We start from the raw sequence: 288,358 nt of genomic DNA on the forward strand, positions 1-288,358 counted from the left end.
AAAGCCCAATTCTCCCTCTCTCACCCCTGACTCCCGATTGTTCCCAACACACCAGTCAATCCCGGCTCTCTGCAGCGACAGGGGCGGGAGGAAGACATCATAAAACACGGGGTGAGGGAGCTGACCCTGCAGTGGGAAATTTTAAAAAAAGCGAAGTTCTCCCAGGCTGCGAGCAGCAGCTCTCGGGAGATCTGTGTCCCATTCCGGGAGACTCCCGGGTAATCGGAACAGTTGGCAACCTTATCACCAGCTGGCATGCAAATATAATTTTAGCTTTACACGGGGTGGGGGGCTGATAACTGTAGCATTGGGATGGCTCTGATTGCTCCATTCAATGGGAGTCATAAGCTTCAACACCCCGCCCCCCCGTGCAAGCACTTGATCTAAAATTGAGATTTTTATTTACCTGCACCAGGATTGGGCAGGGAAGGGCCGTAGTTGTTGTTAAAATTGAGGTTGGAGTCTCCAAGCAAAATACGGCAAATTGGCATCTCTGCATTTAGTTGGTAGGAATCCCACTCCTTCACGGGGAGAGCACAGCAATCAGTTTAATCAGGAAAGCATGTGGGTGGGGGAGGACGTTTAATGCAAACTGAAATATAAGGATTAAAACATAGAAACATACAGGGATTGCCAAAACCGAACAATTCTGTCGATGGAGGGTGCTGTTGGAGGAGGAGGGGGACGAACATGGCTTTCAAGATCAGGGGACTGTTCGAAGTGAGATTTTAAAAAATATATGATTTTTTTTAAAAAAAAGCCTTATGACGAACACACTTGAGCGTATAAAACTGTGTTTATATTTTTATGCGTGAAATACATCAAAATCATTGCTCAACCAGAGTGTGAGTGACAGGTGGGCGTGAGTGACAGGTAGGCGTGAGTGACAGGTGGGCGTGACTGACAGGTGATTGTGACGGACGGGTGGGCGTGACGGACGGGTGTGGACGTGAGTGACAGCTGTGGGCGGGGCTGCATGACGCAGACATTAACCCGCCTCCCTCCTCCCGCTCTCCATGGTAACCGCTCGATCACTCGCCCCGCGATTGGGCTGGTTGTGATTTTTTTTTTACAGTTGTGGCAGGCAGAAGCAATTGAGCGCCGGCTCCTTGACAACCGGAACCGGAGGCGGTGTCAGTGAGAGGGAGACAGGCCGCCCTCAACCGCCGCCCGCCTGCAGCTCGACAAGCCGCTCTCCCGCACCCGGACCTCCGCTCGCTGCCAGTCCCCAGCGCCAGCCATGGCCTCCTCGGCCGGGGGCTCGGTGTCGTCGTCGGCGGCGGTGATGGCAGGCCCGTCCATGTTCCGCTGGCTGGAGGTGCTGGAGAAGGAGTTCGACAAGGCCTTCGTGGATGTGGACCTGCTGCTGGGGGAGATCGACCCCGACCAGTCCGAGATCACGTACGAGGGGCGCCAGAAGATGACGGCGCTCAGCTCCTGCTTCGCGCAGCTGTGCCACAAGGCGCAGACCGTCTTCCAGATCAACCACAAGCTGGAGGTGAGACAGATATATATTAATGTTAATGTGTAAATAGAGACCGTGCACCAGATTAACCCCTGACTGGGGGTGAGATCAATATATTAATATTAATATCTCAGTACAGACCGTGCACCAGATTAACCCCTGACTGGGGGTGAGATCAATATATTAATATTAATATCTCAGTACAGACCGTGCACCAGATTAACCCCTGACTGGGGGTGAGATCAATATATTAATATTAATATCTCAGTACAGACCGTGCACCAGATTAACCCCTGACTGGGGGTGAGATCAATATATTAATCTTAATATCTCAGTACAGACCGTGCACCAGATTAACCCCTGACTGGGGGCGAGATCAATATATTAATATTAATATCTCAGTACAGACCGTGCACCAGATTAACCCCTGACTGGGGGTGAGATCAATATATTAATCTTAATATCTCAGTACAGACCGTGCACCAGATTAACCCCTGACTGGGGGCGAGATCAATATATTAATATTAATATCTCAGTACAGACCGTGCACCAGATTAACCCCTGACTGGGGGTGAGATCAATATATTAATCTTAATATCTCAGTACAGACCGTGCACCAGATTAACCCCTGACTGGGGGTGAGATCAATATATTAATATTAATATCTCAGTACAGACCGTGCACCAGATTAACCCCTGACTGGGGGTGAGATCAATATATTAATATTAATATCTCAGTACAGACCGTGCACCTGATCAACCCCTGACTGGGGGTGAGATCAATATGTTAATATTAATATCTCAGTACAGACCGTGCACCAGATTAACCCCTGACTGGGGGTGAGATCAATATATTAATATTAATATCTCAGTACAGACCGTGCACCAGATTAACCCCTGACTGGGGGTGAGATCAATATATTAATATTAATATCTCAGTACAGACCGTGCACCCAATCAACCCCTGACTGGGGGCGAGATCAATATAATAATATTAATATCTCAGTACAGACCGTGCACCTGATCAACCCCTGACTGGGTGTGAGATCAATATATTAATCTTAATATCTCAGTACAGACCGTGCACCTGATCAACCCCTGACTGGGGGTGAGATCAATATATTAATATTAATATCTCAGTACAGACCATGCACCTGATCAACACCTGACTGGGGGTGAGATCAATATATTAATATTAATATCTCAGTACAGACCGTGCACCTGATCAACCCCTGACTGGGGGTGAGATCAATATATTAATATTAATATCTCAGTACAGACCGTGCATCAGATTAACCGCTGACTGGGGGTGAGAGAATATATTAATATTAATATCTCAGTACTGACCGTGCACCTGATCAACCCCTGACTGGGGGTGAGATCAATTTATTAATATTAATATCTCAGTACAGACCGTGCACCAGATCAACCACAAGCTAGAGGTTCGACCAGTATATTGATGTTAATATCTAAAAGCGGATCCTGCACCTGATCAACCCCTGACTGGGGGTGAGCCAGTATATAAATATTTAAATAGTGACCATGTACCAGATCAACCCCTGACCATAGGTGAGGGCAAATATAGGTTTTAGAGCCTGTGTACCAGATCAACTAACAGCTGAATGGAGATGAGGACAAATATGAAATATTAATATCTGATTAGGGACTGTGTACAAGATCAACCCCTGACTGGGGATGAGCGCTAGTATAAAATAGTAATATCTAAACAGAGACTGTGTATCAGATCAACCCCCATGACTGAAGATGGGAGCAAATATAGGTTATTAGTATCTAAATATGTCCAGTCGCTGCAGAGCAGTAATCTGCACTGCAAATAGAATACTGACAACCTAGCCAAAACAATAGAGTATAGGTTGGATGAATTTATGGTTTAATTTTACAGTGTTCTGGTCATTCCACACCTTGATATTGTGTCCAGTTCTGGCCACCATCAAGCTCTGGAGACAATTCAGAGACAAAGCTCTGAGCTGATGCTTGCCAGCAGAGGATTGAGTTATGAGGAACAACTGGTAAACCTTGAAAAGGGAAAATTAAGGTGACTTTATAGAGGTATATGAGATAGCAAATGGTAAATGAAACATATTTCAAACTAAAGTGTGAGAGTAGGACAAGGGGACACAGGTTCAAACCAGAAAAAGGGCAAATTTAGGACTGATATCAGGAAGTCTTCTCCACACAGATATCCACACAGCACATGGAATTGATTTCCAAGTAGGATAGTGGAGGTGAAAACAATGTAATCAACAACAACTTGCATTTTAATGTATACAAATGTGGCAAGGTGCTTCACAGAGAGAGACAAAGAGAGAGGGAAGGGTATGCACAAGAGGCCAGAGTCAGGTATGGAGAGATTTGGTGGGAGGGTTGGGTTGTAGGTCATGAAGTGATGTAAACATGAGGATGAGAATTTTAAATTTGAGGCTTTGGGTGACTGGGAGCCATGTTGGTCAGAGAGGATAGGGGTGATGGGTGAGTGGGACTTGGTATGGGATAGGATATGGGTGGCAGAATTTTGGATGATCTGCTTCATTTTTTGCTTGCCTTTATTAGCCGAGGCATAGAATATAAGAGCAAGGAGGTTATGATGGAGCTATATAAAACACTGGTTAGGCCACAGCTGGAGTACTGTGTGCAGTTCTGGTCGCCACACTACAGGAAGGATGTGATCGCTTTGGAGAGGGTGCAGAGGAGATTCACCAGGATGTTACCAGGGCTGGAGCGCTTCAGCTATGAAGAGAGACTGGGAAGATTGGGTTTGTTTTCCTTGGAGCAGAGGAGGCTGAGGGGGGACATGATTGAGGTGTACAAAATTATGAGGGGCACAGATAGGATGGATACTAAGGAGCTTTTTCCCTTCGTTGAGGGTTCTATAACAAGGGGACATAGATTCAAGGTAAAAGGCGGGAGGTTTAGAGGGGATTTGAGAAAGAACTTTTTCACCCAGAGGGTGGTTGGAGTCTGGAACTCACTGCCTGAAAGGGTTGTGGAGGCAGGAACCCTCACAACATTCAAGAAGCATTTGGATGAGCACTTGAAATGCCATAGCATACAAGGCTACGGACCAAATGCTGGAATATGGGATTAGAGTAGACAGGGTTGATGGCCGGCGCGGACACGATGGGCCGAAGGGCCTCTATCCGTGCTGTATAACTCTGACTCTATGACTCTCTATGAAGTTTATGGAAGCTGAAGGATGAGAGGCCTGCCAGGAGAGCATTGGAATAATCAAACTTGGAAGTGACAATGGCATGGATGAGGGTTTCAGCAGCAGATGGACTGATGTAGGGGTGGAGGTTGGTGATGTTACAGAGGTGGAAGTAGGTGGTCTTTCTGATAGAGAAAATATGGGGTCAGAAGCTTAGCTTTGGGTCAAATAGGATACCAAGGTTGTGACTAGTCTGCTTCATCCTGAGACAGTGGCTGAAGAGGGGGATGGATATGAAGTTTATATGGAAAGGGTTGAAGGTGATGGCGTCGGTCTTCCCAATGTTTAATTGGAGGAAACTCAGTCTTGCCACTCATTCAAAACTGGATATCGTACAAGCAGTCTGACAGGTGGAGGGGTTGAGAGAGGTGATGGAGAGGTAGAGCTTGGTGTCGCCAGCGTATGTGTGGAAACTGATCTGATGTCTGGACAATATTGCCAAGGTGCAGTATGTAGATGAAGAGAAGGAGAGGGTCAAGGATAAGTCCTGGGGGGAGCAATCAGAAAACATTGAATGCTTTGATGTGGGAAAACTGTAGGTTTTTTTTGGGTGCAAGAATGCAGATGGGCCGAATCACCTTTCTCAGCTGCATCTGGTGCGAGGGTAAAGGACATCTCGGAGCAACTGGAGAGGAACTTGGAAAAGGAGGGGGAGGATGAAGATCCAGTTGTCGCGATCCACGTCGGCACCTTTGAGATAAGGAAGAGTAAGGAGGATGTCCTGCTAAGGGACTATCAAAAGCTAGGAACTAAATTAAAAAGCAGGACCTCATGGGTGGTAATCTGAGGATTACTATCTGAGCCACATGCTAATTAGCGTAGGGATAGGCAGGTCAGAAAGGTTGAAAGATTGGTGTGCGAAGGAGGGGTTTCATTTCATAGGTCACTGGCATCAGTACTGGGACAGGAAGGAGCTGTACCGCTGGGTCAGGCTCCACCTGAACTGAATGCGACCAGAGTCATAGCAGAAAGGGTAAATAGGGAGGTGGATGAGGCTTTAAATTAGCAAGGGGGAAGGATATTGTATCAATAACAAAAGCCTAAAGATAAAAGAAACGGGAGACTGGTGTGCAGGAATAAAGATAACATAAACGGTCAAGGAACAAATACAGTTATAAAATAGAAGTATTAAAAGACTGTTACAAATAAGGTAAAAGGAACAACTATTAAAGACGAATGAAACTGCCTGTGCAGCAATTTACACAGTGTCCAAAATAGAACAAGGGAACTGGAGGCAATAATCTGTAGCGAGGAACCAGATGTCGTAGGAATAACTGAAACGTGGCTACATAAAGAACAGGACCGGCAACTAAATATTGCAAGTTATAACATAATCAGAAAAGTTAGGGAAGGAACAAGGGGGGGGGGGGGGTCGTCATGGAGTAGCTGTACTAATTAGAGATAACATAATGGCAGTAGAAAAAAGGGATATAACTAACAGAAGGATAGAAACAGAATCCATATGGATTGAAATAAAAGACAAGAAGGGATTAGCCATTCCAATAGGGGGGAAATAATTGATAAACTAATTAGACTTAGAGAAGATAAAACCCCAGGTCCGGATGGATTGCTTCCACGCATATTAGAAGAAGTTAGGGAAGAGATAGCATAGGCACTATTTTTTATATATTATATATCTGTCTATCTATCTATCTATCTATCTATCTATCTATTAGAAAAGGGAATAGTGCCAGAGGACAGCTAATGTGATTCCTGTATTTAAAAACTGAGATAGAACAAGACAGGGGTATTATAGACCAATTAGGTTAACGTCGGTAGTAGGAAAGACAATGGAATCCTTATTCCAAAGAAGTAATAGATAAACATCTAGAAACCAAAAATATAATAAATAGTCAGCACAGATTTCAAAAGGGAAGGTCATGCTTGACCAACCTTATTGAATTCTTTGGAGAAGTAACAGAAAGGATAGACAAGGGTAATGTAGTAGATGTAATACATTTTGGATTTTCAAAAGGCCTTCGATAAGGTACAGCATAGTAGACTCGTGACTCAGGTCAGAGCATGTGGAGTCGGGACAAGTAGCAGAATGGATAGCAAGCTGGCTACGAAACAGAAAACCGTAGAGGTTAAGGGTAGCTACTTAGACTGGCAAAAGTTGGGAAGTGATGTACTACAGGGACCACTGTTGTTCACAATTTACATTAATGATTTGGATTCGGGAATCGGAAGTACAATTTCAAAATTTGTGGACGACACCAAATTGGAGATGTGTAGTTAATACAAAGGAAGAGTGCTTCAAAATGTAAGATAACATTAATAAATTTGCAGACTGGGCATGTAATTGGCAAATGAATTTCAATGTAGATAAGTGTGAGGTGGTGGACTTTGGTAGGAAGAATAAGGTCACATACTGCTTTGATAATAAGAGTCTGAGTGGGATAGAGGAGCAAAGGGATCTACAGGTACAGAAACACAAATCACTAACCCTGTGACCCTAACCTGCAGGTTAATAAGGCCATAAAAAAGCAAGTCAAGCATTAGGGTTCACTTCTAGAGGGTTAGAATTGAAAAGCAAAGTTAATGTAAACTTGTATAGAACCTTGGTTAGACCACACTTGGGGCACGATTTTAGCATGGCGGTGGGATCTCAGCGGGGGGGTGTGGGGTCAGTGTGTGCGTGGGAAACCCGGAAAAAAATTTCCCACCTTTTTTGCACACAATCGTGACTTAATTGAAGGCATATAATGTGGCTTCCGGGTTTGGTGTTCCCACACTGCGCAGTGGGCGCACTGTGCACCCGAATGACGTGCTGGGAGGTGGATTATTTAAAGGGCCATTGCAAGCATGACTTTTGAGGATGAAAGATGGAATTTAAAGAATGGAGCAGCACAGGACCAAGCCAGCACCCCGATTCAGTGATTCCTCACTTGAGTTGCTACTGGCCGGGGTGAGGAGGAGGAGGAGGAGGAGGAGGAGAAGAAGGGACATGCTGTACCCAGGGGATAGGAGGAAGTGCTCTGCCTTTGCTACCAAGAAGGCCGAGGAGGTTACCAGCGGCAGCAACTTGGGTGTGGTGTAGGAAGCACTTCGATGACCTGACTAGGTCAGGAAAAGTGAGTACAGTTACTGATTCACCTGCATTCTGTGATGCACATTACCCCCCACCCCCACACACACACTCTGCCATGTGAAGCCTGCTGCATCACATCACTCCTCACACCCTCTTAAGGCTCATTGTCAACTTACCTCCACTTTCTGTGCACTTCCTCACCTCCCCATTTGTGCACCCATTGGTCCCACTCACCCCAGTACGGATGCAATGTGATCATTGTGTCTGGTAGTCACTCTCTGATGCATCTCTTTCATTATGAGCCTCACACAAAGCAGTTCATCGATCGGGTGACCCCGTCACCCTCACTCACTCATATGTCCGTACTTTCTCCCCTTGTAGAAGAAGAGAGTGTAAAATGCAAGGGAGAGGAGTTGGACTGGAGGGGGTACACCACAAATAGTGGCCTTCACAGAGGCAGAGGAGACGGCCTTGGAAATCAGCCGAATGGTGGAGTGCCTGGCCGTCGGGGATGCCGAGACTGGCACCCCGCAAACATCTGGTGACAGAACTTTAACACTCCTCACACACAACATGAATTGATGTTATAAATGATTGACCTGCTGCACACTTCAGTATGCTCATCGCAGCATTATTTCTGTGATGATTCTTAATATTGCTGTATGTTCTCTCCCAGGGCCATCAAGGAGTGAATAAGGGAAATTCCTCAGAGGAGCTCCCTGCTTCTGAGGGCACACCATCACATCTTGGTGAGCCATTCACCAGCGCAGATACTCACACGTCGGTGGGTCCTAAAAGAGAGTTAGTTGCGTTGTCACCTGGTCAGTCACCACACACAAGTGAGCACGAGCAGACACTGGTGGCAGGGGCAGCTGTGGAGAGTCCATGTCGGTGGGCGCACTCCTCTCCAAGCTCTGCTCAGCTTGGCACAGATGCTGAACACTAGGGGCCATTGTTGAAAAGGAGAATGATTGAGGTACAGCAGCACCTTTGCAACGTATAGGAAGACGTGCAACGCTCAGTCTCCATATTAGTGCAGAGGATGGAGGAGTACACCTCCAGCATTAGTGGACTAGTGGCGGAGGTACGTGCAGAGTGTCTGTGATGGAGGGATAAGCAGCCTCCATGGTGCTTCATGCACTGCTCACAAGTGAATTCCATTCTGGCCCTGGCAATGGCCATGCGGACTCTAGGTGAACAACATTCTGCCGCCTTAAACAGGCAGACAGATACATTAGAAGTGGCCTTACAAGGCATCACACATGTCCTCCGAGCTGTTGTCCAGCAGAGTGGTAGGAGCGATGTGGCTGTGGCCCAGGAGAGGGATGATGGCGAAAGGGGACATGGAAGTGGGGATTCCACTCAAAGCGCTCCCACATCTCACCCGTTGCTGCCCCCCTCAACTGGTACCCGCAATGCTGACTCCTCTCCAGATGGTCGTGTCTGCCCCTGCACAGGTACAGGTGGAGCAGTCTTTGGCGGGGCCCTCACGGGCTCCACAACCCAGAGGGCCTAGGCAAAAAGCATCTAAGCAGTCAGGGCATGAATCTGAGCAACCTGCCACTTCCTCTGCTGAAGCCACAGGGGATGCATCACGTAGAAGCGGTAGGAAGAGGAAGTCAGGAAGTCTAAAGTTTTGTAATCACATTAAATGTTCTGATTCTCACCACCACTGCCATGTATTGCCCATTCTTGAGTCCCTTTTGTGAAAGCGCCCTTTCATGTGCTTCATCATGAACTGCAAGCCTTGATGCCACCCATCGAGCGCGTTTCCAATGGGTGTATGTGTGGTTGTAGGAATGTTTTGTGCGGGAGGGGTGGCTGGTGTTGGTGGTGGTCATTTCAGGTGGTCTGAGTACTTCACTATCTTCACTTTGCAGATCTCCTTATGAAAATTTATCAAATATGAGTGACTCTCTGGCATCACGAGCAGCCAGGTGAGCCACTGCTCTGCTGATGGGTTGCCCATCGTCGTCCTCCACCTCTTCCTCAATGTTGATGGCAAATGTGGGTGCTTCATGAGCGCATGGGACCTCATCCACTGGCAACCCTCTCTGTTGAGCGATGTTGTGGAGGACTCAACACACGACTATTATTCCACACACTTTTGCTGAAGAGTCCTAAAGGGCTCCCCCTGATCAGCACCTGAAGCGCATTTTGAGTGGTCCTGTGGCTTGTTCAATGATAGTCCTGGTTGTGATGTGACTGTTGTTGTACTGTTGCTGTGCCTCGCTGGTGAGCCACGTTTATAGGGGGTATCCCTTGTCTCCAAGGAGCCAGCCCTTAAGTCTGTTCTGTGTGCGGAAGAGGGCTGGGATGTTGGATTCGCACAGAATGAAGGAATCGTGGCAGCTGCCAGGGAATTTGGCACACACCTGCACAAACCTCCTCTCGTGGTTGCAAACCAGCTACGCATCGATGAAGTGATATCCCTTTCGGTTGATGAACAGTCCTGGCTAATGTGGAGGTCCTCGGATTGCTATGTGTGTGCAACCAATTGCGCCCTGTACCCGTGGGAGGCCAGCCAGAGAGTGGAAACCCACTGTCCTTTCCGTCTGGCTGATGTCGTCTCTGGGGATGTTGATGTGGTGGGATGCCCTGGCAAACAAACCATCCGTGACCTGTCATATATACTTGCGTGCAGAAGACTGAGAGATCCCGGCGATGTCATTGGTGGCACCCTGGAAAGATCTGGAGGCGAAGAAATTGAGGGCGGTAGTGACTTTAACTGCGGTGGGCAATGCATTGCCACCAGACCTAAACGGGAGCAGCTTTGTGTGAAGGAGTGTGCAGATGTCTGCGACCACCGGGCAACTCAATCTGAGCCTTCGTCGCACTGCTCCTCAGAGAGGTCCAGGAAGCTTAGCCTCTGCGTGTAGGCCCTCTTATGCGGGTAGTGCCTCCTGCGGCTTCGGCCCCTCCGTTGTTCCCGTCTCTGCTCTTCTGCAGGTCTTGTGTCGCACCTCTGTCTTGTGGAGCTGCAACTCCCAGAACTGCACGCCATGCCTGCCACAGATGGTGATGTGCCTCCTCCTCGGATGTACTGCTGAATAAATCCATTGCGCCCCCCCCCCCCCCCCCCACCATCCTGATGGTGTCAGTTTGAGGGGTCCAAAATGTAGGTAAATATGTGTGAACACAAGAATTCTGAATGTGAACAAAGAAATCTCAGACTAAACACAAAGAACTCCCAGTCAAAGGTTTGTCTGAGAGAACTGATTGCCCTGCTGCAAAAACTCACCTTTTAATTCACGTGTCAATCACTGGTTTAAAAGTCGAAACGGCTGCCGGCTGCAATTTACCTCTGTTTCCATGGCATCTTTCAGAGGCCACGGGAGACACGTTGAGGCAGAGTTAAAATCGTTACCTTAATACCCCAAAAATTAAACCCTGCAACAAGTTTAAATCTCTTAATTGTCACTTTAAATATCGGCCTGTCAGCTTTAATTGCCAGTGGGACTTTCAGCTTCCTGAAGTGCGCGCACCCAGATGCGTCTGGGTCCAATGCGGAAGTCATTGGCTTGGCGCCCGGATTTGTTCCCGCTACTAAAATCATCTATTTTCACTGGCCCACCCTGCCTCCAATCCACCTGAACTTGGGGTCTTAAATCATGCCCTAGGACTATTGTTCACAGTTCTGGTCTCCATATTATAGAAAGGATATAGAGGCATTGAAGAGGGTGCGATAAAGATTTACAAGGATGATACCAGAATTGAGAAGATATCCTTATCAGGAAAGGCTGAACAGACTGGGGTTCTTTTTTCTGGAAAAGAGAAGGCTGAGGGGTGACCTGATAGAGGTCTTTAGGATAATGATGGGGGTTTGATCGGGTAGACGTAGAGAAAATATTTCCACTTGTGGGGAGTCCGAAACTAGAGGTTGTTAGTATAAAATAGTCGGTAATAAATCCAATAGGGAATTCAGGAGAAACTTTACCCAAAGAGTGGTAAGAATGTGGAAAGCGATATTACAAGGAGTAGTTAAGGCAATTAGCATAGATGCTTTTAAGGGGAAGCTAGATAAGCACATGAGGGAGAAAGGAATAGAAGGATATCCTGATCGAGTTAGATGAAGAAGGCTGCTTCAAAAGTACATTTTAAAAGTATTAGTCTATCTAAAAGAATTTTACTACCTGGGAACTTGTGGAATCTTTTTAATGTCAGGAGAAAGTTTATATCTCACCTGCTCTCTTCCGTGGGTATGGAACATGTCACTGACACCAACATGAGATACAGCTGAAAGTATAAGTTGGGTTTACTGTCTATGCACCACACTATACTACTGATACTGGTCTGATATTTGTACCTGTAAAATAAACTGTATCTTTAGTTAGAGAGGGTAAAGTGTTGTTTGGTACAAATTTTGATTGGTTTTGTGAAGTAAATGCAGTGTTGTAAACCATAGATTTTCAAATTGGGGTCTCCAGAACCAAAGGGTTGTAAGGTCATCAGGTTTCGGGTTGTAAGGTCATCAGGTTTCTGTTTGTCTGGGGCTGGGCTTGCTGAGGCTGCAAGTACAGTGTCTGTGTTTGTTGACAGCATATTATTTCTGCTGTATATTAATAAAAACATTTTCTGCAACAAAAGCACTGTTTTGGGTAGCTGACTCTGTCTTTTGGAAGTTGGGATGGAGGTCCCTGGGAGTGTGCCAGTACTTGCAGGGGTTTCCCAGGTGTGTGTAGATGTTTGCATAAGTTTCCCCACAGAAAAGTTTGAACACCATTGTTATAGAGCTGCAAAAGATGCATCTTTAACTCAGTAAAGTCCAGATCCAATGTAGTAGATATCAGGAAGTTAGTTATGTAACAGTAATTCATTTGGATTCAGATAGTTTTGTTTTGCCCTTTTAGAAGAAGAAAGAATGATCTTGCAATTATATAGTGCTTTTCGTAATCTCAGGACATCCCAAAGTACTTCACAGCCAATGAAATACTTTTGAAGTGTAGTCACTGTTATAATGTAGGGAAAAATGGCAGCTGATTTGCGCACAGTGAGGTCTCACAAACAGCAATGAAGTAAATGACCAGATAATCTGTAATCTTTTAATTTATGACATCTAAATGTTTAGATTATGGTTGTTTACTTTTATTTTGTCTAAATTGGTACTGTTTGAGTTCAATCTCATTTTTGTATTTTAAAGTTTAGAACTGATTCTTTTAATTCAATAGCTTTGGTAGTAATGTCAGGGAGCTTATCATCAAATAAAAATAATATGGGTGTAATAAAGAATGTGCATTTATATAGCGCCTTTTATGACCTCAGGATGTCCCAAAATGCTTTATAGTCAATGAAGTACTTTTGAAGTGTAGTCACTGTTATAATGTAGCGCCAGCACGGTCCCACAAACAGCAAAGTGATAATGACCAGATAATCTGTTTTAGTGATGTTGGTTGAAGGATGAATATTGGCCAGGGCAATCTCTCTGCTCTTCTTCAAAATATGGCAATCAGTTCTTTTACATCTACCTGAGAGGGCAGATGGGGCTTCATTTTAACGTTTCATCCGAAACACGGTGCCTCCGACAGTGCAGTACACCCCTGGAATGTCAGCCTAGATTTGGTGCTCAAGTCTCTGGAGTGGGAATATTTGGAATTCTCTGCCCCAAAGGGCTGTGGATGCTCATTCTTTGAGTAGATTCAAGACTGAGATCAATAGATTTTTGGACTCTAAGGGAATCAAGGGATATGAGGATCGGGCAGGAAAGTGGAGTTCAGGTCAAAGATTAGCCATGATCTTATTGAATGGTGGAGTAGGTTCGAGGGGCTGTATGGCCTACTCCTGCCCCTATTATGTTCTTATTTGATTCCAGGTCTGTGCTGAGTTTGCTAATCTTACCTGTCCCTTGGTTAGGTATGGGAAAATTGACGAGGGCTGATTGTTAGCAGTAACATGTGCTGCAAGAGTAAATGTTGGGTGAGGACAGGATTGAATAAGTTGTAATGGTCCTCCTCATTGTAGAATAGCCTGGTGATACTCAGTGTCAATAATGGCTACTTTGGATGGATGCTAAGTACTGATGCAACCGTGCTCCATCAAACCGTCTGTGCTCTTAAGAAGGGAAGGGCGGTGAGAAAAAAATGCTGGAGGAGGCATGCTGTGACCTTACTAGGATTGTGGTTCCGAAATAGATATAGGATGGAAATATGGTAAGTAGTTATTCTGTCTACCAGTAGAACCTGCAGATCAGGCCTGTCTACCTCCTGAACAACTTACAAGACCATCTTTTGATTTGTTCTGATATCTTGCACAATCTCTTTGTTCTTGCGTCAGCAGTTGTGTTAAGCATACATAAGGAAGAAACAATTTTTATAATTGTTTCATCCAAATCTCTTCTAACACTGCGCTCAAGGTCAGTCGCAGTGTATTTTTGTTTCGCTTCCTGTTGTTACCACACCTTTAAACTTTTATTGTAGGTAGACTGAAATGATTAAGGGGGTGATTTGGCAGTGGCTACAATTGGTAGCTCTTCACAGAGGGAAATATCTAGTTGAAAAATGTGAGACCTACCATTCTGTAACCCTGCATCTCAGGACGTAAACAGTACCAATAGAGCTGCTCTATATATAGTACAGCAGAATGCCGTGGTCCAAACAAAAAGATATGCCATTTTATGTGATTAGATGCAGTATCTTTAAGGAAGATTAGTCAGTTTTTATTTTTTGTTAATATTTTATTAAAATGCGAGGAAAATCTATAGAAGCACAACTTTGTTCTCAGAGCAAAACAGTCATATTCCTGCTTCTGCAAACACAATTAATCTTAAATTGAAACTATTTCTTGTCCTCAATGCCACAAAATTGTTTGGATTTGTAATATTTAAAATGTGAAGTTGCTGCTACTTGATTTTGAGGAGTACACAGAGTGATGGGATAGGGCAAGAATTTTTTTTTAATAGGTATATTTGTGGATATGTTTACAATGCAGCCAGCAAAGAGAATTCTTACACTCTGAAAGGTTAGTGCAACCAGGAAAAACTTGTTGGGGATGGTCTCTAGTGTCAGTGTGGATTTACTTTTAAATAAGGAAGTAGCAAAATGGATTAGATTACTGCAGTGTTGCCCAATACAAAACATGCATTTGGTAGGAAGAATGTGGAGGCCACACACTCCTTGGAAAATAAGAGTCAAAATAGGGTAGAGGAGCCGAGGGATCTGGGGGTACAGATACACAAGTCACTAAAACTAGCGACGCAGGTTAATAAGGCTTAAAAAAAAAAAGCAAACAAAGCACTGGCGTTCATTTCTAGAGGGATAGATTTGAAAAGCAGGGAAGTTATGTTAAACTTGTACAGAACCTTGGTTGGACCACACTTGGAATACTGTAAACAGTTCTGGTCTCATTATAAAAAGGATATCAAGGCACTGGAGAAGGAGCAAAAAAGATTTTCTCAGATGATACCAAAACTGAGAGGTAATACCTATCAAGAAAGAATGAACAGGCTGGGGCTCTTTCCTCTGAGGGGTGACCTGATAGAGGTCTTCAAGATTATGGAAGGACTTAATAGGGTAGACGTACAGAAGATGTTTCCACTTGCGGGGGAGACCAGAACTTTGGGCCATAAATATAAGATAGTAACTAATAAATCCAAGAGGGAATTCAGGAGAAACTTTTTTTACACAGAGAGTGGTTAGAATGTGGAACTCGCTACCACAAGGAGTAGTTGAGGCGACTAGCATAGATGCATTTAAGGGGAAGCTAGATAAACACATGAGGGAGAAAGGATTAGAAGGGCATGTTGATGGGATTGGATGAAGAGGGTGGGAGGAGGCTCGTTTGGAGCATAAACACTGGCATGGACCTGATGGGCTGAATGGCCTGTTTCTGTGCTGTACATTCTATGTAATGCACTAGTTTTAGTAGAAATCGTCTTACATAGACTTGCACAATACAGTTAGTACTAAGTACTTATGTACTTCGCATATTTACTTAACAAACACTTCAGTAACTAATGAAGTAAAACACAGTGATCAAAAAATACTCTGCTTTCGGACTTACCATTTTACCAACAAACGCACAAAAGGTCAAAGTACACACATGCCTACGCTGATCACAGGCCCAACGATGGTGTCTATTAGTCATTTTTTTAATCTACTAATTAGCCACATCTGGATTTCCAAGTAGCCACTTGTGGCTAGTGGTTAACATATTGGACAATACTGGATTAATGGGAGGCATTGCTTTTAAAGTTGTGTCTTCAAAGAGGCATTGCAGTGGCATTTTATCACATATTGAAAAATCTTACTGTACAAATTGGCATACTGTCTCCGAAACATTTCATTCAACAGAAGCAGCCATTTTAGAGCTAATTCATGATGGATTGTCAACATTGGCAGTTTTGCAGCTTGAAAGCCTTTATAATTCCCTCCCGAACCATGATCTACTCAACACACACAGCTTAAGTTTATCCAATCAACAGTAATAATGTTTTAAAAGAGCCATTTAATTGTTAATGTAGCTCAGTCATTTCATTATTGTGATATAAACAGCTTTTTAGTAGTCACTGGACATAGTACACATTAACTGCAGTATCATTTAGACTTTTGTTAAACTGCGCTTTGCATATCATGAAAAAAATATTTTACACTTATCTTTTGCCGCATGCTTTCTTTTAATGTAATCAATTGAATTGTCATATAATGTTAATAGTAAACTTGTAGAGAGGGAGTGCATCTTTCAGTTGTTTCATGTTTCCATAATTTGGGCTTTAAAACTGTTGGTTAGATACAGTGTTTCACTTCCTGAACGAAGTATCATTTTTCTGGAGTGACCTCATGAAGTTCTTCAGTGACATTATGAAAGATGGGACTAACCACAGTCCATTTGTTACATTTACAGGGATAGCAGTGACTGACATTAGATAGCAACTTGCAATAGACAAATGTCCATGTACTCCGATACCATTTTAAACCTACATGACTTCATCACTTTTTATATTTGTGTAGTTGGGCCAAACTAAGATTATTCCAGAGGGAATAAATGGTTGCTCAGACATGGTTAATAGAGAGGAGACCAATGGCCAGTATGCTGTCGGAGCACATGAAATGTCACGTAAAAGATTTTTCTTTAAGGAGATGCTGCATTTTAAAAGTTTGGAATCCCATTTGCTCATGTTTTCTATATATGGATAAGCAGTCATGCTCAGTGATCCTTGCAGACTTCAGAGTGTGGAGTGTGGGAGGGGTAAGGAGAGTGTAGCTATACAAATTCTGGTATTCCTAAGATAAAAATCCCTTCCTGCAAAGTAATGTTATTTCTTTAAGATTTAATGAGTCAATCAAGAATGAATCCGGAACAAGAGCTTACGTGAATCACAATTCTAACTGATGATAAGCCTTTAATGTAATCATGATGAATCAGAATCTTTCTTTTAGGTTGCCAGAACTGATATACATTATTTTTAAAATTTCCTCACTTTTCAGTCCATGTCGCAGCTTTCCATGCACCATTCTCCATCTAATAGAATAGGTAGAGAACCTGCTGTCAGGCTGAACTGTTTTCCAGCTTGATGGTTGTCTTTTTTTCCCCCCCATGCTCTGCCCCCTTAATTATTGTTTTCCTCCATTTGGGTTTCCCACACCCAGACACCTTGTTTAGACAAGTGTGTTAATGGGACCTGTATAACCAGATTCATACTGGCTACTGGCCTCCTCTGTATAAACCATGTCTGAGCAACCATTAGGCCATTTATTTCTCCCATTTCTGTTCTATATTGTTCAGGAATTTTTGCCTCTCTGGTTCAAGGATGGGTTGTTCATCACCTCAGTTGCAATGGTGTAGCAGTCCAACAACAACAACTAGCATTTATATAGCGCCTTTTAACATAGTAAAACATCCCAAGGTGCTTCACAGGAGCGATTATCAAACAAAATTTGACACCGAGCTACATAACGAGATATTAGGACAGGTGACTCAAAGCCTGGTCAAACAGGTAGGTTTTAAGGAGCGTCTCAAAGAAGGAGAGAGAGGTAGAGAGACGGAGAGGTTTAGGGAGGGAATTCTAGAGCTTAGGGTCCATGCAGCTGAAGGCATGGTCACGAATGGTGGAGCGATTAAAATCAGGGATGCGCAAGAGGCAAGAAATGGAGGAGCTCAGAGATCTCAGAGGGTTGTAGGGCTGGAGGAGGTTACAGAGTTTGGGAGGGGCGAGGCCATGGAGGGATTTGAAAACAAGGATGAGAATTTTAAAATGAAGGCGCTGCAGCAACTCGCCAAGGCTTCTTCGACAGCACCTCCCAAACTTGCTACCTCTACCACCAAGAAGGACAAGGTCAGTAGGCACATGGGAACAACACCACCTGCACGTTCCCCCTCCAAGTCACACACCATCCCGACATGGAAATATATCACCGTTCCTTCATCGTCGCTGGGTCAAAATCCTGGAACTCCCTTATAGCACTGTGGGAGAACCTTCACCATACGGACTGCAGCGGTTCAAGAAGGCGGCTCACCACCACCTTCTCAAGGGCAATTAGGGATGGGCAATAAATGCTGGCCTCACCAGCGATGCCCACATCCAATGAACGAATAAAAATAAATTCCCGGACCAAGAGCCAATGTAGGTCAGCGAGCACAGGGGTGATGGGTGAACAGGCCTTGGTGCGAGTTAGGATACGGGCAGCAGAATTTTGGATGAGCTCAAGTTTATGGAGGTTGGAAGATGGGAGGCTGGCCAGGAGAGCATTGGAATAGTCAAGTCTAGAGCTAACAGAGGCATAGATGAGGATTTTAGTAGCAGGTGAGCTGAGGCTGGGGCAGAGACAGGCGATGTTATGAAGGTGAAAGTAGGCGGTCTTGGAGCTGGAGCGGATATGTGGTCAGCAGCTCATCTCGGTCAAATAGGACCCCAAGGTTGGAAACGGTCTGGTTCAGCCTCAGACAGAGGCCAGGGAGAGGGATGGAGTCGGTGGCTAGGGAACGGAGTTTGTGATGGGGACCAAAGACAATGGGCTAGGAATTTGGCCGTCTAGCACCCGTGGTTTCGGCGCTACGCAGCCTTCTGAAGTGCCACAATGGCGTCTTGGCTGTGCATGCACGTTTCTAGTGTGACGTCGCCGGACGCCATCTTGGTAAAGGTAGTGGCACATGTGCAAATAACAAATGCCGGCAGCATGTAAAATAAGGAGAAAATGCATACAATCAGTATGTAACGCTGATTTAAAGTGATAAATTCCAAAATGGTGTCTAACGGTCAGCTCAATGCACAGTCTTAACCGTGACCATCTGAACATGTCTTAGAGTGCCTGGAGGATCCCCCACCAGCGCTATTTAAAGGGACCTTGCAGGATTTAAGGTTAGTTGCTGGATTATTGCTTCTGGCTGCTGATGCATTTGTAACTGTTTTTGGAGCTCTCCGAGACTTGAATAATAGGATGAGGGGACAAAGCCTAACATTTAGAGCCAGGACGTGCAGGAGTGAAGTGAGGAAACGCTTCTACACACAAAGGGTGGGAGAAGTTTGGAACGCTCTTCTGCAAACTGCAGTTGATGCTAGCGCAATTGAGAATTTTAAATCCGAGATTGATAGATTTCTGTGAACCAAGGGAATTAAAGGAAATGGGGCTAAGGCAGGCATATGGAGTGAGGTCACAGGTCAACCATGATCTCATTGAATGGCAGAACAGGCTCGAGGGGCTAAATGCCACTGCCACTTGCCATTTGCCTGCTGTTATGTGCCACCTTCTCTTGCAAAAAAGCAGGACGTGTGTCTACGTGATGTGCCTGTCATAGTTGAATAACTGCCCACATGTGTGGCCTGTGAGTTGTGGGTGGGTGGCTTGCAACAGTGGTAATCTGTGAGAGTGAGAGGAAGCAGCTGACTGGCAGAGTTGAGTACTTTTTTTTTATTCATTCATGGGATGTGGGCACCGCTGGCAAGGCCAGCATTTATTGCCTATCCCTAATTGCCCTTGAGAAGGTGGTGATGAGCTGGCACCTTGAACCGGTGCAGTCCGTGTGGTGAAGGTTCTCCCACAGTGCTGTTAGGTAGGGAGTTCCAGGATTTTGACCCAGTGACGACGAAGGAACGGCGATATATTTCCAAGCCGGGATGGTGTGTGACTTGGAGGGGAACGTGCAGGTGATATTGTTCCCATGTGCCTGCCGCCCTTGTCCTTCTAGGTGGTAGAGGTCGCGGGTTTGGGAGGTGCTGTCGAAGAAGCCTTGGCGAGTTGCTGCACTGCATTCTGTAGATGACACATACTGCAGCCATGGTGCGCCGGTGGTGGAGGGAGTGAATGTTTAGGGTGGTGGATGGGATGCCAATCATGCGGGCTGCTTTGTCCTGGATGGTGTCGAGCTTCTTGAGTGTTGTTGGAGCTGCACTCATCCAGGCAAGTGGAGAGTATTCCAACACACTCCTGACTTGCGCCTTGTAGATGGTGGAAAGGCTTTGGGGAGTCAGGAAGTGATTCACTCGTCACAGAATACCCAGCCTCTGACCTGCTCATGTAGCCATAGTATTTATGTGGCTGGTCCCGTTAAGTTTCTGGTCAATGGTGACCCCCAGGATGTTGATGATGGGGGATTCAGCGATGGTAATGCCGCTGAATGTCAAGGGGAAGTGGTTAGACTCTCTCTTGTTGGAGATGGTCATTGCCTGGCACTTGTCTGGTGTGAATGTTACTTACCACTTATCAGCCCAAGCCTGGATGTTGTCCAGGTCTTGCTGCATGTGGGCACAGACTGCTTCATTATCTGAGGGGTTGCGAATGGAACTGCACACTGTTCAATCATCAGCGAACATCCCCACTTCTAATCTTATGATGGAGGAAAGGTCATTGATGAAGCAGCTGAAGATGGACGGGCCTAGGACACTGCCCTGAGGAACTCCTGCAGCAATGTCCTGGGGCTGAGATGATTGGCCTCCAACAATCACTACTATTTTTCTATGTGCTAGGTATGACTCCAGCCACTGGAGAGTTTTCCCCCTGATTCCCATTGACGTCAATTTTATTAGGGCTGTTTGGTGCCACACTCAGTTAAATGCTGCCTTGATGTCAAGGGCAGTTGCTCTCACCTCACCTCTGGAATTCAGCTGTTTTGTCCATGTTTGGACCAAGGCTGTAATGAGGTCTGGAGCCGAATGGTTTTGGCAGAACCCAAACTGAGCATCGGTGAGCAGGTTATTGGTGAGTACGTGCCGCTTGATAGTACTGTCGACGACACCTTCCACCGCTATGCTTATGATAGGACATTCAGCCACCGATCTTCAGGTAAGCATTCTCCAAGGTGGCCTTCGAGACACACGACAACACAAAATCGTCGAGCAGAAATTGATAGCCAAGTTCCGCACCCATGAGGATGGCCTCAACCAGGATCTTGGGTTCATGTCACGCTACACGTAACCCCACCAGCAGGAAAAAAAAGTTATCTGTTTTTAATACAACTGGACATTTTCTTTCTCTCTCTCTCTGCCTTTCGGGTCTCTTTCTTTGTCTGTGTAATTTGACCCATTGTGTATTCAGTATACTGGGACCTACTGTTTTCCGTGGCTAACCTGTCTGAACACCAACGACACCTTTGATTGGTGTGATGGTGTCCCAGCCTAATATAAGATATGCGATTTGAGAACCTCTCATTCACTCACTCACCTGACGAAGGAGATAATCTCCGAAAGCTTGTGATTTTCAAATAAAACTGTTGGACTATAACCTGGTGTTGTAAGATTCCTGACATTTGTCCACCCCAGTCCATCACCGGCATCTCCACATTATGATTGAGAGCAGATTGATGGGACGGTAATTGGCCGGATTGGATTTGCCCTGCTTTTTGTGGACAGGACGTACCTGGGCAATTTTTCACATTGTTGGGTAGATGCTAGTGTTGTAGCTGTACTGGAACAGCATGGCTAGAGGCGCGGCTAGTTCTGGAGCACAAGTCTTCAGCACTACAGCCGGGATGTTGATGGGGCCCGTAGCCTTTGTTGTATCCAGTGCACTCAGCTGTTTCTTGATATCACGTGGTGTAAATTGAATTGGCTGAAGACTGGCTTCTGTGATGGTGGGGATATCGGGAGGAGGCCGAGATGGATCATCCACTCGGCACTTCTGGCTGAAGATGGTTGCAAACGCTTCAGCCTTGTCTTTTGCACTCACGTGCTGGTCTCTGCCATCATTGAGGATGGGGATGTTCACGGAGCCTCCTCCTCCCGTTAGTTGTTTAATTGTCCACCACCATTCACGACTGGCTGTGGCAGGACTGCAGAACTTTGATCTGATCCGTTGATCGTGGAATCGCTTAGCTTTGTCTATAGCATATTGCTTCCGCTGTTTAGCATGCATGTAGTCCTGTTATAGGTTCACCAGGTTGGCACCTCATTTTTAGGTATGCCTGGTGCTGCTCCTGGCATACACTCCTACACGCCTCATTGATCCCCTGGCTTGTTGGTAATGGTAGAGTGAGGATTATGCTGGGCCATGAGGTTACAGATTGTGCTGGAATACAATTCTGCTGCTGATTGCCCACAGCGCCTCATGGATGCCCAGTTTTGAGCTGCTAGATCTGTTCAGAATTCATCCCATTTAGCACGGTGGTAGTGCCACACAACACGTTGGATAGTGTCCTCAGTGTGAAGATGGGACTTCGTCTCCACAAGGACTGTGTGGTGGTTATTCCTACCAATACTGTCATGGACAGATGCATCTGCGACAGGTAGATTGGTCAGGATGAGGTCAAGTCGGTTTTTCCCTCATGTTGGTTCGCTCACCACCTGTCACAGGCCCAGTTTGGCAGCTATGTCCTTCAGGACTTGGCCAACTCGGTCAGTAGTGGTGCTACCGAAACACTCTTGATGATGGACATTGAAGTCCCCCACCCAGAGTACGTTCTGTGCCCTTGCTACCCTCAGTGCTTCCTCCAAGTGGTGCTCAACATGGAATGAGTTTGTTGGTATCTTGGTGATGGGTGAGTGTAGTGCGTGGAGCATGGATGCGGCTAGTGGTATAGTTGGTAGGAGATGCCTCTTGACGGTTGACCTCACTCATCTTTACCACTCATGCCAAAGCATTGAACTTCATGATGCTGTGCGCCTGCATTGACTTCGTCCCCTGCTGCCTACTACTGCCTTTTGAGCATATGTCTGGAGGGCCTCTTGCCCCTTTGTAGATATAGGATGTCCCTCCTTCTGTCCGCCTCTTGCACCAAGGCCTCTAGTGCATCAGCAGAGAATCTTGGTGCATGCTGTCTCGCAGGCGTGGTACAAACTCAGATTGGCAGATTGGTAGATTGGTGAGGTCTGGCAAGCAGATTGGAGGATGTGGGATTTAGTAGTGCGCAACCTTTTATTCAATGTTTTAATGTAACTCATCAGTTTGTAATCATAGCGACGGGACCTGTGTCTGTGTTTTATGTGCGCGATGTCTGATCTCTGTGCAGACTGTTATTTTCAGCAAATAACAGGTACTTGCTACCTTAAAGGGAGGATGTCTCTTAAAATCTCTTACAGAGATTGTGGCTCCACCAGCTGGTGGAGCCACAATCTCATGTCAGGCCTGGTTTTTCACGCTGCTTGCAGGTAAGTGTTCAGGCCAGACAAATATCTCGTCCTGCCTGCACAGGAAGCACCGGGCGCGGGTTAGTCACGGATCGCGGTACGTGCCCCCGGTTTCCAGCCTAATTGAATATAATCGAATCGGGGTCAAGGATGTCAAGGTGCGGCTACAGAACATTCTGGAGGGGGAAGGTGAACAGCCAGAGGTCGTGCTCCATATCGGTACCAACGACATAGGTAGAAACAGGGATGAGGTCCTGCAGGCAGAGTTTAAGGAGTTAAGAAAGAGATTAATAAGTAGGACCTCAAAGGTAGTAATCTCCAGATTACTCCTGGTGCCACGCACTAGCGAGTATAGAAATAGGAGGATAGAGCAGATGAAAGCGTGGCTGGAGAGATGGTGCAGGGGGGGCGGGCTTTAGATTCCTGGGGCATTGGGACCAGTTCTGGGGGAGGTGGGACCTGTACAGACTGGATGGGTTGCACCTCAACGGAGCAGGGACCAATGTCCTCGCAGAGAGATTCGCTAGTGCTATGGGGGTGGGGGGTGGGGTGGTTTAAACTAATTTGGCAGGGGGATGGGCACCGGGATGAAGCATTGGAAAGGGGAAACAAGGGGCACAAAGGATCGGGAGAGAAGGATAGCCCTAGAGTAAGAAATAGTACAGTATTAGGTGGGATCAGACCAAGAGAGTGCACAAAGTCTAAGACGGGTTTGCGGTGCATGTGTGTGAATGCACGAAGCGCGGTAAACAAGGTTGGTGAGCTGCAGGCACAAATAGCCACATGGGAATACAATGTTATTGCGATAATGGAGACCTGGCTCAAAAAAGGGCAGGATTGGGTACTAAATATTCGTGGATACAAGCTGTTCAGGAAAGATAGGGAAAGAAAGAAAGGAGGGGGGGCGGTGGCAGTATTGATTTAAGGAGAATATTGCAGTGCTGGAGAGAGGATGTCCTGGAGGGGTCAAGGGCAGAATCTATTTGGTTAGAGTTAAGGAACAATAGAGGTGCCATTACACTACTGGGTGTATTCTATAGGTCAGCAGCTAGTGGGAAGGATATAGAAGGGCAAATTTGCAGGGACATTATAGAGAGGTGCAAAAGCCATAGAGTAGTGATAATGGGGGATTTCAACCATCCTAATATAGACTGGGATGACAATAATATAAGAGCCAAAGAAGGGGAGGAATTTTTGAAATGTGTTCAGGATAACTTTCTCGACCAGTATGTTTCCGGCCCAACGAGGAAGGAGGCATTGCTGGACTTGGTTCTAGGGAATGAGACGGGCCAAGTGGGAGCAAGTGTCAGTGGGGGAGCATTTAGGGAGCAGCGATCGTAGTATCATAAGGTTTAGTATAACTAAATATAAAAGGATTCTGACCACTCTAAAGTAAAAATACTCAATTGAGGGAGGGCCAATTTCAATGGGAAGAGAACAGATCTTGCCCTAAATTGGAATCAAAACTGTAATTGAACAGTGGGCAGACTTCAAAGAGGAGATGATTCGGGTACAGACAAGGTACATTCCAATGAGGGAGAAAGATAGGGCAACTAACGCCAGCGATCCCTTGATGACAAAGGAGATAGAGAGTAAGATGAAGTGGAAAAAAGCGGCTTATGACAGGTTGATAATACAAGTGCCAACAAGAGAGAATATAGAAAGTTCAGAGGGGAAGTGAAAAAGGAAACGAGGGGCAAAGAGAGAGTACGAGAATAGACTAGTGGACAACATAAAAGGGAATCCAAAAGTCTTCTACAGACATGTTAACAGTAAACGGGTAGCAAAAGGATGGGTGAGGCTGATTACGGACCATAAAGGAGATCTGCTCATGGAGGCAGTGGGCATGGCTGAGGTACTAAATGAGTACTTTGCATAGGCCTTTACCAAGGAAGAAGATGCTGCCAGTCTTGGTAAAGGAAGATATAGTTAAGATACTGGATGGGCTAAAAATTGAGAAAGAAGAGGTACTAGGAAGGCTAGCTGTACTTAAAATAGATGTCACCTGGTCTGGATGGGATGCACCCTAGCGTGCTGAGAAAAGTAAGGGAGGGAATTGCGGAGGTACTGGCCATAATCTTCCAGACATCTTTAGACACGGGGGTGGTGCCACAGGACTGGAGAATTGCAAATGTTACATCCTTGTTCAAAAAAGGGTGTAAAGATAAACCCAGCAACTATAGGCCTGTCAGTTTAACCTCGGTGGTGGGGAAACTTTTAGAAACGATAATCCGGGACAGAACTAACAGTCATTTGGATGAGTGTGGATTTTTAAAAAATTCGTTCACTGGATGTGGGCGTCGCTGGCGAGGCCAGCATTTATTGCCCATCCCTAATTGCCCTCGAGAAGGTGGTGGTGAGCCGCCTTCTTGAACCGCTGCAGTCCGTGTGGTGACAGTTCTCCCACAGTGCTGTTAGGAAGGGAGTTCCAGGATTTTGACCCAGCGACAATGAAGGAACAGCGATATATTTCCAAGTCGGGATGGTGTGTGACTTGGAGGGGAACGTGCAGGTGGTGTTGTTCCCATGCGCCTGCTGCTCTTGTCCTTCTAGGTGGTAGAGGTCGCGACTTTGGGAGGTGCTGTCGAAGAAGCCTTGGCGAGTTGCTGCAGTGCATCCTGTGGATGGTACACACTGCAGCCACAGTGCGCCGGTGGTGAAGGGAGTGAATGTTTAGTGTGGTGGATGGGGTGCCAATCAAGCGGGCTGCTTTATCTTGGATGGTGTCGAGCTTCTTGAGTGTTGTTGGAGCTGCACTCATCCAAGCAAGTGGAGAGTATTCCATCACACTCCTGACTTGTGCCTTGTAGATGGTGGAAAGGCTTTGGGGAGTCAGAAGGTGAGTCACTCGCCGCAGAATACCCAGCCTCTGACCTGCTCTTGTAGCCACAGTATTTATATGGCTGGTCCAGTTAAGTTTCTGGTCAATGGTGACCCCCAGGATGTTGATGGTGGGGGATTCGGTGATGGTAATGCCGTTGAATGTCAAGGGGAGGTGTTTAGACTGTCTGTTGTTGGAGATGGTCATTACCTGGCACTTATCTGGCGCGAATGTTACTTTCCACTTATGAGCCCAAGCCTGGATGTTGTCCAGGTCTTGCTGCATGCGGGCTCGGACTGCTTCATTATTTGAGGAATTAGGGGAAGCCAGCACGGATTTGTTAAAGGCTAATCGTGTTTAACCAACTTGATAGAGTTTTTTGATGAGGTAACAGTGAGGGTCGATGAGGGCAATTTAGTTGATGTGGTATATATAGATTTTCAAATAGCGTTTGATAAAGTACCACATGGTAGGCTTGCTATTAAGATTGTGGTCCATGGAATAAAGGGAGCAATAGCAACGTGGATACAGAATTGGCTAAATGACAGGAAACAGAGAGTAGTGGTGACCGGTTGTTTTTCGGACTGGAGGGAGGTGTGTAGTAGTGATACCAGGGGTCGGTGATAGGACATAGGACATATATATATATATATATATATATATATATATATAAACGACTTGGACTTGGGAGCACAGAGCACAGTTTCAAAATTTGCAGATGACACAAAACTTGGAAGGGTAGTAAACGGTGAGGAGGATGGTGATAGACTTCAAGAGGATATAGACATGCTGGTGGCATGGGCGGACACGAGGCAGATGAAGTTTAACGCGGAAAAATGCAAGGTGATGCATTTCGGTAGGAAAAATGAGGAGAGGCAATATAAACTAGAGGGCACAATTCTAAAAGCGGTAGAGGAACAGAGGGATCTGGGAGTATATGTGCACAAATCGTTGAAGGTGGCAGGGCAGGTTGAGAAAGCGGTTAAAAATGCATACGGGATCCTGGGCTTTATAAATAGAGGCATAGAGTACAAAAGCAAGGAAGTCATGATGAACCTTTATAAAACACTGGTTCGACCATAACTGGAATATTGTGTCCAGTTCTGGGTACCACACTTTAGGAAGGATGTGAAAGCCTTAGAGAGAGCGCAGAGGAGATTTACCAGAATGATTCCAGGAATGAGGGATTTAAATTACGTGGATAGACTGGAGAAGCTGGGATTATTCTCCTTGGAACAGAGATGGTTGAGAGGAGATTTGATAGAGGTATTCAAAATCATGAAGGGTCTAGACAGAGTAGATAGAGAGAAACTGTTCCCATTGGCGGATGGGTCAAGCACCAGAGATCGTAGATTTAAGGTGATTGGCAAAAGAACCAAAGGTGACATGAGGGAAAACTTTTTTACACAGCGAGTGGTTAGGATCTGGAATGCATTGCCTGAGGGAATGGTAGAAGCAAATTCAATTATGGCTTCAAAAGGCAACTGGATAAATACTTGAAACGAAAAAATTTGCAGGATTACGGGGATCGGGTGGAAGAGTTGGGGACTAGCTGGATTGCTTGTGCATAGAGCCGACGCGGACTCAATGGGCTGAATGGCCTCCTTCCGTGCTGTAACATTTCTACGATTCTATAACCCCAAATGGCTTCAGTCTTGTCAATATTTAGTTGGAGAAAATTTTTGCTCATCTGGTACTGGATGTCAGAGAAGCAGTGTGACAAATCAGAGACAGTGGAGTGGTCGAGGCAGGTGGTGATGAGGTAGACCTGGGTGTCGTCAGCGTACATGTGGACCCTGATGTGTTTTCGGATGATGTCGCCAAGGAGCAGCATGTAGATGAGAAATAGAAGGGGGCCAAGGATAGACCCTTGGGGGACTCCAGAGGTAACAGTGCGGGAGCGGGAAGAGAAGCCATTGCAGGTGATTCTCTGGCTACGACTGGATGGATAAGAATGGATCCAGGCGAGTGCAGTCCCACCCAGTCCAACTACTGCTGCAGCTGAAATCAGCTAACCTGGCCCAGACTGAGAACCAAACCTGGGACCTTCCTGGTCTGCGTAGCTCAGCGATTCACTGCTATAACCAGCTGATCCTTGAACCCTGTATTTGTTTTTATTAAATATTTTGTGTGCAAAACCTAATCTAAGCATGTTAAGGTACCATATTTTGGGCCAGATGATACTAGGTTAGTCTCTTTCTGTTTAGATTGAATTGCTCGATGAATATTGTAAGTGGAGTATGATGCAAAGCTTTTCAAATTGGCTATTTTTATTCGGCACTTTTATAGAAATCTTGATCCTATTCAAAGTATTTTTCTTTTGGAGAGGAGGAAGAGAAGAGGAAGGTTCTCTTTGATCACTTTATTTTTCTGTTTCTTTTTCCAGTTTAAAAAGTGAGAAAAAGAAAGCCTATGATAGACACTGGAACTCAATACTACGGAAAGCTTAGAGGAGTATACAAAGTGCAGGGGTGAAGTTAAAAAGGAAATTAGGAAAGCAAAGAGAGGGCATGAAAAAATATTAGCAGGTAAAATCAAAGAAAACCCAAAGATGTTTTATAAATACATTCGGAGCAAGAGGATAACTAAGGAAAGAGTAGGGCCTCTTGGAGAACAAAAAGGTAAACTATGTGTGGAGGTGGAAGATGTGGGTATGGTTCTTAATGAATACTTTGCGTCTGTCTTCACAAAGGAGAGGGATGATGCAGGGATTGAAGTTAAGGAGGAGGAGTGTGAAATATTGGATGGGATAAACATAGTGAGAGAGGAAGTATTAAGGAGATTAGCAACTTTGAAATGTATACCAAGCTGTTAAAAGAAGCCAGGGAGGAAATAGCGGAGGCTTTAACAATCAATCATTTTCCAAACTTCACTGGATATAGGCGTAGTGCCGGAGGATTGGAGGACTGCTAACATTGTACCGTTGTTTAAAAAGGGAGCAAAGGATAGACTGAGTAATTACAGGCCAGTCAGCCTAACCTCGGTGGTGGGCAAATTATTGGAATCAATTCTGAGGGACAGGATAATCTCACTTAGAAAGGCACGGACTAATCAAGGACAGTCAGCACGGATTTGTTAAGGGGAGATCGTGTCTGACTAACTTGATTGAATTTTTCGAGGCGGTGACAAGGAGGATTGATGAGGGTAGCGCAATTGATGTAGTCTACATGGATTTTAGCAAGGCTTTTGACAAGGTCCCACATGGCAGATTGGTCAAAAAAGTAAAGGCCCATGGGACCCAAGGGAATGTGGCAAATTGGATCCAAAATTGGCTCAGTGGCGGGAAGCAAAGGGTAATGGTTGATGGGTGTTTATGTGACTGGAAGGCTGTTTCCAGTGGGATGCCACAGGGCTCGGTACTAGGTCCTTTGCTTTTTGAGGTATACATTAACGATTTGGACTTAAATGTAGAGGGCATGATTAAGAAATTTGCAGATGACACAAAGATGGGCCGTGTGGTTGATAGTGAGGAAGAAAGCTGTAGACTGCAGGAAGATATCAATGGGCTGGTCAGATGGGCAGAAAAGTGGCAAATGGAGTTCAATGCGGAGAAGTGTGAGGTAATGCATTTGGGGAGAGCAAACAAGGCAAGGGAATACACAATAAATGGGAGGATACTGAGAGGTGTAGAGGAAGTAAGGGACTTTGGAGTGCATGTCCACAGGTCCCTGAAAGTAGCAGGACTGGTAGATCAGGTGGTCAAGAAGGCATATGGAATGCTTTCCTTTATTAGCCGAGGCATAGAATACAAAAGCAGGAATGTTATGCTGGAACTGTATAAAACGCTAGTTAGGCCACCGTTTGAGTGCTGCGCACAGTTCTGGTCACATTACAGGAAGGATGTAATGGCACTTGAGAGAGTGCAGAGGAGATTTATGAGGATGCCGCCAGGACTGGAGAATTTTAGCTATGATGTCATATTGAATAGGCTGGGGTTGTTTTCCTTGGAACAGAGGAGGCTGAGGGGTGATTTGATTGAGGTGTACAAAACTATGAGGGGCCTACATAGAGTGTATAGGAAGGACCTATTTTCCTTAGCGGGGGGGTCAATAACCAGGGAGCATAGATTTAACGTGTTTGGTAGAAGGATTAGAGCGGAAATGAGAAAAGATTTTTTTCACCCAGAGGGTGGTGGGGGTCTGGAACTCACTGCCTGAGAAGGTGGTAGAGGCAGAAACCCTCAACTCATTTTTAAAAATACCTGTATGTACACCTGTAGAGCCGTGACCTGCGGGGCTACGGACCAAATGCGGGAAAGTGGGATTAGGCTGGGTGGCTCATTTCTCAGCCACCACGGACACGATGGGCTGAATGGCCTCCTTCTGTGCCGTAAATTTTCTATGATTCTTCTAAATTTGGAGTTTAGGCCATTCTCAGTTATGTAAGTGGAGTTCTACTTGGTAGCTTGCCCATTGTGTCTGATCTGGGCATTTGATTGCAGCACAGGATGTAAAGTAGGAAGATACTGCATCTGTCACAATGATAAATACACATGCCTGTGTGCCTATTCACACATACACACACACACCTTATGTTCCATGCAATTATTCTAAGTGGGCTAATTGCCTGCAGACTATTGCACAGCATGTGATACAAAGGAAATGCAGTAGTCCTATAAACAGCAATTATACATCTGTTAAATGTTATCGTATTGTAAATGGGCATCACTTCATAGACTAAAACTCTTTCAATGTCAGTTCAAGCCTTTGAAAATATAAGTGTATCTGCAGCATCACTTTAAACTGTTCCCAGTCATTGCAGATTTTACATGTGTAAATTCCTGTAAGAATTAACCTTTTAAAACCAAAATATGTTTAAATACCATTCTTCCTCCATAGTCCCTTATGTATTTTTAATTGATTTTTAGATCTGTTCTGTATCCTTTGTGCAGAATTACTTTAATACTATGTACAATGATGAGCTGCCTACTAAACCTTGTACCTTTCATTTGGCTTTTAAACAAATTCCACAGCACGAGGATGAAGACTGAATCGGGTCTGCTGAATCATTTTTATCTGGTCTTAATATACTTTCTAGCTGCTTTTCTGTTCTTCAGCTGCCAGCTTCCATAGTCCTGGCTTCCCTCCAGCCTGAGGTGAAATGAAGAAAAACTTGCTTTTTAAAGACCACTAGCCTGGAAGACATGGGTCTTCCTGACTGTCGCCAGTCTTCCTGGAGCCACTAAATGCGTTGTTTCAGTGGCAGCTGCATATTTATTGTTAGCACTATCATTACATACACAATGACTTGTGTCTGTAGTGACATTGTGATGCAGTATCATGATGCCAGCACCTTGCGTGTCAGCACTGGGAAATAGAGCATGTTGGTATAATGGTTATGGTACTGGACTAGCAACCCAGAAGTTGTGAGTTCAAATCCCAGTATGGCAAGTTGTGAAATTAAGTTCAGTAAATCTGGTAACTCGTGGACTGCATCGGAAACTATGACCATGAAAACTGTCATAAAACCCAACTGGTTTGCTAATGTCCTTCAGGGAAGAAAACCTGCCACCCCTACCTGGTATGGCCTATTCATGACTATGTGGTTGACTCTTAATGTCCCCTGAAGTGGTCTAGCAAGCCACACAGTTGAAAAAACAGTCTCTACTTCAAGAAGAAGGCCCTGCCAGCATTACCTGCATCCCAAGAACAAATGAAAAAATAATCTTTTGTAGCCATCTATGCCTTGACAAAATAAGGAGATAAGTAGGAAGATCGATTGCACTATCTATTGGTAAATGCGGGACAGTTGCACAATTAGGTTGCTCTCCCAAGATTCATTTAGTATAAAAGGAACTTCTATTTATTCTGAAGAACTGAATGCCAGGCAGGTGTTTCATCTTGCTCGCAACACAATTTTTAGTATCCACAAGGACCATGCTGCCAGTCTTTCTGAGAGACAGGAAATTTAAAAAAGGTGATAAAAATTCCACTAGCACACGGCTGCGATTGTTTTTATTTAGAATATAGTTTAGGGCATCAAAATATCTTGCATCGTTTTAGCCGTATTGCCATGTTTCAGCCGTATTGCCATGGAAGGTTACCTGGTACAACCCTTCCTATCATTATCAGGGAAAGACTCGGGCAGTCTTTGCCGAATCAACCCTGCAAAGTTGTCCTCTAAGAGCTGGTCTTTGGTGCCTAAATTGGGAGAGTTGTCCCACAGCCTTGTAAAGCAACAACCTGACCTGGTTTTACAGACTCATGTCTATCAACCAAAATCCCAGACTGTATTTCTATTTCTCCATCACCATCCTAATAGGACAGACCCATTAAAGGTGGGGGCACTATGGTATATGGTTCAGTTGGAAATGGCCCTGGGAGTTCTCAACGTTGTCACTGGACCCCACTAAGTCTCACGGCTTCAGGTCAAACAGAGCTAAGGAAACATTGCGCTGTTTGCCACTTACTGCCCCCCCAACCCCAACTGACAGAATTCTCTATGTTGAATGCCACTTGGAAGTATTGAGGGAAGGAAGGGCACAAAACGTATTCTGGGTCAACAACCACCACCAAGAGAGGCTCGGTAATACCATCACTTAACAGAGCGGGGCAAAGCTGCCAGACTGGGCTTGTGTCAGGTCATGAGGGAAGCAACATAAGGAAATAAGGAAAGTTTGCAGATGACACGAAACTCAGAAATGTCGTAAACAATGTGGAGGATAATAACAGACTTTAGGAGGGCATAGACAGATTGGTGAAATGAACAGGCACATAGTAGATGAAATTTAATGCAGAGAAGTTTGAAGTGATGCATTTTGGCAGGAAGAATGAGGAAAGGCAATCCAAACTAAATCGTCCAATTTTAAAGGGGGTGCAGGAACAGAGAGACCTTGGGTGCACATACACAAATCTTTGAAGGTGGCAGGACAAGTTGAGAAAGCTGTTAAAAAAGGCATTTGAAATCCTGGGCTTTATTAGAGGCATAGAGTACAAAAGCAAGTAAGTTATGCTAAACCTTTATAGAACACTGGTTAGGCCTCAACTGGAGTATTGTATTCAATTCTGGGCATCACACTTTAGGAAGAATGTCAAGGCCTTAGAGAGGGTGCAGAAGAGATTTACTAGAATGGCGCCAGGGATGAGGGACATCAGTTATGTGGAGAGATTGGGGAAGCTGGGGTTGTTCTCCCTAAAACAGAGAAGGTTAAGGGGAGATTTGATAGAGGTGTTCAAAAACATGAATGGTTTTGACAGAGTAATCAAGGAGAAACTGTTTCCAGTACCAGATGGGTCAGTAACCAGAAGACACAGATTTAAGGTGATCAGCAAAAGTACCAGAGGCGACATGAGGAAACATTTCTTTATGCAGTGAGTTGTAATAGTCTGGAATGCACTGCCTGAAGGAGTGGTGGAAGCAGATTCAATAGTAACTTTCAAAAGGGAATTGGATAAATACATGAAGGGATAAAATTTACAGGGCTGTGGAAAAAGAGCAGAGGATTGGGACTAATTGGATAGCTCTGTCAAAGAGCCGGCACAGGCACGATGGGCCAAATGGTCGCCTCCTCTGCTGTACCTACTATGGTAACCTATTTGATGGCTGTCGATAATAGTATTGGTAGGAGGAACCAGCAAACAGTTCTTGTAATGGCTAAGTCTCGTTTCCACAGTGAGTGAAGCAGGCTGCAAGGGGAGAACCTGTGCCCTATCTGAGAAGTTTGTGCTTTTACGTTAAGTAAAGGGCCCCCCAAATTGGGCTAGCATACCTGTGCTCTTTATTTTTGCCTATCTTTTGGCCCTCCATTCGCCATGATACTTCTGTACCTGTTGATCAGCTCAACCACTTGCTCTGTTCCACCTTTGGCCTTATTCCCAGTAAAACCATTACTCTCTCCCATCCCAGTCATTCCCCTTGGCATGGCACTTATCTTTGCTTCCTCAAGTGCAAGAAGAACAGACTTGAGTGCATCTGGTAGACAACTGGTTTAGACATCAATCACCAGATCTGGCTGGACCACATCAAGCTCTTAAGGGCCTCACTCTTCTGCCAAACTGTGAGCCAGGATTCTTTGGATATTTTCTCACAGAAAAGATGGCTTGTTTTCTCTATTACAAACCGCGTCCTTAGACATTTTTTTCCTACCTCCTTTACTCTCACCTCTAACAAGTGTGAGGATCTCATGGACTTCTTTTTCACTAAGTTTGAGACCATCTGCTCAGCTGCATCTGCTGCTTCTGTCACTTCCCCTAGCCTTGAACTTTATGTCTTTCTCTCTCATCTCCCCTCATGCCCTCTCCGAGCCCATCTTGTCTAAGAGACTCACCTTCTGCTCCCTTGACCCTATTCCCACTAAACTGCTGACCACCCAACTTCTCTTCCTGGCCCCCGTGCTAGCTGACGCTGTAAATAGTTCTCTCTCCTCAGGCACTGTCCCCCTGCCTATCAGAACTGCCATTATCACACCCCCCTCAAAAAAAAAACACCCTCAACCCCTCTGTCCTTGCAATTTGCAGCCCCATCTCCAACCTCCATTTCGTCTCCAAAGTCCTTGAATGTGTTGTCATCTCCCAAATCTGTGCTCATCTTTCACGCAAGTCCATGTTTGAATTTCTCCAATCTGCAACAGCACTGAAATGGTCCTTATCAAAGTCACTAATGAAATTCTCTGTGACTAGTACACTATCCCTCCTCGTCCTCCTTGACCTATCTGCAGCCTTTGACATTGTTGATCACCAAATCCTCTCAAAGGATCCTTCTCCATTGTCCAGCTCAGTGGTACTGCCCTCGCTTGGTTCCACTCTTATTTATCTGATCATAGTCACAGCATCTCTAGCAATGGCTTCTCATCCTGGAGCATGGCTGAATTTATAAGCCTATTTCCACTGGTGAGGGTGTCAGTGATGAGAGGTCATCAATTTATAACTAAGAAATTGAGGAGAGAGGTTCGGAGAAGTCACTTTATGCAGAGGATTGCTGGAGCATGGAATGCTTTGCCACAAGGAGTGGTTGAGGCAGAGACCATTATATCATTTAAGGGGAAATTGGAAAAATAATTGAAACAGAGGAAGATTTAGTGCTCCCTCTTAAGAACATAAGAAAGAAGAGCAGGAGTAGGCCATACAGCCCTACAAGCCTGCTCCGCCATTCAATAAGATCATGACTGATCTCCTATCTCAACTCCTCTTTCCCACCCAATCCCCATATCCTCTGATTCCTTTAGTGTCCAAAAGTCTATTGATCTCAGTTTTGAATATACTCATTGACTGAGCAGCCACAGCCCTCTGGGGTAGAGAATTCCAAAGATTCACAACTCTGTGAGTGAAGAAATGTTTCCTCATCTCAGTCCTAAATGGCCGACCCCTTATCCTGAGACTATGACCCCTAGTTCTAGACTCTCCAGCCAGGGGAAACGGCCTCTCAGCATCTACCCTGTCAAGCCCTCTAAGAATTTTATATGTTTCAACGAGATCACCTTTCATTCTTCTAAACTCCAGGTCCATTCTACTCAATCTCTCCTCCATAGGACAACCCTCACATCCCAGGAATCAGTCTAGTGAACCCTTGTTTACCCCCTCTAAGGCAAATATATCCTTCCTCAGGTAAGGAGACCAAAACTGTGCACAGTACTCCAGATGTGGTCTCACCAAAGCTCTATATAATTGTAGCAAGACTTCCTTACTCTTATACTCCAACCCCCTTGCAATAAAGGCCAACATACCATTTGCTTTTCTAATTGCTTGCTGTACCTGCTAATTAACTTTCTTTGATTCGTGTACAAGGACACCCAAATTCCTCTGACATTTCTTAGTCTCTCACCTTTTAAAAAATATTCTGCTTTTCTGTCTTCCCTACCAAAGTGGATAATTTCATATTTCCCCAAATTATACTCCATCTGCCACCTTCTTGCCCCATCACTCAACCTGTCTACATCCTTTTGCAGATTCTTTACTTCCTCTTCACGGCTTACTTTCCCCACCTAGATTTGCATCATCAGCAAATTTGGATACATTGCACTCATTCCCCTCATCTAAGTCATTGATACAGATTGTAAATAGCTGAGGCCAAGCACTGATCCTTGTGGCACTCCACTCATTACAACCTGCCAATCCGAAAATGACCCGTTTGCTCCTACTCTTGGTTTTCTGTCTGTCAACCAATCCTCAATCCGTGCTAAATATATTACCCCCAATACCATGAGCCCTAATCTTGTGTAACAGCCTCTTGTGTGGCACCTTATCGAATGCCGTTTGAAAATCCAAATATACTATATCCACTGGTGTCCCCTTATCCACCCTGTTCGTTACACCCTCAAAAAAAACTCTTAATAGATTTGTCAAACACAAATTCCCTTTCATAAAACCGTGTTGACTCTGCCTAATTATATTATGATTTTCTATGTGCCCTGTTACTACTTCCCTAATAATAGATTCTAGCATTTTCCCTACTACTGATGTCAGGCTAACTGGCCTTTAGTTCCTTGTTTTCTCTCTCCCTCCTTTCTGGAATAGCGGGGTTACATTTGCTATCTTCCAATCCACGTTCTAGAATCTAGGGAATTCTGGAAGATCAGAACCAATGCATCCACTACCTCTGCAGCCACCTCTTTTAAAACCCTAGAATGTAGGCCATCTGGTCCAGGGGATTTGTCAGCTTCTAGTCCCATTAATTTCTCCAGTACTTTTTCTTCACTAATCTTAATTACTTTAAGTTCCTCACTCTCATTAGACTCTTGGTTCCTCACTATTTCCGGTATGGTTTTTGTATCTTCTACTGCAAAATACAAAATCTTTGTTTAATGTCTCTGCCATTTCCTTATTCCCCATTATAATTTCTCCTGTCTCTGCCTCTAAGGGACCCAGGTTTACCTTCGTTAATCTTTTCCTTCTTACGTACTTGTAGAAGCTCTTACAATCTTTTTATATTTCTTGCTAGTTTAGTCTCATATTCTGTTTTATCCCTCTATCAATTTCTTGGTCATCCTTTGCTGATTTCTAAAACCCTCCCAATCCTCAGTCTTGCTACTCTTTTTGGCAACATTGTAAGCCTCTTCTTTTAATCTAATACTATCCTCAACTTATCTAGTTAGCCATGGTTGGACCACTTTTCCCATGGAGATTTTATTCTTCATGGGAATGTATATTCGGTGAGAATTATGAATTATATCCCCTGGTTATTGACCCCTCCGATAAGGGAAATAGGTCCTTCCTATCCACTTTATCTAGGCCCCTCATAATTTTGTACACCTCAATCAAATCACCCCTCAGCCTCCCCTGTTCCAAGGAAAACAACCCCAGCCTATTCAATCTGTCATCATAGCTAAAATTCTCCAGTCCTGGCAATATCCTCGTAAATCACCTCTGCACCCTCTCTAGTGCCATTACATCCTTCCTGTAATGTGATGACCAGAACTGTGCGCAGCACCCAAGCTGTGGCCTAACTAGTATTTTATACAGTTCCTACAGTTCCAGCATAACATCCCTGCTTTTATATTCTATGCCTCGGCTAATAAAGGAAAGCATTCCATATGCCTTCTTAACCACCTGATCTACCAGTCCTGCTACCTTCAGGGACCTGTGGACATGCACTCCAAGGTCCCTCACTTCCTCTACACCTTTCAGTATCCTCCCATTTATTGTGTATTCCCTTGCCTTGTTTGCTCTCCCCAAATGCATTACCTCACACTTCTCCGCATTGAACTCCATTTGCCACTTTTCTGCCCATCTGACCAGCCCATTGATATCTTCCTGCAGTCTACAGCTTTCTTCCTTACTATCAACCACATGGCTTATCTTTGTGTCATCTGCAAATTTCTTTATCATGCCCCCTACGTTTAAGTCCAAATCATTAATGTATACCACAAAAAGCAAAGGACCTAGTACCGAGCCCTGTGGCATCCCACTGGAAACAGCCTTCCAGTTGCAAAAACACCCGTCGACCATTACCCTTTGCTTTTTGCCACTGAGCCAATTTTGGATCCAATTTGCCACATTCCCTTGGATCCCATGGGCTTTTACTTTTTTGATCAATCTGCCATGTGGGACCTTGTCAAAAGCCTTGCTAAAATCCATGTAGATTACATCAATTGCGCTACCCTCATCAATCCTCCTTGTCACCGCCTCGAAAAATTCAATCAAGTTAGTCAGACACGATCTCCCCTTAACAAATCTGTGCTGACAGTCCTTGATTAGTCCGTGCCTTTCTAAGTGACAGTTTATCCTGTCCCTCAGAATTGATTCCAATAATTTACCCACCACCGAGGTTAGGCTGACTGGCCTGTAATTACTCGGTCTATCCTTCGCTCCCGTTTTAAACAGTGGTATAACTTTAGCAGTCCTCCAATCCTCCGACACTACACCTGTATCCAGTGAAGTTTGGAAAATGATTGATTGTTAAAGCCTCCGCTATTTCCTCCCTTGTTTCTTTTAACAGCCTGGGATACATTTCATCCGGCCCTGGTGATTCGTCCACTTTCAAAGATGCTAATCCATTTAATACTTCCTCTCTCACTATGTTTATCCCATCCAATATTTCACACTCCTCCTCCTTAACTTCAATCCCTGCATCATCCCTCTCCTTTGTGAAGACAGACGCAAAGTATTCATTAAGAACCATACCCACATCTTCTGCCTCCACACAAAGGTTACCTTTTTGGTCTCGAGTAGGCCCTACTCTTTCCTTAGTTATTCTCTTGCTCTTAATGTATTTATAAAACATCTTTGGGTTTTCTTTGATTTTACCTGCTAATATTTTTTCATGCCCTCTCTTTGCTTTCCTAATTTCTCTTAGCCAACTCGCCCCTCTTACCTACGTAATTGGCTTTGTTTAAATTAAAGATCCTAGTTTTGGACTTAACTACATCACTCTCAAACTCTATGAAATTCTATCATATTATGGTCACTCTGCTCCAGAGGATCCTTTACTATAAAACTACTAATTAACCCTGTCTTATTACAGAATACAAGATCTAAAATAGCCTGTTCTCTACTTGGTTCCATCTTCTTTAGTTACTATTTCGATTTGAATCTGTTCTGTGTGTACAGTACTTAGTCCCTTGACGGCAGTCAACGTATTGGGGTTTGATGCTGCCTATCTTTTTTAAAATTAAGACCCCAACGTGAAAGCCAAGACCCATAGCACAGGAAACCTCCCAGACTGATAGTAAGTGAAGAGACAAGGTAATTCAAAAATTACTGGTCAGATCATGCTAAAAGATATGTTATTCAAATGTGCACACTGATACAAGGGTTAAATTGCCAGCACAATTTGTGAGAGTCAACAGGTTGTGGTAGCTGCCATTAATGCCATGACTCATATATAATAAGGGTGACCTGTTTCGCCAGCTGCCCAGAATGTCAAACACGTTCACATCATAAGTTCCTGCAGTACGGTATAGTGTAGTTATGCACACTGTAGAAAGTTACTTATTTCCTGGTTACTTGTTTAAACTATAAGTGAAATATTTTAGTACATACAGCAACTTGTGGTTGGTATTTTCTTCACGGTTGTTTGCATAATTAATGCAGTTGTGATGGATTCTCTAGAACATTGAATCATTGTGTGTTTGAAAGAAAGAAGGAAATTAAAGGAATACTATAAGCTAGACATATAAATTTAACTAAACTAAACCACCATTGCTGACTGGTTTCCCCATATATTTAGTATCCTCTTGCTGCTAAAGAGTACTATGGACAGATCATGCGTACAATGGTTATTTCTATAAAGTCTGCTTTGCTTGAATACTGCACTCAAATTGGTTGAGTTCCTGATGTGCTATGGAGTATTTTCTTGCTGAAGATAAGACTTGATCATCTGGTTCCATATATTTGATAAGGGACATGGATGGAACCTAATGTATATATTCTGTGTGTATTGTTAGTGTATTTATTATAAATTAATAAAATTAAACCCTAAAATGCTATCCTGTATCAAATGAAAATGTGATGTTCAGAAAGCCTATGTTTTCAGCTGTTAACCAAATGCTTTTTATTTTTGCTTTGTAGGCTCAGCTTCTGGACCTGAAGTCAGAGTTGATCGATACCCAGGCTGAGAAAGTTGTGCTAGAGAAGGAGGTACATGATCAGCTCCTCCAGCTTCATGCTGTCCAACTGCAGCTGCATGCCAAGACTGGGCAGAATGTTGACTCCAGCTCAATCAAGGCTAAGCTGGTATGTCCGAGCTAAAAGTTGAAACCAGCAACAAAGTTGTCTACTTTTGTTTTGAACTATTGAGTATTGTTTATTCCAGCATTATTTAGGGTGAATTTGCTTCAAGGTAAATCATTTCTTTAAGTTAATTCCCTTGAGCCAACTTAGTCGTAAAATTCAATACTCAAAAGGACTAGAAAGCTTTTTTACTGCTCCCCCAGAGATAGTGACTATTTTTGAAGACCAGTTCCATGGTAGTATATTCCATCCTTTTGATATTTCACCCAAATGGTATTTATGATGTTTGAGCCTAGAAAATAATGCCATCCCTATCCTCACGTGGAAACTGGCACACACACGTATTCAGCAAGAGACTGGTGAATAGTGATCAGGAATTGGAAACTTGGCTGATGTTCCTCCCTCCCCTACCTGGTTTCCCATTGAGATCAATTGCTGTGCCCCACTACTGCCCAGCTGAAATCAGCTAATTCAGTACAAACCAAGCACTAAATCGGGGACACTTTTCATCAGCATAGCTTTGTCCCACACCATGCTGTGTATTTATCACCAAATCTTTGGTGGAACTTCAGAAAACTGTTTTTTTCTGGGTGTATAACTCACATCCACACTGAAATATTGAGCTGCTGAATCTAACTGTAGAACATTCCTACGCTAAGAATCATAAGGGGTGATTCTGCTCCTATTGGGAAGTAGTGCATGCAGGCAGTGCATCTTGAAAAATTGCGCTGTACAGACTACAATTTTACGTCCATTAAAATGAATGAATTAAAAATCACAGGCCGTCCAAGTAGTCTCCCAAGATGCATTTCCTGGGAAGTGCTGGATAGAGGAAACGCCTCTGTAGATTCTTCTATAGAAACCCTGGGCGCTAAATTGGGCACCCGTTGTTTTGGCGCTACAAGGCCTCTCTGACATCCAAGATGGCGTCTTGGATCGCACGTACGTTTCCAGTGTGACGTGCGCTGGGCGCCATCTTGGTATTGGAGTTAGCGTGGGCGCAGATAAGGAATGCTGGAATCATGTAAAGTAGGGAGAAAATGGCTTCAATCACTGTGCAATGCTGATTTAAAGTGATAAGTCCCAAAATTGTGTCTAACGCTCAACTCAACGTACAGTCTTAACCCCGACCATCTGACCATGTCTTAGAGTGCCTGGAGGACCCCCCCCACCAGCGCTATTTAAAGGGACAGTTCAGGATTTACAGGTTGGTAGCTGGATTATTGCTTCTGGCTGCCAAGACATTTGTAAGTGTTTTTGGAGGTCTCCTTGACTTGAATACTAGGACACGAGGACATTTAAAAAAAATTTTTTTTTATTCGTTCACGGGATGTGGGCGTCGCTGGCAAGGCCGGCATTTATTGCCCATCCCTAATTGCCCTCGAGAAGGTGGTGGTGAGCCGCCTTCTTGAACCGCTGCAGTCCGTGTGGTGACGGTTCTCCCACAGTGCTGTTAGGAAGGGAGTTCCAGGATTTAGACCCAGAGACAATGAAGGAACGGCGATATATTTCCAAGTCGGGATGGTGTGTGACTTGGAGGGGAACGTGCAGGTGGTGTTGTTCCCATGCGCCTGCTGCTCTTGTCCTTCTAGGTGGTAGAGGTCGCGGGTTTGGGAGGTGCTGTCGAAGAAGCCTTGGCGAGTTGCTGCAGTGCATCCTGTGGATGGTACACACTGCAGCCACAGTGCGCCGGTGGTGAAGGGAGTGAATGTTTAGGGTGGTGGATGGGGTGCCAATCAAGTGGGCTGCTTTATCTTGGATGGTGTCGAGCTTCTTGAGTGTTGTTGGAGCTGCACTCATCCAGGCAAGTGGAGAGTATTCCATCACACTCCTGACTTGTGCCTTGTAGATGGTGGAAAGGCTTTGGGGAGTCAGGAGGTGAGTCACTCGCCGCAGAATACCCAGCCTCTGACCTGCTCTCGTAGCCACAGTATTTATATGGCTGGTCCAGTTAAGTTTCTGGTCAATGGTGACCCCCAGGATGTTGATGGTGGGGGATTCGGCGATGGTAATGCCGTTGAATGTCAAGGGGAGGTGTTTAGACTCTCTCTTGTTGGAGATGGTCATTGCCTGGCACTTATCTGGCGCAAATGTTACTTGCCACTTATCAGCTCAAGCCTGGATGTTGTCCAGGTCTTGCTGCATGCAGGCTCGGACTGCTTCATTATCTGAGGGGTTGCGAATGGAACTGAAAACTGTGCAGTCATCAGCGAACATCCCCATTTCTGACCTTATGATGGAGGGAAGGTCATTGATGAAGCAGCTGAAGATGGTTGGGCCCAGGACACTGCCCTCAGGAACTCCTGCAGCAATGCCCTGGGGCTGAGATGATTGGCCTGCAACAACCACTGCCATCTTCCTTTGTGCTAGGTATGACTCCAGCCACTGGAGAGTTTTCCCCTTGATTCCCATTGACTTCAATTTTACTAGGGCTCCTTGGTGCCACACTCGGTCAAATGCTGCCTTGATGTCAAGGGCAGTCACTCTCACCTCACCTCTGGAATTCAGCTCTTTTGTCCATGTTTGGACCAAGGCTGTCATGAGGTCTGGAGCCGAGTGGTCCTGGCGGAACCCAAACTGAGCATCGGTGAGCAGGTTATTGGTGAGTAAGTGCCGCTTGATAGCACTGTCGACGACACCTTCCATCACTTTGCTGATGATTGAGAGTAGACTGATGGGGCGATAATTGGCCGGATTGGATTTGTCCTGCTTTTTGTGGACAGGACATACCTGGGCAATTTTCCACATTGTCGGGTAGATGCCAGTGTTGTAGCCTAACATTTAGAGCCAGGACATGCAGGAGTGAAGTTAGGAAATGCTTCTACATGCAAAGGGTGGAAGATGTTTGGAAGGCTCTTCTGCAGTTGATTCTAGCTCACTTGCGAATGTTCAATCTGAGATTGATAGATTTCTGTGAACCAAGGGTATTGAGGCATATGGGGCTAAAGCGGGTATATGGAGTTAGGTCACAGGTCCACCATGATCTCACTGAAGAAAGGAACAGGCTCGATGGGCTAAATGCCACTGCCACTTGCTGCCTCCGGATATGCGCCACCTTCTCCTGCAAGAAAGCAGGATGTGTGTCTGGGTGATGTGCCTGTCATGGTTGAATAGCTGCCGTTGTGGGTGGGTGGCTTGAAACAGTGGTAATGTGTAAGGGTGAGAGGAAGCATCTGGTTGGAAGAGTTGAGTATTGATGAAAAGGGTTTGTTAGTATGTGGATGATGGGGGGTGTAGTGCGTGGTGTAATTGGTAGCAGACGCCACTTGATGGTTGACCTCACTCACATTGACCACTCATGTCAAAGCGTTGAACATCTTCTTGCACTGCAACCATGTTCATGATGCTGTCCGCGTGGCATTGACTTCGTCCCCCATTGCCTCCCACTGCCTTTTGGATATGTCTGGAGTACCTCTTGCGCCCTCCCCCCTCCCCGCCTCCCCCGGAGGATATAGGATGCCCCTCCTTCTGTCCACCTCTTGCATCCAAGGTCTCTAATGCTTCAGCAGAGAACTCTGATGCACGCACTCTCGCAGGCCTCGTACCAATTCAGATTGGTGAGGTCTGGCGTGCAGATTGGAGGATGTGGGATTTAGTAGTGCACAAGCTTTATTCAATGTTTTAACATAACTCATCAGTGTGTAAATATAGGGATGGGACGTGCAACTGTATTTTACGTGTGCGATGTCTGATTTCCGTTCAGACAGTAGACTGTTATTTTCAGCAAATAACAGGTACCAGCTACCTTTAAGAGATTTCTATTAAACATCCTCCCTTTAAGAGATTGAGCATCCCCCTGCTGGTGGAAATGCAAATTGCATTGAATCCACATGCAAGGCCCGGAATGGAACGCTGATTGCAGGTTAGTACTCGGGCTGGCCGAAACTCGCGTCCTGCCTGCACAGGGGTCATTGGGCGCGGGATAATAGTGCATCACGCGACCCGTGCCCAAAAACGACCCTTATCCAATTTTTCCCCCCACTGTGTCGTTGTTTCTCAGTGCACATTGTTACATTGAGGCTTGATTTTCCTCTTCATCAAATCACTTAATTATTATAATTGTAGTTATATCTACATTCCCTAAAGGTTGCTGAGCTTCTTGGAAAATGTTTTTATTTGTGAATTATTTATACAATCAGTCAGTAGTGTATGAAGTCAGTTGTGTGCGTCTCATTTATTTTGAGGAGATATTACTTGCTCACATCTGAGATAGGCAGCAACTTTAATGTATTTCAGATTTTATCTAACCAGCACTTCATGCGAATAATTTTCAAAGCAACACTGTGTGTAACTTTCTTCACTATATTGGCCATAAGTACATTTCTTTGAAGTACAGATTGTTTTAATCTAAAATGTTGGTCTAATTACTGAAATAACCATACAGTAGAATTATACAGCCATTAGTATTGGAACATTATCCCTGCTGTGCTTTTGGACAAATTTCACTGCTTTCCCCTTTTTTTTTCTGTATTTAAATGTCTGCTAATTTCCTAACTTTTTTTTCTCTCCTGTCCCAAGTCTGTCCTTTCAGTGGATGAGATGGTAAGTGAGTACGCTGGTATTTTTTTTGTGTGGATTCGCTGACAACTGTTGCTGCCTTCCAGCAAACTTATACTTTCAGTATTTTTTTTTGGACTGTAGCACTGGATTGACTGTTAGCGAAGAGCAAATTACTAATGTGTCCTTTCATACGTGTCAAACTTTGATTTTTTTTTACTGCTGTCCACAATGACAAGTTAAAGCAGTTTTTAAAAATGATTTGCTAAATCTAAGTAAGTTGACAGTTTCTGCTAATTTTAGTCAGTTGAGGGTTTTTAACTTTGGAAGTTTTAATAAAAGGATAGTTTTATACATTTTTACAGAAGATTTTTAATGTAGGCATAACAGGTCTGTTACAAAAGAAAAGCTCAGACTGTATTTCATAGTAACACAGGCACCAAGAAAGTTGCACTACACATTTCTTAGTTTGTATCATTTCTTTGAACAATTTATAAAGTCTACCTTTGCTCTAAGTGCCTTGAAGATACTTTGCCTTATGAGCAGCATATGATAGACCGTAACAGTCACTAGACTTCGCAGCACCTTAGATTATTGTACCTTGATGTGAGGGTAAATTATACATTTTGCTCACTCCTGCATCTTTGCTATTAGGTCAAATATATTTTCAGTTTTTTCACAGGTTAAAGATTAAAAAGCTTGACTTAAGGTATTACAAGATGGATAGATGGAATGACATGCTCTTGTTTCTAGCTTCGTATTACTAAATTCTGTTTCCAAGTATCTACTGGTATTGTGATCTCCTGGAATACCATTTTTCTTGTTGTTTGAGTCGTTGTCCATCAGACAGTATTAATAACTTGGGTTCAGTTGTTACATTTGAGCCCAAATCACTCCAATCCTCCTTTAGAATCTGGCTTTGATGTTGATAAGTGTTGGGACATCACAATCTTGGCAATGCTTGTGACTGCACAAACGATACTATGTTCTGATGAGGCCAATTACATGTGTTGGTAAACAACGTGTATTTTTTTCTGGAAAGGAAAAAGAATTAGAAGCCAATAAAAAAGAAAAAGTGAAGGAAGCAAAGCTAGAAGCTGACGTAAAACTGTTGAAAAAAGAGAATGAAGCCTTGCGTCGACATATAGCAGTTCTACAAGCTGAGGTATATGGAGCAAGGCTGGCTGCTAAGTACCTGGATAAGGAGCTGGCAGGCAGGTGAGGGATCATTCTTAATTTCTATTTCTACATTTCCAACAGATATCAAGGAGAGCTTTTCAGACATAAATCATTTTTTAGATATCTCTATTATATTAACTTATTAAAGCAATAAAGCAGTTTAACTTTTCTTCTTCACTTGAAGCTGTGGTGAACAGTTATAGCAGTAGAGTTTTAAGGGGGTTAAAAGGACATTAAATTGTCACATTCTGAGCTGGAGGAAGCTGGAATGCATAGGCCATATGGTGGGAGCATTTGACAAGCATAATCTATGTTTTATATAGTTTCAATTTATCACAGTTAGCATAATCTATATGTACACACACACCACAATCCATGTGGTACATTTTATGTAGAATCAGCATGAATGTTGGACATGAGAAATATGAACAGAAAATGTTGGAAGCCCACAACAGTGGTCAGCATCTAAAGGGAAAAGAAAGAAGTGTTCTGTTGAAGAGTCACACCTGAAATGTTTACCTGTTTTTCTCTTTTGGATGTTTACTGATCTATGCATTTTCTGTTTTGATTTCATTGTACATTTTATGTTCCCATTAAGATGAAAAGGCTTGAATCAGGTCAGGTAATGGTTCAGGAAGCAAGCAGTCTCTGTTTTTGTTGACATATTTAAGGACAAGAATCAAACTTTCTAATTGTTAATGCTTTTGTACAGGGTGCAACAGATCCAGCTTTTGGGTCGAGACATGAAAGGACCTGCTCATGATAAACTGTGGAACCAGCTGGAAGCAGAAATACATCTTCACAGACATAAAACTGTTATTAGAGCATGTCGAGGACGCAACGACCCCAAACGACCCCTGCCCATACCGCCTGGACATGTATGTAAAATTTTAATTTTCACTCTTCTAATAAAAGATAATATTTACTTGTGTGTTAGCTTGTATTAGTAAAAACCTTCCAAATGATGAAAATCCCCTGGAGCTGTGAAATAAGGGCCCGAAAGCACAAGATTGAAACAGCTGTCCAGGCTGAAGTGGTATTCTAGTTCTTGGACTTGCATATGTCCCTAGAAGTGATTTCAAATAGTACTGCATGATTGGGCAGTTCATCTGCCACTACAACTAGTTTAAACGGATAAAGCCTTGCGTCGACATATTGCAGTTCTACAAGCTGAGGTACATGGATCAAGACTGGCTGCTAAGTACCTGGATAAGGAGCTGGCGGGCAGGTGAGGGGTCACTCTTAATTTCTATTACTACATTTCCAACAGATAACAAGCCAGAGCTTGTTTTGTTACCTGTTTACTCATACTGATGGTTACTGCTTTTATGAACTCCATATTACTGCTAATATTGTAACAACTTGATTGTTAGTTTGCTTGTACTGCTCATATGCTTATGCTCTTATACAACTTCCACAAGGCCACTCAAAAAGCAGAAATTTTAGCGCGCGAGAAGGCTATACGGCCTTTTGTGCCTGTGCTAAATTTAGGGTTCATTAGCGCTTTTCATTGTCCCACATTCCTGTCTTTACCCCAAACTAACCCCATTTTCCTGCCTTTTCCCTGTACTCTTTTATTTTCTTCTTTTGTTAAGTAATTATCCAGTACCCTTTTGAATGTTGTAATTGATTTAACATTGATCATCACTTGTGGCAAAGCATTCCACATTTTGATAATTCTTTGTGTGAAAAAGTTCTTTGTACTTGTTCTTAAAGGATAGATTACATGATACCCAATTAGGGGCCACATGATACCAAATTAGAAAGTGTGGGAAAACTGTGAGAAATAATTCCAGAGATTTTAGGAGGATATAGGCAAATTAGCAGATTTGGCAGATGCAGTTCAATACAGAGTGGTATATTTTGGGAAAAAGACCAGCGAGAGGAAATATACCTTAAATGGTAAGACCCACATAACAGAGTGGAGAAACAAAAGGATCTAGGGGGTACAAATACATAGATCTTTAAAAGTGGGAGCTTAGGTAGAAAGGGTCATAAAAAGGCAAATGGAATTCTAGGTTTTATTCGTAGGGCCAGGAAGCAATATTGAATTTGTTGCTGACATTGAATAGGCTACAGTTGGAGTATTGTGTATAGTTCTAGGCACCCCATTATAGGAAGGATATTAAAGCTGTGGCAAGGGTACAGCCAATATTCACAAATGATACCAGGAATGAGAACTTATAGTCATGATGAAAGGCCTGAATAACTGGGCCTTTTTTCACTGGAATAGAGATGACTAAAGGGGCCACTGGCACAGGCATGATAGGCTGAATGGTCTCCTGTGCAGCAAATACTGTCATCTCTGATGAATGCTACTTCTCAAATGACCAAATTATTGTTCACATGGATACAGAAAAGCAATTCATATAAACTTGAGCTTTAAAGAAGAAACTTGCAGCATGAAATATAACTTTATAATTTTTTTTTTATTCGTTCATGGGATGTGGGCGTCACTGGCGAGGCCAGCATTTATTGCCCATCCCTAATTGCCATTGAGAAGGTGGTGGCGAGCCGCCTTCTTGAACTGCTGCAGTCCGTGTGGTGAAGGTTCTCCCACAGTGCTGTTAGGAAGGGAGTTCCAGGATTTTGACCCAGCGATGATGAAGGAACGGCGATATATTTCCAAGTCGGGATGGTGTGTGACTTGGAGGAGAACGTGCAGGTGGTGTTGTTCCCATGTGCCTGCTGCTCTTGTCCTTCTAGGTGGTAGAGGTCGTGGGTTTGGGAGGTGCTGTCGAAGAAGCCTTTGCAAGTTGCTGCAGTGCATCCTGTGGATGGTACACAGGATGCTGCAGTGCGCCGGTGGTGAAGGGAGTGACGTTTAGGGTGGTGGATGGGGTGCCAATCAAGTGGGCTACTTTGTCCTGGATGGTGTTGAGCTGCTTCAGTGTTGTTGGAGCTGCACTCATCCAGGCAAGTGGAGAGTATTCCATCACACTCCTGACTTGTGCCTTGTAGATGGTGGAAAGGCTTTGGGGAGTCAGGAGGTGAGTCACTCGCCGCAGAATACCCAGCCTCTGACCTGCTCTTGTAGCCACGGTATTTATACGACTGGTCCAGTTAAGTTTCTGGTCAGTGGTGACTCCCAGGATGTTGATGGTGGGGGATTCAGCGATGGTAATGCCGTTGAATGTCAAGGGGAGGTGGTTAGACTCTCTTGTTGGAGATGGTCATTGCCTGGCACTTGTCTGGCGCAAATGTTACTTGCCACATATCAGCCCAAGCCTGGATGTTGTCCAGGTCTTGCTGCCTGCGGGCTCAGACTGCTTCATTATCTGAGGGGTTGCGAATGGAACTGAACACTGTGCAATCATCAGCGAACATCCCCATTTCTGACCTTATGATGGAGGGAAGGTCATTGATGAAGCAGCTGAAGATGGTTGGGCCTAGGACACTGCCCTGAGGAACTCCTGCAGCATTGTCCTGGGGCTGAGATGATTGGCCTCCAACCAGCACTACCATGTTCCTTTGTGCTAGGTATGACTCCAGCCACTGGAGAGTTTTCCCCCTGATTCCCATTCACTTCAATTTTACTATTGCTCCTTGATGCCACACTCGGTCAAATGCTGCCTTGATGTCAAGGGCAGTCACTCTCACCTCGCCTCTGGAATTCAGCTGTTTTGTCCATGTTTGGACCAAGGCTGTCATGAGGTCTGGAGCTGAGTGGTCCTGGCGGAACCCAAACTGAGCATCGGTGAGCACGTTATTGGTGAGTAAGTGCCGCTTGATAGCGCCGTCGACGACACCTTCCATCATTTTGCTGATGATTGAGAGTAGATTGATGGGGCGGTAATTGGCCGGATTAGATTTGTCCCGCTTTTTGTGGACAGGACATACCTAGGCAATTTTCCACCTTATCGGGTAGATGCCAGTGTTGTAGCTGTACTGGAACAGCTTGGCTAGAGGCGCGGCTCGTTCTGGAGCGCAAGTCTTCAGCACTACAGCTGGGATGTTGTCAGGGCCCATAGTCTTTGCTGTATCCAGTGCACTCAGCCGTTTCTTGATATCACGTGGAGTGAATCGAATTGGGAGGAGGCCGAGGTGGATCATCCACTCGGCATTTCTGGCTGAAGATGGTTGCAAACGCTTCAGCCTCGTCTTTTGCACTCACGTGCTGGGCTCTGCCATCATTGAGGATGGGGATGTTTACAGAGCATCCTCCTCCCGTTAGTTGTTTAATTGTCCACCACCATTCACGTAAATTTAAAATTATAGCACAGCCGACTCAACTTGCCAACTTACAATCTCTCTCCATCCTGCTCAAAAAGCAACCACTATATTAAGTTAATGCATATTCAACACACACATTCCAAACTGACTACTTATAATTTTGCAGCACAGTCAAGCAGCATATTACACAAGAACTTTCAGACACAAAACCATAGGAATTCAATAATTACGGCTGCAGGCTGTAGACACACACTTGCAGTATTGTGCACGAGGCCCTGCACACCAGAACTTGGTACTACACTCATGAGGTAAGTTCAGATTAAGAAGGCCCTTCAGCACATTTGGTCATCTTCCTGTCCAACTCATCAAACACAACTTCTGTAGCTGTCAAATTTGTCAGTTCGCTTCAGAATATATTTAGTACTTAAAAAATGTTTTGTAGTCTGTAAGTGGGTGGGGTAGGGGGAAACTATCCCAAAATTTTGATATAAATAGACTTTCATATTTCTACACGTCATAGGCCTAGTCAGGTATAGTACACATGAAACTTTGTGAGAAGTTTACTTGTATAAATATGGTACCACAATATGCAATATAATCTTTGTAAATGATCTTTAGCAGTGCTGTAATTTTTGAATAATTAGAATTCTGAAAGCATAATAACAATGTTTCATACTTTACTTTTTTTAAATTGATAGCCATTCTTTTTTAATGATTGTCTTGTCAAAATGTTTGCTCTCAGTTGCTGATTATCATAAGTTGCAACAAGATTAGATTTTACTTGAATCTTGAGTTCTTAATTTTTCAAGTTCTACCAGCTAACCATTACCTAATTATACATCACTCCAGGCAACATTAAATAAAAAAATCTTCTCCAATTTATACATTGTTCATTTGTTAAATAAGTATAATAGTATTAAAAATATTTTCTATCAAATCCACCCATACATTCTCCTAAGAATTTAAAGACAGTTATCTTGACAGCTTGTCTTGCTTTTCATGTTTAAAAAATAATTGGTGTGATTTTTTTTTCCTTCCTGAAATAGGATCCAGATATCATAAGGAAGACCCAAGGTGTTGGGCCAATTCGGAAAGTACTGTTAGTCAAAGAGGATCATGAAGGTCTTGGCATATCGATTACAGTGAGTTTGGTTTAACATTTATTAATGTCATATTTATAATAGATATCATAATCTAGCTGCAGTACATGAAAACATCAATATGGATAGAGCAGAGAGATGCTGTTTATGTACTGTTGACTCAATGCAGAAGCTTCACATTTGTATTAATTGGGGGAAGCCCAAATGTCAGATACTATACAGGGTAAATTTTTTATTGATTTCAATGGACAGAAAATGATGAGCAATGCATCCATGATCTTCCAATATGCTCAGGCTCTTTGAGCAGTAGCATGTGGCCTCACAAAATTTACTCTAATAATATATTTTAAAAAAAAATTTCTGTAGTGGGCCAGCATTGATTGTTGCAAGTAGTATAGGATGTGTGGCCTTAGGCTGTAGTTCAGGTGTGTCCAAACTGTCACCCGTGGGACATATGTGGTCCACAAACCCTGAAAATCTGACTTCCATTTGTGAACTCCCTGATTTGTCCTGTTAGAAATTCATAGGCTGAAGGTTTGTAAAGGGCTGTTCTTAGAGCTGTTGCTTTATTGGTGGATAAATCCTATATTAGGACACCAATATCTGTTATCCAAATTAATGCGAATACTTATTTAAATATTACATGAGGCTTATGATGGTCCATGATGTGCACAAAGATAAAAACTTAGACATTCCTGCTGTAGTTTATATTGAAATGAATATGAATTATGTATGCAGTTGTGAATAGAATCTACCTCTGCCCTGTACCTCACTTAAACTAACAGTGATACTGCACACATAATTTTGTCTGGTTTAAAAAAGTAAAAAGGAAAGTTGTAAAAAGTTATATTCAAAAACTGATGTTGGGATTTGCCAATTTTTGTTTGATCTGATACCTGATTGGCAGCATATAGGACAATACATATCATAGAATCATAGAATAGTTACAGCACAGAAGGAGGCCATTGAGCCCGTGCTGTCTCTTTGTGAGAGCAATCCAGTTAGTCCCATTCCCCTGCTCCTTCCCCCTAGCCCTGCAATTTTTTTCCCTTCAAGTATTTAACCAATTCCTTTTTGAAAGCCACGATTGAATCTGCTTCCAACACCCTTTCAGGCAACGCACTCCAGATCATAACTACTCGCTGGTTAAAAAAGTTATTCCTCATGTCGCCTTTGGTTCTATTGCCAATCACCTTAAATCTGAGTCCTCTGGTTCTCGACCCTTCCCCCACTGGGAATAATTTCTCTTTATTTACTTTATCTAAACCCTTCATGACTTTGAGCACTTCGATGAAATCTCCTCTCAACCTTCTCTGCTCTAAGGAAAACAACCCCAGCTTCTCCAGTCTGTCCACATAACTGAAGTCCCTCATCCCTGGAACCATTCTCGTAAATCTTTTCTGCACCCTCTCTAAGGCCTTCACATCCTTCCTAAAGTGCAGTGCCCAGAAATGGACACAATACTCTAGTTGTGACTGAACCAGTGTTTTATAAAGGTTCAACATAACTTCCTTACTTTTGTACTCTATGCCTCTCTTTATAAAGCCACAGATCACATTTGCTTTTTTGACCGCTTTCTCAACCTGTCCTGCCACCTTCAAAGATTTGTGCACATATACCCCCAAGTTTGTTCCCGCACCCCCTCTAGCAATGTGCCATTTAATTTATATTGCCTGTCCTCATTCTTCCTGCCAAAATGTATCACTTTGCACTTCTTTGCGTTAAATTTCATCTGTCATGTGTCCGCCCATTCCATCAGCCTGTCCATGTCTTCTTGAAATTTATTACTATCCTCCTCGCTGTTTACTACACTTCCAAGTTTTGTGTCATCTGCAAATTTTGAAATTGTGCCCTGTACATCCAAGCCCAAAGTCATCAGTAAAAATAAAAAAAAAGCAGTGGCCCCAGCACTGATCCCTGGGGAACTCCACTGCATACCTGCCTCCAGTCTGAAAAACAACTGAAATAATTGGCTATTACAATAATAATTTATATCTATAAAGCGCTCCTCAAGTTGAGAGCAACATCTCAGCACTTTATAAAAAGGTGTACACTAAGCAAGAAGGAAAATCAGAGACTATGGAGAGGAAGCGAAGGCAAGTTCGAAGAGAAGGGTTTTAAGGAGGCTTTTGTAAGCAGGATGGCGATGAGGTGAAGGGATTTTGGCAAGGAACCAGAATTCCATAGTGGCTAAATAAACAGCCATCAGTGGTGGAGTACAGGGAGAAGGGAATGAAAAATGAATCAATGCCTGAAGAGTGGATGGTGCATGCAGGGATGTACACCTGGAGGAGGCTGGCGAAATAGGGTGGGGTGAGGGCATGAAGGGATTTGAATAAGGATGACTAGATCCATTTGAGTACAGGGAGTTAGTGAAGCTTGGGGAGGATGAGATTGTAGGGCAGTGAAGGAGAGGACACAGGCAAGTTGTAGTTTGCATTCTGGACAAGTTGTAGTTTGTGGATGGTAGAGGCAAGGGAGGCCAGGAAAGAGAGCAATTGAGAAGTTCAGCCTTGAGGTGAAATATGGACTTGGGGCTTGGCAGCAGTGGGGAGAATTAGGAACAGAGGTGAGGAACATTCTGGAGGTTGAAGAAAGTGCTCTAGGCGATGAATTAGATAAGAGAAAGAAAGCTCAGCTTAGGTTTAAATAGGATGCCTGAAGTTTTTCATCTCTGGGCTAAGTTCAAGTAGCACCTTGGGAGGTTGATGCAGTCTAGGGCAATGACACAAAGGAGTAGCCGGGAGCCAAAGATGATAGCACCAGGTTTACCAATATTTAGCTGGAGGAAGTTGCTGCCCTGAGAATACTATGTGCAGTCTCTGATCCCAACTTTATTCAAAAGTTGTAAACAATTTTACAACACCAAGTTATAGTCCAACAAATTTATTTTAAATTCCACAAGCTTTCGGAGGCTTCCTCCTTCCTCAGGTGAACGGTATGGAAATGACATTTTCGAATCCTTCGCATTTGAAAATCACAGAACAATGCCTGGTGATTACTGCCCGTTGCCAAGGCAATCACAGTGAGCAGACAGAAAGGTGTCACCTAAAAGGCCACCGAATATACAAACTCCCCAAAAAAAAAAGAGAGAGAGAGAGAAGGAAGACAGTCAATGACCCGTTATATTAAAAGCAGATAACATTTGTTCGCTGGTGGGGTTACGTGTAGTGTGACATGAACCCAAGATCCCGGTTGAGGCCGTCCTCATGGGTGCGGAACTTGGCTATCAATTTCTGCTCGACGATTTTGCGTTGTCGTGTGTCTCGAAGGCCGCCTTGGAGTACGATTACCCGAAGGTCGGTGGCTGAATGTCCATGACTGCTGAAGTGTTCCCCGACAGGGAGAGAACCCTCCTGTTTGGCGATTGTTGCGCGGTGTCCGTTCATCCGTTGTCTGCATGGTCTCGCCAATGTACCATGCTCTGGGGCATCCTTTCCTGCAAAGTATGAGGTAGACAACGTTGGCCGAGTCACAGGAGTATGAACCGTGCACCTGGTGGGTGGTGTCCTCTCGTGTGATGGTGGTATCTGTGTCGATGATCTGGCATGTCTTGCAGAGGTTACCGTGGCAGGGTTGTGTGGTGTCGTGGACGCTGTTCTCCTGAATGCTGGGTAATTTGCTGCGAACGATGGTTTGTTTGAGGTTGGGTGGCTGTTTAAAGGCGAGTAGTGGAGGTGTGGGGATGGCCATAGCGAGGTGTTCGTCATCATTGATGACATGTTGAAGGCTGCGGAGAACATGGCGTAGTTTCTCCGCTCCGGGGAAGTACTGGACGACGAAGGGTACTCTGTTGGTTGCGTCCGCAAGCCCACGGACAACCTCACGATGCTCCACTTTTCCAGCTTCCACCCCAACCACGTCAAAGAGGCCATCCCCTATGGACAGGCCCGGCGAATACACAGGGTCTGCTCAGACGAGGAGGAACGCGATGGACACCTACAGACGCTGAAAGACGCCCTAGTAAGAACGGGATATGATGCTCGACTCATCGATCGACAGTTCCGACGGGCCACAGCAAAAAATCGCGTAGACCTTCTCAGAACACTAACACGGGACGCAACCAACAGAGTACCCTTCGTCGTCCAGTACTTCCCCGGAGCGGAGAAACTACGCCATGTTCTCCGCAGCCTTCAACATGTCATCAATGATGACGAACACCTCGCTATGGCCATCCCCACACCTCCACTACTCGCCTTTAAACAGCCACCCAACCTCAAACAAACCATCGTTCGCAGCAAATTACCCAGCATTCAGGAGAACAGCGTCCACGACACCACACAACCCTGCCACGGTAACCTCTGCAAGACATGCCAGATCATCGACACAGATACCACCATCACACGAAAGGACACCACCCACCAGGTGCACGGTTCATACTCCTGTGACTCGGCCAACGTTGTCTACCTCATACGTTGCAGGAAAGGATGCCCCAGAGCATGGTACATTGGCGAGACCATGCAGACGCTGCGACAACGGATGAACGGACACCGCGCAACAATCGCCAAACAGGAGGGTTCTCTCCCTGTCCGGGAACACTTCAGCAGTCATGGACATTCAGCCACCGACCTTCGGGTAAGCATACTCCAAGGCGGCCTTCGAGACACACGACAACGCAAAATCGTCGAGCAGAAATTGATAGCCAAGTTCCGCACCCATGAGGACGGCCTCAACCGGGATCTTGGGTTCATGTCACACTACACGTAACCCCACCAGCGAACAAATGTTATCTGTTTTTAATATAACGGGTCATTGACTGTCTTCCTTCTCTCTCTCTCTCTCTCTCTCTTTTTTTTGGGGGGGTTTGTATATTCGGTGGCCTTTTAGGTGACACCTTTCTGTCTGCTCACTGTGATTGCCTTGGCAACGGGCAGTAATCACCAGGTGTTGTCCTGTGATTTTCAAATGCGAAGGATTCGAAAATGTCATTTCCATACCGTTCACCTGAGGAAGGAGGAAGCCTCCGAAAGCTTGTGGAATTTAAAATAAATTTGTTGGACTATAACTTGGTGTTGTAAAATTGTTTACAATTGTCAACCCCAGTCCATCACCGGCATCTCCACATCATTATTCAAAAGTGCCAGAGCACAGCTTAAATGGTTTACTGGAGTTGAAACTAAATCACAATTAGGTTAGTAATCCCACTGAGCTATGATGTTATATTTCCTAATGTATGTATGCATTGAGATTTATAAATGTACATTTGCATAACTCTTATTATTTGCAGTTTGTCTTTAATAAGGAAAGAAGAGTTACACAATGTAACGCAGATTGTATTCTGCTAAGATAAAGCTATGTATCTTTCAGGCCGTAAACTTTAATTGTTAAAGACTCTTACAAACTCTTACCATTACATCTTGATTATTTCTTACTATTTTTGGGTTGTGGTAGCAAATTTTTGTATCACTTTAAAAAAAAAATGTATCCAGTAGTTGCATTGTGATAATTCAATATTACAAGCATTCCATTGATTAAATAGTCTGACTCTTATTACCTAGAAAATGCAGAAAAACATCACATGTTTCACAGCTGGATATGATAAGGTATTTACAATTCTGACAAATTACAAGAAGAATTTAGAGTTTAGCATGTACGAGCACTATATTAGCAGGGGGTATTGCAAAGTTTTGTAACATATCATGTGTTGGGATAATTTTTGGGATTAAAAATAAATTGTGCTATGTCAGATGTTAACTGAACGTGACCACTTTCCAAATTGTAAAACAGGGTGGCAAGGAGCACGGAGTCCCAATTCTAATATCCGAAATCCATCCAGGTCAGCCTGCTGAGCGATGTGGTGGCCTGCATGTTGGAGATGCCATACTAGCTGTTAATGGAATGAATTTAAGAGATGCCAAACACAAAGAAGCTGTTACTATTCTCTCCCAGCAGGTAATTAAGCTAACTAGTCTGGTATAGAGGCCATTGTGTGTGTATGTGTGTGATGATTGCTTTCCTCGAGCTGTGAAAAAGACTCATAGAAACATAGAAAATAGGAGCACGAGTAGTCCATTTGGCCCTTCGGGCCTGCTCCGCCATTCAAAATGATCATGGCTGATCGTCTAACTTAGTACCCTGTTCCCGCTTTTTCCCCATATCCCTTGATCCCTTTAGCATTAAGAAATGTATCTATCTCCTTCTTGAATACATCTAATGACTTGGCCTCCACTGCCTTCTGTGGTAGAGAATTCCACAGGTTCACCACCCTCTGAGTGAAGAAATTTCTCCTCATCTCGGTTCTAAATGGCATACCCCGTATCCTGAGACTGTAACCCCTGATTCTGGACTCCCCAGCCATCGGGAACATCCTCCCTGCATCTAGTCTGTCTAGTGCTGTTAGAATTTTATATGTTTCGATGAGATCACCTTTCATTCTTCTAAACTCTAGTGAATATAGGCCTAGTCGACAAAATCTCTCCTCATACGTCAGTCCTGCCATCCCAGGAATCAGTCTGGTAAACCTTTGTTGCACTCCATCCATGGCAAGGACTTCCTTCCTCAGATAAGGAGACCAAAACTGCGTACAATACTCCAGATGTGGTCTCACCAAGGCCCTGTATAACTGCAGTAAGACATCCCTATTCCTGTACTCAAATCCTCTTACAATGAAGGCCAACATACCATTCGCTTTCCTAACTGCTTGCTGCACCTGAATGCTTGCTTTCAGCGACTGGTGTACAAGGACACCCAGGTCTCGTTGCACCTCCCCTTTTCCCAATCTATCACCATTCAGATAATCTGCCTTTCTATTTTTACAACCAAAGTGGATAACCTCACATTTAGCTACATTATACTGCATCTGCCATATTCTTGCACACTCACCCAACTTGTCTAAATCATATTGGAGCCTCTTTGCATCCTCCTCACAGCTCACATTCCACCCCAGCTTTGTGTCGTCTGCAAACTTGGAAATGTTACATTTAATTCCCTCATCCAAATCATTGATATATATTGTGAATAGCTGGGGCCCAAGTACTGATCCCTGCGGTACCCCACTAGTCACTGCCTGCCACCCGGAAAAAGACTCATTTATTCCTACTCTCTGTTTCCTGTCTGTCAACCAATTCTCAATCCATGCCAGTATATTCCTCCCAATCCCATGTGCTTTAATTTTGCACACTAACCTCTTTTGTGGGACCTTATCATAGCCTTCTGAAAATCCAAATACACCACATCCACTGGTTCTCCCCTATCTATTCTACTAATTACATCCTCAAAAAACTCCAGTAGATTTGTTAAGCATGATTTGCCTTTCATAAACCCATGCTGACTTTGTCCAATCCCGATAATGCTTTCCAAGTGTTCTGTTATCACATCTTTTATAATAGACTCGAGCATTTTCCTTCACTACTGATATTAGGCTAACTGGCCTGTAATTCCCTGTTTTTTCTCCCTCCTTTTTTAAATAGTGGGGTTACATTTGCCACCCTCCAATCTGTAGGAACTGTTCTAGAGTTTATCGAATTTTGGAAGATGATCACCAATGCATCCACTATTTCCAGGGCCATTTCCTTTAGTACTCTGGGATGTAGATTATCAGACCCTGGGGATTTGTCAGCCTTTAGCCCCATTAATTTCCCTAGCACTTTTTTTTTTACTATTACTGGTTTCCTTCAATTCCTCCCTCTCACTAGACCCTTTGTTCCCTAACATTTCTGGCCGGTTATTTGTGTCCTCCTTTATGAAGACAGAACCAAAGTACCTGTTTAATTGTTCTGCCATTTCTTTGTTCCCCATTATAATTTCCTCCATTTCTGACTGTAAGGGACCTACATTTGTCTTCAGTAATCTTTTTCTCTTGACATATTTATAGAAGCTTTTGCAGTCAGTTTTTATGTTCCCTGCTAGTTTACTCTCATACTCTATTTTTCCCCTATTAATCAATCTCTTTGTCCTCCTTTGCTGAATTCTAAACTGCTCCCAATCCTCAGGCTTGCTGCTTTTTCTGGCAATTTTATATGTCTCCTCTTTGGATCTAACACTATCCCTAATTTATTTTGTAAGCCATGGTTGAGCCATCTTTCCTGTTTTATTTTTGCGCCAGACAGGAATGAATAATTGTTGTAATTCCTGCACACGTCCTTTAAATATTAGCCATTGTCTATCCACCGTCATCCCTTTTAGTAAAGTTCCCCAATCTATCATAGCCAACTCGCAGCTCATACTTTCGTAATTTCCTTTATTTAGATTCAGGACCCTAGTTTCGGATTCAACTACTTCACTCTCCATCTTAATGAGGAATTCTATCATGTTATGGTCGCTCTTCCCTAAGGGACCCCGCACAACAAGATTGTTCATTAATCCTTTCACATTGCACAATACCCAGTCTGGGATTGCTCGTTCTCTAGTTGGTTCCTCAACGTATTGGTCTAGAAATCCATCACGTACACGCTCCAGGAATTCCTCCCCCACAGTATTATTGCTAATTTGGTTTGACCAATCTATATATTGATTAAAGTCACCCATGATTATAGTTGTACCCTTCTTGCATGCGTCTCTAATTTCCTGTTTAATGCCCTCCCCTACATCTCCACTACTGTTTGGTGGGGGTTGTCTATAGGCCCCCAATGTTTTCTGCCCCTTGGTGTTTCTGAGCTCCACCCATACAGATTCCACATCGTGATTTTCCGAGCCAATATCCTTCCTCACTATTGCATTGATTTCCTCCTTTACTAGCAACGCTACCTCCTTTCCCTTTTTGCCTGTCCTTCCTGAATATTGAATACCCCTGGATGTTCAGTTCCCATCCTTGGTCACCCTGCAGCCATGTCTCCGTAATCACAACTATATCATACCCGTTAATATCTATCTGCGCTGTTAATTCATCTACAGTATTGCGAATGCTCCATGCATTAAGACACAATGCCTTTAGACTTGTCCTTTTAAGATTGTTAGTCATCTTAGTATTATTTTGCACTATGGCCCTATTTGTTTTCCACCCTTGTTTTCTCTGCCTTCCACTATTGCTTCTTCCCTTTCTGTCTTTTGTTTCTATCCTTTTTTCCCCCTCCTCTGTCTCCCTGCTCAGGTTCCCATCCCCCTGCCATTCAAGTTTAAACCTTCCCCAACAGCACTAGCAAACACCCCCGCGAGGACATTGGTCCCGGTCCTGCTTGGGTGTAACCCGTCCCGTTTGTACAGGTCCCACCTTCCCCAGAACCGGTCCCAATCTCCCAGGAATCTAAATCCCTCCCTCCTACACCATCCCTGCAGTCACGCATTCATCTGGTCTATTCTCCTGTTCCTATACTCACTAGCACGTGGCACCGGTAGTAATCCTGAGATCACTATCTTTGAGGTCCTGCTTTTTAATTTATCTCCTAACTCCGCAAATAAAAAGAAAAATCCAGAAATGCTGGAAATCTGAAATTAAAACAGTGCTCAAAATACATAGCAGATCCACCAACATCTGTGCAGAGAAAAGATAAGCTAACATGTTGGCTGTAAATATTTTGTCAGCACTGGAAACTGGAAGATAAGTGAGCCCTTTAATTTAACTGAAGAAAACAAGGGGGAGGGGAGGAAGAGATAAATTGGTTGAGCCAGTATTTTTGAAAGCTGGTGGATGATGGCAATAATCTCATTGAGGCAATTTAAATGATATAAAAGAACAAAAGAGTGTGAAATTAGCTAGATAAGGCTTTGAAAAGAAAGGGAAGTAACATGAGGGGGAAAAAAAGCTACAAATGCATGAAATTTGACTCACCAGCAACTGAAAAGAGAAAAGACTGGACAGCATCCACGTGCAGACTTTTTGCCAGAACTCTGTTCCACCAAAGGGTCCAAATTGACAACTCCAATCAGCTTCTCCCCAGATGCTGACAGACCCTCCCTTCTGCATCCCTAGTATCTCCTGCCTCTAAGAGATTAGGAGAAATATCTAAGATGTGCAGTTGCTAAAGCAAGGCTCACTTATCTGCCAGTTTCTAGTTCTGACTGAGTCTACACCTGAAATATTAATCTGTCTTTTCTCTTGACCGTGCCGATGGACCTGCTTTGTAATTCCAGTATTTTTCTGTTTTTATTCCAACTAAGCTCTGTATATTTATATTCATCTTGCCAAAAATATTTACTAAATGTTTAAATGAGTACTACTGAAAATTTATAGTCTGTTTTTGAAATTTTGCAAATGTAAGAATACTCTGTGGTTCCATATATTTCTATAATTCTGCTTTGTGCTCAGTAATGGAAAGTTACAAAAAACTATTTTTTTGTGTTCAATTGTGGAATATTTAAGTGTATTCCAAAAGCAGCAATGAAACATTGGGTAGTGACTCAGTTTAAAAATTTAGGTGTGATCACATTTTGACTGTAAATTGCTTGAGATATATTGTAGGGTACTGATAAAGGGTCAGAGACCTGAAACGTTAACCCTACCCCTGGACAACCACATGTGCAGGAAGTGTCGTCAGCTGGTGGGGCTCAAGCTCAGAGTTTCGGACATTGAGCAGCAGCTGGTGTCACTGCAGTGCATCCGCGAGGCTGAGAGTTTTGTGGATAGCTCGTTTCAGGAGGTGGTCATCCCGCAGATTAAGAGAGTGCAGGCAGAGAGGGACTGGGTGACCGCCGGACAGACAAGGAGGACCGGGCAAGTAATGCGGGAGTCCCCTGAGGGCATCTCACTCTCCAACCAGTATTCAGTTCTGGGTACTGGTGGGGGAGAGGGTTCCTCTGGAGAGTGCAGCCAGAGCCAAGACCAGAGCACCATGGGTGGCTCAGCTGTACGGGGGAGGGGGGGAGGAGAAAGGTCGAGAGAGCAATAGTGATAGGGGATTCTATAGGTAGGGGAGCAGACAGACGTTTCTGCGGCCGCAAACGTGATTCCAGGATGGTATGTTGCCTCCCTGGTGCCAGGGTCATGGATATCACTGGGCGACTGCAGGACATTCTGAAGGGGGAGGGTGAACAGCCAGGGGTCGTGGTACATATTGGTACCAGTGACATAGGTAAAAAGAGGGATGAGGTCCTGCAAGCAGAATATAAGGAGTTAGGAGATAAGTTAAAAAGCAGGACCTCCAAGGGTAGTAACCTCAGGATTACTCCCAGTGCCACATGCTAGTGAGTATAGGAATAGGAGAATAGACCAGATGAATGCGTGGCTGGCGGGTTGGTGCAGGAGGGAGGGATTTAGATTCCTGAGGAATTGGGACCGATTCTGGGGAAGATGGGAACTGTACAAGCCGGATGGGTTGCACCTCAACAGATCCGGGACTAATACCCATGCAGGGGGGTTTGCTACTGTTGTTGGGAAGGGTTTAAACTAGAGTGGCAGGGGAATGGGAACCTGAGAGGGGAGTCAGAAGAGAGTAAAGTTGAAAGCAGCAAGAAAGGGGAGGACCCTGGGGAAATTTACAATACAAATAGTTGTTCAAGAACAAGTGAAAGGGAAAAGCGTAAAGCAGCAGAAAGAAAGTGTACCTTAGGCACTACAGATAAAGTGAAAACTAGAAGGTGTAAAGCGATTAACCCAGCATCAAAGCTGAAGGTCAGGCTAGGGTGTGTGGCCCAATTAAGAGTTCTATATACAAACACACGGAGTATAAGGAGTAAATTAAATGAACTACAGGCACAAATTTAAATTGGAGGGTATGACATGATAGCTATTACTGAGACATGGCTGCAGGATGGTCAGGATTGGGAACTAAATATACCAGGTTATAAGGTCTACAGGAGAGATAGGGAAAATGGAAGAGGGGGAGGAGTAGCCTTAGTGATTAGAGATGAAATCAATTCAATGATAAAGGAGGATATAACAAGAGGTAAGCAGCCAACAGAGACCTCATGGGTTGAATTGAGAAACAGGAAAGGATCTAAGACTATAGTGGGAGTTGTATATAGGACCCCTGGCAGCAGCTCTGAAGTACTAGATTATATAAATGCAGAGATTAGACAAGCGTGTAACAAAGGCATAGTGGTCTTAATGGGGGACTTTAACCTTCACACAGATTGGGAAAAGCAGACTAGCAACTGTCAGAAAGGTAGTGAATTTCTTGAGTGTATCTGGGATAGTTTTCCACAGCAGTATGTCCTAGAGGCAACAAGGGGGCAAGCCATACTAGATTTAGTAATGAGTAATGATCCAGATTTAGTTAACAGCTTAACTGTGCGTGAACATCTATCCAATAGAGATCATAACATCATCGAGTTCAAGGTAGTGTTTGAAAGGGAAAAAAGTGAATCAGCTGCTAAGATTCTAGACTTGGGTAAGGCCGACTTCAGTGGGATGAGACAGAGACTGTCCACAGTAAACTGAGCAAATCGGTTAAAGGGTAAAACGACTGATGATCAGTGGGAAATGTTTAAAGAAACATTTAACGTGATACAGAACCGGTTTATACCCCTGAGGGGCACGAACTCTACCCGCCAAAAAAAACAGCCATGGACAACTAAAGAGGTAAGGGACAGTATAAGACATAAGGAAAGGGCATACAAAAAGGAAAAAATAGCACAGATCCTGGCAAATGGGAAAGATACAAAGATCAACAAAGGGTCACAAAACAGATAGTAAGAGCTACAAAAAGAGTATGAAAAGAAACTTGCAAGGGATATCAAAACCAATATGAAGAACCTTTATAGTTATATTAGGAAAAAGAGGTCAGGTGCAGTGTTGGCCCCTTAAAAATTGAAAGTAGGGATATTGTCATTGATAATGGGGAAATGGCGGACATGTTGAACAATTACTTTGCGTCAGGATTTACAGTAGAAAAAGAGGATAGCATGCCGGAAATCCCAAGAAAACTAATATTGAATCGGGGACAGGGACTCAATAAAATTAACATAAGTAAAACAACAGTAATGAAGAAAATGATAGCACTAAAGAGTTCCAAATCCCCAGGACCAGATGGTTTCCATCCCAGGGTTTTAAAGCAAGTAGAAACCCATTTAAAGGAAGTAGAAACCCACCTGGTTCACTAATGACCTTTAGGGAAGGAAACCTGCCGTCCTTACCCGGTCTGGCCGATATGTAACTCCAGACCCACAGCATTGTGGTTGATTCTTAATTGCCCTCTGAAATGGCCGAGCAAGCCACTCAGTTGTGAAATCTCGCTAAAAAAGTCAATAAGAATAAAACCGGATGGACCACCCAGCATCGGACCACTAGGCACCAGACACGACAAAGGCAAACCAAGCCCAGTCGACCCTGCAAAGTCCTCCTCACTAACATTTGGGGACTTGTGCCAAAATTGGGAGAGCTATCCCACAGACTAGTCAAGCAATAGCCTGACATAGCCATACTCACAGAATCATACCTTTCAGCCAACGTCTCAGACTCTTCCATCACTGGGTACGTTCTGTCCCACCAGCAGGACAGACTGACCAGAGGTGGCGGTACAGTGATATACAGTCAGGATAGAGTGGCCCTGGGTGTCCTCAACATTGATTCTGGACCCCATGAGATCTCATGGCATCAGGTCAAACATGGGCAAGGAAACCTCCTGCTGATTACCACCTACCGCCCTCCCTCAGCTGATGAATCAGTCCTCCTCCATTGTGAACATCACTTGGAGGAAGCACTGAGGGGAGCAAGGGCACAGAATGTACTCTGGGTGGGGGACTTCAATGTCCATCACCAAAAGTGGCTCGGCAGCACCACTACTGACCGAGCTAGCATAATTCTGAAGGACACAGCTACCAGACTGGGCCTGCGGCAGGTGACAAGTGAACCAACACGAGGGAAAAACTTACTTGACCTCGTCCTCACCAATCTACCTGTCGTAAATGCATCTGTCCATGACAGTATTGGTAGGAGTGACCATCGCACAGTCCTTGTGGAGACGAGTCCCGTCTTCGCACTGAGGATACCATCCAACGTGTTGTGTGGCACTACCACTGTGCTAAATGGGATAGATTCAGAACAGATCTAGTAGCTCAATACTGGGCATCCTTGAGGTGCTGTGGGCCATCAGCAGCAGCAGAATTGTATTCCAGCACAATCTGTAACCTCATGGCCTGGCATATTCCTCACTCTACCATTACCAACAAGCCAGGGGATCAACCATGGTTCAATGAAGAGTGTAGAAGAGCATGCCAGGAGCAGCACCAGGCGTACCTAAAAATGAGGTGCCAACCTGGCGAAGCTACAACTCAGGACTACATGCATGCTAAACAGTGGAGGCAACATGCTATAGACAGAGCTAAGCGATTCCACAACCAACGGATTAGATCAAAGCTCTGCAGTCCTGCCACATCCAGTCGTGAATGGTGGTGGACAATTAAACAATTAACGGGAGGAGGAGGCTCTGTAAACATCGCCATCCTCAATGATGGCGGAGTCCAGCACGTGAATGCATAAGATAAGGCTGAAGCGTTTGCAACCATCTTCAGCCAGAAGTGCCGAGTGGATGATCCATCTCTGCCTCCTCCCGATATCCCCACCATCACAGAAGCCAGTCTTCAGCCAATTCGATTCACTCCACATGATATCAAGAAACGGCTGAGTGCACTGGATACAGCAAAGGCTATGGGCCCCGACAACATCCCGGCTGTAGTGCTGAAGACTTGTGCTCCAGAACTTGCTGCGTCTCTAGCCAAACTGTTCCAGTACAGCTACAACACTGGCATCTACTCGACAATGTGGAAAATTGCCCAAGTATGTCCTGTCCACAAAAAGCAGGACAAATCCAATCCGGCCAATTACCGCCTCATCAGTCTACACTCAATCATCAGCAAAATGATGGAAGGTGTTGTCGACAGTGCTGTCAAGCGGCACTTACTCACCAATAACCTGCTCACCAATGCTCAGTTTGGGTTCCGCCAGGACTACTCAGCTCCAGACCTCATTACAGCCTTGGTCCAAACATGGACAAAAGAGCTGAATTCCAGAGGTGAGGTGAGAGTGACTGCCCTTGACATCAAGGCAGCATTTGACCGAGTGTGGCATCAAGGAGTCCTAGTAAAATTGAAGTCAATGGGCATCAGGGGGAAAACTCTCCAGTGGCTGGAGTCATACCTAGCACAAAGGAAGATGGTAGTGCTGGTTGGAGGCCAATCAACTCAGCCCCAGGACATTGCTGCAGGAGTTCCTCAGGGCAGTGTCCTAGGCCCGTCCATCTTCAGCTGCTTCATCAATGACCTTCCCTCCATCATAAGGTCAGAAATGGGGATGTTCGCTGATGATTGCACAGTGTTCAGTTCCATTCGCAACCCCTCAGATAATGAAGCAGTCCGAGCCCGCATGCAGCACGACCTGGACAACATCCAGGCTTGGGCTGATAAGTGGCAAGTAACATTTGCGCCAGACAAGTGCCAGGCAATGACCATCTCCAACAAGAGAGTCTAACCACCTCCCCTTAACATTCAACGGCATTACCATCGCCGAATCCCCCACCATCAAAATCCTGGGGGTTACCACTGACCAGAAACTTAACTGGACCAGCCATATAAATACTGTGACTACAAGAGCAGGTCAGAAGCTGGGTATTCTGCGGCGAGTGACTCACCTCCTGACTCCCCAAAGCCTTTCCACCATCTACAAGGCACAAGTCAGGAATGTGATGGAATACTCTCCACTTGCCTGGATGAGTGCAGCTCGAACAACACTCAAGAAGCTCGACACCATTCAGGACAAAGCAGCCCGCTTGATTGGCACCCCATCCACCACCCTAAACGTTCACTCCCTTCACCACCGGCGCACCGTGGCTGCAGTGTGTACCATCCACAGGATGCACTGCAGCAACTCGCCAAGGCTTCTTCGACAGCACTTCCCAAACCCGCGACCTCTACCACCTAGAAGGACAAGAGCAGCAGGCACATGGAACAACACCACCTGCACATTCCCCTCCAAGTCACACACCATCCTGACTTGGAAATATATCGCCGTTCCTTCATTGTCTCTGGGTCTAAATCCTGGAACTCCCTTCCTAACAGCACTGTGGGAGAACCTTCACCACACGGACTGCAGCGGTTGAAGGCGGCAGCTCGCCACCACCTTCTCAAGGGCAATTAGGGATGGGCAATAAATGCTGGCCTCAATAGCGAAGCCCACATCCCATGACCAAATAAACAAAAGTGAGCACATTGCAGATGCCCTAACTATAATCTTTCAAAGTTCTCTAGATTCAGGAACCGTCCCTTTAGATTGGAAAATTGCACATGTCACTCTGCTTTTTAAGAAAGGAGAGGGAAACCAGGGAATTATCGACCAGTTAGCCTAACATCTGTTGTGGGGAAAATGCTGGAGTCTTTAATTAAGGATAGGCTGACTGAACACCTCAAAAATTTTCAGTTAATCAAAGAAAGCCAGCATGGATTTGTGAAAGGTTGGTCGTGCCTGACAAACCTGATTGAATTTTTTGAAGAGGTGACTAAAGTAGTGGACAGGGGAATGTCAATGGATGTTATTTATATGGACTTCCAGAACGCATTTGATAAAGTCCCACATAAGAGACTGTTAGCTGAGATAGAAGCCCACGGAAACGAGGGAAAAGTATGGACTTGGTTAGGAAGTTGGCTGAGCGAAAGGCGACAGAGAGTAGGGATAATGGGTAGGTAGTCACATTGGCAGGATGTGACTAGTGGAGTCCCGCAGGGATCTGTCTTGGGGGCCACAATTAATCACAATATTTATTAACGACTTAGATGAAGGCATAGAAAATCTCATATCTAAGTTTGCTGATGACACAAAGATTGGTGGCATTGTAAGCAGTGTAGATGAAAACATAAAATTATAAAGGTATATTGAATCTATGATTCTATGATAGATTAGGTTAATGGGCAAAACTGTGGCAAATGGAATTCAATGTAGGCAAATGTGAGGTCATCTACTTTGGACCAAAAAAGGATAGAACAGGGTACTTTCTAAATGGTAAAAAGTTAAAAACAGTGGATGTCCAAAGGGACTTAGGGGTTCAGGTACATAGATCATTGAAGTGTCATGAACAGGTGCAGAAAATAATCAATAACGCTAATGGAATGCTGGCCTTTATATCTAGAGGACTAGAGTACAAGGGGGCAGAAGTTATGCTGCAGCTATACAAAACCCTGGTTAGACCACACCTGGAGTACTGTGAGCAGTTCAGGGCACCGCACCTTCGGAAGGACATATTGGCCTTGGAGGGAGTGCAGCGTAGGTTTACTAGAATGATACCCGGACTTCAAGGGTTAAGTTATGAGGAGAGATTACACAAATTGGGGTTATAGTCTCTAGAGTTTAGAAGGTTAAGGGGTGATCTGATCAAAGTTTACATGATATTAAGGGGAATAGATGGGGTGGATAGAGAGAAACTATTTCCGCTGGTTGGGGATTCTAGGTGTAGGTGGCACAGTCTAAAAATTAGAGCCAGACCTTTCAGGAGTGAGATTAGAAAACACTTCTGCACACAAAGGGTGGTGGAAGTTTGGAACACACTTCCGCAATCTGCAATTGATACTAGCTCAATTGCTAATTTTAAATCTGAGATAGATAGCTTTTTGGCAACCAAAGGTATTAAGGAATATGGGCCAAAGGCAGGTATATGGAGTTAGATCACCTATCAGCCATGATCTTATCAAATGGCGGAGCGGGCTCAAGGGGCTGAATGGCCTACTCCTGTTCCTAGGTTCCTACCTTTCTCTCTGCACAGAAGCTGCCTGACCTACTGAGTGTTTCCAGCATTTTCTGTTTTTATTTCAGATTTCCAGTTTTGGCAGTATTTTGCTTTTTGTATTTTGTAAGATTGTTTAGATCAGGACTAAAACAATGGCAATTTTGTTTTTTTTTAAAAAGAGAGGAGAGATTGAGTTTGAGGTGGTGTATGTTGCTCCAGAGATAGATTCTGACGATGAAAATGTGGATTATGAGGATGAGACTGGGCATCGCTATCGCTTGTACCTCGATGAGCTGGAGGAAAGCAGGAATGCAGCTGTGGGCAGAAACGATGGAAGTGGTGACGCCAAACCACTAGCAGGTAGATATCTGAAATGGACAACATTGTAGACTTGCATGGTTTTGAGGTGCTCAAAGACCATAGAAAGAAAGAACTTGCATTCATATCTCACCATTCGCCACCTCAGGACATTTCAAAGCACTTTATAGCCAATGAAGTGTAGTTACTGTTGTAATGTAGAGAAACATGGCATCCAATTTACTCACAGCAAGGTCCCACAAACTGCAATGCGATAATGACCAGAAAATCTGTTTGTGATGTTGGTTGAGGAATAAATATTGGCCAGAAGATTGGGAGAACTCCCCTGCCCTCTCTTCAAATAGTGTCACGTCCATCTGAGAGGTGGATGTGTCCTCGGTTTAACATCTCATCCGAAACACAGCACTCCCTCAGTACTAAGTTGTGTGCTTAAGTCTCTAGACTGGGACTTGAACTCACAACCTTCTGGCTCAAAGGTGAGAGTGCTTCCACTGAGCCAAAGCTGAAAACTATGCTTTCAGACCTTGTAGAAGTTACAGTATGGTTGCTCTCGGGCCTGCTGCTTCCAGTATCTTGCCTAAATGGAAAATCTTCATAGGTGAGCCTTGACAATGAGTGTCAGAAGGCTAGTCAAACATGAAGAGCATCAACAGCCAAGCTCTATTCTACCTTCATCTAATGTCTACATATGCAGAAGCGAGTAGCACGGTTGTTTTTCTGCTCTCAATTCTGGGGTGTTGAGGCCATCATAGCCACACTGCTGTGTAGCAGATATGGCCTTACTCAGTATAAACTGAGGATTGAATATTGGACCTTTCTGGTCTGTGTAGTGCATTGCACTTTGCCTTTACCAGCAGAATTGTTGGGTGAACACTTTTTCATCTTTCATCAGAAGTTCTGTTTTGGAAATTAGTTTCTATTTCTCCCTTCTTTAAGTTTTCTCCCTGCTAAAACAGCCACACATTTCCCATGTGATAGGGCAGGTCTGTACTGTCATGATTGTTGCTAGCTGCTAACAGGTACTCAACTTGACTTAACCCTTGAGTATTCCTGAAAATTTGCTTTATCATATATCATGTAATTAAATTATGCTGCAAATACATTTTTTTTACAGAGTGAAAGAATTGTCATAATCATGAAGCTTTTAAAATATATACACTTGCATACTTTTTTGTATAAAATATTAATACTGAATAATTTTTTTTAAAAAAAGCAACCGAGCAGAAACCAGTTCTAGATGCCATCTTAAATGGGGATGCAGGAACAAGCAGTGAAACAGCTTCAGAAGATGCCACACCCAAACGAGAAGATTGTGCAGAATGATCATCTTAAGTTGGCCCTATGTTACTTGAACACTAATGTGATATTTCTGCACTTGACTGGTAATACGGAAGGAACATTGTGTGAATATGATCAACCGTGTAAACCTGTACTGGAAATAATGTCTATAAGGGATCACCATGATTATGTCCTGGGGCTTAGGGGTTCCAATAATACCATAGAGTTGCATTATTAACAGTTCTGCATGTATGAAAATATTTTGATTTTGTATTAATTCACCATTGCAAGTAAATGTGTTGGAAGGTGTGTGAGTTCTGAGGTTACAGCTGACTTAAGCTTTGAAACTAGAAGGAGACTTAACATGTACTAGGTGCTAGCCTAATAGTTTGAAATTAAATGTTGTCTTTAAGGGTGTTTTCAGACTGCCTCATGTTACACTTTCCCCTCAGGGTTCTTTTGTGCACAAGAAGCACTTTCATCCTGTTACAGTTACATTCTGTCAATCTTTTCCGTGATGTTGCTTCTAAATTGAATCGTAGTCCTTCAGAGCATATTTATGGCATTGTATTTGCTTCTCATTGTTCATACATGATTAATCTGGAAACATAATCTGGCTTTAAATATATGCAGAACTGTTAACTGGACTTCCTAAAGGTACAATATAACTATGTCCTGACCCACAGCCATGTCCATAAAGAATGTAATCGCATTGCATTAAATGTTGCTGTTAATCTAGATAGGAATTGACATCTTAGTTAATATCTATAAATAGTAAAAGTGTGATACCTTGTGTTTATTGCTGTATCTTATTAAAATTTAATTAGCCAATGAGATGTAGATTATTATGTGGTATAACTGCATCTCCTTGGAAGACTAATTTCTTCTTAAAATATAAAGATTTTCTAATCCAGCAGTAATAATTATTTAAAGATACTCTGACTGAGTTACATCATTGTTGTGAGCACCCGGTTCCTATACATATCCAATTCTGCATTCAAATGCACTATTTGTAATTATCAGGTTATTCTGTAAAGAGTATAAAATGTAATGTATGGTAAAGTTAAGATGACCTTAGTATGTTTGATGTAGTATCACTTCTTCAGGTACCTTGCACCCTTGGAAGAAAAGCACCTTGTGTGTACTGGTCTCTATGCATTGGATCACTTGTTATAATGTACTGATTCAAAATTACCCTTAAATCCAGGTCTTGTCATTCAAACAGTGCAGCTGCAGTGTGAAGTGCAAATTCCCATCAAAATTTCAGTACGAATGTCAAACTTATGTGAACATGCTTAAGAATGATTTTCAGTTAATGACAAGAATTTGGACTGTAGAAAAGTTATAGTGCTACAACAGACTAGTGCACACCTGGCTGGAAAAAAGTAACTTATTGTCTGAACACAAACTCCTGAAAAAGGGATACTTCTGGTTTTTCTACATTTACATGATGGAGTTCACACTCTTTCTATTTATATGTTATAATGGAACAAATGCTTCACTTTATAAAGTGTGTGTTTGTTCTCAGTATCAGCACGAGTGGTTTCCTTGCCATTTTTGTATAAGCAATTCTATATTGTACATACATCCTCATTATTGGATTTTTAGCTATTTATAAAGTTACACAGTTTATGGTGAATGCTTATTTTTATGTTCCCCCCCCCCCCAACCCTTTCATGGCTTTAAATTTACACTGCTAAATTACTGTTGTCTGCAATCAAATATGTTGACTGTTAAGGTTACACACTGCCATTTAGGTTTTCAATTGCTGAAGCAGTTTGTAAGGACATTTTCTTCAATAGTAGAATATCTTCCATTCATTTTTTTTGATGATTTGGCTTTTAAGTGTCAAAGGAATATGACTCAAGTGACATAGCCATGTTCTTTAAGTTTTTAGTCTTTCATCAGTAGGTGGCAATAAGTTACCAGTAGAGATGCATGCTTAATTTGTGGGATAACAAATTTGTCATGCATCTGTGGGAATGTAGGCTTTATTTCAATGTGATTCTGTTACTAGTGGTTCAAATATAATGTCTTGCGAGCCTTTGATGTACTAAATTTGCTCTACTTGCAAGACCGTCCACTTCTGATTTTACAATGTTCATGATAATGCTTGTATTAGTGGCTCTTACTCATCTGGAAAACTTCTTATCTCAAAATCCCTCTACCTAATGTGCTAGGACATTCTTTTACATAACTACTAGTTTCTGACCAGTTTATATTTTTCTACAACAGTGGAGTACTAGCAGTGGATTTCATTTACCAGAGATTTATGTCTCCCTTGTCAGCAGAAAATTCTAGCTATGTTAATGGAACAGTGGGGAAAAGTGAAAGATCTGTTCGTTTATTTCATTATATTCATTATATTATAAAAATGTTTAATGTATTGTTTACATTTGTTTTATACTCCAATATATTTATGGCTTATTTTATCATTTCCTTGTGTGTTGGGAAGTCTGAACTTCACCTGGATGAGAATTTAATTGGTGTTTTTTCATAATTTTACAGTTGATTACAATTACAGAAAACTTAACTATGCCAAAGTAAATGAAAAAGAGTGATTTGCACAGGATTGTGAAAAAGGAAATTAAATCTCCCATACCCTTGAAGGAAAACAAGGGATGTGGGAGGATAAGAGGCTGCAAGTTAAAGCTAGCCAATTGCATATGTGAATATATACAGGAAACATCCAATTACACTGTGATTTGAAGTACAAAACAATTTACATATGGGAACGTTCTTATCTGCAGAGTTTATATTCTTAACTTTTAAAGACTTTAAACTCTGGTTCATTTATTTCATCAGTTATGAATCATTTAGCTTTTTCAAGAATTTTCTTTCATTTAATGTTTTGAAGATAAAAAAACAAAACCGCAGAACTTGGAGCACATTTAAATGTAACACTAGTAATGTTAAGCATTCAGTTCTGTCATTTCTAAAGATTTTCTGATCAATGCTGTGCCCAAGAAAATGATACTGTTCTAGAGGTGCTGTTCTACTACAAGTACCGGTTTGAGACTGGTACCTGTTTACAGCAGTGCAATCCTAGCAGACCAGAGTTACATCAGCACTCTCTAATCAGCAAAAGCAGAGCTCTGCATAGCTACATTGAAAGGCCAGTTAAACTTTAATATTAGTAAAAAGCTGACAAAATTGTTACCGCTCTACTAAAAAGTTCCCAGGTTATTTTCCTTTGCACTGATTGGAGTGAGACTACCTGCTGGAAGTGGCAAATTCAAATCGAGCAACTTCATATCTGAGTTGCTCCACAGATTTTATGTTAATGCAAAACTGAAACTGCTTTATATCAGTACAAATATGTTACATAACTAGCCTATAAAAGGAGTGGGTGTAAAGTTTGATCTCCATGCCCTGTCATAAGCAGGAGATGGTGTCTTTGATGTTGGCTAATGGCTCAAAGCACAATGTAGATTGAAATAGTGGTGGTGTAGATAAACTAGTGTGTACCCAGAAAACCACTGCAAAGGTGTCTGGCATATGGATGGGTTCTGATTCTATGATATTACACACACACCTAAGAAATGTATATAAAATATATTTGCACCTTTTCCTGTTCCAATGCAAATGTCATTAGAGAATGAAGGACAGATGGCTTTGTACATTGTTGGCTTACCACTTAAAATGGCTTTGAATTTTTTTTTAAGTGTCGTGTATATGAAAATGAGTATATGTTCTTCAGTGTAAGTCAGTAGTGTTTTTTTTCCTGAAAATTCAAATTGAACCCTCGCCCACTTAATTATTATTCTGATAAAACTTCCCTACTAGAATATAATGTGATGACAGGGAAGCCACATTTCTTCAAAATGTATGTCAGATGGAAACCTCCAAATTGATTCTCAGTGACCAGTATTTGAAGCTTTATAACTGGGTCCAGTAGAACCTACCTTACTGAGTATATAAACATTACCACACAAAAAAGTCAAACTAACTGATGTGCCGATTAAAAGCTATGATCAAATTTTCAAGATGCCTACACTTGACATTTAGTGGCCGCATTGATTTCAGGGACACCTTTTAATACTCTTTTTCCCTACAGTGGGAGATGGCTAAATTATTGTTTCTGTATGTATATATATATATATATATATACACACACACATACACACACACATAATATATATACACCCGTATCTTGAGATGAAATGCTGGGACAGAAGAAAGGTTAATACTTTTGAGCAGATAGGAAAAATTGCAGCTAGTAAATTAGTATGTAATAGCAGGTATAAGAAAAATGTCTTTGTAAGAAAGTTTTTGTTTAAATGTGAAGCAGGTTTTGTGCATAAAGTTTCACTGGAAGACAAAAGCAGGAACCATTGGAGTTTTTTGTGTTATCCATTTAATTGCGCTCATCAAGGTGATGGATGTTGGTGCTTGGTACTTAATTAATGTGTATAGACTTCTTGTTTTCCATTTTGCACACCAGCCTTTGATATTAATTGATACCAAATGTGAGGCACTTTGATGTTTTCCTATCTCCCATTAGCTGCATCTGAAACTAGTCAAGTGAGGATTTGGTAAGTTTACAAATCGCTAACTTTGAAAGGCATTTCACCATCTGAAATTATTTTAGCAAGTAATAGTAGAAATGGAATTAACCTTGTGGCAAAGATGGCACATCTACTAAATGCACTGCATTGTTTGTGGAAGCTCTCTTCAGCGTGGAAGATGCCCCAGCTGCCTGCAGTGTTAATTTTCAAGGTCTTCTGTTAATCTTTGGTTTCTTGCATTAACTGAAACACTTGTGAAAGAAGCAGGTTTGAAGACTGTGATTATACTGAGGTGGGGAATACAGTGGCTCAACTTTCCAGCCTTGTTACTGATAAATCTGGAACAAATCTAATTTCAATCCAATTATTGTATGGAGATGTAGTTGGTATACAGCATGTCCAAAGCCTGAAGGATCTAATAGTCAAACCTGATTCAAATAGGTTCTCCTGATCTCCCAACTGAGAAATGGCAAACAGCTGTTTCCAGTTTCTTCAGAAATTATGGCAAATGATCAGGAGAACCACTGGAAATTCTACCCAAAAATGTTTGTTTTCATTAAAACTATCTTGTCCAATCGGAGATATTCTGGTTCATGTATGGGTAAGGGGAGGAGACAGTACAGACTGGACCATTCATACCCCCAACAAGGTGGGCAATATTGAACACAAGACATCTTAAAAGGGATAAGAAAGAATGTGTGTTTATATAGTCTCATATCCTCAAGATGTCCCAATGAGTTACTTTTGAAGTGTAGTTACGGTTATGTAGACCAAACTGGAATATTGATTATAACACCAGAAGAATTCCCTCTTTTTCAAGTTGCACCATGGAATCTTTTACATCCACTTGACCTGGCAGATGGGCCTTAGTTTAACCTATTCTCCAAAAGACAGCACCCTCTGGCAATGCAGCAAACCCCCAATATTGTACTGAAGTGTCAGCCTAGATCATGGGGGTTAAATTGGTTAATCCAATTAACCCATGCCCGGTGGTTCCGATGCAGGCAGCACGAGATCCATGCTGCCTCCTCATTTTCCTGATTGTAGTGTAGCAGCGGGAGGCCTAGATATCGCGTGAGTTGTTCGCACCTCTTATATTTTGCACATAAGATATGGGTCCGTACGGAGTCTGAATGGAGATCAGACATCACACACTTAAAACACTGATGAGTTATGTTAAAACATTGAATAAAGGTTACGCACTATCCCACACCCTCCAATCTGCACGCCAGACCTCACCAATCTGAGTTTGCACCAGGCCTACAAGAGAGCGTGTACCAAGGTTCTCTGCTGATGCACGAGAGGCCTTGGTGCAAGAGGTGGACAGAAGGAGGGGTATTCTATATCCACAGAGGGCAAGAGGCCCTCCAGACGTATGCACAAGAGATAGTAGGGGATGCAGTCAATGCCAGGCGCGTAGCCACCACTAACATGGATGCAGTGCAGGAAGAAGTTCAGTACTTTGACACAAGTGGTCAAGGTGAGTGAGGTCAACTGTCACATGGCATCTCCTACCAACTGCACCACTAGCTGCATCCACTGCTTCATGCACTACACCCCTACCAACAAACTCAATACTCTTCCAATCAGACATGACCACTGTTGCAAGCCACACACCCACAACTCACAGATCACACACACTGGCAGCTATTCAACCATGACAGGCACATCACCCAAACATCCTGCAGGACACTCACCGATACACGTCCCGCTTTCTTGCAGGAGAAGGTAGTCCATAACAGGAGGCAACAAGTGGCAGTAGCATTTAGCCCCTTGAGCTTGTTCCGCCGTTCAATGAGATCATGGTTGATCTGTGACCCAACTCCATATACCGCAGATTTAAAATTAACAATTCAGCTAGCATCAACTGCCGTTTGCAGAGGAACGTTCCAAACTTCTACCACTCTGTGTGTATAAGTGTTTCCTAACTTCATTTCTGCAAGTTCTGGCTCTAAATGTTAGACTATGTCCCTTAGTCCCAGTATTCAAGTATAAAAGACCTCCAAAAACAGGTACAAATGCATCAGCAGCCAGAAGCAATTATCCAGCAACTAACCTGTAAATCCTGCATGGTCCCTTTAAATAGCACTGGTGGGGGGGGGGTCCTCCAAGCCGTCTACTGATTGTGGTTAAGACAATGTGTTAGCTGGAGCGCTGAGTTCCAAAATGGTATCTATCCCTTTTAAATAAGCGTTGCACACTGATCTAACTGATTCTCCTTACTTTATATGCTGCCAGCTTTTGTTGTCTGTGCGAACCTCTTTACCAAGATGGCGTCCGGTGCACATCACATTAGAAGCGTGCGTGCGCACGCATTGCGGACGCCATTTTGGGACCTCAGGAGGTCGTGTAGCGCCTGAAAAACGGGTGCTACACGGCTGAATTTCTAGCTCAACATGTCTAAGTACTGGAGTGGGGCTTGAACCCACAACCTCATGCCTTAAAAGTGACTGCTACAAAACTGAGCTAAGCTGGCACTTGGATAGCATCATTGTGATTTTTCTCTCTGTCTACTTTGCCTATCTTACTGAACAAATAACATTTTAACCTGGCTCAGTGGTAGTATTCTTACCTCTGAATCAGCAGATTGTAGGTTTATATGCAAATTGGTTGCAACGTTTGTCTACAAAGCAATAGTGACTACTGCAAAAGTACTTAATTGGCTGTAAAGCACTTTGGGAGGTCCTGAGGACATGAAAGATGCTACATAAATGCAAGTTCTTTCATTCAATGACTCAGTGGATAAATTATTTGTGTTATGGTATGGAGTCATCTAGAAGTTCCCTGTTTCAATGCCTAGTCTGCTCAACTGCTCCCAGCTAAAGTAGCAATTGGAACACCTAAATTAGCCTCAGTAGCCAAAAAGAACAATTGATGGAAGTTCCAGGTCCTGTTCACTACCTAGTGACCCCTGCTAGAAAGTGGGTATGTGTAAACCAAACTCAGCTATAATGTAATCTCTCCCTTACCTCTCCTCTCAGCCCCAGTTGAATAGCCCGATAACAATCTATTTTCATAGAGCCTGGACAAAGTACCAGACAGATGTTGGCACTAATGGAATTTTATATCAACATGAATCATCATTTACAATTAAATACAGTAACCATTTTATGCTTTCAAATAGAATTATAAAGCTGTCAAAATCAAGGCTGTATTTTCATTGTTTGTGTCAGTTATTAAAACAAGTATTAATCAACATGGTATCTATAATATCCCTACTTAAAAAGCCTGTTTAATTTTGAATTACTTTAAATAACTTTCCATTAATAGGAATGCCACTGAACACTTTCTAAATCATGCAGACACAAATAAACTATTTTTCTACTGCATATAAGTTTTATAATTCAACATAAATATAAATGCATTCAGTTTGTAAAGGAAAACTTACATTTTAATGTAAGTTACTTTTGCTCTAGGTCAGCCTGTGCTAGAAACCTGATTTTGTTCCCCTGGTGGCCTGGTTTGTGGATGAACTAATTTCAGCCGGAGCACCAGTTGGGGTACCATCAGCCTCAGCACCCTAGGGAGAGGGAGGAAAAAGTCAACTAGCATTTCCACTCCTAATTACTATCCTACTGGGCGTGGACATAAAGCGTGAAAAGGATCAGGTCCATTTGGGAGGCTCTAGAGCCAATTAGCTTTTTAACACATTGTCTAGGCTCACAAGAATGGCCACTTGGGTAAAGTACCATAAGGCTTTTGGCAACCACAGAACCCTACTTTTTCAGCACTCTGACAGGAGGGGATTTAAAAAAAAATAAAACCTGATTTGAAGACTAATGAATACAGATTATTGCTATGCATTTTTAAAAAAAATGAAATTCCACTATTTAATACTTTAATTATAATTTTTCAGCACCTTTGGCACTGTTACAGAATTACATCACAAGTGAATAACCATTTAAAGTGTATGAGTTCAGCAGGATAGAAGTAGTGTTGAACTTGAAGCAAGACTAAATGTCACATCTGCAAAATTTTTTGAAAACAGCTGTTATTTTGAGGAAGTTGTTAAAATAAAATCTGTCAAACCTATACAATACAATAAAAACACTTTATATACAGTGGTTGGTATTTAACTAGTGGCTATTAAATCAGTGATTAACAGCCAAGAGGTTAGCATGTTTACAAACCATTAATTTCCAGAGGTCATCAAATTAGGCCCCAACATTACAAGAACAAAGCAAACTTCAAAAATGCTTGTTTCCAGTTACAAAGGATGAATAAAATTAACTGAGAAAAAAATCTCTCATGTAACAGTGAAAGGTTTTTCATAGAAATGTTTCACCCTTTAACAGCAAAGGGTAGTTTAAAAAAAACAGTAACTGTTTCCATTCCTCAAAAATTAAAATCCTTTAAAGCACTGATAAGAATTGGGAATAAAATCTGCATCTAAAATCTAAATCTACTATGAATAAGCAAAAGCATGCAACCAATTTCCATATTAAGAGCATCTCACATACCAAATTGCACATCCAGTGTTTTAAGCAGCTTATTTATACCAATTAAGGTATGGAACATAAAAACGTGTGCAATTTCTTACACTTTTTCTTTTAAAACTTTTGCCTGTTTCAGTCTAAGTATATTAAGTTGATATAATGCCAGAATTACAATTTCAGTCTTGCATTAATTAGGTCAGGGCAACTGATACCAGTTGTGACATGTAACTGCCACAGTTTATCCAAGTACTCCATTTTGGTGCTACTCTTGTAGATTATTCTTATTCTGTGATGTTGAGTAAAGTCTTGAATTAACTGTTCACAGCTTTAGGAAGTTTTTTTTTTAAGATGCCAAATTTTTTTCACCAAAAACGGCAAAAAACTCAATTACCACAGAATCCCCCAACAATCAAGGTGCTGTTACTTGCTGGCCGATCATATTCTGCCTTGCCATTCTTTGAATTGTCAGTAATACCTTGTGGTATTTGATAAACTACACCACTGGGTTGTAATCCGTTACCATTAGGAATGTTGGATTCAATGTGAGAACTAGTCACTTGAGAAAACAAAGTTTTTTTTGTTAAAGAGGTCATGGGTACATTATAGGGAGTTTCTTTTGTGCATGGATTCTTCCTTGTTGAATGACTGAGGTGCTGCACTTTTTCAACAATTGGGGTTGCGTATTCTGGTTCCTGATTAGTTAAAGGTTCTGCATACTCATGTTGGTTTTCAACAAGCGGGATGACATAATGGCTCAAAGAATCTGTTCGACCAATTCCATCATCACCATCTGTGTCTATTGGTTTGAAAGTAGAGCCCTTTCTTGCCACTCTTACTGTGCCAACCATTAAAGGTTGCTGGTAATCTTCAAAACAAAAGACAGATAAAACGTTTTAGTGTCTAACTTCAATCTCCCATCACCACCCCACATGGTAACACAGCATCTTTCAGCATTGACTAATACCCAAAGAGAGATTTTAGAGCTGTTTAAATGATTATTATTTTATGGGTTTTTTTTAAGGTCTTTTTAAGGACTTCCCTAGATAGGAATTCTGTATATTGTGTAGATAATCGCCATCTCAAAAAATAAGATAGTAACATTAGGATCACAAGTTTTAGCATTCAACCTGTAAAACACACAAATGCTGGCTCTGAGACTGGATTTTTACAAAATAATTTTAAAAATTTATCAAGAGTAAAAAAATATCAAATTTTAAAGAGGTTATGACCACATCTAAAATGTTATCCTGGTAGCAGATGTGCAACACCACTTCTAATTTTAAAAAGTACTTTTATTTGTTAGATTTGTGGTAACATCACAATATTAATTGTTCTGCCACCAATAATGCCAAATTAAGCAGCTTCTTTCAAATCTGTTACAAGCTTGAGTGCAGAAATATAATGTTTCTCGAGGTGTGTAAATTCACAATACTTCCTTTTACCTGACAAGTCGCTCCTGACAACATCAAGCTTCTGCAAGACCTCCTTTTCATGGCTGTAACTAATAGTAAATTCGGTTGATTGGTGCTGGTGCCTTTTGAAAGGCTGTTCAAACTGTTTCCAACAACCTGCAATAAACAATATGAAACACTATTTCAACAGAATAAAAGATAAATGAATGAAGACTTGACAATACCAACTGGGGGAGAAACAGAGCAGACCCTTGGGTCCTGCAATTACAAATCAAACGATGCAGTGCTGTAAGTGCCAATAATGCAGCCAGGACCATATGGAATGAAATGGTACAGGTAACGAGTGACAACTCCCTAACTCCAAGGACCTCTCTCCAATGGAGAATGAGGTTTATGGATCTCAAAGCCAGAAGTGTACAAGTTGTCATTAATGTATATTTTGTACATTTCAGACAGTAGACCTACATTTACCCTAAAAGTGCATAAAAAAATCTAAGGGCATCACCCTGTGTACAAAATGACCTGTAGAGAAAAATGCATATGGAAGACTTCAGTTAAATAGATACAGCATCTTGTAATGCACAAATTGCCATTGAAGCCTCACTACTTTGGTGGGAATTCCATAAGAGACATGATGAGAATTCTCAAATAGTTCCCAAATTCAACAGTCTATGACTGACAATAATAAACATTTTGTCATGCAGAAGAGGCTTAATCACAATTCCCAAGGAGGGCAGGCTACAGCAGGAAGGACAGCAGGATTTGCTTTGCTTCCTTATCCTAAGAACTAAGCAGATAATCCTTTAGGGGATGGAAATGTGGGAGGGCCTGCACCCACAGATAGTTTGTACTGGCTAAATGCGAAGTTAAAAATCAGAAATGATGGGGTAGAAATTGATATGCGTCGTGCCTGTTTTTGGGTGTAAACGGGCGCAAAGCACATAAATTTAGCAGTGGGATGGCCGCCGCCCAATCTACGCAAGCATTGGTCCACTGCTAAATTCATGGAGCCTTTTTTAGGCATCCCAGGCAGATGCCTGAAACAGGCCTTAGACTTCTAATTTACATCGTTGAGGGGGCTACTGCCAGAAATTAGTCGGCAATGAGCGGGAATCCTGCAGCATAAATCAATAGAAGGTACACCTGTGAAGTAGTTCTCAATGGTGGCAAAATAAAAAAACAGCTAAGACATAAGCTTTCTATGAATCTTTTTGTAACAGTGGCTGGGAACTTTAAATTTATTTCTGCCTAGCCATCCACTTTATACAGACACGATTTACATCCAGCATTGATGAGGCGGAAAGTGATGAAAAATTGCAGGTATGGTGCCACTAAATCACTAACTCATGCCTTTCCTTTTTTGAATGTTTCATATTTAAATATGCCTCCTCTTTTTGGGCATGTGCTTCCACAGTCAACTGGAAGCGACATTAGAAAATTGGGCATGTGAAAAAATGAGCGTGGTTCTGATATTACAGATCCCCACCCCATTTTCATCCACTATGGGGACAAATAGGAAAATCTCAGCCCTAGAATCTGTGTCGTGGGAAGAAATTACTAAATGTTTGGAAAAAGGAGGAAATTAGGATCAGACAGCACACATTTCTAAAAGATTGTGCTTTACCAAACCATATAGGATAGATAAAGGAAACAAGGTGAATATGGTCGATGTGGAATTTCACAATGCATTTGATAAGGTAATCACATACGGAACTTACGGCAAAAATAACAGCCAGTGGAATTAATGGAGAGAGATGCTTGGAGGAAAGGCAAAGGATAGGGCAAAAGAAAGCTTCTGAGACTGGAAAGATGTGGTGAATGGTGTTCCGCAGGGGTTTCTGTTATGGCCATTGTTATTTACGACATATATAAATTATCTGGACTTAGGAATTGAGGAGACATTATTGAAATTTGCTGATACATCAAATTGGGGGGAGGGGGTATGATAAATTGACAAGAATCATGAAAGACTGAAGAAGGACATAGGTAAACTAGCAAGATGGACAGATAGGTGGCAGATGCAGTCTACATAGAAAACGTGAAGTTCTGTAATACATCTTGGAAGTAAGAATAGAGAAAAGAATACACCTTAAATGGCAAGATTTTAAATGGAGTGAAGAAGCAGGGGATCTTGGTGTGCAGATACACATGGTCACAATGCAAGTAGATAAAGTCATAAAAAGGGCAGAGTCCAATCAATTGTCCCTAGTAAATAAAGGGCATAGGTTTAAGATCACTAAAAGAATTAAGTTTAGGAGAATGTTTTTTGAACAGAGGGTTCTTAGGAGATGATACCAGAAATAGTGAAGGTAGAATCCATAATAGCTTTTAGAACAAAATTGGATAAATACTTGCAAAAGAAAAAATTTAAAGGGTAGGGCAAAAGGACAGGGGACAAAGTGAATGGCTCATTCAGAAAGCCGGCACAAGTGTGATGGGCTGAATGGCCTCCTCCTATGCTGTAACATTCTATGATTCTGTGATACAGAAAGGAAGGAAGTAATGTTGAACTTAGTTAAGCCACAGTTGGACTGTACTGTGTACAGTTTAGGGCACTCTATTGAAGGAAAGATATAACAATGGGAAAAGTGTTGCATAGATTCACTATAATTATAACCTATTCTTGTTAACATCCTAAAGAGAGATTTTAAGCAGTTAGGACATTTTTCACTAGATTTAAGGTGAACAGGCAGTCTGAGATCTTTAAGATTATTAAGGATTACAATGAGCTAAATAGTAATAGGTTCTTTACACACTGGTCAGTGAGGCAGGAATGAGAGGGCATATACTTTAAATAACAACAAAAAGGAATTAAACAAACAGCTTGCATTTATATATCACCTTTCATGACCTCAGGATGTCCCAAAGTGCTTTACAGCCAATTAAGTACATTTTAAGTGTAGTCACTGTTGTAATGTAGGGAAATGTGGCAAACAATTTGCACACAGCAAGGTCCCACAAACAGCAATGAGATAAATGACCAGATAATCTGCCTTTTATAGTGATGTTGGTTGAGGGATAAATATTTAACAGTGAGGTTAAAAGAAATGCTATGAAATTTCATGCTGCAATCCATTGATGAAGTTCATAAATTTGTTCAAACAGGAGTTAGACAGTTGTTGAAAGAGAGAAATGTTGAAGGTATGGGGAATGAGCAAAACAGTGGGATTCGACTAGGTGGCTCATGTGGAGAAACTTGATGTGCCAAATAGCCTATTTCTGTGTTGTAATGTTCTCTGATTTTGTACTGAGGCTGTGCATATAACCAGCAAATCTCTACCAAACTAATCAAGAACTGGCAAATCCAGAAACATAGCACAAAAGGCTAGCATGACCCAAGGCTAGCATGCCTTTATTGTGGTAATTGTCATAAGTTAGAAATTTAAATTTGTGGAAAATGTAAGTGTGTGCACTTAACCAACTTTGACAGAATATGTCCTGATTTATAGCACATTAATTGGGCTATGATTGTTAGTCAACCTGATCAAACTCAAACTACCAGCTCAGTTATTTTCTTTTCCTTTTCATGCTAGTTACTCACAGCTGATTTCTAAAGCATAATTTAACATTTTCATCCAAATTTAAAGACCCAATATAAGCACCCCTCCCAAATTTAACTTTTATAACTGATTTTACTGTGTTTTTAAAAAATACAAGGATTCAAACCTGCAATTGGAGACATCAGGTGATTATTTGTCACTGTGTAAACCCAAGGAGATACAAGAGGGGTTATTTTATTGGTGTGAGCACATATGGGCCTGATGGCCTCGCTCATCCTTGACATAAATACATAAACCCAAAATCAAGCTCCCAGCGGGTAAAGCTCCCTCTGGGAAAACAATTTGGTAAAATCCCCTCAATGTCTAATTGGCCAAAATTCTTGACAGGAAATGAGTTATGTAAACCCAGGTGACCCAAAAAAAAAGCAAGTGCAGATTCCTTTGACTAAAGGAACACCCAAGTCACAACCTCAGTCATCAGCATATAGACAACTATACTTACACTTGGCAAGTAAGTAGGCAGCCAAGATGTACAGAGACAGACTTACACACTGCCAGTTCAATTTATACAAAAATTACATAATATGTCACTATAGATTTAATATATTTGTCAATTAACTGATGGGTCCCAAAAGACACCCGAGCACCCCAGAAGAAAATTTTAAAAAAGTGTTCAGAGCTCTTTGGCGTGTAGGTCAATACTGAATAACTAGACCAGGATGAATGGGGACTTTTGTAAATTAATTATAACCATTACATTATTCCAAAGAGAATCAAAAAAGCCAGTTCCTCCTTATTATTAAAATTACAGAACATTCTATATTTCACTGTGCTTCTCTGCTGTTAGATATCTCTACACTATAGTCACAATAGCTCTTGATTACTTTCTGTCCTAGCTATGAGATGTGTGTGTCCTAGTGCAACATGTTCCCTTGAAGTTATGGCTGAGATGGCAACCTGCATACACAAAACTTAAAAAGAGAAAAGACAAATGTACAAAATACAATGGCACAAACTGTCCTGTATATTTTTAAACTCCACCAATGACTCCTGTTTAAAATCTTTTTAGCTTATGTCAGTACTAAGATTATCCTCTCCCCACAGCTCAATATCACAAATTTGCAAAACTTACAAGCTGCGCTCAGATGTTTTCTTAATTTGTTGGTTCCCAGAAATGTGAATGGTGAACACTAGCTACAGAGAAATCTGGCAACAATTTTTCATTGCTTGCAAATATTAAGCTGATCTATTACAGAAAATTACCATAGTTCATAGAGAAAATATTTTAAAGGCACATTTATTAGCAGGTGTGTGTTTTTGGCTAATGCTGAACTTTGCAACAGTGCAGGTTTGTGGGTCACTGCACATTTATCAAACTTATTTTACTCAACACTTAGTTACGATGTCACCATGGCTCAGTGGTAACACTCTCACCTCTCAGTCAGAAGGTTGTGGGTTCAAGTCTCACTCCAGAGACTTGAGCACAAAATCTAGGCAGATACGCCAGTGCAGCACGGAGGGAGTGCTGCACTGTCAGAGGTGCTGTTTTTCGGATGCAAAAGATCCCATGGCACTATTCCGAAGAGAAGAGGAGGAGTTCTCCAGGTCACCTGGCCAATATTTATCCCTCAATCAATATCTGGTCATTGTCACATTGTTGTTTGTGGGATCTTGCTGTGCGCAGCTTGGCTCCCATGTTTCCGACATTACAACAGTGATTTTAGCCAATGATGTAATCTTGAAATTTAAAGTGATTTGTCACGTGAAAGAGCTATACAAATGCAAGTGTTTCTTTCTAACCTGCTTTTTGACTGGAAGTACCAATAGAATCTGTCTTCTTGCTGCAAGAAAAAAGTAATTATTAGAATTTAGATAACATAGTGCAACAGCTGTCTATAAAAATGCTTTCTTCTTACAAACCGAAAAACTTAAGGTACCAACTCAATTTCTATGTGCTATTTTGTAGAAAATCTAACTGAAGAATAATAAGCAGCCAATTATTTATGTTTTTATTGTACTGCACATTCAATATGGTCAATTCAGCATGTAACTATGGTTCATTCACTAAAGCCTCCTGCAAAGGATCACAAAATGTCATCACTTTTGTTTTACAGCGATTCAATTACAGGAAGAAAAATTTAAATGGAGTGATGTTTCTTTAAAAAGATTCCCCAACATGCAGTAGCGTTATTACAATGAAACACAGCAATCTACCTTTAAAATTCCAACGCAGCCTTCCTCAGCTGATGGCCTATGTTGTCCCTGTTTTATAATGGCATAGGTTAAATAGCAGATCCTAGGATGGAAATGATGGAACTTGGGGCTTATGATGTCAACCTGGCCTAAACCCTCATTTGCATGGTTGCACCTTAGCTAGGGCAGGTGCATCTTACACCCTCCCTTACATCCTGCAGAGTTTAAGGCAGAACTCAAATGGGATGTAAAACTGGTATATTCACTCTAAGTATCAAATTTCAATCCCCCCAACCTCCTGCCTAGGTAGAGCCACCTGATTATACCTACCAAACCATTGGAATTTCAGGGCCTGACAATCCAAGAGAGGACAAGATATTGATCAAAAGAACAGCATTAGTGATCATTTATTCACCACTTCTTAAACAGTGCTTTAGTAGAAGAACAAAACAAGTATTTGTGGTGATGACTTGAGTCTAAAATATGAAGATAGAATCTTAGAAATTTACGGTAAAGATGGAAGCCATTTGGGCCCATCGTGTCCGAGCTGGGCGAGAAAGAGCTATCCAGCCTAATCCCACTTTCCAGCTCTTGGTCCATAGCCTCGTAGGTTACGGCTCCTTCAAGTGCATATCCAAATACTTTTTAAATGCGATGAGGGTTTCTGCATTTACCGCCCTTTCAAGCAGTGAGTTCCAGACCCCCACCATCCTCTGGGTGAAAAAAATCTCCTCCGCTCCCCTCTAATCCTTCTGCCAATTACTTTAAATCTGTGCCCCCTGGTTATTGACCTCTCTGCTGAGGGAAATAGGCCCTTCTTGTCCACTCTATCTAGACCCCTCATAATTTTATACACCTCAATTAAATCTACACTCAGCCTCCTCCGTTCCAAAGAAAACAACCCCAATCTTTCCTCATAGCTAAAATTCTCCAGTCCTGGCAACATCCTCATAAATCTCCTCTGTACCCTCTCGAGTACAATTATATCCTTCCTGTAATGTGGTGACCATAATTGTACGCAGTACTCTAGCTATGCCTAACTAGAGGGGAGAGATACAAAAGGGTCCAGAGGGGCAATTTTTTCACTCAAAGGGTGGTGAGTGTCTGGAACAAGCTGCCAGAGGCAGTAGTAGAGGCGGGTACAATTTTGTCTTTTAAAAAGCATTTGGACAGTTACATGGGTAAGATGGGTATAGAGGGATATGGGCCAAGTGCAGGCAATTGGGACTAGCTTAGTGGTATAAACTGGGCGACATGGACATGTTGGGCCGAAGGGCCTGTTTCCATGTTGTAACTTCTATGATTCTATAACCTCCCTGCTCTTATATTCTGTACCTCGGCTAATAAAGGAACGTATCCCGTTTGCCCTCTTAACCATCTTCAGGGGTCTGTGGACATGCACTCCACGGTCCCTCACTTCCTCTACACCTCACAGTTTCCTCCCATTTATTATGTATTCCCTTGCCTTGTTTGTCCTCCCCAAATGCATTACCTCCGGATTGAATTCCATTTGCCACTTTTCTGCCTACCTGACCCATCCATTGATATCTGTCAAATATATTGGACATTGTTGAGGGTGTAACTAGCAGGGTAGATAAGGGGGGGACCAGTGGATGTTATATATTTGGATTTTCAAAAGGCATTCGATAAGGTGATGTTCCTCTCATTTGTGCACTGCATTTTTACAGGATGTATCCTGTAAAGAATCATAGAATCATAGAAAGATTACAGCACCTCTATGCAAGAGCAATCCAGCTAGTCCCACTCCCCCGTCCTTTCCCTGTAGCCCTGCAATTTTTTTACTTTCAAGTACTTATCCAGTTCCCTTTTGAAGGCCATGATTGAATCTGCCTCCACCACCCCCTCGGGCAGTGCATTCTAGATCCTAACCATTCGCTGCGTGAAAAAGTTTTTCCTCATTTCACCTTTGGTTCTTCTGCCAATCACCGTAAATCTACATCCTCTGGTTCTTGTCCCTTCTGCCAATGGGAACAGTTTCTCTCCATCTACTCTGTCTAGACCCTTCATGATTTTGAATACCTCTATCAAATCTCTTCTCAAACTTCTCTGTTCGAAGAACGACGCCAGCTTCTCCAGTCTATCCAAGTAATTTAAGTCCCTCATCCCTGGAATCATTCTAGTAAATCTCTTCTGCACTCTCTCTAAGGCTTTCACATCTTTCCTAAAGTGTGGTGCCCAGAACTGGACACAATACTCCAGCTGTGGTCAAACCAGTGTTTTATAAAGGTTCATCATAACTTCCTTACTTTTGTACTCTATGCCTCTCTTTATAAAGCTACAGATCACATTTGCTTTTTTGACCACTTTCTCAACCTGTCCTGCCACTTCAAAGATTTGTGCACATATACCCCCAGGTTAGTTCCTGCACCCCCTCTAGCAATGTACCATTTAATTTATATTGCCTGTCCTCATTCTTCCTGCCAAAATGTATCACTTTGCACTTCTTTGCATTAAATTTCATCTGTCATGTGTCCGCCCATTCCACCAGCCTGTCCATGTCTTCTTGAAATTTATTACTATCCTCCTCGCTGTTTACACTTCCAAGTTTTGTGTCATCTGGAAATTTTGAAATTGTGCCTTGTACATCCAAGTCCAAGTCATCAATATATATCAAAAAAAGCCCATGCCACTAGCCTGTTTATATCCTCGAAGTCTATAACTATCCTCTTCACTATTCACTACACTTCCAACTTTTGTGTCATCCTACCTGTATGCTCTTTGACATCCAGGGGGTTCTAGATTTGAGAGTTCCACCCTTTTTCTTTGTGGGAACACATTTACACTGAACCCTAGTTGTTAATAGATAGATATAGTCGTTAATGGCACTCAATAGGCAAACTACCAAAGATGGATAATTTAGGTTTAGACTAAAGATCTGCCTAGACTTTAAACACAATAATATGCTCTCCTGGAGAGCCTTTACCAAGAGAAGACTTTCAAACTACCCTATTGTACATAGTTAAAATGATAATCCATTGAAGAAAATTTTAAAAATGCTTTTTTTGGGACTGGGAGAAGGGGCAGGAAGACTGAATGGGAGCAAGAATATCCAGACCTGAAAGTATATATTTGGATGTGTATAAACATTTTTAAAAATAGTTTAACTGATTTACGAGCCCACTATAGAGTACCCGCTTTGAGTTGATTTACTGAATTATGAAATGACAGAAATAATCTGCTTTAATGCACTTACTTTCTTAAATTCTTGAAAATGTAAATTCCCAGAATCAGTAGGGTTACAGAGAGTACAACCGGAACCACAATAGCTACAAGCCTTATTCCTGAATTAAGAGAGAAGAAAAATGAGTAAATTACACAATTCTCCCAGCACAAGGGAACTGGTGGTTGGTGCTATTTTTTTTTCTTAATTACAGCTTCACAAAAAACAGTTCTCTTACCAAAGTAAGGAGGACCAGCAAGTGTCCTGTAAATATAAACCAAACCAGCAGCATCTCTCTACCAGAAAATTGCCTACTGAATCAATTGTCAATTTTAGTTGATGTAACAGTAAGATGATTAATAGGCCATGAAATTTTGCTGGGGTTCTACCAGTCTCCCACTATAACTCTGGTGGGAGACCAGCAAACTCGCAGGGAAATGACATAAATATCTATTTATGCTGTTTCCCTTAGGGTTCTGCTGGTCTCCTGCTGGAGTTACGGTGGGTGACAGGTAGAACCGTGGCAGGATTTCAGGGCCTTAGTCTCCACCTTGAACAGCAAAATGACTTGAGGAAAACCATTATAAAGGGGAAGTGTATTTATGTTACAAACTCCAATTCAGGCACAAATCCCTGCCCAGCTGTTGCTTAAAATCAAATTAAACAAGTGATTACAGTAAGATCTTACCGCAGTTAATATCCTTCGTAATTATAGGGTCTGTTTTGTTCACATTTTCTTTTTCCAGTATATCTATATGACGAGTAGGTTTTTGTTTATTACCTGTAATTGCTGGAAAATGCAAAATAATTTGTCTTATGAAAGGAATATATATATTTAACTGCATTATTTCTCAGTAATCAATTGCAGGTCACTTGAACTGGCAAGGATTACATCACATCTGTTAATCGTTCAGTGTGGACACCACCACATACCCATTGCGTTGAATCAAAAGATAGGTCACATAATTGATTACAGCAGTGATATTTTTATTTATTTTATTTCAATCTTTCCTCTGCCTGTTAATAGCCAGCCCCAGGGTACATGTTCTCTACAGGGATTCCTGGTCTGTCTGTCTTCCCCTGTATGCTCCATTTTGTTTCCCTTTGATTTCTCCATCTCCCCATCTCATGTCTCAGCTGTATTCCCCTCTCTGCTGCATCTGGGTGATCTCCAGAATTAACCTAAATCAATTCAAAGGTCTTGCTCCCAAATAAGGCTTGGATTCCCAATCCACCATTAGGGAAATTAAAACTTAGGTTACAGTTTACTGTTGATAATTAAAAGTTGTTGATGTGCTAAAAAAATTTGAATTATCCAATAATTAGAATCAAGCCATTTAAATATCACAAAGTAGTGTTAAAAATCAAATTATCAGATCATTTGAATTAAGAGTATACTGTGTCTAATTTTATTTAAATTAAAAACAACTTGCATTTATATAGCCCTTTTAACATAGCAATATGTCCTACGGTGCTTAACTATAAAGTACTGCATTAGAAACTATATATGGTATGCATTAGAAGAAAATACAGCTGGAAATCTTCCCATGCAATATTATCATTGGAGCACTGAACACACATATCCAGTTTTTCTATCTGGTATTGCAAGTACACGTTGACATGTTTAAATGGATTCTGCCATAGACAGAGCGTAACAGGGAAGTTTTCAATACATTTTGAAATGGGATGTATCAACCCACCCACCAGTGTTAAATAGAGAATAGATTTATACCTGGATCTTATTATTGAAATAAGTGAAAACCTTTTATAGCAAGGCACTAGATAATAAAAGCACTGATTAAGCATCAAAACAAACTTGACACAGCGGGGTTGATTTTAAACTGTTCCCACCAGGCAGGAAATGGCGGCAGCGGTTTGGCCACCTGTTTTACACCCCACATGATTTACAATGGAAAGGAAAATAGGGTACAGTAGCATAGTGGTTAAGTTACTGGATTAGTAATCCAGAGTCATGAGTTCAAATGCCGCCAAGGCAGCTGGGGAATTTAAATTCAAATTCAATTAATTAAATAAAATCTGGAATTAAAAATACTAGTATCAGTAATGGTGGCCATGAAACTACTGGATAGTCGTAAAAACCCATCTGGTTTACTAATGCCCTTTCGGGAGGGAAACCTGCCATCCTTATCCGGTCTGGCCGATGTGACTCCAGACCCACAGCAATGTGGTTGATTCTTAATTGCCATCTGAAATGGCCTGGCAAGCCACTCAGTTGTAAAATCTCACTAAAAGTCATAAGAAGAATAAAATCGGAAGGACCACCCGGCATCGGACCACTAGGCACCGGACACCGGACTCTTCCATCACCATCCCTGGGTATGTTCTGTCCCACCGGCAGGACAGACCGGCCAGAGGTGGTGGTACAGTGATATACAGTCAGGAGGGAATGGCCCTGGGAGTCCTCAACATTGACTCCAGACCCAAGAAATCTCATGGCATCAGGTCAAACATGGGCAAGGAAACCTCATGCTGATTACCACCAACCGCCCTCCCTCAGCTGATGAATCAGTCCTCCTCCATGTTGAACACAACTTGGAGGAAGCACTGAGGGTAGCAAGGATACAGAATGTACTCTGGGTGGGGGACTTCAATGTCCATCACCAAGAGTGGCTTGGTAGCACCACTACTGACCGAGCTGGCAGAGTCCTGAAGGACATAGCTGCCAGACTGGGCCTGCAGCAGGTGGTGTGCAAACCAATACAATGGAAAAACCTACGTGACCTCGTCCTCACCAATCTACCTGTCGCAAATGCATCTGTCCATGACAGTATTGGAAGGAGTGACCACCGCACAGTCCTGTGGAGATGAAGTTCCATCTTTGCACGGAGGACACCATCCAACATGTTGTGTGGCACTATCAGCATGCTAAATGGGATAGATTCAAAATAGATCTAGCAGCTCAAAATTGGGCATCCATGAGGTGCTGTGGGCCATCAGCAGCAGCAGAATTGTATTCCAGCACAATCTGTAACCTCATGGCCCGGCATATTCCTCACTCTACCATTACCAATAAGCCAGGGGGTCAACTCTGGTTCAATGAGGAGTGTAGAAGAGCATGCCAGGAGCAGCACCAGGCGTGCCTTAAAAATGAGGTGCCAACCTGGTGAAGCTACAACTCAGGACTACAACCATGCTAAACAGCGGAAGCAACATGCTATAGACAGAGAAAAGTGATTCCACAACCAACAGATCAGATCAAAGCTCTGCAGTCCTGAAACATCCAGTCGTGAATGATGGTGGACAGTTAAACATCTAACGGGAGGAGGAGGCTCTGTAAATATCCCCATCCTCAATGATGGGGGGAGTCCAGCAGGTGAGTGGAAATGACAAGGCTGAAGCGTCTGCAACCATCTTCAGCCAGAAGTGTTGAGTGGATGATCCATCTCGGCCTCCTCCCGATATCCCCACCATCACAGAAGCCAGTCTTCAGCCAATTCGATTCACTCCACGTGATATCAAGAAACGGCTGAGTGCACTGGATACAGCAAAGGCTATGGGCCCCGACAGCATCCCGGCTGTAGTGCTGCAGTCTTGTGCTCCAGAACTAGCCGCGCCTCTAGCCAAGCTGTTCCAGTACAGCTACAACACTGGCATCTACCCGACAATGTGGAAAATTGCCCAGGTATGTCCTGTCCACAAAAAGCAGGACAAATCAAATCTGGCCAATTACCGCCCCATCAGTCTACTCTCAATCAGCAAAGTGATGGAGGGTGTCGTCGACAGTCCTATCAAGCAGCACTTACTCGCCGATGCTCAGTTTGGGTTCCGCCAGGACCAATTAGCTCCAGACCTCATTACAGCCTTGGTCCAAACATGGACAAAACAGCTGAATTCCAAAGATGAGGTGAGAGTGACTGTCCTTGACATCAAAGCAGCATTTGACAGAGTGTGGCATCAAGGAGTCCTAGTAAAATTGAAGTGATTGGGAATCAGGGGGAAAACTCTCCAATGGCTGGAGTCATACATAGCACAAAGGAAGATGCTAGTGGTTGTTGGAGGCCAATCATCTCAGCCCCAGGACATTGCCCTGAGGAACTGCTGCAGCAGTGTCCTAGGCCCAACCATCTTCAGTTGCTTCATCAATGACCTTCCCCCCATCATAAAGGTCAGAAATGGGGATGTTCGCTGATGATTGCACAGTGTTCAGTTCCATTCGCAATTCCTCAGATAATGAAGCTGTCTGTGCCCGCATGCAGCAAGACCTGGACAACATCCAGGCTTGGGCTGATAAGTGGCAAGTAACATTCGCGCCAGACAAGTGCCAGGCAATGACCATCTCCAACAAGAGAGAATCTAACCACCTCCCCTTAACATTCAACGGCATTAGCATAGTCGAATCCCCCACGATCAACATCCTGGGGGTCACCATTGACCAGAAACTTAACTGGACCAGCCACATAAATACTGTGGCTACAAGAGCAGGTCAGAGGCTGGGTATTCTGCGGTGAGTGACTCACCTCCTGACTTCCCAAAGCCTTTCCACCATCTACAAGGCACAAGTCAGGAGTGTGATGGAATACTCTCCACTTGCCTGGATGAGTGCAGCTCCAACAAAACCCAAGAAGCTCCACACCTTCCAGGACAAAGCAGCCTGCTTGATTGGCACCCCATCCACCACCCTAAACATTCATTCCCTTCACCACCGGCACACTGTGGTGCAGTGTGTACCATCCACAGGATGCAATGCAGCAACTCGTCAAGGCTTCTTCGACAGCATCTCCCAAACCCGCGACCTCTACCACATAGAAGGACAAGGGCAGCAGGTACATGGGAACAACACCACCTGCACGTTCCCCTCCAAGTCACACACCATCCCGACTTGGAAATATATCACCGTTCCTTCATTGTCGCTGGATCAAAATCCTGGAACTCCCTTCCTAACAGCACTGTGGGAGAACCTTCACCACACGGACTGCAATGGTTCTAGAAGGCGGCTCACCACCACCTTCTCAAGGGCAATTAGGGATGGGCAATAAATGCTGGCCTTGCCAGCGACGCCCACATCCCATGAACGAATAAAAAAAAATCCATCAGGTGGGTTGTAAGATGGCAGCCAACCCGCTGCCGCCCGTTGCAGTTAAAATTGACCCCAATGATTCTCCTACCCTCTGGATTTCTGAAAATCCCTAGGGAGCCAGATTCAGATACTTCTACTCAGATGAATCAGAAAGGTGCTAGATAACAGGAGGGGTAGAACGTTTGTGTTTCTGATTAAAGGTTAGATACCAGAAGAAATAGGAGCAGGAATAGGCCATACGGCCCCTCGAACCTATTCCGCCATTCAATCAGATCATGGCTGATCTTCAGCCTCAAATCTACTTTCCTGCCCTTATCCCCATATCCCTTGATTCCTCTGGAGTCCAAAAATCTATCTCAGCCTTGAATATACTCAACGACTCAGCATCCACAGCCCTCCGGGGTAGAGAATTCCAAAGATTCACAACCCTAAGTGAAGAAATATTTCCCCATCTCAGTCTTAAATGGCCGACCCCTTATCCTGCAACTATGCCCCCTAGTTCTAGACTCTCCAGCCAACGGAAACAACCTCTCAGCATCTACCCTGTCACGCCCCCTCAGAATCTTATATATTTCAATGAGATCACCTCTCATTCTTCTAAACTCGAGAGTATAGGCCCATTCTACTCAACCTCTTCTCAAAGGACAACCGTCTCATCACAGGAATTAATCTAGTGAACCTTTGTTGCACCACCTCTAAGGTGATTATATTCTTCCTTGGATAAGGAGACCAAAACTGTACATTGCACTCCAGGTGAGGTCTCACCAAAGCCCTGTACAATTGTAGTATGACTTCCTTACTCTTGTACTCCAACCCCCTTGCAATAAAGGCCAACATGCCATTTGCTTTCCTAATTGCTTGCTGTACCTGCATGCTAATGTTTTGTGTTTCATTTCATGAAGAACTCATAACAGCTAAAGACTGCTGAGTTTGTCATATCTTAGACCAGGGTTTCTTTGCTGTCATTGTACAGTAATTAAGTTATCCAGTAAATATTTAATTGAGATTATAGTTAGTGTATTATTTCAGTAATGATTTCCATAGGTCACTAAATGGAATGAGGTATGTAGAGCTTGTGAGGAGACAGAGCAAAACCATTGGCACATTCGGTGAAGCCATAATGGAGTTAAAATGAGTCACTGCACCCATCATCTGCAGCTGAGTAATTGACTATAATTGATTGTACAGTTCTTTGTTTATTCCAAGGAGGTCTGAATGGCTAGCTTTAATGACTATGTTCATGACAAAAGAAAAAAAGTGCAGGAACTGGAGAATTGCTGGTCAGTAAGTCCGTTAAAAATTGTAAACAATAAAGAGTTCAAATGGCCTTCATCCATATATTTTAACAGAGTTTGCCAATATCAGCACAAGTTTAAAAAAGGGCTTCACCATTAAGGTGATTTAACCCAATTTTGACGACGTTCAGATACACTACTTCCATATCTTTATGAGCCACAGGAAAATCTTTAAAGCAAAACTGGACATAAAGTAGTACATACAAGCTTTCAATGGCAGTTTCACTTACAAGTGATGGATCTGTGCATTAAAGTGACATGCATCCGATAATAGCTGACAAGTTATGGGATGGAACCTTATTACTAATGTCAATTAGATTAAAAGAAGAGGCTTACAATGTTGTCAAAAAGAGTAGTAAGCCTGAGGATTGGGAAGGATTTAGAAATCAGCAAAGGATGACCAAGAAATTGATAGAGGGAGAAAATTGAATGAGAGTAAACTAGCAAGAAATATAAAAACAGATCGTAAGAGCTTCTATAAGCATGTAAAAAGGAAGAGATTAGTGACAGTGGGTCTCTTAGAGACAGAGACAGGAGAAATTATAATGGGGAATAAGGAAATGGCAGAGACTTTAAGGATTTTGTATCTGTATTCACAGTAGAAGACACAGAAAACATACTAGAAATAGTGGGGAACCAAGGGTCTAATGAGAGTGAGGAATTTAAAGTAATTAAGATTAATAAAGAAAAAAGTACTGGAGAAATTAATGGGGCTAAAAGCCAACAAATCTCCTGGACCTGATGGTCTACATCCCAGGGTTCTAAAAGAGGTGGCTGCAGAGATAGTGGATGCAATGGTTTTGATCTTCCAGAATTCCCTAGATTCTAGAACGGTTCTCGTGGATTGGGAGGTAGCAAATGTAACCCCGCTATTCAAGAAAGGAGGGAGAGAGAAAACAGGGAACTATGGGCCAGTTAGCCTGACATCAGGAGTAGGGAAAATGCTAGCATCTATTATTAGGGATATGGTAACAGGGCACATAGAAAATTATAATATGATTAGGCAGAGTCAACATGGTTTTATGAAAGGGAAATTATGTTTGACAAATCTATTAGAGTTTTTTTGAGGGTGTAACTAGCAGGGTAGATAAGGGGGAACCAGTGGATGTAGTATATTTGCATTTTCTAAAGGCATTCAATAAGGTGCCACAAAAGAGTTTGTTACACAAGATTAGGGCTCATGGTATTGGGGGTAATATATTAGCACGGATTGAGGATTGGTTGACAGACAGGAAACAGAGAATAGAAATAAACAGTGCATTTTCAGGTTGGCAGGTTGTAACTAGTGTGGTGCCGCAAGGATCAGTGCTTGGGCCTCAGCTGTTTACAATCTCTATCAATGACTTAGATGAAGGGATCGAGTTTAATGTATCCAAGTTTGCTGATGATACAAAGCTAGGTGGGAAAGTAAGCTGTAAGGAGGACACAAAGGGGTCGATTTTAGCACCCGCCATCGGGTGCGTTCCTAGCGGGGGGGGCTCCAACCCGCCCACTTCCAGGTTTCCCACAGACGCGCCGACATGCACACGCAGCCCCCGCATGTGGGACTCCTGCCTGTAATTAAAGCCAGCAGGGTGCCACTTGAAGTATTTATCTTGATATTTCAGGTCGTTTACAGACCTAATTGACTGGTTATATTAGGAGGGTTGGGATTTTGCAATTGACAGAGACTGTTTTCCGTACTGAGGGAAACACTCCCAGTTCAAACGGACGTGTAGCGGCCAGCAGCCTGTGGCAGCTGCAAAGGTCCATCCGACAGGTGGTGGGGGGAGACCCTTAACCATCGCAGGAGGCCACTCCGTCAATTTGGACAAAGTTTGGCCTCCACCACCCTCCTCCCAACAAGAAAATTCACCGACCTGTAACCTCAACCCTGGTGTGCGGACACACTTTCCTACCGTGCGGGCCCCCTCAGATGTACATCTTCCGGATGGGGGCCGCCGTAGTTGCAGTCATGACCTCCTCAGAGGACGAACAGCATCACCAGCCTCGCCGTCCGCCCCTGACACGTGGAGCTCCACAACACAGTGCTGTGACACATCCACCTGCACAGCAGGAGGGAGGACAACCGCAGAGAGAGATGCGTCGCAGAAGGCACTACCCTCGCCACAGGGTCTACAGACCGAGGCTCAGCTTCCTGGACCTCTCTGAGGAGCAGTGCATACGGAGGCTCAGAGTCAGTTGCCAGGTAGTTACGGACATCTGCAGCCTCCTTAATGACGAGCTGCTCCCGGATGGACCGAGCAGCATCTTCTTACCTGTCGCTGTCAAAGTCACCACTGCCCTCAACTTCTTCGCCTCCGGATCCTTCCAGGGTGCCACCGGGGACATCACCGGCGTCTCTCAGTCGTCTGCACACAAGTGCATAAGGCAGGTCACCGACGGCTTGTTTCACAGGGCCTCGCACTACATCAACTTCCCCATGGATGACCGCAGCCAGATGGAGGGGGCTGTTGGATTCCATGCTGTGGCTGGCTTCCCACGGGTGCAGGGTGTAATCGATTGCACCCATATAGCAATACGGGCATCTCCACATGAGCCAGGACTGTTCATCAACAGGAAGGGGTATCACTCCATCAACACTCAGCTCATCTGTGAGCACCACAAGAGATTCCTTCACATGTGCGCCAGATACCCTGGCAGCTGCCACGATTCCTTCATCCTCAGGGAGTCCACCTTGCCGCCCCTCTTCCACTCACCCAACACCCGCAAGGGCTGGCTCCTCGGGGACAAGAGGTATCCCCTACACACGTGGCTCATGACACCTCTGTGGAACCCCACCACTGAGCCACAGCGTCGGTATAACGACAGCCACATCGCTACCAGGTCTACAACTGAGCATGCTATAGGGCTGCTCAAGATGCGCTTCAGGTGCCTTGATCGTTCTGGGGGAGTGCTTCAATAGCACCAGACAGAGTGGGACACATTATAGTCGTCTGTTGTGTCCTGTACAACATGGCACAACAGAGAGGGGTGCCGTTGGAGGATGCCCCATCCACATCTGCCACCCATAAATCGAGGATGAGGAGCAGAAGGAGGGGGCCGAGGAGGAACGACACATGGGCAGAACAGCGGCTCACCTGGCTGCTTGTGAGGCCAGGGAGTCGCTGATATGTGAACGGTTCTCCTAACATCAGACTGTCTGAAGAGTCCAGACCTCATAACCTGGACAGAGGAGTGGCCATACCAGCCCCCTCCCCTGCCCCCTGCACAGAACAGTGGTGCAACTACACCTGCACCCACTGCAGAGTGACCCAATGGGTGGGACCAGGTGTTCGTCTTCATGGTGAGCCCCACGAAAGGGACCTATTGCACAAGCCAGTCAAGAATGGGCAAGATGTGGCAGTAGTGGTGATAACAATGGGGTTTATTGTGGATGTGAACTAAACAAATATAAATAAAAAACATGACAAATAGTCATACACCCTTTTGCATTCCCTTTGTGCTCAACACCTTCGCCTTGCGCTTTCGGGAACCCCTACGTGGTGCTACCCCTGTGGCTCCAGCAGAGGTAGTGGCAGGTTGCTCTTGTCCATGCCCTGACCGATTAGATGCTTTGGGCCAACGCCCTCTGGGTTTTGGTGCCCGTGAGGGCCCCTCCAAAGACTGCTCCACCTGCACAGGGGCAGACTCGGCCACCTGGAGAGGGGGCAGCATTGCGGGTACTGGTTGAGAGGGGGCAATGGGTGAGATGTGTCCCCACTTCCATGTCCCCTTTCACCATCATCCCTCTCGTGGCCCAGGCCCACATCACTCCTTCCACCCTGCTGGATGGCAGTTTGGAGGACCTGAGAGAGGCTTTGGAAGGCCACCTGTAATGTATCTGTCAGCCTGTTTAAGGCGGCAGAATGTTGCTCACCCTGAGTCCGAACGGCCATTGTCAGGGCCTGGATAGACTCATTGTTGAGCCGTGCTTGACGCTCAAGGGAGGCTAGCCCTTCCTCCATCGCAGACATTCCTGTACCTACCCGCGACACTATCTCGCAGATACCCTCCTGTACCTGTGCCACCATTCCCCTCATGCAGGAGTTGGACTCCTCCATCACCTGCGCGATTGTGGAGAGTGCGCGTGGTACCTGTTCCAGCACCTCGGCAATGTGCTGCTGCCCCTCGACGACTCTCCTTTTCACGACTGGCCTCCAGTGTTCAGCATCTGGGTCCAGCTGAGCAGAGCCTGGAGAAGAGTGCTCCCACCGATGCGGACTCTCCACGGCTGCCCGCCACCAGGGTCTGCTCGTGCTCACATGTGTGTGGTGACTCACCATGTGCAAGCCCAACTAAGTGAGGACGGGGACCCACCGAGGTGTGTGTATCTGCGCTGGTGGATGCATGGCTCGGATGTGACGATGGACCCTCAGAGACTGGCAGGTCCTCTGAGGAATCGCTCTCCACCGTCACAGCGCTCGCAGACGGCCCTGCAAGAGAACAGAAAGCAATATTAGGCATGTAGACAGATGTTGAGGTGCGGCAGATGTCAAGTGGTGCTAAGATCATTCGCTATCATGAGTGCTGAGTGTTAGCTTTCTGTCACCGGCCGTTTGTGCAGCCCCAGCCTTGGCATCCATCACGGACAGGCACTCCAGCGTGCGGCTGATCTCTAACGTCTGCTGCTCTGCATCCGTTAGCACCACCTGGTGTGGCAGGCCCCCTCCGGTCCGTGCCCTCTCCCGGGCGTTTTGGCATCTCTTCTCTTATCAAGGCAGAACACAGAGGCGTGATGAAGTGATGCTTGCATGGTGAGACGCTGCATGCATTGGTGTGGGTGGGTTGAGCGTGAGGGAGATGGATGGGTGGGTGTGTGTGCAACATGGCCATGACATTGTATGGGGAATGGGGTGCGTGGTAGTGTTCGAATGGGGACAGGGACGGTGGGTACATGCAGGCACGGTGAGGATGATGGTTGAGTGGATGTGAGGAGTGATGCGAGAGCGTTGTGGTGGCAGTGGTGATGTGGAAGATGGAGTGTGGGAGAATGCGTAAGTATACTCACTTTGCCTGACCTGGTTAGATCATTAAATCTCTTGCACGAACCTGGGTCCAGTGCCGCAACTTTGCCGCAGCTGCTGACCTCCTCTGCCACCTCCAACCATGCCTTCCTCGTGATGGAGGGAGGGCACTTCCTCCCATCCGATGGGAACAACGTTTCTCTCCTCCTCCTCACCCCATCCAGCAGCAGCTGGAGTGAGGAGTCCAAGAATCTTGGGGCAGCCTTCCCCCTGGAGTGCTCCATGATGTTGCATTCGTTGTTTGCAGCAGGAGGAGCATTGGTGGACTGCCCCTTTAAATAAAGCTCCACCAGCTGTCAGATGTTATTGCGCATGCGCAGTCCGCCCGACGTGCAGCTGAGCAGCGGGGAACCCAGAACCAAAGGTAAGTGGCTCCTATTAACCTGTAATTGCGCGTGGAGCTGACTGATATCACCGGGCACGTTTACCCACACGCCCAATAGACCCCCCCGCCGCCATGGTAATATCGGGCCCATAGAGGCTGCAAAGAGATATAGACAGGTTGAGTGAGTGGACAAGGTGGCGGCAGATGGAGTATAATGTGGGGAAATGTGAAATTATCCACTTTGGTAGGAATAGAAAAGCAGAATTTTTTTTTAAAAAGATGAGAGACTAATAAAAGTTGGTATTCAGAGGGATTTGGGTGTCCTTGTATACAAATCATAGATATACTTGCCCTAGAGGGGATGCAACGAAGGTTCACTAGATTGATTCCTGGGATGAGAGGGTTTGTCCTATGAGGAGAGATTGAATAGAATGGGCCTGTACTCTCTGGAGTTCAGAGGAATGAGAGGTGATCTCATTGAAACGTGTAAAATACTTAGAAGGCTTGATGGGGTAGATGCTGTGAGGCTGTTTCGCCTAACTGGAGAGTGTAGAACTAGGGGTCATAGTCTCATGGATAAGGGTTCAGCCATTTAGTTTCTTCACTCAGTTGTGAATCTTTGGAATTCTCTACCCCAGAGGGCTTGACTATATTCAAAACTGAGATCGATAGATTTTTGAACACTAGGGGAATCAAGGGATATGGGGATAGAGTGGGAAACTGGAGTTGAGGTAGAAGATCAGCCATGATCTGATTGAATGACGGAGCAGGCTCGAGGGGCTGTATGGCCGACTCCTGTTCCTATTTCTTGTGTTCTTAACTGTAAAGCAGTTGACATTGCTTTTTTATGTTCATAGCTCTTTGTGGACTGTATCCAAATTTCCATGTTCTTAAATATAGCCTGAAGCTCATCAAGTAACACATTCAAAAAGGTAGGAATTGCTTCAGAAGATCCTGCAGAGAGGCCATTGTTTTGATGTAAAGCACCTGTCTGTATCCAGACTTTCAATGGCATGCTGGCCTCAAATGTGGCAAACTGAAAATACTATTCAGGTGTACTTTAGTTGATTCACTATTATCAGTTAATAAAAGATTTATGAGGGTTGTACAGGCATCCACTGAAAATTTTCAAATGCAAGTCACAACTGTCTCTGTTGGCTCACCCTTGAGGAGCACCCGGTGCCACCTTATGGATGAGGCCCCATCTGCCTTCAGTTGGATGTAAAAGATCCTATGGCATTATTCAAAGAAGAGCTGACTGGAGTTCTTCTGGCGTTCTGGCCAACATTTATCCCTCTACCAGTAAGGCAAATTATTTGGTCACTTATCTCTCTGATGTTTGTGGGATCTTGCTCTGTGCAAACTGGCTGCCATTTTTACCTACATTAGAATACACTTCAATGACTGAAGCACTATGAGACCTCCTGAGGACACGAATGGCACCATATAAAGGACTTCAATAGAAAAGAAAATCTAGCGCCTGTTCTGCACTATCGTCCGAGATGAATTTCTACCCCTGTATGTCCACAGCTTTGGGACATCCTGAGGCAATGTGAAAGACACTAGATGAATGTAGATTATTTCTTTTCTTTCTAATGGTCTATAAGCACTAGGTTATTGACTCAGGATAACATTCACACTGAAGGATTAATGATTATTATACAAACATTGCAGGTTTATTGATAAAAGATTGGTTAACTGGAAATGTATCGACACTACACATTATAACCCATTGATCAATTTTGGTTGAAAATGTTTTAAGTCAATTTCATGCCAATATACCTTTCACATTATGATTTTCTGATTTGAATCAAAATGTACTCACATCGTACTTGCTGGCATCCTATTAACTCCACCTTAATGGCTATTCGCTGATTCCAGCTTTGTGGAATGACACGCACATAACGTGCCATGATGGCAGGGATGAAATTATTGCGAGTCAATTGACAGTAATCAGTATTGCCCTCAAATATCTGCAATTAATATTTATTATGTTATTTTTGAGAAGTGCATAAAACATTTTAATCATGTCCTACATATATACTATAGCCTCACTATCACTTAAGCATCAAACAATGGCAGCTATAGCTTTAGAACATAATGTTTACCTACCTTGGTTTATAGCAGTTTAGTATTTGAAAATGAATTACATAATAAGTGCCCTATTAGTGCAAACATATATTTACATGAGTTTTTTGAGATAATAACTGAAGTAAAATATGGTTAACTTAAACAATGAGCACTTATGACTAGATGAGATTTCCAAACTGATGTAAAACACACATTTTGCCAAACGTGCTTACCCTTTCAACATTGTTGTTGCTTTCTTTGTACACCTTCCATTTTTGACCATCTTTGCTGAAGGACACCTTATAAGTCTCTACATAAAAGAGGAAACGTGGAAGTGTGGAACCTGTGGTTATGATTCCTGAGGAGGAGATGACAAAACAATATAATATGCCATTTTCCTTGACAATTACTTTTTATATAAATATATCCATTAAGAATCCAGAGGCATCACAATATGAATTAGAAGATAGAAAAATGTGAACATTTTCCAGAATTTTTAATATTGAATTATTTAGAAGACTTACAATGGTGTCATGTTGCATAAAGAATTATCCTCATTTCCAAATAAAATACAGTAATGTAGTTAACCCTTGTGCACCCTTGACCTTCTCTACTCAAAGTCCCAATTCTGAACTCATTGCAAGATTAGCATACTGCAACCCAGCTCCAAGTCAACAGTACTTTCTTCATAGTGTTCACATTCTGTTCTAATTTTGGCTCAACTTCTACACATCTATTCCAACACACACTATGGGCATTAATTACACATCTATTCCAACACACACTATGGGCATTAATTTTTGTGCAGTGCGTGCTTCACATCATTTGGAAAGGGTGGTTGGGAGAGGAAGGAACTGAGTTTAATTTCTTATAAGCATTGTTTCAAATAAAAACATTGTTTTATTGATCAAAGTTAAACATTTTTTCAAGCTCAATTCTGAAAGATTGCTTAGGAAACATTTAAAAAAACCCAAAAAAACTGCAAATGCTGGAAATCAGAAATAAAAACAGAAAATGCTGGAAATACTCAGCAAGTCGGGCAGCATTTGTAAAGAAAGGAAAAATGTTGATGTTTCTGGCACAGCCCTTCATCAGAATACATTTTCTGTTTTTGTTTTAGGAAATGTTTTATAGTTTTGAGAAAAACTTTAGGAGAAAATTTTTTTTAGAATTTTTAAAAATTCGTTCATGGGATATGGGCGTTGCTGGCAAGGCCAGCATTTATTGCCCAACAGTATATTTAAACGAAATGACTCCTAAAAAGAAGCAGGTTAGCCATTTATTTCGAATGACAATATGATCTCCAGTGGGATTGTTCACACACAAAAATAAAAACAAACTCATACATCACCAATTGTATGGGATCTGGAAGATGATTTTGAATGTTTACCGTGGCTCCACTGTAGCCAAATTGTGCTATTTGTATATCTATTACTGTAATACAGCAAATTTACTGCAGCAATATATTACATGACTGACATGAAGAATATTACACACTCAATGGTACAGAAAGATATATGCCTCAAAAATAATATTTCTAATGGTATTTACCATTTTACAAAAATATGCTTAAGTGACAAGTAACAGCATTTGTTCTTCCTTTCCCAGAGCCTCTTACTCTTATTTAGTCTAAAAAAAATTCAACTCAACCTCTCACATTAGATGTATTATTTTTGCTTACGATGCAAGTACTTTATTTATTCTTTCCGACTCCCGCCACAGAAATGCCCTTTTTTGAAGGCATTTCTTCTCCCATTTGCGTCCCATTCGCAGATTTGAAGCACTTCCAGAACACTACTCAGACATTTTTCCCTACTGCCAAATCGAACGGCCAGTAACTGGACAGGTAGTCTGAGCTTGGTTGAATCGACCAACACTGCTTTATTATCCAAGGTCAGCATCAAAGCACCTCAAACATCGGTTGTTGCCAGTGATGCAAAATAAAACTCTTCCAAACACTACCACTAATTCAAATTTTTTATTGATGACTTATAAAGCGTATAGCTTGCATGACTCTTTTCCTGGTGCAGATCAGTGAATCGATGATGACCACTGGGAAAATCAGGAATGCCACAAATTGGACATGTTGACTTCCGCAACTAATTCTCCAACCCACGCTCCATTGAGTTGGAAGGGAAACTGTGCAAAATTTACCTTAAAAAAGTTAAAGCAGCAAATATCCATTTTGACTCTTCCCTCCACCTCCACCCCCTCTCCCACTCTACTAAAAAGATTAAAGCATGGTGTTGCATTTTAACATATTTTGACAAGAGCAGAAACTGCTTACATCATGGCACTGGAAAGTGCCAATAGGATATATTCTTGAAATGGTCTTTGATGTTAACATATGAACTTAACATGTTCGGATGAAATTCCTGTGTTTGCTATTTTAAGGGTTGAATTTATTTTAAATCAGTTAATGCCCCTGTTAAAATAGCAGACAAAGGGATCGCATTCAATCCTATTTTAGGGCGACACTTTCTAAAGATTTTATTTATTCGCAATACTCATTGACCAAATGAAGACATTTGTTCTGAGCTGAAGCAAAACTTGGTTGCTATAAACTACCAGGAAAATATTAATGAGTGCAGCTATTACACAGTCATGTATGCAGCATCTTTCTTAGCTAATTTTAGGAGCACAGATGCTGATAGTGAGCAAGATTCTACATCATTTTTAACATAGTTAGTGTGGAAGAAAATATTAATTGATGGTAATGCTGTAAAGATGCTGATCCATTCCCTTCATCAACCATATTTGAACAAATATGCCATTTAAGCACCATTAATAAATAATATAAAAATATTAAATTAACTCCTTATGTAGAATTAAAAACAATTGGCTTATAACTAACCTGTGAGGTACTTCCTCTCCCCCAAATCTATTTCAAGCCATTGCTGGCCTTTATCATCAGCAGCAGCCCATCCAGACCCTTGAACATTAAGCCGTGCTTTGTCTGGTGACCAATTGACAGTTTGACCATTTTCGTCTGTCCATTGCCAGGACGATGTGGCATTGATCTGATGTTCTGCAATGAGGCCCAATTCCATTCCCAGTGGTCGATTACAGCCTGAAAAAAGCCAAGGATATGTTCATTTTTTGAGGGCTGGGTGATGCAGTATATGAGAACACTGAGACTAGGGTTCAAAATGAACATGGACTGATGGGCATCAGCCACGCAGATTATTTTAATTGAATCTGGTTTTAACCTCATATGTACCAATAACAAGAAAGCAAGCCAATAATATATCAGACAAAAATGCTTCACTAGTGTCACGTCATTCCTCCACCCCCAATAGCTCCAATTTGACTTTGCTTAGGAGGACCGTACACACGCGTCATAATACAGACGTGTGTCAAGCCTCCCAGGTCTCAGGCAAGTTTCCATACAGCCTGTGAAACACTGAGGGACATAGAATTCCTGCACATTGTACCTTTGGCACCTTGCTTCTGCCATGATCTCGAGTACTGAGCAACAAAGGGCATGGTTACTGTCTGGTTAGCACATTATCCACATTGGCCTGTTGAATCATGTGAACCCCTGTATTGCCTCTTGAGTCGGCAAGACATTAGGTTAACTCATCATTTATGAAGTACATTGTGAAATCACTTACATGCCATATCGGGCCTCACCCAATGACTGAGAACATGTCTCCTGGATAAAATAACTGCAAATCTGGACTGTGCTACAAAGTCTGAGCTCTCTACCTGCCTCTCTGCCACTCCATTATGCATTTAGTGGCAGTCCTTCCAGTGCCACTCAGACTGCATTACTTGGGTTTCCTCAGGCAGCCAATAGTGAGTACTATTTGGTGTTTAAGACTTGTCGCTGCTTCCCACATCTCTACTTACTCTGTTCAGGTGGGTGAAGCCTATGACCATGCATCATGCCATCAGGGACCCTCACAGCTAATTGTACTGAGCTAACAAAGTCGGGTCTCTTTTTTTCCAGCTCTAGCTTCCTCCCTGCTAGGTAGTTTGCAACTGAACTGCAGATCGTCTTAAAAGACCATGGGCTCAATTGTTAAACGGAGCCGGGAAGGGGGCAAAGGAGTCAAATTGAGGTTGGGAAACCCATTAGTGCAGGTTTCCCGGACGTCCTTACGATTTTGATGTAAGGATGTCTTTTTTTTTTGTCAGTTTCCCATCCGATTGACCAGCTGATTGATAGGCTGGTCTCAGTCGGATGGGAGACCAGCCAGGGAGAGGACATAGTCAGGTAAGTCTTTGTTTGTACGGGCGGGGGGCAGTTGATCAGGGGTCAGTCACGGGGGGGGGGGGGGGTTGTCGGGATCGGAGGTCATCACAGGGGTCTGCGATCGTTGAAGGGAAGGGTCAGGGTTCGGAGGATCAGAGTGGGGGGGATATCAGGGTCGGGGCTGGGGGGGATCCGGGGTCGGTCTGCAGTTGGGAGGGGGGGTCTGCAATCGGGGCCGGGGGGGGGGGGGGGGGGTCAGTGCTTGTAGGCTTGTTGGGCCTGGGGGAAGCACTCCTGCTCCTCTGGGCCCACAAGCTGTGCCTTTTTATAGGCACCTACCTGTTAGTCTCGGGCCTTCTCACCTCCTTCTACGAGGCAAAAAACAGAAGGCCCAGGAATCCTGGCCCCCCACCCCCGGGGTTGAAATTGGGAATTGGAGAAAAATGGAGGCCTGAAGCCTCCTTGAAAGGTTTTAAGGCCCGACTCGCTTCCCGGGAGTGGGTTGGTCGCCCGGTCCTCGTCCCACCACAGTGAAAACCGGAAATGGGCGGGTTGGCGGCGGGTCTGAAATGGTGGCAATTTTCAATGCCCCCACCCCCAACCCACCCGTTTTTTACTTTTTAAACTTGAGCTTGCTTTGTGACTTACTTTGTCACATTGAAACAGTTAGAACTAGATTTTCCACTCGGGGTTATTTTAACACTGGTTAACACCCGGTTAACCCCAAAAAATTGACCCAAGCAAAAGGATAATTTTTTTTAAAAATCATTATCCCGAGCCTTCTTGCAAAGATCCTCTTAGCCACCCATCACTTTCATACGAAGTATACATTACACCTCTGCAGTTTAAAAACTGGCTGCAAGAACCCATTAGGCACTTGATGAAAACTTTCAGTGTAGATTTAAACCCCAAGGAGAGCGACTTGGCACTGGAAATTTGTTCAGATTTCAAAAACTGTGTGAAAGTTTGCATTTTTTGTGATACATTCAACTCCTTCAAATGTATTACCTGAATAATGGTGCAAAAAGGCTTTTTGTTCAAATAACTCTGAGGACAATCAGTGTAACTTTGAATAACCTAGTGGGTAATAGTCTTCCAGCACCCACACACAGGAGATAAATCAAGGTCCAATAAACTAATAATTTATTGAGTATTAAGCATAGATTTTGACAGAGTCTTTTACATTATTAAGGCCTTTTTATAGTACTGTTAATGCTCTGCACAGGAATATCACTTGTAATTCAGTAAATAGGGACTTCACAAAAGAAACTACCCTCGATTTTCCGATTAACATTATTTTAATAGTAAAATATTGCTGATTGAAAAATCCAGACTACTACGTCTAGCTTTTAGCCATGACTTTTTGAGCAGCCCAGAAAGATCACACTGGGAACAGCCTGCACAATTTGTATGCATAATTTGTAAAGAATGAGGCCTCACAGAATCAATGAACAACATCGATTTCTGAAGAGAATGTAAAACCTTTGAAAACTGAAATAGTTCCCTTAGGGCAGCTGCACTATAGTTAACCTTAAGAGAATTGATGCAATGCAAGAAAGCTGGATTGTACAGTCGATGAGTCATTGGATGGAAAATCTAACTCATCTATGTATATCTCATGGTTCCCAGCAACTGACTAAAAGGCAATTGGTGAAAGGCTGGAAACTCACATGTTTCCTCTATGTCTTTTGTCTAGTGAAAATGAATTTAGTTGCATGAGCCTTTCTTCATAATTCAGTCCTGCAAGGTTGGAAATCTTTCTGGTCACCCCCTTTCTTTGAATACTTTCTAATACTTATATTTTTTTGAGGCAGGGTGATCAAAACTGCACTCCATACTCCAGAACTGGCCTCATCACTGATCTGTACAATGTCGGTATAATTTTAACTTTTAGTCTAATGCCCTCAAGGTGCACCCCAGTACCCAAGTTGCCTCATTAATTACTACCTCACACTGACCAGATGCTTTCAGAATATGATCAATAATCATTCCAAATCCTTTTCATTTTCAATGTCTATCAATGGTGACTATTTCAAATTATACACATTTATAGTTACGTATTCCTTATATGCAGTTCTTTACCTTTATCCACATGAAAATGTATCTGCCCTATTCAGTCCATCTCCATAATTGGCTCTCTCCAGAGAGATTTGGGACCAGTCTCTTCTCTGCTCATTATATGACCACAGAGCTTTGCATAGTTAGCAAATTTACTAGTATTACAAGCACGCAGTTACACATCGTTCACAGATATTGTAAATAGTCAGGATTCCGGAAAGATTCCTATGGACCTCCGGTGTTTCCCTTTTCCCAAGCACAGCATTTTGCATTCATCACCAACCTGTCTTCTGTTGCCAAGCAAGTTCACAATCCATTCAGACTGTCGACTATTCCATAAGCCTTAAGTTTGTTTACTAGCCTCACATGAGGAACTTTGCCAAATGCTTTCTGAAAATCTAACTACATTACATCTGGATTACCCTAATTCCTTAGTTTACCCCTCAAGGAATTGCAGTAGGTTTGTACGGCATGACTCACTACACCGCATGAAAACTGTGTTCTTTAAATGCTCATCTGTTGCAGGGTTGTCCAACCTTTTGGCCCTGGGGGCCAGATATATGTGGGCTGTTCGTTAACTATGTAGGGTGAAAAGGGTATGAATTTATATTGCCTCAATTGGATTGTGAATTTGATTTTCTTTGTATTAAGTTCCATAAGAAGCAGCTACCTTTTTTTCCCCCCCTATAAAAGTATGGAGAGAGTCATTAAATAGATCCAATGCCACTCTGAAGACTCAGATGATAGCAGGAAGACCTAACACTATAATTATGTCACCTTACAACAGGAGTGGGAAACCTCTAGGAACAGTGGGGGGCAAAAAAGAGGGGAAAAAAGGTACAGTCTCCAAAATATATTGGATTGCTGGCTAATGCAAGTTGAGGGATCATAGCCCTTGGGGAAAGAAGTGAATACAGGCCTTCTGGATCCTCTTCTTGGCCACCTCCCTCACAGTCAGTCCTGCTAAGGTTCAGCAAAGATGAGATATTTTTGGTAAGGGGCAGGTGTGGAGCTATCTTTGCCAAGTTGCAAATAGTACCCATGAAGGTGACAACATTTGCATGAATTTGTATTCCTTCCACTGGAGTGTGAATATGATTTTGTTTAGATCAAGTTCCACAACAACAGGGTCCACACAGAGCAACAGGAGGTGCACCCAGTGCTAAATTGGGCTTTCTCCAAACCCTGATCCTAAAGATGTGACATTTTGGTAAGAGTAGCTTACTTATGAATTAGAATTAATTCGAAATGTTTTGTCATTAATGCAATCTTACCATTAGTGTCAAACACAATCCGCTTATCTGACAGAGATCCACTGAAAATGTAATAAGAAAAATTATGAAAACAAAAGTCAATACAATACATTTTGAATAGAAACATTTAAAAATAGTGAGCACGAATGACTTTTATCCCAAGTGGCAGCTTGGCTCAGTTGGTAGTGCACTCACCCTCTAAAACAGAAGGTTGTGGGTTCAAGCCCTACTATGGATTGGAGCACATAACCTAATCTATATAGCACCTTTAATGTAGTAAAATATCCCAAGGCACTTCACAGGAGCGTTATCAAACAAAATTTGACACGGTGCCACATAAGGAGATATTAGGACAGGTGAAATAGGTAGGTTTTAAGGAGTGCCTTAAAAAGGAGGAGAGTGAGGGAGACAGAGAGGATTAAGGAGGGAACGCCAGAGCTTAGGGCAGCTAAATGATGGAGCGATTAAAATCGGGAATGCATTAGAGGCAGGAATTGGAGGAGCGCAGAGATCTTGGAGGGTTGTAGGGCTGGAGGAGGTTACAGAGATAGGGAGGGGTGAGGCTATGGAGGGATTTGAAAACAAGGATGAGAATTTTAAAACCGAGGCGTTGCCAGACCAGGAGCCAATGTAGGTCAGAGAGCACAGGGATGATCGGTGAACGGGACTTGTTGTGAGTTAGGATACGGGCAGCAGAGTTTTGGGGGAGTGCAATACTGATTGTCTTTCTTCTTTCTTAAAGACAACATCTAAAAAAATTCTATGACAGAAAATGTCAAATTTGTTAGTCATTCCTACAATTCTGATTCTCAGGTCATTTTTAAACAGGGGTGAGAATAAACATTTCAATTTATTATTCATGTTTGCTTTGGCAGCACAAAATCTCTACTTTTCAAAAAGTGAATATGTACTTAAAACAAAGGAAACATATTACTTACTCTTTTGACAAAACACCATTTGCCAGGATACCTTCATATCGACTCAGACCTTTATGCTGAACAATATCGATCTTGCCACCCAGTTCATCCAATATTACACCAGCATGAATGGCAGCTTTGCAAAGGGCGGATGTCTAAAAAAAAGATTAGAGGTTGACTAAATGGGTAACTTTAATGTTCCAATAAACTGCTTACCCGACGCTCAAAAGGTAAACAGATGTTTCATACACAAAAAGCAGGATTTTAAAAAAAATATACGTTCATGTGATGTGGGCGTCGCTGGCAAGGCCAGCATTTATTGCCCATCCCTAATTGCCCTTGAGAAGGAGGTGGTGAGCCACCTTCTTGAACTGCTGCAGTCCATGTGGTGAAGGCTCTCCCACAGTGCTGTTAGGAAGGGAGTTCCAGGATTTTGACCCAGCGACGATGAAGGCGATATATTTCCAAGTTGGGATGGTGTGTGACTTGGAGGGGAACGTGCAGGTGGTGTTGTTCCCATGTGCCTGCTGCTCTGGTCATTCTAGGTGGTAGAGGTCACAGGTTTGGGAGGTGCTGTCGAAGAAGCCTTGGCGAGTTGCTGCAGTGCATCCTGTGGATGGTACACACTACAGCCACGGTGCGCCGGTGGTGAAGGGAGTGAATGTTTAGGGTGGTGAATGGGGTGCCAATCAAGCGGGCTGCTTTGTCCTGGATAGTGTCGAGCTTCTTGAATTTTGTTGGAGCTGCACTCATCCAGGCAAGGAGAGTATTCCATCACAATCCTGGCTTGTACCTTGTAGATGGTGGAAAGGCTTTGGGGAGTCAGGAGGTGAGTCACTCGCTGCAGAATACCCTGCCTCTGGATGATGCCAGGGATGGGATGCTATGGTTATGAGGAGAGACTTGAGATTATGGGACTATTTCCATGGGAGCAGAGAAAGTTAAGGGGAGATTTAAGAGATTTTTAAAATTGTTAAGGATTTTGATATTGTGAATAGGGAAAGACCATTTCCACTTTAGGAATCAGCCTTCTTCAGTGGGTAGCACTCTTGCCTCTGTGTCAGAAGGTTGTGGGCTCAAGCCCCACTCCAGAGCCTTGAGTCCGTAATCTAGGCTGACATTACCGTGCAGTATAGAGGGAGTACTGCACTGTTGGAGGTGCTGTCTTTTGAATGAAATGATAAATATGTAAATTGTCCCATGGCACTTTTCTAATAAGAGTAGGGTAGTATCCTGGTGTAAAATAAAAACAGAAAATGCTGGAGAAGCTCAGCAAGTCAGGCAGCATCTGTGGAGAAAAACAGAGTTAACATTTCAGGTCGAAGACCCTTCGTCAGAACTGGAAGATGATAAAAGAGTTAAAGTTTTTAAGCAAGTACAGAGCCAGGGAAAGGAGGGGAGGTCTGTGATAGGGTAGAGGGCACGAGTGATTAAATGACAAAAGGGATGATGGTGCAAGACAAGGAAGGTGGTAATGGGACAGGTTAAGAAACAAAAAATTGGTCAGGAGTAGCTGTAAATGGTAGCAGCAGAACCATTACCAGCACTGGCTATCCGAAAAAATGGGAGCAGTGGTTATGATCTGAAGTTATTGAAATCAATGTTGAGTCCGGAAGGTTGTAAAGGGCTTAATCGAAAGACGAGGTGCTGTTCCTCGAGCTTACGTTGAGCTTCATTGGAACACTGTAAGAGGCCGAGTATAGAGAGGTCAGAGTGGGAAGGGAATTAAAATGGCAAGCGACCGGCAGGTCAGGGTCATGCTTGCAGACGGAGTGGAGATGTTCAGCAAAGCGATCACCCAATCTGCGTTTGGTCTCCCCAATGTAGAGGAGACCGCATTGTGCTGTTCGCTTGCCAATTTTTTGTTTCTTAACTTATCCCATTATCACCTTCCTTGCCTGGCACCATCATCCCTTTTGTCATTTAATCACTCATGCCCTCCACCCTATCACAGGCCTTCCCTTTTGTTCTTTCATCCCCTCCCCTCCTTTCCCTGGCTCTGTACTTGCGCAAAAACTTTAACTCTTAACATCTTCCAGTTCTGACAAAAGGTCTTCGACCTCAAACGTTAACTCTCTTTCTCCACAGATGCTGCCTCACTTGCTGAGCTTCTTCAGCATTTTCTGCTTTCATTTAGATTACCAGCATCTGCGGTATTTTGCTTTTGATTTAGTACTCCTGGTGTCCTGGCCAGCCTTTAACTCTTAACTAACATCACTGCAACAGATTATCTGCTCATTTATGTCAATGCTGTTCGTGGGATCTGGCTCTGCAAATTTGATGCCATGTTTCCTTACATTAGTAAACAATTTTACAACACCAAGTTATAGTCCAGCAATTTTATTTTAAATTCACAAGCTTTCGGAGGCTATCTCCTTCCTCAGGTGAACGATGTGGAAATGAAATCCTCGAAATGAAATCGCATTTATAATTCACAGAACAATGCTTGGTGATTACAGACAGTTTTTTCAACTGCCCGTTGCCAAGGCAATCAGTGTGCAGACAGACAGGTGTTACCTGCAAGGTCTCAGAATATACAAATCACCAAAAAAAACAACAAACAAAAAAAAAGAGATAGAGAGGTAGAAACATAGAAAAGACAGCAACTGACCCGTTATATTAAAAACAGATAACATTTGTTCGCTGGCGGGGAATGTTATCTGTTTTTAATATAACGGGTCAGTTGCTGTCTTTTCTATGTTTCTACCTCTCTATCTCTGTTTTTTTTTTTGTTTGTTGTTTTTTTTGGTGATTTGTATATTCTTAGACCTTGCAGGTAACACCTGTCTGTCTGCACACTGATTGCCTTGGCAACGGGCAGTTGAAAAAACTGTCTGTAATCACCAAGCATTGTTCTGTGAATTATAAATGCGATTTCATTTCGAGGATTTCATTTCCACATCGTTCACCTGAGGAAGGAGATAGCCTCCAAAAGCTTGTGAATTTAAAATAAAATTGCTGGACTATAACTTGGTGTTGTAAAATTGTTTACAATTGTCAACCCCAGTCCATCACCGGCATCTCCACATCATCCTTACATTAGAACAGTGATTACACTTCAAAAGTACTTCATTGGCTGTGAAGCACTTTGAGATGTCCTAACAGTGAAAGGAACTAAATAAATGTAAATTCTTTTTCTCTCCTTGGACAGTTGGTGATAAAGGGTCATTAATTTAAAACGGTGTGGAGGGGGATTAGGAGACGTTTCTTCATGCAGAAGGTTGTTGGAACATGGAATGCTTTGTCACATTGAGTGGTTTAGGCAAAGAATGTTGCTAGTCATCCTTCCAGTGGTCTAGAATTTTAGCTGCTGGGAAAGAAAAAAAGAGACGACTAGTTAATGCCTGTGATTTGGCAACTTTTTGTACTAATGGGGTAGGGCAGAAGATGTGTCAAAGGTTGTCAGGCATGGTGAAGCATATTCGGGAAAATACAGGTTGAATATATAGAAAGTTACAGCACAGAAGGAGGCCATTCAGCCCAGCGTGTCAGTGACAGCTGAAAAAGAGCTATCCAGTTTAATCCCACTTTCCAGTAGCCCTGTAGGTTACGGAACTTCAAGTGCACATCCAAGTACTTTTTAAACAAATTGAGGGTTTCTACCTCTACTACCCTTTCAGGCAGTGAGTTCCAGACCCCGCCACCCTCTGAGTGAAAAGATTTCTCCTCAGCTCCCCTCTAATCCTTCCACCAATTAATTTAAATCCATGCCCCCTGGTCACTGACCCCTCTATCTAGTCTCTTCATAATTGTATATATCTCAATTAAATCTTCCCTCAGCCTCTTTTGTTCCAAAGAAAACATCCTCAGCCTATCCAATCTTTTCTCATAGCTAAAATTCTCCAGTCCTCGTAACATCCTTGTAAATCTCCTCTGTACCCTCTCTAGTGCACTCACATTTTTCCTGTAATGTGGTGACCATAATTGTACGCAGTACTCTAGATGCGGGCTAACTAGTGTTTTATACAGTTCCCTGCTCTTATAGTCTATGCCTTGGCTAATAAAGTAAAGTATCCTGTATGCCTTTTCAACCACCTTATCTACCTGTCCTGCTACCTTCAGGGATCTGTGGACATGCACTCCAAGGTCCTTCACTTCCTCTACACCTCTCAGTATCCTTCCATTTATTGTGTATTCCCTTGCCTTGTTTGCCCTCCCCAAATGCATTACCTCACACTTCTCCAGATTGAATTCCATTTGCCACTTTTCTGCCCACCTGACCAGTCCATTGATATCTTCCTGCAGTCTACAACTTTCCTCCTCACTATAACCACACAGCCAATTTTTGTATCATCTGCAAACTTCTTGATCAAGCCCCCCAAATTCAAATCCAAATCATTAATATATACCACAAAAAGCAAGGGACGTAGTACTGAGCCGTGCGGAACCCCATTGGAAACAGCCTTCCAGTCGCAAAAACACCCGTCAACCATTACCCTTTGCTTCCTGCCACTGAGCCAATTTTGGATCCAACTAGCCACTTTCCCTTGGATCCCACAGGCTTTCACTTTTTTGACCAGTCTGACGTGTGGGACCTTGTCAAAAGCCTTGCTAAAATCCATGTACATTACATCAAACATGTTACCTGCTCAAAAAATTCAAAATCAAGTTAGTCAGACATGACCTTCCCTTAACAAATCCATGTTGACTGTCCTTGATTACTCCGTGCCTTTCTAACTGAGGATTTATGCTGTCCCTCAGAATTGATTCCAATAATTTGCCCACCACCGAGGTTAGACTGACTGGCCTATAATTACTCTGTCTATCTCTTCCTTCCTTTTTAAACAGCGGTACAATGTTAGCAGTCCTCCAATCCCCTGGCATATATTCTAATATATTGTCGATTGTAATATATAATCTAATATATTGTATTAGAAAAGTTAATTCTTTAGCTGGGATGTCTTATACTTCCAAATAGCCTACCAACTCTTACTACCTAGGCTCATGCATGAAGAAAGGTCTCTTGTGCAATGCAATGGGAGACGGCTGGCGTTCATAACCACCTTCAAGTGAGAAGGGGAGAAAATCGGAAATAGAATTCCAACATAGTTCTACTTACTCCTTTCATGCTCGAATGTTTGCTGCTTTATCCATCCATCATCTCTTTCTCCCCACCCCCACCCAGGAAAAAAAAATATCCAAATCAGAAGCACTTAAAAAAAACCTGTCTAATTTTCTGAATAAAGCACATCCAAAGATTCAGACTACAATCACATCAGGTCTACACAGTCCAGTACTTTATAATAGAGCCAACAGCAAGAAATGATTGCTTTGTAAATTCAATTTTATTAAAATAGTTTGGGTCAGCTTTTTACGATGCTAAAAGTTTTCTTGTATACATTCCAGAAAAGCAAATTCTTTTGTAAATACAACATCCAATTTGACCATACATTTGGGAGCATCTCTAGGGCAACTAGGGATGAGCAATAAATGCCAGCCTTCTTGCCAGCAACGCTCATATCCCAAGAATGAATAAAAATATATATATTTCTTGGCTATATGCAAAACATCAGTAATTTTCTCAAAGCTATTTAACAGCTGGGATTCTTTTGCATTCAGAAAATCTTTAAAGCCCTATTTACCCATTTTACAAAACAAAAAAAAGGAAAATAACCTAAAGAATCAGAATTTGTTTCCACTGCAAAGCGGTAAAATCATGGTATAAACACAAACCATGCAGCCGAGAAGACGCAACTCAAAATGGAAAATGGAAGAAAACAGAGATATGTTAAGCTAAATTTCACAATCTTTGGCACTGCCTCAGGTTTATTTATTTTTAAAAAAAATTACATCCCCAAAAAATCATTGTTGAATTTTATTTTAAAATTAGTAGATAGTGTCGGTTAATTGGCATTGTCTTTCTCGTTCCCTCCTCACCCACCATAAAAATCAATGACTAAAACTATGGGTCTGTTACAATGTAGGTTTGGGCTCTGTCATTTTAATTTCACAAAGAGAATCTATAAAAGGGAATTTTAGAAAACATAAAACAACATTTTCTCTTGTTTTGTACTCACATGCCTATATCCTTGAGAAAAATCACCAGAGACTTCTCCTATCACAGCTTTGCAACCAGCAGGACAATTCTTGCTAAAACAAGTATGAAAAATATCAAATGATTTAAACATTTTTCTAAATTGTAAGTACAGTAAATCAGGATGCATACTTATTCGTTTTAGAAGCACTAAACTGCCAATAGATAGCCTACTATAATAACATAACACTTCACTGCTCATCACCACACAAAAGACCTATTCTATAGCAGACCTTCCAACTAACCCTCATTTCAAAGGCGGCATTAAGTACTTGTATATTTTGTTATGAAACAAAAAAAAATGAACAATTGCGACAACCTAAAAGCAGCCCTTGAATTTCAAGCCAATTTGTCTACACATCATGGGCTCGATTTTAAAACGGAACTGCGGGTGCAGTTGGGGGCGAAGAAAATCGGGATTTCCAGGAGCGGGCAGAAATCCTAGCTCTAACGTGCCTAAGATCTCGCACGACCCAGAGTCATCCGGGTGCGCGCGCTGTTCCCAAACCCGGACGATATTTAAACAAGGAATTCAAGTACTAAAAAGTACTTGAAATGTGCATAAATCTAATTAAGAGTGAAGACAAGCAATTTCAACGCTGCCTCGACATGTTTCCCATGCTGTGTGAAAGACGCCATGGGGAACGAGTCGTGTTTCAGCGAGCAGCCATTTGGACATTTAAATCCGTTTAACAGATGGGGATAAAAGGAGAGTTATTGCAGCAGGGCACTCAGTTCTCTCAGACATACTTTTGCCAGGGAGATCTTTGTGTTTAGATTGAGGGGCAGTGCATAGGGTGGCTGAGAGGTGCCCTCGGTTCGGCCTGGCGGCATCTCATTACCTGTCACAGTTGAAGTGACCATTACCCTCAACTTCTTCGCCTCCGGATCATTCCAGGTTGCCATCAGTGACATCGCCGGGGTCTCTCAGTCATCTGCACACAAGCGCGTAAGGCAGGTCACCGACTATTTGTTTCGCAGGGCCTCACCATAGGTCAACTTCCCCAACCTCAGCCAGACGGAGAGGGCAGTGGGATTCCACTCTGTGGCTGGCTTCCCACGTGTACAGGGTACAATCGATACAGCAATCCGAGCACCTCCACACCAGCCAGGACTGTTGATCAACAGGAAGGGGTTTCACTCCATCAATGCTCAGCTCGTTTGTGACCCCAACAAAAGATTTCTTCACGTGTGCACCAGATTCCCTGGCAGCTTCCACGATTCCTTCATTCTAAGGGAATCCCACATCCCAGGCCTCTTCCACGCACCAAACACCCTTAAGAACTGGCTCCTCAGGGACAAGGGATACCCCCTGCACGTGTGGCTCATGACACCTCTGAGGAACCCCATAAGCGAGCAACAGCTTTGAAACAATGACAGTCACATCGCCACCAGGTCTATAATTGACCATGCGATAGGGCTGCTGAAGATGTGATTTCAGTGCCTCGATCGTTCTGGGGAAGAGCTTCACACACATCAGCGAGAGTGAGTCACATTATAGTAGCGTGTTGTGTCCTGCACAACATGGTTCAACAGGGAGGGGTAGCATTTGATGAGGCCCCATGCCCTCATCCACCATCCATATCTGCCATCCACATTGAGGAGGAGGAGGACGAACCCATGGGCAGAGCAGCAACTCACCAGGCTGCTTGTGAAACCAGGGGGTCACTCAGATGTGAACAGTTCTCGTAAGATCAGAAAGTGAGAAGAGTCCAGTCCTCACACCACCTGGAAAGAGCCAACACCAGCGACCCCTCCCCCCCCACCCCCACTCCCTGCAACTACACATACACCCACTGTAAATTGACCCACTGGGTGGCATTAAGTGTCGCCGTTCAAGATGAAGGACATGAAAGAGCGCTATCACAAAAGCCAGTCAAGAATGGGCAAGACGTGTGCCAGCAGTGGTGAGAATGATAACATTTAATGTGACTTTAACAAAAACCAAATATAAATGAAAAAATGACAGTCTGTCAGACACCCTTGTGCATACCCTTCGTGATCACAAATCCTTAGCCTTTCTCTTCCTACCGCTTCTACATGGTGCATCCCGTGACTGCAGCAGAGGTAGTGGCAGGTTGCTCATATCCATGCCCGGACTGCTTAGACGCTTTCGGCCTAAGCCCTCTGGGTTTTGGAGCCCGTGAGGACCCCTCCAAAGACTGCTCCACCTGCACCTGTGCAGGGGCAGACTCGGCCACCTGGAGAGGAGGCAGCATTGCGGGTACTGGTTGAGAGGGGGGCAAGGGGTGGGATGTGGGAGCGCTTTGAGTGGGGTTCCCACCTCCATGTCCCCTTTTGCCATCATCCCTCTCCTGGACCAGGCCCACATCACTCCTACTACCCTGCTGGAGAACAGTTTGGAGGACATGTATGATGCCTTAGAAGCCCAATTGTAAAGTTTCTGCCTGCCTGTTTAAGGCGGCAGAATGAGCTTCAAGCAAATGAGTCCATTGTCAGGGCCTGAATGGACTCATTTGCTTGAAGCTCAATGGAGGCTAGCTAGCCTTCTCTCATCGCAGGCATTCCCGCACTTACCTGCGACACCATCTCAAACATTTCCGCAGTTACGTGCGACACCATCTCAGACAGTTGCTCACGTCCCTGTGACACTATCTCAGAGATTCCCTCCCGTACCTGTGCCAGCATTCCACTAATGCAGGAGTTGGACTCCTCCATCCTCTGCGCTATTGTGGAGATTGTGTGTGGCACCTGTTCCGGTACCTTGCAAATGTGCTGCTGTCCCTCGATCATTCTCCTTTTAAAGGATGGCTCCCAGGGTTCAGCATCCATGTCCAGCTGAGCAGAGCCTGGAGAAGAGTGCTCCCACCGACGCGGACTCTCCACAGCTGCCCCTGCTACCAGTGCCTGTTCGTGCTCACTTGTGGGTGGTGACTCACCAGGTGCCAACCCAACTAACTGAGTACTAGGACCCACCGAGGTGTGAGTATCTGCACTGGTGGATTGCTCACTAAGATGTGATGGTGCGCCCTCAGAGGCCGGGAGCTCCTCTGAGGAATCGCCCTCTGCCGTCACTGTGGTCATTGAATGGCCTGTAAGAGAACAGAAGGCAATATTAAGCATCATCACAGGTGTGTCATGTTGCTATGAGCATACTGAGGTGTTCAACATGCCAATCATTCTTAAGATCAATTCATGTTGTGTGTGCTGAATGTTAAAGTTGTGTCACCAGACTTTTGTGGGGGGCCAGTCTCGGTGTCCCTGACGGACAGGCACTCGAGGGTGTGGCTGATCCCCAGCACCTCCTCCTCAGTGTCTGTGAAGACCACCATTTGTTGTGGGCCCCCCTCCAGTCCTCGCTTTCTCGTGTGCATTTTGTGCTCTCTTCTCCTAGAAGAGGAGAAAGTACAGAGGAGTGAGTGAGTGATGGTGAAGTGGCCAACCAATGAATGCACTGCTTTGGGTGAGGCTGACCGTGAAAGAGATTCATCAGAGGGTGAGTATGTGACAGAGCCATGACATTGGATCAGGATTGAGGTGAGTGGCAGTGGTGGGGTCACAAATGGGGAGGTGAGGAAGTGAAGGTATGTTGAGGATGAGCCTCAAGTGGGTGTGAGGAGTGATGTGATGGAGTAGTCTTGGCAGAATGATATGAGGGGGGTTGGGGGGGGCGGCGGGGAGAGGCGATGATATGCACCATGGAATGCAGTGGAATCAGTAAGTGTACTCACTTTGGCTGACCTAGTTAGGTCATTGAAACGCTTCCTGCACTGGATCCATGTGTGGGAGATGTTGCTGCTGCTGGTGACCTCCTCTGCCACCTCGAGCCAGGCCTTCTTGGTGGCGGAGGCAGGGCACTGCCTCCTGTCAGCCGGGTAAAATAGTTTCCTCCTCCTCACCCCGGCCAGTAGCACCTGAAGTGAGGCATCGCTGAATCTTGGAGCAGTCTTGCCCCTGTGCTTCTCGATTGGGTCTTCTGGCTCTTTTGCTTCAGCAAAATCCATTGGAGCAATGGCCCTTTAAATCCAGACGCTCCAGCTGACAGCCTGTCATGCAGCTGCGCAGTCCGCCAGCAAACACAGAAGGTAAAGGGGCACCAATTAAGTCGCAATCGCGTGGGGAATGATAAGTTTTTATTATTCGGGTTTGCTGCGTGCCCATTGACCCCCCCCCCCCCATGCCATCCTCCTGCCCTTTTAAAATCGAGCCCCACAACTTGAACACTTGGCTGAATTTTCACCCTCGAAATGTCTCCGGTTGGAAGGCATTCCACGGAAAAAGCTGACGGACAACAATCTGCTTTTAAGATTTGGCACATGTTTCTATGAAAAATTGCCTCAAAAATGCAGTTTTTTTTAAAATGAGGTGAAAATGATTTGCATTTATATAGCACCTTATAGTGGTTCAGCGATGTCTCAAAGCACTTAAATGTACAATTAAGTATTTTTAAAAAAAAACAGCAGTAACTTATAACAGATAGTAAGAGTTTCTACAGGTATTTAAAAAGGAAAAAAGTGAGTGTTGGTCCTCTAGAGTGTGTCTGGGGAATTAAAAATGGAGAATAAGGAAATGGTGGATGAATTGAACAGATATTTTGTGTCCGTCTTCACTGTACAGCATACAAATAACATGCCAGAAATAACTGTGAATCAAGAGGTGAAAGAGAGGAGGAACTTAAAACATTTACAATCACCAGGGAAAAAAGGTTTTGAAAAAATTATTAGAACTAAAAGCTGATAAGTCCCCAGGTCCTGACAGACTTCATCCTAGGGTCTTAAAAGAAGTGGCTGTAGAGATAGTAGATGCATTGGTATTAATTTTCCAAAATTCCCTAGATTCTGGAAGGGTCCCATTAGATTGGAAAATAGCGAATGTAACTCCTCTATTCAAGAAGGGAGGGAGATGGAAAGGAAGAAACTACAGGCCAGTTAGCTTATCATCTGTCATAGGGAAAATGCTAGAATCTATTATTAAGGAGGTTCTGGTAGGGCACTTAGAAAATCTCAATGCAATCAGGCAGAGTAAACACGGCTTTGTGAAAGGGAAATCATGTTTGACTAATTTATTAGAGTTCTTGGAGGAAGTAACAAGCAACATGGATAAAGGGGATCCTGTGGATGTGGTGTACTTGTATTTCCAGAAGGCTTTTGGCAAGGTGCCACATCAAAGGCTACTTCACAAAATAAGAGCTCATGGTGTAGGTGGTAACATATTAGCTAACCTATCATTTATCCATGCTTACTGGAAAACTAGAGTAGGCATAAATGGGTCATTTTCAGATTGGCAAGATGTAGCGAGTGGAGTGCCACAGGGATCAGTGCTGGGGCCTCAACTATTTACAATCTATATCAATGACTTGGATGAAGGGACCGAATGTATAGTTCCTAAATTTGCTGATGACACAAAGGTAGGTAGGAAAGTAAGTTGTGAAGAGGACATAAGGAGAGTGCAAAGGGATATAGATAGGCTAAGTGAATGGGCAAACATTTGGCAGATGGAGTATAATGTGGAAAAATGTGAACTTGTCCACTTTGGCAGGAGGAATAGAAAAGCATTATATTATTTAAATGGAGAGAGATTGCAGAACTCTGAGGTACAGAGGGAGCTGGGTGTCCTAGTACATGAATCTCAAAAAATTAGTATGCAGGTACAGCAAGTGATTAGGAAGGCAAATGGAATGTTGTCATTTATTGCAAGGGGAATGGAATATAAAAGTAGAGATGTTTTGCTACAGTTGGACAGGGCATTGGTGAGACCACATCTAGAATACTGTGTGCAGTTTTGGTCTCCTTATTTAATAAAGGACATAATTGCTTTGGAGGTGGTTCAGAGAAGGTTCACTTGACTGATTCCTGGGATGAGGGGGTTATCTTATGAGGAAAGGTTGGGCAAGTTGGGCCTGTATACACTGGAGTTTAGAAGAATGAGATGTGATCTTATTGAAACGTATAAGATCCTGAGGGGACTAGAAGGGGTTCATGCTGAGAGGATGTTTCCCCTTGTGGGAGAGACTAGAACTAGGGACCACAGTTTAAAAATAAGGGGTCTCCCATTTAAGACGGAGATGAGGAGAAATTTTTTCTCTGAGGGTCGTGAGACTGCCAATTCAGCCAATTCGATTCACTCCACGTGATATCAAGAAACGGCTGAGTGCACTGGATACAACAAAGGCTATGGGCCCAGACAACATCCCGGCTGCAGTGCTGAAGACTTGTGTTCCAGAACTAGCTGCACCTCTAGTCAAACTGTTCCAGTACAGTTACAACACTGGCATCTATCTGACAATGTGGAAAATTGCCCAGGTATGTCCTGTCCACAAAAAGCAGGACAAATCCAATCCAGCCAGTTACCACCCCATCAGTCTACTGTTAATCATCAGCAAAGTGATGGAAGGTATCATCGACAGTGCTATCAAGCGGCAATCGACCGAGTGTGGCACCAAGGAGCCCTGGTAAAATTGAAGTCAATGGGAATCAGGGGGAAAACTCTCCAGTGGCTGAAGTCATACTTAGCACAAAGGAAGATGGTGGTGGTTGTTGGAGGTCAATCATCTCAGCCCCAGGACATTGCTGCAGGAGTTACTCATGGCAGTGTCCTAGGCTCAACCATCTTCAGCTGCTTCATCAATGACCTTCCCTCCATCATAAGGTCAGAAATGGGGATGTTCGCTGATGATTGCACAGTGCTCAGTTCTATTCCCAACCCCTCAGATAATGAAGCAGTCCGTGTCCGCATGCAGCAAGACCTGGATAACATCCAGGCTTGGGCTGATAAGTGGCAAGTAACATTCGTGCCAGACAAGTGCCAGGCAATGACCATCTCCAACAAGAGAGAATCTAACCACCTCCCCTTGACATTCAACAGCATTACCATTGCCAAATCCCCCACCATCAACATCCTGGGGGTCACCATTGACCAAAAATTTAACTGGACCAGCCACAAATACTGTGGCTACAAGAGCAGGTCAGAGGCTGGGTATTCTGCAGCAAGTTACTCACCTCCTGACTCCCCAACGCCGTTCCACCATCTACAAGGCACAAGTCAGGAGTGTCAGGATGGAATACTCTCCACTTGCCTGGATGAGTGTAGCTCCAACAACACTCGAGAAGCTTGACACCATTATCCGCTTTATTGGCACCCCATCCACCACCCTAAACATTCACTCCCTTCACCACTGGTGCACAGTGGCTGCAGTGTGTACCATCCACAGGATGCACTGCAGCAACTCGCCAAGGCTTCTTCGACAGCACCTCCCAAACCCGCGACCTCTACCACCTAGAAGGACAAGGGCAGCAGGCACATGGGAGCAACACCACCTGCACATTCCCCTCCAAGTCACACACCAGCCTGACTTGGAAATATATCGCCTTTCCTTCATCGTTGCTGGGTCAAAATCCTGGAACTCCCTACCTAACAGCACTGTGGGAGAACCTTCACCACACGGACCGCAGGGGTTCAAGAAGGCGGCTTACTACCACCTTCTCAAGGGCAATTAGGGATGAGCAATAAATGCTGGCCTTGCCAGCGATGCCCACATCCCATGAACCAAAAAAAAAACTCCCTTCCCCAGACAGCGGTGGAGGCATGGTCACTGAATATTTTTAAGGCTGAGTTGGATAGATTCCTGATTAACAAGGGAGTCAAACAGTCAGATCAGCCATGATCTTATCAAATGGCAGAGCCGGTTCGATGGGCCGAATGGCCTACTCCTGCTCTTAATTCTTATGTATGTTCATATATAGGTGAACACGGAATCCATTTGCATATAACAATTCCCACAAACAATTAAACCAGTTAATCTGTTTTTTGTTGTGGTAGTTGAAGGAGGAATGTTAGCCAAGACAGCATGTTCTATAATATCCAACTAAAAAAAGACAGAACAGACTGTGCTTCAATATATATATTTTTGGTGGATGACACTTCAGACAATGCAGCACTCACCCAGCACTGCACTGAAGTGTTATCCTAGATTATATGCTCAAATCCTGGATTGGGGCTTGAAATCTACAACCATCTAACCCAAAATGTGCTTCTAACTAGGTTAAATTACAATGAACTGTAGAAATATCACAACAACTATCATTTTCCTAATTCAAATATCAGTGGGGGAAAAACTTGCTTTACAATATTGAGTGCAATTTCAAATCTAGCTGAGGTAAATACTGCTTAGATGTGTGAGACAAAATTTACTTATTCTGAAGCATATTGCTTTAGAGTTTGTAACCAAAATGGGAGGGCAGCAGGCCAGGGTTGAATAGTGAGGGAAGAAACAAATACTCGAGCCCTGCTTGATTATCTTTGGGGATAAGGGTGTATTTATGCAGCACGTACCCTTTTGAATTTATATGGGAGAAATAGAATAGTGATGGGGTAGATTGTACATTCTCTTTTTGGGGAGGGGGGAGAGCAGGCTTAATACAATGAATGGCCTTTTTCACTCTACACTTTGTCGTCTTAAATTTAGCAAAATAATTTCCCTCACTTCTCCCCCTCCCATAAATGAATTTTAAGCGTGGATATAATGCAGTTATTCTCCTCTTTTCATGCACGTTCCTTAATTGAGAGGAGCCACAGAAAGGCATAGTACCGTGCCACGTTGAGCTGTCTATGGTGTACTAGTTTCCTATCACACCACAAAGTAGTATTTTGAAGCACCATTTCCTCTCCCACCACATCATTATACTGTGGTTTTACTTTGCTTATTACAAAAGCTATTCAAACATGGCAATCAATGAATTCGAACTAAGTTTGCCTAACATGTAATCTTAAAGACAATTTACAGCAGTGACTCATTAATGTTAATCTATAGCAAGAAAGATTAAATACATAGCCTTTTAGTACAATTAATATTGCAGAATACAATATGGAAGAATGTTTCCATTCAGAAGTGTTGATTTGAAGCCTCACCTGTACTGTGGCTCATCATAATGGTTTCCTTTATCCAAACATGTAATTAAATCTGCATGAAATGAAAATGAAGATTAACATACATTATAAATCTACCTATACTGCAGCTTAGCTGACCTTTAAAGAGGATTCACCAAACATCAACCATAAGCAACATTTCCTTTTATAAATCTATAATTCATAATGTATAAATCAAGGCCATCAGTTTACACAACTAAATAAGTCAAATTTAGTTTTATTACAAGGAATTTGGGGATTCTACTGTTAAGTTGCTGATCACATGATTCCATCCATTTGTCCATCAATATCACAAACCAGTGCCTTACATATAATGAAATGTAATACAAACTCACAGTAATGAATACAATAATCATGTGGAAAAATACATTTTTAATCATTTATATTTCAGATTGTGTCACTGTGTGTCTACATTATCTAATTGTTCTAAAAGCAGAAAACAAACTAGACTAATTTAACTACACATTTGACTGGTAAGCAGTGGAACGTCTCTAGACCAGATTACTGACACATATCTATTGCCAACTTTAAAAAATATATCATTTCTATTTTAATATTATGGTTGGAGTTTCAGTTTACATCTATGGTTTTCATTACTTACTGATTTGCATGGAAACATCCAGCACATTTTTTGTGATAGAGGAAGAGACAAACAAGGCAAATCATGCAAGAAATGCAGCATTTGTTTTGGAGATGCTGGGACACAGATTACATTTCACATGACTGTACTCCTGATCTCAGCTAATTTGCTGAGGAGGTGGTGAGAAGGTGGGGAAAGTCAGATTGGGTGTCTCCCATTAGGTCACCCTCACATGCCTACATGGATGCTGGCCAACATCAGCAATGGCAGTGACAGGGCAGGAGCCAGGAAATGTCTAGGCTGGGATAAGAGCTAGCATCATTCATAGGAAGGAACATACCCCTCCACACACTCCACAAAAGGAAAAAAAAACCTCAAAAATTGCACTCGTTTCACTGCTTACATTGACAAAGTTAAAGGAATATAATGATCCACTGATTTTAAATGAAAAACTACATTTTATACAATAAAATTGCTATCACTACAGTAAACTTCAAAAAGAGCATTCAAACTAAAATATGTATTATGAAGATAAAACCAAGAACCAAACAGATTGAGGAACTAGGCATAAGAAAGAGAACATGTGGGGAACCGAGTAGAGCAGTGGGTTAGCCTTTCACCTCTGGGTCCTGGGTTCAACTTCAGCCCAGACTGATGGGACGAGTTTCCTCTATATGCTGGCTATGAACAGGCGATGTAAAATGAGTTTGGGCAGAATCAATCCAGTTCCTAGTAGGAATGGGGCTATAGCACAAAATGATCCCTAATTCAGCACTTATTGCCACTCATTTACAGAAGCTAGTGGGTGGCTGCTGTGGGAAATGGAAAAAATGTCAGTGGGGTTCTGTGGTGGGGGGGGGGGGGAACTTCTGAGGTTGGGGCCACTGCACTTTATTGGGGCAGAATAGAGGGAGTTTTACTCATTATCTGGCTGCGCCATACCTGACTTGGGAGTATTTGATGGTAACAGTGGGCAGGATTTTAAAATGGGAAAACCAGGTGGATTGGGGGCATTGAAAATTGCAACAATTTCAGACCTGCCCATTTCCGGTTTTTTTTAAAACCAGGGCGGGACAAGAGGTGGGCTGGTCACTAAAACCTTTCAAGGAGGCTGCGGGCCTCCATTTTGAATGGGTTTCCAGTTTCAATCTCTGGGGGCCGGGATTCCCTGCTCCTTCACGCCGCGAGAGGAAGTGAGAAGGCCCGAAACTGCAGGTAAGTGTTTTTATAGCGCTGCTTGTGGGCCCGGAAAAGCAGGAGTCAATCCCCCAGATTCGACAAGCCTACCTGCAGCGGCCCCCGTCTACGATCGCCAACGCCCCCATGATCGCGACCCCCGCGATGACCCCTGATCCCGACCACCTACTCACTGATTGACAGGCGAGAGGGCATGGGGTCACCCGGGTGGGGGGTGTCAAACAAGCTGGCCTGTCGGACAGGAAACTGACAAAGAAAAGATGTCCTTACGTCAAAATCATAAAGAAGTCCGAGAAACCCATACCTCCAGGTTTCCCAGTCAGTGATTCGGCAGCCTCCCCCCGCTGCCCCCTTCCTGGCTCCAGGCTAAAATTATGCCGAGTGGGTGTGAAATGGAAAGATTTCCACTTCCAGCACTAACATCGCTTGCCTTGATGAGTATAAAAAAATCCGTACAAAAAAAACTACCAGATTTACAGATGATGATAAATTTGGCTGAACGAGGAAGTATTTTTCTTCTTGGTTATGGCTGAGGAGGCATTTGTCCATACTGATATATTCTGTAGATTTAAATACCATTTCATTGAGCTGTGAAAGGTCAGGAGTGAGGTAACAACTGAGTGAGGGAGTAAGGGAGTGGTGATTTTGACACAAGAAGCTTGGGTTGGATGCTGGATAAAGTTTAATAACCTCTCATAAGCAATAAACTAAGAACTTGCATTTATATCATACCTTTCAAATCCTCAAGGAGGTCCTAAGGAACTTCACCTCCAATGAATTACTATTGAAGCATAGTCACTGTTGTTTTGTAGGCAAATGTAGAAGCCAATTTACACAAGGCAAGGTCCCACAAACAACAATGAGATAAATGGTCAGATATTCTGATATAGATATGAAGAGCGAAAATAGAGGAAAATGTTACAAATTTTTAAGTTTTGCATTAAATATTCTCATAGGTTCAGCATCATTGGTCATTCCCATGAGTGGACCCCATGTCTCCAACAATCTGGAGTGCATTTTTTAACAGCGCACTAATTTGTTAAATGATAGCATGACCTGGGGATTGTAACAAAGAAACCTTGTTGCGAATACCAGCTACTGCTGTCTCACACATGCTAACGTGTGCTTTCCAGTCTTTACGGAAGGTGGACCCAAATGCACTAGTAAGATAAGGCACAATTGCAAACGAACAAATTGTTTTAATAAAATCCATGAATTAACAGTTTTCAGAGTGAGGTAAATCTCTCTCTCAACCTCCCACCCTCCCCCACCCCCATGCCTCTTCAACTCTAGTCTCCCATCACTCTCTCTCCCTCTACAAATGTTTGCCCATGTGTCTATTCTCCCTGAATGTTTCCTGCCCTGACATTACGTGGTTCAACCCTCCTGTCCTCAAACAGAATATCTAATTTACTGTGAGCAATGCCACAAAACATACATCAGATTGGAGGAAAGGAAAAAAAATGTCACGCATAGTAATAATGAAACAGTACAATATCTTATAACTCACATTTTCACTTCCAGCTCTGGCCTGTTCACTTACATTCTCTAGTACAACACCTTTTTTAATGTTTATTGTTCTTCACTTGTTTGAACATCAACCGTTTTTTTTTAAACATGTTGGCTCTAAAAATAATACATTTTAGAAAGTTCCATAATCTTAGAATAACTTCAAGTAAACAGCATTAATGAAGAAAACTGGTAAATGCAAATTCAGAATTGATGTCAGGGAGTTCTTCTACACACAAAGTTGGAAACACATGAAAAGAACTTCTAAGTTGGGTAGAAAAGACAAAAACTTTAGAATCATTTAAGAAACAGTGATGGGCACTAGATGATCTTTCTGAATAAGTGAGCCAAGATGGACTGGATGGCCTTCTTCATTCTAAATCTATCTCATGCAAGATAATCTTCTTCAACCATAAAATGACTAATTTAAAATTTAAAGACGTCCTACTGCAAGCATATTTCCTCAAAATAGCAAGAGATTTATAACTTTTTACTGGCAATAATCCTTATTTATTCAAGTTAAAATAATAGACAGGAGTTAAAGTGACTAGTAATTAAGTACATTTTATTACTAAAGTGTAATTTTGAAGTGCAAACAAGGTTGCATGAAGACTTTCAAGTAATTCTTTTCAAACATCGAAAGAATAGACTGTCATCCATTTACTGAGCTAATTTTGTCTGGTTAGAGATCTAATTAAAATACTTTTTTAAAAAAAACCTTGTTGTTAGCTTCAAGAGCATCGCCTTTATTTTTGAAATTACATTTTAAACGTTGTTACACCTTACCTGGATGGCTGCTCGTGGTGTACGATAGCAGGAAGCCACGTCCCGATATATGGGAGCCACTTTTAAATTGAATGCTCATTTCATTACTGTCTAAATGGATTTCTCTGGAGATTGAGTTTAAGTTTCCACAGTAAGTTCCTGTAGATAAATCCAAAAGGTAATAAATGACACTTAGAAAAATGTTAGTCCCAATTTACATTTTTTTTTTAATTTGCATGCATAACAGTAACTTCACTTCAAAAAGTAATTTGTGTGAAGTACTTTGAGATATTTCTCAGACTTGGAAAGGCGTAATATAAATGCGAGTTTATCGTTCTTATTGACCAACGCTTACTTTTTAACAAGTTTCCACATTTTTATGATCAGCACTTTTTTTCCCTCTCAGAAAAGATTTCTAATTTAAATAGGGCACCTACCGAGTTAAGTACCATGTGATTTTGTTAAAAGGACAGATTAGATTCGTGAAATATGTTACAATTCATGCCATTTCCCAACACAATTTACTCATACCACAAAAAGCAGTTTTCATAAGCAGTTTGCAGTCTCTTAAGAGCTGAAACTTAACCTTATGTGTTGGCTTGGCTTACTCGGTAGCAAATATACCCTCAGTAAGGTTCATGGCCCATATGGCATAAAGATTTAGTTTAAAAAAGGTAGAGAAAGATAAACCTGGTAACAATGCATCAATTAGTTTATTGTCAGTTTTTGATAAACTGTTAGACTCCGTAATTTAAAATAAAAAATGTGATCATTTAGAAAGACAGGGGTTAATCAAAAGCAACCAGCATGTTTGAGAAATTAAATGGAGTTTTTTGAAGAACTGACCAATTGGATAACTAAAAGGAATGCAATGATTTTTAGAAGGCATTTGATAAGGTGACTCATAAGAGGCTGGTTAGAACAATAAGGCATATGGTACAAGAGGAAATGTAGCAGCATGAGCAGAAAGTTGCCTGATTGTCAGAAAACAAAGTTAGAGGAAATGGGTTTTGCTCAGATTGGAGAAGGGTTGTAAGTGATGTACCCGAGTGGTTCATTTCTGTTCTTAGTATATAGTGATCTCTTGGCCCCCGCGGGGACAGGGAACACAGTTCAAGATTATTCTCTTAACAGAGAGCCAGAGGTTCAAATAAATAATCCCCTGAAAGTGAGAGTGCAAGTAGATAAAGCAAAAAAAAGCTAGCATTTTGGGTTTTCTAAACCAAGGCATTGAGTACAACAGTAAAGGAGTAATGATACAAAACATTGGTTAGGCCACAGTTAGATTACTATGCGCAGTTTTGTGTCCCCCATTGTAGAAAGGGCATTAAAGCCATAGAGATCGTACAATGTAGATTCACCAGGATGATACTAGGGATGGGAAACTATAAATTATGAGGAGGGCCTTGAGATACTAGGAGTATTTCCACTGGAGCACAGAAGGGTAACAGGAGATTAATAAAATTGTGAATGGTTCCTATAAAGTGAATAGGGAAAGACTATTTCCTCTAGTTGGGGAGTTGGTTGTCACTAAGAAAGTGAGGAGAGTAGTTGGGTTAAATTTCTTTATGCAGATGTAAAGAATCTTACAACACCAGGTTATAGTCCAACAATTTTATTTTAAAATCACAAGCTTTCGAAGATTGTCCCCTTCGTCAGGTGAGTAGTGAATGAGAGCTTCTCAAATCGCATATCTTATATTAGGCTGGGACACCATCACACCAATCAAAAGGTGTTGTTGGTGTTCAGACAGGTTAGGCACAGAAAACAGAAGGTCCCAGTATACTGAATACACATTGTGTCAAATTACACAGACAGAGAGAAAGAGACCCAAAAGGCAGAGCGAGAGTGAGAGAGAGAGAGAGAATATTAAAAACAGATAACTTTTTTTTCCCCCTTGCTGGTGGGGTTACGTGTAGCGTGACGTGAACCCAAGATCCCGGTTGAGGCTGTCCTCATGGGTGCGGAACTTGGCTATCAATTTCTGCTCGACGATTTTGCGTTGTCTTGTGTCTCGAAGGCCGCCTTGGAGAACGCTTACCCAAAGATCGGTGGCTGAATGTCCTTGACTGCTAAAGTGTTCCCTGACTGGGAGGGAACCCTCCTGTCTGGCGATTGTTGCGCGGTGTCCGTTCATCCGTTGTCGCAGTGTCTGCATGGTCTCGCCAATGTACCATGCTCCGGGGCATCCTTTCCTGCAACGTATGAGGTAGACAACGATGGCCGAGTCACAGGAGTATGAACCATGTACCTGGTGGGTGGTGTCCTCTCGTGTGATGGTGGTATCCGTGTCGATGATCTGGCATGTCTTGCAGAGGTTGCCGTGGCAGGGTTGCATGGTGTCGTGGACGCTGTTCTCCTGAAAGCTGGGTAATTTGCTGCGAACGATGGTCTGTTTGAGGTTGGGTGGCTGTTTAAAGGCGAGTAGTGGAGAATCACTGAAGAGACTACACGATAACATCAACAAGTTCCATCCCACCATCAAACTCACCATGGACTACTCCTCAGAATCGGTTTCTTTCTTGGACACACAAATCTCCATCAAAGACGGGCACCTCAGCACCTCACTCTACTGCAAGCCCACGGACCACCTCACGATGCTCCACTTTTCCAGCTTCCACCCCAACCACGTCAAAGAGGCCATCCCCTATGGACAGGCCCTGCGAATACACAGGATCTGCTCAGACGAGGAGGAACGCGATGGACACCTACAGACGCTGAAAGACGCCCTTGTAAGAACGGGATATGACGCTCGACTTGTCGATCGACAATTCAGAAGGGCCACAGCGAAGAATCGCATAGACCTCCTCAGAAGACTAACACGGGACGCAACCAACAGAGTACCCTTCGTCGTCCAGTACTTCCCCGGAGCGGAGAAACTACGCCATGTTCTCCACAACCTTCATCATGTCATCGATGACGACGAACACCTCGCTAAGGCCATCCCCATGCCTCCACTACTCACCTTTAAACAGCCACCCAACCTCAAACAGACAATCGTTCGCAGCAAATTACCCAGCTTTCAGGAGAACAGCGTCCACGACACCAAGCAACCCTGCCACGGCAACCTCTGCAAGACATGCCAGATCATCGACATGGATACCACCATCACACGAGAGGACACCACCCACCAGGTACATGGTTCATACTCCTGTGACTCGGCCATCGTTGTCTACCTCATACGTTGCAGGAAAGGATGCCCTGGAGCATGGTACATTGGCGAGACCATGCAGACACTGCGACAACCGATGAACGGACACCGCGCAACAATCGCCAGACAGGAGGGTTCCCTCCCAGTCGGGGAACACTTCAGCAGTCAAGGACATTCAGCCACTGATCTTCGGGTAAGCGTTCTCCAAGGCGGCCTTTGAGACACAAGACAACGCAAAATCGTCGAGCAGAAATTGATAGCCAAGTTCCACACCCATGAGGACGGCCTCAACCGGGATCTTGGGGTCATGTCACGCTACACGTAACCCCACCAGCAAGGGGAAAAAAAAAAGTACTCTCACTCTCACTGTGTAACTTGACACAATGTGTATTCAGTATACTGGGACCTTCTGTTTTCCGTGGCTAACCTGTCTGAACACCAACGACACCTTTTGATTGGTGTGATGGTGTCCCAGCCTAAGAAAGATATGCGATTTGAGAAGCTCTCATTCACTACTCACCTGACGAAGGGGACAATCTCCGAAAGCTTGTGATTTTAAAATAAAATTGTTGGACTATAACCTGGTGTTGTAAGATTCTTTACATTTGTCCACCCCAGTCCATCACCGGCATCTCCACATCACAGGTTCTTTACGCAGAGCATTGTTGGAGCATGGAAAACTTTGATACAAGGATTGGTTGAGGCAGATACCAATGCACCTTCTAAGAGAAAACTGGGTAACTATTTGAAGCAGACGAAGATACAGGATTAGGGAGAAGGCAGTGGGGCAGTGTGATTTTCTATTAGATTGTGCTAGCAAAAATGGCTGAATGGCCTCTTGCACTGGAAACACCCATGGTGCACAATTTATCAAAACTGTCCCACTTCATATTACTTCCTACAGTGACAAACCAGAGACAACAGGAATTTTCAGATACAAGTAACTTCAACAAAAGTTAAGCCTTACAATATCTGGTTTAATTAGATTCGGATCCCAGAAAGTTGTGTGTGCATTCCCTCCATGTGACTCAAAACAAATATTAGTTCTAGTTAAAAATGCAGTTAGTTGACATAGCTCCATTTTGAATTTGCCAGCGCCATGGCTAATTAAAAATGCATAAGATACAAAATATTGCTGTAAATGATTTATGACCGATTCATATTCTATCACTAAGTCCAATTCCTAGAGATTAATGTTATCTAGTGTAGCATGGTCCTAATGAACTTCAAATGCTGGCTTATATTTCACATATTTGGAAAGCCGTATTGTTAATGTGATAATCCTACAAGAGAAGAAGGTTGGAACTGCTACTTCTGTTAATCATCTTAAATAGATTTTAGAATTATTATTCATTTGCATACTAACCACACAACGTATTAAAAGAACATTTATATAGCACTATTATGTCCTCAGGATGTCCCGAAGTACTTCACAGCTAACAAAGTACTTTTGAAGTGTAGTCATTGTTGTAATGTTGGCAAATGCGGTAGCCAATTTGCACACAGCAAGGCCTCACACATAGCAATGAGATAAATGACCAGATCATCTGTATTAATGGTGTTGGTTGAGGGATAAATGTTGGCCAGGACACCAGGAGAATTTCCCAGCTCTTGGAATAGTGCTATGGGATCTTTTATGTCCACTTGAAAGGGAAGACGGGCCTTCAATTTAACGTCACATCCATAAGACTGCACTGGTGTCAGCCTATATTCTATGCTCAGCTCTCTGGAGCGGGGCTTAAATTCATGACCGTTTGACTCAGAGGTGAGAATGCTACCACTGACCCAAGCAGACACCTGAAATCAAGCCAAATGATTATGGGTTATTTCTCCCTCCTAAAAAGGACCAAACATTAGCCACAGCCATAAAGGATGCAGTAACATATTTCTTTGTATTGCCAACAGGTGCCTGCCCTCACATGGTCTAACCTGTGCAACAAAATTTAATTAATATTTTGGGTTTAATGAGCCTCACCTTTTATTGAGTGACATGATGCCATGAAGCTGCAAGCATTTACCATAATTATAAGCCCAATCCTCATACAATTAAGCTATTTTTGATATAAAGTGAGGTTTGTCAATTTCCTGCCCAATGAATGAATCTGCTTCAGATTCACTGCAGGGACAGTTATCCCCTCTTAAAATCTTCCATCAATTAAAAAAAAATAATTTTGAGCTCAAACTAAAAAGTGTCAAGTGTCAAAAGTATTAAAAATAAAGGCAATCTTTTCATAGACTTTTTATTTTGGACCTGCATTTTCCAATCTGCAAACTTCCCTCAGCATATTGAAAACTCTGCCTACATGCAACATATACTACAGGCCAATTTTGCAATCCCAAAAAAGTAGGACCCAGGGATGGCTAGCTGCTAGTGCAAAGCTGATTAATATTGCACTGCATTGGCTGCTTGCAATTTTCTATAATCACCTAATTTGAATAATTAGCATGAGCTCCCAGCACAGTTTTAGTCTTGGAGATATGGAAAATCTGCCTGGCAGCTTAAATTTAAAGGGATGTGCCCACTTAAAAGGCATATGCCATATAAGGGGGAAAGTATTATTTTGGCCTTGATAAAAAGGTTCAAAATAGATTTTACACATGTGTCAGTCTTCGCAAAGGTTTTTTTTTGGGGTGGGGGGGCGGCGGCAGAAAAGAGAGCGAATGGGAGAAGTGCCAGTGAAACGTGAATTGAAAAGCAACCCAATGTGGGGGCACAAACAGAAGCTGTGGTCGAGTGACAGAGTCGCACAGCACCCAGCTGACAGACTGATGGCATGTCACAGTGGACATGCTGCTACCTGAGGTAGATGAGAGGAAGTTTGCTCTGTTTGGCACCCCAAGTGATCATCCCTAGAGGACATCAGTGCAACATGCCAGTCAGGAAGTGGCAGCCAGGCTCAATCATCTGTATGGTACGTGGATGCTATGTGCCATGCTCCGACTTATAGAATTAAATCTAGATATTAAAAACAAATAGGGAAGCTCCCACTACTATAAATGCCATGCATTCTCCAAATTAGAATGACTCAGGCTCGATCAGAATATGATTCGGCTATAAATAGAATTGTGAGTGTGACGTTGTGCAGTGATACAGCACAATGTGCTGCCACATAGTGGTAGGATGTGTCTCACTGCGCTGTATTGAGGTGGGGGTAAGATGACAAGTGGTTACTGGTCACTCGCCCCCCACAGAAGGAGGAATGAAAGATTTCAGGCAAAGCCATACTAGACGACTCTTCCTGACCTCCTAGCAGTCTATTAGGAACATAGGAACTGCTGGACGAAAAAAGACCAAGGTCTATCTAGTTCGCCTTCTACCATCCTTGTAGACATATAATACAATGATAATGGAATTGTTGATTGATCATGGCAATCAATCTTTAGCAATTAGTCTACAACAGCCCAGAAATGACACGAGGAAAATCCCAGTGGTGGAGAGCTTTGAGAACAATAGGTCTAAAGTCATCTTTTTTCTCCCAAGTATGCTACACTTACCATGTTACATCTCAAATTACTCATATACTGTTTCCCAAAATGTTATTTTCTGAAAGAAATCCACCTAATCAATCAATCAATCAATATTAACTCATTCCACCCTCTCGGGAGTCTGTTCCATAGATTGACCACATGCTCACTGAAATATTGTTTCCAAAGGTTAGTTTTGAATTTACTCCCTACAAGGGCAGGCCATGTCCTCTGGTTCTACTGTCTGGACAAGGTGACATAGCTCATCATAGTCTACATTATCTAGTCCCTTTAGAATCCTAAAAAAAATGCAATCATATCACCTCTGAACCTTGTCTTTTCCAGTGAGAACACGCCCAATTTACATAATCACTCCTCATAATTCAATCCCTCCATCCCGTCAATATTGTAGAGTGGCGTTGTAAGTAAAGATATGCAAGATGTTTCAGAGTTTCACTTAAGCTTTGAAGGGTCAGTTGTGCAGAACTTTCCCCCATGAGATTAAAAATTCATGATGGGTCAGATTGAATGTGAAAGAAGTGAACTTTATAGATAGAATAGAACAAGAAACATTCTCAAGTGATCTCCCCCATACCTTTTTCAGGGATCTTTGCACCTTTTAATTGGTGAGTTTACTATTCTACTCTATCAACCATTTGTGTGGATAAGTGAATCATTCGGATAGCTGAATGTGTATTATTTTCACCACAATACCGAGTCAGCATTAAAGACTGACATACAGAAATAATTATGCAGCATGCTGGGAGGTCCAGCTGGATCAGATAAATGCTGTTTGGATAATGGTGGCCCACTATCATTTATTCTGCTGTATTATTTTGTCCTTTTATGTTGATGCTCAATATTGTATAAGCAAATTTGAAGGTAGTATTCATCCACCTTAAACTGACATCATTTATATTGCACAATATCCATCTTATGACCTTATTAGTTTTATTTCAGAGGTGTGCTTCCTAGCAATAAGCCAGAAGAACCTGTCAGCATGTGTTAATCAGGTCAAAGGTTGAATACAAGGGTCAAATTTCTGAAGCAGATCAGCAGCCAAATACAACACCTATCTGTTAATTGCCAGCAGCCAATCACTTTAAGCATTCAATTTATGACAAAGATAATAAAATATTTGACTTCCTAGATAATAAGTGTTTCTAAAGACCTCAAACCAATCATATTTAGGATACCATTTATGGAATTGCAGAACTTTTAATTCAGTAGACAATCTAATATCCTGGCTGCAACTACGAATTTGATTTATAAACCTCAACTACAAAATATTAATGTGTTCTACTGCATTCATTGTGTAGCAGTGGCAGAATAATTGGAAAAGTACACTGGTGTTTGGGAGAAGCAAGTCACTTATAAAGGGGCTCATCCTCCAGCTCTCAAAAGGTCTACATTTGAAATGTTAACCTATCTTTTCCCTTTACATCTTTATTTCCAATTTCAAGAATTTGAAGGGTTTTTTTTCTTCTTGGTTGTTATTGAACCTCAAAAGAGGGCAATGATAGAGCGATTTGACCAAATCGAGTTTTTAAAAAGAGTTTTCATGCTCAGCATTGTGAATGAGAATATGTTGGATCAAATGATATACAGTATGTTTTAATTTTGTGTCAATTACTTGGTAACCCTATTATGATCTCAAACAGTCACAGGGTCAGTTCCATATTCTAAACATTGCAGAGTACCTGACTAAAGTGACTTCTGAACATTTTTCTGCTACCACTCCTCCATTTAATCCTTAGGTTTCATGTAATTCAATTACATACGTATCAGAAAGACTGTCCATTTGTAACTTGCATATGCTGGTTAAATAAGCTAGCCATCAACATAATTAGCTTTTATGGAATTTGTGGGGATGAAAGTGCCCAATTCGATCTTGAGGTACAGTGAAAGCTGCTTGTTGCAATCATGCAGATATCAAATCCTTGCTTGCCAGAACTAATTTACATTAAAACCTGCACGTTTCCATTGGTTGCACTGCACTTTGCGCTAGAAATCCAGATCAGAAGTTGGCAATTCTTGAAAAAAAAGGTGGTCTTAAAATCTTAAAATGCTTTGAGAGCAACATTCAAATCAAAAGTTGGCAGTTTCAGCAGAGCACTGCTTAAATTACCAATGAGTAGCACTGAGGGGAGCCACTGTACTAAATTGTAAATTAATTTTTGCAGCCTTGATAAGCCACCAGACCCAAGGGAACTCGATTCATATTTTTTCTCGTTAACTGTAATGACAGTTTAAGCAGCTCCACTAAGATTCTAAAATACTTCAGGTATATTGAAAAGGAAGAGGAGGAGAGGTTGAGCAACATATCACAGATTTGACAGTTTTCGATCAGCTGTTTTGATACAGCAACTAAGAGCTTACTGGCAAGTATAAACTTGGCTCCCTTCTGGGTACTTGTGACACGACATTTCAAATTTAAGATTTGCTGTAGATATTCGCTCAGTTTAAGTGTGTCCCTTATGTACAAATTACTATCAAATAGCTGGATATCTGCTAGCATGACCTTGGGGTGTAACATTGAGACCCACTTGCTATACGAACAGGATATTGTGGTCTTCCACACATCTACCAAACCTCCCCAATCTTCCAAAAGGCAGACTGATTCTTTAAGAAGTTGAGGCCAGTGCCAAATGCGAATCAATGCATTAGTTTATCTTGCAGTCGTTAGATAAACAGATAAACATCTGAAGTATATTCTCACCACAATAGGACTTGACCCAGCGCCCTTCTTCGTAAACATAATAGAAATACGCCACTACAATCCTATCACTGAATCAAAATCAACTTTACTGTGGGCCTGGTCTGCACTCTTCTTAATGTAGACTGGCCTGGGCCTTACTTGCCTCTCTCAGCAGACCGTACCAACTAACTTCAAACATCCTGTTTTCTTTGTCCTGTCCTGTCCCTGGGCAGAGGATTTAGAAGTTTGAACCCTCCAGAGGTTGGCTAATATCCCACTATCAGCCTCCTGGAGTTGGCTTCCTTGAGTGTAACTCCTGCTGTTTTCAGAATGAATCGTGCTATCTCAGCACAATGGGAGGAATTTTAACCCCCCAGGATTGTTAAAAATGTGAAACCCGACCTCAAACTGCCACAAACACGCCTACTTCCGGTTGAACGGGGTTTTTTTTTTTGGGGGGGGGGGGGGGGGGGGCAGACGAGTAACCTGCTCGAGAGGCGGGTCAGCAATTTAAATATGTTAATGAGGCTGTGCGCATCAGATTTTAGCAGCAATTTAGATTTAACGGCTATGTGCTAGATTTCCCAGGACTCAGGAGCTAAAGGGAGGGGAGAACTGCAGGATCCAGCAGGAAAGTGCTTTTCCAGCACTGCTTGTGGGCCAGGAGAAGCGAGAGTGCTTCCCCCCCTCCCACCCACTCCCGGGTCCTCAAGCTAACCTGCTTTCCTGCCAACCCCCTCCCCAGGATCGGCTGACCTCCCCCCGCACAATCTCTTTCTTTCTACCACCCACCCCCAACCCCGCCTGGCAATTTCTCCCTCCCTTCCAGTCCCTGCCCAGCAGAACCTCCACGTTCCCTGTATTTCCAGGTTTCCCAGCTGCTAAAAGTCACCCCCCCCTTCCCTGCAAATATCGGGGCCAATGAGTCTGAATGATCCACCGGAAAGGCCTAACATCCCCCTCCCCTATTAGATTGGAACGGTCGGTCCATCTGGCTTGACTACACATCTCCTTTCCCCCCCCCCACCCTCCTCCCCAGCTGCAAGCAGGACTTTAAACCTTTGTGGACTTCAGCATGAATCATGTCCAAATCCTTCCATGGCAAAATGGTCAAATGTCCTGAAACCAGACACATGTCAAGGTTATATAAAAGTTAATTTACAGTTTAATACAAATAGCTGCTTCAGCTATTTAACAGCACTTTAAACTGCTGAGCAGCACTCTGCTCAAAGTGTCAGCTTTGGGTTTGAAAGCTGCCCCACAGGTCATCACGGGATTGACACTTTTGGATTTAGTGATCGTTCGATTATAATGACCATTTGGGGACTTGTCTAAATTGATCACTATAACCAGATTTTCCCTTCTATTAAATAAAAGAAGAAAAAATTACTTTCTAAAAAAGTGATGTTTTGACAAACAGCAGAAGTACAGCTGTACTCCTTAAGGGGCCGAATTTTGCTGGGGTATGGGTCCATATGTGCCAAAAACCCACACATGAGGCTAAGCTTTCAGTGTGAGCCTAGACAGCAACTGTCAGCAGGCTTTTCTCAACCGCAGAGGCCACCATCCAATGTCAACACAAATGGTCTTTCTAGCAGGGGGTCAATGGATAGTAATTGGGGATCAAAACACTAGATGATTTTTCTCTTTCCTAGCCAGGGCTCTGAAGTTAATTCTATGCCCCACATGCTGTCCCAGCTCAGAGCAGCAACTTCAGCATAGTCCAAGGATCAACCTGAGACTTCTAGTCAGTACGACTTAGTGCCACACAGTGAGAGAGAAGTCATAGAGAGAGTGTTATTTGCAGAATTACTGGAACCAAAATCAGCAGTAAACACCAATGGTATGTAAACACCACCAGGTTATAGTCCAACAGTTTTATTTGAAAATCACAAGCTTTCGGAGGCTTTCTCCTTAGTCAGGTGAAGTGTGACGACGGAGAAAGCCTCCGAAAGCTTGTGATTTTCAAATAAAACTGTTGGACTATAACCTGGTGTTGTAAGATTCCTTACATTTATCAACCCCAGTCCATCACCGGCATCTCCACATCATGTAAACACCAAACCAAGAGAAGCTGACAATGCATGTTTCTTTAGCCCTCAAAATTATTCTTCATCCTTTTACAGAGGAACACGTTATTCTTCATTTAACCCCCTCCTTTTACAGACGAACACGGATTATGCTTGTAAAACGTTAACCAATCGGTTGAAATATTTGAACATTAATAAGTTTCCTTCCTTTCTACTTATATTTTTTTCAAGTTACAGCACCTTTGCAAGTATCTTGGCATCATTCCCCAGTGAAACTTCTATGAAGACTGAATACAGGTAAACTGGAGAAAAGCATGTTTAGAATTCAGTGATCACAAAGCACTGCAGCATGAATGCAAATATATCAAATTAAATAGATATATTTAATAATTTTAGAGTACTAAGGAACATTAGCAATTTCATTTTAGCTAGTTAACATACTCCAACTAATAATACTAAATTTATTAAACCTCTGCCAACAGAAGATTGAGTTAAGAATTAGAAGTTACTCACACCTTATAAAAGGCTGTTTATACCATTCTTTGGTTGAACACGGGCTATGACTTAATCAGAATAAACTACAGACAAATGGCAATTTAAAACTGGATTGTTTTGTATAGTGTTGTACAATACATGATCCATAGGCTAAAAAGGTGGCACATCAGATAATTAGTACCATGCGATAAGGAATTCACAAGCTTAAGAAACACCATCACAACTGGTTCTAAAATAGGTCACATCTAATGCCACCACTATGGTGGCAGTAACACATTCTGATATTGCCTCCGACAGAATAGGAGAGGATAATACTCACCCAACCCTTTGTCTGCAATGTGTAATTTGATCCAGTCTGCTGCAGAGTAATTCAAGTTCTCTAGAATGTGTAATTTGATCCAGTCATTGTCCGGCAGACTAGAGAGTTCAGACAAGACACAGTGCTAACACTACTGATTTCAGAGAACAGACAGTGCCAACACTACCAAATCCAGAGAACGCACAGCACTAACACTAGTGAGTTTAGAGAACGCACAGCACTGATACTACCAAGTTCAAAGAACACACAAGCATGAATGAATGTTTCAACAGCAGATGAACTGAGGCGGGGCAGAGACGTGCAACATTAAGTAGGTGGACTTGGTGATGGAGCGGATGTGATCAGAAGCTCATCTTGGGGTCAAATGGGATGCCCAGGTTGCAAAGGGTCTGGTTCAGCCTTAGACTGTGGCCAGGGAGACGGATGGAGTCAGTGGCAGGGGCCGAAGACAATGGGTTCGGTCTTCCCAATATTTCGTTGGAGGTAAGTTTTGCTCATGTCGGACAAGCCGTGTGACAAATCAAGAGACAATGGAGGGGTCGAGGGAGGTAGTGGTGAGGCGCAGCTAGGTGTTGTCAGCGTACATGTGGAACCTGACGTCGTGTTTTCAGATGTTGTCACCGGGGGGCAGCATGTAGATGAGAAATAGGAGGTGGCCAAGGATAGATCCTTGGGGGACTTCAGAGGTAATGGTGCGGGAGCAGGAAAAGAAGCCATTGCAGGTGATTCTCTGGCTACGACTGGATAGATAAGAATGGAACCAGGCGAGCGCAGTCCCACCCAGCTGGACGACGGAGGAGAGTGTGGTCAACCGTGTCAAAGGCTGCAGACAGGGCGAGAAGGATGAGGAGGGATAGTTTACCTCGGTCACAGGTCATTCGCGACTTTGATAAGGGCCGTTTCTGTGGCAGGGGCGGAAACCTGATTGGAGGGATTCAAAAATGGAGTTGCAGGAAAGGTGGGCAAGGATTTGGGAGGCGACAACACGTTCAAGGACTTGAGAGGAAAGGGAGGTTGGAGATGGAGCGATAGTTTGCAAGGACAGAGGGATCAAGGGTAGGTTTTTTTTTAAAAAGGAGGGGTGTGATTATTATAAATTGGATAGCCAAGTGGTGAAGGATAGAATACTAGAGCCTGGTCTTCAGTTGCTTCCAAGCCTTTATTCACAAAAATCCACACAACCCACACCCTAGATAAGTTCTCTTATAAATGGATACAAGAGAGTCCCCAATTGTATTCAGGTGGTGTGTATCAATTAACACTAATTGATATAAATCACATGGATACAATTAACAGGGATGACGGCAGATTTAAAGGGGAGGGGGATGGTACCTGAGGCGAGGGAACCATTAACAATATCAAATAAAATGGGGACCAGGAAGGGAAGTTGGGTGGTCAGCAGTTTGGTAGGAATAGGGTCTCATGGTCAAGATGAGCTCGGAATGACATGAGGATAGGAGAGAAACTAGAGAAAGGTGCAAGTTCAGGGTTAGGGCAGGGGAAGTTTGGCTTGGTGGGCTAGGGGAAGGGAGGGAAATGGTAGAGGCAGCTGAACGGATGGTCTCAATCTTAGTGACCAAGTTGTCCATGAGCTCTTCAGATTTTGTTGTTGGAGGTGAGGGTGCAGAAGGCAGGGGAAAGGGGTTTAAGAAGACAGTTTGTAGTGGAGAAGAGAAGCCAGGGTTTATCTTTGCATTCCAGGATGATCCTAGAATAGTGAACAATTTTGGCAGGAAAGCAGGACCCGATAGTGCTTTATGTGGTCCAGTCCGATCTGGCGATGAATGCTTAAACCAGTTATGCGCCATAAACATTCAAATCAGCATCCCTTGAATTTAAGGGAGCAGAGATGAGGTCCGTACCAGAGGAAACAACCAAGGTGAGAGAGAGTAATGGTTTTAATGGGGAAAAGGGCAAAGGTGGAGGTGAGGGTGTGATTGAGCAGATCGGTAGCTACAGAAATGTTGTGGTGAATGACGGGCCAAAGGCTAGACAATTGGGAATTTGAAAGTGCCGTTGTAAGTGACTTGGGGGAAGAGTTTTTTTTCCAGGGCAGACACAGAAGAAAGTGGGGTGGGGAGGGATACAAGGAAGTGATCAGAGATGGCCTTATCTGCAATTGACACGTTGGGAGTAGAGAGGCCACTTGAGATGGCAAGGTCGAGGGGATGGTTGTGAATATGGGTAGGGGATGTTAATATGGAGCAAGAGATTAAGGGAGGATAGGAGGGAAGTGAACTCAGAGGAGAGAGAGCATGGAGTTGAACTGGAGGTTGAAGTCACTGAGGATGAGAAGTCGCTCGGTGCAGAGGTTGAGGGAAGAAAGCAGTGAAGATATCTCGGTGAGAAATTGATGTGATACTTGGGTGGCCGGTAGAGAATGAGAATTTTAAAGGAGGTGAGATCTCAAAAGGAGAAGGTGCCAGGGGAGTTGGCGGACAGACAAAAAGGTGTAATTTGGTGATAAGGGCCACACTACCACCGTGGCGGTCTGGGCGGGGCAAGTAATGGAAGGTATAGCCAGGCAGGGAGGCTTCATTAAGGGGGAAGGTGTTATTACCCAACAGCCAGGTTTCCAGCAAGGCCATGATGTCTAAAAATTAGAGCCAGACCTTTCAGGAGCGAGATTAGAAAACATTTCTACACACAAAGGGTTGTAGAAGTTTGGAACTCTCTTCCCCAAACGGCAATTGATACTAGCTCAATTGCTAAATTTAAATCTGAGATAGATAGCTTTTTGGCAACCAAAGGTATTAAGGGATATGGGCCAAAGGCAGGTACATGGAGTTAGATCACAGATCAGCCATGATCTTATCAAATGGCGGAGCAGGCACAAGGGGCTGAATGGCCTACTCCTGTTCCAATGTTCCTACGATGCAATCATCTACACTAAGCTCATGGATAGCAAGGGCCTTGTTCACAAGTGAACGGACATTCTGGAGGGAGACGCGGAGAGGTCGGTGATGGCTGATCTGCTGGAAGAGTCCACAGGGTCAGCGCTAGGAGGAATGAGTGGGACAGAAAGGAGATTGGCAAGATTAGCCTGCAGCAGGCGCACTGGCTGGGCAAGTCAGTGAGAGAGTTGGATGAGGCAGTTGGGGTTGCTGCTCGTAAGGAGGCAGCGACGAGTGCCTCGATGGGCCCTTTGGAGGATGCCAAGAGAGGAACAGAGGGCTGAAGGCTTATCTAAGAAGGAGTCGAGCCTGGGACGATGGCAGGAGAGTAGGACGGTCGAAGAGTGCTGAAAGATTGGGGTAGGGATGTGGGAGGGCAGAGTACCCGAGAAAGGAAAAATGAAAGGAGGCATGATGACAGAAGAGAGAGGCCTAGGAGAGGTAAAGAGAAAAGAAGAAAAAAGGGGAAATAGAAGCGATGGGCTCAGGTCCGGAGCAGAAGCCAAAATGCGCAGGCGAGTGGACAGAGGGAAACTCAAGTTACGTAGACGTGATTACATAGCAAGATTGGAATAGATATGTCCTGGTAAAAAACAGGCAATAGAGAGAAGACAATACGTGGGAGTCCAAAGTTAAGGTCAGAGGTCCCATGGTGGGATAAAGTTGATGTTGATAGAGTGGAATCTGTTTGGAGCATCAACGAGCTGATGTCCAGTTTCAGAGACAGGTGCAGAAGGCAAGCCAATAGGTTGCATCCAATTTCTACAAATACATAAAGGGCAAAAGAGTAACTAGGGAGAGAGTAGGGCCTCTTAAGGATCAACGAGGTCATCTATGTGCGCAACCACAAGAGATGGGTGAGATCCTAAATGAATATTTCACATCGGTATTTACGGTTGAGAAAGGCATGGATGTTAGGGAACTTGGGGAAATAAATAGTGATGTCTTGAGGAGTGTACATATTACAGAGAGGGAGGTGCTAGAAGTCTTAACGCGCATCAAGGTAGATAAATCTCCGGGACCTGAAGAAATGTATCCCAGGACGTTATGGGAGGTTAGGGAGGAAATTGCGGGTCCCCTCGCAGAGATATTTGAATCATCGACAGCTACAGGTGAGGTGCCTGAAGATTGGAGGGTAGCAAATGTTGTGCCTTTGTTTAAGAAGGGCGGCAGGGAAAAGCCTGGGAACTACAGACCGGTGAGCCTGACATCTGTAGTGGGTAAGTTGTTAGAGGGTATTCTGAGAGACAGGATCTACAGGCATTTGGAGAGGCAGGGACTAATTAGGAACAGTCAGCATGGTTTTGTGAGAGGAAAATCATGTCTCACGAATTTGATTGAGTTTTTTGAAGGGGTAACCAAGAAGATAGATGAGGGTTGTGCAGTAGACGTGGTCTACATGGACTTTAGCAAAGCCTCTGACAAGGTACCGCATGGTAGGTTGTTACATAAGGTTAAATCTCACGGGATCCAAGGTGAGGTAGCCAATTGGATACAAAATTGGATTGACGACAGAAGACAGAGGGTGGTTGTAGAGGGTTGTTTTTCAAACTGGAGGCCTGTGACCAGCGGTGTGCCTCAGGGATCGGTGCTGGGTCCTCTGTTATTTGTTATTTATATTAATGATTTGGATGAGAATTTAGGAGGCATGGTTAGTAAGTTTGCAGATGACACCAAGATTGGTGGCATTGTGGACAGTGAAGAAGGTTATCTAGGATTGCAACGGGATCTTGATAAATTGGGCCAGTGGGCCGATGAATGGCAGATGGAGTTTAATTTAGATAAATGTGAGGTGATGCATTTTGGTAGATCGAATCGGGCCAGGACCTACTCCGTTAATGGTAGGGCGTTGGGGAGAGTCTTAGAACAAAGAGATCTAGGAGTACTGGTTCATAGCTCCTTGAAAGTGGAGTCACAGGTGGATAGGGTGGTGAAGAAGGCATTCAGCATGCTTGGTTTCATTGGTCAGAACATTGAATACAGGAGTTGGGATGTCTTGTTGAAGTTGCACAAGACATTAGTAAGGCCACACTTGGAATATTGTGTACAGTTCTGGTCACCCTATTATAGAAAGGATATTATTAAACTAGAAAGAGTGCAGAAAAGATTTACTAGGATGCTAGCGGGACTTGATGGTTTGACTTATAGGGAGAGGTTAGACAGACTGGGACTTTTTTCCCTGGAGAGTAGGAGGTTTAGGGGTGATCTTATAGAAGTCTATAAAATAATGAGGGGCATAGATAAGGTAGATAGTCAAAATCTTTTCCCAAAGGTAGGGGAGTCTATAACGAGGGGGCATAGATTTAAGGTGAGAGGGGAGAGATACAAAAGGGTCCAGAGGGGCAATTTTTTTCACTCAAAAGGTGGAGAGAGTCTGGAACGAGCTGCCAGAGGCAGTAGTAGAGGCGGGTACAATTTTGTCTTTTAAAAAGCATTTGGACAGTTACATGGGTAAGATGGGTATAGAGGGATATGGGCCAAGTGCAGGCAATTGGGACTAGCTTAGTGGTATAAACTGGGCGACATGGATATGTTGGGCCGAAGGTCCTGTTTCCACGTTGTAAACTTCTATGAATCTATGATTTCACGTGCAGTCATTTTTGTTAACAGTCTCTTATGTGGAATCTTGTCAAATGCTAGCAGCATGATCCGACAAAAACTCCCACCAAATTCCCTTGTCTGCTGGAAGAGTGAGGCCTTCAGACTGAGCAGTCTCCCACCTCGCTTTGACTCTGAAAACACTTCACGCCGGGCCAACTCAGCCCAGCAATTGACTTGTGGCCCCATGAACGGGCACTGCAAGATCATGCGGGGGGCTGTAGCCGTTTCTCCAAGGCTGAATTTGATAAATCTACAGCATTGACTATTTTACATATTTTGAGCTGCAAGGTTGGTTTTGTGAGGCGCATTTCATTCGACAAGAATGGGCGAGGGTGGCGTCGCTCGATGTGACATCACTAGCGGAGCCGTAGCTTTTTAGCATGCGCTGAGAGTGACGTTATCGGGTAGCACGGCCCATGTGCAGGAGGATGTCACGCCTCAATCGAAAACCGGAAGTATCCACACTGTCACCAATCACTCTGTCAAACTAAATACTGGGAGAGCGCTGCGGTGATTGATGGGGCATTGCGTGCGGGCCATGGATTATTTTCAGGTTTATTGGGTAGAAAGAGGGGGCAGGGTCACCTTTTACATCACAAAGTAAATAGTGACACAGCGTCTGATGACGTCACTTACTGAATATGCGGCGGGCTTTCCGAGAAATTAACTCAGTGCCGTTCACGGTCAAAAGCGTGATCCTGGTTTAACAGGGGTGGGGAGTGCGGAGGAGAGCATGATCCAGATCTAAAGGGAGGGGGAGGGGGAGAACGTCTGGACCACGTTCTCCCTTTCTTAACTCCTTAGAACTACATCACATTCTCTTCCCTCCCCTCCCAACCCCTGCTCTGCTCCCACCGGGAACCCCGCGCTCCTTCTGCTCCCCCCCTTTCCTCTCCTTCTGTTTCCCCCCCTTCCCCTCCCCGCACTGCTTCTGCTCCCCCTGCATCTCCGCTTCATCCTGCTTCGCCTCTTCCTTCCTCTCTGCTCTCCTCCCCCCTCATGACTAACTGCATCGGCTGCATTTTTGGTGCTCGGCCTCCAGTCTGTGCTTTTAGTGAATGGCAGCAAGGGCAGTTAGTGACCTATAATGCGCACGCACGGCCCAACACAATCCGGGCATGAGTGTGCATGTGCTAGTCCCTGGCGCTAGTCACAGCATCCAAAGTAATACCACGATCCAGCTCAGGCCTTCTTCTCCCTTTCTCCTCCTCCCCACTCAAAGAAAATAGAACATCGACTTGCTTAATTCATTGATGCTACAATGTGGGAAAGTGCTTTTCCCATTGGTGGATCATTCAAGGAGTAGTTGATCCTTACAATAAGACTAAGAATGAGCTCCCTATGGTGGAAGCCATAGCCAACAAGTGCAGTTCAACAAACTATTCCATCCAAGAACTGCCATGGGGAGACACAAGCAAGACAAGAGGCTCCAGTACAAGAAACTCTTTAATGGGGACGGTGGTGCAGTGGTTATGTTACTGAACTAGTAATCCAGAGGACATGATTTTTTTTTAAAAATTCGTTCATGGGATGTGGGCATCGCTGGCACAGCCAGCATTTATTGCCCATCCCTAATTGCCCTCGAGAAGGTGGCGGTGAGCTGCCTTCTTGAACCGCTGCAGTCCGTATGGTGAAGGTTCTCCCACAGTGCTGTTAGTTAGGGAGTTCCAGGATTTTAACCCAGTGACGATGAAGGAACGGTGAGTCAGGATGGTGTGTGACTTGGAGGGGAATGTGCAGGTGGTGTTGTTCCCATGTGCCTGCTGCCCTTGTCCTTCTAGGTGGTAGAGGTCGCGGGTTTGGGTGGTGCGGTCGAAGAAACCTTGGCGAGTTGCTGCAATGCATCCTGTGGATGGTACACACTGCCAGTGGTGAAGGGAGTGAATGTTTAGGGTGGTGGATGGGGTGCCAATCAAGCGGGCTGCTTTGTCCTGGATGGTGTTGAGCTTCTTGAGTGTTGTTGGAGCTGCATTCATCCAGGCAAGTGGAGAGTATTCCATCACACTCCTGACTTGTGCCTTGTCGATGGTGGAAAGGCTTTGGGGAGTCAGGAGGTGAGTCACTTGCTGCAGAATACCCAGCCTCTGGCCTGCTCTTGTAGCCACAGTATTTATGTGGCTGGTCCCGTTAAGCTTCTGGTCAATGGTGACCCCTAGGATGTTGATGGTGGGGGATTCCGCGAATAGTGATGCCGTTGAATGTCAGGGGGAGGTGGTTAAACCCGCTCTTGTTGGAGATGGTCATTGCCTGGCACTTGTCTGGAGCGAATGTTTCTTGCCACTTATCAGCCCAAGTCTGGATGATGTCCAGGTCTTGCTGCCTGCGGGCACAGACTGCTTCATTATCTGAGGGATTGCAAATGGAACTGAACACTGCAATCATCAGCGAACATCCCCATTTCTGACCTTATGATGGAGGGAAGGTCATTGATGAAGCAGCTGAAGATGGTTGGGCCTAGGACACTGCCCTGAGGATCTCCTGCAGTAATGTCCTGGGGTTGAGATGATTGGCCTCCAACAACCACTACCATCTTCCTTTGTGCTAGTTATGACGTTAAAAGCTGGTATCAGTAAAAGTCGGATTATTTTAAAAACCTAACTGATTCACTAATCTACTTTAGGGAAGAAAACCTGCCTTACCTGGCCTATACATGACTCTAGTCCCACACCAATGTGGTTGACTCTTAACAGCTTTCTGAAGACCCACCACTAACTTCTCAGGGCAACTAGGGATGGGCATTGCCAGCCTTGCCAGTGACACCCACATCCCAAGAATGAACATTTAAAAAAAAAATTTCACTTGTGTATGGAACAGGAGGACGAGAACCACAACTCAGATTTGGACTCAGCAGTCTCAAATTTTTCTGCTCATTCGCTTTAATAGACAGAAAATCGCAGGCTGCAAGTGGAAAAGCAGGTCCAAGTTCAAAATATTGCTCATGCAATGGGAAGGGCAGGCAATTACCAAATTGAAGTGGGCAGAGTCATGCCAATATGCCAAATTCTCATTCACCATCCTGCAAAGAATAGGTCATGCAAATACCGCTTAGATACATTTCATTCTCCCCATCTAAGTAAGCTGCATGTTTGTATTTTAAACTAAATGAACTACAATCACCTTTTTTCAAGGTTGCAAGCAATTATGAATAAGTTTACCTGAAACGTAGAAGGGAAAGTTTTGTAATATCAAGAAAGTTTTGTAATACACACTGTAGCTTTAAGTGGGAAAATATATAAAAACATACTGTATGAATAGTGATGGAAATTATTTAGAGGAAAATAAAACTGTTTTCCTTTAAATGTGCTTAATAACTGATTCACAAAGGATTAAAATGTACCAAGTAGACCACACACACACACACACACACACACACACACACAGTTACTTAAGCAATGCAATGTGGATGACTAATTGTTTTAAAAGAAATCCGGTTTCTGTAGCAATCACTCTGCAGTATAAACTAGTACAGTATCTACAATAAAGAACCTGCAACTGGCATTACAAAACTGCTTCAGAAAGCAGTTCTGGAATAGAACGTAAAAAATAGGAGCAGGAGTAGGCCATATGGCCCCTCGAGTCTGCTCTGCCATTCAATAAGATTATGACTGATCTTCAACCTCAACTCCATTTTCCCCACCCGATCCCCATATCCCTTGATTCCCCTAGAGTCCAAAAATTTATCTCTCTCGGTCTTGAATATATTCAACAACTCAGCATCCGCAGCCCTCTGGGGTAGAGAATTCCAAAGATTCACAACCCTCTGAGTGAAGAAATTTCTCCTCATCTAAGTCTTAAATGACCGACCCCTTATCCTGAGACAATGCCTCCTAGTTCTAGACTCTCCAGCCAGGGGAAACAACCTCTCAGCATCTACCCTATCAAGCCCCCTCAGAATCATATATGTTTCAATGAAATCACCTCTCATTCCTCTAAACTCCAGAGAGCATAGGCCCGTTCTACTCAATCTCCTCATAGGGCAACCCTCTCATTCCAGGAATCAATCTAGTGAACCTTTGTTGCACCGTCTCCAAGGCAAGTATATCCTTCCATAGATAAGGAGACCAAAACTGTACACAGTACTCCAGGTAGGTCTCACCAAAGCCCCAAACAATTTGCCTTCCTAATTGCTTGCTGTACCTGCATGCAAACATTTTGTGCTTCTTGTATGATGACACCCAAATCCTCTGACTATCAACATTTAATAGTTTCTCATCATTTAAAAAATATTGTTTTTCTATTCCTCGTCCCAAAGTGAATAACCTCTTATTTCCCCACATTATACTCCATCTGCCACCTTCTTGCCCTCTCACTTAACCTGTCTATATTCTTTTGCAGACTCTCTGTCCTCCTCACAGCTTACTTCCCCACCTAACTTTGTATAGTCAGCAAACTTGGATATATTACACTCGGTCCCTTCATCTAAGTCATTAATATAGATTGTAAATAGCTGAGACCCAAGCGCTGATCCTTGCGGCACCCCACTAGTTACAGCCTGCCAACCTGAAAATGATCCGTTTACCCCTACTCTTTGTTTTCTGACCATTAACCAATCCTCTATCCATGCTAATATATTACCCCCAACCCCATGAGCCCTTATCTTGTGTAACAACCTTTTATGTGGCAACTTATTGAATGCCTTTTGAAAATCCAACTATATTACATTCACTGGTTCACCTTTATCCACCCTGCTAGTTACATCCTCAAAAAACTCTAAATAGATTTATGAAACACGATTTCCCTTTCATAAAACAGTGTTGACTTTACGTAATCATATTATGATTTTCTAAGTGCCCTATTACCACTTCCCTACTAATGGATTCCAACATTTTCCCGACGACTGATGTCAGGTTAACTGGTCTGTAGTTCCCGGTTTTCTCTTTCCCTCCTTTCTTGAATAGCGGAATTACATTTGCTACCTTCCAATCCGATGGGACCGTTCTGGAATCTAGGGAATTTTGGAAGATCATAATCATTGCATCCACTATCTCTGCAGCCATTCTTTTAGAACCCTAGGATGTAAACATCAGGTCCAGGGGATTTAATCGGCTTTTAGTCCCATTAGTTTCTACAGTACTTTTTCCTCTACTGATATTAATTACTTTGAGTTCCCCACTCTCATTAGCCATTTGGTTCTATACTCTTTCTGGTATGCTTTTTGTGTCTTCTACTGTGTAGGCAGATACAAAATAATGCATCTGCCATTTCCTTACTCCCCATTGTAATTTCTCCTGTGTCAGCCTCTAGGAGACCAACGTTTACTTTTGTTACTCTCTTCCTTTTTACATACTTTTAGAAGCTCTTCCAATCAGTTTTTATATTTCTTGCTAGTTTACTCTCATTTTCTATTTTCTCCCTTTTTTTAAAATCAATTTTATGGTCATCCTTTGCTGGTTTCTAAAACTCTCCCAATCCTCAGGCTTACTACTCTTCTTGGCAACATTATAGACCTCTTCCTTTAATCTAATACTATCTCTAGTTAGCCACGGATGAATCACTTTTCCCATGGAGTTTTTATTTCTCAATGGAGTGTATATTTGTTGAGAATATTGAAATATTTCTTTAAATGTCTGCCACTGCTTATCTACCATCATACCCTTTAATCTAATTTCCCAACTCACCCCTCATACCTATGTTATTGGCTTTATTCAAGTATAAGACTCTAGTTTCTGACTTAAGTACGTCACTCAAACTCAATGTGAAATTCTATCATATTATGATCACTCTTCCCCAGGAATATAAATACAAATGATGTGCCAATGTATTCTCTACAGACTTACACATTTAATTACTAAGCTGTCAAGTTTAATATGCGCATTGACTTAAAGATGTAAAATATGAACCCTTGGGGTCACAAGTTTCATTCTAGTACAAAATAATTCAAAGTAGACAGCAAAATACTGTGAAATAAGTGGTCATGTTCTTGTCATGCAAACAGCTAGCAGTAAAAAAAATGCATAGATCTTATGGGATCAATGGGCATCAAATCACAAATGTGATGAAAACAGACATTTTGTCTCATGTGAGCTTAAGATAGTGCTTGATGTGTGTTTGGGATAAAGCCACAATAACCTTTGAACCCAAATTAATCAAATTATAGATTCTTAGAAGGACAAAGGGTATTTCACATGCAGATTTCATTCTAACCACACAGATGGAGTTGTGTTTTCTCATTGCAGTCAGGCATAAGACCATTAGGCTGCATGGATGTCTCAGTTCACACCTTGTCCACATAAATGGTTTTTAAAAAGAAATGCTTAATGTTTGATTACCTGGCTATTGAGAAAAAATTGCTTGATATTCAAAAGAAAAGTTGATTTATAACTGACAGTTTCTCAGAGTTTTCAATTCCCTATTTGCTTCACTACTATATGTGCCTTCAGGGACTCCATAAGGAATTATTCCCACATAGCTTAGCAGTAAAGGCTACATTTTCAGGAATTTACTGAAAAGAACAAGGATTTTGGATTATTTTTAATATAAAAATAGTTGAAATATTGTATAAGCTTGGTTATTGTACTGAACTAATATCTTGTTGTGCGTTTTAGCTTTTGTATTTTTCACCGGTGACCAAATTTAACCAAATAATTTTAATTGTATGGATTGATTTAGGGCATGTTATTTTACACCTTTGAAGGCGACGTGGCAGACATCCCACATATTCTCCAATGCACAACACATCACAATTAGATGCTAATAGCTAAACTTGTGCATGCTAACCTGTAAACGGTGGTGAATAAAATCTCAGGTTTTGATTCATAAAGGATTTGATTTTCTGCTGGAAACTGTAATCTAGCAGTCAACACAAGAGCACGTGTTAGGGAAAAGGCTGAACTATAACAAGATTCACTTCGGTCCAGGGATCGCCACTTCAAAATACAGTTCATATTCCATGGCCATGTTGAGATTACATGTTGTGTAAACCTTTAATAAACATAAAATCCCATCAAAGATAAAATCCCATCAAAGTCTACATTCTATTTTTGCTAACCTGTTCCACACTTCATAGCAGACAAATTGATTAGTGCCTTTGTAAACAAGAAGCCAAACCTGAAGTGGTTGATTAATTTAGTTCATTTACTGAATTTCAACAATTACAGTCATGATCTTACCATATTCAGTCATTGAGGAAGAGGTTCCTTTGAAGATTTTGAGGTAATCAGATGTGCATTGCTGCAAATCTAAGTCTCCAAATTTCAGGAGAATTTTCTTTCCCTGAGGCACTTGGATTTGCCATTCGCACCAGGTATGATTTGGGTAGGTTCCAGGATAATTCCTTGATGTCAACGTTCCACTGCCAGGACCTAACAGCATGTGACCACATCCATCACCTGTTAAAACAGGTCATTAAAAAAATGTATGAAATGCTCAATATAGTGTGTTTTTTCTAGAATGTGGTTGTCTTTATTTTTCTTTAAGTACTGATTTCGTTAAAGGGCAGCTGATATGTAGTTTTAAAAAAATACTTCTAGTTTGTATCCTGGGGCGGGGGAGGGATTGGAATGACATTTAAAGCATGCTGTTCAAAAGCAGTTCAAGAATAAATTATATATAACACCATTTTGATAGGTAGGTAATGTAGTACAGAAGAGCTTTCACAAAAAAAGTTAGAAACTTCTTCAACCCTTACTCTATTCACACTCACTGCAAAGGGTAGCTTCTATAAGCAGACTGTACCTGCTATGAACTGAAACTCAACCTCATGGCACAAAATGACTGGGATAGTGTGCTCAAGTTTATCAATCCACCTTTGTACCATTAGCGCATACACCAGAAATAACATGGGCTGTCCATCATACACTCCTAACCTCTCAAGACTGGTGGAAAAACACAGCCCCGTGAGATCAAATACTTCAGGCCAAAACTGTTAATCAATCTTATTACAAAAGAAGTACAGGCAGAGGAAAGTAAATCCAACAGCTAAAATGCCAATACAATACTTAACTGCCCCAATTTTAAAAAAAAGTTTTCTGAGCTAAAAGTAAGAACACGTTTTCAATTCTAGAGTCTTTTTTCCAAAAAATGTTTTTGATGAGCTTTTTATGTGTGACCATTTCGCAAGCCCAGGTTGTCTGGAAAATCACTTTGAACCTAATGAGGACAGTTTATGGACAAAGACAAAAACAAAAAACAAAGGTAGCAGAAAACCTTTGTATTTCAATATCAAACCCAGACAGCATGTTGTGTATTGACACTCCCAAGCCTTCACATGAAGTCGAGGAAATCTCATCAGAAACAGAATGCATGGCTTCCATTTTAAACTTCACAGTGCCTCATCCTGCATGGCATTCAAATAAAAGGATACAAATATTTTAAAATTGGGAACACTATGGAACCCTGCTTCCAGCACAAGGCCTTTATCAATATAAATCTTTACTTTCAACTGATTTTTTGAATCCCAACAGAGTTCCAGTTATCACTTTTAGTTGCACAGAGGGATTCAAGACGAAAGGCAGTCTTCAAATGATGCAGGGTTAGAGAGTGGGTGATAATTGGAAAAGACATGCAGGCATAATCCAGTTCCTATTTTAAAAGTTATTCTGTCCTTATTCTTATTTAATACTTTGATTTTATATTATTCACCGTTAAAAGCAGAATTTATGGAAATTTGGGAAACAGAGTTGGCTGGAGCAGGAATTCTCTGCAGTACAGGCTGAGAAGCAGGGAAACAAAGTGGAGACCTACAGCACCACCACTGTCAGGCGGGTATAGTAACCAAGTTTACGTAGGCAGTTTCCATTATAAATGTGGACATCAGAATTTATAAAATGGAAAAAAGTTGACAAAAATGTAACAAAAAGCTAACAGGAAACAAGGTTTGGTTGACAGAAAGCAGGCAGAGACACAGGATTTGTAATATAGAAGAATGAGGAATAGTCAAAATAAGAGGAAATTAGTTTGATGGGACAGGAGAAGCTGAAAGAGTTGGTCTACCAGGACAGTACTGTTTACATAGCTTGTGTACCTTGGGAGGAGGGAGAAATGGGCGGTGTGGGGGCTGGTGAGCTATGCAGTTGGAAGCAGTGCGTGGATGGGGGAAGATCTCTGAAAGAAATGAGATTGGTAACAGTTGGTGTATTTTGGTAGTGAGGTACATTTTGGTCCAGGAGCACTTAACCTGTGTCTAAACAAAGGAAACAGAACCCATTTTTCAATACTGTCACCTCTCAACATGCATACTGATTAGAAAGATGGACCTGTATTTATATAATGTCCCCTCTACATTGGGGAGACTATACACAGATTGGGCAATTGCTTTTGCTGAACACTTCCGCTCAGTCCGCAAGCTTGACCCTGACCTTCCGGTTGCTTGCCATTTTAATTCTCGGTCCCACTCTGACCTCTTTATCCTCGATCCCCTACACTGGTCCAATGAACTCAACGGAAGCTTGGGGAACAGCACCTCATCTTTTGATTAGGCACTTTACAATCTTCTGGACTCAACATGATTTCAATAACTTCAGATCATAATCACTGCTCCCATTTTTTCAGACAGCCAGTGCTGGTAATGGTTCTGCTGTTGCCATTTACAGCTCCTCTAGACCCATCTTTTGTTTCTTTACTTGTCCCATTACCACCCTTCTTGCCGTGCATCATCATCCCTTTTGTCATTTAATCACTCCTGCCCTCCACCCTATCAGAGACCTTTCCCTTTTGTTCTTTCCTCCCCTCTCCCTTTCCCTGGCTCTGTTCTTGCTTAAAAACTGTTAAATCTTCAACTTCTTCCAGTTCTGATGAAAGGTCATCAACCTGAAACGTTAACTGTTTCATTCTCAACAGATGCTGCCTGACTTGCCAAGTATTTAAAGCATTTTCTGTTTTTATTCCTGCATTTAAATATCCTGCCTTTCCCAACCAAAGCACTTCATAGTCAATTAAGTACTTTTGAAGTGCAGTCATTGGGAAACATGGCAGGCCAATTTGCACGCAGCAAGGTCCAACAAACAGCAACGAAATAAGTGACCAGATAATTGTTTTAATGATGTTGGTTGAGCAATAATTGTTAGTCAAAAGTTCAGGAGAACTTCTCAGCTCTTCTTTGAATAATGCCACAGACTCTGATGTCCACCTAACAGCGTAGACAGGACCTTAGTTTAACATCTCATTTGAAAGATTCACCTCCAACAGTACAGCACTTCCCTCCATGCTACAATATAGTATGAAAAGGCTTAGGATCCCACAGGAGGGTATTAATGGCTGAAGAAGGTTGCAGTGATATGGTGGGGTGAGGTCATAGAAGGATTTGAAGATGAGGATGAGAATTTTAAATTCAATGTATTGGAGGGGCAGGAAGCCAACTTAGCAATTGGGGGGGGGGCAAGATTGAAATTGGAGAAATCATATCTCGGGATGACAAAGGCATGGATAAGGCTTACAGTGGTGGTAAGGGTGAGGGAGGAGCAGAAGCAGGCAATGTTGCAGAGCAGGAAGTAAGCAGTCTTGATGGATAAGATGTGGGATTTGAATCTTAGCTCTGGATGGAACAAGATGCCAGGTTTCTCAGTCTCATGCAGCTGAGGCAAGCAGCCAGGGTATGGCGTTCATAGCAGGGATCAAAAATGATGGCTTCCAGATGTTCAAAAAGCAACAGTGCAGATGCTGGAAATCTGAAATAAAAACAAAAAATGCTGGAAACACTCAGCAGGTCAGGCAACATCAGTGGAAAGAGGAAGGTAGGGTTAATGTTTCAGGTCTATGACAAAAGATCATTGACCTCTCTCTCTCTACAGATGTTGCCTGACCCGCTGAATGTATCCAGCATTTTCTGCTTTTATTCCAAATGTTCATTTAGATGAATCATTAACAATGTCAGACAGACAGTCTGACAGCAGAGAGTTGGTTTCAGAGTCAAGGGAAGTGATGGCAAGGTAGAGGTGGGCTTCATCGGCATACATGTGGAAGCACATCACGTGCCTGCAGATGGTGTCACTGTGGGGGGCAGCACGCATATAAGGAAGAGAGGGCCAGGGCTAGATCCTTGGAGGACTAAGGAGGTGACTGTGGGGATTAGAAAATAAATCATTGCTGGAAATGCACTGACTGCATTCAGACAGTAGAAATGAAACTACACAAGGGCAATCCCATGGAGCTGAACAATAGAGGAAGCATCGGAAGTGCATGGCATGAATGACCGTATCAAAAGCTGCACAGGAGATCAAGAAGGTGTAATGCACCATGGTTGCAAACACAGATGTTATTTCTGACTTTATCCAGTCTCGATGCTGTAAGCAGAGCAAAGGTTGGCTGAACATATTGAAACAAAGTTTTGGAAGAGATGGGCCTGGTACTCAGTGACGACATGTTCAAGGACTTTCAGAGAGAAAAAGGGAAGTTAGAGATGGAGCGATAGTTGGAGAAGACAGATGGGTCAAGAGCAGGTATTTTGAGGAGTGGTGAGAACTGTAGTTTTGAAAGAGAGGGGAACGGTGCTGAGCATAGGGAACCATTATCATTGTTGGCTAGCATGGGAGCCAGGAGAGGTAGTTGAATGGTCAGGAATTGAGTGAGGTGGTGAGGGGAAATCAAGGAAGCAGGAGTCTGGTCTCAGGGAAAAGATAAACCTAGAAAGGACAGAGGGGAGCAAGATGGGAGAGAAACTGCAAAGTAATGGAGATCACAACTAGAATTGGTGAGAGACTGGAAGACAAAAGAAAGAAGTAGCAGCAACTGAAGGACCTACATGGATGGCCCCAATCTTGAGACAATGAAATCCATAACTCTCCCTACTTGGTGACCAGGAAAATAGACACATTATAGCACATTTATAAAAATAAATATCACTTTAATTCAAGGGCACATGTTGTTGCCACATTCTGAAGGATAAGATCCTATCCCCGGGCATTCTTTGATTGTGCTCCCTCGTATTGGCTGATTTAATCTGTGGTTGAAATGACAACTTGACTGAAGTAACCTGCCTAATGAATACAACGACAGATGTTAACCCAACTATCACACACGTGGGCTTAGTATGTTTCCCCTCCCATATCATTAGTTCTATATAAAGAAAAATTAGAAATTTCCCTACCCAAAATGCAGGACTACCAACCCTGTAACTGACATGAAGGAGGGCAAGAATATCTAAGTCATCATATAGTGAGAACAAGGTATCAAATGGGCACATGCCTTTCCCCTAAGCTGTGAAAAACAGGTCCCCATGACCTAAATACTCGTTTTTAAATCCATTATGAAACAAAGTTGCAACCCACTTGGAATTTTAAGATATTGATACTATGTGTTCAAATATATATAACCTAATTGTAGATCATGGAGATTTGAACCTAAGCAATCTGCCTATGAACTGGATTGCACTAGGAGACGAGCAGACTGCTGTTCGGAGCAGGAGAGAGGAGAGCACCGATCTGTTGTTTAGGGGCAGCAGAGGAGCCTCTTAAGTATAGCTCTAAAGATTCTCTTGTCATATCTTTGTTTATTTCATTCCCCAGATGGCAAAAGCTTTTTTTTTTAAAAAGAGGCAATGTAAAAATACAAATCTTACATTTAGATAATGTCTTATGTCTCAGAAAGTATTGGAGACCTTCAGGTACAGTGAATTACTATGAAATGCAGTGACTGTTTTGTTTGCAAACCCAGCAGCCATTTTGTGCACATCAAGGTTCCAAAAACAACAGTGGGATGAATGATCAGTTAATTGTTTTTGTTGGTGTTGGTTGAGGGAGAAATATTAGCCCGGCTACTGGATAAATTGTTTTCTGAATAATGTCAAGAGATCTTAAACATCCACATGAACCACCAGAAAAGGCAGACATAGCCTTCATTTATCAACTCATCCGAAGGACGATAGTCCAACAAAGCAGCACTCCCTTAGTACTGAGAATAAGTCTGGATTTTGTGCTCATGGTCTGCAGTGGAGCTTGAACCGACAATCATCTGACTCAGGAAGTGAGTGTGGTACAGACTGAGCCAAGTTGATATTTGTATGTGCATTACTTTTTTATTGTGTACTTCAGAGAAGAGAAAGCAGTACACAAATCTTAGGGGTAAATTTTAACCCTGAAGAGCGGGTGGGTTGGGGGCAGGAGGGCAGTGAAAATTGTCGGTTTTGGGAGCGGGGCCGTATCCGGGCTCCAACCCAACAACTTCCGGGTTTGACCCAGACGCATCTGGGTGCGCACGCTTCGGAAACCCGGAAGTCCCGTCGGCACTTAAAGCCAGCGGGACAATATTTACAGGGCCAATTGAGATACTTAAAGATGTGGTTTAAACTACACAAATCATTTTAACTGCTTCTGAACATGTCTCCCGTGGCCTCTGAAAGATGCCATGGAAACTGAGGCGACTTGCAGCTGGCACCCATCTGGACCTTGAAACCAGTGACTGACACGTGAAGAAAAGTGAGTTTTTGAAGCAGGGCAATCAGTTCTCTCAGACAAGACTTTGGCTGGGAGTTCTGTGTTTAGACTGAGATTTCTTGGTTCACATTCACAATTCTTGTGCATACACATATTTACCTATATTTTGGACCCCCTCAAACTGACATCATCAGGATGGTGGGGGGGGGGCACAATGGATTTATTCAGCAGTACATTTGAGGAGGAGGCACATCACCATCCACGGCGTGCAGTTCTGGGAGTTGCAGCTCCACAAGACAGAGATCCGCCACAAGGACCTACAGAAGAGCAGAGAGGGGACCAATGGAGGGGCCGAGGTTGCAGGAGGCACTACCCACACAAAAGGCTCTACAGACAGAGGCTGAGCTTCCTGGACCTCTCGGAGGAGCAGGACCTACGAATTGCCAGGTGGTTGCAGACAGCTGCATGCACTTCACCACTGCCCTCAATTTCTTGACCTCTGGATCCTCCCAGGGCACCACCGGTGACATCAGGATCTCTCCGTCATCTGCACATAAGTGTATACGACAGGTCACAGATGGCTTGTTTGCCAGGGCATCCGACTATGTCAACTTCCCCATCAACGAAAACAGCCAGACTGAGAGGGCAGTGGGTTTCAACACTCTGGCTGGCCTCCCACAAATACAGGGTGCAATTAATTGCACACACGTAGCAATCTGAGGACCTCCACGAGTCAGGACTATTCATTCATCGACAGAAAGGGATATAACTCCATCAACGCATAACTGGTTTGCAACCAGCAGAGGAGGTTTCTGCAGGTGCGTGCCAAATTCTCTGGCAGCTGCCATGATTCCTTCATATTGCACGAATCCAACTTCTCGGCCTTCTTACATGCTCAAGACAGGCTTAAGGGCTGGATCCTTGGAGGCAAGGGAAACCCCCTGCAAACTTGGCTCATGACACATCTGAGAAACCCCACCAGTGAGGCACAGCAGCGGTACAACGACAGTCACAACACCACCAGGTCTGTCACTGAACAAGCCACAGGAATGCTCAAGATGCGCTTTAGATGTCCTCCCAGCTGTTGTCTAGCAGAGTGGAAGGAGTAATGTGGCCGTGGCCCTGGAGAGGGATGATGGCAAAAGGTGACATGGAAGTGAGGACTCCACCCAAAGCGCTCCCACGTCTCACCCGTTTTCCCCCCCACACCGCCTCAACAGGTAGGAGCCAGGATCAATCTGGGGGATCCCTTCAGTTCTCACCAGCGAGGGTGTGTAGAATAAGTCATGTGTTACGTCTTGCACAACAGACAGAGTTACAGGTGGATGACGTCCCGTGCACTCATGAAGCACCCACATTTTCCATCAACATTGAAGAGGAGGACGAGGAAGACGAGATGGAGATGAGGACGAGAGGCAACCCATCAGCAGAGCAGCAGCACACCTGGCTGCAGGTGATGCCACGGAGTCACTCAGATTCTCATAAGGAGATCTGCAAAGTGAAGTACTCAGACTGCCTGGAACGACCACCACCAGCCCCCCACCCCCCACACCGCCTGCACAAAGCAGTCCTACAACCACACATACACCCATTGTAAACCCACCAATGGGTGGCATCAAGTCTTGCAGTTCACGATAAGGCACATGCAAGGGCGTTTTCACGAAAGGGACTCAAGAATGGACAAGACATGGCAGTGGTGGTGACAAGTATTGTGAATGTAACAAAAAACAAAGAAATGAAAATCATGACATTTAGTCAGACACCCTTGGTGATCACAAAACCTTCGCCTTCCCCTTCCTACTACTTCTACAGGGTGCATCCCTTGTGGCTTCAGCAGAAGTAGTGGCAGGTTGCTCAGCTCCCTGCCCTGACTGCTGAGATGCTCTCTACGCCCCCTGGCTTGTGGAGCCCGTGAGGGCCCCGCCAAAGACTGCTCCACTTGCATCTGTGCAGGGGCAGACTGCCTTCGGGAGAGGAGGCAGCGTTGCAGGTACTGGTTGAGGGGGGAAGCTACGGGTGAGACATGGGAGCGCTTGGAGTGGAGTACCCACTTTCATGTCCTCTTTCACCATCATCCCTCTCCAGGGCCACGGCCACATCACTCCTACCACTCTGCTGGACAACAGCTTGGAGGACATGTATGATGCCATGCAAGGCTACTGCCAACGTATGTGTCTGCCTGTTTAAGGCAGCAGAATATTGATCACCCCAAGTCGGCACGGCCATTGTCAGGGCCTAAATAGACTCATTTGTGAGCCGTGCTCGAAGCTGCCATTCTTTCCATCGCAGACATTCCCGCACTTACCTGCGCCACCATTCCACTAATGTTGGAGGTGGACTCCTCCATCCTCTCCGTTATTGTGGAGAGTGTGCATGGCAGGTCACAAAGGTGCATCTGTACCTCGATCATTCTCCTTCTCAAGGATGGTCCCCGAGGTTCAGCATCTGTGTCCAGATGGGCAGAGCTTGGAGAGGAATGCGCCCACTGATGTGGACTCTCCACAGCTGTCCCTGCCACCAGTGTCTGCTCTTGCTCACTTGTGTGTGGTGAATCACCAAGTGACAACCCAACTAACTATCTAAGAGGACGCACTGAGGTGTGAGTATCTGCGCTGGTACATGGCTCGATATGATGTGACAGTGCACCCTCAGAGGAATCACCCTCGTCCAGGTCGTCTGTTGCTTCAGCAATTCTTGATGGCCCTGGAAGAGAACATACAGCATTATTAAGAATTATCACAGAAGTGATGATGCGATGAGCATCCTGAGGTATACAACAGATCAATCATTGATAACATCAATTCACGTTGCGTGTGAGGGCCAGTCTTGGCATCTCCAACTGCCAGGCATTCCTGCATCTGGCTGAGCTCCAAGGCCTCCTCCCCCTCCGCCTGTGTCAGGGCCACTATTTGTGGTAGCCCACCTCCAGTCTGACTTCTCTCCCTTGCATTTTGTGCTCTTCTCCTACAATTGGAGAAAGTACGGATGTGTTAGTGAGTGAGGGTGACGGGGTCACACGATGAATGCATTGCTCTGGGTCAGGCTGACAATGAAACAGGTGCATCGGAGGGTGAGTATCAGACAGATTAATCACATTGCATCAGGACTGGGGTGAGTGGGAGCACAAATGGGGAGGTGAGGAATTGCACACAAGGTGAAGGTAACTTCACACTGAGGAGTGAGTGAGTGAGGGAGTGAGAGAGAGTAATGTGCACCAAAGAATGCAGGTGAATCAATCACTGTACTCACGTTTCCTGACCTGGTTAGGTCATTGAAGTGCATCCTTTACTACATCCAAGTCCTCGAGACAGTGCTCCTGCTGGTCACCTCTTGTGCCACCTCGAGCCAGGCCTACTTGGTGGCAGAGACAGGGCACTTCCTCCTATCTGCCAGGTACAATGTTTGCCTCCTGCTCCTCACACCAGCTACCAGCAACTCCAGCAAAGAGTCACTGAAACGGGGTGCTGGCCTCGTTGTGAACTGCTGTATGTTTGTGGATTTTTCCATCCTCCCTCAAAACCAGTGGTTGCAACATCCCTTTAAATAATCCAGTTCCCAGCAAGTCATTCCGGTGCACAGTATGCCTGCTGCGCAGCTTGAAGACACAAAACCCAGAAGTCACATTAGGGGTCTTCAATTGAGTTGCGATCGCTCCAGAATACACACGGAAATTTTTTTTCCTGATTTCCCACCCGCGTATTGACCTCCATGCTGAGATCTCACCACTATGTTAAAATTTACCCCTTAGATGCTGCAATCTCCATGTGTTGAAAAAGACATACAGAACCAGATCTTGCAAGAATCACAAAAATCAGAAGGTTTCAGCAAATCTATTACACTGAAATGTTTGCCATTGAAAAAAGTAGAACATTTGGAACGTTAGTATTCGGATCAGAGGGGGAAAAAAATTGAAAATGGGGAACCATGAAATAAATTAGCTAAATAATAAAACATCAACATACAAATGCCAATGATACAATACAATCTACATAAATTCCTCTTCAAATGGAAGAAACACAAAAAACGTTTCCAAGGGAGCTTGCATTTTACATCACTCCCAATGAAGGTCTAATTTAAAGATTAGAAACAAATTATATTTCAGAAAGCCAAAGAAAAGTGCTATTCAGAGACTGAGAAGGGGAAAAGCCTTGTTTAAACAGCTGTCATATCGACCATTCAGAAATTCAGGGTTACAGCACAAACTATTGCGATACACTTTTAAAAAAATACATAATTGATTTAACAGTCAAGGATACAATTCTTCATTCTGTATCGACAGCCATCTGCGAGGTAAATTACATTTATACCAATTTCCTACGACGATGAGCTCTCCCATCTCCTTCTCCCCCCCTTTAATGGTCGGGCTTTCCATAGAAAATATCACACCGATTTTAACACATATTAAAATGAATCAGGAAAGTAGAAAGAACCTGCTGACAATTTCAGTGTAGTACTGTATTAAGAGATGAGGGGTGAAAAAAGGGCTGGATTTTGTTTCTCTGCCTAAACTTTGAAGTTTAGTTTCACATTATTGAGGCTGCGAAAGCAGAGAACATTTTGAACAAAAAGCAAAATATTGCAAAGAGCAAAAGTCGATGTTTCAAGTAGAGTGAACGTACTGCTTCAGCATTCTTGGAATTCTTAACATTGGCTTAATTACTTTTTGCGATATTTGCTTCAGCTAAAGATCAGTCAGTCAAGATACTGCCCATTTAGTCTCAAATGGATCAAAAGCAACCCTTCTCCTTTTTAGAGATAGATAACCATTTTGATTGTTTTTAAAAGTATTATTTGAATTAGAACAACTGTGGTCACAACTTATAACTGCCACAGTGACCAGCACATCAACACAGGAAGAGTGCATCCACTTTAGAAATCATACGCCACTGCAGCATTGCTAAAAGCTAAACTGTTAGCACATGTTGTGCAGTAACTCAATCTGGCTTTCTAATGAAAACTTGTCACAAGACGATAATAATGATCATTGCATGGGGGAGGGGCAGGCAAGGTCAGAGAAATATTTGTATGTCCAAAAATCTCAAAAGCTTTAGGTCAACATTTGATCATTCATTCATTCCAAACTTTGTGTTGGGTGGCCAAAATAATTGCCTAAGTAACAGGTTTAACTACTTATCAAGCTGGGGGTGGGGGGAGGGAGAGGAAAGAGCATGGTTGACAAAACCTTATGATCAAACAGAACCAAATACCAATGAATTAAAATAATGCAGGCTTATAGTGTACACAAAACTACACATATACAACAGTTTTGATCATTGCAGAACATTTTCTTGCTGAAACATTTGCAAATGACTTTACACAGAAGTGCCAAGTGGATGATCCTACTTGGCCTCCTCCCAAGGTCCTCATCCCAGATACTAGTGTCAATTCGGTTCATTCCAAGTGACATTTAGAAGCAACCGAATGCACTGAACACAGCAAATGTGATGGGCCCTGACAACATTCCAGCTGTAGGGCTCAAGACCTGCACACGAGAACTAGCTGCCCAGCCAACTGCTCCAGTACAACTATGACACTGACATCTACCCAGCAATGTGTAAGATTACCCAAGTATGTCCTAGCCACAAAAAAAACACAGGATAAATCTAAACTGGTCAATTTCCGCCCTATCGGCCTTCTTTAAGACATCAGTAAAGCGATTGATGGAGTCATCAATAGTGCTATCAGTTGACACCTACTCAGTGATGCTCAGTTCGGATTCTGCCAGAACCACTCAGCTCTGGACCTCACCTCATCCTTGACCCAGACGTGGATGCAAGAGCTGAATGCCAGACAGAGGGGAGAGTAGCTGTTCTCAACATCAAGGCACCATTTGACAGAGTATGACACCACACAGCCAGACCAATATTGAGGTCACTGGGGGTCAAAGAGAAAATCCTCCTGTGGCTGGACTCATACCTGGCACAAAGGAAGATGGTTGTGTTTGTCAGAGAGTAATCACCACAGTTCCGGGACATCACTGCAGGAGTCCCTCAAGGGAGCACCTTCAGCCCAACCATCATCAATGATCTTCCCTCCATCATAAAGTCAGGAGTGGGGTTGATGATGCCAGTGTTCAGCTCCATTCACAACATCTAGGCTTGGGCTGACAAGTGGCAGGTAACATTCACGCCACATAAGTGTGAGTTAATGACAATCTTGAACTAGAGAAAGCCCAGTCATCTCCTGCTGACCTTCAACAGTACCACCACTAACTTCCTCACCATCAAGATCTTGAGGGTCATCTTTGACCAGAAGCTTAACTGAATTAGCCATATTAATATCATTTATCTAGACAGATGCAGCCTCAACAACGCTCAAGAAGTTCAACACCATCCAGGGCAGAGCAGTCTGCTTTATCAGCAACCATAAAATGGACTCATTATCCATCCTCTCAATCACCAGCTATGGTGGCTACAGTATGTATGATCTAATAATACAAAATAAACACATCATGCTACCCTGCATCAGTGAGTTGTCCTAAACATATTTACTGCTCTCCATTCTGTCGTTCAGCCCAGAAAGAACCTTCTCTCCTTACAGTCTCCAGAAAAAGTAATGAATGTTTAGAATAATCTACTAGGTAGGGTAATGGACCAAAAATATTGGACATTTAAAATGTCACTAAATGTTATAACAGGAAAGTAAGGGTAAAGGCTTTGATAAGTCAAATTGCCTTTTATCATCCTTCACTTTTCTGTTATGTTCAAAATTAATTCAGTACGTGAAAAAAAACCACTCATTAAAATTCAGCTGACGTCAAATAAAAGCTTGGAGTTATTCAGCTTGCTGGCTAGTGTTAGTGGTTAAATGTCTGCATAGTTCTCAGCATGTCCATTTGAAAAAGGAACCAGTTACCTAAGCAATGGCTGTCGAAGTACTTTTCAACAATTGAAGTTAAATGGCAAATGAAGCCATAACAAAATTTCCACCATCACCACTTCCCCCTTCCAATTATTCCATCACAGGAAGCCTTATAGGATCCTTCAGCTTACAATAACCTGAACTAAAAATTATTTAGGAATTTTTTTTTTTGGGGGGTGGGGGGGGGGGGGGAACCAATAAGTAGTTTATTACAGAGAGTGTGCGAGATAGTGTCCTTTCATGGAGCTAAATAACACCTACAAGGGATTTTCAATCTGTATGACTGTGCCAAGTTCTAGGATAATGCTTCTATCTTTACTTTCCTGTTATAACATCTAGCTGCATTTTAAGTATCCCTAATATTTTTGGCTCTATTACCCTGTCAATAGGACTTTAAACTAGTAAAACGGGAGAGGGGGGGGAAATCTGGTGGAAATAACACAAGGCTGAAGATAAAAGAAACAGGAGATGGGAGCAAAGGTCAGACCAAGGTAAGGAACAAGGGTAACGTGACTGGTCAGGGAACAAATACAATTATAGAACAGGAGTACAAAATGACTTAATAATGGGAGGGGAATAATTATTAAAAACAAATTAAATTGCCGGTACAGCAATGTGCACAACATCCAAAGCAAAACAGGGGAACTGGAGGCAATAATTTGTAGCGAGGAGCCAGATGTAGTAGGGATAAGTGAAACATGGCTACATAAAGAACAGGACTGGCAGTTAAATATTGCAGGATAACATATTTAGGAAGGAAAGGGGTGGGGTAGTCATACTAATTAGAGGCAACATAATGGCAATAGGAAAAAGGGACAAGTAATATTCAGATAGAAACAGAATCCATATGGATTGAGACAAAGGATAAGAAGGGATCGATCATGTTAATAGGTATATTCTACAGACCATCTAATAGAGGAAGGTAAGTGGAGGAAGAAATATGTAGGCTAATCTATGAAATGAGTAAAAAACATCAAATAATAATCATGGGAGATTTCAACTGCTTCCAAATAAACTGGGGAAAAAGGGATTGGAGTTTTTAAAAACAGTGTCTTCATGACTCCTTTCATACCCTGTATGTGAGAAGCCCAAGAGAGGAATCACTGTTGGATCCAGTAGTGGGAAATTAACCGGAGCAGATAAGAGAAGTAAGCGTAGGGAAACATCTAGGCAATAGCAATCATAACATCATAAGGTTTAACATAGTGATTGAGAAAGACAAGACAGTCAAAGACCAAAGTAATATTTTGGAAAAAAAAGCTAATTTTGAGGGAATGAGAATGGAACTAGGGAAGGTAAACTGGAAAAAAAGACAAAAAGATAGAACAGCAGTGGGAAATAGCCAATAGTGAAACACCATGGATAAAGAAAGCGATAAGGGTAAAATTGAAACTAACAAAAAAGGCATACTCTAAGTACATAGATAATAAAAGGAGATGATGACTAAAAAGGGAATTCCAAGAGGTTAGGAAGGATGTGAACAAAAAATCAGGAAAGCAAAGAGGAACTTAGAGATTAAATTATGAAAAGTATTGTACAGACACATATAACAAAAGAAAGATCAAGATAGGGATACTCTGGTAATGACAGCGAAATGGGAGAAATATTGAAGACTTACATTGGCACAGTAGTTACCAGGGCGACTAACAAGGTGGGTATGACATATAATTGATAAACACATCAAAGATGGAGGGATACGCCCAGGGCTGGACCACACACCCACGACCACACACCCACGACCACACACCCACGACCACACACCCACGACCACACAGAATGGATTGGAAGCTGGCTACAAAAAAGAAAAGAGCAGGGGTTAAGGGCAGCTACTCAGATTGACAAAAGGTGGGAAGTGGTGTTCCACAGGGACCACAGTTCACAATTTACATTAACGATTCGGATTTGAGAATTGGAAGTACAATTTCAAAATTTGAGGACGACACATTTGGGAGGGGGGGGGCGGCGGCGTGTAGCGAATACAAAAAAAAGGGAAGAATATATTAAAATACAAGAAGACATGAATAAACTTGCAGAATGGGCGTGTAATTGGCAAATCAATTTCAATATAGATAAGTGGGAGGTGGTGTATTTTGGCAGGAAGAATAAAGGGGCCTCATATTGCTTGGATAACAAGAGTCTAAATGGACTAGAGGAGCAAAGGGATCTTGGGGCACAGATATACAAGTCACTAACAGTAGTGATCTAGGGTAATAAGGGCATAAAAAAGGCAAACCAAACACTGGGGTTCATTTCTGGAGGGATAGAATTGAAAAGCAGAGAAGTTATGTTAAACTTGTATAGAACCTTGGTTAGACCACACATGGAGTACTATGCACAATTCTGGTATCCATATTATAAAAAGGATATATATAAAAAGGAAATATATCTTTTTTGCACTGGAGAAGGTGCAAAAAAGATTCACAAGCATGATACCAGAACTGAGAGGATATATCTAACAGGCTCGGGCTCTTTAGAAAGGAGAAGGCTGAGGGGTGGCCTGATAGAGGTCTTTAAGATAATGAAAGGGTTTGATAAGGTGGACGTAGAGAAAACATTTCCACTTATGGGGAAGTCCAAAACTAGAGGTCATCAATAGAAGATAGATAGTGAGTAATAAATCTAATAGGCAATTCAGGAGAAACTTCTTTACCCAAAGAGTGGTAAAAATGTGGAATGCACTACCACAAGGAGTAGTTGAGGAAAATAGCATAGATGCATTTAAGGGAAAGCTGGATAAGCACATGAAGGAGAAAGGACTAGAGGGGTATGCTGATAGAGATAGATGAAGTAGGGAGGGAGGAGGCTCGTGTGGAGCATAAATGCCGGCATAGGCCAGTTGGGCCAAATGGCCTGTTTCTGTGCTGCAGACTCAATGTACCCAGATCATTCTACTCTCTCCTAAAACTCTGACTGACTTTATTTACATAGAATTTTACAGCAAAGAAACAGACCAGTCGGCCCAACAGGTCTATGCCGGTGTTTACGCTCCACACGAGCCTCCTCCCACCTTAATTCATCTCACACTATCAACATATCCTTCTACTCCTTTCCCCCTCATGTACTTATCTAGCCTCCCCTTAAAGTGCATCTATGCTATTCGCCTCAACTATTCCATGTGGTCACAAGTTCCACATTCTCACCGCTCTCTGACTAAAGAAGTTTCTCTTGAATTCCTCATTCGATTTATTAGTGACTATCTTATATTTATGGCCCCTAGTTCTGGATTCCCCCAAGTGGAAACAAGTTATATTCAACAAGTTTAACAAGGACAACTAACTGTCCCAGACATACATCCTTCTCCACTGAAGAATGACTGATCAATACCACAATATCAAGTAATTTTTTATTTTTAATCAATACAACATTTCAGGTAGTTGAGGATATATTTACACAAAGTTTTCTGACAAATCTGAACTTGTCAGCTTTTATTGGTGCTTTTGAATAAAGATGAAAGCCTTGTTCACAAATATATGTTCCAAAGTCATTGCATTCTACCTTGTAATTTTCCAACCCTCAATACTATAAACAATAGTATTGACCTTTCTACAAGCAACATTTCTGAGCAGCACTGCTAAAGAAATATACTCCCAAAGGATTAGACTTCAGGGGACCTGAATGCAAGAGTCCATAAAATTGAGAATACAGTATATGGAGAATAAAATTGGAACTTTTTCAACTGAAAGCATTTAATTCAAATTTTCCACAGTTCAGCAGCAAGTGTTCAGATTTAACTTTGTTTACACTCTTTCCAATCATGTTACAAGGTAATAATCCACAGTATTATGGATACAGATGTGTATTATGACTACAAAAAAATTCCTGGAGTGACAAAGTGGTCAGTTATTTACCTTGTCTTTTAAAGAGCATAGGTCACAAAGACAGGTTCACATGTTTTATTTGTCCTAACTTCATGATTTAAACTATATTTTCAAGAAATACATCAACTGTTTGTAGACTTCCTAGTAGAGTATCACTATTAAACATCAGTCATACTATTACTGAATCAGTCTTTTCAGAGTTCAATTCATAGGCTCCAAGTAGGGTAGCACAACCAAATTTAAACATGGAGTACAAAGATGGTTTGGCAATAGCTCATTAAATAGTTTTAGCACATACTTGCATTGCTGAGGACACTATGCAAGACTGTAAAATTTCCCATTCCCGATAGAAATGTTGCATTAGTCCTTCACATTGAAGTGGACTGCCCACACAAACAAAATTGAATCAGCATCCACATTCACCCATACACAAAAGCAAACAAAGACATTTGTGCCAGGACCACAGAACATGCTACTTCATGAATCCTAGTCAAAGTTTACACATAAACTAACCCTTTAAGCACCTCTAATGCAATAGCTCACTTTAGTAGTGTTCAGCTTCTTGTGCTCAGTTACCTAGTCATTGTAAACCAGGCTTCCGACTGTTGGCCTGAAAATCACATCACAGTAATAACTGATAACTGCAATGATGCAACCAGGTCAGACTACAGCGTTCAGTCTTCTGAAAAATCAGTTTAGGAAGTAGTTCTAAAATATAATGTAAAAGTAAAGAATAAAAGAAAATAGATTAAGAAGAGTTTTGGGGGAAAATGTTATTAATTTTAAAAATGTTTTATTTAAGATTGCTTTAAAGTACATTTTAGTGCAGTAAAACAGTTACTCTAGATATCAGAATAGCATTATTACTCTTGTAGTAATACTAATGATGAAAAAAACAAAAGAAATTAACCACAAAGTACCTCAGTAGCCATAAGAATGCTGGGAGCTATATAGAAAAAGACAGGACTGCTGCCAATTAACCCAAGTTCTCACATTCAGTCCTTGCAGCAATCCACATAGGTGAACGTAGGGGAGCATTAAGTATGGGGGAGGGGTTGCGGGAAAAAAAATGAAAACTTTGGAAAGCCCACAATAACTCTCAAATCCATTTTACAATCTGTCAGATTCAGAACTGTCTGGGACATAAAGTCCAAATTTAGAGACATGCAAAGTAAATCTCTAGATCCCCTAGTTTTAGGGATCATGGAGTTTTTTTAAAATGTAGAACATTCCCCCGGGACATTAAATGGTTGGGTTGAAGTCCACAAAGGAGTAGAGCATACATGCTCAGCAGAAGGATGATCTTGAAGAATATAATGGGCTTCTCTTGTTACATACATTCTAGTACATACCAAGGGAGAGAAAGGGTCACTATCCCACTTTGATAATGTTCTTGGGAGGTAAAATCCTCACCATCACCACTCTTTGCTCTGCTTGTTTCTCATTAGTAGAGCTCCAATAACTCCTGTGCTTGAGGATTATTAGTCTAGGCCTCTGGATTACTAGTCCAGTAACATAACCACTATATTACCATACCCAACACCATGCACTATGGCTGCATTATGTACTATCTACAGGACGCACTGCTGTAACTCTCCAAGATTAGTTTGGCTGCACCTCGCTCCCAGCAACCTCTACCATAAGAGAAAAATAAGAGCAGCAATGTTGTGGGAACACCATCACCTTCAAGGTCCCCTCCAAAGCACACATCATCCTGACTTGGACATATACTGCCATTCCTTCATCATTGCTGGGCCAATATTCTGGAATTTCCTTCCTAACACCATTATGGAGGCACCATCACCAGAGAACGGTGTTATCCAATACAGTAGCTACTAGCCACATGCTGGCAATCCAGGTGCGGCTAATTGTACTTTTCATTAGTAAATAAAATTGAATACTAGACGCCGTCATTGGACATGTGATCTCAATACTCATTCATGCAGCACATGCACATGGACTATAACCTTTCTGCGCGTTTGTTGATAAAATGGTAAAATGAAAAGCAGAGTATGCAAGAATTTTTTTTTTTTGTGTGTGCTTTACTTCCTTGAATACTGTTTATTGGTCATCTGTTTAAATTGTGTGTAACATGGTGAAAACACCAGACTGCAGTACCATGGAAACATCGGCAACAATATACGGAGAAGACAGCTGTCATCGTGGTCAGATCAACCAATTGGAATAAATGCTCCAGGCCAGAAGAAAGGAAGTCCAACCAAAAACGAGCAATTCCAACAGGGCACGTCATGGTAAAGGGCAAGCAGCATCCAACTACATTCTGGATGGAGAGCAGGGGCAGGTCTGGCATGTCTAGTTGAGTCAACATTCTCAGAATCACTCTGAAGAAGTCAAAGTACCACTCGCAACTGCTGGGCAAAAACCTAGAAGTTGCACTAAGATGTGCTGTGTCTGATAAATTTGAATTCCAAACTTTGGTGAAAGAGAAAGTTTGCAAAGTTTAAAACTAAATGGTGGTATATGTTTGTTAAGTAAATATAGACACATGAAGTACTTTTACTTGTATTGTGAGTAAGCATTTTCTATTGAAATTAGTGCATGTGGCTAATACGGTGCTGCTGGAGCCACACCTGTGGCTTGACAGCAAATTCTACTGGACAACACCGCCAAAGAACTGCACCTTTAAAGGATAAGGCCCACCACTTCACCACCTTCTCAGGTCAACTAGAGATGGGAAATATGTGGCCTTGCCTGCATCATCCACATCCAGAAAACAAATGCATAAAAAGGGGAACATTTGTTCTTCTCTTTTAAATTTGCCTCATAAGTAATGAAATTGTATTTAACATTAGTACAAATAATTATCACTGGATGTTCAGTACAGACATCATCACTAATGTTAGGGAAGTGTATAATTCACTTTAAGCTTGCAGCACTTGTGAGTTGATCAGTTCCCCTTGTGTGTGGGATACATTCCAGACTCGTCATATAAACAGTGAGCATTCTGTTTCATCAAAATTACAACATGAAAACAGGCCATTCAACCAAACCAGTCGACGTTGGTGTTTATCCTCCCCAAGAGCTTTAGTCCTAATCCCGTATGCCAACTCTGTTGCCATATCCCTTTATTCCCAGAAAAGCCTGATCAGAAAAGCATGCAATCCATTTCGGATACCATCCATGTGCAATAAAGGCTTACATTCCACAAACAATTAAACTAGCATTGTGTAACTTACTATTGGAAGAAATGCATGGTAATAGACTCGACTATTCTAATGTTCTCCTGGCCGGCCTGCCACGTTGTACCACCATAAACTTGTGCTCAACCAAGTCCCGTAAACCCATCACCCCTGTGCTCGCTGACCTATATTGACTCCCAGTCCGGGAACGCCTCGATTTAAAATGCTCATCCTTGTTTTGAAATTCCTCTGTGGCCTCGCCTCTCTCTATCTCTAACCTCCTCCAGCCCTACAACCCTCAGAGATCTAATGCATCATTTGATGATGCTCTTGTGAAGTGCATTGGGATCTTTTACTAGGTTAAAAGGTGCGATATAAACGAAAGCTGTTGTTGGTTGTAAGGCTGGAGGAGGTTACAGGGATTAGATAATATCAATATTATCAGGGACTATAAAAATTAACAGTTTCTTCAAAAAAAATTCAGCTGCCTACTTCATCAGTTAAGGTGAGGCACAATGATTAAAAGGAGACCAGGTTCTTATCCTTATGTTTACTTGTATTGGAGATCTTGGGGTGAATTTTAACCCCCAAGAACACGTGGGTTGGGAAGTTAAATATAATAAGATTTTTCCAGTGCGACTGCAACAGGGCTCCAACACGTCTACTTCCGCATTTAGGAGGCGGATCCATAATTAGTGCAGGCGGGTAGGTAGTTATCGGAGCAATTTATCTCATTATGAGACGTTGATTAAGCGTTTTTAAATTGAATTTAAGTGACCTTTAAATTTAATGCCTCAGCACGGGTTTCCCGGGGTTCGTGAATCTCGCCAGTGAAATGGAGGAAGTAGACGTGTTGAGCTGCTGTTCATGGGGATATTTAAAGTTGTATTTGCCTAATGTGAATCAAAGCTCAGTGATTACAGCTAGTGTCTCAGTTCCCTCCGTTTGGCAGAGTTCTTGTGTTTATACAGCTTTTTCAGAACTTGAGGCTTTCAAACTGACAAGATCAGGATGGGGGCACCATGGATGTATTCAATAGGACATCGGACGAGGAAGACAATCACCACCCACGGCAGCAATGTTGTGCTGTGGTGGGATCAGCAAGTGCACAAGAAAGAGGTGCACTTGCTGATCTGGAGAACAGCAAAGATAAGAGCAACAGAGGGGCTGAGGCCGCAGGAAGCACTATCCACGTGACAGGGTATACAGACCGAAGCTCAGCTTCCTTGACTTATCTGAAGAGCAGTGCCTACGCAGGCTCAGATCGAGCAGACAGGTGGTCACAGACATCTGCAGCCTCCTTCAAGAAAAGCTGCTCCTGGCTGGACCTGGTGGCCATGCATTGCTTGCTGCTGTAAGTCCCACTGCCCTCAATTTCTTTGCCTTTGGCTCCTTCAAGTGTGCCTCCGGAGACATTTCTAGGGTCTCAGTCGACTGCACTAAATGCATAAGGCAGGGAATGGATGGGTTGTTTGCCAGGGCGTCCACTTACGTGAACTTCCCCTACAACGAGAACAGCCAGAATGAGTGGGCAGTCGGTTTCTGGCTGGGTTCCCACAGGTGCAGGGTGCAATCGATTTCACGCACGTGGCATTTGGAGGTCCATCACATGAGCCAGTTTTTATCAACCACAAGGGATTTCATTCCATCAATGCAAAGCTGGTGTGAAACCACAAGGAGAGGCTCATGCAGGTGTGCATCTGATTCCCTGGCAGCTGTCATGATGCCTTTATACCGTGGCAGTCGAACATTCCAGACTTTTTCCTACCAGGAGACAGACTTAAGGACTGGCTCATTAGAGACAAGGGATACCCCCTTCAAACTTGGCGCATGACACCTGTGAGGAACCCCAGCAATGAGGCACATGAGTACAACCAGAGGCACATGTCCACCACATCTGGCATCGAGCAAACCATCGGCATGTTGACAATATGCTTCAGGTGCCTAGATAGATCTGGAGGTGCCCTTCAGTACATACAGCAAAGGTGTCCAGAATCATAGTGGTGTGCTGCGTCCTGCACAATATATCGCAGCAGAGAGGTTTAGAGATGAAGGCGCTCGTCAATCATCTTCTAATGACGAGAACATTGAAGAGGAGCAGCAGCAAAATGAAGATGGGGCCCCCATTGCCAGACCAGCCGCGTACATTGCTGCCCAGGATGCCCTCATATCTCAATAGTTCATTTAGTCACAGAGGAAAAAAGAAACAATGAAATGCTCTCTTCCCCCGCCCCCCTACCCACCTTTTACGCAAAACAGTCCATCAACCACGAATACACCCAATGCACATCCATCCAATGGGTCCCATATGTATTGACATTAATCATGATGCAATTGAAATTGTGAGTTGGCACTTGGGATGCAATAATGGGCATGACGTGGAAGTGGTGCTAGTCAATACATTTTCTTCAAACACCCATGTGCATACCCTTGGTGAATTACAATTGGCATTCTAACACTTCCACGTGTTGCATCCCCTGTGGCTCCAGCAGAGGTAGAGGCAGGCTGCTCATATCCCAGCCCTGACTGCTGAGATGCATTTGGCCTACGACCTCTGGGTTTTGGAGCCCGTCAGGGCCCTGCCAAAGACTGCTCTACCTGCACCTGTGCAGGGGCAGACTCAGCCATCGGGAGGGGGGGGCTGCATGTCAGGTACTGGTTGAAGGGGGGGGGGGCAACGGGAGAGACGGCGGAGCGCTTTGAGTAAAGCTCCCACTTCCATGATCCTTTTGCCATCATACCTCTCCTGGGCCACGGCCACGTCACTCCTACCACTCTGTTGGAGAGAAGTTTGGTGCAGATCAGTGACATGTTGTAATGCCATGCTCATGGCCTGCACAGACTCATTTGAGAGCAGTACTTGAAGCTCCATGGGGGCGGCCTTTCTCTCCATGGCAGACATTCTCGCAATTACCTGGGACAGCAACCCACCAGTGTTGGAGTTGCACTCCTCCAACCTCTCTGCTATTGTGGAGAGTGCGTGTGGCACATTTGCCAGTACCCTGCAAAGTTGCAGCTGTACCTCAATCATTCTCAATGATAGCCCCCGGGGTTCAGCATCTATGTTCAGCTGAGCAGAACTTGAAGAATGCGTCCTGTGATACAGACTTTCCACAGCTGCCCCTGCCACCAGTGTCTGCTCATGCTCACTTGAGAATTGTGAATCATCAGGTGAAAACCCAACTAACTGTGTAAAAGGACCCACCGAAGTCCGAGTATTTGCGCTGGTGCATGTCTGTATATCCTATGATGGTGCATCCTCAGAAGGAATGAGCTCCTCTGAGGAATCGAGGTCATGCATCGCCGCAAAAATCTTGTTGTACGCCTGAAGGCCTGGGAGACAAAAGAAAGCAATATGAATGAGTCCTGGCAAAGTAACAAACTGGCCAATCACCATACTCAGGCTTCTCATAGTTCAGTCATTGATGAAATAAAGTCAGCATGTGTGTGAAAGATGTTTTAAATTCTGTCACCAGGCATCTGCGAGTTCCCAGTCTCTCTGTCTCTGATTGAGAGTGGTGCAGATGTGCCACTTATGTCCATCGCATCCTCCTCTGCATCAGTGAGCTGCACAATTTGTGGAGGGCCACCTCCAGTCCTCTCCCTCTCTCTTGCATTTTGTGCTCTCTTCTCCGATAAAGGGGCAAAAGAACAGACCTGTGAGTGAATGAAGGTCACATTCACTCAATGGATGCAGTGCATTGAGTGAGGGTGACTATCAGATAGATGCATAAGGATTCAGATGAGTGGCAGCAGTGGAAGGATACATGGGGAGGTGAGGGAATGCACAGAAAATGAAGGACGGGTGCTGCTGAAACTTAAGTGGGTGTGAGGAGTGATGTGATGGAGTATGCTTGGCGAGACAGAGTGAGAGGAGGGTTTGTACACCACAGAATGTAAGTGATTCAGCAACTGTACTCACTTTTCCTGACCTGGTTAGGTCATTAACGCACTTCCTGCACTGCATTCAAGACCGGGCCACAATGTTCCTGCTGCTCACCTCCTCAGCCACACCTGCTTGGTAACAGAAGTAGGTTTCTTCCTTCCATTGCTGGGGAAAATTATGTACTTCTTGCTCCTCACTGCACCCAGCAGTATTTCAAGGGAACCTGGGTACTTCCTTTGCTCTTTGTGAATCCTTGCTTAAATTCCTTCTGGCTCCTCCAAATTCCATTTTTGCATCGATCCTTTAAATAGTGAGCTTCAGATCGCGTCACGCGGGGGCGCATTACGCCCGCCGCGCAGCTTGGGTCACGCGGGGGCGCATTACGCCCGCCGCGCAGCTTGGGTCACGCGGGGGCGCATTACGCCCGCCGCGCAGCTTGGGTCACGCGGGGGCGCATTACGCCCGCCGCGCAGCTTGGGGATGCGAAACACGGAAGAAAGCTGTAATCGTTCAATGAAGTCGAGCGCAGAATCCAACCTGCTAACTTCACTTCCGGGTTTCGAGTCAGAAAATCCTCCCCACCCCACTCTCTTCCCAGCTCCAAGTAAATATCGTGGCCCATGTATCAGAGAAGTGCAATATTTAACTGTACTCAAGACATGTATATAATTCTGCCCATGCAGCAGCATTTAATGTCACATAGAAAAAGTAGCCCTACACCAGTACTGCACTATTCCAGCTAGCATTTTTAAAAAATTACTTTAAAAAAAAAATCAAACAACCCACTGCACCATCTTTTAATTTCTAATGATTAAAACATGCTGATCAATCAGTCAACTCATTTTAATGGTTAGAAACATTGCTGACAGTCAGCACTGGCAAATACATTGGCCCAGACTTTGCTGCAGCAGGGTATCTAACAGCATCTGCCATTACTTAGACTTGCCTGTGCACATTTAGGTTTTTAAATTTTTAGCACGGCAAGTTGCTGAAAATGCGAGCTGGTAACAGTGCAGCGAGGGAAACAGGGCAACCAACTGCGTATCTCCTTAACCAGTCAGATTGAAGAACTGTGAAATAAACAGCACAAGGACTGAGAAGGAAGTGTAAGTTAGAGTGGGTGAATTCAATGTCAAATCCGATACAGAAAGAGAAGGAAGAGGGAGAGAAAGATTTGATTAAATAAGAGAGACAGGAAAAAGTAAAAAATATTTTTAATATCTCCAACAACTAATACCTGAAGTAATGAGACTCCACACTTGTAATAGTTCATCTCCAGTGCCAGAGAGGTAGATTGGCAGTAATTATCACATCATTAAAATGGTACTTACACTTGAAATGACAAGACTTAACTTTCTGTGGCATGTTTAGTTGATATCTACCACACAAATACAACAATTTTACACCGGTGAGGCCGACAGCGAGATGCCATTTTTGCGAAGTCAACAGTGCAGCAGCGCAACCTGGACTGCAACTTTTGGATATTTCAGTTTAACTGCGCATCTGCCCCTCGCCTGAAGTTACTGTACCATTTGCACATAAATAACGGCAAATGGCATTAGCCTCACAGTCATTTTGACAGAAAATTTGGTCCCATACACAAGTACAAATGCACAGAGCTCTACCTTTCCCTCACTTAACAGTGTGTGCAAGCAGAATTTGAAAGGCCATCCATTCATAATTAACATCAAAGATATATTGGATGTACTGCATGGTAAATTTATTCTGCAGTATACCAGACAGAGTTTTTTTAAAAAAGCAAACTTCAAAGAGGGACCATCCTAACAATGGCTGTTTGATTAAGAGATTCTAAACCCTATTATTGAAATTTCAATTCGTAAGGAAATTCACCTCTATTAAAAAGAGGTGAGGTTGTCCTAGCACTTAACTTGTGTGTCAATGTTGAAAGAAATTAACACACACACGCAAGTAAACTTCTTCAAAACTAACCAGCTGGAAGTCAGAAAATAAAGTTACTACATCCTATTTGAAAAGTAAAGTCCTCGTTAGTGAAGTAGAGAGAATCAGACTTCTGCACATATCATACCTGCAACACTGTTCTTATTGGAGCAAAGCAACCATTCTCTAGGAAGTAAAATCAAAGTGGGGGGGGGGGGGGAGAAGAGGAGTAAGAGCACATGCAAAGGAATTAATCGGCACATTTGGACTTTTCCAACTGACTGTTTTGATTCTAAATATCTGCCTAGTTCACAGTCGGAGGGATTCCCCTTTAAATGAAGTTCAACTAAACTTTTACTCACCCTGTCCCCGCGACCCAGCGAGTTGCGCCAAAGAAGAAAACGCCACCAAGAGGGTCACAGCCCTTAAAGCACAAAGACTCTGCCACATTATTATTCCAGAAGAGAAGAAAAGAAAACGCGGCAGAACGGGACTGCCCGCAAATTTCTGGCAGGTTTCCCTGTGCGACCCGCGCTTGGAGAACTGGTGCAGCCAATGTGCGAGGAGCGGTCGGTCGGTGGGAGAGGCAGTCGCTCAGTCCCCGCCTCCTCCTTATACCCAGTAACAGCAGCGCTCAGGCAACAAGTTGGAACAAAAAAAGAGTTTTAAAGGAGCCTGACGTCGACACAGCAACAAACCATTGAACCCATCAGTTCTGCCCCAGTGCTTTTCTCCAGTCTAATCCCACTGTCCTGCTTCCTCCCAAAATGTTTACTGTTCATATTTCTAAGCAATTATCTAATTCACTTTTAAAAACACTTGTGGACTCTGCTTCAACAATGATGGCAGGGCATTCTATCATAAACAACAACTTGCATTTATGTCGCGTCTTTAATTAGTAAAACGTCCCAAGGCGCTTTAAAACCACTACTATCAATAATTTTTCTAACCTTCCCTTTAATTCTTTTTGTGATTATTATCTTACATTTTTACTTATTAGTATCTTGCCAACCAGTGGAAACAATATCACTATTTACCCTATTGTAATTCTTCATAATCTTTACGATCTCTATCAGGTCACATAAATGCCAAATGTCCACTTTTTACACATTTGGGTCCCCTTATAAAGTAAAGGGCACATTTCTAAAAGGGGTACAGGAACAGAGAGACCTGGGGGTATAATCGTTGAAGGTGGCAGGGCAGGTTGAGAAAGTGGTTAAAACAGTATACGAGATCCTGGGCTTTATAAATAGAGGCATAGAGCACAAAAGCAAATAAGTCACAATGAACCTTTATAAAACACTGGTTCGGCCACAGTTGGAGTATTGTGTTCAGTTCTGGGCATCGCACTTTAGCAAAGGTGTGAAAGCCTTAGAGAGGGTGCAGAAGAGATTTACTAGAATGATTCCAGGGATGAGGGATTTTAGTTACATGGATAGACTGGAGAAGCTGGGTTTGTTCTCCTTGGATCAGAGAAGGTTGAGAGGAGATTTGATAAAGGTATTTAAAATCATGAAGGGTCTAGACAGAATAGATAGGGAGAAACTGTTGCCATTGGCAGAAGGGTTAAGAACCAGAGGGCATAGATTTGATGCGATTGGCAAAAGAATCAAAGGTGACATGAGGAAAAACTTATTTACACAGTGAGTGGTTAGGATCTGGAATGCACTGCCCTAGGGGGTGGTAGAGGCAGATTCAATCATGGCCTTCAAAAGGGAACTGGATAAGTACTTGAAAGGAAAAAAATTCAGGGCTACGGGGATAGGGCAGGGGGAGTGGCACTAGATGGATTGCTCTTGCATAGAGCCGGCGTGGACTCGATGGGCCAAATGGCCTCCTTCTTTGCTGTAACCTTTCTATGATTCTATGATTCTATGATCCTGTTCATACGGTCTGCGTTTGTGGCCCGAAATTAAAAGAATTCAAACTCCTTGCCCCCTCCCCCAACCCAACATCCTGTTCCTCCTAATTCAGCAGATAGGTCCCATTCCTTTTTGCACACTTCCAATGCTAATGGTCTAGAGTGCTGCCTTTGTATATTGGAAATGGGGACTCCCATTCTCGCAGGAGTTCCCGCCTCCAGTATACAGAGGCAGCCACCTGGGTTATTAGCACTGGAAGGGCACAGAGGAGTGGGGCCTGTCTGGTGCATTAACCACTGGACTCAGCCATGTAGCCATTTTTACCCACCTGACTTGGGTTCTTGCTCCCACTCCTGGATTGTTTCCCACCCTGTCTTTCCCTCCAATGTGCACCTCTCCCCCTCCCACATGACCCCATGGCACTACAATGACTTGTATTTATATAGCACTGTTAAATAAAGAAATGTTCTAAGGTGCTTCACAAATAGTTGTACAGGAATGAACCCTGAGCCAGGAAGAGAGAGATTAAGTGTGACCAAAATAAAATGAGTTAAGAAGGTTTTTAAAGGTGTAAAAAGAGGTGGCAAAGCAGAAGGGTTTAGGGAGGGAGTTCTGAGAGTGGTTGAAGGCTTGGTCACCAAGGCTGGATCACAGGTACAGAACATTCAGGATGAGGTGTGGATCTGAGCAGATTGTAGCAATAGAGTGGGATGAGGTCATGGAATTATTTATATATGAGGATGAGGAATTTAAATTTAATGCATCGGTGATGAGGAGCTAGTGTAGATCAGCAAGGATGGGGGTGATGGGTGAGTAGGACTGACAGGATGTGAGCTGCAGGAGTTTGGACAAGTTGATGTTTACAAGTTGGAGGGTGATGGATGGGAAACCAGCGAGGCGGACATTGGAATAGTCAAGTCTGGAGGTAAAAAAGACATTCAGAGGGGTTTCAGGAGCTGAAGGGCCAAGATGCAGATGTTGACAGGCAAAGTGGTAAAAGTGGAAGTACACATTCTAGGTGAAAGGAAGGATGTGGGGTTTAAAGCTAAGCTCAGATCATGGTTGAACAGGATGCCAAGATTGCAAATGGTCTGGTTCAACCTGAGCCAGTGGTCTTAGGAGGGGAATGGAGTTGGTGTAAAGGGAATGAAGGTTGTGGCAGGGCCTAAAACAATGATTTGGGTTTTTACGATGTTGAGCTGCAATAAGTTGTGACTTATTCAGGACTTGATGTCAGACAAGCCTCTGAGGGGCTGAGAGAAATGATGGTGAAATTGAGCTTTGTATCATCAAGGTACATGTGGAAGCTGATGTCGTGCCTGCGGATGTTCTTGCTGAGGGGCAGCATGTAGATAGAAAGAGAATGGAGCCAAAGATAGATTCTTGTGGCACCAAATATTTCTTTAAATATTTCTATTGTTTGTTTGTAGGTTTGCCCATTAACAGTTCAACCGGTTTACTGTGGTCTTGTCAAAACATTAGATTTTTTTTCTTATAAAACTATGCTTTTGTACATTTTTCTTTGTGGTTAATTCCTACTCTTTGAATTTAAGATAGTTAAGTGTATACCAGTGATGTATTGGTAAAAGATTGTCTGTATTTTGGACCCCAAAATACAGACAACTTTTATTGTTTCCTATATATGATTTTGTCTACATCTTATAGTACAGCACACAGCATGTGCTCTCTGCACACATTGTAAACAAATCTGATATTAACACAATCTTAACATGTTTGAAATTTGTTCCTGGTAGTGTTGTTCCTTTTACATACATGTCCTGTTATATGCAACTTTATTTAGCCCGAGCTATTGCATAAGATCAAAGACGAGGAAGGCCATTTGGCCCATATTGGCTCATCCGTCCAGAAATATCCTACAATATCCCCATCATGGCATCCAATTGTTTCTTAAATGATTCCAGTGGTTTTACCTCTATTCTATATGATGATCACTCCCTGTGTAAAGAATTTCCTGAATTCAGTCCTAAATTTGTTTTTTACTCATTTGAACCTATGTCCCCTTGTCCTACTATCACTGCTTAGTTTGAAGTAATGCTCTGAATTTACCTTTTCCATGCTGTTTATTATTTTACATACCTCTATAAGTTTACCTCTCAGCTATCTATTTTCAAGACCGAAAAGCCCAAATTTCTTAAGTATTTCTTCACAATAGTCTTCTGACATCATGGCTGTTCTTTGTTTATGATAAATGAATTGCCTATTTTTATACAAAATATAAAGATGATGAGGCAAAGACAAGAAGAAGAGAGCGCAGACTGATGTAGTCTGACCACAATCTGACTATAGTTGTAAAAGAATTTATTACACAAAATAGAATTCCTGTGATATTAGCATTTCTAGTCAAGAATGTTGCAGGATTTACTTTGCTGTATTGTGCACAGCATATAATGAAAGATAATTTCCAAATGTAAAGATACCTTTATTTGGTGACAGAGGATGGGATTTCTAGAGTGTTGCACCCACAATCTGAACACCAAAGCATTGATGTTGGCATCTCATTGACAGAGAGGAGCAGTTTTTTGAAGGATTTTGATGTGCATTTGCAGTCCAAGCTTCTGTTTTATTTTAATGGCTTAGATCAATCCATCATTTCCTTTTCATTGATGGCTCATCTTTTTACTCAGTGCCTCCTTCAATGGATATCAAGCAGGTTGTGAGCCTTGCATATGAAAGAAAGCATTTTGCACTCACAGATGGTGATCAGGTTATAAAAAAAACAAAATTAGAAGTTATCTACGATTACAATTTTGTCACAGTGGAGTGTGAATCTTCAGAATCCAAGGCAGGCTTCAATAACTTAGAATACTATGGTGCCTTAAGCCAGCCTTACCCACTACCAACCCACAATCTACAGCTTGAGTCACTGTTCAACTCAAATTTGGCTGTTTTAAAATGGGAAAAACAGAGCCAGCTGTACATACCTGTAAGTATCTTTACTTTGAAATCTTACATTGTTCCTACTTGTAGTATTTTAACATTTCAAAAGCTGAAAAATGCAATGCTAGATGATTACTGCTCAGTTTCATTTTACAAGTAACACTTTGTCACAATTGCGAAAGTTAGTATTTTAACAATGTTGGTATTATGAGGTCTTTACCTTCATTTGTCGCACTTCGCAGTTTAAACTTGGTCGATTTTAAAATTCTCATCCTTGTTTTCAAATTCCTATCTCTGTAACGTCCTCCAACCCTACAACCCTCCGAGATCTCTGCGCTCCTCCAATTCTGGCCTCTTGTGCCAGACTTTCATTGCTCCACCATTGGCGGCCATGCCTTCAGCTACCTAGGCCCTAAGCTCTGGAATTCCCTCCCTAAACCTCTCCAGCCCTCTACCTCTCTCTCTCCTCCTTTAAGACACTCTTTAAAACCTACCTCTTTGACCAAGCTTATGGTCACCTGTCTTAATATCGCCTTCTGTGACTCAGTGTCAAATTTTGTTTGATAACACTCCTGTGAAGTGCCTTGGGACGTTTTACAATGTTAAGGGCACTATATGAATGCAAGTTGTTGTTTGGAGTTTGGTGAAGAAGCTTGATGACATCATTAAACTTTCATTTACTAAACAGTGATAGTTCTGCAAATGTAAACTAAACAACATTTTTCTTAAGTCTTATTGTTATAAAGATGCAATGATATTTATAATCATTGGAAAATGAGACAGATTTTAACAGTCCCAGTATACCAATTGTTACTACTTATCTTGGGATGAGTTTCCACTTAGGGAGAAGCCATATAACAGCCGGCAAATAGAATCACAGGGTAAAGGATGTCATTGTTATCCACTTGATAATAGCTGGTTGAGATCAGTGCTGTCAGAAGCCAATTCCAGGAAATTCTCTTGACAGAGTACCATGGGTAAGTGAAGGCGGCAGAGGACTTATGACAAAAGGAGAAAACAGACTTTGGGTGCATTTATAATGCATCTACTGGTTTGAGACAAGTAGCTGCAATGTTGGTTCTAGCCAGACAATACCTTGTTTATACTGCCTGGCTCCAAGTGGAATTCTGCTCAGAATCAAACTTAGCGTTGGCATGCTTACACACATGTGCAGAGCTCCTCTTTCACCAGCTGAAATTTTAATGTTTGGAGAGCATGGGTGAGAGTATTGGCCAAACATTTAAATCAATTCCAGGTAAGTTTAAATGTGCTTAGAGACTCCCTAAGCACTTTTTAAACCAGGTTTGCCACTGTGCTGGAGTTATCTGCCTATAGTATCAAACCCAAAGTAAAGGGAGTCCGTCCCCTCCAGTTATGTGAGCCAGATTGGTACCTTTCAATTATCTTTAATTACATTGCAAAACTGTTCCAATAGCAATCTGAGGAATTTAGCAGCCAGTCTGATTTTAACAGAATTACTGTATTCTTTGGGGCACAAATCGCTCCTGAAATAACGGAGGAGCTCAACAGCGCTCTTCGTTTTTAGTGGCGAGTTGAAAGAGCAAGTTCCAGCGTTTGCACATAAGCAGTGAAAAGTGGAAATCCGGAACTCGCTCCTAGTGATTTGCCGGCGTTATGACCGCTTCGAATTAAAGGGACATTGCACCCCGCAATCAGAGAAATCATTGAAAAAGCGCAAACTTGCTTATATGCCCAGCAGGAAAGTAACTAATTACGCCACCAAACAGGTTTGCTTAAAAATACAAGTCTTAACAGCACAGTAAGTCTTAATGACTGCCAAACAACTAAAAATTAACTTTTAAAAATGTGGAGTCTCATATTACTCCTTATTTTAATAGTTTTTGGTCATTAAAAACTTTTTTTTAAATTAAAAAATTTATTAAAGTTTTTCTTCTTTTCGGTCTCTTTTATTTAATTCAATTATTTCTTCGGCTTTTTATATATATAAAAAACATTTTTTATTTACAATTACATACTGAATATAACTTTCAATGAATGAATTCTACTTGCCTACTTGAACAATGCAGCCTGAATCTGTGGGCACGTCTTCTCCTTACGCACTTTTCCATTCGTGGCAACTCATGCTGCCTCGAAGCTGGGTCGATAGCGCACAATTTTTTTAAAGTTCAAATTCAAGCAATTCGATGCCACAGAACCCACAGTAAGTAATTTTGTTAATTTATTTCTCAGGAGTGACGGTGACCGTTGCCTCGCCGCTCCGAGTGATTATTGGCCCTTTGTTTTAATTCACATTTTCATATATCTATATAGAATAGGTAATGCTAAATATTATAATGCTGTACTTTTGCCATTTGATACCCAAATTCAAATCCACCTCAAACTGATGGGACAAATATTTCCTTTATGAAATGTTAATGAGTATTAATATCAATATCAATCCGCTTTCCACCGGACAAAGCTTCTCTTGTAATTGGCATTTATCGGTACAGTGACTACTCTGTCATCAACTCCATTCAGCTAATAGAACTGTCAGATAGTTCCTTTGTATTAATGGTAAGTTTCACTTATCTTTCAGGTTCAACAGAATGGCAAGAAAAGCTGTATGAAGTGAGAGTAACAACACAGCTTGTATTTGTGAATATTAGTAAATTGAATTTCATTTTAACAAACCTGAACAGAGTACAGACTTGCTGTCCATGAAGTATCACCTGGAGGATCAAGCCCTTAGACACCAACTTCATAGGCACTACCCTTCAAAAAAGTAAGAACTGTGTGTCCGGACTGCCCTGAAAACACCAGGGGCTCGATTTTAGGGTCGGGTTTCCTGCGGGTTTCCAGCGGGGGGCCCCCGAAAATCCCAATATGCGGTCACGTGACCGGATCGCGCCGCGATCCCGACCACTTCCGGGTTCCCCGATGACGTGCGGGGCTGCGTGCGTGGCCCCCGCTGGTGGGAATCCCGCAGGCAATTAAAGCCAGCGGGGTTCCACTTGAGAGTACTTACCTTGCTTGTTGAGGTCAGTTAATGAGCTGAATCAGCTGTCAAAAGAGGAAGTGTGGGATTTCACCTGCATCGCAGAGTGTTTCCCACACTGGGGGAAACAGTCTCTCCCCAACCAGGCGTGTTGCAGCCAGCAGCCTGTGGCAGGTGCCAAGGTGCACCCCACGGGGGAGAGCCCTCACCCACGCAGGAGGCCACCGCGTCACATAGGGCAACCCCTGCCCCCCACCACCCCCTGCCAAGCCAGAGGACAGACTGACACGAAACTGCAGCCCCAATCCGAGGAACCACCCACCTACCCTGCACAACCCCTCAGACCAACACCTGCCAGATGGGTGGTGCGTGGACACCCTCGGAGGACGAACAGCATGACCAGCCCCAGCAGCCTCGCAGTCCACGCCGTCCGCCGCAGAGACGTGGAGCCCCCCAACACGGTGTTGTTGCACGCCCACCTGCACAGCAGGAGGGAGGGCTACCGCAGAGAGAGACGCATCGCAGAGGGCACTACCCTCGCCACAGGGTCCACAGACCGAGGCGCAGCTCCCCGGACCTCTCTGAGCAGCAGTGCACACGGAGGCGCAGATTCGCTCGACATGTAGTCATGGAGATCTGCAGGCTCTTTCATGCCGAGCGGCTCCTGGCTGGCCCCAGCACCAACTGCTTACCTGTCGCTGTCAAAGTCACCACTGCCCTCCACAACTTCTCCTCCGCATCCTTCCAGGGTGCAGCCGGCTACACCTCGGATGTCTCTCAGTCGTCTGCGCCTATCTGCAGTAACACGATGGGTGGCATCAGTGGTGGGTCCTCATAGTGATACCCAGGAGCGGGCATTATTGGACACAACAGACAGGATTCGCGGAGACATGGCAGTGGTGGTGCCAATATAATGTGTGATGTTTGTTGCTCTGAAATTCAATATAGGTAACACCCATGGCAAACCCTCCGACACCCTTGTGCACCCCCTTCATGCTCACGAAACATTTGCCGTACGCTGCCGACTGCACATATGTGATGCATGCCCTGTGGCTGCAGCACAGGTGGTGGCAGGTTGAGTGAGGCTGGCCGTGAGGGAGATGCACGAGAGGGTGAGTATGGGATAGAGCCATGAGATTGTATGAGGATTGGGTTGCGTGTTAGTGGCAGGATGAGTACTGGCGAGGTGAGTAGGTGGAGGTAAGATGAGGATGGGGTTTGAGTGGGTATGAGGGGTGATGTGACAGAGTAGTGTTGGCGGTGCCGAAGGAGATGTGGGGTTGGGGCAGTGTTGTGGCAGATGGAGTGTAGGGGAAAGACTTCGTGTTCTCACTGTGGCGAGGGTAGTGCCCTCTCACGTGTTCCTACTGAGGTCATTGCAGCGCCTCCTGCACTGTATGCAGGTGTGCGATATGTTGTTTGTGCAGGTGACCCCCTTTGCCACCTCGAGCCAGGCCTTCTTGGTGGCAGAGGCTGGCCGCTTCCTCCCGCCCGCCGGGTGCAAGATCTCTGTCTTCGCCCTCCTCCTCACCCCCTCTGATGATACCTGGGGTGAGGCATCATTAAACTGGGAGCAGCCTTCCCCCTGGGCTGCTCCATGCTGTAATTTGTTCTATTGGTTGCAGCATCTGTCAGTGGAGGACTGCCCCTTTAAATAGAGCGCCTCCAGCTGACAGATCGTACTGCGCATGCGCAGCCCGCCCGACGCGCAGACCAGCAGCGCGGACCCCGGAGGAGCAGGTAATTGATTCCTATTAGTGTGTTGCCTGCTACGATCGCGCGGGCAACCCACTAATTTCACCGAGCGTGTTGACCACGCTCCCGAAACCCAACCCGCCGGAAACCCGCAGGCCTGGTAAAATCGAGCCCCAGGAATTTGATGTGAAATCAATGGCAAGTCTGTGATCAAGTTATGAAAGATCAGTCACTATCTGGAATTTCTGGGTTGCATATCAGAAATTCCTATACTCAAACAGAGGCACAAGAAGGGACTGTAATGGTAGTGGACATGCAAGTCTACAGCAAATAGACCCTATAGGGAGAGAAAAGGAAGATGGGACATAATGAAATGCTTTCTAACAAAGATAAGATGCTTATATATTGCTCCGCATGCTGCTGTTGTACAATGTATGCCTCTCATTGAGTGATTGGGTGCGGGTAACAATAAGACTAATAACGATACTTGCTATGCGGTGGCAACATGTCTCCAAATCCTCTCTCGTATTCCTTTCCTCTCCTCGAATTTGGACAGGTGTTTCAGGCCAACCTTGTGAATTCTATTCTAATGGTTATGTGCAGCTGTTAAGTGGTGCGTTAACAATAAAATTGTTAATATTAAGATAGATGAGGATAGTGTCTACAATAGAATAGGGAACCTTAAAATAGATCAGGCTGCCAACCCAGATGACATCCACCTGAGCATTCTTAAGGAAATAGGACAGGTGTTGTGTGAGTCCTATGCCTGTTTCTTTAATAGCTCGCTGGAGTCGGGGGTTGTTCCGCTTGTCAGGAAGGATGCTAATGTAGTTCCAATTTTTAAAATGGGTGATAAGGCAGAACTGGATAACTATAGGCCCATTAGCTTGACTTCCAATAATAGGTAAGATGCTCAAAGGAATCATTAGGGATGTCCTATATGACCACTTCGATAGGGAAGGCCTTATCAGGGACACCTAACATGGCTTCTGGAATAGAAGATCATGTCTTACGAATTTGATTGAACTTTTTGAAGAAGTCATCAGGCTAGTGGATGATGACAACCTGGTAGACATTGTCTACCTGGACATACAGAAAGCTTTCTGCTGCGGTGGATGGAGAACTGCCTGAATGCTTGTAGGCAGAAAGTAGTTGTCAATAGATTTGTATCTGTTTGGAGACAGGTTACCAGTGGTGTCCCGCAGGAATCGGTGTTAGGACCTTTGCTATTTACTTTTCTCATTAATTATTTAGATGTAGATGTAAGTTTGAAGACGATACCAAGGTATGTGCGAGTGTTAGGACTGTAGAGGATGTTCAACTACTGCAAGTAGATCTTGATGTGTTGGAAGAATGGCCCCGAGTTTGGCAAATGGTATTTAATTTAGAAAAGTGTTATGCATGTGGGCAGGTTAAGTGCTGAATATACTTACACCCTCCTGGGAAAAGAATTAAAGCCAGTGGTAAAAGAGAGAGATCTGGGTGTTTTAGTGCATCAATCTCTAAAGGTTCATGACCAATCCAGTGGAGCTATAGCTAAAGCGAACAGAGTTCTCGGGTGTATTCACAGGACAATTCACTATAAAGCAAAGCGTACCATTTTATCCTTATACAAGATCTTGGTTAGGCTTCAGTTAGAATACTGTGTCCAATTTTGACCTCCTCACATGGCGGGGGATATTGAGGCTCTGGAAAGGGTGCAGAGAAGTGATACAAGTTTAACACCTAGATTAAAGCATCTTAGTTACTCAGCTAGGCTCCAAGAGCTGGGTCTGTATACTTTAGAAAAATGTAGACTCTGGGGAGATTTGATAAAGATTTATAAAATTATGAAGGGACTAGATTGTGTTTATGTGGACCAATTATTTCAACTGAACAGGTTAGGGAGGACCTGAGGTCACGCTTACAAGTTATGCAACAGCAGAACTAAGTTGAATGCTGGAAGGTTCTCCTTTGCCCAAAATAGTGTGCTCATTGAGCTACCTTGGCTCCCGGTCCAGCAAATTCTTATCTTTGTTTTCAAATCCCTCCATGGCCTTGCCCCTCCCTATCTCTGTAACCTCCTCCAGCCCTACAAGCTGCCGAGATCTCTACGCTCCTCCAATTCTTGCCTCTTGCACATCCCCGATTTTAATCACTCTACCATTGGCGGCCGTGCCTTCAGCTGCCTAGGCCCTAAGCTCTGGAATTCCCTCCCTAAACCTCTCCATCTCTCTACCTCTCTCTCCTCCTTTAAGCCACTCCTTAAAACCTAGCTCTTTGATCAAGCTATTGGTTGCCTGTCCTAATATCTCCTTTTGTGACTTGGTGTCAAATTTTGTTTGATACTGCTTCTGTGAAGCGCCTTGGGATGTTTTACTGTGTTAAAGGTGCTATATAAATGCAAGTAGTAGTAGTAGTTGTTGTTGTGGAAGTAGTAGTGGTGATGGTTGTTGTTGTTATGATGTGGAGATGCCGGTGATGGACTGGGGTGGACAAATGTAAGGAGTCTTACAACACCAGGTTATAGTCCAACTATAACCTGGTGTAGTAGACTCCTTACAGTTGTTGTTGTTGTGGTTGTAATAGTAGTAGTAGTAGTAGTAGTAATAGTAGTAGTAGTCCTGTGGAACAGGTTGCCGGCTCGTGCGGTGAATGCTGATTTGCTGTATTCCTTCAAGGATGAGCTGGGCCTGTTTCTAGCTGGGCCGGAGATCATCTCATACAAAAGGTAGGTATACTGTAACGTAAATAAGGGCCAATGTGATCTCCTGGACTAGTTTCGATCACCTTATGGGGTTGGGAAAGAATTTTCCAGCTATTTTTCCATAATTGGCCTGGGTTTTTATCTGTTTTTTTGCCTCTTCCAGGAGATTACATTGCTCTGGGTGGGTAGTGGGTATCTGTATTGTGATGCATAAGGCATCACAATTATATGATACAGGCTAGGTGGATCAGTGGGTCTGATTTACTGTCTGTCATTTTCGTATGTTTGTATGTTCATAGCTTTCTCCTGAAAGTACACACAACACATCCAGATGTTATAATTTGGCAGAGCACCTAGACAATAATACCACCATACCAGGCTTTACAGTATTCTTGCCAGGACTCCAAAAACTGAGCCGTAATATTACAGTAATTTTATAATTGCATATACAGTTATATTTTACATTGATTAGTGCAGGAATGTATTCATTTTGAAAATCTTCCAATCATCAACACTAATTTGATAGGTGTCAGTTTTTCAAGAAAAAAAATGTTAAAATGTGCCCTCCTCCTCTTCCTACTCCTTTGTCATATTTGTGCTTTGAAAATATTTTGCATAATGTATTGGAGTATTACACAATATACACCAGTGATTTAATCTAGATAAACTCAAAATGATACTAGACTGTCAGAAGTACAGGTCGAATGATTGAAATTCTGCTCCAGTTGAAGTTGATTGCCACAGTGTTAATTGAATTTGAGAACATTGGCCCCGATATTACCAGGGAGGCAGAGGATGGCAGCGGGGGGGAGGGGCGACTGGGCGCGTGGGTAACTTGCCCAGTGAAATCCTTCCGTTCCCCACGCGATCGTGGGTAAATTGAAGCCACTTACCGTGGCTTCCGGTTTTCCTGTTGGAAACCTGCGCAGTGGGCGGACTGCACACCCGCATCACAGGCTGTCAGCTGGAGGAGCCCTATTTAAAGGGGCAGTCCTCCAATGGCTGCTCCTGCAGCAAAGAACCAAAATTATAGAATGGAGCAGTCCAGGGGAAAGGCTGCTCCCAGATTTACTGATGCCTCACTCCAGGTCTTACTGGATGGGGTGAGGAGGAGGAGGGATATTTTCTATCCAGCGGACGGGAGGAAGTGGCCTGCCTCTGCCACCAAGAAGGCCTGGCTCAAGGTGGCAGAGGAGGTCACCAGCAGCACCAACGTCTTCCGCACATGGATCCAGTGCAGGAAGCGCTTCAATGACCTAACCAGGTCAGCCAAAGTGAGTACACTTACTCATTCTCCTCCACTCTGTCTTCCACATCACCGCCCCCACCCCCCAACTCCTTCTGCACTGCCAACACTACTCTATCACATCACTCCTCACACCCACTGAAAGCTCATCCTCAATTTACCTGCATTTACTCACCTCCTCTGTACTCATCCCACCACTACCACTCAACCCAATCCTCATACAATGTCACGGCTCTGTCTCATACCTCACCCTCTGATGCATCTCTTTCATGGTCAGCCACACCCAAACCAATGCATTTAATGGTTGGCCATGTCAGCATCCCTCACTCACGCCTCTCTACTTTCTCCCGTTATAGGAGAAGAGAGCCCAGGATGCACGGGAGAGGACGAAGACCGGAGGGGGGCCGCAACATCAGGTCGTCCTCACGGACATGGAGCAGGGGGCTCTTGAAGTGAGCCGCACCCTCGAATGTCTGTCCGTCGGGGACGCCGAGACTGCCACCCGACAAACGGCTGGTGACAGAACTTTAACATTCAGCACTCACAATAGCAAATGATGTTAACATGCCTTGCCATCTTCAGCACCTCAACATCTGTCATTATGCTTAATATTGCCTTCTGTTCTCTTACAGGGCCTTCAGCGACTGCCGTGACGGCGGAGGGCGATTCCTCAGAGGACCTGCTGGCCTCTGAGAGGGCACTGTCACATCTGAGCGAGCCATCCACCAGCGCAGATAAATGCACCTCGGTGGGTCCCCGTCCTCAATTAGTTGGGGTCGTACATGGTGAGTCACCACACACATGTGAGCATGAGCGGACGCTGGTAGCAGGGGCAGCTGCGGAGAGTCCGCGTCGGTGGGAGCACTCTTCTCCAGGCTCTGCTCAGCTGGACACAGATGCTGAACCCTGAGGGCCATCCTTTAAAAGGAGAATGATCGAGGGGCAGCAGCACATTTGCGAGGTGCTGGAACAGGTGCCACGCGGACTCTCCACAATCACGCAGAGGATGGAGGAGTCCAACTCCTGCATGAGTGGAATGGTGGCACAGGTACAGGAGGGAATCTCTGAGATACTATCACGGGGATGTGAGGGCATCTCTGAGATAGTGTCGTGGGTAAGTGCGGGAATGTCTGCGATGGAGGGAAGGTTAGCCTCCATCGAACCTCAAGCATGGCTCACCAATCAGTCCACTGAGGCCCTGACAATGGCTCTTCGGACTCAGGGTGAGCAACTTTCTGCCACCTTAAACAGGCAGGCAGATACAGTAGCATTGGCCTTACAAGGCTTCACACATGTCCTCCAAACTGTCATCCAGCAGGGTGGTAGGAGGGATGTGGGCCTGGCCCAGGAGAGGGATGATGGCGAAACGGGTCATGGAAGTGGGGACCCCACTCAAAGCGCTCCCATGTCTCACCCGTTGCCGCCCTCTCAACCAGTACCCACAATGCTGCCTCCTCTCCAGGTGGTCGAGTCTGCCCCTGCACAGGTGTAGGTGGCGCAGTCTTTGGAGGGGCCCTCACGGGCACCGAAACCCAGAGGGCGTAGGCCCAAAGCATCTAATCGGCCAGGGCATGAACAAGAGCAACCTGCCACTACCTCTGCTGCAGCCACAGGGGAAGCACCACCTAGGAGTAGTCAGAAGCATAAGGCAAAGGTTTTGTGAGCAGAAAGGGGATGCACAAGGGTGTTTGACGGTTTGTCATGTTTTTTATTTATATTTGATTTTTGTTAATGGCACATTAAATATTATTATTGTCACCACTACTGCCACATCTTGGCCATTCTTGACTGGCTTGTGTAAAAAGTCCCTTTCATGAGGTTCACCATGAACACCCACACTTGATGCCACCCATTGGGTCACCTTACAGTGGGTGTATGTGTAGTTGCAGGACTATTTTGTGCAGGTGCCTGTGGCGCAGCACTGTGTTGTGGAGCTCCGCGTGGCGGAGGTGGACGGCGGGCCTGGCGAGGCTGGTGATTTTGCTTGTCCTCGGATGAAGTGATGAATGCAGCTATGGTGCTCCCCATCTTGACGCTGTGAGATTGAGGGGGTACGCAAAGTAGTTAAATGTGTTTGCACAGCAGAGTTTTAGGTATAAATTAATAATTTTGAGTGGAAAGACAAAGGTGTTGCAACCAAAACTCAGTCTGAAGTGACAGAGTGCCCTGTTGCAATAAGTGAGGTATTCCCCTCAAATGTCAAAAAATCCTTTGCATCTCCCACTGGCTGCTGGCTGAAACACATCTGCTCCAACAGGGAGTGTTTCCCACAGCACGGGGAACACGCTGAGGATCCTTCAAAATTGCACCCCTGCCAAAATCTCCACTCAATGAGGTCTGTCAAGTACCTCAACTAGCTAAATAAGTATCTAAATTATCATCCTGCCGGCTTTAATTGCAGGCGGGAGTCTCGCATGTGGGACCTGCGAGCGCACCTGAACGCTTCATTGGGGAACCCGGAAGTGAGCGGATTGGAGCCGGGCTCCGAACCCGCTCTGGGATTCCGCCATTTTCGGAGCCCCCCTGCCCCCAACGCACCCGCTCGGCCATCCGAAAATCGGCCCCTTTGAGTGGGTAAATAAACAATCCACAGCAAAGGAAAAATTACTTTGCTCTAAAAAGTCTTGCTCATACCTTAGTTGAATATTTAATAGTGAATCTGACATGTTCACTGTGAGTGTAAGAGCTTCATCATCATTGCTGCTCTGAATTTTCAAATTCAATGCAATTTTGCATTTGTCTTCATTATGATGATTGTAAGATATTTTAACTGTTCCATACAAACATGGATTGGTACACTGGCTCCCTCTACTGGGCCAACTCCTCAGCACATGTTCACAAACTGCCATTGTCCATCCAGCAACAGTAGCAGCTATCTGGCCGCATATTCATACTGATTCCTCCCCACCCCCACAGCTCCCAGAAAGTAGAGACAAGCACCACTGTGGTCCCTTCTGTAAATTTAAAAAAACTTACCTTTGGGTTCCTCGACATGAATCCAAGGCATGATCCTGGCCTGGACCCTCAGGTGTGGCCTATTTCACAATGTTTGGTGGGTATTTGTGTCCACTCTCACTCGGCATACCTCTGCTGGTGCTATGTTGGGTTCCCCTGAGAGCTGGGAAAGCAGGAACTCAAGTATGGAGTCCTGACCCTTAGCCCCCTTCCACTGCTGGCCTTGTAAAGAGCAGGTGGCGTCTCCGTCTCTTACAAGACTGAATGGGAATTCCCTCACAAGGCTGGGGCCTGGTGCATCCAGTTCCTGGCCTAAATTACAGCCCTTCTGATGCACTCCTATGGACTTCGGGGGACCAGAATATTTAAGAGAGTTTAAGGTGTTATCGTTCAAAGTAGAAGTAGAGAGTGTGGTGTGTTCCAACCATTAATTCCAAAACTAAGTTTCAAAGCACAGAAAGAAATTTTGTTGTAACAGCCAACAGAGAAAATACAAAACAGTAAGTTTAGCTAAAGTTAGGAAGAGAAGAAGTTAACTGAAGAAAGAAGACAATGATCAGGGAAGATGAGCTACCACAGATCTAACCCAGAACATCACAGAAGAAGGCAGAACTACCTCATGCCACAACTCACCTGGAGAGGGGTTTTATGGCCGGTGTGAAACAATTTCTAGGCCTATGTATGCAAATGCTGCAATTGATAATTTTCTGTCACTAAAGTATATTTTATGCTGTGAATTACTCCAAGCAATGATGCAAAAAATCAAAAACATTTATGATTTTAAAAAATGTATATCCTTAGTGGGCAAACTGCTCCCAAATATATGTCAATGCTACTTTTCAGTCAACTACTAGGAGATGTGCAAGAGTTGCCTGGAGCGATGTCTCTACTAACATTCCCTCCCACTAGGGCACTACAAAATTGATTTCTATGACCTGATCTTATTAGACATTTACACCAAGAAAAAAACAAAAATATAATGAAATGATTTACTTTACTGCTCATTTTTACCCTTCTTTTAAGCTTCTAAAAGATGAATGCCTTTGTGATCCTGTAGATATGATTATAGACTGGGGGTTAGAAGGTCCCTACATATCTCTCCAAGCACTGCCTGGAATCTATCTTAAGTTTTCATTGTTGACCTGGATGTGAAAAGAAAATTCTTAGATGTACTTAATTTGACAGTACATTATTACGAATAGATGTGTTACATCACTTGCCACGTATCGATAACTAAGGTATGTAATTACAATGCATAAAGTAAGAGTTCTATGTAAACCTGTAGTGACAGTTGAAATGGCACGTCATGTGAGAATATTTTATTTATTTTCATATTTAAGCTAGACTCCAATTGTTTTTGTGATTACTTCTCATGAAAATTCCATTGGCCACCGCTCAGCCCGTGTCTGTACCTCAGCTGTTGTATCTGTTTTCAAAAATTGTTTGCTAATATTAGGCATCCAGTTAATAAACCACACTAGATGATTTCTGTGAATTATTGACCAATTTAATGAATTTCAATTTAGCGTTCACAATAAGGATATTGTTGTCCTTTTTCATGTTTTTACTACTCAGAGTTTAAATTAAATATTTAATCCTTTCCATGACTATATTCACATGAAAAGAAATCTTAATTTTTTTTCCTTTCACATCTTTCAGTCAAGAAAGATGACCTTGTCTATTCCAAAACAGGCTCTTCCACAACCTTCACCTCATGCAGTTTCCTGTCAACAAGCATGATTCAAACTGTGAGGCAAGATAACTTTTCTTTTCCTGATGGTGATTGTGCATGATGCATCTCCTAGCATTCCATCTCAGAGCAAACAAAACTCATTGCAACTTTCATGGACTAATTTGTGCAATGAGCCATCCTGGAACTCAAACTTATATCTAGATGGGAAGCCAATATTGTTACCATTATCCTTTTGGGCCACCTTACAAAAATATCCTATCTTTGAAGACTGTCAAGCATAAACCATTGATAAAGTGATTTTCAGAGAGATAAGCCATTTTATTTTCAGGAAATGATGTGGCTTTTCACATTTTTGCACAAAAAGAGATGACCTTGTGTGGCAAAAAATTCCAAGTGCTTCATTGTATCTTTGATAAAAAAGATAATTTGTTTCCTTGACTTAAATAAGCAGTGCTATTCCTTTCACTTAGAGAACTGGTTTTCTCCAGTGTAGAGTTTGTACATTCAATCAAGCAGGAAAAGTGCGCCTATCTGCCTGCACGTTTAGCATTGTATTTGTGACTTCTGTTCCATATTATTAATTTAATATATATGTGAAATATTGGCCCCAAATTTCCTGGCTAGCACATACACAGAAATTAAGGCAAAACTTACATTGGTTTCTGTGTGGATCTTGCCGATGGGAACTGACGCCCAAATGTCCCGCAGAAATCATTTACCTATGCCAGAACGTAAAAACCGGTGTAAAACAATCACTAATGCAGCGCTACCAATAGGGATAAGAAGGAGTCAGCTGCTGTCTTTTGCCTTGGTGTTTCAGTCTGAGCATCTTGCCTCTGCTGCTCCTCTTCCTCTTCCATTATTATGCAGAACAGGGGTTTGCCCATTGGGAAGGCCATTCCAGCTGCTTAGTCCTTCTGAATACAGGTGTGGCAGGAGTCTGAAAAATTTCGGGTGCATTGAGACTGAAAGCACTTTGTTTAAGTAAAGTGCAGGTCTCAGTAAGAAAAGTTAAAAGACAAATCACAAAGAAAATCGTTATCCATCTCCAGGAATCTCAGTTAAACTGATATCAGGTGGCTTTGAGCCATGTTGCACTGAAACTTTTGGGCGTAAATCCACACCTGCACATTACTGGTGAAAATTCAGGAAACTCGCGTGAGCTGGTCTTTTGCATGGCGTGCGGTGATATGTATTTGATCAGCAGAAAGTTTCAGCGGACATATCTCGGGAGCAGCGGAAACTATCGAGGAAATTTGAGCATTCCAATGTTCAGCGTAAAACTGGTGTAAATCAGTTGTGCGCAAATTTCCTCCGAGAAAAACCGATGCAACCACTGTACTTATCCTGCAAAGTTTCAAGAAATTCTGGGCTGTAGAAACAGTCCCAAAGTTCTTTTGAAAGCTGATGCTTGGTCAGAATGAGGAGGTATAAATTTCTCTTGGGCTATAGCGCAAAACGGGCCATAGCGAATCGGCCGCCTGTTTTACACTCCACCCAATCTTTATTCCCATGGAAGGCAATGAAAAAGAAAATCAGGCGGAATGCAATGTTTATACCCTAAGGTCACTCTCTGCTGAGGGGTAACCTTGCACAGGAGCTTTACAAGAGGATGAAACTGGACGAATTCATTATGCAAAAAAATTAAACAATTCACCAACCAGATAAAGACAAAGTTAAAGGTAAAGGTGTTGGACCAGGAAATGATCTAATTTCAGTGGGATGAAAGAGAAACTAACTTTCAATAACTGTTTAGGGAAAATGGCTAATCAAAACAGCGGACAAGCAGTTTGAGAAATTTAAATATGAGGGGGGAAATATTTATCTTCAGTGTTCCTAGCAGAGTTTTGATCGCTGGGAGTGCATATTAGAAACTGAGATGCACACCTACACAGTTCTCCAACCATTCAAATTATGGATGGAAAATCGTGGCGAGCACAGCCTGAATTTTTGATGTGGAGATGCCGGTGATGGACTGGGGTTGACAATTGTAAACAATTTTACAACACATGTTCTTTTTTGGTGCACAAAGCTGTATGCCAGTAGCGCTAAAGATGAAATCGTACCTCCTTCCAAATTTAGAAATCTTCCACTGTTGGTCCAAAGCCCGATCTGCCATTAGATGCGGGATGGTATTGATGTTTACTGATAATATCAAATTAGGGTGTGTGCCAAACTGTGAAGAAGCTTGCAGTAGACACAGATAGGTTAGTAGAAAATTGTATAGGTGGCATATGCAGTTCTATGCAGAAGCATGTGAAGTAGTAGTTTGAGAAAAGGAACAGTGAAAGGAAGGATGACCTAAGCAGCAAAATTCTTAAGCATGGAGAAACAGAGCAATCTCAGGGGCACAGATATATAGGTCTTTAAAGGTAGAAAGTGTCATTAAAAGGCAAATAGGATTCTAGGTTTTATTTACAGAAGCAATGAATAGTAAAGAAAAGTGATCTTGAAAGTATACAAGACATTGGTTAGGCCACAGTTAAGAACATAAGTTGGAGTATTATTTGTAGTTTTTGATACCCTGTTAGAGGAATGATATTAGCACTATGGAAAGGGTACAGGGAAGATTCACAAATAATATTATATCAAGAATAAAAGGTTATAGTTATGCAGAAAAGCTCAAAAATACTTTTTTCCCCACTAGATCAGAGAAGATTGGAGGGGAGGATGGAATAGAGGTTTTAAAATTACAAAAAGTTTTGTGAGGATAAATATTGAAAGATTGTTTCCACTTTTTGGTGAATTGGCAACAGAAATAAAAACAGAAAATGCTGGAGAAGCTCAGCAAGTCAGGCAGCATCTTTGGGGAAAAAAACAGAGTTAATGTTTCAGGTCGAAGACCTTTCGTCGGAACTGGAAGATGTTAAAGAGTTTAAGTTTTTAAGCAAGTACAGAGCCAGGGAATGGGGGGGGGGGGGGAGGAGGGGGAGGGAGGGGAGAAAGAACAAAGGGGAAAGTCTATGATAAGGAAGAGGACATGAGTGATTAAATTCTAAAAGGGATGATGGTGTGAGACAAAGAGGGTGGTAATGGGGCACAGACTCAGGATTGTCACTAGAAGAAAGCAGGGGGAAGTTAAAAGACATTTTTTTTCAAACAGAAGGTTATGAGAAAATGTGATTTGAATGGGAATTAAATAAGTATTTGAAAAGGATGAATGTATAATGATACAGGAAAAGAGCAGGGAACTGGGAGTAGAGTAAATAGCTCCAATTGAAGATCTAGAACTGGCATGATGGGCCAGACAGTCTTCTTCTGTGCTGTAATTGCAACGGCACTATGACCTACACAATTTTGTATGAACGATAATTAACCCATTTTACAAATATATATTTTTAATGCATGCTGCTTATTGTGTTTTGTAACTATAATATATTGGGCCAAAACTTGTGCAGAGCAGCGTGGCAACAATTACAGCAGCTCCTGCGATTTAAGTTAGCGAATGTACTTATTGTGTGCTCTGTGGCGTCGACTTACTCGATTTTGAACTTTAAAAAAATTGTGCGCTATCAATTCAGCCATTGAGCAGGGTAAGGTGAAGCGCATGGAACAGTCTGTGAGAATTCAAGACATGTCCACAAAATCTGTCAGGAGGAGAAGTCACACCCACAAGCAGGCAAGCAGACTTCATTCATTTAAAGTTAGCATTCTGAAATTTAAAAAAATAAAACGCCAAAGAAATAATTGAGACAGAAGGGAAAAGTAAAAATTAATTTTTAATTTTTTTTAATGACCAAAAATTATTAAAATAAGGAATAACATGAGACTCCACATTTTTAAAATTTATTTTTAGTTGTTTGGCAGTCATTAAGACTAACCACGCTTTTAACATTTAGTTTAGACTTGGTAGTTTTAAGTGTACCTTTTGGTGGCGTAATTAGTTACTTGCCAGCTGGGCAGATGAGCAAGTTTGCAATTTTTCAGTGATTTCAATGATTGTGCATGCAAAGGCCCTTTAATTTGCAGTTGTCAAATCGCCAACAAGCCAATAGGAGCAAGTTCACGATTTCCGCATTTTAGTGTGAGAACTTGATCCTTCGATTCGCCATTAAAAACGAAAAGTGCTGTTGAGCGCCTCCATTATTTCGGGAGCAAGTTCTGCCGCATTAAATTCAGTATGTGAGGTACACAGCTCTGAAAACTCCTATGAGAAGTTCTCAGGAGAAACCCCATTCTAAAAGTGCTCACATTTTTCTACAATTACCTATTATGCCTGTAGGTGGTGCTGTTTCAATGCTAAAGGCGTCACGTCTTGCCTGTCACATAGCTTCCCAATCACATAACAACCACGATTTTATATGGTTAAAAGAACTGCTTGTGGACTGACCACTGGGTGGTGCTGCTGGACACTTTTAAAATTTGTCTCTCAGGTAAGTACTGATATTTACAATTTTAATTTCTTACTCATATTTTTATATATTTATACAAGTTTCCCTCTTGCAGGTGATCCCTACTTTGTAGGCTCTGCTACCCTTCATGTTAAAAAAAACTTGTGGTTCCATTGACTCTAGCACTACTCTCTTTGTTAAAACAAAAACTGAGATCAAGCTCCTGCTCTTGTTTACCTCAGCTCCAATCTCCTTTTTGCTAAAAAGAAATCAGTTCAAGCTCCCAGTCCTGTTCTCTCCAGGTCTGCTTTCCTTTATGTTAAAAATAAAATTGAGGTGAATCTCCCATTTCCATTCGCTCCAGTCCCACTCTCTATATTATAAAAGAAAATTGAGATGAAGCCCCCGGTTCCTGCTGCGGCCAACCACCCCCCCCCCCGCTATATTTAATTCCCCGACCCTCCTCTGGGTCTTCTACACTGAGGCCCACAATGTGTCTGCTTATGTCTAATACCTGCTATAGAGATAAAGAGATTTTTAAATCTGAACACAAATCTCTCCATATACCTTTACTAATTCCTCAAGGTATGCTGCACATAATGCAATTTTACACAGAATTGTGTTTGCTGCAGAAATACTTCCTGTGGAGGAGAATTACAATATAATATGGGACACATGCTAAAACATTATGAAATTGAAGAAATTGTACCACAAACAAACATGTACAATTTAAGAATGTGTGAAGAATGACTTTCATAATTGTAAAATTCTACAAGAAAATGTTCATAGTATAAGTTTTATTTGTTAAATTAATCATCATCAAATGCCTTATAATTCAAGGTGGCTATTATAATTTGGAATGTTTAAATGATTTAATTTAGAAAATGTAAAATAATAGAATTTTAATCATTGATTTTCCACAGTCCCTAAGAAATTCATCTAATTTATATTTAATGTATTATGATTCTAATGTAATTCATAGAACAAAGTTGATTTAAAACCAAGCTTATTCCAGATGGGATTTGAACCCACAATCTCCAGAAGCCAGTATCTTATCCAGTAAGCCACTAAGGCTACATGAGTGCATTAGCAACCTTGATGCACTTGGTCATTGCTCTACACTGTCACTAAATTTTACCTGTCTTTGTGGCCACTCACTTTGTTTTCATCAACATATCTATCAATTCTACATACTTTAGCTATGATTGGTAGCAGTTATGAGAACAATTGATTTCCTGAAGCCTCATGCTAAATTATACATTTTACTATCTTGGAAAGGTCAATATCTATCATTAGGAAGATTTAGAAAGCTTTCCTTAGGCATGCTGTGATAGAAAAACATCTAGAAATCGAAAATATAATAAAGAATAGTCAGCCTGGATTTCAAAAGGGAAGGCCGTACTTGACCAACCTTATTGAATCCTTTGAAGAAGTAACTGATAGGATAGACATGGGTAATGTAGTAGATGCAATATATTTAGATTTTCTAAAGGCCTTCGATAAGGTACCACATAGTAGACTCATGGCTAAAGTCAGAGCATGTGGAGTTAGGGAACAAGTAATAGAATGGATAGCAAGCTGGCTACAAAACAGAAAACAGAGAGTAGGGATTAAAGGTAGTTACTCAAACTGCTAAAGGGTGGGAGGTGGTGTTACACAAGGATCAGTGCTGGGACCACTGTTGTTCACCATTTACAAAAACGATTTGGACTCGGGAATCGGAAGTACAATTTCAAAATTTGCGGATGACACCAAATTTGGGGGTGTAGTTAATACTGAGGAGGACTGCGACAAGATACAGGAAGACATTAATAAACTTGCAGAATGGGTATGTAATCGGCAAATGAATTGGTACACTTTGGTAAGAAGAATAAGGAGGCTACATACTGCTTGGAAAATAAGAGTCTAAATTACCTAAAGGACTGTCAGTGTAAGAAAGTAATCAGTCTTTCATAGACATTCCCCTGTCTATTACTTTAGTTACTTCCTCAAAAAATTCAACTGGGTTCATTAGACATGACCTACCCTTTACAAATCCATGCTACAATTGGGCTCACTTGTTTCAATCCGTACAACTCATCTTCGCACAATAGTACAAAATAAAGAGCATGCCACACTTCTCCACATCAGTAGGTCAGCTTTCTTGGCTAAAATAGATTGATTTCTAATGCCCCCTGCATTGTATCCTTCTTGTAGCCTTTTTCAGGGCCTCACTGCTTTGCAGCTTTCTGTTTCCAAAAACCTAACTGGCTGTGCTGTATCTTGTTTCAAAAACCCACTATTCCAGCCTATCTCCCAGCCTCTATTAAATATCTCTCTGTTCACAGCTAAAAATTGATCAAAACATTTCCAATACAATGAATGAGTTTTTTTGATTACAGAGACAAACTAATGAAATGCTTATTATTTACAGTCTGTGAGGATACATCATCAAAGCTAGTGCATTAGCATCTTAACTACCTAGCCTTTTTTCACTTGTTTGAATACACATTGCTTTTAAAAATGCAACATTGAAAGTAACCCTTTTTTGCAAATCCTTTCTGTGGAAAAATGGTTAAAAAATATGACAAAACATGACAATTATATATAAGGAAAGCATTGAGTGCTTGGACAAACTTCACAAAAGAAACGGGCTTTCTGCAAAAGAGAACTCTCTGGGTTAGATTCAGCTGTTACCAAGTGTTATTGGTTAACCATCAGTTCTAGTTAGGGTAACTATAGCAGTGATTAGCATTGCAAGTGGCAGGCATAATATTTTCATATTTAATGAAAAGTTTGCAGCAAAATTCATTCCTGAAATGATAAAATACACTAACAAAGAGGAAGAAGACACATCCAATTCAGTTGTGAAGCACTAGCTGGATGTAAGATATGCTCTGCCCCTGCCCCAATTGCTATGAATGGAGTAGTGATAAAGCTGTGTTTTTCTTTACATAATCATCACTGTGATTTACAATGAACAAAACTGGGAATGGTTGGGCATTTCCAGATTAGCACATTCCACCCACTCTGGTGGTAAAGTATTACGGTCAGTGTAAGTGCCAAGTACACAGTGACAAAGCCTGTAAAATCCTTTGGCAAATAAGGTGGGCAATATTACCAGCCATTACGAAAAGTATTTTGAAATGCTTGTGTGCATTATAGTGTGATCACTGTAGAAAATATTAACCAATATATCTGTAATGCCAAGATTATTATGTTCTCAATTTTGACTTGTCATTTTAAGATTGATAAATGAAAGAAATCTGGGAGATGTATTGTACTTTCCACTCCTCTGTGTGACCTCGGCACTAAACTTTCTAATTGCGCAAAGTACGTTAAAGTGAGGCAGAAAGATTCTATCTCTCTTGTTTTTACAATCAATCCACAGGTAGTTTGATGTAACAAAAGGCTCTCAGGGAAATATGAGTGCATCAGAGCTGTGGGAAGTGATGTGGAACGAGTCCTATAGCACCAGCCTTTGCACCTGGCAGACCGATTATATGAAAGAAGCATTCCAGTTTAGAGTGGCAGCTGTAAATGCAATTGGTCTGCGAGAGTACAGTGACATCAGTGAGGAAATTACTCTGAAAGGTCAATGTCTAGTAAAAACAAAAATACTGCTCTACATGTAGCAACGAGTGAGGAACTACTGCTGGAAATATCCAGTCAATTTGAATAAAGCTTATTTCCAATTTAAATGAAGTTGCAGTTTCAACTTTTTTTACAGGTGAATTTGTTACTTTGATTTTTGTATCCTGAAGTCTAATAGATGGGCATTATTTGTGTCAAAGCATTGCGTGCTCCAACACCCTCTGCATAAAGAAATTTCTCCTAACCATTTTCCCACTCCGTTACAATTTTAAATTGATGGCTTTTGGTTGCTGGCTCATCAACCAGAAGAAATAATTTTTCCCTACTCATAATTTCATAATTCATAATTTTAAAAGCCTTCCCTGCTCCAGTGGAAATAGTCCCAGTTATCTAAAGACATTCTTCATAGTGATAGTTTCCCATCCCTATTATCATCCAGGTGAAGCTGTACGCTTTCTATTGCTTTAATGTCCTTTCTATATTGGGACGCCCAAATTTGCACATTGTACTCTACCTGTAACCAAATCAATGTTTTGTACAAATTCATCATTACGTCTTTATCTTGTACTCTACGCCCCGATTTATAAATCCAAAATGCCTTTTTTATGGCTCGCTCTACCTGCATTTGCACTTTCAGGGGAATTATGCATTTGAACTCACAGGTCTCACTGTTCTTCCACCCCCTTCAGTGTTTTTCCATTCCGTAATACACCTATTCCTTGTCTTTCCCCTCAAATTGTATTACCTGACAGTTATCCACATTAAATTATATTTTTCCACCTGTCTGCCCATTCTGCCATGTCTTTCTGAAGTATTTTATAGTTCTCCTCACTGTTTGCTAAACCCTCTACTTTTGTGTCATCAGCAAGTTTTGAGATTGTGCTTCCAATGCCCAAGCCCAAACCATCTATATTTACTGAGAACAAAATTGGACCCAGCATTGATCCCTGGAGTATAACATTTCCAACCCTTTTTCCAGTCTGAGAAACACCTGTTTACCCCAACTCTTTCTATCCATTCTGCTATGTTTTTGCTTTTACCTTACGCCTGAGATTTTCTAACAAACTTCTTTGAGAACTTATTGATTTTTTTTTATTCGTTCATGGGATGTGGACGTCGCCGGCAAGGCCAGCATTTATTGCCCATCCCTAATTGCCCTTGAGAAGGTGGTGGTGAGCCGCCTTCTTGAACCGCTGCAGTCCGTGTGGTGAAGGTTCTCCCACAGTGCTGTTAGGAAGAGAGTTCCAGGATTTTGACCCAGCGACGATGAAGGAACGGCGATATATTTCCAAGTCGGGATGGTGTGTGACTTGGAGGGGAACGTGGAGGTGGTGTTGTTCCCATGAATCTGCTGCCCTTGTCTTTCTAGGTGGTAGAGGTCGTGGGTTTGGGAGGTGCTGTTGAAGAAGCCTTGGTGAGTTGCTACAGTGCATCCTGTGGATGGTACACACTGCAGCCACGGTGCGCCGGTGGTGAAGGGAGTGAATGTTTAGGGTGGTGGATGGGGTGCCAATCAAGCGGGCTGCTTTGTCCTGGATGGTGTCGAGCTTCTTGAGTGTTGTTGGAGCTGCACTCATCCAGGCAAGTGGAGAGTATTCCATCACATTCCTGACTTGTGCCTTGTAGACGGTGGAAAAGCTTTGGGGAGTCAGGAGGTGAGCCACTCGCCACAGAATACCCAGCCTCTGACCTGCTCTTGTAGCCACAGCATTTATATGGCTGGTCCAGTTAAGTTTCTGGTCAATGGTGACCCCTAGGATGTTGATTGTGGGGGATTTGGCGATGGTAATGCCGTTGAATGTCAAGGGGAGGTGGTTAGACTCTCTCTTGTTGGAGATGGTCATTGCCTGGCACTTGTCTGGCGCGAATGTTACTTGCCATTTATCAGCCCAAGCCTGGATGTTGTCCAGGTCTTGCTGATGCAAGCACGGATTGCTTCATTATCTGAGGGGTTGCGAATGGAACTGAACACTGTGCAATCATCAGCGAACATCCCCATTTCTGACCTTATGATGGAGGGAAGGTCATTGATGAAGCAGCTGGAGATGGTTGGGCCTAGGACACTGCCCTAAGGAACTCCTGCAGCAATGCCCTGGGGCTGAGATGATTGGCCTCCAACAACCACGACCATCTTCCTTTGTGCTAGGTATGACTCCAGCCACTGGAGAGTTTTCCCTCTGATTCCCATTGACTTCAACTTTACTCGGGCTCCTTGGTGCCACACTCGGTCAAATGCTGCCTTGATGTCAAGGGCATTCACTTTCAACTCATCTCTGGAATTCAGCTTTTTTGTCCATGTTTGGACCAAGGCTGTAATGAGGTCTGGAGCCGAGTGGTCCTGGCGGAACCCAAACTGAGCATCGGTGAGCAAGTTATTGGTGATTAAGTGCTGCTTGATAGCACTGTCGATGACACATTCCATCACTTTGCTGCTGATTGTGAGTAGACTGATGGGACAGTAATTGGCCAGATTGGATTTGTCCTGCTTTTTGTGGTCAGGAGATATACACTGATTCTACTGCATTCCCTTAATGTATCATTTGGTCACTTATTCAAAGAAACTCCATTCAATTTGTTAAACATGACTTGCCTTTAACAAATCCGTGCTGGTTGTCCTTGATTAACCCATGCATTTCTAAATGCTCACTAACTTTATATCGAATCAACTCACGTAAGACTAACTTGACTATAATTAATCGATATATTCTTCTCTCCCTGCTATCTGCTGTTGATTCTGCAATCAAACATCCATGGAGAACGTGATCAGATATAGGGAATAAGGATAGTATTCTCAGAGAAAACCCAGATATCTCTGGTATATAACCAGAAGCTCCAACCAACACTATACACCAGACCTCCAACCAACACTATACACCAGATACATCGACGACATTTTCTTTCTATGGACCCACGGCAAGGAATCACTAAAGAGACTACACGATAACATCAACAAGTTCCATCCCACCATCAAGCTCACCATGGACTACTCCTCAGAATCAGTTTCTTTCTTGGACACACGAATCTCCATCAAAGACGGGCACCTCAGCACCTCACTCTACCGCAAGCCCACGGACAACCTCACGATGCTCCACTTTTCCAGCTTCCACCCTAACCACGTCAAAGAGGCCATCCCCTATGGACAGGCCCTGCGAATACACAGGGTCTGCTCAGACGAGGAGGAACGCGATGGACACCTACAGACGCTGAAAGACGCCCTAGTAAGAACGGGATATGACGCTCGACTCCTCGATCGACAGTTCCGACGGGCCACAGCAAAAAATCGCATAGACCTCCTCAGGAGACTAACACGGGACGCAACCAACAGAGTACCCTTTGTCGTCCAGTACTTCCCCGGAGCGGAGAAACTACGCCATGTTCTCCGCAGCCTTCAACATGTCATCAATGAGGACAAACACCTCGCTATGGCCATCCCCACACCTCCACTACTCGCCTTTAAACAGCCACCCAACCTCAAACAGACCATCGTTCGCAGCAAATTACCTAGCTTTCAAGAGAACAGCGTCCACGACGCCACACAACCCTGCCACGGTAACCTCTGCAAGACATGCCAGATCATCGACACAGATACCACCATCACACGAGAGGACACCACCCACCAGGTGCATGGTTCATACTCCTGTGACTCGGCCAACGTTGTCTACCTCATACGTTGCAGGAAAGGATGCCCCAGAGCATGGTACATTGGCGAGACCATGCAGACGCTGCGACAACGGATGAACGGACACCGCGCAACAATCGCCAAACAGGAGGGTTCCCTCCCAGTCGGGGAACACTTCAGCAGTCATGGACATTCATCCACCGACCTTCGGGTAAGCGTACTCCAAGGCGGCCTTCGAGACACACGACAACGCAAAATCGTCGAGCAGAAATTGATAGCCAAGTTCCGCACCCATGAGGACGGCCTCAACCGGGATCTTGGGTTCATGTCACGCTACACGTTACCCCACCAGCGAACAAATGTTATCTGTTTTTAATATAATGGGTCATTTGCTGGCTCTCTCTGCCTTCCGGATGTTTCTGCCTCTCTCTGTTTTTTTTCTCTGTTTTTTTTCCCTGTTTGTTTTTTTGTTGAATGTGTATTCGGGGGTTCTGCAGGTGACACCTCTCTGTCTGAACACGGTGATTGCCTTGGCAACGGGCAGTTGCAGGGGCAGTCTGTAAACACCATGTATTGTTCTATATGTATAAATGCGTAGGCTTCAAGGAGCTCCTGAAACATTTACCTGAGGAAGGAGGAAGTCTCCGAAAGCTTGTGAATTTAAAATAAAATTGCTGGACTATAACTTGGTGTTGTAAAATTGTTTACAATTGTCAACCCCAGTCCATCACCGGCATCTCCACATCATTATATAGGTTTAGCATAACTTCCTTGCTTTGTACGCTATGCCTCTATTAACAAAGCCCAGGATCCCAAATGCTTTTAAACAGCCTTCTCAACTTGTCCTGTCACCTTCTAAGATTTGTGTTTGTGCACCCCCAGGTCTCTCTGTTCCTGCATTCCCTTTAAAATTGTACCATTTAGTTAATATTGTTTTTTCTCATTCTTCCTACCAAAATGTATCACTTTGCACTTCTCTGCATTAAATTTCATCTGCCATGTGTCTGCCCCTTTCACCAGTCTGTCTATGTCCTCCTGAAGTCTGTTACTATCCTCCACATTGTTTACTACATTTCCGAGTTTCGTGTCATCTGCAAACTTTGAAATTATACCCTTTAAACCCAAGTCCAGGTCATTAATATATATCAAAAAGAGTGGTGGTCCTAATGCTGACCGCTGCAGAGCACCACTGTATACTTCCCTCCAGTCTGAAAAATAAACGTTCACCACTACTCTCTGCTTTCTGTTCCTATGTTCCTATAAAGTTGGTAACATATGTGGAAATTTTGGGGTATGGTATATTTCTAAGGCCCCATCTGTCCTCCCAGGTGGATGTAAAAGGTTCCCATGGATTGGAAGGTAGCAAATGTAACCCCGCTATTCAAGAAAGGAGGGAGAGAGAAAACAGGGGTCTATAGACCAGTTAGCCTGACATCAATAGTAGGGAAAATGCTAGAATCCATTCATAGAATCATAGAATAGAATCATAGAAACTTAAGGCACAGAAGGAGGCCATTCGACCCATCGTGTTCGTGCTGGCCGAAAAAGAGCTATCCAGCTTAATCCTACTTTCCAGTACTTGGTCTGTAGGCTACAGCACTTCAAGTGCACATCCAAGTACTTTTTAAATGAGTTGAGGGATTTGCCTCTACCACCCTTTCAGGCAGTGAGTTCCAGACCCCCACCATCCTCTGTGTGAAAATATTTCTCCTCAGCTCCCCTCTAATCCTTCTACCAATTACTTTAAATCTATGCCCCCAGTCACTGACCCCACTGCTGAGGAAAATAGGTCCTCCCTATCCACTCTATCTAGTCCCCTCATAATTTTATATACCTCAATTAAATCTCCCCTCAGTCTCCTTTGTTCCAAAGAAAACAACTCCAGCCTATCCAATTTTTTCTCATAGCTAAAATTCTCCAGTCCTGGCAACATCCTTGTCAATCTCCTCTGTACCCTCTCTAGTGCAAGAACATCTTTCCTATAATGTAGTGACCAGAACTGTACACAGTACTCAAGTTGTGGCCTAACCAATGTTTTATACAGTTCTAGCATGACCTCCCTACTCTTATGTTCTATGCCTCAGCTAATAAAGGAAAGTATCCCGTATGCCTTTTTAACCACCTTATCTACCTGTCCTGCTACCTTCAGGGATCTGTGGACATGCACTCCAATGTCCCTCACTTCCTCTACACCTCTCAGTATCCTTCCATGTATTGTGTACTGCCTTGCCTTGTTTGCCCTCCCCAAATGCATTACCTCACACTTTTCTGGCTGAATCCATTTGCCACTTTTCTACCCACCCGACCAGTCCATTGATATCTTCCTGCAGTCTACAGCTTTCCTCCTCACTATTAACCACATGGCTTATTTTTGTATCATCTGCAAACTTTTTGATCAAGCCCCCCACATTCAAGTCCAAGACATTAATATATACCACAAAAAGCAAGGAACATAGTACTGAGCCTTGTGGAACCCCAATGGAAACAGCTTTCCAGTTGCAAAAACACCCGTCAACCATTACCTTTTACTTCCTGCCACTGAGCCAATTTTGGATCCAACTAGCCACTTTCCCTTGGATCCCACAGGCTTTTACTTTTTCGACCAGTCTGCCATTTGGGACCTTGTCAAAAGCCTTTCTAAAATCCACGTAGACTACATCAAACACGTTACCCTCATCGACCCTCCTTGTTACCTCCTCAAAAAATTCAATCAGGTTAGTCAGACATGACCTTCCCTTAACAAATCCATGCTGACTGTCCTTGATTAACCCATGCCTTTCTAACTGACGATTTATGCTGCCCCTCAGAATAGATTCTAATAATTTGCCCACCACGAGGTTAGGCTGACTGACCTATAATTACTTGGTCTATCGCTTTCTCCCTTTTTAAACAACGGTACAATGTTAGCAGTCCTCCAATCCTTCAGCACCACACCTGTAGCCAGGGAGGATCGGAAAATGATGGTCAGAGCCTCCACTGTTTCCTCCCTTGCTTCTCTTAACAGCTTGGGATTCATTTCATCCTGGCCTGGTGATTTATCTACTTTCAAAGATGCTAACCCTCTTAATACTTCCTCTCTCACTATGTTTATCCCATCCAATATTTCACACTCCTCCTCCTTAACTACAATCTCTGCATTGTCCCTCTCTTTAGTGAAGACAGACACAAAGTATTCATTAAGAACCATACCAACATCCTCCACCTCCTCACATAGATTACCTTTTTGGTCTCTAATAGGCCTTACACTTTCCTTAGTTATCCTCTTGCACTTTATTTATTTATAAAACATTTTTGGGTTTTCCTTAATTTTACTTGCCAATACTTTTTCATGCACTCTTTTTGCTTTCCTAATTTCCCTTTTAATTTCACCCCTGCACTTTCTATACTCCTCTAGGCTTTCTGCAGTATTGGGTTCCTTGTGTCTGACATAAGCTTCCTTTTTTTGCCTTATCTTACCTTTATTCTCCTTGTCATCCAGGGGGTTGTAGATTTGGCAGTCCCACCCTTTTTCTTTGTGGGAACATGTTTACTCCGAACCCCCTGAATCTCCCCCTTGAATGCCTTCAACTGGTCTGACACTGATTTACCTTCAAGTAGCTGTTCCCAGTCCACTTTTGCTAAGTCACTTCTCAGCTTAGTAAAATTGGCCTTTCCCCACATTATTAAGGATGTAGTAACAGGACACTTAGAAAATCATAATATGATTAAGCAGAGTCAACATGGTTTTATGAAAGGGAAATTGTGTTTGACAAGTCTATTCGAGTTTTTTGAGGGTATAACTAGCAGGGTAGATAAGGGGGAACCAGTGGATGTAGTATATTTGGATTTTCAAAAGGCATTCGATAAGGTGCCACCCAAGAGGTTGTTGCACAAGATTAGGGCTCATGGGATTGGGGGTAATATATTAGCACTGATTGAGGATTGGTTAACGGACAGAAAACAGACAGTAGGAATAAATTAGTCATTTTCGGGTTGGCAGGTTGTAACTAGTGGGATGCCGCCAGGATTAGTACTTGGGCCTCAACTGTTTATAATATGACCTAGATTAGGGGACTAAGTGTAATGTATCCAAGTTTGCTGATGATATAAAGCTAGGTAAGAAAGTAAGCTGTGAGGAGGACACAGGAGGCTGCAAAGGGATATAGACAGGTTAAGTGAGTGGGCGAGAAGGTGGCAGATGGAGTATGTTGTGGGGAAATGTGAAATTACCCACTTTGGTAGGAAGAATAGAAAATCAGAATATTTTTTAAAAGGTGAGTGACTATGAAATGTTGGTAATCAGAGGGATTTGGATGACCTTGTACACAAATCACAAAAAGTTAACATGCAGATACAGCAAGCAATTAGGAAGGCAAATGATGTGTTAGCCTTTTTTGCAAGGGGTTTGGAGTATAAGAGTAAGGAAGTCTTGCTGCAAATATATAGGGCCTTGGTGAGACCACACCTGGAGTACTGTGTACAGTTTTGGTCTCCTTACCTGAGGATGGACATACTTGCCGTAGAGGGGGTGCAATGAAGGTTCACTAGATTGATTCCTGGGATGAAAGGGTTGTCCTATGAGGAGAGATTGAGTAGAATGGGCCTATATTCTTTGGAGTTCAGAAGAATGAGAGGTGATCCTATTGAAATGCATTAAACTCTTAGAGGGCTTGACAGGGTAGATGCTGAGAGATCGTTTCCCCTGGCTGGAGAGTCTACAATTAGGGGTCATAGTCTCAAGATAAGGGGTTGGCCATTTACATATGAGATGAGGAAAAATTTCTTCACTCAGAGAGTTGTGAATCTTTGGAATTCTCTACCCCTGAGGGCTGTAGATGTTCGGACGTTGAATATATTCAAGACTGAGATCGATAGATTTTTGGACACTAAGGGAATCAGGGGATGTGGGGATAGGGTGGGAAAGTGGAATTGAGGTTGAAGATCAGCCATGACCTTATTGAATGGCGGAGCAGGCTCGAGGGGCCATACGGCCTATTTCTCATGTTCTTATGATCCCATGGCACTATTTTGAGGAGGGGGGGATTTTTCTTCCGTATCCTGGCCCATTTCTATCCCTCATATAGGTCACAGATCAGCCATGATCTCATTGAATGGCAGAACAGGCTCGAGGGACTAAATGGCCTACTCCTGTTTCTATATTCCTATGTTTCTATATACATCTATAAGGTCTTCCTCTTATTCACCTACTTTCAAGGGCGACAAGTACATATTTTTTATAACTGTCACCCATAGCTTAAACGTCTGACAGTGAGAGCTGCCCCATAGCCCTTCTCTACACTGTTTCCCAGCTTGGGTGTTTCCTCTGTGCTTTATTGACCAGAACTAAAGATATGTCCTGACCAGGGCTCCATACAACTTCAGCAGAATGCTGAAGTTGTACTTTACTTATCTAGAAAGATAGTTCAGAATTCTGTTGTTTTTGTTGATTGTTACAATGACTGGGCATGACTACCATCACTCTCAAATATTTTTCAGCCTCTCCCATAGCTTATTCAACACCTTTCCTTAAATATGTTCTCACTTTTTCTTTCAATAAATAAGATCTTGTACTTATCTTTGTTGAATCTGCTATATGTTTGCCCACTTGCAAATATTATCTAGTGGGTCAATTTTCAGATGGCCGAGAGGGTGCGTTTGTGGCGGGGTGGGAGGGCCCCCTAAAATTGGGGATTCCCAGAGCGGGTCTGGACCCCGGCTCCAACCCGCCCACTTCCGGGTACCCCAATGACGCAAACCGATGCGCACGCAGCCCCCGCTTGCAGGACTCCCACCGGCAATCAAAGTCGGCGGTATCCCACTTAAGATCATTATCTGGGCACTTGAGGTCGTTTACATACCTCATTAGTTGGAGGATTCGGATTTTGGACGACCCAGAGTGTGTTTCCCATGCGGGGGGAAACACTCCCTGTTTAAACAGATGTGTTGCAGCCAGCAGCCAGTGGCAGCTGCAAAGGTCCATTTAACAGGTGCGGGGTAAACCCTCATTCATTGCAGCAGGGCACTCTGTCAACTCAGACAAAGTTTTGCCTGCCACATCGTTGTCTCCACACTCCAAATTATTAAATCGTACCCTAAACTCTACTCTCCAAACACATTTACCTACTTATGGACCCCCTCACACTCACACCGTCAGTATTGGGTGGGGGGGGGGGTCAATTGCTGCATTCATCACTCCATTGGAGGACGAGCAACATCACCAGCCTCGCCAGGCATGCTGTCCACCTCCGCCACATGGAGCTACACAACACAGTGCTGCGCAACAGTCACCTGCACAAAGTGGTCGTGCAACTACACATACACCCACTGTAGGGTGACCCAATGGGTGGCACAAGGGTGTTCAGGGAGAACCTCGTGAAAGGGCCTTATTGCACAAGCCAGTCAAGAATGGCCAAGACGTGGCAGTAGTGGTGACAATGTAATATGTAATGTGAGTTGATAAGAAATCAAATATAAGTAAAAACCATGACAAATTCTCAAACACACTTGTGCATCCCCTTCATGCTCACGACACGTTTGCCTTACGCTTCCTACTACACATACGTGATGCATGCCCTGTGGCTCCAGCACAGGTAGTGGCAGGTGGGGTGAGGCTGACCATGAAAGAGATGCATGAGAGGGTGAGTATGAGATAGAGCCATGAGATTGTATGAGGATTGGGTTGAGTGGTATTGGTGGGATGAGTACTGGGGAGGTGAGGAAGTGCAGGTAAGATGAGGATGAACTTTGAGTGGGTGTGTGGGGTGATGTGATAGAATAGTGTTGGCAGTGCAGAAGGAGATGTGGGGTGGGGGCAGTGATGTGGCAGACGGAGTGTAGGGGAATGAGTACGTGTACTCACTTTGGCTGACCTACTTAAGTAATTGAAGCGCCTCCTGCAATGTATGTAGGTGCGTGATATGTTGGTGGTGTTGGAGACCTCCTCTGCCACCTCAAGTCAAGCCTTCGTGGTGGCAAAGGCAGGCCACTTCCTCCCATCCGCCGGGGAGAAGATCTCTGTCATCCCCCTCCTCCTCACCCCATCCAGTAAGATCTGGAGTGAGGCATCATTAAACCTGGGAGTAGCCTTCCCCCTGGGCTGCTCCATGCTGTAATTTTGGCTCCTTTCTGCAGAATCAGTCAGTGGAGGACTGCCCCTTTAAATAGGGCTCCTCCAGCTGACAGCCTGTGATGCGGCTGCGCATTCCGCCCGCTGCGCAGCTTTCCAGCGTGAAACTCAGAAGCCAAGGTAAGTGGCTTTAATTTACTTACGATCGCGTGGGGAACCCACCGATTTTACTGTGCGGGTTACCCACGCGTCCAGTCGACCCCCCACTGCCAACCCGCCTCTCTCCTAATATCGGGCCCTAGGTCTTTCTTTGATCCCTTGGCCGCTTCATCAGACTCTACTGCCTCTCTTGGTTTGGTATTATCTGGGAATTTGACCAAATTATTGTTTTTATCTGAAATATAGGTCGCTTATGTAGATCAGAAAAAGTAAGGGCCCCAGCACTCATCCTTTGGGTATTCTACTCAGTACATCATCCAGCCCAACATTATTTTCCTGATTAGTGCCTACTGCTTCCTCTCTTTCAGTCAATTTCTTGTTTATCTCCAAGTTTTACTTAATATACACTGCGCTAAGCCTTTCATGTGGAACTTTATCAGACTTTCTGGAAGTCTAGGTAGTCAATATCTCAGGGCTTTCCAACACTGACTTGGAATGTCACTTACTCAGAAAAATCGAGAGGGCTGGTGAGAGAGTATCTGCCTCTTCTTAAACCTGGCAGCTATGGGAGTGCAGTAAGTAGCCTCAGTGTCCCTGGTTAGCCAAGGGAAAGAATCAGCTGGGATTACCATTTCTAATACCACCAAAAGCAATTATCCAGTTATTTACCTCATTGATCTTTATGGGAGCAATGAGATACATAACTCAAATTGCCTGCCAAGCCAACAGTGACAACAGTGACTACACTTGAAAGGCACTTCATTGATTGAGTGGCACTTTGAAAGTCATGAAAAGTGCCATATAAATGCAAGTTCTTTTTTTCTTTAATCACTTTCCGGTAAACCTTGCTGGAAAGTACACTTCAGTAGATGTTAGATGAGAATAGCATCAGGCTAGGACATGCTCAAATAATTGGCTGCTGAGGTGGCCCCATGTGCAGGCTCATCTCCTGCAACCCATGCACGAACTTTGCCAAATTTTCTGGTGCAAGGCCCTTCTCCCTATTTTGAATAGTCTATAGCACAGGAAAATTTGTCTCAGAGAGCTTATCCTGTGACACACTTGGCTGGGGAATGGAAAAATACAACAAGGGCTGTAGCCAGCCATTAAAAAAGGAGGGCAGAAAAATGGAGAAGTTTATCACAATAGCACAATGGAGACCGAGAGAATGCTGCACTGTCAGAGGTGTCGCCTTGCGGATGAGATGTTAAACCGAGGCACCATCTGCCCTCTCAGATGGCCATAAAAATCCCATGGGACTATTCAAAGGAGAGCAGGAGAGTTCTCCCAGTGTCCTGGCCAATATTTATCCTTCAACCAACATCAAAAAAACCCCCAGATTATCTGATCATTTATCTCATTGCTGTTTGTAATACATTGTGTGCGCAAACTGGCTGCTGTTTTTCCATTACAATGGTGACTACATTTCATTAAATGAGAAGCGCTTTGGGTCATGAGGTCACGAAAGGCACTTTATAAATGTAAATTCTTTCTTTCTTTCTTGCTTTCTGAAAGGTTTTTATAGAATGAATAGGGAAAGACAATTTTCTCTATCAGTGGGTATCAGTGACAAGGGTGGGGGCGGGGCCGGGGGTCATCAACTTAAAATTATTGCTGAGAGAGAGATTTTAGGAGAAATTTCTTTACACAGAGAGCTGTTGCAGCATGAAATGCTTTGCAACAGGGAGTAGTTGATGCAGAAACCACTGCATCTTTTAAGGAAAATTTGGTTAAATATTTGAAACAAAGGATACAAGGCTATGGAGTAGAGTTGGGCAGTGGCATTATTTTTGGATTACTCCAACAAAGAGCTGGCACAGACATGATGGGCCATATGGCCTCCTTCTGTGCTATAAACTTCTATGGTTTTATTTCTTGTGGGAACCATCAACCCTGGCACATACCTAAGCTGGGGATGCCCTCACCGTCTGGAAGGTACCATTTCAAGTATTATACACAACTCTGGCCCTTTTGCACACAATCTTTCATTGTACCACTTTTCTCGCAGGTGGATGTGTCGGTCATATAACAGCAAACATGCTTGAGCTTCCAGCCTAGTGCCCCCCTCTGCTGTTAGGAGTTTCCAGTGGGTCAGCAGCTTTGGAATCATAGTTAACACTGGTCGCTGGTCGCTTTTAAGAGCCGTTCCCTCCAACGTTATTTCTTCTTCCAAAAATGCAGCCACCATGAACTAATACTCACCAATTGCATCATGGCCACTTCCTGAATAATGGTGATTGATTTGCATAATGATATTTCTGTGGGCAGATATCACTTGAACATTAATTGAGCCTGAACATTTACTTTGCATGTAGGCCATAGGGTTGATATGAGGAGCTCTGATGCCCACATGGGTGCCATCTGTGAAATCTTGCACTCAAGAGAAGCCTGATGAATTCTCCACGTCCCATCCAGCCGATACCTCCTTTCCATAGGAAAAGTAATGAAGGTGTTTCTCCTTGCAAGCATAGCATTGGTCACTTGCTTGATACAGGTGTGCATGGAAGACCACCTGGGATGCATTAGAAGGATCTGGCAAAATTAAAGCTTCATTCCAGCATTTATTGTCCATCTCTACTTGACTTGTGGCTTGCTAGGGCAGTTAAGAGTCAACTATGTTGGTGTGGGGCTGGAGTCAAGTATAAGCCTGACCGGGTAAGGACAGCTGGTTTTCTTCCCTAAAGGACATTGGTGGAACAACTGGGTTTTTATGACAATCCAACTGCTTCATGACCACTTTTACTTAAAACTATTAAAAGGAACATAAGAAAGCATGGAATAAGACCATGCGTTCTTATATTTTTATGTCATCAGAAGTTCTGATGGTTGCCATTTTGTAACAATGCTGCTATTTTCTGCCAGGTTATATGCTCTTCCTATCTCAGTTGGGTTGATGCCTTTTACAAAGTGTTTCAAGTCCATGTATTCCTCTTAGCTGGGCCTTGTCTATCCCCGGGAGGAATCACTACCACCTTCCAGCCCACTGTAATTTTTTGCCAGATGAATGAATTAGTTTAAATGGAGACAGGTGTAAAAAAGTCATATACTGGTCTTGTGAATACTCACTGTCAGGTGACATGTTCCCAGCTTCCGCTGTTAAAGGGACTTAAGTTTTTAACTGCCATGCCAAGAAACTTGGCTTTTAGTGCCATTAATTTGAGTGTGCAATTATCTCTCTCCTTGACTTTTCTTCTGGGACGTCCACCTTTACACTGTGCAGGACGCTTGAAAAAATGTAACAGTTAAATTGACAAGCTGATCAAAGAGAATGGGGTTTTGATGATGATGTGTACAGTTAATTTAATTTCTCATTTCTTTTATAATAAGTGGTTTTGCTAACATGAGCATTCAAATAGTTGAACTTCAGCCTGTTCAGACACTAGTGTAACATTACACTGAAACATTGTTCCCATTTACCGATACAGATAGGGACAGCTGGCAACAAACAATGGAGCTCTTGTCAAAACAACCAGCTTACAAAGATGGTTTGCACGCTTGTGCCTAACAGGCCTGTTGTTCAAAAACCTGGGTAGCCTCTTATGCGTTGAACCAAGTACCTCTTATTTAAGGTGTCCATGGGTGGGTGGTGGGTCTGGGAAGATACTGCACCCGCATTATTTCTTCAGGGCTAGGCACTGACAGTGATAAAGCGGTACTAAATGGTTGTTTTGTCTTTGTTTTGAGTAGACCCTGAAGAAAGGTGCCATGGACCATGAAAAGTCTGAATTCCTGAAGGAGGCACACTTGATGAGGTAAAAGTGGCTCCATTACCAGCATGCCTCTGTTTTTTGACACATGAATGAGGGTTGTGGCCCTGTGAGGGAATGTCTTTCATCTGAACATTTTACCTTGTGATCTCTTGTTCCTTGACTTTTATGCATGGTGAAAGGAAAGATGAAGAGAGAAAAAGCACTGCTTCTAACTGATTCTTGGTTTATATTCATACAATTAGAGCAGTAATAGCAACAACAGATTATTAAAAAAATAGTTTGCCTTAATTTCACATTTTTATCCCTTTTTTGGCTCTATTTCATCTCCTTCAGTTGGGAGGCCTGAGCTGTGTACAACACAAATATTTACATGAATGTTGCAGAGTCAAATGAAGATGAATTTGCAAAATGCCAAGATGATCAGTGACTATGATTCCTCTCTTCCCCTCTCTCTTTGTAGTAGACAGAACTGATGTTATGAGAACTCAATTTCGTGGCTTAACTGATATCTGATGAAATGGATCCTAGCAGTACCTGGCAGAGCTGAGTTTGGACAACCTCAAACATACAAACACCCTGTTGAGTCAGCCCTACACCCATACAGAAGAGTTTAATCGCAAGTCTAAATTTGCAGATAAGGATAGCTGGTTTGGAAGTGGAAGGTTTTGTGCTGCTGCTGTAGTTAGTGTTCTGCTGAGTTTGGTGGCTAAGGAGGAGTAAAGAAAGAACTTACATTTAGATATTTGAAGTGCACTCATGTAGGCAAACGCAGCAGCCAATTTGCACACAGCAAGGTGCCACAAACTTAAAATGAATGACCAGGTCTGTTTTTGCGGTGTTAATTGAAGAATGAATGTTGATGAGGAACGGAAGGAGAATTTCTTACTTCTCTTCAATTAATTAATTAATTAATAATTAAATATTCAGAATAATTAATTACTAATTAATTTAAAATCAAGCTAAAATCCATCTACTAAACATAATCTAGACCGTAAATGTTTCTACTGGTTCTAGAATTAAATTAATATAAACAAATAAATAAATAAATGGCTGTGCAGGCTGCGTGTCAGGACAGTGATATACGGGAGTCTGTGGACAGCAAGAGTATCCTGGATTGCCATGTCTGCAGGAAATGTCTTTGCCAAAATAAGAGCTCATGGTGAAGCGGGTAACATATTAGCATGGATAAAGAATTGGTTAGCTAACAGGAAACAGAGAGTAGGAATAAATGGGTCATTTTCAGATTGGCAAGACATAACGAGTGGAGTGCCACTGGGATCAGTGCTTGGGCCTCAGCTATTTACAATCTATATCAATGACTTGGATGAAGGGACCAAGTGTATGGTTGCTAAATTTGCTGATGACACAAGGGTAGGTAGGAAAGTAAGTTGTGAAGAGGACATAAGGAGTCTGCAAAGGGATATAGATAGGCTAAGTGAGTGGGCAAACATTTGGCAGATGTAGTATAATGTGGGAAAATGTGAACTTGTCTACTTTGGCAGGAGGAATAGAAAAGCAGTATATTATTTAAATGGAGAGATTGCAGAACTCTGAAATATCAGAGGGATCTGGGTGTCCTAGTACATGAATCAAAAAGGTTAATATGCAGGTACAGCAAGTGATTAGGAAGGCAAATGGAATGTTGTCATTTATTGCAAGGGGAATGGAATAAAAAAGTAGAGATGTTTTGCTACAGTTGGACAGGGCATTGGTGAGACCACATCTAGAATACTGTGTGCAGTTTTGGTCTCCTTATTTAAGGAAGGACATAATTGCTCTGGAGGCAGTTCAGAGAAGGTTCACTCGACTGATTCCTGGGATGAGGGGGTTATCTTATGAGGAAAGGTTGGACAAGTTGGGCCTGTATACACAGGAGTTTAGAAGAATGAGAGGTGATCTTATTGAAACATATAAGATCCTGAGGGGACTAGAAGGGGTAGATGCTGAGAGGATGTTTCCCCTTGTGGGAAAGACTAGAACTAGAGGCCACAGCTTAAAAATAAGTGGTCTCCCATTTAAGATGGAGATGAGGAGAAATTGTTTCTCTCTGAGGGTCGTGAGTCTGTGGAACTCCCTTCTCCAGAGAGCGGTGGAGGCAGGGTTATTGAATATTTTCAATGCCGAGTTCAATAGATTCCTGATTAACAAGGGAGTCAAAGGTTATAGTAGGTAGACGGGAAAGTAGGGTTGAGGTTGCAATCAGATCAGCCATAATCTTATCAAATGGCAAAATGTCCATCAGTGGGCCAAATGGCCTACTTCTGCTCTTAATTCGTATGTTCAGTATGCTCGTATGAGTCACTCCAGCTCAGAGTCCTTCAGCTGGAGAGCGAGTTGGAGATACTCTAACACACAAGTCAGCAGGGTAAGGGAAACCAAGGGGAAGTTGAGAAAGAAGGCTCACAGATACTGGTTCTATCGAACAGGTACAATATACTTGCTATCTGTGAGGATAAAGATGCAGGCTGCGGGATGGACAGCCAGAATGCTGACCATGACACCGTGGATCAGGAGGCAGGCCGAGGTGGGGAGGAGCAGAATAGAAAGGTTGTAATCATAGGGGATTCGATAATTAGGGGGTTAGATAGCATCCTATGCAGCCGTGGCCGAGAGTCCAGGAGTGTGTGTTGCCTACCTGGTGCAAAGGTATAGGATATCTCGTAGATACTGGACATGAACTTGGAAAGGGAGGGGGATGATCCAGTTGTCGTGGTCCATGTTGGGACCAATTACATAGGGAAGAAAAGGGAGGAAATCCTGCCAAGAGAATATTAGGAGTTAGGAACTAAATTAAAAAACAAGACCTCACGGGTGCTAATTGGCGTAGGGATAGGCAGATCAGAAAGGTGAATGCATGGCTGAAAGACTGTAGTGGGAAGGAGGGGTTCCATTTCATGGGACACTGGCACCAGTACTGGGACAGGAAGCAGCTGTACCGTTGGGATGGGCTCCACCTGAACCAAGTTGGACCAGTGTCATAACGGAAAGGATAAATATAGCCGTTGATAGGACTTTAAATTAATAAGATGGGGGGAGGGAGCAGGTAAGGATAACATAAGTCTGAAGATAAAAGAAATAGGAAATGAGAGTAAAGGTCAGACCAGGGTAATGTAGTAGATGTACTATATTTGGATTTTCAAGAGGTCTTTGATAAGGTACCGCATTGTAGAATCATGACTAAGGGCAGAGCATGTGAAGTCAGGGGACATGTAGCAGAATGGATAGCAAGCTGGCTACAAAACAGAAAACAGAGAGTAGGGGTTAAGGGTAGCTACTTAGACTGGCAAAAGGTGGGAAGTGATTTACAACAGGGATCAGTGCTGGGACCACTGTTGTTTACAATTTACATTAATGATTTGGTTTTGTGAATCGGAAGTACAATTTCAAAATTTGCGGATGGCACCAAATTAGGGGGTGTAGTTAATACAAAGAAGGAATCCGTCAAATTGCAAAAGGGCATAAATAAACTTCCAGAATGGTAATTGGCAAATTAATTTCAATATAGATAAGTGTGAGGTGGTGCATTTTGGTAAGCAGAATAATGAGGCCACATACTGCTTGAATAAGAGTCTGAATGGGATAGAGGAGCAAAGGGATATAGGGGTACAGATAAACAAATCACTAAAAAGTAGTGACATAGGTTAATAAGGCCATAAATAGGCAAATCAAGCACTCGGGTTCACTTCTAGAGGGATAGAATTGAAAAGCAGAGAAGTTATGTTAAACTCATACAGAACCTTGGTTAGACCACACTTGGAGTACTGTGAACAGTTCTGGTCCCCATATTATGGAAAGGATAGAGGCATTGGAGAAGATTCACAAGCATGATACCAGAACTGAGAGGCTATTCTTACCAGGGAAGGCTAAAGTGGCTGGGGCTCTTTTATCTAGCAAAGAAAAGGCTGAGAGGTGACCTCATAGAGGTCTTTAAGACAATGAAAGGGTTTAATAGGGTAGATGTAGAGAAAATGTTTCCACTTGTGGGGGAATCCAAAACTAGAGGTCATAAATATAAAATAGTCACTAATTCAGGAGAAACGTCTTTACCCAGAGAGTGGTAAGAATGTGGAAAGCGCTATCCCAAAGAGCAGTTGAGGTGACTGGCATAGATACATCTAAGGGGATGCTAGATAAGCACACGAGGGAGAAAGGAATAGAAGGGTATGCTGGTAGGGTTAGATGAAGTAGGGAGGGAGGAAGCTCATGTGGAGCATAAATGCTGGCATAGACCAGTTGGGCCGAATGGCCTGTTTCTGAGATATAGGGCCCGATATTAGCACCCGCTATCGGGTGCGTTCCTGGCAGGGGGGCTCTGAAAATCGGGGAATCCCGGAGTGGGTCGGGAGCCCGGCTCCAACCCGCCCACTTCTGGGTTCCCCACCGACGCGCTGGCGTGCGCGCGCAGCCCCCGCATGTGGGACTCCCGCAGGCAATTAAAGCCGGCGGGGTGCCACTTGACAGTATTTATTCTGGTATTTCAGGTCGTTAACAGACCTGATTAAGGGAATATTTCAGGAGGGGTGGGATTTTACAAACAACTGGGACTGTTTCCCATACTGGGGGAAACACTCCCAGTTGAAATGGACGTGTTGTAGCCATCAGCCTGTGGCAGCTGCACAGGTCCATTTGACAGATCGGGAGGGGAGATCATCACTCATTGCAGGAGGCCACTCTGTCACTTGGGACAAAGTTTGGCCTCCACCACCCTCCTCCTAACATTAAAATTCACCAACTTGCACACTTACCCCGGGGTCCGGAGACATATACCTACCTTGCGGACCCCCTCAGATATACATCTTCTGGATGGGGGCCGCCGTAGCTGCAGTCATGGCCTCCTCGGAGGGTGAACAGCATCACCAGCCTTGCCGGCCACGCCGTCCACCTCTGACACGTGGAGCTCCACAACACAGTGCTGTGACACATCCACCTGCACAGCAGGAGGGAGGGCAACCACAGAAAGAGATGCTTCGCAGAGGGCACTACCCTCGCCGCAGGGTCCACAGACCGAGGTGCAGCTTCCTGGACCTCTCTGAGCAGCAGTGCACACAGAGGCTCAGAGTCACTCGACATGTAGTCGTGGACATCTGCAGCCTCCTTCATGCCGAGCTGCTCCCGGTTAGCCCGAGCACCATCTTCTTACCTGTCACTGTCAAACTCACCACTGCCCTCAACAACTTCTCCTCCGCATCCTTCCAGGGTGCCACCGGGGACATCGCCGACTTCTCTCAGTCGTCTGCACAAAAGAGCCCTGCAAATACACCTACACCCACTCTGCAGTGACACAATGGGTGGCATCAGTTGTGGGTCTTCATTGTGATCCTCAGGAAAGGGCATTATTGCACAAACCAGACAAGATTCGCAAAGACATGGCAGTAGTGGTGACAATATAATATGTAATGTGAGTCGATCAGAAATTAAATATAAGTAAAAACCATGACAAACCCTCAAACACCCTTGTGCATCCCCTTCATGCTCACGACACGTTTGCCTTACGCTGCCTACTGCACATATGTGATGCATGCCCTGTGGCTGCAGCACAGGTAGTGGCAGGTTGAGTGAGGCTGACTGTGAAAGAGATGCATGAGAGGGTGAGTATGAGATAGAGCCATGAGATTGTATGAGGATTGGGTTGAGCGGTAGTGGTGGGATGAGTACTAGTGAGGTGAGTAAGTGCAGGTACGATGAGGATGAGGTTTGAGTGGGTGTGAGGGGTGATGTGACAGAGTAGTGTTGGCAGTGCAGAAGGAGATGTGGGGTGGGGGCAGTGATGTGGCAGACGGAGTGTAGGGGAATGAGTAAGTGTACTCACTTTGGCTGACCTACTTAGGTCATTGCAGCGCCTCCTGCACTGTGTGCAGGTGGGCGATATGTTGGTGGTGCAGGTGACCTCCTCTGCCACCTCGAGCCATGCCTTCCTGGTGGCAGAGGCAGGCCGCTTCCTCCCACCCGCCGGGGGGATGATCTCTGTCCACCCCCTCCTCCTCACCCCATCTAATGATACCTGGAGTGAGGCATCATTAAACCTGGGAGCAGCCTTCCCCCTGGGCTGCTCCATGCTGTATTTTTTCCTATTTGTTGCAGCATCAGTCAGTGGAGGACTGCCCCTTTAAATAGAGCTCCTCCAGCTGACAGACCTTACTGCGCATGCGCAGTCCGCCCGATGCGCAGCTCAGCAGTGGGGAACCGGGAAGTCCAGGTAAGTGGATCCAATTAGGCTGCGATTGTGCGCGGGGCAGACTGATTACGCCGGGCGTGATAGCAACGGACCCAATAGCCCCCCCCGCCGCGAACCCGCAGCCCTGGCAATATCGAGCCCATAGTTTTGATGTAACTCGATGTATTGCCATGGGAATGTTTTATCTTCACTTGAACAGGCGGGTGGGGCCTGGATTTAACACCTCATCTGAACAATGGCAAACAATGCAACATTCCTTCAGTCAGTCTAGACTACAGGGGAAATTTTAACTCTCTTCTGCACTTTTTGACTCAGAGGTGAGGGTGTTACCAACTGAGCCAAGTTGCATTTAGGCCTCGATTTTAACTGTTTCCGGCAGGTGAGCAGCAGTGTGAGTCAGAAACTTACTCACTGCTCCAGAAAGGAGGCCTGAGATATTTTAACTACCAGGCCTCATTTAAATCCTCCCAGCCAACTTCCCACTTGTTTCAGAAGTTGGCAGGATGCAGCGGAAACATTGCATGGCCCGGAGGCCACCTGCCAACCACAGGAATGTGGTGGGATGGGCCGCCAGGCTGTCCTGTGGGGTTCCTGCGATGGGGGCAGGGGGAGAAGTTTGAGGCAGGGGAGGCCTAAGCTTTCCTTACAGGGCCTGGAGAAACATTCCAGCTCCTCCTGGCGTCATAAGGAAAGTAAAAAAAAATTAAAACTCTCTTTTCTGAGCCTCTTCTGGCACCGATCCGCTTCCCCACTGGGTTGGCCCGGCAAGAAACTCACTGCCGCTTCCCGCTCAGTCCCTCGAGTTAAAATCACAGCCATATCCCGAATATGCTGGCTTTGGGATTACGTCTTGCCATTGCTAACTTGCTCCAATTTTTGCTGGTTTTCTAATTAGAAGATGCCACATTCAAGCAGGCAAATCAAGCACTCAGTGCTGATCTAAGAAAAGTGACGGCACATTCACCATCTGGAGCTGTGGGAGAGTTTTAAGTGAATGGAAGTGTGACTTTGTAAATAAACTTTAATCTACAATTAGTTTAAGCTGTAGAATCCCCTTTAAAGTTTTGAAAAAAAAATTCAGTTTCACTCTTGTATGTGATCTATGAATTCAGGCCACTCCAAGTTTTTTTTAAATTCGTTCATGGGATGTGGGCGTCGCTGGCGAGGCCGGCATTTATTGCCGCCGCATTATAAATTATTAATAATTTAGGAATAAAATAACTATTGACTTTCATTTTTGTGGATTATGAGGGCTTAACAGGAGCTAAGCAAGCTAACCTTGAATTTTTAACTTATCAAAGAGTTCTGATAATTATTTCGGTTTGAATGAGACTGAAGATCGCAAATCCTTGGGGAGAGCAAAAATTTATACATGACCATACTGACTTTCCTCTGAGTAGATGGGTTTGAAATGTTTGAGGTATATGTACATCAATTGACTCATAACTGATTGAAATGATAGTGATTAATAAGTAAATTAGATGTTATTAGAAAAGGTATGTTTGTTGTATCAGTGACTTTAGTAAGGACAGGCAATGTGAAAAAACAGAATTTAAATTCTGAAATCGAATCTCATAAATTGAATGGGCTCCAGGCATATGAGGTGGCAATATTCAAATTGAAAATCTCAGGTGCAGAAAATGGATACTCAAAGATCTTAGCTGTTTAATCTTTGCAACAGTAAAACATTTTTAACAACTGGGAGTTTAAACCCGCTCTTGGAGCAATAAACCATACTGCTGCCAGGTCACCAGTGCCATTATTTTTCAGTAGCGTGAAAACTGCCTTAAATCGCGATCGCCATTGATTTTAATGGGGGTAGAGCTATGACAATCACCTTCTAACTATTTTCGGCGCGGGTAATGGTGGAGTGATGCAAAACCCCTGGAAAATATGGAGTGGCATAATTAATGGTGAAAGTCACAAACTCCATAATTTCCTCTTTCTTTTGCACTTCACAAGGGCCTCTACAATGTGATCAGAAATATCTGGGCCATTGTCTTTAAAATCCACAGTCTTTGCATTCTTACCAGTTTGATCAAACCGACAGCATCAAAAAATGACTCTGCCGTCCATAGAAAAGAAACCTTCATTGTATTTTCCCTCCAATAACTTTAGTTACAATGACAGTTCAGAGGTCAAGGCAAACATAGATTGCAGGGACTGGCGCTTCTAGTATTTGCCAAATATTTTAGTGAAACTTCGTTGGTGAGTTTTATTACTGAAACAAGTAAAGCAGCAATATTTGCATTGCTCACTCAAGAGTTCTAAGTTGTAAAGAATAGTGGATCCTTCAAGTTTAGAATCATTTAACCGAATACAGAAACATTAAAGATAAGGATGATGAAAACAGTCACCATTTATTTTGACATCTCCTTTTATTTTCCTCACTCCAAATATCTGCTATTTTTGTCACAATGTACTACTGGCTGCCACCGTGCTTCTTATTGTTTGCATAACACTCAGCTTCTTGCCATTTAAAATCAACTGGCTCATTCATACACGGAACAGTCTTCTGAAAAAGCAGCCAGAAAATGCAATGTGAAATTGGGTCATGTTGCACTTTGTCTTGATACCATTACTTTAGATTGAACAATCGCCCCATTTTGTTTACATAACAATTGGAAGCTGATGTGACCGACAGATATATTTTTGTGTATAGAAAGTAAAATGAGGACGAATGTGGAAACAAGCCCAGGCCATGTTAGCAGACCCTTAGGTCATTCTGTAATTAAACAACAGCCTAGACAACGATGGCAGACTAAAAAAAATTCTCATAATTTTTGGCATGTTTTACAATTTGGTTATAAAAAAGCATATCATTTTATGATCTGTGTTTCAGGCACAGTTACTCAATGTGGTCAGGAGATGCTGATGTAATCCATTATTTGCTTTTCCAATATTTTAACGGCAATTTTGGAATTAACCAATTTTAAGTTTTTTTTAGAATAAATTATGTTAATAACACCAATACTGAACCCTGTATTATTTTTTTACTGTTACTCATTGTAATATTTAAAGCAAGTAAAGAGACCACGTCAATTACTTTATTTACTTGATGAAAAAAAAATCGCTATCTGTTTTACCACAAATTTCTCGTTCAAGAGTAAACTAGCAGGGAACATAAAAACTGACTGTAAAAGCTTCTATAAATATGTCAAGAGAAAAAGATTAGTGAAGACAAATGTAGGTCCCTTACAGTCAGAAATGGAGGAAATTATAATGGGGAACAAAGAAATGGCAGAACAATTATACACATACTTTGGTTCTGTCTTCACAAAGGAGGACACAAATAACCTCCCGGAAATGTTTGGGAACCAAGGGTCTAGTGAGAGGGAGGAACTGAAGGAAATCAGTATTAGTAAAAAAATAGCGCTAGGGAAATTAATGGGGCTAAAGGCTGACAAATCCCCAGGGCCTGATAATCTACATCCCAGAGTACTAAAGGAAGTGGCCCTGGAAATAATGGATGCATTGGTGGTCATCTTCCAAAATTCTACAGACTCTGGAACAGTTCCAACAGATTGGAGGATGGCAAATGTAACCCCACTATTTAAAAAAGGAGGGAGAGAAAAAACAGGGAATTACAGACCAGTTAGCCTGACATCAGTAGTGGGGAAAATGCTAGAGTCTATTATAAAGGATGTGATAACAGAACACTTGGAAGGCATTAACAGGATTGGACAAAGTCAGCATGGGTTTATGAAAGGGAAATCATGCTTAACAAATCGACTGGAGTTTTTTGAGCATGTAACTAGTAGAATAGATAGGGGAGAACCAGTGGATGTGTTGTACTTGGATTTTCAGAAGGCTTTTGATAAGGTCCCACACAAGAGGTTAGTGTGCAAAATTAAAGCACATGAGATTGGGGGGAATATACTGGCATGGATTGAGAATTGGATGACAGACAGGAAACAGAGAGTAGGAATAAACGGATCTCTTTCCGGGTGGCAGGCAGTGACTAGTGGGGTACTGCAGGGATCAGTGCTTGGGCCCCAGCGATTCACAATATATATCAATTATTTGGATGAGGGAACTGAATGTAACATTTCCAAGTTTGCAGACGACACAAAGCTGGGGTGGTATGTAAGCTGTGAGGAGGATGCAAAGAGGCTCCAATGTGATTTAGACAAGTTGGGTGAGTGGGCAAGAACATGGCAGAAGCAGTACAATGTGGATAAATGTGAGGTTATTCACTTTGGTTGTAAAAACAGAAAGACAATTATTATCTGAATGGTGATAGATTGGGAAAAGGGGAGGTGCAACGAGACCTGGGTGTCCTTGTACACCAGTCACTGAAAGCGAGCATTCGGGTGCAGGAAGCAGTTAGGAAGGTGAATAGTATGTTGGCCTTCATTCCAAGAGGATTTGAGTACAGGAACAGGGATGTCTTACTGCAGTTGTACAGGGCCTTGGTGAGACCACATCTGGAGTATTGTGTGCAGTTTTCGTCTCCAAGAAGGATGTTCTTGCCCTGGAGGGAGTGCAACGAAAGTTTACCAGACTGATTCCTGGGATGGCAGGACTGACGTCCGAGGAGAGATTGGGTCGACTAGGCCTATAGTCACTAGAGTTTAGAAGAATGAGAGATGATCTCATCGAAACATATAAAATTCTAACAGGACTAGACAGACTAGATGCAGGGAGGATGTTCCCGATGGATGGGGAGTCCAGAACCATGGGGTCACAGTCTCAGGATATGGGGTATGCCATTTAGAACCGAGATGAGGAGAAATTTCTTCACTCAGAGGGTGGTGAACCTGTGGAATTCTCTACCACAGAAGGCAGCGGAGGCCAAGTCATTAAATATATTCAAGAAGGAGATAGATATATTTCTTAATGCCAAAGGGTTCAAGGGATATGGGGAAAAAGCGGGAACATGGTACTGAGTTAGACAATCAGCCATGATTCATTTGAATGGCGAAGCAGGCCCGAAGGGCCAAATGACCTACTCTTGCTCCTATTTTCTATGTTTCTAAGTTTCTATCAAAATGTTGCATTGTTTTTATAAAGAACCTTATTATTTCTGTTGCAGCCCTTGTTTCCTTTGATGTAATAAACACAAATATGGATTTTATGTTTGCTAGAGTCTATCAGATTACTGATGTAAATTGTATTGCTGTAATGCCTTCAGCTTTCTTGTGAACTATGAATAATGCTATGAGTTTGCCATTCTACAAAGAATTACAAAGAATGTACAGCACAGAAACAAGCCATTCAGCCCGACAGGTCCATGCCAGTGTTTATGCTCCACGTGAGCCTCCTCCCATCCTTCTTCATCGAACCATATTAACATATCCTTCTATTCCCTTCTCCCTCAAATGTTTATCTTGCTTCCCCTTAAATAGTCGCCTCAACTACTCCTTGTGGTAACGAATTCCACATTTTTACCATTCTTGGGTGAAGAAGTTTCTCTTGAATTCCCTATTGGATTTATTAGTGACTATCTTATATTTATGGCCCCTATTCTGGTCTCCCCCATAAGTGGAAACATCTTCTCTACGTCTACCCAATCTACCCTTTCATAATCTTAAAGACCTCTATCAGGTCACCACTCAGTCTTCTCTTTTCTAGCGAAAAAAGCCCCTGCCTACTCAATCTTTCCTGATAGGTGTAACCTCTCATTTCTGGTATCATCCCAGTAAATCTTTTTTGCACCTTCTCCAGTGCCTGTACATCCTTTTTATAGTGTGGAGACCAGAACTGTGCAGTATTCCAAGTGTGGTCTAACCAAGGTTCTGTACAAGTTTAGCATACCTTCTCTGCTTTCCAATTCCAACTCTCTAGAAATGAACCCTAGTCCTTGGTTTGCTTTTTTTATAGCCTTATTAACCTGCATCACTATGTTTAGTGATTTCTATATCTGTACCCTGAGATCTCTTTGCTCTTCTACTCCATTTAGACTCTTGTTATCCAAGTGATATGTGACCTCCTTATTCTTCCCACCTCACACTTAGCTATATTGAAATTCATTTGCCAATTACACACTCATTCTGCAAGTTTATTAATGTCTTCCTGTACTTTGTCGCAGTTCCTCCTTTGTATTAACTACACCGCCCAATTTGGCGTTGCCCACAAATTTTGAAATTGTACTTCTGATTCCTGAGTCCAAATTGTTTACATATGTGGTGAACAACAGTGGTCCCAGCACCGATCGTTGTGCAACACTACTTCCCACCTTTTGCCAGTTTGAGTAACTACCCTTAACCTCTACTCTCTGTTTTCTGTTTTGTAGCTAGCTTGCTATCCATTCTGCTACTTGTCCCTTGTCTCCACATGCTCTGACCTTAGTCATGAGCTTAGTCATTACATTTATCTCATTTGCACAGATATCTAATGATGCACTTACCTTTCACTGCTGCCGGTATTGTCTGCCCCGACTTTGTTTGAGGCACCATAAGATAAGTGAGACCTCTCTGCTTTCACAGGTAGTATGGAGTACTATCTCCATAGAGGTGGTTTTTCCCATGTTGCTGTCACAAGCTGTGCTGGAGCAGCAACATAAACCAATTTTTCTGTTGCAGATCAGCTGGCTGCCAGGAAGATTAATAACCACGGGATCAAAGTTACAAAATATGTAAAATCCACCAGAACAAGTATCCTCCAGCTTCGCCAGTGGCAACTCTCCTGACATGCCTCCTGCCCACAATCTCCACGGATGCCTCTTCTAATGGGGTCAGGACATGAATCTTGATTGCCCTCCTCCTGTCCGTACCTGCTCCCTGGTATTGTGGGTCAGCTTCCCCTGCAAGAAAGGGAGTGTGTTATTGTGTGGCCTGTGAAAGTGTGTGAAGATGTGCCTGTCAGGGTACAATAGTTTTGCTGGTACGTGAAAGATGGCACAGATCCGAGGAAGTGAGAGAAGTAATAGTGAGGACAGTAGTAGGTTCAGAGTGTAACAATAACAACAGAAGGTGGTTGAGTGAATTGCGCTGCTGTAATTGGAGAACAGTGATGGGAAGCGGGGAGGGATGGCTTGTGAGTGCTGGGCCACAGGTGGTGCAGAGAAAAGTAGAGAGTAACAGAGATGTGAGGAGGAGTCTTACCTTAGCAGTTCTGTTCAGATCATTAAACTTTTTTCTGCATTGCAGCCACATGCTGGCTGCTGTGCTTTGAATGTTCATCTGCTCTGCCATATGTGCCCGCTAGTGCGAGGCCAGCTGCCTGGATAAAATCCGTGCTTTGAGTCTTGTGACAGACTTCTTCACACACCAGACTTCCCTGTTTCTCTGTTAATGTCAACTGCCACTTAGGTATATTTGTTTATCCAATGCCAGTTAGATTGGAACCTATATCGACTAGGCATTACTATAACTTGGCAGATGACTATTACACTAATCTAAGTGCAATGGTTAGTTGTCAATACTTAATCCACCAATATCGTGCAGAGGACAATTTACTCACTTGTGGAATTTCTTTGTCCTTTTCAGGGCCGTACCAGATGCAATTAGTGTTGGATCCCTCATTCAGGTGTAAATGACATTTTTGTACAAAATAGAAATGTGCTTTATTAGGAAGCTTTGAAAACTAGCTGTATAATTATTACAAAAGACATTGAATTCATATTCTCTGAGGAGAACAAAAAAGCCTCCCTCATCCACTCTATTGCTGACCGTTTAAATATTACTGTAAATTTTTTTGGAATACAATGTGGCCAATGCTGCAATCTTTTACACTACGAAGTGTTGCTATAATATGGGCCGGAATTTGCTGGAACGCATGATTGCGGCGTACGCTATTAATCGTATATTTGAGCTCTCCATTCATGTCGCATTATACTTACGTCAAAATTTGCTGGTCATTAGAGATTTTTGAAATTATGCAGGTGTTTGATAGGCTGGATGTGGAAAAACTGTTTCCACTTGTGGGTGCAGAGTGGGAAGTGGAAATTAGAGTGGGAGCATGCTCGTGTGACGTGTGAACATTGACATAGACCACTTGGGCATGTTGCTGTTTTTTGTGTTGTGCATTGAATATAAAGCTGACTATGTAATGGACATGCTACACCATTCTTCCTTCCCACAGTTCTACACTGACCAGAGAGCAGAAGTTCTCTGAGGCGGAGACTGAGTGGGAGAAGGTGGGATGGGGGACCAGGGGTGGGGGGAAGGCAGGTGAAGTGACGTGGGCAGACCTATCCCCACACTGAACCATGAGGATGCTGACATGGATGGGACGTGTGACTGTGAACACCTTCCCTGTGGCACCCCCCCCACCATCCCACAAACCCCGGGAGGGTTGCCTCTCCATCGACTCTAGGCCCCTCTCACTCTGCACCAAACAGATGCTCCAACCACCACCACGGGGCCTGTGAGACGGGAGAGACACACCCCACGGTCCGAGTCCAACCTGTTGGGGGTTTGTGGAGCATTGGGTGGGGGGGGGGGGAGTTGGGGGGGGAATGCACCACGGTTCAACGTTAGGCCCAGCGTGGGGAGGGCCGGGAGCAGAACTACAGGAGTCCGCGCCTGTGAAGAAGAATGATGCAGGAGCAATGCCTGTACCTGCAACACCTGCGACCACCTTTCTTGTTGAAACCTGCTGCATTGCTGCCCATCAATGTCGCTGTATGCAGAAGGTTGTGAACCTCGTCTCTTTCGTCTGCCGGTTTTAAGGACATTTCACTTTTCAGTAGTTGTCTCTTGTTGAGTTTTCCTGATGAGAGTTTACTGTCTTATTGTTCTCATCTGCTTTTACACTGACATTGTTTGTTGACTGTTTGTGATTGCACGTTGCACTGAATAAAAGTTCAATTGTTTGTTTCAATTTTGCCTGTGCCTCTTTCTGTTCATATCACCAGGCGTAGCATTCGACGGAAAAATTGTTTCCGACTTTTTGATCTACCTCCATTCCTCTGGCGGAACTTTAAGTGGGGGGGGGGGGCAAGGTTGAGGGGTAGGGCTTATATCATCGTCCAATCACCTGAGCTACCAGCTGTTCTCTGGCTGCTGCCACCATGCCTTCCACTGGGAGACCACCACGCATGGGCCCAGGAACATGTGGGTTGGGATCCTTTGGTTCTACTGGCACCTGGCCTGCCAAGTCAAGGGTGAGCCCTTGCTGCAGGGCAAAATAGTGCAGTGCTCGAAAGACCACCACAATCTTTGGCACTTTATCAGGGGCATATTGCAGGACATCGCCCCCCCCCCCCCCCCACCCCAATCTGTCCAGGTACCGAAAGCATGCTTTAAGAACCCTGATGGTGCTCTCCACCACTTGCCAGGAAGACAAGTGGGCACAGTTGTACCTTTCTTGTGCTGTGCTGTTGGTGATTCAGAATGGTGTCATCAGCCACAGCTAAAGGGGTAGGCCTTGTCCTCCAAGATCCATCCACATCTTCGTCCTTCCCTGTTGAATAAGTCGTGAATAGTGGAGTGCCAAGGAAAAAGGCGTTGTGAGGTCTTCTTCGATTCAGGATCCTTATTCGGACATCGTAGACAATTAGCGATGATGTTCCACAGCTTTGATGGCCCCTTTGTTGGCCTCCCAGGCTGAGGGTCAAGTGTTGGCCATAAATCATGTCAATACCAGGTCACCTGTGCCATTATTTTTCAGTCTAAGTGGCTGCGGCGCGTAAATGGTCATAAATGCAGGATTAAACCAGTGACTGTCTGCAAAATGATGACTTAGTGTTCATTAGTGGGGTCATAACCCAGAGGGCAATAGGAGGCTAGCTCAATTTGGGGGTGGAATTGGTATAATAAAGTTGTGGTAATACAGTACAAACTTAAAGTTATCTTAAGTTTAGTGTAATTGTTTGTTATAGAATATGTTAATATATTTATCTTAAATATTACATTGATGAATAGTATTTCAGGTACTTTTTCTTTATTCATTTTATGTAGATTTGAAACAATTCATATATATTCGGTGTGTTAAACACTCTCATTTTATGTGGATTTGAAACAATGCATATATATTCGGTGTGTTAGACACTCTCACTTTATGTAGTGGGAATGAATCTCCTTGCGACATTTCCTGCTGTGTCATTGTAACTTAGTGGAAGTTTTAAAATTCTCATCCTTGCGTTTAAATCAGTCCATGGCCTCGCTCCTCCCTATCTCTGTAACCTCCTCCAGCCCTACAACCCTCCAAGAACTCTGTGTTCCTCCAACTCTGGCCTTCACCCCACAAATGGCGGCCATGCCTTCAGCCGTCTAGGCCCTAAGCTCTGGAATTCCCGCCCCAAACCTTTTCGCTCCTGCACCTCTCGCTTCTCATTTAAGACACTACTTTAAAATCTACCTCTTTGGCCAGGCGTTTGGTCACCTGCCTAAAGTCTGTTTCTTTGGCTTGGTGTCAATTTTTTTTGTCTCCTTACGCTCCTGTGAAGTGCCTTGGGACGTTTTGCTATATTAAAGGTGCTATATAAATTAAAGATGTTGCTGCTGTAATACAATTGGAGTTAAACACAATCAGAATTTGTAATACTGAAATAATAGGGTTGATATCTTCAATGTATGTTCCTGGCAGGGAGCCTTGGTCCCCGAAAGTGCATATTAGGAAATTGTGGATGTTGACGGATGCACTCCATGAGATGTTCTGTCCATTCATTTTAATGGATGCAAAATTCTGGGCACTGTGCCTGTGATTTCTCCATCTATGTAACTGATGGGCAAGGCTCACCACTGGAACACACATTCATAAAATCAGCCTAAATATGCTAACTCAGGTGTCTATTGAGAAAAAATTTATACATGGTGGGAATATACTGTACAGGACTGGGTACAGTGTTCAAGCAGATAACAAACTACAAAAACATAGGCCCTGAAATGATTAACATGTTCATCTGAAATTCCCTACCTGCTATTTAAACCCAAGTGTCAACTCGTTAAAAATAAGTAGGTTAAAGCCCCCACAAAAATAACAGACAGAAGAATTTGAGACAAATGGTTTAAGCATTCATGTGCTACTATCTTATAATGTAATTTCAAGATCATAATTTTTTCCAGGCTTGTGTAGACAATTGGCAGGTCATAGCTTCCAATGCTGTTGTTATAGACTACATGCATTGATGAGGAGAGTTTATCAGGCAAGTAAGTTACTGACATCATTGTGCTGTGTGTCAAGCGACAGGGGCAAAAAGATTTCTTTTTAACTTTAAGGGGTGACAGTGCCCCTTTAAGAGAAATCTGGTACCTATATCATAAGCAGAATCACAGAATCATACAGCGCAAAAGGAGACCATTTGGCCCATTGTGCCTGTGTGGGCTCTTTGAAAGAGCTGTCCAATTAGTCCTACTCCCCCACTCTTTCCCTATGAAGTGAATTAATTCTAATTAGAGGGCCAATTCAATGCCTCTGTGTGTCGCAAGACCAGACCCAGATGTGCATAGAAACATGGAAACATAGAAAATAGGAGCAAGAGTAGGCCATTCGGCCCTTCGGGCCTGCTCCACCATTCAAAATGATCATGGCCGATCGTCTAGCTCAGTACCCTGTTCCCGCTTTTTCCCCATATCCCTTGATCCCTTTAGCATTAAGAAATATATCTATCTCCTTCTTGAATACATCTAATGACTTGGCCTCCACTGCCTTCTGTGGTAGAGAATTCCACAGGTTCACCACCGTCTGTGTGAAGAAATTTCTCCTCATCTCGGTTCTAAATGGCATACCCTGTATCCTGAGACTGTGACCCCTGGTTCTGGACTCCCCAGCCATCGGGAACATCGTCCCTGCATCTAGTCTGTCTAGTCCTGTTAGAATTTTATATGTTTCGATGAGATCACCTTTCATTCTTCTAAACTCTAGTGAATATAGGCCTAGTCGACCCAATCTCTCCTCATATGTCAGTCCTGCCATCCCAGGAATCAGTCTCGTAAACCTTTGTTGCACTCCCTCCATGGCAAGGACATCCTTCCTCAGATAAGGAGACCAAAACTGCACACAATACTCCAGATGTGGTCTCTCCAAGGCCCTGTATAACTGCAGTAAGACATCCCTGCTCCTGTACTCAAATCCTCTTGCAATGAACGCCAACATACTATTCGCCTTCCTAACTGCTTGCTGCACCTGAATGCTTGCTTTCAGCGACTGGTGTACAAGGACACCCAGGTCTCGTTGCACCTCCCCTTTTCCCAATCTATCACCATTCAGATAATAATCTGTCTTTCTGTTTTTACAACCTAAGTGGATAACTGGTGTATAGGGCTTACTGATTGGGCGAGCGGGTCCTGAGCCAATTTCACGGTCATTTTCTCAGAATTTTGGAATCAGCTCCTAAATCACAACATTGCAATTGAGTAATGCGAATTCAGGCAGATTGAGAAATGAAGTGAGTGTGATGATCTGGAATGCACTGCCTGAAAGGATGGTGGAAACAGATTCAGTCGTAAATTTCAAAAGAGAATTGGATATATACTTGAAAAGGAAAAATTTGCAGGGTTGTGGAGAAAGAGCAGGGGAGTGGAACTAATTGGATAGCTCTGTTAAAAATCCGGCACAGGTACAATGGGCCGAATGGCCTCCTTCTGTGCTGATCCATAGCTGACTGCAGACGGGAGATGGACAAACTGCACCCAATCCTCTGATCCGGCTGGTATGAGGACAGGAAAGAGCAGATGTTTGATGATTGCTTGGTCCAAATTTTCCTGGCCCTCCTGTGGGGAGATTTTGGCCTCTGCTTAAAGCTTTCTCACAACACGCGACTAAGATTAGCAACTCAGTGGGATGGGGGAATTGAAGCCACACCTTGCCACTCCAGGGCGCTGATGCACCAAAACACTGCACCGTCACATCGCTAGCTGAGATCAATGCCAAACTGAGCTGAGTGTCTGTGAAGACCCAGAATAGCATGTCATTTATCTCTGAGAGATGCAGTGAAGCACAGTTATCTGCAAATCACTCACAACTTTTGAAACTAGCATTGTAGATTATTTTGGTTATTAGCATGATGTTATCTGCATAGAGGAGCTGTGCCAACAACATCCATTCAAATGTTGGCTTTACAGTTGATTTATTGTGAAGTGCTTGTTAATTGATTAAAACTGACACTGTATTGTGTTACAATGGGAATATTTTAGCAGGTAGCCCTGCTTTAGGTGAAGCACATATTTAAGTATTCTAATGGTTAGGATGAGATTCCTGACTGTCAAGGTTTTCCAGCTGCAGAATGTTAAGTTAATCCTTAGTTGGATGTGTTTCTGCAGTGCAGGTTTTCCTCTTTTTCAGCATGGTATCAATTTCAGTTCTTCTAACACCTGAAATCACTCGGCTGTGGAGAGAGATTTACCTTGCTGTTCCTGCTGGTACACTTTAGGATCCTAATTCAGCTGTCATTGCGAGAGAAGACATTAGTCACTTGTTTGGATGCTTGCTTAAAATAACTCCAATCTTAAAGTATCCCTGCCCTTCAGCCTGTGCAGGTTTATTCAATACTCTGTTAAATTAACCCCTATGCCCTTTAAATCTTTAACCGAGAAGGGGGAGTCATTTTGTGTCTCCTAATGGGGCTTGTTATTCATTTTTGTTAGAAGTGTATTCTGTTTTTTCCAACATTTAGAAAGCTTCAGAACATTATAATCCATTAAAATAAGCAGGAGGAGTTGACCTTACAAAATACGATAAGATTCCCCCTCTCCGCTACCAGCACAAGCCTACCTGAGCTACTGGTGTGACCGGCCCTGTTCTTGCCGTGACCGCAAAATTCGGGGCTCATGCTTATGCTTATGGTTGCATAATAATGAAACGCATAGTGATGAAATTATTATTTAGATCTTTTATTTTCCTTGTATTGTTAGTAATGTACAATATGTAACGTATTCTCATGACATACGTTAATTAATCTGGCCATATTTTACTGTTTCCTATAGATAGCAACCATAGGAAACTTTTGCTTGAAAAAAATAAAGCCTTACCGACAGCATGGATGGTTGAGTCTCATTATGTCCAAGCTAAATTTCGCAAGGAAAAAGTCAGGAAGTCACTAGACATAAATGATGTTTCCAAACCAAGTGTTAAGTAAAGAAACCTGTAAAACACAACACATTTGATAGACAAGAGTTAGCCATTTTAATCAGACAATCTAAGTTTCCTTCAACAGTCAGTAACCTGGAACTAACAAGAAGGTATATTCAAAATGAGAATAACTTATTCTTATCAGGAACTTAACGCGAGTTTTGGTAGTTGAGGGAATTGGATGTTCTTATCGAAATTGTAACAAGCGGATGCGCTAATGTTTTCTGTCTAGTTTAGTGCCATTGTTAAATTATCTTTTTGGTATTTAGGGTCGGACGAACATAATTGTCAGTGATAAAGGGCATCAGAGGAATCATTGACATAGGTAGGTAGCGGCTGGTGAAAAGGCAGAAAATAGAGTCAAAATAAGGGGATAAACTGAATCAATTTGTCTGCCGGGACATTCCTGGTTATGGATCTTGGGAAAGAGATAGAAATGAGGATTTTATGCAGGATTGGGGAACTATGAGATTAGAGGCAGTAGTAGGAAAGATTAAACCAGTGACTGTCTGCAAAATGATGACTTAGTGTTCATTAGTGGGGTCATAACCCAGAGGGCAATAGGAGGCTAGCTCAATTTGGGGGTGGAATTGGTATAATATGGCCAAGGAAGGTGAGGAATTTAGGAACATAGGAATATAGGAACAGGAGTAGGCCATTCAGCCCCTCGTGCCTGCTCCGCCATTTGATAAGATCATGGCTGATCTAACTCCATATACCCGCCTTTGGCCCATATCCCTTAATACCTTTGGTTGCCAAAAAGCTATCTATCTCAGATTTAAATTTAGCAATTGAGCTAGTATCAATTGCCGTTTGTGGAAGAGAGTTCCAAACTTCTACCACCCTTTGTGTTTGGGAATGTTTTCTAATCTCACTCCTGAAAGGTCTGGCTCTAATTTTTAGACTGTGTCCCCTACTCCTAGAATCCCCAATCAGCGGAAATAGTTTCTCTCTATCCACCCTATCTATTCCCCTTAATATCTTATAAACTTCGATCAGATCACCCTTTAACCTTCGAAACTCCAGAGAATACAACCCCAATTTGTGTAATCTCTCCTTGTAACTTAACCCTTGAAGTCCGGGTATCACTCTAGTAAACCTACACTGCACTCCCTCCAAGGCCAATATGTCCTTCCGAAGGTGCGGTGCCCAGAACTGCTCACAGCACTCCATGTGCGGTCTAACCAGGGTTTTGTATAGCTGCAGCATAACTTCTGCCTCCTTGCACTCTAGTCCTCTAGATATAAAGATCAGCATTCCATTAGCCTTCTTGATTATTTTCTGCACCTGTTCATGACACTTCAATGATCTAGGTACCTGAATCCCTAAGTCCCTTTGGACATCCACTGTTTTTAACTTTTTACCATTTAGAAAGTACCCTGTTCTATCCTTTTTTGATCCAAAGTGGATGACCTCACATTTGCCTACATTGAATTCCATTTGCCACAGTTTTGCCCATTCACCTAATCTATTAATATCCCTTTGTAATTTTATGTTTTCATCTACACTGCTTACAATGCCACCAATCTTTGTGTCATTGGCAAACTTAGATATGAGATTTTCTATGCCTTCATCTAAGTCGTTAATAAATACTGTGAATAACTGAGGCCCCCAAGACAGATCCCTGCGGGACTCCACTAGTCACATCTTGCCAATGTGAGTACCTACCCATCATCCCTACTCCCTGTCGCCTTTCGCTCAGCCAACTTCCTAACCAAGTCCATACTTTTCCCTCGATTCCATGGGATTCTATCTTAGCTAACAGTCTCTTATGTGGGACTTTATCAAATGCCTTCTGGAAGTCCATATAAATAACATCCATTGACATTCCCCTGTCCACTACTTTAGTCACCTCTTCAAAAAATTCAATCAGGTTTGTCAAGCACGATCTACCTTTCACAAATCCATGCTGGCTCTCTCTGATTAACTGAAAATTTATGGTGGAATCTGTTTTTGCCAAGTTTCTTCTGCCTGCAACCCCCATCCCTGCAATAGTCAACCACAGTGCCACCCTTCTCAACAAGATGGATGGATGATGATGTTGGGATTGGAGCCCATTTTCAGACGCTTAAATCCATTGAAAATCTGCAGCCTTTCCAGCCTACTTCCATTGTAACTTCAGCAAGAGTCCACCAGATGGATGGAAACTAGGCCAAGACCCAGTTAAGATGTGTCCCAGTCTTTTATTGAACTTGTTAGAATGGCCTGTTAGGAATGAAGCTTTCACCTGCTCAAGAAATGTTCATTACCATAGGAGGGATTGGCCAAAGGTGGGGGAGCTCTGAACTTCAGAGTTCCTGCATCCTCACCCTCAGTGGGACCCCTTGTATGGGCAGTGGAAGTACACCTGATCAGATGAGGTGCATTGGTCAATGAGGGGTGGAAGTATGGGGTCACCTTAGGATTCCAGGCTGGGTTTGAAACCTGAAGAACAACATTTTTTAAAACAAAATTTTACAAAAGAGGTGCTGGGGGCATTTTGAACCTACCCCAGCCTGACTTCCTCTGCCTGGCTTTCCGGCATGTTTTCTATGATGGGTGCCCTAGGTGTGTCCCCAGTGAAATGGGTGTCCGCCATTGGCAGACAAATTAGGAACCCCAGCAAATTCAATGGGGTCATCAGCATAGGTTCCCAATGGTTACACCTGAACACTTACTCCGTGATGGATTGTACTGCAGATTTTTGGGGTCTTTAACTGCTTTACTGTGGTAATGGTCAGCACACTTGATTTTTGACTACTATTTGTTGCTCTTCCCTTCCTCTCCCGTGTTCAGTCCTATAAAGCAGTTTGCTTATTTTCAAGTTTGCAATCTGGTGATAGGTCCACACCCAAAATGTTAACCTATATTTTGTCTTTTCAAATGCTGATGAACATGCTATATATTTCCAACATTTGTGATTTTCATTTTACTGGTTTATGAAGGGAAGAGACAGAAGTGTTTCCTGTAGGCATTGTCTCTTTGCTGGGGTCTTGTGGGAGCAAGGTGTGCTTGGTATATCTACAAGTAATCGTTCTTCATATTTAAGCCTGGATGGAAATCTACTTGACCACAGGGGACTTTACAGCTGTGTCCGATCCTATCTTACCTGACGTTCCAACATTCACACTTCTATTGGGGGGGTCACTAGATGGCGATCAGTAGTATGAACCCGAGCCTATTTTCATCCCGGAGCACTGAGGCAAATTGTAGCATTCCAAAATGCTGCTCAGCTAACTCAGTACCCACTGGCGATTGAACCTGGGGCCTTCCTTGTCTGTATGATTCATCTACTTACTGCCTCAACTGAGTCCAATTTTCTTTAAGCAAATATGCGACTGTAACTGGAAACTGTAGCCCTATGACCTACTGTGCTGTTGATAGCTTATGACACATAACCCTGTAATAATTGTTCCACCTACGTTGAGAACACTGTTATATATAAACAACAATAATAGTATCTAACACAGTTCCTATCGAATGAAAGTATTGCTTAAATTGTTGAAAGAAACTGAGGTGTGACATTGTGTCAAATGGGAGAGCAAGAATGATGAACTATGAGAGTGGAACACAGCAGTGAGATTGTGTTACAGTACAACAATCTTTGGAGATCATTATCTCCTGTCCCTCTTGGTTGTATTAGGTGACAAACTATGTGTTAGCCTACTTTAACCCTCACAAAACTGCATGTTTGCACTCGACATGTCAATCAGAGATGAAAAGAAATGCTAGATTTGCTTAACCAGATTCCAAACCCCCGCTGAACATTCACTGCTGCAAAATATGACAAAATTCTCCTGCCCCGTCCCAATTTTCTCTCCTTTTCTCCCTTTTTCTCCTACAAAGACTGACTCATGCTGGGGGTATGGTTCTGCGGTTACCAGCAGCTCTCCAATACTTTGCTCGAGTCTGTTCTTCATTGGTGAATCTAAAAATGAATATTGGCAAAATGCGAGCCTGATTACATTTTTCAAAGGGGTCAAAAGAAAATGATCAAGAGTGAGAACCCTGGCTAATTTTTTTTCATGTTGCATACCAAGGTACATTTGGGCCAATTGTAGTATCCCACTACCATCCCAGCTGAAAGTAGTAAACTGAGCAGGATCAATCCTTCTACTGTGTGGGTCAGTCCCACAACATGCAGTAAATTTACTGACTGAGTCATGTGGCAGAGGGGAAGGAAGAACCCTTTTTACTGTTCCTTTCCGTTCAACAGCTCAAAAATGCGACATAATGCAGGAAGTGTTGATAAAAGGGCTTTAATGTTAAAGATTTGCAGTTTCCAAAGGACGGAGTATTTTTCAGCGGTAGGTGTAAGAAACACAATATAACAATAATGATTTATAAAGTGACTTTAGATACTAAAATATCTTAAAGCACTTCATAAAGGTGGAAACATTGAGCAGTGGCAAGAGAAGAATTGGAAGGTGCCGAAAAGCAGGGCAAAAGATGTAGGTTTTAAGAAGGCTTTTTAAGGAAGGGGGAGATGTATCAAAATTAAGGAGTTTATGGAGAATTTTGCAGTTTTCGGCCAAGGCGATGGTAAGCTCTCTGCAACCAAGGGTAGAGCAGAGCAAGGGGAGCAATGCAAAGTGGATTGCTATTTGGAATAAAACGGCTTTACATGAAAGAAATTCTACGAAATTGGCACTAATTAGAGAATTGATTGTTTCAGATTTCCTGTCTTTGTCATGAGGAAAGGTATCATTGTTGCTTTAGTTGCTAATTCAATGAAAGCTGATCAGTGCTGTTGTCCTTCACAGTTGTGCTCCTATCAAAGGAAAGGAGCCCTCTACAATATAGGGACCCTCTCATGGTCTTCAGCTTCTATTCACATAGCTTTTACAAGTAGTGCAGAATAGGAACTCCATGAGCAAGCATCTCATGTAAATCCCTATCAGAGATTGTGTTACCCAGAATTTCAGACTTTGACGTTATTTTAAACAGTCAAATCAGTTTATATATTGTACAAGTTTGATTACTGTATTAGTATCCCATTACGTCTTTTTGGTTCAACATATTTTAATTGTAAATAAAGCTAAACTATTAGTTTGGCCTACATGCAACAGGATGAAGATGATTCATAAATGATTGCATACCTTTCACTGGGATGCTAAGGGCTCTATTTTCAAAAGACCACTTTTTGTATGTAGCTTTATCGAATCTTGAGATGGAGTGAAAAAACAAAGCCAGGGAAATTATGCTGTGTATCAGCATTTAATGCATTTATATCAAATCCCTCTACCCACCATTTTATTGCAGGCTTAAACCTAATATAGTAAATTGGTTGACACTTCCGTTAAAATAGAGGATACAGAAATTTGATGTGTAAGAATTAGGCATTAGTACAATAAAAATGCACAGTGTAATTTCCAGGCTGTAGATTTTTGTATCATTGGTAATTTCAACTAAGATGCCATGACAATTATAGTAATTAATCACAGCTCATACAAAGCTACACACTAATGATAAAAACTTCCTTTTGCGGAACATTCATCATAGATTTATGTGCAAATCAGGTGCCAACATGTCCTAGTAGCAGAAGAAAGAAAGCTGCAAGATAAACCACACACGAAAGAAATTGTCAGTAGGTAAGAAAGAATGAGCTGAGAACATGGGCTTTAAAAATAACCAAAAGTAACAGCAACTGACTATTAACGGGCATAATTCTAACATGGCTGCGGGAACATGGGAAAGCCGGAAAAATTTTCTGTGTGTCGGCTCAAGCGATCACGGCTAAATTGAAGGCCCTTAATGTTACTTCCGGGTTTTGCACCTTGAAGCTGCACAGCGGGCGTACTGCGTATCCAAATGCATACTGGGAGTTGGAGTATTTAGAGGGCCGTTGCAAGGAAGGATTTTGAAGGAGAAAGGAGGAATCTTCAGAGATGCAGAATCACAGGTTTAAGGCAGCGCCCTGTTTTAGCGACTCCTCTCTTGAGTTGCTACTGGCTGGTGTCAGGAGCAGGGGGGACATACTGTACTCGGCTAATCGGAGGAAGTGCCCTGATTCTGCTACCAAGAAAGTGTGGCTGGAGGCGTCAGAGGAGCTGAGCAGCAGGAGCATGGTGTCAAGGTCGTGGGTACAGTGCAGGAAATGCTTTAATAACCTAACCAGTTTAGGAAAAATTACAGTTACTGATTCACCTACATCCTGTGGGGTACATTACCCCATCTCGCATTCTGATTTGCCAAGCCTACTCCATCACATCACTCCTCACATCCACTTAAGTCTCATCATCAACTTACCTTCACTTTCTGTGCACTTCCTCACCTCCCCATTTGTGAACCCACCTCTCCCACTCACCCCAGTCCTGATGCAGTGTGATGAATCTGTCTGATAGTCACCCTCTGATGCATCTGTTTCATTGTCAGCCTCACCCAAAGCAATGCATCGGGTGACCCCATTACCCTCACTCACTCACATGTCTGTTCTGTCTCCTCTTGTAGGAGAAGAGAGCGCAAAATGCAGAGGCGAGGAGTAGGGCGGGAAGGGGGCCTCCACAAATAGTGCCCCAGACAGATGCGGAGGAGGAGTCGTTAGAGCTCAGCCGCACGGTTGAATGCCTGGCCGTCGGAGATGGCAATACTGGTAACCCACAAACGGCTGGTGACAGAAATTTAACATCCTTCATACACATCATGAATTGCTGTTATCAATGACTGAGCTGTTGTACACCTCAGTATGCTCATTGCAAACTAACTTCTGTGATGATTTTTAATACTGCTTTATGTTCTCTTCCAGGGCCTTCAAAGATTGATGAGGAGGCACGCACCATGGAAGAAAGCGATTCCTCAGAGGAGCTCAATTCCTCTGAGGGTACACCGTCACATCACATCCAGCCATGCACCAGTGCAGGTATTTGGTGGGTCCTGTGAGACAGATAGTTGGGTTGTCACCTGGTGGTTCAACACTCACAAGTGAGCACGAGCAGATACTGGTGGCAGGGGCAGCTGTGGAAAGTCTGTGTTGAGGGGCACACTCCTCTCCAAGCTCTGCTCAGCTGGACCCAAATGATGAACCCCAGGGGCCATCGTTGAGAGTGAGAATGATCGAGGTACAACTCCACTTTTGCAAGGTAATGGAAAAGGAGTCACTCACACTCTCCACAATAGCGGATAGGATGGAGGAGTCCAACTTCATCACTAGTGGATTGTTGGCGCAGGTAAGTGTGGGAATGTCTGCGATGGAGAGAGTGGCAGCCTCCATTGAGCTTCAAGCACGGCTCTCAAATGAGTCCATGCAGGGCGTGACAATGGGTGTGCGGATTCTGGATTCCAACATGTCTGCTGCCTTAAACAGACAGACAGAAACTTCATCCGTGGAATAAGAAAACATCACATCTCCTCCCCAGCCTGCTGACCAGCAGAGTGGTGGAAGTGATGATGCGCTGGCCCAGGAGAGGGATGATGTCGAAAGGGGACATGGTAGTGGGGACTCCACTCAAAGTGCTCCCTCGTCTCACCCGTTGCCCCCTCCTCAACCAGTACCCACAATGCTGCCTCCTCTCCCGACGTCCAGGTCTGCCCCTACCCAGGTGCAGGCGGAGCATTCTTTAACGGGGCACTCATGGGCACCAAAACCCAGAGGTCGTAGGCTGAGAGCATCTCATCAGTCAGGACATGAATCTGAGCAACCTGCCACTACCTCTGCAGAAGCCACAGGGGATGCACCACGTAGAAACACTAGGAAGAGGAAGACTAAGGTTTTGTAATCACCAAGGGTATGCACAAGGGTGTCTGACGGAATGTCATGTTTTTCATTTATATTTTTATATGTTAAGTGCACATTAAATGTCATACTGTCACCACCACTGCCAAGTTGTGCCCATTCTTGAGTCCCTTTTGAGAAAGCGCCCTTTCATGTGCTTCATCATGAATGCCAAGACATGATGCCACCCATTGGGTGCGTGTACAATGGGTGTATGTGTGTTTGAAGGACTGTTTTGTGCAAACGGAGTAAAGGATGGTGGTGGTGATTCCAGGTGGTCTGAGTACTTCACTATTTTCACTTTGCAGATCTCATTATGAGAACCTGTTAGATATGAGTGAATCCCTGGCATCACGAGCAGCCATGTGCGCTGCTGCTCTGGTGATGGGTTGCCCATCTTCATCCTCCTCCTCCTCCTCCTCCTCCTCATCATCTTCTTCAATGTTGCCGGCAGATGAGGATGCTTCATGACTGCATTCGAGCTCCTCCACCTGTAACCCTCTCTGCTGAGCTACTTTATGCAGGACGCAACACACTACTATTATTCTGCACACCCTCGCTGGTGAGTACTGAAGGGATCCCCCAGATCGATCTGGGCACCTGAAGCCCATCTTCAGCATTCCTATGGCTTGTTCAATGACAAACCTGGTGGTGATGTGACTGTTGTTGTACCACTGCTGTGCCTTGCTGGTGGGGTTTCTCAGAGGTGTCATGAGCCACGTCAGCAGGGGGCATCCCTTGTCTGCAAGTATTCATCCCTTAAATCTGTCTTGTAGTGGAAGAGGGCCGGGATGTTAGACTCGTGCAAAATGAAGGAATCATGGCAGCTGCCAGGGAATTTTGCACACATCTGCAGAAACCTCTTCTGGTGGTCACAAACCAGCTGCACATTGATGGAGTGATATCCCTTTTGGTTGATGAACAATCTTGGCATATGTGCAGGTCCTCGGATTGCTATGTGTGTGCAGTCTATTGTGCCTGCATCCGTGGGAAGCCAGCCAGAGAGTGGAAACCCACTGCCCTTTCAGTCTGGCTTCCTCATGTCATCGCTGGGGAAGTTGACGTAGTGGGATGCCCTGGCAAACAAACCATCCATGACCTATTGTATACACTCACCTGCAGGCGATTGAGAGACCCTGGAGATGTCACCTGTAGCACCCTGGAGGATCTGGAGGTGAAGAAATTGAAGGCAGTGGTGACGTTAACTGTGACGGGCAATGCGTGGCCACCAGATCCAGCCGAGAGCAGCTCTGCATGAAGGAGCGTTCAGATGTCTGCGACCACCTGGCGACTCAATCTGAGCCTGTGTGGGCACTGCTTCTCAGAGAGGTCCAGGAAGCTCAGCTTCTGCCTGTACACCCTCTCACGTGGGTAATGCCTCCTGTGGCGTCGGCCTCTCCATTGGTCCCCTCTCTGCTCTTCTGCAGGTCCTTGTGGCGCACCTGCAACTCCCAGAACTGCATGCTGTGCCTGCCGTAGATGGTGGTGTGCCTCCTCCTCAGATGTAATGTTGAATAGATTCCTTGTGCACCCCCCTCCCCCAATCCTGATGTTGTCAGTTTGAGGGGGTCCAAAATGTAGGTAAATATGTCTGAACACAAGAATTCTCAGTGTGAACAAATAAATCTCAGTCGAAACACAAAGAACTCCCAGCCAAAGGTTTGTCTGAGAGAACTGATTGCCCTGCACTTTTCATTCACGTGTCAATCACTGGTTTAAAGGTCCAAATGGCTGCCGGCTGCAACTTGCCTCCGTTTCCATGGCGTGTTTCAGAGGCCACGGGAGATACGTTCAGGAGAAGTTAAAATGGTTTGTGTAACTCAATACACAAAAAGTTAATCCCCTTAAGTGCTTTAAGTACGTCAATTTGCCCTTTGAATATCGGCCCGCCAGCTTTAGATGCTGACAGGACTTCTGGATGTTAGAAGCATGCATGATCCAAACTCACCTGGGTCAAACCCAGAAGTGGGCGCGTTGGAGCTGGGATGCGGTCCTGCTCCGAATTTTCAGAATTTTCACTGCCCACCCGTCCCTAACCCACCCATTCTTGGGGGTTAAAATTTACCCCAATGTTACAGAGGAGCAGCTTAAATAAAAATGACTCAGCTGTAGATCTGCATTTCTTTGGTAATCATGCAATGTTGGTATTGCTTATTTGGCTATTTTGTACCTAGGCTCAGCAATAACACAAGCTTTATAAAAGTTGATGTATTCCTGCTAACAGGATCTAATTGAATGGTTAAATTCAGATAATCACATCAACTAGATTGTCAATAAATGCTACACTTGGATCAAGATTTCAATCAACTTTTGTTAGGGAAAGAAAGCTCAGGTAGCCAGTTTGAAATTATTTATACCATCGTCCATTTAATCCTTCAGTCCAAAGAAAAATATCAAAAATAACTTAAATTTTAAAAAAAACACAGCTACAAAAGAAAGAACCTGCATTTATATTGAACATTTCCTGCCCTCTGGACATCCAAAAACTCTTCACAGCCATTGAAGTGTTTTGAAGTATAGTCACTATTGTACTGTAGGAAAATATGGCAGCCATTTTGCCTATACCAAGATCCCACAAACAACAATGAAATAGATGACCAGATGATCTGTTTTTAGTGGTGTAGGTGGAAGCATAAATTTTGTCCAGAATAGCAGAACTCCCCTTCTCTTTTTCGGATACTGCTTTGCGCTCTTTTACATCCACCTGATCAGACAAATGGGAATTTGTTTAATGTCTTATGCACCGTAAGGGCTGAAAATGAGTTTGGGACTTGGATATACCAAGTCCCGGTCTTCCATCAGGGATTAAGAGGGGCTTGCTGCTTACAAGGTGAGGTGAGAGTGACTGCCCTTGACATCATGGCAGCATTTGACTGAGTGTGGCACCAAAGAGCCCTAGTAAAATTGAAGTCAATGGGAATCAGGGGGAAAACTCTTCAGTGGCTGGAGTCATACCTAGCACAGAGGAAGATGGTAGTGGTTGTTGGAGGCCAAACATCTCAGCCCCAGGACATTGCTGCTGGAGTTCCTCAGGGCCGTGTCCTAGGCCCAACCATCTTCAGCTGCTTCATCAATGACCTTCCCTCCATCATAAGATCAGAAATGGGGATGTTCGCTGATGATTGCACTGTGTTCAGTTCCATTCGCAACCCCTCAAATAATGAAGCAGTCTGTGCCCGCATGCAGCAAAACCTGGACAACATCCAGGCTTGGGCTGATAAGTGGCAAGTAACATTTGCACCAGACAAGTGCCAGGCAATGACCATCTCCAACAAGAGAGAGTCTAACCACCTTCCCTTAACATTCAATGGCATTACCATCGCCGAATCCCCCAACATCAATATCCTGGGGGTCACCATTGACTAGAAACTTAACTGGACCAACCACATAAATACTGTGGCTACAAGAGCAGGTCAGAGGCTGGGTATTCTGTGGCGAGTGACTCACCTCCTGACTCCCCAAAGCCTTTCCACCATCTACAAGGCACAAGTCAGGAGTGTGATGGAATACTCTCCACTTGCCTGGATGAGTGCAGCTCCAACAACACTCAAGAAGCTCGACACCATCCAGGACAAAGCAGCCCACTTGATTGGCACCCCATCCACCACCCTAAACAATCACTCCCTTCATCACCGGCGCACAGTGGCTGCAGTGTGTACCATCCACAGGATGCACTGCAGCAACTCGCCAAGGCTTCTTCGACAGCACCTCCCAAACCTGCGACCTCTACCACCTAGAAGGACAAGGGCAGCAGGCACATGGGAACAACACCACCTGCACGTTCCCCTCCAAGTCACACACCATCCCAACTTGGAAATATATCGCCGTTCCTTCATCGTCGCTGGGTCAAAATCCTGGAACTCTCTACCTAACAGCACTGTGGGAGAACCTTCACCACACGGACTGCAGCGGTTCAGGAAGGCGGCTCACCACCATCTTCTCAAGGGCAATTAGGGATGGCAATAAATGCTGGCCTTGCCAGTGACGCCCACATCCCATGAACGAATTAAAAAAAACAAGGCCATTGATACAAGAGGGAGTGGGTTCAGGACTGGGACTTGGGACTCCTAATGCTGGAAGCTTTTTTATCCCTGGCATCTCATCAACTGAGCACATCATCGGAGGCGCACATCTGGTGAGACCAGGTCTAGGCCAAGGATCGTGGTCTAGACCCCTGAAGGTTTCAGTCCAAATATTTTTAAAGAGGCCTCCATTACATAGGGGGTCAAGGGAGTAGTTCTTTCTCCTTTACAAGGTGGAGGAGTCTGACAGCTGCCTCAAGCATGTTCATTTACTCACACAAAAGCTATGATGCAAGCTGGACACGTGGCTGTTACTTTTCTATGTGTTATTCAAAGTTTCATCATCTCAGGACTACTTCTCTGCTTGCAGGACAAAGCAATGCAATTCAGGAGGGCTCCTTCAGTTGAGACCCCTCAGTCAGTACGAACAGGCCATAAAATCAGGTGTGATCCATTATGGGAGTGCGATCCTCACCACCCAGTTTTCCTCTATGCACTTTGTCCAAGTGATTATTTATGCTCAAGTGCAACTGATGAAAATCTCCCCCAACCTCTCTAACAACAGACACTAACCCAAGTAAAGGACTTTGTGTTGCAGTATTTGCCTGTTCAGAGTTTTATAGTTGCTGGAAATGAATGAGAAACCTCACATAGTTTCAGATCTCCCTGCTCAACCTTTTAAATACTAGAAACTACGCCATATGACAAAAAACAAATCTAAGTAAGGCATATCAGGAAGCTGCGGGAGAGACAAACATTCTGGAATTATTTTTTTTAAACTTTTGGATGATGTGCTGGAGGTTCTTACTGGAGGAAGGAGCTAAGACAGACTGAATGGGTTTCCTAATCTGTATCTATCTTGTGAATGATATAAACTTCCTCTTTCTCAAAGGCTTTAGAATATTTCTTGCAATACCACTAGTATCTATAGATGGCAGTACCAACCTTTTCACCAAAGAACTGTCACTGAGTCCTTCCATGGACCATAGACCATAGACTCTGCTCCACTTTTTCATCTTATGAGCTACTGTTCTACAAAATATGTCCCTTACTCTAATTGTATTCACAGTGAAATTCCAAAAACATTCATCCCATATGTCCATGATTCAAGCCTGGCTGATTGCTTTCCACCTCCTTGGTCACAACAGCACAGGGACCTTTGCATTACAAGCTGTATTTAATTATTTCTGTCCATAGTCAATTTGCTATTTAGCATTTTAGAATTCTAAGCCTTGATCAGGATTACCCTTGGATTTTGGCAATCTAGAATGAGCTCAACTGTTCAATTTTGTATATTTTGGTTAAGGATCAACACATAACAGAATTTTATTTAATACAAAACAGACATATGGACATGTTGGGTGGGACAAACAAGGATACATTTTGCGAGGCCCATACCGTCAGTCCTACTGGCATGAGTGGCCTCATTTAAATGCTTAAATGCCATTACAAAGTTTGACCTTTTGAATTTTATGAGCTTGGGTGAGTTTCCAGCCATAGCGCAATCATCATCCATAAAATTGAGTGCACAGAAGTTCCAAAGCAGGCCTCTTAAATAGAAAAGGTAGTTTTTGGAGGCATTTGCTTTTGTTGTTTTTCAAGTTCCCTGTGTTGCATTTTATTCCATGCATTAGTTGTTTTTTTTCTGGGAAATCCTCCAATTTTTGCATTTATTGGTTTCTCTTTCTACAAATACTTAATAATTTACTATTCTTACAAAGTTGTGAGTATGGGTATTCTTTTGGGGGTTCCAAATGTGCTGCATAATTGTAATGAAAAGAAAGACTTCCATTTATACAGCGCCTTTCACAACCTCAGAATGTCCAAAAGCACTTTACAACCAATGAAGTACTTTTGAAGTGCAGTCATTGTTGTGATATAAGAAACACAGCAACGAATTTGCACAAAGCAAGGTCCCAGAAACAGCAATGTGATAATGACCAGATAATCTGTTGGTTAGAGATAAATATTGGCCAGAATACTGAGGAGACCTTCACTGCTCTTCTTCAAAATATTGTCATGGGATCTTTTATGTCCACCTGAGAGGGCAGACGGGACCTCAGTTTAACATCTTATTCAAAAGATGGTACCTCTGATAGTGCAACAGTGAATTGTCAGCCTAGGTTCTGTGCTTAAGTTTCGGGAGTGGGGCTTGAACCTAAAATCTCTTGACTTAGAGGTAAGAGAGCTATCACTGAGCCACGGCTGTCAATGAGGAAGTGGAGTTTGTGCTGAGCCAATGAATGCAGGTGCAATGACCCCTGAGGTGTTTTGCGCACACCCATCACCATTCCACGACTTGTACCTGGACATGTCAGAGGAGTCCTGTCTTTGCCACCTCCACTTCACAATACAGACTACCGCAGAGTTGTACTGCACAATGATCTGCACACAACATCTGGATCAGGGATTATTCTTCCTATGGAAGTGACAGTTACCACAGCATGAAACTTTTGTACTATCAAATCCTGCTAAGCCACCTCAGGAGACATCTGCAACACCGGATGGCTGCAGTGCACACATATTTCCAGGAAGAAACAACTGTTAGTTTTGCAAGGGGGCAACATCTTCATCACGTTTCCTATGGAAAGGAGATATTAGCTGTAGAAGGCACACAGCTTTCACCAGCTGGTAGGGTTTCCTCAAGCGCAAAGACACATGGTGCCTGTGTGAACATCAGGTTTTCATATCAATCTCTGGGAACAAAAAAGGGTTTGCACTCAATTACTGACCACAGAAAATTAATTCTGCATGCCAGTAGTCATTATTCAGAAAACAGCCATGATGCCTTCATTGTCCAGTATTCCACTGTATCCATTTTATTTAAAGGAAAAGAAACACTGAGTAGATGGCTCATAGGAAAACAGGGCTAAGTTCTGCATTGATAGTTGCTGACCCTACTGAGAAATCCCATAATCAAGGTTCTCTCAAGATGATCCCCGAGCTTCATGTAAATTGAAGATCTAGATCTCAATAGTTTCAGTCACAGGGATAGAAATTGGACCACGTTGCACCCAAGCATGCATGGTTCTCAGAACATTTCACCTATTCAATACTAGAACAAGGAAGGAATGATAATTTTGTATTGGGGAATGATTAGGCTACAGTTAGAGTACTGTGTGCAGTTTTGGGTCCTCCATTATAGACATTAGTGCCATTGAGAGCATACAGTGTAGATTCACCAGGATAATACCAGGGATAGGAAACTATAGTTAAGAAAAGAGACTTTAGACACTGGGAATATTTCCAATGGAAATGATAATGCTAAGAGGAGATTAAATAGAAGATTTTAAAATTGTGAAGGGTTGAGGCACCATTGCATCTTTTAAGGCAAGAATAGATAGAGATTTGAACAGAAGATGATGATATGGAGAGAGAGCAGAGCAGTGGAATTAATTTGGATTGCTCTAGCATAGTCATGATAGGACAAATGGCCTCCTTTGAAGTTGTAAACTTATATGGTTCTAGATGTCATATTTTGTTTTATTTTACCATACATCCTGAAACAAAAATGAAGATAAAAATTTATATACCTCGTATACATCTATAATATATGATGGCCCAGAATTTGCTGGAACAACGCCACAAATTACGTTGTTTTGTGCTTCAATCTTCCCGTTGTGAACTTACTCCAAAATTTCCTGGAAAAGTAATTTGAATATGTCGCAGCGAGCATAATGGTGAATGTTCAAGATTCAATTCACTAGAATCAGGCTCCGCCCACAAAACTGGCCACGTCCCCAAGTCAAAAATGCAAGATTCCGCCAATTGTGCTGATTCGGGAAGGCTCTTAAAGTTGCGTTCATTTTCTTAGGCGCACAGGCACTGGTAGGCACGTTTTAAAAGCTTTTTCATATAAGAAAACATTTGATTTACTAAGAAATTGACCAATTAAACTATTACACTAATGAAACTATTAAATGGTTCAGTATAGATTTTTTAAAGTCATTTTCAGTGATTTTAAATCCGGTTTCTCACAGGTGGAGGACTGGACACCCTTATTGAAAATATATATTTTTGGTGATTAACCCATGTATATTTTTGGTGATTAACCCATTTTCAGTTGCAATAATAAAACTGCACCATGTTACCACTCTTAAATATGTTAAGGAAAACATTTTAATGGAAAGAAAAAACGAAACGATTACATTGTTGCCCGATTGTGCTGGTTCATGGAAGATTTTACATCTGTGATAATGCAAATGGATTTTAATGGAAACTTGAAGCTTAACCTAACCAACACAACTTCACGCGCATTTTGGGCGCAATTTCCCGAAACTCTACACCTAAATGTTTAGTGTAAATTATATGAATGGGCTGGATTTTGCTCTTAAAATAACGGCGAGACTAACAAGGCTCACCGTTAGTTATGTGCATCTAGTACTGCTGTTAATTGCATCCATGTGATTTATATCAATTAGTGTTAATTGTAATCAGGTGGTGCATATCAATTGGGAACTCCCTTGTATCCATTTATAAGAGAGTTGATCCAGGGTGTGGTGTGGGTGTAATGTGGAGCTCTGTGAATAAAGGCTTGGAAGCAACTGAAGACCAGGCTCTAGTATTCTATCCTTCACCACCTGGCTATCCAATTTATAACACGGTAGCAGAGAATGGTTGCCTAAAGGTGTAGGTTGGAAACTATGATTTTTTTTGGACATAAAAATGTACTTGAAAGCCTAGTGACCATTGTGGAAAATGGCAGAAAGCAAGTTTAAATAGTCGAGGTACGATTACCCTCCGATGTTCTCAGAGTTTGAACCGTATGACCAGTGGAAGAATGAGGTTGATATGTGGACATGAGTTACTACTTTACCAAAGAGAAAACAAGGCATTGTTGCTGCCTGAACGAAGCAAAATCAGAAGTAAGGTATTTTCAGAGATAGATGCAGACCTTTTGGATAATGATGAAGGTTTTACCTTTCTAATAGAATTTCTAGATCAAATCTACAAGAAAGATGACCTGTTAAATGCCTATGAGGCCTGGTCAGCATTTGATAGATTTCAGAACATGGACGGTCATTCAATGGAAGAGTATATCATGGATTTTAACAAATTGTACAAAAGGTTGACAAAGTTCCAATTGGGAATCCCTGGATAAGTACTAGCGTTTAAATTACTAGAGTGTGCTAAGGTGTCTCATATGGATGGGCAACTGGTCCTAACTGGCATCCAGTTATCAGAAAAGGAGACTCTATTGGATCAAATGTCTGCTGCTTTATAAAAGTTCCTGGGGAAACAATCATTCCCTTCAGCCTTCACAGAACATATGGGCTCTTCTGCTGTGACACAAAGAATAGAAGATTCGATGGTTACCAGGTTTTGAAATATTCCGGATAATAAACGCAGGTGCCAGACCAGGTTTCAAAATTTTCAAGAGACCGAACTCAGGTGTCAATATGACGGAAGGATTAAAGACAGCCAGATTGGTGATGAAAGCAGATACAGCAAATCCAGTTATATCAACAGAAGACAAAATTGGGACAGTTATAACAGGCGACTGAATTCCAGGAATGCCCAAGGAAAAATCAGTAGATGCTTTAGATGTGACTCTAAGTCTCATCATGAGGTGAATTGCCCAGGGTGAAGACGCAGGGTCTTTGAAATGACGCATGAAGAATGTAGTTCTGAGGGAGAGGATGAAGTTACTGAGGAAGAGTTGAAGGTAATGATGAATATGAACAGATTATACTGGTTACAAGGAGTTTTAATCCTGTGATGAATGTATTAGTCACGGATTCCTTTAATTGTGCAGTGTTAGATAGCGCATGTACTTCAACTGTATGTGGGGTAGATTGGTTAAAATGTTATCTTGATTCACTAAATTGTGAGGATCGAAGCAAGATTAATGAAATATAAAAGTTCTACATGTTTTAGGTTTGGAGATGACAACACCTTGAGGTCACTCAAGAGAGTGGTAATTCCATGTAAGATAGCTGGAGTAAGCCATTTTATAAGTACGGATGTAGTCTCTAGTGTGATACCTATGCTTTTGGGTAAAGCTTCCAAGAAAAATGCAAAAACGAAACTTGACATGGAACACGATGAGGCAATCATTTTTGAGAAATCGGTTGATTTGTAGTTTACCCAGTCAGGGCATTATTATATCCCCTTACTAAAACCTGATGTTTCTCTTCAGTGTGTTAGGTAAGTATTAATGCCATCAGGTGATAAGGATTAGAGAGAAAAAAAAAGAAATTCTCTTAAAGTTACATAGACAATTTGCCCACCCTACTTGCCAACGTTTAAAATTCTGTTAAAAGATGCAGGTGTAGTTGATGAGGAGTTTACAAGGCTAATAGAAGAGAATAGTGAGAACTCTGAAATCTGTAAGAAGTGAGATGCCCCCACATCCTCGTATAAGTGTTCCATTAACACATGACTTCAACGAGGTAGTTGCCATGGATCTAAATGTATGGAACAAAGACAGAAATGTTTTCATCTTACATTTTATTGACCTGGCTACGAGATTTAGTATTTCTATACTAATATATAGTAAGGAGAAGAAAGTTATTCTAGATAAAATTCTGGCAAAATGGAAAGGGACTGGACTTGGGACACCAGCAAAGTTTTTGACCGATAATGGAGGTGAATTCGTTAATATGGAGTTCAGAGATATGTGTGAGAATATGAATATAATTGTCATGAATACAACAGCTGAGAGCCCTTTTAGCAATGGTCTCTGTGAAAGGAATCATGCTGTGATTAATAGCATGGTGCATAAAATTTTAGTTACTGGTAGGTTTAAATATTGGTTGAATGTTCAGGATGATGGCCAAGAAGCAAGGTCCATGGACAGGCAGAATGGGGTTAAAGAATGGAAAGTATGAAAGCAAAGTACAAGTAGTGATAGGGAGTCCAGAAGTGAATCTCACATCAGAAAACGATCACGAACTAGAGATGAAAGAGGGAGATCTCGCAGTAGTAGTCCTTACAGACATAAAAGTAGAAGACATAGCTCGACTAAGTCAAACAATGAAACAAAGACCACAGAACAGTTACTTAACAAAACTAGGAGCAGAAGTCCTCATGATCATGAAGTTTTGATGGCTGCCAATAAACTTGAGAATATACGAGTAAGAGAGGCAAAACAAAGGGAATTAGATAGTTAGAAAGAATTTGCAGTTTATTCTGAGGTAACAGGTGAGGGTCAACCAGATTTGTCACATAGATGGGTTTGTAGTCATAAAAGTGGGACTTATAAGGCTAAAGCGAGGTCGGTAGCTCGGGGTTTTGAAGAGAAACTGGGTTAAACAGATGTTCGAGTGGATTCCCCCCACTGCTGGAAAGGTAATCTTAAAAATCTTTTTGGTTCATTTGACAACATATTCATGAGAGTGTTACTCCCGTCCCAGTGAATCGTACTAGGTCATCAAAGAAAAATTATGTTATAACTAAAGAAGAGACAGAGCAATAACAAAGCTTGATTGGTCAGTTGAATTGGTTGCGCACTCAGACTAGACCAAATGCTAGTTTTGATGTGTTGGAGTTAAGCACTTCAATGAAACACCCCATAGTAGAGAATGTTTTAAGGGCAAATAAAACATTACGAAAGATTAAATATAGATAAATGCACACTTAAGTTCCCATCCTTAGGTGACCCAAAGAAAATGAAGCTAATTATCTTTAGCGATGCTTCACATGCTAATCTTCCTGATGGGTATTCTAGTGCAGCTGGTTTCATAGGGCTCAATTTTAAACTTAAATTATGGGTGCGTTGGGGGCGGGGGGCCGGGGGCTGCAAAAATTGCAGAAATGCAGAGAGGGTTCGGAAGCCGGCTCCAACCTGCTGACTTCCGAGTTCCCCACAGACGCACCTGTGTGTGCACACGGGCGTCCCAAATCCAGAAGTCCTGCCGGCAATTAAAGCCGGCGGGATGATCGTTAAAGAACCGTATGTGCCTCATTGAGGTACTTAAGTCACTTTACTTGTGACATATTAGGTAGTTAGAATGATTTTTAACTTAACTGGGCGGCTTTCCCACGGCTTCTGATTCACGTCTGGTGAAACCAGACATGAAGGGCCGGATCAGGCAAAAATGAAATAAATAAATTAAATAAAAAACCGTTGCACAAAGTTAAAACACAAAATCAACCTACTTTCCACCTTGCTCCGATGTCCGATATCTCCCTCTCCGATGTTCCTCTCAGCCCCCGATGCCTCCATCTCCGATCTCCTCCTCTTCCCCCGATGTCCCTCTCTGATGTCCTTCTCAGCCCCCGATGTCCTTCTCCGATCTCCTCCCCTTCCCTCCCCAATCTTCCCCTTCCCCCCCAATCTTCCACTCTCCCCCCCCAATCTTCCCCTCCCCCCCAATCTTCCACTCTCCCTCCACCCCCGATCTTCCACTCTCCCCCCCGCGATCTTCCCTTCTCCCCCCCAATCTTCCACTCTCCCCCCCAATCTTCCACTCTCCCCCCCCAATCTTCCACTTTCCCCCCCACCAATCTTCCACTTTCCCCCCCCCCAATCTTCAACTTCCCCCCCCCCAATCTTCCACTCTCCACCCCCCCCCCCGATCTTCCCCTCTTCCCCCACCCCTGATCTTCTGTTCCAGCACCGGATGACGTCTCGCTCTCTCTCTTTCTCTCCCCCTCCTCCTCGGCGTTGCAGCTCCTGTCAGCAGCCAGCCTGTCAATCAGGCTGGCTGCCTGGCGCGAAACCCGGAAATAACTTTAATCACCATCAATTACATTGTGATCGCGTTGGAAAAGGTAATTTTTTTAAAATTCAGGTTTACCACGTATACCTTCAACACCCCCCCAACCCCCACCCCGCTGCCATCCCGCCTCCACTCTAATATTGGGGCCATAGTGTTTCTTATGGTTGAGAATGGGAAATATTGTCCTTCAGCTTGGGAAGCTAAGAAAATAAAAAGGGTTGTTAAAAGTACTCTGGCTGCTGAAACACTAGGTCTTGTTAACGCAGTGGATATGGGATTCTATTTGGCAAATCTTTTGAGTGACATCCTGTACAATGGGAGTACTGAAGATACTATACCCATTGAATGTTATGTAGACAATTGTTCAGTGTGGGATAAAGTGCACTCTATGAAAAATATGATTGACCTTGCAACAAATGCTGGAGAGAAAGGAAATCTCTAAAATTAAATGGGTGGATTCAAGCCATCAACTGTCGGATTGTTTTACTAAAAAAAGTAAATGTACAAAAATTTTTTTAGGGGTCCTGGAGAAGGGTCGCCTCACAATGTAATGCTTTGAATAGTATAAGTTGTACAGAATATGCAAGTTTTTGATTTTTGACATTTTTGTTTGTGTTGTATATATAAAGTTTATTTTTTTAATTTAAAGAGAGAGAACGGAATCTGTTAATTGTATCCATGTGATTTATATCAATTAGTGTTACTTGTAATCAGGTGGTGCGTATCAATTGGGAACTCTCTTGTTTCCATTTATAAGAGAGCTGATCTAAGGTGTGGTGTGTGTAATGTGGAGCTCTGTCAATAAAGGCTTGGAAGCAACTGAAGACCAGGCTTGAGTGTCCTATCCTTCACCACCTGGCTATCCAGTTTATGATAACAGCAACTTCCGGCGACTGCACGTGCGCAGTCAAATGCGGAAATCCGTAAGTTCTTCGACCAGATGCCCTGCTCCTCCGTTAGCTTTGTGGGAATCTCATCTTGCCGGCAGGGTCACCATTAAAATGACTGCAACAGCGTGAAGTTCCTGCACTGCCCTGTTGGAAACAAAGTAATCTTGCCAAAAAAAGGTCAAGTTTTTTAAGTGTAAACAAACTTTCAATGGTGTGGTCAGTCTTAATGACTGCCAAACAACCTCTCTGGCACTGAAATTTAACTTTTACAAGTGTGGAGTCTCATTCATTCTGATTTTAATTGTTGCTGGACATTTATAAAAAAATAATTTTAATTTTTTAACTTTTTCTTTCTCTTTTCTCCCTGTCTCTTAATTCAATATTTCTTACCCTCTCTTTATTTCGCTTTCTGTACCTGATTTGACATTGGATTGAGTGCCCCATGAGAGGAACTTGCCATCCAAAAGCCCATGAAAAGTCTATGGGCAAGTGCCAGTTTGATGAGCGGTGGGTGCCATTCGTTCGCCGCTCAGAGCAAAAATCCGGCCTATAAAATTGTTCATATATTTTGTAAATTCACAATGGAAAGAGCTGAGTTTTCTATTGATGCTTAATTTCTAAAGGAATGGAATAGGGAAGATGGTGGTTACTAGGTGTTTATAGGGGTGGGGTGGGAAGGGATGTGTTGGATTCTCTGGTGAGTATCTGATCTCTGATTGTTTAATGTGGTGGAAGATTACACTGGATTCTCTGTTGAGTAGCTACTCTCATACAGGAGTGGGGAGATAGAACACAACTTGCATTTTTGTCTTTAATATAATAAAACATCCCAAAACACTTCACAGAAGCAACAAATGGACACTGCGCAGTGATAAGAGAAATGATAGGGGAAATATTCAAAGGCACGGTCAAAGAGGTGGGTTATGGGGCGGCTTTTGAAGTGGGAAGAGAGATGTAGTAAAATGGAATGGTTTAAGGAGAGTGTTGCAGAGTGGAGATGGTGACCAGGTACACTGAATTTTCCGATGAATGTCCAATCTTCACCTCAGGAATTACAGCCTTGAATTGGACTTGAGAAGCTCAAGTCTCAACCCCAGGGATATGGCTCAAATTTTCAAAACTGTAATTTTTACTCATTTGTCAACCATATTTTTACAAATGCTTTGCTATGGATACAAGAAAGAAGCACATGTGGTGCAACATGTTCATTGTGTTGCTAAGTGTTTTGTATCATTTAACTCATCCAGATTTTTAGATTCAAGGTGGAATGTACATTAATTTTACCATGTTTCAATACCTGCATCATATCTGGACATTTTAACGCACAATGTTGGCACACAGAGTGATGTAAACTGACCACAGGAATCTGTGCTACATCAATCACTTCGCTATTGAATTCACATCTCTCAATCCTAGCTCTTTACTGACATGAAAATGGAGAGTCCTGACAATTGCTCTCAGCACACCTTAACCTCACACCTCACAAATCAGCAACCCATCATCTCTTCACTATCTTCCTTTACATGAGTGTTTCCTCTCTTTGCTGAATGTGCTTTTTCAGGTAGTTAGTGTTGTTCTGCATCATTAGGCACACTGTGAGCATCCTCCATACAGTTCTGCACACATAAGCCTGGGGCTAGGCCTTAATGGCAGGGGTGGATGACATTCAGCTCTTAGGTATTCTAGGAGCAGGAAGTAAAGCAGATCAGCTTACTGGTCAAGCAAGAGATTGTTTGTTTACTAGTTTTAGTGCTGATCCTACATTTCAGGTGTTAAGAAACAATTCCACTCTCAATAAGTTGGTTCTAAAATGACAGCTGTTTAATCTTGTTTAACATATGTTTATTTATAAATTTCAACCAATACAAAATGCTATTTAATCTTGCTGGTTAAAAACTTTAGTGCTACAAGTTATGATAGCTTACACAATAATGTAGAGTTTGAGGTGCCTTAAATTGGCATTCAATTTTTATTGCTTTATGTATGACTTGATGTTAAAATGCTGGCACTGAGAGCCAAACAAAGGACCTGGCTCTCATTACATTCAGGGCTGACTTCAACAGCTGAAGAAGTTTCCCTTGACCTGTAGTCACATTGTCAATGATGAGCATAGCAGAAGCAAATGCCACGAAATCGTTAATCTAGCTTTTGAAAGTAAGTCTAGATAGAACCTGCAGAACACAGTTTTTATTTCTATTGTTGACAAAGTCTTAATAAAGTAGCTGTACATGTTATAGACACAATAACATTATTCAGTTGTTCATCAGTTCTATTGCAAGCATACTTATTTGAACGGCAACACATAAATTTGATGTGACTGATATAAACCTTGCATTGCATTACTTATGCTAATTTGAAAATAGCAACAAATTTAATGTAATAATAACAAGAATGATATAAGTCTCTTGGTGAATTATGATTTGTCTTAGCTCGCTTTCTGTTTGATCAGCAATCCTAACAGGAGAAATATGATTTAATTACCTCTGTTAATTGTCTGGCCTACTGCACTCCCTTATGCCCCACCACCCCCCCCTCAACAAAATATCTCCATTTAAATATTTGCAAGAACAGAAGCTGTGCAAAAAAAAATTATTGCATCCATTGACACCACTTTATGTCAATGTAAAAACTCTCATACCATAATGCTAAACATCAGGGGTAGAGTTTCTGCTTTGGGCACAATCGGGAAATTGGGCGCAAATTGCACTTGAGATTGCGCTGGTTGGGTTACAGTTCAAGTTTCCACTAAAATGCATTTGCATAATCACAAAAGTAAAATTTTCCATGAACCAGCGCAATCGGGCAGCGTAATAGAATGTAATTGTTCATTTGTTTTCTTTGCAATAAAATATATTCATTGATGTATTTAAGGCTGGTAAACTGGTGCAGTTTAATGAATACAGCTGAAAATGGATTTATCACAAAAAATAACCATTTTCAATAAGAGTGTCCAGTCCTCCACCTGTGAGTAACCTGATTTTAAATCACTGAAAATGATTTTAAAAAAACTATACTGAACCATTAACTACTTTCATTGGTGTACACTAGTCAGTTTTATAGTAAATTAAATATTTTTTAATATGTAAAAACTTTTAAAACATGCCCACTAGTGCCTGTGCGCCTAAGAACATGAGCTCAATTTGAAGACCCTCCTCGAACGGGCACAATCAACGGAAAGTCGTCATCCTCATTATTTTGATCTGAGGATGTAGTCAGTTTTGTGGGACGGGCCGGCTTCAGGCTCAATGATTTTAAACCAGTGTAAATGGCCACTGACTTGAGCGTAAGTGAGTTTTGGGCGTAAATCGCTTGCGCTTAAAATTCCGTGATCTTTTTCACCGGTTCGGTGGATTGCGCTGATATAACCAGCGCAAACAAATGGAAACTCTAGGCCCAGTTGTTATAAAGTTTTATTTGAAGTGATATTTTGCTAATAATTCATTTTTAGATGGACTTTGACTGAATATCATCTATTAGCATACATAGCTACCTACCCTGGGGTTAGTTATGTCTAATATTTAAATATAAGGTTTATTAAAATGTGCTCCATTATGAATCTGAAAGAATTTAAATACTAGACTATACAGCCAGCCGGTTACTTCATATGGCTGAGAACATGACCGGCAATTAGTTGTAAGTTTCCATTCCAAGTCACATGCCACTCAATCTTTGTTGAGGTGTCAGCCTTGTCAGTAGTGGCCTTGCCTCTGAAATAGAAGGTTATAGGCTGAAAGCCCACCTTGGAGGGGATGGGAACTTGAGCTCATATCTATTATGAATACTTTGATGTATTGTTGAGACAAGATAATGTTGTTGGAATTTTTGTATTGTGTTTAAATATCTTCACGTTGTAAATGAAAAGCCTTTGGTTGGATGAATTTTACCAGTTCTCAGTTAGAGAGTGAGAATCCAAGTTTTGCAGAGGAATTGTGAAAAGAGAATTATCAACTAGACCAAATTAGTTCAAGCAAAATGAGTTTTTTGTGCCTCTCCACACTAGTCACAGTATACCACTGACAGAAGCAGTCTGAAGAGGATGAATGGCTCTCACTGGGGAGAAATATATATTTTAAAATGTATATGCTTTTTTTACAATAATTATTTCATGTTTTTGGAGAATACTCCTTCTAACAAATTGCATCTTACAAATTTAATTTTGATGAAAAAGGAATGAGTAGTTTAATGCAGAGTTAAGAAGTTAATCTATAGAATGCCACTTAGATGCAAATAATTCTTTATTATATGATGTTCAAACTAGGATAGGAGAGCCATGAAGGATGGTTATTAACTAAAGACAACAAAAATTCAACTAACGCCATAGACTACAATTTCTGACTGGCATGCGGGGAGCGGGAAATTTGATGTCCAGCACTTCTTCCCAGCCTCCGCTTGAAATCCCTTTTGCATGATTTTCTAGCTGGCCTTAATGCTCGTTGGCTCTCGCACAAAGTGTACAAGAGCTGAATGTGTCCTTCATGCCAATAAGGACCTTTACCTACAATGCAGGATTTCCCAAACTTTAGGCAAAAGTTCTACCTAGTGTTAGCTCTGGTCGTTCTCAGTGGGTGTTAAATGTAAGCTACATGTGGAAGGGTGGTCTTAAAAGTGACAAAAGCATTTTTGGGGCATTTTTGAAAGGAGGATTGTGTATTTTTAGAGGGAGGGGTTTTCAAAACATGTAGTAATGGAAAAGCAGTTGAAATTGTCTCCAAGAATCACTAGATAGTTGACTGTAAATGAAGCATTTTAAAGAAGAGGGGAAATGTAAATTGGCTGCTGTTTTACAAATTTTCACTCCAGCTTAGGGAGCAAGTGGGGATTTAATTGCAATTGACAAAGTCTAATGTCATTTGGCGAGTCAGTTTAAAATTAATGGCGTAGCTTTTAAAGTACCCAATTGTGGTATTTAATGTTTAAATTGATACAAGTTGAAAAATGGTGTGTTTGGAGATTAACTGACACCAGTGAAAGACTTCCTGGACCTGCCATTATGCCAATTACTGAGTCTGCAGGCCCTGGCACACCTTTCTGGCAAAGATTGAGGGCAACTTTCTCTGCATGCTCCAGGCCAACAGGGAATTTTCTACTGATGTATCATCTGTTGCAAGAAGACCTATGGGCAACTCCAACGTAGGGGTGGCACTGTCAGTAACAGTCAAGGCCACCTCTTTTCACAGCTATTTTGTCTCTGTCTTGTTCTAGGCTAGCACAGGGGTCATCAGGCAATTCGCTGCCCACAGATGTGTCACATAAGTTGCATTGTTCAGTGGGGACAGCACTTACAGCAAGTTTGCTACTGAAGAGCAATAGCGGAATGACACAGCTGCCCACTTTTGCTGCACGGCTAGATTCCCCAAATTCCTGGGCACAATGCTATGGCCCACATAACAAAAGGGGCTTCTACCCCATCAGCTGGTCACTAGTCAAGAATGCTGCAGAATGCTGCCTCCCAGGCAGCAGTAACATTGCTTTCATTCTGAGGAAATCATCTGTCCTGGGTTCTTTGAAGGTGAAGGCAGACTGCAAGGATGGTTCCTCAGAAACCAAGGTTACCATCTTCAACCCTCTCTAATGACACTTCTGTGGCAATAATAGCCAGAAGTAAAGAGCAAATACAGGACCTATGCGCCTACCAAGATGAAAGGGTTTCTTGCAGTACAGCTGTACCAGGGCCTCCAACATCATCAAAATCTGCATGCTGCAGAACTTTGCCATCCAAAGACGCCTAACTATGGAGGAGATAGAGGAAAAGACCTACATGCAGATAATGCCAGATCAGAGCACTGACAATGACCATTGCAGAGAGGAAGAGTACACTAAGCTCTCACAAACATGATGTGGAGATGCCGGTGATGGACTGGGGTTGACAATTGTAAACAATTTTACAACACCAAGTTATAGTCCAGCAATTTTATTTTAAATTCACAAGCTTTCGGAGGCTTCCTCCTTCCTCAGGTAAATGTTAAAAACATTTACCTGAGGAAGGAGGAAGCCTCCGAAAGCTTGTGAATTTAAAATAAAATTGCTGGACTATAACTTGGTGTTGTAAAATTGTTTACAACTCTCACAAACAGGCATTTACCCAAGTGGCTGAGCTGCCCACTTTGGCAACCCTCCAGTTCATATATGCAGTATGCAATGGCCATTATGTTAACATTGTCCTCTACCATATCTCAACTACCATGGATGCCCAATCTTTGATCTGCCACTACTTAATCTGCACCATTGGAAGTAAACTCTCTGGACATAAAATGCAATCAATTTATTTCCCTATTAATGCTATGTGTCTGTGTGTTTATTGACCATGAATTTCCATGGGGGTTGTCTCACTGTATCTTGGTGGGGTACTTGGGGGAGAGATGGGCCTGATTGGCTTTGCCCTGAGGGACAGAAGCCTCATTCCTTCCTACTTCACTATTGCCACTATTGCTGGGCACTCCCTCACCATGTCCACTGATTTGTGTGGTAGCAGATCCGAGTGTGGCAGTTATGGTTCTCTGAGCCTTCCATTATGGTTCTCTGCATCTGATCCCAAAGCATGCTGAAGCCAAAGAGAGTCTATTTTAAACTTGAGCCCAAGGCCTCCATAACAGTGGTGCTAGTATTCTCGAGAAAAACTTCCACTGTGCTTTAGACCTGTTCCATCGGAAGCTTTGCTGCAGATACCCATTAAGTTGCTATGTGCTCCATGGTAGTCTGCAGCGCAGGTAATCCTTTCTGCACCACTGCAGTTATGGCTAATGGACATGTCCACAGTCATCACCACACCTTCCTGGGTGCTTTGGACAGCTTCAAATGACTCCATAAGATGATCATTCACAAATAGCAACCTTTTAGGCGAGACTGATGCAGCGTGCTACAACGTGCTGGTTTGTTTCAAACCATTGGCACTTTGGTCTGTAGAAACAGAGGAAGTTATGTTAGAATGCTGCCTGAATGACATCCCTTCAAATCGTACTAAGTGTCAATATAACCCCATGTTATGGTGTTGTACTTAAGTGCATGCCTGTGCGATGGTGAGTGAGAAAGTGAATGGGGGAGACGAAATAACAAGAGCAGGATGGTACTAGTCTTAAGCTTGGGGGAAACTCCTGGCTTCTTCCTTCCTCATGCCCTCTATGTTCTCAATCCCAATATTTGTAAGCATGGCTTGATATTCCTGGTGCTTTCTCCCTTCTGCTACCTCCCCAGTGGTAGGAACACTGATGGAATTATATTAATATTCCAAACTGGAAGTTGCTTTGGAAATTGCCATGCTGAGTGGAGGTAGGTGCAGAGCTGCACACCAATACCACCACCAAAGTATCTGCTTTAGAAATAAAAGTCCATAAGAAAATAAGCTCCTTGATGATGCTCTTTTAGAAAGCCTACGTACAGTTTGCACAGCTAAACATTGGGAATTTCCTCGGGGTTTCTATTGCACCACTATAATATCAGCGGAGATATGGCAGAAACCCCGTTTACATTCGTAATCAGCGTTTCCACCAAACTTCTACTGAAATGGCAGTGGAAGAGTGGTAGAAGCCCCATGGAATTCCCGGCGATGAACTCGAACTCATTTAATCCCCCAAAGATGATGAATAACCATACATAAACTGTCCCAAACAATAACATTTTGCAAAACTTGGCTCTGACTCCCACACACAGTCAAGCAAAAAGCCAGGACATCAATCTAACATTATAATTTACATTATTCATCTCTAACCAGTTGTATTATAGAAACAACATTTTCATGGTCCCAGCAAGTGTTACACATGCCGAGCACATATTGGGAAATCATGGGTGTGTTTCTCGTGGTTTTCCAAAATAAGCTCACACCTGGTGAGGATCCCCACTGGTAGTGCACATTCAGCCCTTATATGTTTTTGTTGAATCTTTTCTGTTGTTGTTCTTGATGTGGAGATGCCGGTGATGGACTGGGGTGGACAAATGTAAGGAATCTTACAACACCAGGTTATAGTCCAACAATTTTATTTTAAAATCACAAGCTTTCAGAGATTATCTCCTTCGTCAGGTGAGTGACCTGACTCACCTGACGAAGGAGATAATCTCCGAAAGCTTGTGATTTTAAAATAAAATTGTTGGACTATAACCTGGTGTTGTAAGATTCCTTACAGTTGTTGTTCTTGTTATTGTTTAGATCGAGTTGCTGAGTAGGTGGTTAACTGATTAAATGGACTGCAGTATGATTTCTTACAAATTGTGGAATTACCTCCCAAGTTTTATGTAGTACCTGATCCAGGTGTAATATTGCATAGCAAACTCATTAGATGTTTATGAGAATTTGGTTATAATTGGAATTATGAGCAAAGTGAACCAAATTAAGGTCAAAATAATTGGGGAAAAAAACAAATGTCAGCAACATAACCAAAAAATTTCTGATTACAATAGGATAATACTATTTAAATTAACAATGCTGTGTTAGTTACCCTCCTTTCAAAGCACATACTTTATTTTAACTGAATGTGATAAGGAGTTGGTTTGCTATTTGCAGCATAACTTGTCAAAGATCAGTTGATTTTCCTAGAAGTGTTTTTTTTCTGGATAACTTATCACATTTAAAGGGTTCATGTGTGAAGCTCTGCATAACCTCCATTTGTTTGGACAAATGATCCAAACAGGTTTAGAATTGTTTCTTTGCATAACACTACATAATTGGCAAGGTCAGTTTGTGGTGCAGTACATGGTTACTACATGCCAGCTATGATGTTCAAATTCATTTCTCAAGTTTCCCTCTTGGGCAGGAGGAAGATTAATTGTCATGCGTTAAATATTGAACTGCAAATAGGTCGAGAGAAAATATCTTAACAAGCAGCTGTGTTGCTGTGATTCCTTTAACTGCCACAGGCACAATACCTACTACTCACAAAGTATATAGTTTAATTGACTTAGGTTAACAAAGTCCTGATGCCATGTCAGTCAAATGCAATGGCTGCAACATAGTAGGTTTTTATTTTGTTTTTAATTTTGTTGCATTTTTAAAACATAATAGGCCCTAAAATTTCTGGAGCAACACTTGCACCTTCCAATTTGCCCCATCCCAAATTACAAGGTTAGGGGCATGGGTATCCATGCTCATTTCTGGTATTTCCTGGATATTTGTCCAACGGGGAGCCAGGAATTTATCAGCAGCGCTTTGGCACACCATTGGGTGGGGGGGGGGGGGGGGGAGGCATGGATGAGGGGGGGGGGGGGGAGTTGCATTCTGGCCAAAGACTTTGAAAAAATATAGAATTTTGAAGTTGCAGTTTCCATCGGCAACTGATTGCCCTATTTCAACATTTTGGGATATCACCTGCCAAAATTTTATCCTGCACACCTGCATCATGTTCTGCCTCTTCTAATGATGTCTGCATGGAGGGGACATGTGGGTGTTATTGATGTCAACGGCATTAATTATATTGCTGTGAAACAACATATCTGAACTTGAGAAGTCAAAACTGAAGAATAGTAGCACCAAATTCTGTTAAAATGGGATGCTGGATAGCTTCAACTCAGGATCGCATTCCTTTGATTCCCCTTGCTGGACAGTGAAAAAAGGAGAGGCAATATGACTGCTTGAATCTCAGCATGAGTAATATTTCAGTTGGGTGACATAAACAAAGGGAGAGGTTTGCCAAAGACAACAGGAGAAAGGAAAAAACACTTTCTTGTGACTCATACAACATCAACTTATTCAACCTTATGAGGTGACCAAACTGAAACTGGTGAAACTCACTCCGTAGAGGTGCAGTCACAATTTTAGGATGTGTAACCCAATGAAATTACCTGTCCAAAAAAAAAGCTTATCCAGAACATAGAAAACAGGTCTGATTGCTTCCTGGTCCTTTTGCAATTCTACTACTTGCTTTGATGTGAAATCAGGGGACGTGGTGAATATCAGACAATAAAATCCTGATAGCCCATATTTTCAATTTTTGGTTATATTTCACTACCAGAACACTGGTTACAATAAGATACACCAGATAAAATCTGTAGTAAATATAATACTGCACCTAGATTGATAGCGTACTTTGAAGATGAGTTTTACCCTGGCCACAGGAAACAGTTCAACCATCACAAGTAAAACAAAAGTTTAAACTCATAATATTATGGTTTGCTGTGAGGTCAAATCCTCGAAATTGTGGCAGTGATTTCTAACTGTGAATGTAGGTATAATTAAGCCATTGGCATTTATTCAAGATACGGCACATTATTTTCACCTTTTTCTTACTGGGATTAAACACAGCAGCTGTAAAACATTGAATGTGAGTTCAGTGCAGTTTTTGCGGGTATGGTAACATAGTGGTTATGTTATTGAACTGGTAATCCATGCAAGCCTTAGACTAATAATCCAGTGCTAGGAGTTCAAATCCTGCTATAGCAGCTGGGGAATTTAAATTCAGTTAATTAAAAAAAATTTTTGAAAAGCTAGTATCAGTAATGGTGACCATGAAACTTCCGGATTGTTGTAAACATAGCAGCTGTAAAACATTGAATGTGTATTCAGTGAAGTTTTAAAGGGTTCACTAATGTCCTTTAGGGAAGGAAACCTGTCGTCCTTACCCGGTCTGGTCTATATGTGACTCCAGACCCACAGCAATGTGGTTGATTCTTAACTGCCCTCTGAAATGGCCTAGCAAGACACTCACTTGTCAAGAAGGTGGCTCACCACCACTTCTCAAGGGCAATTAAGGATGGGCAATAAATGCTGGCCTTGATAGCGATGCCCTCATCCCATGAATGAATAAAAAAAAACTGTTCTGTGTTGTGAATAAATTAATTATACCATACATGACAACATCATCTCTGTGAAATGTCTGTTAGATATCAAGTTAAGTACATGGGGCTTGCATTTCATTAGAAGCCATTTACCTGTTACCACTGTAGGTGATGCTGTGGTGGTATTTTTAATGTTAAAAGTGTCATGCTGTGTGACACACAATAGCTGCTATTTCATATTGAGAGTATATCACCCTATGATCGCGCAATCTGCCCACCGGATTCCCTCAAATAGCTCAAAGTGCTTTCTGAAATTTCTATGTCCAAAATAAGGGTTTAAACAAAATTAAAAATTCAAAAAATTATATAATACACAATAATAGAGTAAATATATCAAATGAATTGCCTTTTGTGCATTTTAATACCTTTGTTAGAGATTTTACTTGAAGACTTCAGCCTTTCCCAGAACCCTGGGCTTGGACACATTTGGGGGAGAAACTCGGGAGTGTCCATCTTTGGGTGCATCTCCGGCACAGGGTACTTACCCTGCCATGGCCAATATCGGTGATCCAGGGGAGGGAGATCAGGGGTCGGGGGGATTGCGGTCAGGGGCAAGGAGATTGGGGGTCGGGGAGGTCGAAGGCCTGAAGGTCAGGGCCAGGGGGGAGGGACAAAGGCAGCTGGGTCTAGGGTCTGTTGGTCGGGGGTCTCGGAGCCAGCAATGGCAGTGTTGGGGATGGTAATTGTGGTAGGTAACTTACTTTTTTTTATGCAGGCGATCTTTAGGGTTGGCTGCCTCAGGACAAACCAATATTGCAGCGGGAAGCTGAAGCTGGTGTTAGGCCCGTTGTTTGCATATGCAAACAGCCTAACGTCTGTTTCAAGCGTGGATACAGGACGCCTCTTGTTGGTCCTTACCCAATGTGGTGGGTGGCGCACTTCCGGTCCGTCCTGTGTGGGCGCTTCCTGCCCGCCATTTTGGGGCCTTAGCTGCATGAAAAACGGGCGCTATGGAGCCCACTTTAACCCCCAGTGTTTTTGCCCAGAGATGTGACTGTGAAATGAAATTGGATGTGCAGTCTGAGCATGTTCAGTGTACCTAATTTCCCAGGATTTATCAGTACCATTCAATCTGCTGTACAGATGGGATATTTTCCTTTAGTTTCTAGCACTTTCTGGCCAGTAGCTTTTCTTCAAATAATTTTGAAAAACAAGAGGACAAATTTGAAAAGATTTATTGAGGTAAAATTGATATTGAGTTTCTCTTTAAAAAACAGAGGTACTCTCTAGGCGTTCATGCATGTTAGAGTGAGAAACAATTGCAGTGCTATAATTAAACACCTGTTATATCATTTGGATTGTGTTCTATAAACTTTAGAAAGTATATTACGCAAAGAGAGAGGGGCAGTTTTCATAGTAATGTTAGTTCAATTTATTAAAAAAAAACACACTGGCTAAATTTTGAAACATGAAACAACAGGTTGCAGATGCAGCAGATATGAAATTAAAACAGAAAATGAAAGCAAAACATGGTGCATCTACCAATCATATAAACATACAACAATGATGGACAGGAAAAGACCCACAATGATCCATCCAGCCTGTCCCACACAACTGCGGTGCCATGTGCATCACGATACATACACTCCCCACCCCACCTGAAAACCGTGTAATCTCTTGGGAGAGGTGAAAAAACAGATAAAAACTCAGGCCAATTAGGGGAAAAATATTTGTAAAATTACTCTCCGACCCCTTTAGGCGATCAAAACTAGTCCAGGCAACCAATCATGAGAAGAGATTTGTACATTCTCACTAATATGCCTGTTTGTCTCTCAGTCTTCAGTCTTGATGAAGGGTGTGCATACAAAATAGGGTAACCTGCCTTTTCTCTTTATAGGTGCTGACTAACTTGTTGTATATTTCCAGCATTCCCGTTTTTATTACAAATGAATGGGAATGTGCAGCTCATCCTACTCATCTGAAAAATGGGGGCCTTGGTTGGATGACAAAAGTGCTGCTCAATTTGTAATTAATTTAAAATAAAATATATTTTCATTTGTCAAATTGATAATCGAATTAGAATATTAGAAATGTTACCATCAAAAATATTAGTTAATGCACAGAACTTCTTAAAATTGTAACAAGCTTACAGCATAGTGAGTATCCAGGAATATAATATTATAGAATGGATATTAAAGCCATAGAGAGTGTAATGGATGGGAAACTATAGTTCTGAGGAGAGGTTTGAAATACTAGGACTACTTCTACTAGAGCAGAAAAGGCGAAAAGGAGATTTAATAGGTGTTTTTAAAGTTATGAAGAGTTTCGTTAGAGTGAATAAGGAATGATTAATTCCTCTGGTTGCCAAGTCAGTCATGAGAGGTCATTAATTTAAAATTGTCCTTAAGAGAGATTAGGAGAGAGGTTAGGAGATATATCTTCATGCAAAGGGCTGGAGCATGGAATGCTTTGCCACATGGATGGTTGAGGCAGAGACCATTGCAGCTTTTAAAAGAAATTTGGAAGCAAAAAAAGATACAGGGCTATAGGGAGAGAGTGGGGCAATTAATTTTGAAGCCTAAACAAATTTCTCCCCCATTGTCTTCTGTTCCAAAATAACAGTAATTATATGTTTACCATTTAAAGCTAGAGTATAAAAGCTTAACCTCCCAGACTTCCCTTGGCATGATAATATTTACTCTGCAAGCTTTTGGCATCATAAGTGTCTATTCTTTGGCCTCAGATGTTAATCACTGAAGACCAGCACTCCCTCACATCTTAGTTTGTTTCATTTAAACTGAACATTGATGAGTACAGTATTATATATTCATATTTTATTGTTTTATAGTTTCTTCTTTATCTCAACTTCTGCCCATTCATCCAGTCATTTGATTAAAAGTGACTAAAAAGATTGGATTTCTATCCTCACACACTGGAGGAGGGTCTGAGCTGAAGTTCCACCCTCCGCCCCAACCCTATAATGACCCAGACCCAGTTTCCTGGGTTGAGACACATTTATTGAGTACGGCGGGCTCCCAGTGGGATCTCCATGACAGAGAATATGCCTGGCAGCAGTGCCCAGCAAAATTCAGCAACTGGGCCAAGATTTTCATAGGGTGAGTGTTTTGGGCCAGAAGGGCGGAAAGGGTACCTACTACTGGGCCCTCTCCCCCCCAACATTGGCTACAGCAGGCTGACTGCTACTGTCCCAGTGATTACCACCATCCCCCTCCTGGCGGTCCCTGGGATTGACAGTGTTAGAGGCAAGAGGCAGGAAAATCAGCCAAATAGCTGCTGCTATTTAAATGTGGGAGGGAGGACATAGTTTGGGCAGCTGAGATCCTGCAGTGGGGAGGAGATGGTACTGGTGGGCAAGGAAGTGGCAGTAGGCCTCTCTGCACGATCTCCCTTTATTTTCCACCCTGATTACAGAACAAACTCCAGCCAAAATTGAGACTAAAGTTACATTTTTAACAAAGAAGCAAATTGTTTCAAATTTACACATTTTAGGTGAAAAAAAAATCAATCTTTTTTTTTGCTTTGCCAAAGAATTGTTTTTTAACTTTGTTTCCCTCCTCTTAAATCTCATCAATAACTTTCAGGAAGTATTTTTGCCAGTGGATTTATATCAGATTAGTATGTTTTTTTAATTCCTCTAATTTACAGTCCACAAATTTCCTTAGTCTTCCTTTCCTCTTACTATCTGTGCGCTTCAAAATCACAAACTTGTGTCTATCAAAAATAAATAGATCTCACCCACAAAATAATTGACAGAAAAATTTAAAGATTTGGCACAAATTGATCAATCCTTTTATTAGGCCGAATGGCCTACTCCTGCTCTTAATTCATATGTAAAGTAAACAGCATCTAGTGTACAGCTATGAATTAACCAAGGAAAATGTTTTGTACATTTCTTAGAGTTTAGAAGGAATCGCATCATATTCTACACATTTCTTCAAAATAAACAAAGTCTGCTATAGATTGAGATAACAGAAACTAAGGCTGTCTATCTTTTTCTTTAATCTCTCTATAGACACCTTTGGACAGAAAAGCTTGAATAGCTACCAGATGAGAGCAAGCAACCTGCTTACTGATTCCAGTGGGCACTTTGCCATATTGACACCAATGAACAATAGAATAGAGATATGGTTTGATTCACCTCATCTTCTGTTAGACTCTCTTCAACCTTGGCAGTGTTCTGAGCTATGGTCATGACCCTTCACATTAGTCTCTTAATTCAAAAAAAAATCACAAGTGGTATTCTGTGATGGAGGGTCTTTTGTGTTGAAATAAAGTGTAATAAAGTGAAGCAGCACGAAAAAGAAGAAAGGAAAAAGGAACATGCACCCTTAAAAAGGGTGGCATAGCGCCCATTGTGTAGACGCCATGCGGACTCCTAAGCCCCGAAAATGGCATCTGGTATGACGTACGCACACTTCCGGTATGACGTGCGCAGGACGAATCTTGGTAAAGGCATTTGCGCACGCGCACTGAACGAACACCGGCAGCATGTAAAGTAGGGAGGTTATGACATTAAACAATGTGCAACACTGATTTGAAGCAGCCGGTGGCATTTTTGAACACCCTGCTCCAGCCAACGCATTGTCCTAACCTCCCATTATTGATCAGGAGTTAAAGGGCATGAAGGACCTCCCCCACCAGCACTATTTAAAGGGAGCATGCAGGAGTTACAGGTTAGTTGCTGCATTAGTTTTTCTGGCTACTGGTACAATTGTGGGTGTTTGTGGAACTTGGAGAAAGTTGACATTATATAGAGAGTGGTCTGGCTAGTCGTGCAGTACTGTTAGTGGCATTTAAAATAGTGTGCTGAACAAGGTTGCTGTCAGACATGGGTGGCCTGCTAGGGCTTCCTCTGGGAATTGAACATGAATTTCCATGTAAAGCAGGACAAGCTGCTAGAAGAGGGAGGAGGAGAAGGAAGAGGAGCAGGGCACTCAGCAGGAGGCCACATCCATTGAGGGCCTTCAGGGAACAATTTTCTTACCTCAACTTCAGCAACAACAAGGGCATCCAACGGCTGCAGTTCACGAAAGAGGTCGTGACTGAGATTTGTTAACTGCTGCAGCCACAACTGCAGCCTCAGAGCAGGGCAAGGACAGCATTGCCTGTGACTGTCAAAGTAACTGTGGTGCTTAATTTTTACGACTCTGGCTCCTTTCAGGCTGCTGCTGACGATATAAGCAACATCTCGCAGTTTGCAGTGCACTGGTGTATGAGGGAGGTCACGGAGGCTCTGTACGCACTGAGAAACAGATTAATCTCTTTCCCTCTTAACAGAGACAAGCAGCAGGAGTGAGCACGAGGGTTTGCTCATATTATAAGTTTCCCCATTGTGCAAGGTGCCATTGACTGCACGCATATTGCCTTGCGTGCTCCACATCTGAACTCAGCCATACTCATGAATAGAAAGGGATTCCACCCCCTCAATGTGCAGCTGGTGTGCGACCACACGCAGCGCATCATGCAGATCAGTGCCCGCTATCCTGGCAGCAGTCATGGCTCCTTCACTCTGCTGCAGTCCAACATGCCACCTATATTTCAACCAGCACAGCAGTCAAAGGCCGGCTACTGGGCAACAAGAGTTATCCCCTCATGAAGTGGTTCATGACTCCGGTCAGGAACACACGCACACGTGCACAGCAGTCATACAGTGAGAGCCATGCTGCCACATAGAACATCATAGAGCAGACCATAGGTGTTCTCAAGTAACGGTTCCGCTGCCTGGACTGCACTGGAGGAGCCCTGTCTTATAAATTGGATAGCCAGGTGGTGAAGGATAGAATACCAGAGCCTGGTCTTCAGTTGCTTCCAAGCCTTTATTCACAGAGCTCAACATTACACACCCTCCTATAAATGGATACAAGAGAGTCCCCAATTGATACCCACCACCTGAATACAATTAACACTAATTGATATAAATCACATAGATACAATTAACACCCTGCAGTACTCAGCTGAGTGGGTATCAAGATTTGTCATTGTATGCTGCACAAACTCGCTATTATGATGCAACAGCCCTTGCCACCGCCTATCCAGCGAGAACCTGAGCCAGAGGAAGAGGCGGAAGAGACGGAGGCGGAAGAGACGGAGGCGGAGGAGGAAGAGGCGGAAGAGACGGAGGCGGAAGAGGCGGAGTAGGAAGAGGCGGAGTAGGAAGAAGTGGAAGAGGCGGAAGAGACGGAGGAGGAAGAGGCGGAGGAGGAAGAGGCGGAGTAGGAAGAGGCAGAGGAGGAAGAAGTGGAAGAGGAGGAAGAGATGGAGGAGGAAGAGGCGGAGGCAGAGGAGAAGGAAGTACAGCAGGAATTGGAGGAAGAAGCAGGGAGGCAACAAGGTAAAAAGGCTTTTCCTGTCAGGGCTCTGCGTGATCAGATGATTAATGAGCGATATCAATAACCTCAACGATACCTCCTCATTCACCAACAGTCCCACACTCCTTACCTTTCCTCTCTCACATGACCATCAAATCATCCTCCTAATGAATTCACATTGTTACTCTCTCAGCTAAGCGCAGAAATGAAAAACAACACTAAATGCAAATTCAAATACAAATTTATAAATTAACACATGTCATAATTCAAACAAAATAAGACTATTCACCCTTGTGCATTCCCTAAGTGCCAGTTGTTCGTGTGCCTTTACCAATCCTAGTGCTCCCATGAGGTGCATCTCCAATGGCTGGAGCATAGGTGGTGGAAGGCTGCTGACCTTCAATTGTGAAGAGCGCAGATGGCCTTGGAGAGTCTGGTTTCAGATTGCACCATGGGCAGTAGCAGTCTGGGCTAACTGGTTGACAGGAAACGGCAAGGGCACTGGCAGAGTAGCAGGGATGGAAGCAGGAATGCTGTCATGCTGAGAGAGGACAGCAGGTTCGTATTCCATGGCGTCACTGCCACTCTCTCGGGGCGGCGCCTCAGCAATCCTGGTGATCTGCTGGAGAACAGATTGCTGGAGTGCTGTGGTGCTCTGGAAGCCCCCTTCCACAGTGGAAGCCAGAGCCATGATAGCAGCAGTCTGAGCTTCCATGGCAGCCGTCTGAGATCCAAACACAGCAGTCAGACCTTGGATGGCAGCTGTTTGTGCTGCAGTGGAAGCTGTGACATCAGTCATCAGACACTGCATCATGGGGGGTTCCACAGGTGCACTGATGGAGGTGACTACCCGTTCCATGTGAGAAAGGATGGGCTCTAGTTTCTGCATAAAGCCCTGTGCCAAGTTGGAGCTGGACTCCTCCATGCTCCTTGACATTGTGCGCTGGCTTTCTGGCAGGCTTTTCAATGCACCAAGCATTTGGTGGTGTACGCCCATCAACCTTCTTCTGTAGTCTGGCTCATTGAAGTCCTCATCTGACTCCGCTGCACAGAACTAGTGAGTGACCTTGCCCTCCGGCGAACTGGCACCTGCGGTATCTATTCTTCCTGCCCCGGTTCCTGCGCATTTGTGCCCGATGTCTCACCACATGCGGATCCCTCCTCTATCCTAGCCTCTAAACTATGCGCAGTTTCAGTGTCTGAGCTGGTGGCTGCGAGTGTAAGATCGGGTGACAGTGTGTCTGCATCATCATTGTCATCTTCCTCTGCCTCCCCTGACTGTGCAGGTTCCAGTTCTTGGGTATCTGCAATGATAAAGTGACACGGATTGAGTTGTGGTGAGGGGAGAGGAGAAAGTAAGACGTGCGGCTCACACCATCTGCAGCAAGTGAGTCAGGAAAGACTGTGGGATGAGGGAGAAATGGGAAACAAGAAGGAGGATTAGGTATGCAGAGACCCTCGTCATCTATACCGCCAGAGGCCATGGCCGCAGGGACGGCCTGCCCAATGACTGACAGTATTGTCTCCTCCATGGGGGTGAGGACATGTAGGCGTGCCTGTCCTCCCCTAGTTCTTTCCTGCTGCCTGTTGTTGTGCGCCACCTTCTCCTGCAAGAAAGAGGGAAATGTATCAGTGAGTGTCCTGCAAGATATTTGGGTGATGTGGCTATCATGGTTGAATAGCTGCCAGTGTGTGTGACCTGTGAGTTGTGCAGCTTACAAAGGTGGTACTGTGTGAGGGTGAAATGCAGCATCTGATCTGAAGAGTTGCACACCTGGGGAAGGAGTTTGTTGGTAGGTGGGTGAGGGGTTGGTGTAGTTTGTGGAGCAGTGGATGAGGCTAGTGGTGCAGTTGGTAGGAAATGCTACTGGACAGTTGAAATCACTCACCTTGACCACTCGTGTCAAATCATTGAACTTCTTCCTGCACTGCATCCATGTCTGTGGTGCGATGCTCCTGGCCTTCACCTCATGCACCATTTCCTCTCACTGCCTCCTCAGCATGTGTCTGGAGGTCTCCTGCCCCCCTGCGAGAAAAGGATGCCCCTCTGTGTGTCCAGCTCTTGCAACAAGGCCTCTAGTGCATCGTACGAGAACCTTGGTGCACGCACTCTCGCAGGCCCAGCCGTTTTTCAGTATATTCCAGAACAGAGTTAGTTGCCACATCAATTTCAGGTCTCCCTGCAGCCACAGTGCACCTCCCCTTTAAGAGGTGCAGGCTGCCTGTAAGTAATGCTAGCCACTTCCAGTATCGAATAGCATGAATGTTATGTGCTGCCTGCATCTCAACAACCGTGTGTGGGTTAATCGTGCACCGCAATCCCAGCGCCTGTTTTTGGGGGTTAACCAGTTTAACTCCCAATGTGTCTCTAACACCAGAGGGCAATAATATACCAACTACTGTCAAGGTGGTTCCTTTGGCAAGTGTACTTGATTAGGCCTCTCTCTTTTTTCAAAATGTGTTGACAAAGACCATTAGCAACTTTGATATTTTATTATTTTTAATTTGTTGTCTCTTGAAGGAGCTTCTTGCTACTGTAGGTTCTCTTGCAGGCATTCTGACATTGGTGCTGTGTTTGAGATGAATTTAAGAAGAACCGCATCTTTTAGACAGTCTGCAGTGCTTTGTTATGTTAGTGGTGATAACGTCTATTCACTACTGTTGATTGGTGCCAACCACTGAGGAGTAGTGTCCCTTGCCCCATTAGTTACATCCCATTGAGTGGATGCTTCTCATTGGTGCTTCAATAAGTAAGGTGTCATGAGACAGTTGGTGAATCAGGTGCCATGGAGCTGCCAGGTTGCACTGGTTTCACATGCCTTTGACTGGCATGGTGAGAGGGTCTGGAAAAAATGTAGGGAGGTGAAAGGGAGATTAGAAATGTTAAAAAGGAATAAGAAAAGGGCTAGCAAATAATATAAAAGGAAATAATAAAGGCTTTTATAAACATATTAAAAGTAAATGAACAGTTAAAGAGATGGTAGGACTGCTTAGAATGAAGGAGGCAGTGTAATGGCAGAAATATTAAATAAATATGTTGCATTGTTTTTTGGTGGAAGTGAGAGAGTAGGTGTATGAGAAGAGTACATGAAATAATTATTAAAGATAACTGTAGAAAAAGATTGGTTCTACAAGAATTACCAGAACTCAGAGTGCATAATTCACTGCGTCCTGATGCCAAACACGCTAAGCTGTTGAAAGAAGTCAGAGAGGAGATAACAGAAGCTCCAGCCATGGCTTTTCAATCTTCTTAAATATGTAAATTCGGCTGTGGGATTTCTTCAAAACACAGAGTTTCAGACACCTAGTGAAGGATGTTTTGTGAGTAAACTTGAAAACTACAGTTTCTTAAATAATGTGAATCACCTTTTACATTTTTTGAATGAATTTTTGTACTTATCACAGTGAGAGATGTCAGTGCTGATTTTCTTTTACATTTGGAGCACCCAAGAAATGCATAAAACACTTTCAGGTCATATATAACATTGCCCAAGAGCTGTATTATGCTCTTTGTATTCCCTCTAATCTATCCTAAGAATGTGCTTTTGCCCCATCTTCAGAATAGCACGCTTTCTGCATAAGTGTGAATTTTTCCATTTCCAACCAATCAGCCTTACTATCTCACTGAGTGAGATTATCCATTTATATTAAATTAGTTTTGCTATACACTGTGGCACTGCTACATTAGAGCTTGTTCACAGCAAAAATATATTTGGGTCAATTTTAACCCTATCCACCTGCTGGAAACTGGGCAGATGGGCAGTTTAAAAACGAGCAGGTTACTTACCCACTCAGATCCCGACCATTTCTGATATTGATCCACAGGGTTTTGCAGACGGATGAGGTCTCTGTCTAAAGCAGCTGGGACCCTCAGAAATTTATCCATTCAGGATCCTATTACATCAATAGGGCTCCGATGCAATTTTAACTGGGGCCTCAGTGAGGAAATCACCATGGCTTACCGCTAAGCAGAAGCAGGGCTGCAGCTGGTTTGCAGATAGAAGGACCCCTGCAGGTCGGTCTAAAACTTTACTTTGTGGGGCCAGGTGGAGCATGAGAGTGCCTCTGAGCCACTCAAGAAAAGCTATGGCCTGCCTTGTCCAGGACTCTACCCCCCTTCCCTCCCTCCTGCGAGACCATCCCGAAACCTCCACCCTGCCACTTACCAGGAAGCCGGTGGGTGACCAAGGACTGCCCAATCTTTGCCAGCCGGCAACTGTTCTACACCCAGTTACTGCTCGTTCCGGGTGGGAAGTGGACTGGCTGCATTTAAATGAGGCCCAGCAGTTAAAATTTCAGTGGCTTCCCTAGCGGGAAATCAACTTGCCGGAAACCCACTTCAAATTAAAATCCACCCAATGATTCCATGGGTGACTCCTTGAGAGAGCACTGACTCTGATTTTTTTAAATTATTCGTTCATGGGATGTGGGCCTAGCATTTATTGCTCATCCCTAATTGCCCTTGAGAAGGTGGTGGTGAGCCGCCTTCTTGAACCGCTGCAGTCTGTGTGGTGAAGGTTCTCCCACAGTGCTGTTAGGTAGGGAGTTCCAGGATTTTGACCCAGGGATGATGAAGGAACGGCGATATATTTCCAATCCGGGATGGTGTGTGACTTGAAGAGGAATGTGCAGGTGGTGTTGTTCCCATGCGCCTGCTTCCCTTTTCCTTCCAGGTGGTAGAGGTCACAGGTTTGGGAGGTGCTGTCGAAGAAGCCTTGGCGAGTAAAGATAATCAGACTTGCTGTCAGTGATGAAGACTGGCCGGCTCAGATCTTATACCGTCATTGCAGAAATGGCTGAATGCATATTTGCAAAGTGTGGATTAAGAACAATTGCATTATATATTCAATTGTCTGTCTGTTGTTGTACCTCCTGCGGAATCTGTCCCACAATATCAGAACATCAGTTTCCACCTGGGATGTGATACTTACTGAATTGTAGTAATACCACCAAACATTGTTCTGAAATATAAATATGCTATCGATTTATGTTCAGTCCTGCTAATATTGTGATGTGAGGAAATTACGACTGAGGGTTGGGCTGAAATTAATTTCAAATAGGACCATTTTAGCCATCAGGGGGAGAGGACTTTCTTCCCATCAATCTCAGCAGGTTTGAACCTCTGTCACAGAGATGAAATATATATGCTAACTCATTGCAATATCCGTGCCTGCTTTTGAATAAAATTACCTGTTAAATGGTCTCTTATCAAAATCACAAATGGTATCCTATGTGACTGTGACTGTGGTAAACTATCCCTCCTCATCCTTCTTGACCGGTCTGTAGTTTTTGACATGGTTGACCACACCATCCTCCTCCAACGCCTCTCCTCCTTTGGCCAGTTGGGTGGGACTTCCCTCACCTGGTTCCATTCTTATCTATCCAGCCGTAGCCAGAGAATCACCTGCAATGAATTCTCTTCCCGCTCCCGCACCGTTACCTCTGGAGTCCCCCAAGGATCTATCCTTGGCCCTCTCGTATTTCTCATCTACATGCTGTCCCTCGGCAACATAATCCAAAAACACAATGTTAGGTTGCACATGAATGCTGACGACACCCAGCTCTACCTCACCACCACTTCTCTCGATCCCTCCACTGCCTCTGTTTTGTCATGCTGCTTGTCCGACATCCAGTATTGAATGAGCAGAAATTTCATCAAAATTAAATATTGGGAAGAGTGAAGCCACTGTCTTCAGACTCCACCACAAACTCCATTCCCTAGCCACCAACTCCATCAATCTCCCTGGCCACTGTCTGAGGCTGAATCAGAACGTTCATAACCTTGCTGTCCTTTTTGACCCAGAGTTGAGCTTCTGACCCCATATCCTTTCCAGCACCAAGAACACCTACTACCATCTCCGTAACATCGCTTGTCTCTGCCCCAGCTCGTCTGCTGCTGAAACCCTCATCCATGCCTTTGTTACCTCTAGACTTGACTATTCCAATGCTCTCCTGACTGACCTCTCACCTTGTACTCTCTGTAAACTTGAACACACCCAAAACTCTGTTGGCTGTATCCTAACTCGCACCAAATTCAATTCTCCCATCACCCCTGTGCTCGCTGACCTACGTTGGCTCCCGGTTCGGCAATGCCTCGATATTAAAATTCTCATCCTTGTTCTCAAATCCCTCCATGGCCTTTCCCCTCCTTATCTCTGTAACCTCCTCCAGCCCTACAACCCTCCAAGATCTCAGCTCTCATCTAATTCTAGCTTCTTGCACATCCCCAATTTTCATCGCTCCACCTTTGGCGATCTGCTGTCATCTGCCTAGGTCCTAAGTTCTGTTATTTCGTCCTTAAACCTCCCCGTCTCTCTACCTCTCTCTCCTCCAACGGATGAACGGACACCGCACAACAATCGCCAGACAGGAGGGTTCCCTACCAGTCGGGGAACACTTCAGCAGTCAAGGACATTCAGCCACCAATCTTTGGGTAAACGTTCTCCAAGGCGGCCTTCGAGACACACAACGCAAAATCGTCGAGCAGAAATTGATAGCCAAGTTCCGCACCCATGAGGACGGCCTCAACCGGGATCTTGGGTTCATGTCACGCTACACGTAACCCCACCAGCGAATAAAGGTTATCTGTTTTTAATACAACGGGTCATTCTCTGTCTTTCTCTTCCTTTCGGATGTTTCTCCCTCTCTCTCTCTCTGTCTTGTGTTCTGGCCGTTTGTGTATTCGGTGGTCCTGTAGGTAACACCTCTCTGTCTGAACACTTTGATTGCCTTGACAACGGGCAGTTGGAAAGATTATCTGTAATCACCAGGTATTGTTCTCTGAATATAAATGCGAAACGTTCAAGGAGTCCCATACTCACTCACCTGACGAAGGAGGTAATCTCCGAAAGCTTGTGATTTTCAAATAAAATTGTTGGACTATAACCTGGTGTTGTAAGATTCTTTACATTTGTCCTCCTTTAAGATTCTCCTTAAAACCTACCTCTTCCTGTCCTAATGGCTCCTTATGTGGCTCGGTGTCAAATTTTGTTTGATAATTGCTCCTGTGAAGCACCTTGGAATGTTTTACTATATTAAAGGTCCTCTATAAATGCAAGTTGTTGTTGTTGTCTGTATTTATCTATCAATGGCCCTATTTGCAAAGCCAAGTATCCCATACACTTTCTTAACCATCTTATCAACTTGCCCTGCCACCTTCAAAGATTTGTGAATATGAACCCCCAGCACCATTTAGATATTACCTCCTCATGTTGTTCCTCCCAAAGTGCATCACTTCACACTTATCCACATTAAATTGCATCTGCCACGTGTCTGCCCCTTTCACCATTCCTTCTATGTCCTCCTGAAGTCTGCTTCTATCCTGATCACTATTTACTATGTTGCCAAGTTTTGTATAATCCTCAAACTTTGAAATTTTACTCCCTACACCCAAGTCTAGGTCATTTATATATAACAAGAATTTATCCCAGATAATGGGATTGATTTTTGCCTTTACCTGTGGGCATCACCAGACAGAGCACAGAAAGGATAATCGGTGGAGAGGGTTGCATGTTGGTAACAGAGCCTGCCTGATTTTCTTTCCATTTAAATTATTAGAAGGAAAGTCCCACAGGTTCCGTAACCGGCCGGTGATCCTTCCAGCCAGAAATTTCTCTCTGAACTCTATCCAGGTGATGCTTAATGCTCAGGCGGTCAGATGAAAATTTACCCCAACATAACAACAATTCCCTTCATCATCTTGAAAATCTCCTTAAAAGGGATAAGGAATTAAATTCATGATCTATCTTGGCTCAAAATAGAAATATTCGAGCCTTGCGTCACTGAACTAAGATTAGGACTCAGTTGTGTGGCTGAATGGGAAAACAAAAGATAGACTATACTTTTCTAAATTCGGATTTGATCACTGTGCTGAATTGGAACAAGCTTCAGCTCCATAGAGCAGATTAATTAGATTTTTACAAAGTATTTATTTGTGTTCTTCCTTTATGGAGTGGGAGTCATTTTATTTTTTGGCAATAATGTAAAATTGGCGATATGGGATTGGCCGCCCGTTATACATTTCTCCCGATTTTCATTTCATTATTTCAATGTCCCATTCAGGATTCTTCTGTAGCCCCCGTGGCCGCCAACGAAAGGTAAGTAACACCCCTGTGGATCAATGAGGAGCAGGAGTGCTCCTCCGACTCTACAAGAGTCACAATTGTTCGCGCCCTCCCCGCAGTCAGCTCCAATCCCCCCTCCTAGGATTTATTTGAGGGCCACTGCTGACAAGGCAGATAGCCTGACATTGATCTCTTGCGCTCGGTCGAGCTACCTGATGGAGGCGCGACTATCACCGGCAGCTTGTTGCTGTTGGGACCTGAGGGCCAATTTCCATCGATCATTGGGCCTCTAGGTTCGGGCATGTGCTG

The 288,358-nt window shown here is 43.2% G+C and overlaps 2 protein-coding genes across 2 annotated transcripts; one reads left to right on the plus strand and one right to left on the minus strand.

Moving 5' to 3' along the window:
• Positions 1-1,154: 1,154 nt before the first annotated feature.
• Positions 1,155-74,531, plus strand: gopc (golgi-associated PDZ and coiled-coil motif containing). The gene is made up of 8 exons (XM_067984684.1): positions 1,155-1,498; positions 39,976-40,140; positions 45,677-45,852; positions 46,526-46,691; positions 51,033-51,128; positions 56,814-56,978; positions 68,791-68,971; positions 70,143-74,531. The coding sequence occupies exons 1-8, from the start codon at positions 1,241-1,243 to the stop codon at positions 70,250-70,252; spliced, it is 1,317 nt and encodes a 438-aa protein (XP_067840785.1). The 5' UTR covers positions 1,155-1,240; the 3' UTR covers positions 70,253-74,531.
• A 3,974-nt stretch (positions 74,532-78,505) lies between these two features.
• On the minus strand, positions 78,506-181,648 carry dcbld1 (discoidin, CUB and LCCL domain containing 1). The gene is made up of 15 exons (XM_067984685.1): positions 181,495-181,648; positions 155,331-155,549; positions 130,590-130,727; positions 126,500-126,551; positions 117,615-117,687; positions 111,619-111,752; positions 110,702-110,742; positions 106,026-106,241; positions 103,405-103,529; positions 102,927-103,074; positions 90,126-90,227; positions 89,471-89,558; positions 85,864-85,904; positions 80,594-80,719; positions 78,506-80,016 (listed from the first exon to the last, which is right to left on the minus strand). Exons 1-15 carry the CDS (start codon positions 181,580-181,582, stop codon positions 79,535-79,537), a joined length of 2,073 nt encoding a protein of 690 aa, XP_067840786.1. The 5' UTR covers positions 181,583-181,648; the 3' UTR covers positions 78,506-79,534.
• Between the last annotated feature and the right edge of the window lie 106,710 nt (positions 181,649-288,358).

The sequence above is a fragment of the Heptranchias perlo genome, chromosome 5 (genome assembly GCF_035084215.1).
Source record: "Heptranchias perlo isolate sHepPer1 chromosome 5, sHepPer1.hap1, whole genome shotgun sequence".
Classification (NCBI taxonomy): domain Eukaryota; kingdom Metazoa; phylum Chordata; class Chondrichthyes; order Hexanchiformes; family Hexanchidae; genus Heptranchias; species Heptranchias perlo.

Bases quoted from the DNA above. Each gene is read 5' to 3' on its own strand.
- gopc (XM_067984684.1), top strand. From the start codon at position 1,241: ATGGCCTCCTCGGCCGGGGGCTCGGTGTCGTCGTCGGCGGCGGTGATG. The intron at 1,499-39,975 runs GTGAGACAGATA...TTTGCTTTGTAG, and splicing joins AGATCAACCACAAGCTGGAG to GCTCAGCTTCTGGACCTGAA. The intron at 68,972-70,142 runs GTAGATATCTGA...TTTTAAAAAAAG, and splicing joins TGACGCCAAACCACTAGCAG to CAACCGAGCAGAAACCAGTT.
- dcbld1 (XM_067984685.1), bottom strand. From the start codon at position 181,582: ATGTGGCAGAGTCTTTGTGCTTTAAGGGCTGTGACCCTCTTGGTGGCG. The intron at 110,743-111,618 runs GTAAGTAATATG...TTACATTTTCAG, and splicing joins AATGGTGTTTTGTCAAAAGA to TGGATCTCTGTCAGATAAGC. The intron at 103,075-103,404 runs GTAAGCACGTTT...TATTAATTGCAG, and splicing joins GCAACAACAATGTTGAAAGG to ATATTTGAGGGCAATACTGA.